Consider the following 288358-nt stretch of genomic DNA (forward strand, 5'->3'; position numbering starts at 1 on the left):
GCAGCACGAGCGCGTCCACACGTCATGCTCAAATACAGACAGAACTTACCAGAGAGAAAATGAACGGACATGGATGACTGTGTGTTAATTGTATATTTTTTTGGTAACGCCACTAAGAAACTTAGAAAGTGTTACTGTGGCCATGTGCAGAACGCAGCGGTCTGTCTGCCGCTCTGCATCTCTGCCCAAAAGAATCCCTGCTACTCTGAGTCCATTTAAATATTATATAATATAGGTAGAAACTGGATCTCTTTTGTGCTCCTTCTGGGTGTGTAAATTAAGGGCATCAGGGGAGCCTGACAACAACCTTTAAGGAGAACCAAGTTGCTCTCCTGTAATTTGAACCCAGTATCCAACTCCGGATCGGGGCTTGGATCGGGAAGTAAAGCCCGAGTCCCGATCAGTCTGAAACCATGTGATCGGAGCCGATTTCCAATCATGTGAGCCGATCGGGACATCCCTAATTGATATCATCAGAAGAACATCAGACACAATCTGTCATGTCTACTTCACCCGTTTTTAAGAGACCCTCTTGGTGGATCCAAAAGTCGCAGGGGTCGGCTGACCTCTGGCATCGGAGGGCTGTACAACACCGTGGTACCGACTCTTCAGTCCAGAGATGTCTCGGGTCACAACAGCTGGATGGAACCGTGCGTGTGACTGACTCTTAAGGAGTCTAACAATATCAGCTTTGTTTCTGCAGGAACTGTTTGCTCATCAGCTGTGCAGATGCAAAAAGGTTTTGACGACGTGTCAAAATCTTTGATGGTTAAAGAGGTTTACTACAGGTGGCCGGCCTGAAGCGATTCTCTAGAAGTGTCGAATCACTCAGGATGATCCAGTTTTAAGGTTTTGATGTCATGACTTGCACAGCCAATCAGAGGCTGACAAGTTTGAGAGATGTTACCAAGACAACTCAGAAACACGCCTTCTTGATACAAGATGTTCTGACTGGTTTAAAAGTCTCTGTGTTGGAGTTTAACTTAACCGTACTTGTTATTGTGTGAGTGCAGATGTGAGGACCTCGTCGTCTAAACATGAACACATGGCAGTCTCTGTAGACATAACATAACAATTATTGAACACAGATTAATGAAGCATTTCATTACAATATAATGATTGTAAGTAGCAATAAACAAATGTTTATTTAATGATTATCTAGATTATAAGTCATGGAAGAAGTTCGTATTGATTTAGGAAATCATTCTTGAATTTAGCAACTGATTCGAGCTGGAGTTCTTCCTTCTGTGGAGGCAGTCAGATGGGACCTAAACCGACCATTGCTGGACATTACATAAGGCAGATTTAACAGAGTCAAAATGTGTGCTATAATATAAATGTACAATATTAATCAATTATTATTAAAAACATTTGTTTTCATGTGCCTAATTTTTACATTTTTATTCATTGCGTTTGTTACGTTAGGCCAAGTCTCACCAGAAAAAGTGATAAGGTAATATAACATTTAGGTTTAAAAATGTTGGTATTGGCAAAGCATTAGCAAATGAATATAACTTTTATGAAAATGCGGCTACTCTTGCTAGAGTTTAATCCTTGACTCCTCTGGCGCTGGTGCTCACATCTCCTTTTAGACATCCCAGATTACCTGTAATAAATGTTTTTGTGTCATCGATCTTACCAACAGCCAAGCACACAAAACAAAATAATGCACGAGTCTATCCCTGAAAGTGAGCCTCTATGCTACAAGTATAAAAAAATAACCTCATGGTCCATATAAAGAATAGTCCTCTATTGCCATTAAACCTGAAGATACACATGGAAGAGTGAAACTACCGTAAATAGAAAAGAAAATCCCTTTATTGTCTCTCAGTGGGGAAATAAAAAGAATAAACTACAAAACAAAAATTACTTAATTAATTGCTTATTTATTCTTCCAGCACAAGAAGAGTTTGCTTCATTATTGAAGCTTTCTAGTTAAGTTTAAAATTACGGAGATTTTTGTTGTGATTTTTAAGTTCTTGTTTCTGGAATAATACAACAACTCTGATTTGTAAAAATGCACATGTTGTGACATGTAGGAAAAAGTGAGATTTTGCACAAATAAATCTTAAAATATTTAGAATTAGCATAAATAAAAAAGAGGTACCATTTAATAATTTTAATCAGAGAAAAAATTTTTTCAGAGGTGAATTTGATCAGGTTTGCTTGTGGTTTTCATTTGAAACATGAAACACCCAATTTACCACCAGGGGGAAATCTCTTCCAGCTCACCACTTGGAAGACAGAAGCACTATTTCCTGCTTATCTGATGTGGTAATTATTTTACTATTAATAATACTATCGAACAAATTGATTGATTGGAGTGAATCTTTTTTTTCCCTTGTTTTCATCTATAGATATCTCTTCTGACACAAAATGAGGTTTGACAGTTTGTCCTTAAAGCCTTTGGTATGGTACAATCATGCACACACTCTCACACACCAGGGTACCTAATCACGGCCACACCCACCTAAAATCTCACCACTCCAGTGGTGTCTACCCACCTCCCATCCCTTTTGACACCCCATTCTGTCTTGCAGTCTGGGCAGGCTGCCAGCCCCCTCCCCTGCTCTGGATCTGTGTTCTCTGCACATACCAAGCCAAGCCACACAATGCTGCGCTCCCTACACCAAGAAGCACAGATATTTGCAGTGATGCTTCTGTTCCCAGACCTCCCTGTCAGCAGCGGAGCCTTCACGCAGCTCTGATGGCAGAGCAGGACAGGTGGACTGAGCTGGAGGAGGAAAACCACATCATCACCTGTTTGGGACATTTTGAGCAATAGAAGATTAACACAAAAAAAGGAGTCCACCCACCTCCACCCTCCTTTACTTTATCACATGCACACTCGCTCACATACATCCCCCTCGCCGTTCATTCCCTCTCTGTGTCCGATGCTGGTGTGCTGAACAGCAGAGCACTCTCGGCTGAGCTGCATGGAGGCACAGGGAGGGGCAGGGAGCCCAGGTAAGAGCCATTTTGTCCCCTTTTTTCCTCTTTAAACAAAGCTGTTGCAGAATATATTCTATTCTATAACACATGTGCTGCAAAACGTCTGTTTGCTCTTTTTCCTTATAATGCGACTTTCTGAATTGTTGGTGTTTTATCCTCAGTAACTCTTGTCCTGCGAAGAGTTAATCAGTGATATATGTTAGGTTTAAAAATAGCTCTATTGGCCAATTTATTTCAGGCTGCTGTAGGTCAGCCAGTGAAGGCAGGGCTGCCCAACTACTAACTGCAGAACAATAGTTTGATCAAAAGCCACCCAGAAAAGCCTGGGCTGTGTCGTGACACTGAACAATGCTTTAATAATTCAAAAACATAATTTAACACTTGTTTTTATGTCATCTTCAATTCCTGTGAATTTTCCTTCTTGGTGCATTGGGGTCAAACAGCCTGTAACGCTACAAAAAGTTGCAGCTTCATCAGATGCTACATTTTTTCTGCCACATTGTTTTTCCACGTCTTTGTTTCACTTTGGGATCTCAGCAGATTTTCTACGTGCTGATGGCCGGTTCAACCCACCTGTGACAAATTGGTCCAATAATTTGTCATGAAGACAAGGCTAAATTAGGTCAAACATCATGATTTATCTCAGAACCGAGTCACAGAGTCTGACATCTGGATGTCAGTGTTGGTGTAAATAAAAATAAAACAGCAGCAGTCAGAAACACGAGGATTAGTGTTTTCCACTGATTATTACACCTGCAATTGTGTGTTTGTGTTATTGTCACCACCCTGCAAATAGTGTTTCACTGGGAAATGTGTGAAGTAAGCAATATTAACTGAATAATAATTTAGGTGATTAAAACGATGCTGAGTTGCACACAGATGCTGTTTGCATCACTGCCATTATCTGTGATGAGTGGAAGCTGAATGAGTCTGTAATTAATTAAAACAACCAGAGTATTTTTACCAAGTGATAAACAATCATAATTAAATATGAGCATGACAAGTGGCACTAACACAATTAAAGTATTTTAATGGGTCTCATTAATTAGAATTATTTGGGCCATAATAACTGTTGTAATAGTTTAATGTAGCAACAGTCCCAGGGTTTAAGCCCTTTATTAAAAGAATGACATCACAGCGAGGAACGCTGCACAGTGAAATAAATCAAGAAGCATTTACACGAATCAGGACAGACAGAAACACCACGAGCTGGAGAAATTGCGCTGAGGGCTATGACGATTTCTCCTGCCTCTGCCACGATGTTTAACAGCAATTGATTTGCTTGTCCGAGACAAAATTAAATTCAATCTTGGCAGTAATCACAGAGTAGATCGTTTTCATCCTCCCTCCCCCTTTTCTGTGCCTGGGCATTTCTCTCCATGTGTCCTGGGTTTGCTTTTTCAGAGACAGCAGACAACATTGGGATAAGGCTCATGTATTTTTAAAGTCATGATGCGTAACTCACTGGGGCTTCTTCAGACAGCTCAGCAGGAGGTGGCTTGATCAGGTCAGCTGGGTAAACTTGTCCTTCCATTCATAGGGATGACATTGTGGCTTTCTCTAAAGCTCTTTATGCAAGTGGCTGTATGAAGGTCAGACTCATCTGTACCACAGTTCATGTGTTACAGGAGAACTTGAACGTGTGTGCAATAAAAGTCATCACCTAGCAGAACTGGACAGGTTCATGATCAAAATATGGTCACCACTTCTTCTGTTCATGAACGAAGCTTTGGATGGAGAGATGAATAATGAATAAATACATAAACATATTAATGGATGGATGATGGATGGATGAATAAATGGATGGACGAACAAGTGGATGACGGATGGATGGATGGACAGACGGACGGACGGATGAATGAATGGAAAAGAAGATGGATGGATGGATGGATGGATGGACGGATGGACGGATGGATGGATGGATGAACAGACAGACAGGCAGATGGATGGATGGATAGACAGATGGATGGAGGAATGGACAGACAGATGGATGGATGGATGGATGGATGGACAGATGGCTGGATGGATGGATGGATGTATGGATAGACAGATGAATGGACGGATGGACAGATGGTTGGATGGACAGATGGATGGATGGATGGGTGGATGGATGGATGGATGGATGGATGGATGGATGGATGGATGGAAAGATGGATGGATGGACAGATGGACAGATGGTTGGATGGACAGACGGATGGATGGGTGGATGGATATTTGTTGAACACGTTAGTTGAAATGGAAACCAGCAGCTGTCCAAATATTGAACAAACACTTCATTAAACCTGCTGAGGTTACGCGTTTTTCAGCTGAGTGGAGAAATAGATCAATAGCATCTGTGACCCCTGGGCATGTTGAGAAGAAATCTTCCCTCTCTGCCTTTGTCTTGGCTGTGAAATGTTCATCATCTGCTATAGAAATCCAACAATCTTTGAACATAGTGCCAGTAGAAACAGTCCCAGCCATCTGGTGAGGCCCACCAGAAAGCTGCTCTCCTCCCACACCTTGTTGCATCAGTCCTGCATATCATTTGTGATGAACAACTGAAGATATCATTTATGCAGAATGTTGCTTCACACACATTCCTCCTCGTTTTTAAACCAGTCTAATGTAGCTGTGATGTTGGCTCTGACCCTCTGGTTCAACACCTCCTCACAGCTGTTCTTCAGTTCATCCAGTCTCCTCACATGTCACACTCGGCTCTCCGTCATGTCAAACAGTTGTTCACTTAACCTTGATCACCGTAACTTTGAGTTCTTACTCTCAAATGTGAAGGCACACTATTTTAAGCACCTTCTATTTTCAGATTTGTATCAATAGCCTGTGTGAAGTATTTTAGAATAGATGTTTGAAATGTTTGCCGCAAGCTTTAGTCCAAGAAACACAAAATACCACCAAAGCTTTAATAGTTGTTGCTGAACCCCCTGCATTTGAACAGCTCGTGAAGCTGTGAGAACTTGGTGTTTCATGACCCACTGAGCACTCCTGATCCATCGCTATTCTGACCAAAACATCAATGCCCTTCATCTTTATTGCTATGCTTATCCCAGCCTTAGTCATCTGATTGCTCTTCTATAATGGGTGCTTAATTTGGTAGCTACACTTATGTCACACACACATCCAAGGAGTTGCAACCACAAAAAGGAGGATAAATTATCTTCCTCATATTCAGTGTTACAATCAATCAGGAGTAAAATCTGAGAAATAAAACATCTCTTTTTCCAACTGTTAGAAATTTTCTGTTCTAAATAAAATAGACAGGTTTTTGGGATGGTGATACCGTTATTGTTGTCATGTTTGTGCGTTGCTGTTTTCTCTGACAATCCTCCAGCCCCAAAACAGAACAAAGACCAGAGGCATTATGTAGTAAATCTGCGGACTAATTTGTTTAATCTTTTGTGAACTTTAAACCGGAAAGGAAAATCCTTAGAAAGAACCTTAATCAAACATAATATGCAGGATTGGACTTCATCCCATTTAATAGAATAGTCTGCCAATTTGGAATGGATAACAATAGCTTTTTAGAATATCACCAAATGAAATCTGTATTCAAACAAAAATTTAAGCTCAATAAAAAAGAATTACAAACACCACCAAGGGGATTAGACTTCTATACTCTCAAACCCCCAAACTACTGTCTAAAGTATATAAGACACTGTCCAAAATAGACGATAGAATAGCAATCCGTATTGAAAAATGGGAGGTGGATCTATCAGTCAGCTTTGACCAGAACTTCTGGTCCCAAACTTGTTTAAAAACTTTTAAAATGATCAGACACTCCAATTTACAATTAATTCAGTACAAAATTCTACACAGAGTACACTATACAGGTCATCGTAGGTTCAAGATTGGGTTTGTGTCATCTGACACCTGTACACACTGCACAAACAACATTCCTGACAATTACATTCATGCACTGTGGTCCTGCCCACCTGTCCAGAAATTTTGGGGTAGAGTATGTGAAGACCTGTCAAAGTGTCTGAAATGTCATATCCCAACTTCCCCCTCTCTTTGTTTACTGGGAAACCTGGACGATGTCCCGATTGAAACATCTTTGGTTCACGTGGTTCTGACTGCCATATGCATCGCTAAGAAAACTATCCTCATAAATTGGAAAATAGAGATACTCTTTGCATTAACCAGTATAGAAATCTTTTGTTAGACCATATTACACTTGATACAGCCTCTGCTTCCACTTCAAATCAATCTCTCTGGGCTCCTTAGATCGGTTCCATCACATAGCGATGATGGGGGATCATTGATATTGTCCTGCGGGATGATGTGGGTGATGGGGTGGAGGGTCTGAGTTTGGAGTATCCAAACGTTCCCTGGAGGTGGGTTCACTGGGGGGTGTCTGGGACTGGGGGACTGCTGCCCCCCTTTGGAGGTGCCTGGGTTGCTGGTTGCCTCGAGGGGTGGACGACTGGCGGTTGTGAGTGGTGCCCCTTGGGGGTCTTGGCGGTGGCCATGGGTCACTGCCTGGCAGCTGCATTGCCCCTGAGCGCGTCTGGGTGGGGGCCTGGGGGCTCGGGATGTGGGGGTGGCTGGCCCTGTGTGGGAATCTGGGCGGGGCCTTGGGGATCGGGTCCTGACATGTATGCTGCCGGGAAGAAGGCAGGCACATGCGGCAGTGCCTGGCCCGGGTTCAGGGGCCTCGGGTAGACCTTGGCTCCTCTGCTGTTCCATCACAGGGGAGGAGGATGTCCAGGAGGGGGAGGACCCAACCTTACCTTGATGTCCTATGTCTTCTATATTCTGGAAGTTGTGCAAATGCAGGGATGGGAGTAGATATTCTGCTGGGGTGGGGCTGGGTTGGTGCCCTCGGACTCTGTGAGGCTCTGTGATGCTGCTAATTTGGGCCCTGGCAAGACGGGCTGGGGTCTCCATGCTCTCGGTGGCATTTTGACAACAGAGGTGCCTATTGGGGCCAGTGGGGGAGCTGGCTCCCTGGAGGGCTATGCCCAACCAGCCATTCCTCCCCATCCCCACACATCGTCACAAAATCATGCACATAGGACCTTGGGGGGTGGACAGGTCAGGGGGTGTGGGTATGGACCCCATTTCCACATTCCTGTGGCAACCTGCCCCCCAATTTAATTTGCACCTTAAAGACCTCCACCAACGACATTCCACGCAAACACACACTTAGGGCCTTGGGAGTGCGCACATTCAACAGTATTTGGCAAGGTGATTTTTCAGCCTCACCCTGATTGCTGGTGCCCACTTCCAATTTTAAACTGCACTTAGACACTGAGGGCTGTGGGTGCAAGTGGGGTTATGTGGTGGCATCAGCTGGCGAAGGCCAGACAATGCCCACACTGCCCGCGCACCACAGCCATGGAATACACCTCATCAACATGCACTAACACTAAATTGGAACAGGCAGAGGGAGACTAGGGGTCTTAGCACACCTCTGTTGTCACTTGGCTTCCTGGGGCTGGAGGCTAGGAGGGAGATCTGGCCAGCTGGTTGGGGTCTGGGGTGGTGGGTTGCTTTGCTCAGCGTTGGGCGAGGGAGTCTGCTCATCAGCACCCCAGCAGAAAGGGTCGAACTCTGGGAACCTGTAATGGTTGTACCCCATGTGCAGCAGTACTGGGACCAGAGTGAATAGGGTGTGTATGGGGAGCATGAGTGAGTGTCCGGTGTGCATTTTTGTAAGTCTTTGGTTGTGTGTATGTGTGAGCATGAGGGAGGGAGTGTGTGACTGTGTCTGTGTATGGCTGGATATGTCAGGTGGGGCCGTTGACTCCTCCCTTCTCCTGGGACTTCTTGCGCTACTATACATCTTCACCTACCCTCCCCCTGCCACATTTGTGTCATGTTGTGGGTAATGGATTTCACCCAGGACATGAAGAATCACAGGAGAGGAGAGGTAAGTAAAATATAAAGTGATTTATTTACAATGTGAAACAGAAGAGATAAAACTAGAACTAAAGATCAGGAACAGGGGAGTACCAGAATCTACGGAGATAAGAAAAACAGGAGGTGAGCGAGGCCAGAACCAGAGAACAAGGGCTATGAGAGTCTGTAGCTGAGGGTTCTTACGGTCAGACACCAGGACTAGAGCGGAGGCGAACAGGGGGAGGTTGGTCCGGGTGTGATGGTTCAGAGCGTGGGCAGGCGGGCAGACGTGGAGATAGAAGATCAGAGGATCCTTGAGCGGCGAGGTGTGAGAACAACTCCAGGCAAGGTAGGTGAGGCAGGAACAGGATACTAAAACAGGATACAAATTCATTAATTCAGGATCACAAGGAAACAGGCTGATTCAGAGTCTAGAGGCTACCCATGTGAGAGTATCAACCGGCGCTGGAGTTGAGTCACACCGCTCCTTAAATCCTCTGCACCTCAATTAGTGGAACTCCAAACAGCTGTGCAGTCTGCCGCGCCCACCTGTAACACAAAACTGAACAACACTTCACCAGAAGGTGGAGGAAAACCATGACAGTGCCCCCCCCCCCCCCCCCCCCCCCCCTTCAAGGGACGCCACTCGGCGGCCCAGCAGAGGAGGAGGAGGCGGAGGAGGAGGAGGCAGGGGAGGCTTCGAAGTCGTCAATGAGGAAGACATCTTCGATCCAGGAACCAGGGACCCACTGCTGGTGCTCGGGACCGTAACCCTCCCAGTCCACCAGGAACTGCCGGCCGCGGCCCTGTGGCCGAACATCCAGGATGCGACGCACACGTTAACCGACACCCCCATCGGCGAGGCGGACAGGCGGAGGCGGAGCATCAGGAGGGCACAGAGGGCTGGATCCACCGGCTTGAGGAGGGAGACGAGGAAGACCGGATGTATCCGCATGGAAGGAGGCAACTCCAAGCGGACTGAGACCGGACCCAGAACTTCAGCCACAGGAAAAGGTCCAAGGAAGCGAGGAGAGAACTTCCGGCGGGATCCTCGAACCTTGATGTCCCGGGAGGAGAGCCAGACCAACTGACCCGGAGTGTAGGTGGGTGCAGGCCGTCTGTGGTGGTCAGCAATCTGGCGGTTGCGCTCCGCAGTACGTTGGAGCGCTGCACGGGTCTAAGTTCAAGTGCGGCGGGCCCGGCGCAGAAACTGAGGGACTGAGGTGGAGGAAGCAGAGTCACCCATGGCAACGGCGCACTCCATCCAGCAGGGTTGGAGGAACAGATGCAACACAGCATAGCCTCCAGTTCCTGATTCATGCGCTCCACCTGCCCGTTAGTCTGAGGGTGAAAACCGGAGGTGAGACTAACCTTGGCTCCTAGGTGATTAGCGAAGTCAGACCACACTCGAGAGATGAACTGGGGCCCACGATCTGAGAGGATCTCGCTGGGTAATCCATGCAGACGGAAGAGATGCTTAACGAGTAGGTTGGCTGTCTCGGTGGAAGATGGAAGTGATTTCAGAGGAACCAGATATCATGCCTTTGGGAAATGGTCGACAATGGTGAGAATGACAGTGAATCCTTTAGACAAGGGGAGACCAGTTACGAAGTCCAGAGCTATATGGGACCATGGATGGTGGGGAACAGGCAGAGGCTGGAGGAGACCCTGAGGAGGTTGGTTACTGGATTTGTGTCTGGCACATACCTGACAAGCACTGATATATTCCTTAACATCACGGTACATGGAGGGCCACCAAAATGTCCTTCGGATGAGAGAAATGGTTCTGCCCAGGCCTGGATGAATAGAAAACTTGACAGTGTGGGCCCAGTGTATGAGGGCACCACGGGTGCTGGTAGGAACAAAAACCTTATTCGGGGGACCGGTACCTGGATCGGGATCCTGCTGCTGGGCCTCCAGGACCTTGTTGGTTATGTCCCAAGCAATAGAGCTGACTATGCAGGAGGCAGGCAGGATGGTGGAAGGCTCTACTTCTCTGTCGGAGGCATATTGTCGAGAAAGGGCGTCTGGTCTGACGTTATTTGAACCGGGTCTGTAAGAAATGGTAAAGTTGAATCTAGAGAAGAATAATTACCAACGAGATTGGTGGGGATTAAGTCTCTTAGCCTCTTTTAAGTAGGATAGGTTTTTATGATCAGTCCAGATGGTTATTGGATGCTCTGCTCCTTCCAACCAGTGACTCCATTCCTCCAAAGCCAGCTTCACTGCCAACAGTTCCAGATCTCCTACGTCATAGTTCTGCTCGGCTGGGGAAAGACGACGAGAGTAGAAAGCGCAGGGATGGAGACACTGATCGGAGGAGGAGACTTGGGACAAAACTGCTCCAACCCCGGTGTCAGAGGCGTCAACTTCCAAGGTAAATGGAACAGACGGATCCGGGCGAGTGAGAATGGGTGCATGAGCAAATCTCTCTTTAAGAGTGAGAAACGCTTGGTCAGCCTCCTTGGTCCATAGAAACGGTTTCTTGATGGAGGTGAGCCGGGTTAATGGGACTGCAATCCGGCTGTAGTCTCTAATAAATCTGCGATAGAAATTTCCAAATCCTAAGAACCTCTGGAGCTGTTTACGTGTGGTTGGAGTGGGCCAGGACAGAACGGCAGCAATCTTGTCAGGATCAGTTCTCAGTTTTCCATTCTCCAACACAAAGCCCAGAAATTTCACAGAGGGAATGTGAAACTCACATTTTTCTGCCTTAACGTAAAGCCGGTTCTCAAGGAGACGCTGGAGCACAGCACGGACATGTTGACGATGATCGGTTAGGTTTTTGGAAAATATGAGGATGTCATCCAGGTAGACTGTTACAAACTTGTTGATGTAATCACCCAGCACGGAGTTGATCAGGGATTGAAACACAACGGGAGCTTTGGTGAGTCCGAACGGCATTACAAGATATTCGAAGTGCCCCAAAGGTGTCTTGAATGCCGTCTTCCTTTCGTCTCCTTCACGAATTCTGACCAGATGATAGGCGTTGCACATATCTAATTTTGTAAAAATGGAAGCGTCATTAACGGGTTCGAATGTGGAAGATAGCAGAGGCAGAGGATACTTATTCTTAATGGTGATCAGGTTTAAACCACGGTAGTCAATGTAGGGGCAGAGCGAACCATCTTTCTTTGAAACGAAGAAAAATCCAACACCCAGGGGAGAAGTAGATGGTTGTATGATGCCAGACGTTAGGGATTCTGAAATGTAATCAGACATGCAGGCTTGTTCGGGTTTAGACAGACTGTATAGCTTACTGGTAGGTAAGTTGGCATCCGGGACGAGGTCAATTCCACAATCATACGGGCGATGAGGAGGCAGAGAAGAAGCTCGATCTTTACTGAACACTTGTTACAGGTTGTGATATTCAGCAGGGACTCCAGTAAGATCAGGTGGTTCCTGGGGAGAGTTACTGGTAATCTGGAATGGAAAAGGAGCTGAAAGGAGACACTGAGACAGGCAGTAGGGGCTCCAGACAGAAACCAACCCGGTTTTCCAGTCTATTTGTGGGTTGTGTAACACTAACCACTCATGACCCAAAACAACTGGCGACTGGGGAGAAGGAAAAATATAGCAACTCAAGGTCTCATGATGGTTACCAGAGATATGCATATTAATTGGAACTGTGCGATGTGTTATGGTTGTCAAAGAGCAGCCATCCAACGAGGAAGCGCGTATGGGGGTAGACAGAGGAATGGTGGGAATGTTGAGCTGTTGAACAACAGTTTGGTCCAGAACACTCCTCTCACACCCAGAGTCCACTAGCGCCTGAGTTGAAACTGTCTGTTGGTTGTAGGAGACAGAACAGGTTAAGCTGCACCGGGAATTCAGGTTTCCAGGAACTCCACCCATCAGTAATCCCGGTCCTACTGATGGGCCCTGGCTTTTGGTCGAACCGGACAATCCTGCAGCATGTGACTCGGCTGACCACAGTAAAGGCAGAGGCCTAAGGAACGACGTCTAGCCTTCTCCTCAGGGGTTAAACGTGCTCAACCTATCTGCATAGGTTCCTCGAGATGAACCAGAGAGGGATGAGGTTGACGTTGTGGAGCAGAATCAGGAAATGGTCTGAGAGTATGTGTCCTGTGTCTTTCCTTTAGGCGCTTTTCAATATTGGCGGCTAACTGGACCAGAGACTCAAGGTTCTCTGGTTCTTGGCAAAACGCCAGTTGATCCTTAATCCTATCGTTAAGGGCATGAGAAAAAGCGGCTCTAAGGGAAGGTTCATCTAGTGTGGAAAGGGAGGCAAGGGTACGGAAATCGATGGCAAATTCTACCACTGACTGTTGACCCTGCTGGAGACTCCAGATTTGTTTGGTGATTTCGGCTGGGGATTCAGACTGATCAAAAATTTGTTTAAATTCAGCTAGGAATGCTGCAAACGGTCCCTCAAGAAAAGTTGGTTGCCGGCTCCTAGCTTCGGCCCACTGTAGGGCTCGACCACGTAACAGACTGACGATATAGGAAATCTTAATTGCATCATTTACAAACGTATCAGGTGATCTATTGAAAGCCAATTCACAAAGTAACAAAAAACAGCGGCATTTTCCAGGTTCACCGGCGAATGTTTCTGGTTGAGGTGATTGTGTAACCCGGAAACCGATCCCGTGATGCTGAACAGGAAGTGGAGCTGGCGATGAAGCTACAGAGACAACGGCAGGAGACGGTGTAAGTTTCTCGTTTACCTGGCGGATGGCGGAATCGAGCTGGGATAAAAGCTGGTTAACGAGTGACAATTGATCGAGGGCGGAACGAATGGATCCTTCATGCTGTGATAATGTGTTTGCTAGGACTGCGGGGAGTGATTCTTCAATGGGGGTGTTCGTTTGGCCGGTTGATTCTGTCATGTTGTGGGTAATGGATTTCACCCAGGACATGAAGAATCACAGGAGAGGAGAGGTAAGTAAAAATATAAAGTGATTTATTTACAATGTGAAACAGAAGAGATAAAACTAGAACTAAAGACGCTGCTTCTATGATCAGGAACAGGGGAGTACCGGAATCTAATTAGATAAGAAAAACAGGAGGTGAGCGAGGCCAGAACCAGAGAACCAGGGCTATGAGAGTCTGTAACTGAGAGTTCTTATGGTCCAACACCAGGAATAGAGCGGAGGCGAACAGGGAGAGGTTGGTCCGGGTGTGATGGTTCAGAGCGTGGGCAGGCGGGCAGACGTGGAGATAGAAGATCAGAGGATCCTTGAGCGGCGAGAAGTGAGAACAACTCCAGGCAAGGTAGGTGGTGCAGGAACAGGATACTAAAACAGGAAACAAATTCATTAATTCAGGATCACAAGGAAACAGGCTGATTCAGAGGCTAGAGGCTACCCATGTGAGAGTATCAACCGGCGCTGGAGTTGAGTCACACTGCTCCTTAAATTCTCTGCACCTCAATTAGTGGAACTTGAAACAGCTGTGCAGTCTGCCGCGCCCACCTGTAACACAAAGCTGAACAACACTTCACCAGAAGGTGGAGGCAAACTGTGACAATTTGGTGTGGAGTGTGGTGCCTTGGTCTGCCTGAGTGTTCGTGGCTCCCGGGTCAGGGGGTTTAAGATTTTGAGCGTCTGCCTGATCAATCCCGGTGGCTGCCTGGTGGGATCTGGGTCCCTGGGCACTGCTGGGTCCCCGGCGGGGGTGGTGGCCCCTGGGTCCCAGGTTGCTGGGTCCCGGGCTCGGCCGGCTGGGGGGTGGGGGGTGGGGTTGGGGCTGCGGGCGGGCCTGTGAGGTTGCCGCTGATATCTCCCGGGACTCTGCCGGCTGCTGGTTGTGGCCCCCCCGAGGCGATCCTCTGCACCTCTCGAGGGGGGCAGGGGCTTTTCTGGTCGCGGTCTCCTTGGGGTCCCTGTGCTCTTGGGCAGCTCCTGGATCTCTGGGACTTGGAGCTCCCTCTATCTCCTATGCATCTTTGGGGGGCAGATCTGTGGCCCCTCACACTCTCTGTTGGACGCTCCTATAGAGATACCTTACATAAACAAGCGCGTGTACACACACAGGTGCTCACACGGTGCTCTCATAAGTATGGACTTGAACACGTTCAACACATTTTAAGGCTGTGGTTGGCACTAAATGCACTGTGATTTATTATCGTGTGATTGTTCAGTAAAACAATGCTGATTTTACATTTCTTCATCAAGTTGACGCAGTGATAGCTTGCTCCTGCTGTTTTGTTGTGTTTCTCTTTTCTGCAGGTCTGGAAGAAGACTCTTGTTCATCATTGATTGTTTATTTTCATGGAAGCCCCCCCCCCCCCCATTACATTAAACGGACATTAAACAGACGTTAAAAGCAGATACTTTGATGCTCCACTTGAGAGTAAAATCTGTGAGGCTTGTCACCAGCATTCAGACATTAATTATGTTTGCTTCACAGCAAAGAAATGACACGGGAAAAAAAAAATTAAAATAAAAAAAAACAGAATGAACCTTAATCTGCACAACTCCATTCAATTAACTGTTTTTTAAAAAGTCCCTGGGACCAAAAATGTGACAAATTTCTAGTAAGAATCAAACTTCTGCAGCTTTTGATGTATTTTTCCTAACAAATAAAGTTCCTTTATTTCTTTGATCTATTTCCAGTTTGTTCAATTTGAGCTGAGGATGTGGATCATTCATTAAATACATTTCTAATGCCTGACAAGAAGATTATGGCACATTCCATGAACTCTGAATTAAAAATTACAAATTTCTCTAATTCCCTCAAGAGCCTTATTTCCCATCATTAACTGAAAACACGTGATGCTTTTGTTGATGCTTAATTGGAGCAAGAGCTTGCAATGCAGTTTAATATCTAATGTAATCTTTTATGGTGTCTCTAATCCTAAAATCAATCATTAAGATTTTTATAGATTCTAATTACTCTCCATGTCTGGGTTTGTTGTGATGGCAGAGCCCAACAAAGACATCCAGAAGCTGCTGAGGCCATCCAGCTCAGGTGATCTGTCCAAGGAGCTGTTCCAGCATCCATCAGGAGAAGCAGAGGGCAGTCTGTCCGGCCACACTGCTAGTCTTCTGCACATCAGTGAGAAGAGACGTAAGTGCCTGAGGCATATTTGTTACTTGGAGAAATAAAAAAACATCCAAATGTCTTTTTTAGAGGGAAAATTCTTGAACAAGTGACTGATTTATTGCAAGAATCATGAAGAAAGAACCAAGGTCATCCTGTTTGGTTAAAAGTCGCAGAAACAAAGGTTGAAACTTTATTTTTTGATCAGAACTTAAGTTTATCTTTGGGTTTTTATTCCCACCAAACAAAGTCTGATTGATTTAAGTGTTCTGTCTGCTGCAGCACACTTTCATCTGAAAGGACTGATTGTGCATCCGTTCCTTACAGAGGCTTGTTTTGTACCAGGCCTTCAGGCCACCGAGGCACACAGAAAATACAAGGCTGACAAGACCACCTTTATCTGCTTCACTAGCTAAACATTTTACTTCTAATGAGACAGCTCACCCGTTAACCAGCCCTGCTACCGGGCAGTTCAGCTGATGGATGGGGTTTGACAAGAGGTAAAAGAGAGAGACAGGAAGAATGAGCCGAAACCAGAAAACAAAAAAACTTTATTTCAAATGTTAATTAAATAGCCATAAAATTTGAGAGACAATGTGTCATTTTTACGTTAATCTCTGGAAATATCTGCCAAAGTGTTGTTGAAAATGAGTTAAACGATGCTCAGCTGTTGAAAAATATTGGTGGCTTCATAACATATAACCATAAAAATTGGGTCTAAAATACATCGGAGCTGGTTTAAGTCTCTAGGTAATGCCATGTTTCATTCTACAGGAGCCCGTGAGGACAAAACACGTTTACTTATTTGTAACAAGCGTTTACAAAACTCTCGCCATTCATAAACATTGTTTTACCACTTCACTCGTTGCCAGCAAGCCCCCACAATGCCGCTCAGAAAATGGTCCCATCCCGGAAGTAAGAAAAATTGCAGTTCCACCCTCATCCGCTGGGGGCTGGTGCCAGAAGCGAGCAAATCCTCATTGACTCCCATGTTAAAAATGCCGATTTCACAGCAGAAATAAACATGTTTACAGCCTGGTGCCAAAACATGTTTTTTGTCTAAATTATCTAGTTTATACTCATGACAACTCTGAGGGGGGTGAATTTTTTTCTCACTCTTCTGTTTAAGTGTATTGAAAGCCTAAAATTCTGTATAATTAATGAGCATCCGACACACGTGACCGCCGCCTCAGACCCACGTGACCACAGAGCTAGCTCCGTGGAAAGGCCTCAGTACAGCCTCGGTCTGGCTTGGAAACTGCTCCGGCATTTTGAGTCTCTGTGTTTGTGTATTCTTCTTTGGATATTATTGGTGCAATTGTTGGACAAAATGACTTGCAGTGGTATTAATTGCACTAATAGAGCGTCCAAGGAGTCTCCACTTCATTTTTTTCGGTAAGTTAAAATCTATATTCGTATTTTATGTCACTGCTACCTTTAAACTAGCTGAGTTTACCGAAGTAGCTAGCTAACTATCAGTTTAACATGTAGCATGTACTGTTTAACCATGAAATTTAAATGTAAAATACGGTAAAATAATTAATAGGGCATATTTAGATGGGTAATAGGGTAAAACCCAGTGCATTTAAGATAAAAATGGGTTGAAATATGACGGAGCGCTAAGAGGGAGACTTCTGTGTCCATTCTTCCATCCGGTAATCCCCAGCGGTCAGGCCGGGCAGCCTGGACGATCCGGCGCCTATTTGCTGCGCCTAGCTGCTGCGCGGTCTGACCGCTCGTGGAGTTTTTCATGTCTGACTTTAACCGCATCTAATACTGTATTACGGCGTGAGCGCAACAGCGACAACTTAATATCGATGTGTAAGCAGCCTGAGTGGTAGGGTGTTTTCATCTGAACCCTCCAGCAGGCTATGCTGCACTATTGACGTGTTAGCGCGCGGCGCTAACAACTTAGCAACGTGACATGTCTCTGAGAAAGCGTAAAACACGGACGCTTCTTCTGAAGCGGAAAATAACACCTCTTCTTAAGCAGAGCAGGATGTCGCCTCGGCTCGTTCACGGCCGAGCCGGACTGAGCTCGATAACATTGACCAAGCACAGCCACTGGGCCGTTGTAGCTGCCACCAGGCCTGCTGAAGGAACTCCAGCGGGTTTCATCAGACTCGTAAAGTTTCTTGTTTTTGCTGGGGATTTCTGTATTTTACCGCTCCCTCCTGCAGTCTTCCCCTATTAAAATTTAAAATGTGTAACTTTATGTATTGTGATGAATGACTAATATTCATGTTAAACTGAAACGTTAGGCATTTAGGGGGAAAAAACAAAATAATAAACATTATACAGATGTCAAATAAATCAAACTGTAATTAAACTATATATTTTCAAAGTCATATAGACAGCATGATGGTTTGTGTGATCCGCGCGGTTTCACTTACACCCCTTTAATGATCAGGCTGTTTTTTATTATTTTTATCAGCTGATAGCAGTTAAAATTATGGTAAAAAATAATTTTATCTGTTTTTGATAACTTAATGCCCAGGAAGAGCATCTTCCTGGGCATTAAATATAACCCAAATGTTTTATTATGAGCAGATCTGATGAAGGTTTAGACAAGCAGTCTGCAAAGTAAAACTTGTTTAGAGTCCAAACTCTTACTAAAGCTTTTGAAAAGAAAAAATGGTTGAATTTTGAGAAATATCCACAACAGGGGAGCGAGACCTCTGAAAAATGTATATTTTCTCTGAATTCATAGAATAATGTGAAGATTCTGGGAAAAGTTGGGATTCTGAGATTAAAACGTAAATCTTTCTAATCATAATTCTGGCAGTTTTTGTGTCCTTCTGCTGTGGAAAGTCGTGCAACATGAAGATACTGAGAAGATGCTTACAACCTGTATTTTTATTCCATCCATAAATAAAATCATGAGCTATTTTTTTAATCCAAATTTGATCCAAAGGGCCATCGTTGGTTCCAGACCCGTTCTAGAACATTCCTCTAATCTTAAAGTCATCATCAGTTTCTTCCTTTTAACAAATATTTATTTGTTCAAATATTTAATATTTATAACTGGAATATTTGTTCCTCCCTCTCCCACTGCAGTTAGTCCTGTCCTGCAACCCTGTTTTTGCAGCTTAGTGAAGCCAACCATCACTAACCTGGGGGTGGTTTTGGACCCAGAGATGCGGATGGACTCCCACATTAGCCAGGTGGTTAGATCCTGCTTTTCCCGGCTTCGCCAGCTACCAAAGATGAAGTCCATCCTGAAAGACGTGTCATATTTTCTCCCCAAGCTGGACCTGACCGTCATGTATCGGTCCAAAATAGTGTGATGATATTGTGTTTTTGTACATAACAGACTTTTTAACAGACAAATTTGTCGCATTCTCCTACACCTCTTCACGGGCTCGCCACAGTAAATATTCTATTTGGCAAGAGATAAACTTTATTGTATTTATCCTAGTGAATCTATAATTAAACGGGTAAACTAGTAGTAGCACATCCAACATCAAAGAAAGTAAAATGTTATTATCAGGAGAGGGAGAATGTTTAAGTGGTTAGCAGCAGTGTGCTAGCCGATGGCCCCCTCCATGAGGCCACCACAGCTCAGCAAAACGTCATTGTAGCTTCTTCTGGGGAGAAAAACACTTAGAGAAAAAATAAAGTTAACAGCTGAAATAGCAGGAAATAATACAGTTAAAGAGCAGATTGTAGAAGAAAGAAACCCCTGGGTTAAACTGGTCTGTCTACTGCATAATGCTGAACTCTAACATGTGTCCTCAGGGAAGGACCTGATTGGTGTCCAGAACCTGCTGAAGAAGCACCAGGCTCTGCAGGCTGAGATCACAGGTCATGAACCTCGCATCAAGGCTGTCACCCAGAAAGGAGAGACCATGGTGGAAGAAGGTAGAGCAGGTCTGGTCCTGACATGTTTCTGAGGTGTCTGCAGGTTCTGGCTCACTTTTTTTGGGTCCAGGTCACTTCGCTGGTGAGGAAGTGAAGACTAAACTGTGGGAGCTTCATGGACGTTGGGACACGCTGAAGGCCAAGGCGTCCCAGAGGAGGCAGGACCTGGAGGACTCTCTGCAGGCCAAGCAGTACTTTGCGGATGCTAATGAGGCCGAGTCCTGGATGAGGGAGAAGGAGCCCATCGTTGGAAGTCCAGACTAAGGGAAAGACGAGGACTTGGCCGAGGTATGGAAGTCCCTTCCTGAGAAACTCCAATCGCTTTTCTTTGCTCTCTTTCCAGTCCTTCATAATTAGTGTTTCTGTATTTGGCATTTCCTTCGGTTGTCTACCAGACATCGTTGCTCGTTTGAGCGTCTCATGGGTTAGGAGTAGAAGTGCTGGCCTCGCACAGGAAGTGATGACAAACGTGTTCCCGTCGCTCTTATTTCAAACGGTTTACAAGCTGTGATGTGTGTTCCCGCTGCAGAGCAGCCATGACACGTGGCAGCCGGCAGAAGGCTCACGCTTTTCCACTAAACACCCGCAGAGCTACGTCTGCGGTGAACTGAGCAGGGTTTGTTTTACGGTGGCGGATCCGATTGGACCATCGCTGCGAGAAAGCTCCACTTGTGTCAGACGAGCTGAAGGTTCTGATGTTCTGCTCCACAGGCTCTCCTGAAGAAGCACGAGGCCCTGATGTCGGACCTGTCGGCTTACGGCAGCAGCATCCAGGCCCTGAAGGAGCAGGCCCAGTCCTGCAGGGTGAGTTCAGAATCCTCGGCCCGTCAGAACATTCTTATCCACCACGTTCTAACACCAGACCTGTTAACCCGACAGCAACAAGATAATCAGCAGGTGCTTTTGTCCTGCAGGACCTGAAGGCCAATGAGTCCCGCCTGAGGGACATCAACAAGGTGGCATCTGAACTGGAGTCAGAAGGTCTGATGGCTGAGGAGGCTCCTATGGTTCAGGCTCAGGTGAGCGTCACCTGTCTGCAGCAGCTGGTCCCTCTCACTTCCTGGTTTAACTCTGCTCGTCTCTGTTTGTAGCAACAAGAACATCTGGGTTCTGCTCCTGGAAAGGTGCGTGTTGTCCTCCGCCTCCACCAGAACCAGACGGGGTGTTTATGTTACCACTCATTTGTTTGTTTACAGGATGAAGCCGACTCTAACACGGCGTCACCCTGGAAGGTGAGTTCATTCAGCTGATCAGAGGTCACCTCTGATGGCAGCAGTCACGGCCGACCGTGCTGACATCACACAGGAATTCAGGTGACCCGGCAGGCACCAGGTTTTGGTGAAAGTGGGGACATGTCAGCTGGTTGCCATGGCTAGTTATCTTTATGCATCTGTATGACTGCTGACTGGTGTGTGTTTCCTGTGACCTTTGACCTCAGACCGTACGGTTGGGCGTTCAGACGACGGCTAACTTTAATTCCATCAAGGTAAGAGGAAGCTCTTCCCTTCCTGTCTGAGCGATCCGTCTCCAGGTTTCTTCGTCCGGCGTCCAGCCGGCGTCCACCTTCATCTCACCTTCATCTCATCTCACTTCATTTATAGTGCAATACTTTCACATTATCATTTTCCCACACTTCTGTATACCTGTATTTTGTTGTTTTTCAATAAAGAATGACAAATTATTTAAGTTTGGTTTTTGTTGCACACAAATATATATCTGTAAAAAATATCTACAAAGCTAATGTTTACATAACAAGTATGATTGGGTTTTGCAATACGGCACTCAAGTTTATTTTAGTAAGATTTTCAAACCAAGTAAAGTTAGTAAAGAACACATTTCTATTGTCTGCTAAGAAACTGTTGGGATTTAAAATGGGCCTGTTGTACAAATAACTTGTAAATGATTATTCCTCACTTTTGTCTTAACCAAAGAAATTCCAGTAATTGAGCAAAAACATTTATTTTTAACACTACATTTTATAAAACAGGGCGCAAAGTGTCGGCACATGTAGGTATTTATGTCGATGGTCCGCCCCAACCAAACCAAGAGACACAGACGTCAGGGAGGCCAAGGTTGTCTCTGCAGCTCTCTGGGCACCACGCCTCACTCAGCTGTCTCCAATGATCCAAATGGCTATGGAGGAAAAAATAACAGGTTTGGCCTAGCTGTTTAAAGTACAAAACCATTCATGAAGTGGTCAAGACAAGTACTTGGAACTTACACGCTGCGTTGTGTAGCTGACGTTGGAGACACACAGGCTGCCATGGTGACCTTTTAATAGATCTAAGAAAAAAATGTAATAAAAGAATGAAACTTAAAAACTCCCAGACCTCATGTCATATTTACTCATCAGCTATGGCTGATTTGTTTGGATCACAGTGAGTTACACTAATTCTAATATATTTTTATTTCTATTATACATACATACTTTTTAACTGTTATTTTCACATGACTGTTATCAGGCTCTCTTGTTCTGGTTCTGATGATAACTCTGTGTCTTCCAGTAAGTTATCTTGTGCTTACTTCATCTGTATAATGTCTCTTTACTTTTGGTAAATTGTACTGAGTCCAGAATAAAGGCTAGTTGGCTGTACAAGATACAAACAAGTATTACGTTTTGGAAATATATGAAACACCGCCAGCATCTGTTAGAGCCTGTGGCGGGGTGCTGAGGGCCGGCTCCAGCCCAGGAATGAGCTCTACACGCCGGCCGGGAGGGTTTGAAACACCGCCATCCTCTCCTCTGCTGGCTGTAAATTCTGTTATGGTTACCGGTGCTTGTGTTGCAATGTGAAACGCTTGGTCTCAGATTTTGTAAGAAAGATAATAAAATGTCCCCCCAAAATACGACTTAAATATATTTTCTCTTCTTCATGATACATTTAATGGCTGGTGCGACTCAGGAGTGATAGCGCCAAAAAAAACTACTGAAAACTTGCTCAAAGCAAAATGTTTTCATTACGGAAATAAATTATAAACTTACCGATTTAAAACTTTTTTAATACAGGTACTTCTCACGAACAGGCGCAGAAAACCTCCACCTAAACTCCGTGTAAGGTTCAGGTCGATGGGTGTTCCAGTTAGCTCCGGTTGGGTTGAAGCTAGGTGGCTACATCCGTTAGCTCGGCTCCCACCTCCGCTTTAGCTTTGGGTTAGCCAGGGTTAGCTTCAGGTTAGCTCGTAGCTAGTTCGCCTGGGTGTCGTCACTCGAGCCCAGCCTTACAGCCACACCCTCAGCGCCTCCTCTCTTCCCTTTTATGGAATTGTCTGGGCTGGACGGAACCTGTGACACGGTCAAAATGGCGGTGGTGGACACCTCCCATTATGGACAGATAACGTGAAATTGAAGCCTATGGAATCGAATTGTCCAGTATATGTACAGTCTATGGTTGCCAGTGAGGAAAGGAGTCTGATGTGCTCCATTGGACTTTTGACCCTAATGGCCATCCGTTGGTAAACTCTTACTTGAACACAAAAATACAGCTTGCTTGCAATGATTTAGGTATCTACTGCCCCCTATTGCCAGAGAAAATACACCCTTTACACTTTTAAGATTTTGATTTAATTTTACTTCAGGATTTTTTGCACGGAAAAAGAAAATCACCAATTGCTTCATGTTCTGAATATGCTGCTTGACTTAAAAGGTCCTCGTAGATGGTGTCTTCAATTCACTTTTTCTCCATGGGGGACGCATTGTTCCAGTTGCTTGACTGGAAACATACTGATCAATAATTCAAAAAGTGGGGGTGGAAAATTCAAAAAAGAGGGGAATGTGGTTAAAAGGAATCTCTGCAGATCAGGAATCATATTAGTAATAATAGTTGAAAACATGCCGCTTATTTATATTTTAGGCCTCATTTGGCATTATATGACCTGGCTTTCAAGCAATTCATTTTCACGTTGTATTTCCTCTTTATTTTGTTTTTTATTAAGCTAAAACCTCAGCTCCCCCTTCTTATCATCTTTGCCTCTCCTGCCTTTTTTCATCTCCTCCCCCAGATTTTCCTTCATGTTTCATTCCCTCTAGTTTGCTCTCACCTCCAAAAGAACTGGCTCAGACTGACTGTTTACTGTTAAAAAGCACCTCTCTGTGAAAGACCCGTTCTTGACAAGATACCAGAAGTCATCTGAAATGAAGCTTTAATAAAATGTCCTACTGAACATGATTTTACTACATTCGTTTGTTGCTGCTTTCTGGTTTTTTTCACAAATGTCCCATGCTGAATGTTCTTATTATATCCGACACGCAGCACATTGAGTCTCCATCGTCTCGGCATGATGAATAGTCTCCTATAAATCAATACTGGGACTTTAGTGGAGGGCGCAGAGAGTAAAGAGCAGCAGACAAAAGAGCAGTGGTAGACTCTTCAGAATAATACAGAAGGAACTGTTTTAACAGTTTTCAACAGGTTTTCTCACAAATTCTGCTTTTAATGACACCTCCAGATGCTTCTATCACTGAAACGGTGGATTGGTCCAGCTCTATTATGCAGAATGAGTTTACCCTTTGATGCTGCAGATGAATTCAAACGCATGCATGAGTTCTTGATTGAATTTACCTTAAACTCAATGCATGAAAATTTAATTTGTCAGGCACCTTGAGTGCTGAGTCATGCACATTCATACGTGACCCAAGTTTGCATGATGAAGCGTGACCTTGTGTGTAAACGAACAGGTGCAATATACACAGGAGAAAAATTTGATCACAGCGTGTAAAAAAAGTGACTTTTTCATCTCCACAACACCATCGTCTCTATTCTCCGGTTTCTGAGTGTGCAATATTGCACCATGTCTGGGTGAGACAGGCGTCAGACTGAAGCAGACTCAGCTGCAAGTGCACAGATGGATGGATTGAGAGGTCTACAGAATAAATGTGAAATGTTTAGGGCAATGCACAAAAATGTAACAAAGGAGTGTGATTAGATTGATTCCACTATAAAGCTGCAACGGCATATTTATACAGTGACTGAAGAGCAAATTTCATTAGCTGTTAATTATCTAAGCAGCTTGTTTTTATAGAGATGGTTCACTTCAGCGCTATCAGCATTAATTAGTCCACCTCTAATCTCTCAGGTTTTTATCCACGTTTAAAGCTCGCTCTTTTCTTTGTGTGTCTGACAGAGCCGCTGAGTAGTGTGTCGTCTTTAGAGGTGCACTTTGACCTCTTAGACCTGACTGAGCTGACTGACATGTCTGACCAGGAGCTGGCTGAAGTCTTTCCAGACTCTGATGAGGAAAATCACAATCAGTCCCCAGCAGGTAAGACCCAGAGTCTGTAGAAAGAGACTGGAAAGCCCTGATCAGATGAAATATCTTTACTGCAATAAGCAACAAAAATTATATTTGAACATAAAAATTGCATATAGATATAGAGATTGGCCTCTCATATTTCATCAGCTGTGCACAGTTTTTAATTTGTGCAACAACAAATAGTTGAAAAAGCATTTGTTATTGGTGGGATCATTGCTACTGTTGTTTTCCCCGCAGCTTCCACACTTTTTATGACTGCTGAAGGGAGCATTTTCCAAATTAATGTGGGGAAAACAGACAGAAACAGCATATTTGTGCAAATCTTAATGAGATAATGTTTGGAAAAGAGAGAGAGAGAGAGAGAGAGAGAGAGAGAGAGAGAGTGTGTGAGAATGTGTGTGTGTGTGTTCGTGAGTGTGCTTGCGTGCGTGCATGCGTGCGTGTGTGCGTGTGTGTTTTTATATCATTATGTCTCAGCAGGGTTCCAGAGAGTAAAAACCAGCTGAGCTGTAATGATCAGAAAGGTCACATGACTCACAGACAAGCTGACAGACATGTTTTAATGTGGTACATTTATGAACATTTGGCCAAACAAATTATGTTTCAGATTTTCACTGAGTTGGTTTGAGATAATAAAGTTTGGTGCCAACTCAAGACTCAAAGTCCAGCTGACATCTGGCCTTCAGCCTTTAACCAAATAAACCACTAGAGCATATTTCATCATACAGAAATATGAACTAAACGTATAAGTAAACAATAGAAAGTATGTAACAGTTCTGAGGACTGAGCTGAGCGGGTTATGACTGGAGTTTAGTTGTGGCGTGGTGTGTGACCCAAACGTGGAGTGACTGGCGCTGAGTTGGACAAACACGCAATGTAGGAACCAAGGCACACGACTCAAAGAGGAGCGAGTGCGTACCGCGGCTCCAAAGTAAAGAAACAGTACTTACAGGTAGTTTGCGGCTTGGCTGGGTAGACTGGCCGGTCTCGACAGGAGACTGGCTAGTCAGATATACTCCGAGCAAAATTCGGGGAAAACCTGGAACGATGACTGAGAGTCAGGTACTTCCGTATATAGGCTGGATTAGGTGACGGGAGCAGGAAGTGCGGTGTGATGCATGCTGGGCAGTGGAGTTCTGGAGAAGATCAGGTGTGAAATGGTGCTGGTGGAGTTGGGGTCGGGACAGTATGAGGCTGTGTGAACAAAATGTTTAACATACATCATAATATTATTATATAGTAAAAATTTTCATAATTACTACCTTGCGTTAGTCAAAATTATGCAAAAAGTTAAATCCTTCATTGCTTTCTTCCAGGTGTGGACGTTAAAGGGCTACATGGTTTTCTGTGCATGGGCAGAGAAACTGCTGGTGTTTGCTATGCTCTTGTCCTTGATGGTAGCTTTTACCTACGATTCACATGTACCTACACACGCATCCTTCTGGTTCCTGTGATGTTCAGAAAACAGCTTACTGCTCAATCGGTTTTGGCGAGATAATAAAAATAACATTTTTTGCCAAGCAGGTGAAAATTAAGACATGATATAGTTGTGATCAACAGGAAACATAACAATGTTATTGAAATTTTAACCCCAGACTGTTTGCCTCATAAAGTTTGATGTGTTTTATTCAGGATGAACACAAAGTTGAACTAAACACAAAATTCTCAAGACTCAGTTTTAAAATCTAAAGTACTTCTCTCATACCCATCTCCCTTGTAGCAGAATTCTTCTCTTCCATTTTCTGTTTTTGGTTTATTGATGGTGGTTCATAAATGCAGCACAGCTTGTTAAATCTGAGTTATGGCTCTTGAATGCTTTATGCTGCTGCCTGCAGCTCCACCGCAACATTTTAATGACAGATAATGAAGCACCAAGTGCTTTTTGACTCTAAAAAGGTCAAATAAGACACTGTTTATGTTGGCAAAAAGTCACTACATTAAATTACTGAAGCTAATGATGTCAATAGATTCACTTGAAAGTGCAGGTTTTAACACATCTTCCTTATTTATATCTCATTTACACCCAAACGTTACATTGCAGCAGAGGTGTGTTCCACTGTGAATGTAAGCAGCTTCACTTAAAATGGAAAAACCTCCGTTGCAGGTTAGAAAAGGAGGAAAATAAGATTAAATTCAGAAAACATAAACATGTTCAATCTGTAGTGGATCTCCACTTTTCATTTCATTACTATTCATTTCAATTTTAGGAGTAAATGATGTGTTTTTGTAGCTTTACAATAGCATATATTGAATTTTGGTATCATTGATGTGTGTTAAACTGTCAGATAGTAATTAGTTAAACAGTCAACATCTCTATATGAATTTGTCATTTTGCAGCTTTTAAAGGAACACTGAGGAGTTTTCTGAACCTCCACCCTACTGGTTGAAAGTAGAATTACAACTGTTGTAAACAACCCTGCAGTAGCTAACACTAACAACAAGCTAACACTAACATGACAGGGCTGCCATCTCTTACACATTGAGCGTGAGAAAGACGCATTTGACCGTCTTCACACACTCTCACACCACACCTCCAAAAGCTCATGCTGTAGAATCACCTCCAACACTAACAGGGCTGCAAACTTTTGATACTTTCCAATGTGTGAGAGCAGGGGGTGGGGTACACGTGGATCGTTACTCCCCATTCGCCAACCGTGAGAGTGGGGGTGGTGGTGGTATTGATTGTTCAGCGTGAGATACTGGAGGTGTAGCGTGAGAGTGTGTGAAGAGGGTCAGATGCGCATGTCTCATGCTTAATGTGCGAGAGTTTGCAGCCCTGCTGTAAGCTTACGGAGGCAAGACGGTCTGTGCCCCCCACCCCCGCTCTCATGGTAAGTTTACGGAGGTGAAACACTCTCCACCTAGCCTAGTGAACTACCAAATTCTTGCTTTGCAAAGTTTGGTCTAGGAACGCTCCACTGGAACCTCTGCAGCCCCTAACAGCATTCTGGCTAGCCAATCACAACTCTCTAGAGGGGTTTCAAACACATAAAGAGCTGTGATTGGTCCATAATGGTGGGCCAATCATAGTGCTCTATCTGCTTAGTGAACAAATCACAGAGCTTTATCCGCTTTGTGGGCCAATCAGGGCACTCTATATGCCTGGTGGGTGGGATGATGCAACAGAGTGAAACAAGAATATGTCACATTCTTTGTCCAGTGGAATGTGGAGATCATTTGAAAGACAACGGTAGAACCCGCCCCACAACCGAGAGCCGTCAATGGAGCGTTGCCAGACTAAGTAATACATTTATTTAGTCTGGCTTGCCAGGCTACTCTCCACCCTCATGCATTAAAAAGCTCAACCATTGCCAGCCCTGCATGAGCCACCTAAGACTAAAATAAACCACGAAGTAAAAAAATTGACACTGCTGGAAAAAAATATTATTACAAATCCTACAAGAAAATGTCTTCTTTTTCTTCCTGTGGTTTTTATTGAGTATGTGTGATCTGAAAATGCTAACTGCTAGCTCTCTCAAACTAGTGCAGGCCACGCCAATGTTCGATCTAGCTTTAGCGATTCACTTCTACTACTCTTACTTTTACTTCTGCCCTCCGCCATAATGCCAACAGAAAAAGAAAACTTCTTGATTATCTTCGTCTTTTACTTTTTAAAAATATTGGCAAACTGAAAATGCTAACCTCTAGCATTAGAGCTAACAGCCATAAAGCAGGTAAAGAGCAGAGGTGTGGACTCGAGTCACATGACTTGGCCTCTAGTCAGACTTGAGTCATTATTTTAATGACTTGTGACTTGACTTGAGAAAATCTATAAAGACTTACAACTTGACTCGGACTTGAACGCCAACGACTTGCGACTTGAATTGACTTGCTTCTGTTGACTTGATGATAACTTGAGCATATTTGATATTTTAGCACAAAAGTGGCACGACATGGACAAAAATCATAAATCATTCTTTGTTCTGGGTTTGATCTTGTTCTGCTAACTGCAGCAGCACTTTGTTTATAATCAATTTCTGCTTGTTTGAGCAAATAAATTAAGTTTTCAGAAGCTTTATTTCTGGAAGTTATTTATTGTCATTGTCATTAAATTGAAGTTGGACAGATGACTTGATTATGACTTGAAAATTCAAAGTTAAGGACTTGGACTTGACTTGGACTTCCAGATCATTGACTTTGGACTCGACTTGGACTTAGTTGTCTTTGACTTGGACTTGACTCGAGACTTGACTGGAAAGACTTGTGACTTACTTGTGACTTGCAAACTTGATCACACCTCTGGTAAAAAGTGCCCTTACAGGACACCAACCAGCTCCACAAAAGTATGTTTTGTCCCTCCATGATTTTTGGTCAGCAGAAGACTGCAGAGTGTTGTCACATATAAAACTGGTCAAGATCCTAACCCAACGATCACTGAGATAAACGTTAAAGCTCCAGCTTAAAGTTTAATAAATGATCTATTGTTACTGTAACGGAATAGAGTGATGAAACTATCTAGAGTTGTATTTTAATATACTGTAAGTAGATCACTTTTTATAAACAGAAGAATAGGCTGTTTTTATCATCAGGGAGTTTAATTAAACACTCTGTATTGACTTTGAGACAAGGAAAGAGAGAGAGATGGGATCGTTTGAGAATCTTTAATTTCTTGATTATAAATTCTAAACAATCTACCAGGACCAACTCTGTGATGGATGAAAATGGATTTGGATGTTGTGTTGGTGCGTGTGTGTGTGTGTGGTTGGTTCAGACTCCTTAGGCTGACGTAATTGAATCTGGTAGTCTTTGTTATGACTAGATATCACGAGGCTTATAAAGTGATGACATGAGCCGCTATTTTGCCGTGTACATACCCAGTGGGGGCCTCCCAGATAGATCAGGAAATGCCAGGTCCAAGAACCTCGGAGGTACGCTGGAGCTGTCGGTGCAGCGGTCGCAACGTTTCAAAGCCCGTCTGGAGGGTCGACCCCGGTACCAAACGACGGCGTCAGCAGGTGCTCTTATTTTGAAAGGATATCGTCTGGTTGTTAAACGACGAAAATCTCCAGCTTCACAGTTCTTAGTTTAAAGAAGAAAACACATCTGGCCAGTCTGCGCTTTTCTTTAGGATGACGGTGAATAGAACTGAAGTCAAAATGGAACTGACTTAAAATGGCGTTGCCTTGTTTTATATCTCTGAATTGTTGAAAGTTTTAGTAAAGCGGATTGGATACTTTAAGTCAACAAGCCAGATTCTCCTGCGGCAGCCGAAAGCTCTGATTGGTTGGAACAATGTGTCATGCGTTTCTATGGAGATGAGGATCAGTCTGTCTGTGCAATAGTCCTGTTTTCATTAAACATAAACCATGACATATTTATTTCACAGATCATTCACTTGATTATTATTGATCAATATCTGTTTCGAGTAGCTTTAATCACAAATTAAGTACTTTGATTATTGAAAAGCGTTCTTCTTCTCCTTCGGACTCTTCTCCTGGAATGTAAACAGTCTGAGGAACACCCGACCTTGGCGTTTTCATACACGGGTGTAACTGTGCACAGGGGACAGCTGTGTGGAGCTGAAAATAATGAACTTCATAACCTTACATTACTTTAGTAGTAAGTAAGTATTTTTATATAGCACTCATCACAGAAAGAGAATCACAAAGTGCTTCACAGCGATCAACAAAACAAAACAAGTCATAAAATAATAAAATCACAAACACCTAAAAAGCTAAACAGCAAATATAAAATGAATTAAAATCAGAAAAAGCAAAGTCATGAAATGAAATATTTAAATTAATGGAGATAGCCCATATATAATTAAAGCCTTACAAAACTGGGCAGCTTGTGATTCAGTTGTATTCCGACCTTGAACAAAAATAGTCAAGCTGTACCATCTGACAGCACACATTTCTCTTTTTGTTGAAGGAATTTAACCTTTTGGCGTGACATTTGTCCTTTTTTTGTGACACCTTTCTTCTTCTTCTTCCTGTTTTAATGTCACCAGCTCCACAGACATAATTTAGCTTTTTTTTTCTTTTAAGAGAGAAAAATGTGAAGCTCAGCTGTTTTTGTGTCAGGTCACAACTTGTGTAAAGGGTAGACGAAAAACAACCGCTGCATCGTAAAGTCATGGCTGAATGAAAAAAGTAAAGGTTAAAGAAGTACCCAATGCTGCAAACAAGCATTTAAAAGTTCTACATGTTCTCTTAAAGCACAAATATTTTCTGCCATCTATTTGTTTTTTGCAGGGAAAAAAAATTCACAATATGTAGCCTAAAGCCGAACAAAATTAAAGGCTGTACAGTGAAATGAAGACTAAAGGTTTAGCGGGAGGTTTCAGCTGAATTATTTTGAAAATGTGGGTCAAGCTGCACGGAGCTTTGCTGTGAGCTCTGAGGGATGCTGGGAGATACATATCAGGGTTGAGACGACGGTTAAAGGGATGCGTGGAGCTGAAGATGGGTCGCTGAGTTCAAGCTAAATGCAGACTCTTAAATAATTGATTTTTCCCCTCTGGAAACAAAGCCTGTTCCTTCAAAAGCCTTTCAAACACAATCATAATGCAAGAATATAATCCTTTAGGCAGATTTTTACACCATTTTTACTGCATATCTCTCTTTGTTATCAACAATCTAGACTTTTTTTCCCCATTAAATGTGTTCTGACTGGGTTTGGATTTTAGCAGCAGGAAGTGAGAGAACACATTGAATTTTAACAAGCATTTCTTTTCAGAGCAGCTCAACAAAAGAATGCTGCTTCACTCTTTGTTTTATCCCTAAATGAGTTTGATGAGCCATAAAGTTTCTGCAGAGTCCTGAAAAAACCATCACAGGCACATGATTGTCTCCATGGTAACACACCCAGAACTGAGAACACAGCAAACTGTAGGCAACTGTTTTGTCTGCTCTGTTTTTTATTGTATCTTTATTATTATAATAGAAGCAGCTTTTTAGCAAACCATTGCTTCATTAAGAAATAAAAACTTTGGAATGAAAAGATGCAAAAACCAGTTTATCCATACGCACAGACAAATAAAGCATAATTTCTACACATTACATTTGATCATTTGGACCCATTGAGACATTTTCCCTTGAGAACGTCTCATCATGAAAAAAAAAGTTTTGTAAGTAGGTTAGGCAATTATATAAGCTATTGCTTCTGCCTAAACCTATTCAGTCATGATATACCAAATAGACACCATATAAAAAAACAAAGCATATGTTAGTGAGAAATGGTATTTGTATCTAATTGTATGGCATGTTAATGTACATTATCTTAAGATAACTGACTGAATAAATTGATCATTCATTCATTCATTCATTCATGACTGGCAGTGTGTGTTTGATGTTCACACAAAAAGATGGTGAGATCTCACAATGACACCCTTATCAGTGATGTGAAAATGTGTTATCTGTTGGGAGCGACACAACACCTGCTGGGCTGATGCAATCAGAAATCTACTCTACAAAGAGTTCAGCTGCTGGATTCTGTCTCGTGCCAGTCCCTTGCATTCCTCTGTGTGGGAGCACAGGTGTGTGTCTACTGAAACGCTTTATTGAAAGGAAAAGTTCAGATCCCTGCTAAAATGTTAAACAAAATTCAGGTTTTGTTTTGACTTTTCCTATTTTTGTAAAATAACTGCACACACACCACAAACTTATTTGTATTTAACAGATTGTTTTATCTATAGTGATTTGAAAGAATATATGAGAGATCAGAATTCATTAGATCCATCATCACAGTTGGTAATTTATTCATCTTGTGTCTATTTAGAGGAAATCTGCAGGACTATATAGTTTCTATAATGTTATTTTATGCAGAAACGTACTGACTAAAGCATAAAATGATTGCTAGTCAGCAGCATTGAATCTCCAGGGCTCATAAAGTTCAATGTTTGCAACAGCAGGAGACACAAAGACAACTCAGTTTGATCCAAATATCCCCACTCGTGTGTGTTTCTTTAGTGTCCCTTCATCTTTAAAACTGGTGTCAGCAGATACGAGCAGAGCAAATGCGAAACCTTAAATGTGAATCACACAGTTATTTAAACATAGATCACGCACGTTGCATATTTTAACATATCGTCATAAACACATCAGCAGGTGTTCGAGGCTCATGTTGTCCCGGAGCCCTTCCTGCTTCGGAGTTTGACATCCATCTCATTCAAACCCCGTAGAGAAACAATCAATCACCACAGATCCATGTTTTTCCTTTTCCTACACCTCTCTGTCTTTTATTCCCTCTCGTGTTTCTGATGGATATGATTTGGATTTTCCTTTTCCATAAACCAGCCTCTCTGAGTGATGTCTGCAGCAGACACCAAACATTAGGTGGGTCTGTACATAGATATGTTTATATACATATCTATGGGTCTGTATAATGAAAGGCTGAAATTTGCTTTGTCTCACTGTGAAAGGCTCAACATCGCCCCCAAGTGGACAAAAACATCAGAATTCCCATGTTTGTGTTTAGTATAACATCCGTCCATCCATTTTGAAAACTCACAGGGACGCCGGGGGCTGGTGCCTATCTCCAGCAGTCTCCAGGCAGATTGCCAGTCCATCACAGGGCAACACAGAGACTCACAGGACAAACAACCATGCACACATACACCTAGGGATGATTTAGACAGACCAATCAACCTGACAGTCATATTTTTGGACTGTGAAAGGAAGCCGGAATACCTGGAGAGAGCCCCATGCGTGCAGAACATGCAAACTCCATGCAGGAAGACCCATCTATTATCTTCTGCTTAAGGTCACGGGGGCAGCAGCCCAAGCAGAGAGGCCCAGCTTCCCTCTCCCCAGCCACCAGAGCCAGCTCCTCAAGGGGAATCCCAAGGCGTTCCCTGGCCAGCCGAGTCCCTCCAGCGTGTCCTGGGTCTTCCTTTAGGTCTCTTCCCAGTTGGATGTGCCAGAAAACCTTACCAGGGATGGCTCCAGGAGGTGTTCTAAACAGATGCCCGAGCCACCTCAACTGGCTCTTCTTTTATGAAATTATTTTATAAATCAGCAAAAATACCCATCTTTCACTTTCACCTTTTAATTTAGAATACGTGGAAATTTCCTGTACATAGTTTATTTAAACACATATGATATAAAATAAAAATATACTATAAATATGTAAAACTTCCAATAACAGGGGTTTAGCGGGTTTGCAGGATGAAATGTGATCAAATGTGAAAACGACCAGAGTCTTTTGAACTGTCTACAAAATGAAGATGGCAGATAAAATATTTAGATACTATCTTCACCATAAAATATAATTTTTTTTTAAAAATCATTTGAAATTAGTCACATCAGTATATCTTCCAAGGTTGTAACATGTAAAATGTCCCGAATGAAATATGTCTCTAGGACAGGTTTGACTGTAGGATTGATGCCAGGACAGCATTGTTTTCATTTTTATCCCGTCTGACTTTTGTTCTGCAACCCCTTCCTTGTGTCTGTTCCTCAGGCTCCCACCAGCCTTTGCTGCCCAGGGGTGGCTACATGCGCTCTCCTTCATGGACGCGCTGCAGTAAAGTTGAGCCTCCTCGAGAGCGGAAGCATCACAGTGACTCAGACACTGCCGAGCCCTTAATGAAGCTAGAAAGGCCAAAGCATCCCTAACTGTTCAAGTCACAAGTCGCTATCGAACCCTGAGTTGGAGACGCCGTCAGAGTGGAGATCATCCACACGATGTCCCATGGTGCTGTGGAGTTCAGGCTGAACTCTGGATACTGTGCTCTCTACAAATGTGCATCACACACACACACACACACACACACACACACACACACACACACACACACACACACACACACACACACACACACACACACACACACACACTTCTAATTTCCTCCTCTTTTTTAATTATTTCACTAATACAAGCCAATTTCATACAATCATCATCTTTAACTTCTCTAAAGGGTTTTCTGATTCACTCTGGGAGGCCAGGTGATTTTAACAGCAGGCCAGGAGGTCAATAAAGCACCTTCAGCTCCTTGGGGAGGGGCAGAGTGATGTCAGCATTAAATGTGAGATGCTAAATCTTCTGAATTACCAAAACATTAAAGTTTAATGGAAGCATAAATAGTTAATATCTGCAGATTCAATTAGACTAACATGACAGAGGTTTTACCCCCATATCACACCTCCCACCTGTCTAAATAAGAATGTGTGTTTTCATCTAAATGCCTCAGTGATACGTTCCTTCCTTTTTTTTTAATTCCAGCGTCCTGGAATTTCTCCTGTGATCCATTTTCTTTATCATTATAAGAGATCAAGGCTTGCTAAGAGTAAAAGTTAAATGTCCCCGAGACCTGGAATTAACAAAAAAGCGTGGAATGTTCAGAAAAAGGAAATGAAGGCAGAACCACAAGAACCAGATTGCCAAAAACGCAACGAAGTGCCAACGATTTTATTTAAGTCGAGTTAAATTCACAAGTAATCCTTATTTTATTTTAGAAGCTGATGAGTTTATTTGCAGCCTGTTAGGTCTGTCTGCATTATGAATACGGTACTTCTGAGTTCTGTTGCAAAACCAATGATGATGTAGAAGATTCAATAAAAAAAAACTGTTGGCTCATTGTTTGCTTTATATTTTCTTTCAGTTTCAGGTTTGATTTAAATTCACACCAAATGAATTCTGCAACAAGCAAAAATCCCACGGAATAACAAAGCTGATGAATGTGTATAAAGGGTTTGATAGTGAGGTAGTATAAGGAGGTGAATGGTTAAATAAGAGTTCAGAATGACAGCCACTTCAGAGTGCGATGGGCTGTTTTAAATTGCCTGAAGTGCATGTGATGCCATAAGTTTGTATTTTTCTAATGTGCAAAAGCAAAATTAGGAACATGTTCTAACACTTCCTAAACCAGATCCACGCCTGTAGAATGTACAGATTGAAAATGAGGCAGGTTATGCAAACAATGTAAAATGAAAATTATTAAATTTTCTAAAATGTAAAACAGAAAGCAGCTGGGATGAGAATCAGCTCCTCTAAATCCACGACCATGGTCTTAAGTCGGAAAAGGGTAGAATTCCTTCTCCAGGTCAGGGATGAGGTCCTGCCTCAAGTGGAGGAGTTTAAGTATCTCAGGGTCTTGTTCACTAAGGAGGGAACGCTGGAGCGCGTAATGGATAGGCGGATTGGTGCTGTGTCTGCAGTGAAGCGGGCGTTGTAACGACCTGTCATGTTGAAGAGAGAGCTGAGCCGGAAGGCAAAGTTCTCGATTTATCGGTCGATCTCGTTCCTACCCTTACCTATGGTCACGAGCTTAGGGTAGTGACCGAAAGTATGAGATCGCAGATACAAGCGGCCGAAATTCGTTTTCTCCACAGGGTGTCTGGGCTCTCCCTTAGCGATAGGGTGAGAAGCTCGGTCATCCGGGAGGGGCTCGGAGTAGACCCACTGCTCCTCCATGTCAAGAGAAGCCAGTTGAGGTGGCTTGGGCATCTGGCCAGGATCCCTGGTGAGATTTTCCGGGCATGTCCAACTGGGACAGACCAAGGGAAGACCCACGCTGGAGGGACTATGTCTCTCAGCTGGCCAGGGAACGTCTTGGGATTCCCCCGGAAGAGCTGGCTCAAGTAGCTGGGGAGAGGGAAGTCTGGGCATCCCGGCTCAGGCTGCTGCCCCCGCGACCTGACTCCGAATAAGCAGCTGAAAATGGATGGATGGATGGATGGATGGATGGATGGATGGATGGATGGATGGATGGATGGATGGATGGTAAAACAGAAAAAATGTTTTCTGCATGTCCATCTGCAGTAGTGGAATCTATGATTCCACAAGATTTTTTGTGTTGGGAGAATATTAAGATCCCATTTGTACAAATTACATGTATAAAATGTCTAAAACACGCCCAATAGTATAATCAAAACTCTAAATAAGAGTTATAACTCTGTGTCTGTATAAAGTTTTAATACTTGGAGTTGGGCTCAGGGGTCCTTGGCTTGTCCAGACCTATGGAAACGGAGATGATTGTGTTTATTCTTCATCCCCTTTGTTTTTGTCCAAACTCTTTTCCACATCCGGTAGAGAGATTCCCTCTTCATAATCCTCTGGCTGTTCCACAAATTCCTCATAGGAGTATTTTTGCTGAAAGGGTGGAGGTCCTAGAAGCTCCACCAGGTCGGCTCTGCTGAGCATCTCTTTTTCTAGGAGACGTTTTGCCACCTACAATTAAAAACAACAGTAACTATTAGTTTTAAAATGGATCTTTACCTTTTCTATAAATAATAATAATAATAATAATAATAATAATAATAATAACCAGGAGTGCAGGGATACAATATCCACGCTTGCAGTCATTATGACATAATCATTGATTATGTATTTACAGTTTAATCTATTCATAATTTCATGAAATCAGACAGAAACCTGCTGGTATTTAATCTGTTTCACTTTTTTTCCTCTGAAATACTTCAGGTTTAAAAATAAAAACACATCTCCCACCTTTTCTACCATTTTTTTCTTGTCTGTGATGAGCTGAAATGTTCGTTGGAAGGCAGCTTCCACGAGCGAGCGAACTTCCTGGTCTATAAGCTGTGCTTTGTATTCACTGTAAGGCTTCTCGGTCACTGCGTTCTCCTGCTGATGGAGGTCAAAAGAGACCAGACCTATCGCCTTATTCATCCCAAACTGCACAACCTAAAGCACGGAAATAAAATAGAGAAAATTTGACCTCAAATGTTATTTCATACATTACAGATTCATTTCAATCCCAACAGTTCTGATGATGATATGCTTTAAAATCACACTTCGCTTTTATATGCATGCAATAAAATCTGTTACCTGTTCATAAGCTGACCGTGTGATCTCCCTGAGATCATCTTGTGCTCCGGTGGTGATTTGGCTAAAGAAAACCTGCTCAGCCGCTCGACCGCCCAACATCATGCACATTCTGTCAAACAGCTGCTCCTGGGTCAGCAGGTACTGCTCCTTAGGCAGATACTGCACGTAGCTCAGATCTTTCCCTCGAGGAACAATGGACACCTGATGGAGAAAGTCATGATGATCAAATGCTAGAAAAATGAAATCATAAGGGAAGTAGACAGGGTGAAGTGTACTGAATACCTTCAGTAATGGGTCAGCATGCTCGAGGAACCAGCTAGCAACAGCATAGCCAGCTTCATGATATGCAACCATGGTCTTTTCTGAAAGCTGCAGACCCTGAGTCTTCTCCAGACCTGAAAGAAAGGTGGACATCTCACAGAAATAACACTGAACTGAAATGCTACGTCTAATTTAAATACAATTAAATTAAATGGAAATACTCACAAATGGATTTTAAGAAGACCATTAAATCTTATATAAAATAGTGGAATAGTTTTAATTTGGGGTTAAACAAGGGTAAAAAAATCAAATGGGTTAAAATCAAGAACAAATAAGCAAACAATTCATCAGAAACTGCAAAAAAGGGACGTCCACTTAGAAAAAATTTGAATTATCCCAGCTTTGTTTAAAGAACATTACCACTAATTATATTAAACTTTATTGATATTGTTTTGGTAGAAACTGACTTATAAGGTGATTAACAGAGATAAAACTGTTGACTGATGGTTAAAACAATAACAACATAAGAAAACAATCAGGTTAAATAAATGGCATTAGCATTAAAGAACATCCAGTATAATAAAGAATAACTCTATCTCTTTAACTGTAGTACAGATGTGGTTTAAAGTTTCACCTCCAGCTTACCTCCAATGACCCTCTGAAATGCCTGCTCAAAGTCATCTGTGCTGATCCACTGGTTGAGATGACGTGCAGCTCTTAGAGCAGCTTCATTACAAATATTAGAGATTTCAGCTCCTGAAACACTCAATAAATAATCAGAAACTAATAAGACTGGAAGTTCATTCCTTAAAGTGCAAGTCACCTCCAAATAAACTTTTTTGGGCAATAAACTGTATAACTGAGTGTCTAACAGTGCTGTTGACACATGTAGTCAGTATTTTTACATTTTAGTTCATCTTATTTTAAACTGACAGATTCAGCCTAAAACTGTGAGCGTTGTGCCCGTTTCAGGTTAACCGTCTGTGTCACTCACTGCTGCAGCACCACCCTTTTGGTTTGCCAGGTGGCGCCTCCTTGTGGCGCAATTTTCAAACAGGAAATGTGGGTGGAGTAAGACTCTTGTGTGTGTGTGTGGGGGGGGGGGGTGACTTGCTCTTTAATAAAAAGTCAGAAAGCTGTGTACTGTAAATATTAAGATACATAAGGAGTGCAAATGATTTAGAACCCGCCAATAAAGGACTGCAGAATACTGGGTTTGGGAAAAATACAGAGGACCAAAGATAAACAGCAGGTACCGCATAATCTATCCTTACCAGTGAAACCTGGGGTCAGAGCTGCTAATTTCCTGGACAAAGACTGTAAATTTAAAAGGGGGTCCAACTTCAAGGGATTCAAATGCACTTTAAAGATGGAGGCTCGGCTTTCTACATCTGGAAAACCTGCGGAAGAGAGAACAAGAATTTCCTGAATTTTAAATTAGGCCAGAGCGTGTACCTTTTTGAATAAACGTAAAGGAAAACTGCCCCTATAATGCTGGTGTGGGTTGCAGGGGCGTGTCTAGCGGGGGGTGGGGGGTTGCGCTGTTTTCTGTAAAAAGACTGGCCACTCCATAAACTGAGGCAGTAAAACACCTAGAACTTATAACAAATAAAAACATAAAATCTGGAAAATATAAAAATTGAAATATCAAATGTAACACAACATTTGGAGCTTGGTTCATGCTCCAAAACATTTCTGAAATTCAGTTAATTAGACTAATGGGTTCAAACAAAACAACAAACCAGGGCAGACATTTAATTTCTTAATGATATTGAGGTTATTTCACTGATATTTTTCATTGGCATAATGTTTTAAAGGGACTTTACGGACTTTTGAATTTTTATACTCGCGATTGCCCCCTCAGGCCAAAAGCGTAACGGCAGCTTCAATAGTAGGCTCGTGCACGAGGCGCGCATACTGTACGTGCACACTCCTTAACAAAAATAACAGCTGAGACAGTCCCGTGTGTGTGTGTGACCCAGAGGACAGAGGACAGGAGAACGCGCAGCTAATTAATGAAATAATTTGCTTCTGTACCTTTCTCTTCAGCACAGCCGACAAAGGTTTAAGATGGGTCAGTCCTCCTGCATGCTCAGATCATTCCCTTCCCTTGCTTGAAAATTTTTTCCAAAATGAAAGTTGAACCCACATCTTTTTTATCTGTGAATTCAATGCCGTTCGGTGAGTCTCAAATAAAAAATGTGGGCATCTTACTGTAAAAAAATATACCATTAATGTAAAAAAGAAACTCTAAATGAACCATGTTGACACCCAGAATCAAACCCAGGTCTTCTGCATGGAAGTCAGACATCTTACAAGTTGAGCTACACTCTAGTAACATTCACAGTATCTGTAACATTTATATCCTTGATGACAGCTGAAACAACGTCAAACCAAAGAACGGTTCGGAGCGAAAATGGCTATTTTGTTGCTAATTTGCAGGAAATATCTAGAAGAAAGTAGCTAAGGGTCCTCAGAAATGTAGCTAGGTTCATCACTAGGCGTTAGGAACAGTGACAAAGTCGCTGAGTTGGCACTACCTCACTCTCTGCTGCTAAAGCTACTGATAGCAAATGCTACGGGCTATGCCTGAGCGTGAACGTGCACGAAGCAGCCTGCTCGACCCGAGCAACTCTCTTTTTCTGTGATTTTACAGAAAAACAGGCAATCACAGTAAAAATGCCAGGGCTCATTCTACAGGACCAGGGCATTGCAGGAGAATGTATGAAAAAGAAATGTATTATTTCTATACATGTTTTTGCTGTCAAACTTCCATAATGTCCCTTTAAAGCTCACCTATTTCTGTTGATAGCTGAAAAATATTTAAATAATTACAAATCACAAAATGTTTAAATGCACTAAAATGCTAGACTGGAAATAGCATCTACTTCATCCAAAGCGCGTCCTACTCTCTTTTCTCAACAAATCCTGACTTTACAACGCCAGAGAAAGTCCCAATTTTATAATAAATGTATGCATTTATTCAAGGAAAATTTTCTTAGATGATTATTGATAAAAATGCATCATTGGTATTGTGCTTGGATGTTTTTTGTTTTTGTTTAAAGAGGCCAATTAAATTAATGCTTGTAATTTTGTTTAAAAAATCATAATTAAAAAAAAAATCTAAGTTATAAACCGTTTACATGAGCCAACTTTGTCCACATTTATGCCCCAAGCTGCCCAATCCAAAAAAAATCTAGACACGCCACTGGTCGGTTGTTTCTGCACCTTAAACAAACTCTGAAAATCTAGACACATACAAACCGCACAACTGATAGAACAGGACAATAGTGAGAAAGCATGTGAGTTGCCAGTTGTTGTGTTTAAAGAGCAAGTCACCCCCTATCAGAGACTAACTCCACTCCCACTTCATGTTTGAAAAATGCAACAAATGCTGTTGCCAGGCAGACCGAGAATGCGGAGCCGCTAACAAATACACACACACACACAGGCTCACGACAGCATTGTGACATCATAATGTACCAGTTTACATCATAGCATACCTCTTAGCCAATAGCGGTGGCAGATTTAAATTCAATTACAGTGCAGAGTTTTTACCTGACAACGGCACAACACTGACAGTTTTAGGCAGAATATTTAAATTTTAACTAAAATGCACTGAAGTGCCACATTATTGACTACACGTGTCTGCAGCACAATTAGACACTCGTTTATTTAGTTTATAAGCAAAAAAAAGTTGATTTGGGGGTGACTTGCTCTTTAAATGAAAAGCAGCTCAGTCGTTGTGGCCATGTTTTCTTTGTCAGAGAGACAGCTGGCCCTCCCACCGTCGCTGCATCAACCAAATTACATCTCAGCCTGCATGAAAAGATCAGTCCTTTCCATCAAACATGAAAGCATGTCAAATGCTATGCCTGGCTTTAATAACGTAACTGAGGAGCAGACACGGGAGATGAGATTTTAATTTAATAAACTTAAAGATAGTTTTCACAGGAATCAAGGTCAAGTTTAGCACCTAATCTCAAACAGGAATAAACAGCATAAGTTACATCCTGATCTAAACATTAGCATTTGAGCCAGAGAACGGTTTGCTGCCTGATGTGTGCTGATAGCATTCATTCACTGAAAAATATACAAAAAAAGAAAAAAAAAAAAAAAACAGCATCAAATAAACAGGAAAAGTCATTAAGTGATTATGTTTAAGTATAAATAAACTACTTGGAACATTTATGCAAGAGCAGAAAATTATACAGCTCATCGGGAGATGACTGGAATGCAAACTACAGAGACTTCGGTGTCGTATTTTACCCAAGCGTATATGCCGATCAAATCGTCCAGGTCTCATCAGAGCCGGGTCCAGGATATCAGCTCGATTGGTGCCAGCTAACACAACAATGTTAGTGCTGCTGTTAAATCCTGCAGTAACAGAAACACAAAACACACAGGGGGCTTTTAGAAAATATCAGTAATATAAAAGTAAAATGTCTAAGAGACTGCTAACCATCCATTTCCACAAGTAACTGGTTCAGAGTGTTTTCTTGTTCTCCCTGGCTGCCAAAGTTCCCCTGGCCTCTCTTCCTGCCGACTGCATCGATCTCATCGATGAAAACAATACAAGGGGCGATCTTTCGAGCTGTGGCAAACACATCTCTGATCTATCAAATTTATTAGAAAGAAAAGAAACAACAGATTATGTTAACAGCATCATAAACTGTCTCTGGATTGGTCAAATTAGGACTGACCCTGGCAGGACCCACACCAACAAAGACCTCCTGGAACTCAGAGCCGTTGACTGTGATGAAGGGGACACTGGCCTCTCCTGCTGTGGCTTTAGCCAGCAAAGTCTTCCCAGTTCCAGGTGGACCTGATAACAACGCACCCTGAAAACCAAGGAGCAACATTTTAAGGCTCTACCGTGGCATGTGAACCTTAATCTGTAGTAGCACATGACAAAAAGGCTTGTCTGATTGACCTTTGGTATCCTGGCTCCCAAGTCTTGGTACTGACTTGGGTTCTTCAGGAAGTTGACAAACTCCAAAACCTCTAGTTTGGCCTCTTCACATCCTGCCACATCCTTAAAGCGAACGCTGTTTCTATCCTCAATAATCCTGGCTTTGGATTTACTCATCCTGAAGGGGATTCCTTTCAAGCCACCTCCAAATGCTCCTGCCATCGGACCCCGACGCACGACAAAAAGTAAAATGCAACCCAAAAGTAAAGTTGGGAGGACACCTAAAAATACAGTCCTGGGGGGAGAAAAGCCTCTATTAGAGTTGAATGACAAGAGAAAAATGTGCAGCTGCTTTAATATTTCAATTCCATCTCCCACCAGTCACTTTCACTGGTGTAGAGGACTGGGATGGAGTCCAAGCCCATTTCCTGCTGAACCACCTCCAACTTATGTTCAAATGAGTCCACGCTGCCAATGTTGAACCACAAATAACTCTGCAAGACAAACAAAAAGGTTTATCGAACACCTGGTTTTGCTCTGTGTATCATCAGACAGACAGCAACTCCTCAGGACATGACAGTTGTCTTACTAACCACCTCAGATGAGTCCACTCCCTCAGCAGGAAACACTTTGACATACTGCTTATTGATAACCTCGATGTGACCGACCTGCACCGAGAGCACAAGGACTAGTGTGCTTGCATGTCACAAATATGGACACACGAGGTAGAACTGTCTGTGAATCTCACCACGCCTCTGCTCAAGTAGCGATGCACAAAATCCTTCCAGGAGATCTGGACTCCAGTCCCTCTGAAGCGGAAGAAAAGAAAAGCTGTGGCCATGCCGGCTGCACCAAAGGCCAGGTTCAGCACCATTCCTCCATGCAGAGGAAAAGCTTTCTGGTGGATGAATTAATGTAATGAGATCAATATTGTATTCATAACTAATAAAGAAACTTCTTAGATCAGATATAAATAATTTAAATTTGAAGTACAAAAAAGTCTAAAGAAAACATTGTAAAACTGAACTTCATAATGTTGCCGCATTTTTTTTAACCAAAATGGTTTGGGACAGTCATTTAATCTGTGGTCTCTAATAGGAATAGAGGCCTTGCAAGTTGTACTCTGTGGAAGAAGAGCTCAGATGGGCCTGTTTCAGGAACTAGCAGAATGCCACAGCTGAGCTTCAGACGGCAGGATTTCGAGTTTTATTTCCTGATATTTGGACATCTTGCTTCAGATTTTATCACAGCAACTCCACTGTGCCACTAACTCTGTTTGTCTGCAATGTTGACGTTTTCAATCCACAAATAACACTGGCCTGGAGGAGTTCTGCTGTGTGGAGGAGTTGCTAATGCTAACTGCCTTCTTGCTGTTTCCTGAACGTGTCATTTGGAATTGTAGGATGTCCAAGGAAGATCCCGCCTTTTTCGCCTCTGATTGGCTATAAAGGCTCTACTACGATTGGCTATTTCATTTAGCAGAAAACCGACTGTCCTCGCTAAGTGCAGACTGTCCTTCAGCCACCAGCAGAAAGCTGTTTTGGGCAGTTTTGTAAAATAATAACCATTCTGTCCTGTTTTGCAAAACATTTTATGTTTCATAAAAAACTGAAAAATGTAAAATGTGAATTTATAATCTTGTTGCATTTATCAAACTGTTGGACTTACTTCATATCTCTTGGCTCTCAAGTATTATAGTACATAGGATAAATATATGTGCCTTACCTGGCATTGAAATGTAATAAAACTGCCCTATTCTGCCCAGCTGTGTGCATCAAGTCTGTTTCTTTTGTTGAATAATGAAAACTGGTGAAAAATAGGTCTAAATCATAATCAGATTTAACTTCATTTTGGAACTGGTTTGTTCCAAAATAAGAAAGGATGTGTATTAAAGCGATGAGTTTAAATTTTCCTCAAAAAACTCTAGGAAAAACTGTTTCCTCTTACATAAAATGGCCAATCACAGGAAAGCCTTTCCAGCCAATCAGAGGCAAGAAAGGTGGGACCTTCCTTGGACATCCTAGGATTCCAAATGACGCTTCCTGGACGCTAAACTGACAACAGCATTCCTCGCCGTGAGTCAAGATGGGAGAGTCCATGAATGTCAAAGCAGCTTTCCGGAGTTTTCTCCTTTCAGAAATTATGTATGATTTGTCAGAAATCCATAAAAGTGATTATCTTGTCATGTACTGGGATATAATGTAAGAAATACGTCCTTTTTTTTACTATAAGCACGCCCCCTGCCCCGCAGAACTCTGTGCAATAGGAAACTGAGTGCCAACCAGAACTAACCAATAGCATTAGACTATTGCTTACTTGCTTCAAATTTAAGGAATACCTCGGCTGATGCAGAGTTGATGAACTTTTCACGGACAAGTAAGTCTCTAAAATATAAACATATGAGAACACAAGATTACATGAGAATAATACTCGTAAAACAGCGTGTTCTGGCTCTGTTTGTTGGCAACAGAAGCGTATTTATAAACAGAAATGTGAAGTTTCTTAAAAAAAAAACAGAGCAACAGACGTTTTGTGTGATATACTTGTTAGCCACTAGATGGTGCCATCGGAAAAGAGAAATACTCCGGAAAGAAGCTTTAAGTGGTGACAGTGTGACGTAGATCTGTCATGCTTTTCAAATCCTAACATTTCACCGTTTCAAAAATTGATGTGGGAGATAGGTGTAGACTCTTGTCATGTTCAGCCTGCATGAAAAACTCAAGTGTGTGATTATAAATAGAAATAATCATTACAAAATTATTTTCCAGTGGTCCACACCTTTAAATATGTCCGTCTCTGTCAGGGAGTAAAAAAATAATTAAATATCCCCAAACTACTGTAATAACGTTGATTAAATATCCCAAATCATTAAGACGGAAACTTTTTCTTCAAGGTATTTCAAAAAAGAACAGAAGTGTTGAAATCTGGTTTGATACCAAACACCTTAACACCATTCCACCACTGTGATCCTTTCTTTTTCTCTCCTCTTTTTTCTCCGTCATCATTCGTTTCCTGCTTTTTCCTTCCAACAGACTCGTTCTCTTTGGTGTTTTGATCTAAATAATCAAAAATGAAAATAAGCACGAATAAAGGCAAAAAGGGGCATGTATAGGATTCTGAACACGCTTTTCTAAAGATGAAGAAATTCCCACCTTTTACAGAATCTTTGTTGCCATTGGTTGGTTTGCCCTTTGAGAAAATCCTTCCCAAATCTAAACAAACACAAAGAAGAAATGCCTCACACTGCAGCCAAAAAGATTTGGGTCACTGCTTGTGCTAATTTAGATTCATTATTCCCTCTAACAGCAGAAGAAGGTGCACTTCTTGTACCTTTTGGTGGTTTGTTGGAGCAGAATAGCAGTTTGACTGGAGAACTGTGCTGATGAAAGCCTTCGAGCAGCTTCTAACAAGAATGAAAGTAAAACTCAAATACAAAAAAGCAATGAAACAAGAACTTATAGTATTACGCTATCATTTACAGTCGTGGTTTAGATAAAAATCCACCTTGCACATTTTTGTCCAAACATCAGTTACAAGATTACTGAATTTTCATTACTACTCTGAACCTACGTTTCCTCTCATTGAACTGATTATAATGCCTTTAATGAGAGTTTCTATTTAACAGCATGCCAGTTTATTAAAGGAAACTTTGAACTAAATTTTGATTGCATGAGAAAATCCTTTTTAATTAACACAAAATTAAACTGTATGCAATATATTATTTATTAACGATATTAGCATGCATGGACCTTTTAAGGGGAAATGTGTTTTGAACTTTAAATCTAACAGACCTTTTTGAATTGCAATGGGAATAAACTGAGGAAATTGTTTCATAAACGACAAAATTGCACGCAGAAGCTCTGCTTGCCCCTCATGGGAGTCCAGCTGAGGAATGATACATAAACACAGCTTGTTTGTTTGTCAGAGGGCTGGATGAGCTGCTGTCTGCACAGATGACAAGTTTTTTTTTCCCACGACACATCTCCAGAAAAGTCACACAAATCATTTTGCTGAAACTTAACACCAAATAACCAACGCGTTTAATGACAAATAAATGTTGCATGGATAATGAGAAAAACAAAAAGTAGAACTAAGGAGCTTAAAAACTAATCATACCAAAGTACCGACGGTACAAATTGTGGCTGAAAATGTGGAAAAGTCCCGTCTCCATGAGCGGACACTGCGGTTCCCAAGAGTCCAAACACTCAGAGACAGAAGGCCCATGGCTCACGGCAAGATTCACCGGATCGGCCCGTCCCGATCATGGATGTGGTCCGCTCTGGTCCTCCGCAGCAGACAGGTTGGATCAGCCGGGGAGAGGCTCTGCTCTGCACTGATTGGCTCAGCAATACAGCACACGCCTTGGAGGATCTCAACTCTCGCGAGATTTTAAAATAATAATGCATTGAACTTATATAGCGCTTTTCTAGGCACACAAAGACGCTTTCACACACTCTCACATTCACACACTGCTAGTGATGGTAAGCTACTTGTAGCCACAGCCGCCCTGGGGAGGTCTGACAGAGGCGAGGCTGGCCCCTCTGACCACCACTAATACAGGCAAGTTGGGTGAAGTGTCTTGCCCAAGGACACAACAGCAGAATATCCCTGGCGGGAGCTGGAATGGAACCCATGACCCTCATGATAATGAGGCAACCCGGTCTACCACCTGAGCTCCCGCTGCCCCAACAAAATCAAACGCCAATTTTACTCAGATTGGCTACAACTCCAATTAATTTATTTTTTTGCCTTAATTATTAAATTTAACCGAATTTATTTATTTTTTGTAATGTAATCTATTTAAATAGATGTTTGCTTAATTAAACTTATTCAGGCTTGTGCTACTTTAAAGAATGGCTCCACACTAGGCCTATATTTTTGGTAATCTAGTAGTGAGACAGTAATTTGAATCTGGATCTATGAAGAATTTGATGTTGGGAACTTGCATCTTATAAACTGAACATAAATTGAATCAACCGAACGATGCATTTCACTGGAATCACAGACATGTGAAAATAAGGCTTGAGGAGCTTGGTAAGAAATTTAATAGAAAATTCACAATGGGGCAACTGTATAAGATATCCTAGCTGTCTTTCGTCCATGGCTACATATAAAAAATAACACCTGCAATCATGAGGTCAAAACTCCATCATTCTTCAGGCTCCTTTGCGTTACAATAGCATTATTAATGTTGATATAACAATTCAGATAAAATTAATTCAGTAACTTTATTCACGCACTGGTAAACACGACTTTGCTTTTTACCAAACATCATGTAGGTCCGTCACAACATACAGTTCATCATGCCGCTGAAAAACAACACAGCCACATATTATTTTAAAACAAATAATGTCCACTTAATACACTTATTATCATTAGACACAATGTGTTCTCAGTACTGTGGGATTATTTGGACTTTTTAACTTGAACTCAGGCACAGAAAGTTCATGAGAACCCAGATTGATCTGCTACACTGCACTGAACAGAAAAAGGACTAAATGCAGGCAAAGGTACAGGTGAGTTCACAGTTTTAAATAGCTGGAAAGTACAAATAACACCATTTTTTATTGAAACTGAAGATACATGCTGATTAAATATGGTTCCAGTATGTGATGTTTATACATTGATTTGAAGCCATTATTTATTTTTCTAGTTATCTGAGATAATGGAAAAATAGAAAAAGTCGTAACATGCCAACATGATGTTGCAAATGGAAAGCTGACAGTAATTATTACAGAAAGGCCTGTAATTACATAAGACTTCAGAAAATCTTAAAACAGGTTAATGAACCATTATTCAAATCAGCAAGTAAATTCAAGAGGGAAATAAATATATATAAATATGCTGAAATGTTCACAGATTAGCATATTTAAGAATTACATCACGTTTGTTACATCAACTTTATACAAAAAAAAACTGAAAATTTAGGGGAAAATACTTCAGTTTTATATGAAAATCATAATTTGATTGGTTTTTAATTGAGAGCAGGAAACATTATAACAACACGCCTTTCAAGTTTATCAGCCTGCTAATTTGGCCAAATATCAGTAGAGATTTGTCTCAAAGTTAGCGCACAAAGTTAGCGCTTGTGTCATCTCCGATACAGAAATCTTCTTTAGAGGTTAAACTGAAATTTTATTCAAGCAAACATAAAAATAGTCTAGCGCACTCTCTCACCTCCCACACATGCACGCAGTGTTCAGAATATCCTAAACTTAAAAGATTGCTATAGAAATTTATTTAATTCCAGAGGATTCTGTAAGTTCCCTGCTTTGTAACATAGTGCACTGGCAAAGAGATAAAATACTGAAACATCAATGCAGAACATTTAAGACGATTATGAGAAGCTCGTTTAAAGTTGGATCAAACTTCCTGGACCAGAGGTGAGCAACATCTGGTTAAAAATCAGGTCTTCATTTCTGGTGTTCTGCTCCCTTCTCATACGGCTCATCATCCTGTTTTCGCTCAGTCATTCTGGCACATCGTGGACACGTTGTGGAGTTGTCATAGTAACAATCTCTAAAAATACGCAACAAATACGTGTTAACAAAGTCTTTTTCTGTGATGAGTTATGTTAAACTTAAAAGCCTGTGCAAGAGTAATGAGAAGGAAACTTTAAAGATGTTTCCTTTTGTCAGATATATTTTTCATCCGTTTAGTGCTTACATTCAACACGAATGAGGTGCTAACAGCTAGTCAGAATGCAGCCATGAACAAAGTCTTTTGACGCCATCTGAAAACAGCGTCAGTCTCCCATATTTCATAGAAATGATAGCAATTCATTATGAAACCTAATATTACCACAATTTAATCATTATAGGGGTCTTTAAATGGAAATATTTACAAAATAACCAGGTACAGCAGTCCCTCGCTATAACGCGGCTCACCTATTGCAGCTTTGCAGAATTTTTTACGTCAATAAATAAAAGGCGACGAGGATAGCTGACGCTAATGAAAATCCAATCAGCAAATGGAAAAGATAGGTGAACAGAAAAATAACCAATCAGTAATTGGAAGAGGCGGGACTAGATGAGGAAAGTACCAATCAAAGTCCAGATCCAGCCGCTGTTTGAACAAGTATGCAGTAACGGTATACGCTGGCAATAATTGAACAATTTATGTCTAAAACGGGAAAATGTCAGCAGCTGGGTTGAAAAGCATTAAATGTGACCACTGAAAAGTCTTTGCTTGGTGAGTACACATCCAGGATCTCTCCTAGTTTTAAAAGTTCCGGTGGTAGCAGCGAGCAGGGGCAGGAGTGGAGTGTAATGCTGGAACCGAACCGAACACAACGCTCGGAATGGTGCATCTAGTTGTTTTATTGTTTTCATGGTGCTGCTATGACCATAGCGTTCAGTGTTCTAGCGGTGTATTTTTGAAGAAAAACATTCAGGAAGCTCCCTTTGGTAAAGGAAAACTAATAAATACACCAGAAAATAATTCTGACCTTTAGTGGAATAACGCAAGCTTTTTATTTTTATTTTTTACAGCGTATTGACAGTGTTTAACCCTCCCGCATTGTTAATGGGGTCAGATGGACCTCTGGTGTATTATTTTTATTTTAATATTTTTTAAGGGGTGCATCACTTCACCCCTGCCGAGACATAAACTTTAAACCCTGTTTAACCACTCCCTGTTCTGACGGGGTCACCTGATAGGAAAGTGGAAGGGTTAAACAAGAGAGAAAAGTGTGAAAACGTTAATGCTTGTCTAAGAAAGGGTATAAAGTGTGTAGTGAGGGGTTTCACAGCTTTATAAGATCTATAATAGTTGGAAAAAATAAAACTGGCTACTTTGTGGATTTTGAAGGTTATTTCTGGAACACAGCTCCCGTAACGAGGGACCCCTGTAAAGCAAAATTGAGTCGCTTTTTTTTGGCAGCAAAACCCTTCGATATCTGCTGCATTTAAACTAGCCGTTAGCTGATCAGTCATGTTGAACATAAACTCTGTTTTTTTTAAACTTATGTCAGGAGGCCACTTTAGTATTTTAACCATTTACCTGTGAAATACAGCAGAGCAGTCCTGGCACACAGAGGTGTGACTGTCAAAAGGAAACAAGATGTCGCCCTCCTTACAAAGCTCGCAGACAAACCCTTTGGCCTGACAACGCTTCATTTTCACACGAACGGAAAAAAGAGCAGAGAGGAAAAAATACAAGTCAGGGGTTATGGTTTCTTTACTTAGAAAATCAAAGTGAGGTGTAATATAAGGAAATAACCTGTAGATGCAAACACTTTGGCTGGGATTAACAATTATATCAAAATTATAAAACCTTTTTTGTAGTCTTTCCCATTTCTATTGTAATCCATGTCTAAAACTTACAGTATTACTTACATGCATTTGTGCCAACATAAACATTTGAGGGCATTTATATTTTTGTTGCATAAAATGTTAACCAGAAATTATGAGTTAAGGTCACCTCACAGTCGAGTTTGATGTGTTTAGCAAATATCGTGTGGATCTCAGTGAGAGAGCAGCTGAGTCGGCCGCTGGAGATGTCAATCAGGTCCTGCAGTGAGTACATGTCGTCGTTTTCAACAAAGTGCTGTCGATCTTGTAGCTGGGGAGTAGAAACATTGTGCTTCAGGAAAAAGAAACCTGATGGTAATTATCTATGAAACTTCAACAAAAACTGTTTTAATTTTGCAAATAAATCTAAAAAGAAGCACATTATTAGTTTCTTATGTTGTTTGTAACACACTGATTATCCGTTCTTCTAGTGTTTCTATGCTTGCTTTAACACCTTTAGAGTTCTGTCCTTAATAACGTATCCAACAAAAGTTAAAAAAAGATTGTGATGAAATGTTGCAATGCATTGTGTGATGTAGCCCTAGACAAGCAAGTGTGTATTTTGCATGAGTACCCATGAACCTGAGTCATTTAGCTCATCTCAAAGTTGTACTTTCGTGTCCTAGAGATGTTCGAACAGGAAGGAACTAAGCACCACCGTTGGGGGGGGGGGGGGGGGGGGGGGGGGGTTAATAGGACTCTAGGATTTTTTATCCTTTTTTCAAAGCCAGGTAGGTCAGTGACAACACGAAACAGCTGAAAAGGAAATGGGTCAAGCCAAAGACAGACAAAGCAAAGTGGTGGCAGTATTTATGTGGAAGATCAGATTTTCAGTGTGGAGCAGATCAAGGGGTGCACGTATATTTGTTCCATACATTTTGTCAGTGGTAAAGGTCCTACGTATGGGAATAATGAGCTGATAATTGCAACACTCTTAGATGTGGAGATATCCAGGAGGCAGCGGTGTAAATAAAGGGGTTCAGATTAACATATCAACGCCAAACTGCATCCAACCGTGGACAAAAAGGGCTTTAGACCAGAGGTGGTTGTTATATAAAAAGTAGTGACACAAATAATAACCTAAGAGTAAAAAAAGAACTTGGAGAAAATGTTGCTTGCGCACCGTGAATAATGAGTAACTGTCTGAGCCTAAACTAAAATTAAAATTTTGTTTCTGTTGATTTGTTTTCAATTGCTGTCCAAGTCCCGCCATCTGCGTTTTTTCTATTGGCAAATGTGGTTTGTTTGTCTAGCACTAGCAACTAGCAGCACTAGCGCCTGGCAGCATCGCTCCTGAATTGTTACTTCACATCCGCAGCACTAGCAACTAGCAGCACTAGCACCTAGCAGCACTAGCACTCAGCAGCACTAGCAACTAGCAGCACTAGCACCTAGCAGCACTAGCACCCAGCAGCACTAGCAACTAGCAGCACTAGCGCAGCAACATCAGTAACGGTGGACTACATCTATTGCTTAAGGGAATGTTGTAATTCGCTGTTTTCCTTTTTTTGTTTTGTTTTTTCTGTAAGTTTGAACTACATGTTTTTTTTTTACTTTTTATTTTGAGTTTGACATTGTACAATGTGGTTCAACAACCCTGACATTGAGCAGGAAAATCACAAAAGCAAAAAGAAACAAATAAATATATAATAAAAAAATTATATTAAAAATAACAAAAATTCTATAAAGAATAAAAGTACAATCATTTAATTTCATCGCTAAGATTATGTTTTTTCCCCGTTGTCTTCGCCTTTCTTCCCTTTTCCTTCCCTTCTCTTTCCCTCCCCTCCCCTTCCCTTTCTTTTTTCTTTTCCCTTCTCTTCCCCCTTCTTGCTCCTTCCATGCTATATTCTTTAATTTTCCTTTTTTCCATCCTTTTCCCCCTTCCACCTCCCTCTCTCTTCTCATTTCTTCCCTTCGCTTTTACAACCCCCATTTTCATAATAGCAAAAATTCATATTGACATCAGAGTAGACAACAGGCAAACAACAAACAAATACATCACTTTACTAAGTATTGCTTGACACACTCCCATCTATCCCGGAACAGATCCACCTTCATTTGCAGTATAGACGTCATCTGTTCCATTACATATATTTGTTTAATTCTCTCTTTCCATTCTTTTATAGTTGGGGAGTTCACCTCCTTCCATTTTACTGTTATAATTTTCTTTGCAGCCAATAATAAAATACGGGCAATATATATTTGGTCTAAGTTTAACATTTCGCTTGACGTAGCCCCCAACAGATAGAACAAAGGGTGTGAAGGTAACTCCTTTCCCAGAATTTTTCCAACTCTTCCTTTATGTCTCTCCAATATTTAAGAATAACTGGGCAATTCCAGAATATATGGGAGTGGTCCCCCACCTCCCCACAGTTCCTCCAGCAAAGTGAAGACAGGGCATCTTTTGCAAACCCCGCTACAACTAGGGGGGTAAAAAAAGTACCTTGTTTTTATCTGCCATTCAAATTCCTTCCACATTTGGCTGTTGATCCCCCAATGAATTTGTCTACATATATCTTCCCACGGTTCATCTTCAATTAGTATATTTAATTCTAATTCCAATTTCTCCTTTATATATTTCGTATTATGTGTAAAGCCAAGAAAGAAGCTTCTATATGGATTAGTAACATAGCCTTTTGCTTGGGATTTTTTTTCCTATGCGTGAAATAAAATATTGTTCTATTGCATTTGGCTGTTTATAAAGTCTTTCTTTCTCTCTATGATTCATGATATAATGCCTTATCTGAAAATATTTATACGTCAATCATGGGGAGATCGAATTGTTCCCTATTCTGTGAGAATGTTTTAAGGTCTGTTTCTCCAAACAATTGGTCAAGAATAATAAGACCATTATTTGCCCTTTTTTAAAACCCCGAGTCTAATTTGGATGGGGGGAACCCGATGCTATCTAGTATTGGCATGGCCCGAGAAATAGAACCTTTGTCGTTCAGCATTTTCTTTATTTCCCTCCAGGCCCACAGAGTATGTTTTATAATTATATTGTCTATGTTTAATTTCTGGATATCCTTTGGCTTAAGAAATTGTAAGACTGACAGTTCTGTACCTTTAATTTCACCTTGTTCTATCTGGTTCCATATTAGGTCCCTATCTCCCTCCAGCCAGTGAACTATCGCTGTTAATTAGGCTGCCCAATAATAATATATCAGATTAGGCACTGCTAGTCCCCCCTTTCGCTTTCGGCAGCTGAAGTGTCTTAAGCCTTACCCTTGGTTTTTTATGTTGCCATATAAATTGAGAGAACAATTTGTTCAATGTCTTAAATATGGGAGCGGGGATTCTTATGGGTAGGGATTGGAGCAAAAAGAGAAAGCGTGGTAGAACATTCATTTTAAATGTATCAATTCTGCCAAATAAAGATAGAGGGAGAATCATCCATTGGGTCAGGTCAGCCTTGACCTGTTTAATTAGTCTGGTGTAGTTTGCTTCGAACAGAGCTGTAGGTCGGGGAGTCAGCACTATCCCTAGGTATCTAAGCCCTTTATTAGTCCTGTGAAAGGATACCGTTTCATTTAGTTCTTTTGGCCAGTCCCCCATAACCATCATTACTTCTGATTTATTTTGATTTATTTTATATTCTGAGATTTCTGCGCAAGTATCTAGATTGTTAAGCAGTGCTGTACTGATATTTTTGGATTTTTTATAAAAAAGTAGAATATCATCTGCAAATAAAGCAATTTTATGAACCGTCCCTTCTCCGTCTCTTATTCCCTGAATCAACTTGTTCTGGCGAATTATTTCTGCCAGTGGCTCAATACTCAAGGCAAAAAGTACAGATGATAATGAATCTCCCTGCCTCACCCCTCTTTCTACCTTAAATAATTTTGAACAATAACCATTTATTCCTCCTCCTTGAACCGTCACCTTATCGTGGTGGAGGAGTTTGAGTGCCCTAATGATCCTAGGAGCTATGTTGTCTGGGGCACTTAGTGCCCCTGGTAGGGTCTCCCATGACAAATTGGTCTTAGGTGAAGAGTGAGACAAAGAACGGTTCGAAGGATCTTTCATGGCGGTTAAAACGAAGAGTCGGAGTACCCGGCCCGGAGGGTTACCGGGGTCCCACCCTGGAGCCAGGCCTGGGGTTGGGGCCCGTGAGCGAGCGCCTGGTGGCCGGGCTTTCGCCCATGGGGCCCGGCCGGGCCCAGCCCGAACTGGATACATGGGCTCGTCCAACTGTGGACCCACCACCCGCAGGAGAAACATGAAGGGTCCGGTGCAATGTGAATCGGGTGGCAGACCAAGGCGGGAGCCTTGGCGGTCCAATCCCCGGACAAGAAAACTAGTTTTTGGGACATGGAACGTCACCTCGCTGGCGGGGAAGGAGCCGGAGCTTGTGGCAGAGGTTGAGCGGTACCGGCTAGATATAGTCGGACTCACCTCGACACATTGCATTGGCTCTGGAACCCGAGACCTGGAGAGGGGCTGGTCACTCTACTTTGCTGGAGTTGCTCCGGGTGAGAGGCGGAGGGCTGGGGTTGGCTTTTTGTTAGCCCCGAGACTCTCTGCCTGTGTGTTGGGGTTTACCCCGGGGGACAAGAGGGTAGCTTCCTTGCGCCTTCGGGTCAGGGAACGGGTCCTGACTGTTGTTTGTGCTTATGGGCCAAATATCAGTTCAGAGTACCCACCCTTTTTGGAGTCCCTGGGACGAGTGCTAGATAGTGCTCCATCAGGGGACTCCATTGTCCTGCTGGGGGACTTCAATGCTCACGTGGGCAATGACAGCTTGACCTGGAGGGGTGTGATTGGGAGGAACGGCCCACCTGATCAGAACTCGAGCGGTGTTTTGTTATTGGACTTCTGTGCAAGCCGCAGTTTGGCCATAACGAACACCATGTTCGAACATAAGGATGCCCACCGGTACACTTGGTACCAGGGCAGCCTAGGTCACAGGTCGATGATAGATTTTGTAGTCGTATCATCTGACCTGCGGCCGTATGTTTTGGACACCCGAGTGAAGAGAGGGGCGGAGCTGTCAACTGATCACCACCTGGTGGTGAGTTGGATCAGATGGCAAGGGAACATGCCGCGTAGACCTGGCAGACCCAAACGCATAGTGAGGGTCTGCTGGGAACGCCTGGCAGAAGAACCTGTCAAGACGGTCTTCAACTCCCACCTCCGGCAGAGCTTTGACCACGTCCCGAGAGCAGTGGGGGACATTGAGTCCGAGTGGGCCTTGTTCCACTCTGCGATTGTCGAGGCGGCTGTTGCTAGCTGTGGTCGTAAGGTGGCCGGTGCCAGTCGTGGTGGCAACCCCCGTACCCGCTGGTGGACACCAGAGGTTCGGGGAGCCGTCAGGCTGAAGAAGGAGGCCTACAGGGCGTGGCTGGTCTGTGGGTCTCCGGAGGCAGCAGATAGGTACCGGATAGCCAAGCGGGGTGCAGCAGTGGCAGTTGCCGAGGCAAAATCTCGGGCGTGGGAGGAGTTTGGTGAGGCCATGGAGAAAGACTATCGATCGGCTCCAAAGAGGTTCTGGCAAACTGTCCGGCGCCTCAGGAGAGGAAGGCAGCAACTCGCTCACACTGTTTACAGTGGGGATGGGGAGCTGCTGACGTCAACTGAGGCTATAGTCGGACGGTGGAAGGAATACTTTGAGGAGCTCCTCAATCCCACCAATGCGCATTCCGAGGAGGAACCAGAGCTGGGAGGCCTGGGGATGGACTGTCCGATCTCGGGGGCAGAAGTTGCTGAGGTAGTCAAACAACTACACAGCGGCGGAGCCCCGGGGGCGGATGAGGTTCGTCCTGGGTATCTCAAGGCTATGGATGTTGTAGGGCTGTCATGGTTGACACGTCTCTACAACATTGCGTGGTCATCGGGGGCAGTTCCTAGGGAGTGGCAGACCGGGGTGGTGGTCCCCATCTTTAAGAAGGGTGACCTGAGGGTGTGTTCCAACTATAGGGGGATCACACTCCTCAGCCTCCCTGGAAAGGTCTACTCCAAGGTACTGGAGAGGAGGGTCCGATCGATAGTTGAATCTCAGATAGAGGAGGAGCAATGTGGTTTTCGTCCTGGCCGTGGAACTGTGGACCAGCTCTATACCCTTGCAAGGGTGATGGAGGGGGCATGGGAGTTTGCCCAACCAATCCACATGTGCTTTGTGGATTTGGAGAAGGCTTATGACCGTGTCCCCAGGGGCACCCTGTGGGGGACGCTCCAGGAGTATGGGGTGGGTGGCTTTCTGTTAAGGGCCATTCAGTCCCTTTACCAGAGGAGCGTGAGTTTGGTCCGCATAGCCGGTAGTAAGTCGGACCTGTTCCCAGTGAGGGTTGGACTCCGCCAGGGCTGCCCTTTGTCACCGGTTCTGTTCATCACTTTTATGGACAGAATTTCTAGACGCAGCCGTGGTGTGGAGTGTGTCGAGTTTGGTGGCAGGAGAATCTCGTCTCTGCTTTTTGCGGATGATGTGGTCCTCCTAGCTTCATCCAGCTCTGACCTTCAGCTCTTGCTGGGTAGGTTCGCGGCCGAATGTGAAGTGGCTGGGATGAGGATCAGCACCTCCAAATCTGAGACCATGGTTCTCGACCGGAAAAGGGTGGCTTGCCACCTCAGGGTCGGGGGAGAGGTCCTACCTCAAGTGGAGGAGTTTAAGTATCTCGGGGTCTTGTTCACGAGTGAGGGTAGGAGGGATCGGGAGATCGACAGGCGGATTGGTTCGGCGTCTGCAGTGATGCGGACGCTGAGCCGATCTGTCGTGGGGAAGAGGGAGCTGAGCCAGAAAGCCAGGCTCTCGATTTACCGGTCGATCTACGTCCCAATCCTCACCTATGGTCATGAGCTTTGGGTAATGATCGAAAGAACGAGATCGCGGATACAAGCGGCCGAAATGAGTTTCCTCCGTAGGGTGGCCGGGCTCAGCCTTAGAGATAGGGTGAGGAGCTCGGACATTCGGGAGGGACTCGGAGTAGAACCGCTGCTCCTCCGGATCGAAAGGAGCCAGTTGAGGTGGTTTGGGCATCTGGTCAGGATGCCTCCTGGACGCCTCCCCGGGGAGGTGTTTCGGGCATGTCCTGCCGGCAGAAGGCCCCCGGGTCGACCCAGGACACGTTGGAGAGGTTACATCTCCAATCTGGTCCGGGAACGCCTTGGGGTCCTGCCGGAGGAGCTGGTGGAGGTGGCCGGGGAGAGGACGGCCTGGAGCTCCCTAGTTGGGATGCTGCCCCCGCGACCCGGACCCGGATAAGCGGAGGAAGACGAGACGAGACGAGAGACGAGACCATTTATTCTTACTGTTGATTTTGGGTTTTTCTATAAAACATTGAACCAATCTACAAACTTTTCCCCAAAGCCCATTTCCAAAAGAGTATATTTAAAAAAGGTCTAGTCTACTCGGTCGAAGGCTTTCTCTGCATCTAAGAGCATGGATGTGTTTATCTTTCATGATTATTGACTGTAGGTTCAAAGCTCTCCTCACATTATTTGTGCCTTGACGACCTAAAATAAAACCAGTCTGGTCTGGTTTAATGACTTTCTTGATATGTATCTGTATTCTAGATGCTAGTATTGATGTCAGTATTTTTTTAGACCACACAAAGCAGGCTTATAGGGCGATAGCTGGGGCATTGGAGAGGATCTTTCCCTTCCTTGTGCAGAACTGTAATAATCGCTTCTTTCCATGATTCAGGAGGATTCCCTGAGTCTAATACGTAATTATAAGGTTTACATAATATAGGGGTAAGCTCAGTAATAAAGGTTTTATAGTATTCCCCTGCAAAACCATCCGTGTCTGGTGAGCTATTATTTTTAAGTTTATTAATACTATTTCTAACTTCAGTCTCTTTTATTGGTTCTGTTAAACTAGCCCCTTCTTCTTCTGACAATCTATCCAACTTAGGAGTTTTATAGAAATCTTTTATGCTGTCTAATTTTAAGGCCGAAGCTTGGCCTGTATATAATTTATGATAATATTCTGCAAAAGCATCTGAAATCCCTTTTTGGATTCATTTCTACCTTATTCATATTTAGTGAGTTAATTTTGGGTATTATACGACCGGCTTGGGCCTTTCTCAGCTGAAAAGCTTAAAGTTTACTTGCTTTATCCCCATTTCATAATAATTTCTTTTTATAAATCTTAGGGCTCCTTCTGCCTTATACGTTAGTAGACTGTCCAGCTGAGCTCTTATATCTTTCAAATTATCCAGTGTTTCCTGTCATCCATTTTGTTTATGTTCCTTTTCCAACTTTTTTATTTTGGTCTCTAATTCTATCTGTTTTCTCTCCCTTTCTCTCTTTATTCCAGAACCTATTGAAATGAGTTTACCTCTTATTGTAGCCTTTCCTGCATCCCACAGCACTGTTGGTGAAACCTCCCCATTATCATGCATGTCAAAATATTCTATTAGGGCTGATGTCACTTCCTCTCTTACATGCTTATCTGTTAGTAGGGATACATTGATTCTCCAGTATCTACTCTGAGTTTCTGATCCTATGTCCATCCTCATAGTAACTGGGCTACGGTCTGAGATTGTAATTGGTTCAATTGTGCATTCTTTAATTCTAAATGTATCTTTCTTAACCGTAAAGAAGTAATCTAGTCTTGTGTAGCTTCCATGTACCTGTGAGTTGAAAGTAAAATCTTTTTCGTTTGGGTGGAGATGGCGCCAGCCATCTATTAGCACCAGCTCTTCAATCATGTTTGTTAGACTTTTAGATTTTCTGTTTTGTGGTTTCGAGGAGGTAGGTAGTTTATCTAACTTATAGTTGATTACACAGTTGAGGTCAACCCCAATAAGAATCAGACCATTCCCTCTCTCCGCAATTAGTTGAGCCATTCTTTAGAAAATTTTGGGACAATCTTCATTTGGTGCATAAATATTTAGTACCATTAACTTAACCCCTGCAACTGAGCCAACCACCATAACAAATCTACCTTTTTTGACCTCGATTATCTCTTCATTAGTATAATAAACATTTTTATTAAATAATATAGCTACTCCTCTTTTTTCCCGTTGCCATATGAGGCACTATATACTTGATCTACCCACTCTCTTTTTAGTTGTTGATGGTCTGTCTCTGATAAATGCATTTCCTGGAGCAGAGCTATAGAGCAGGGATTCCCAAAGTATGGTGCGCGCACCCCTGGGGGTGCGCAAGCTGCCGCTAGGGGTGCGCAAGGTGAAAAGTGTAATGGCTGCGGAGCTCAGAGAAGTCTGTCATATGTCACCATTAGCGTAGCCAGAAACTCATTTGTGGGTGGGCCAAAGAAAAAGTAAGTGGACCCAATAACTGCAATTGAAAACAAGTATATTTTTGCATGCGCACGTATGTCCTCCACATGTGCCCTAGCTTCATAATAACAATGTGCCGAGCTTCAGCACTCTGGCCTGCGCACGCCGATATGTTCCGTATTTGATAATTTTTAACGATGTTGGAGAAATCTGAAGGTGGTGAGTCATTCTGGCAGATTGTAATTAACACCCTATCTCATGCAGGTGTTCTGACATTGTAAACCTCACACACAGAACATTGTGGATGTAACTAAATAAATCAAGAAATGATTCCCATTCAGGCTATTAACAGCGCGCTGAAGATCTGAAGTTCAGAGTGCGTCTGTCAGAGGTCAGACGCGTTCCAGCGGAACCACGGCTCACGGGTGCACATGTGAGCACATCTGGGCTGGGCAGAAGTAATTTTACAACATTGGTTTAAATAGCGCCAATATAGCGCCAACATAGAAGGGGGTGCGCGGCTAAATAAGTTTGGGAACCACTGCTATAGAGCATTGCATTTTTTTTAATTGGCCCAGGATCTTCTTCCTTTTAATGGGATTATAGATTTCCTTTATATTATATGTAGCTACTTTTAAATAGTTCATTGCTATTTTGTTTCGAAAATGTATTACCTTTTGATTGCATGTAAACACAAAAAACAATAGATAAACAAAAATCTAACTGCACATACACATACATAATAAAGTAAAATTTAAACCTACTTGTCAGTACAACATCTTTATTTATATAAATCTGAGCTTCCAAACTACTAGCCTGTCGCAGTGTTGTATCTAGAACTGCGTCTGGCTCCCGTTGGTAAGGAACCAGGGGGTGGTGACTTAATCTCCCTGTAGAAAACTGCACATAGTGTGCAATGACGCCCAATAATACATATTTATGAAGAAAAGGACGTAGTTGCGCATTCTTCATGAGAAAAAAAAAAAAACAAAACAAAAGAAAAACCCAATGGGGAATCACGATTCTTCCCGTCAGACTTTTAACCTAAGAATATATAACAGTGTCCTTGACAAATTTCCTATTAAATCCTTACTTAAATAATCCACATTTATCTTTATTTATTTTATATATATATATTTTTTTTTACCACTTATCTCGACTAAAACTTCATCTAATCATGCTATTTTAATACCTCTTTCTGTTTTTTAGTCCTCCTGTGTGGTGACCTCTTTTTTTTTTTTTATACTTCTAATATTCCAGTCCGTTGTCTGTTCCTTCTCTGTGTGCTCTTCCTCCCCTCCATATACCTGGACACCCAGGCTGCTCAGCACTTCGGCCGCACTCTTCAATGTAATGTAGGTCTTCTCTCCCGAGTCCAGCTTCAGTTTAAGCCGTGCCGGGCACAAGGTACCCCGATACCTTTCTGGCGTAGTTGTTTGATAACTGTGCGCACCCTCGCTCGCTTTTTCTGCAGCTCTGGCAAGTAGTCTTGATTGAAAAAGATCCTCTTGCCCTGGAAAAGCACTTGTCTTTGGCTCCATGCTTGCTTTAAAATGAGATCCTTCACAGCTGCATCCAGGATTCTCACCACAATAGACCGAGGTGTTGCCAGGTGGTCTCTTGGTCATACTTGGAGCGAGCGATGCGCTCTTTCTATCCTAATGTCCAAGTCTGGGGGGAGCGTCAGAACTTTATTTAATAAATCTTTAGTAAAGCCTATCAAGTTTCCACCTTCGCTCTCCTCTGGCACTTGGAAAATCCTCATATTGTTCCTCCTTAGTCTATTTTGGAGATCTTCAAAGGTGTTTGTCAGCTTTCACTGTTTTCCTGTTGTTGAAGTTAATTGTTTTTGGTTGATATGAAATTAAATGTCCTGCAGCACTTTGTAGCTTAATAAAAAGTATAGATGGATATAATAAAGCACATTTAACTCACAGCAAGAACTAAATATTTAGAAGCTGATTTTAAAACAAGCAAAACCGTTTTCTGTTTCCTCCACATGGTGGCAGTGTTGTTTGAACAGTTGTCGGACTAGTTCAGTGGTTCCCAACCTTTTTCCAGGTAGACCCCCTTATCTGTGTCAAAAGCAAGCCACTCCAACCCCAACGTCTACCAGAATACACACATCAAAGGTGATTAAATGCAAACTTTACTCAGAGTTGTGACTCTTATACAGAGTTTTGATTATATTGTTTGGGGATTTATTGGAATTGTATGCATGTAATCTTTACAAATATAATCCTGGTAATCTTACAACCTCAGCACAGACTAAAGACTGAATTGTGGGGACCCTCTTGGGGGGTCACGGACCCCAGGCTGGGAACCACTGGACTAGTTGCTGTTTAACTTTAGGTAAGTAGAAAATATAGTTACTGACTTGAAGTAGTAGCCGAGCTTCCATCGCTTCCTTGCAAGTTAAAAAGTAGGGTTTCATCAACAGAATATCTTGACGAAGTTTCTGTGTAAAACAAACAGCAGACACACACACACCTCAAGTCGTGACATACACTGCAAACGCAGCATATTTTTAAAGAACATGTACTCAACTTCTACATAAAATGACATAACCCACCTTGATCTCAACCAGTTCCTCCACAAAGTTGAACAGCAGCGGGTTGATTTCCTTCAGCTTCAGCACCGGACGTGACATCATGAGCGCCAAATATCGCAACGAGGAACGACAAACCTGGAAAAGAGCCACTGTGAACACAGACACCAGCTGACGGAGAACACAGAAGTCCATTTATGTAAATTGGCTTGCTTTACATTAGAGATGGAGGGCAACATATTGACTGATTGGCTCCATGGGGGAGTGACACACAAATAAACACATAAAAACTTGACAGAAGATAAAAAATGTGATTGTAACATCTGAATAATCATGAAAGGAAACTTTTGCTGAAACATGAATTTTTTTCTTGCAAGGACATTTTTTTAAAAGATCTATTGGTCACTGCAGCAATGAAGTGGTGTTATCCTGGGCCTTTATTTATCATAAGGTAAATCATGCTTTGTGTGCAACTCCTTTTGACCTGGATTTTCTGACCTGTTAAAAAAAACAGGTCATATGCAGCCTGGCTTTCATAAGTGATACTTCTAATCTAGTTTCAATTACATAAATGGATGGCTTTTGGGTGAATGTTTTCAGATTTGAGCAGCATTCCTTCCAGTTAGTGAACTGACATGATTAGAGAAGGATGGCATTTATTCAGGCCCTTGGTGAGGAAAAAAACATGTTTGCCTAGTTGTTCAACAGTGATTTGTTATATGTTCAACATCAGTATTGTAACAGCTGACAATCCGAGTCTGATTTGATGCTTTAGATTTTAGATTTGAGATCGAAATCCACAAATCAATTCATTTGCAGGTTTTACTGATGAAAAAAGAGAATCACTACAATCTCTAATTGAATTTTCTCTATCTCCTAACAGGACTGCAAAAATAAAAATGCAACTAATCATACCGTGATTTTAGAAGATTAATGACTGTATATTAGTTTCAAAATAACTGATTTAGAGGATATTTGATTATTTTATCATTTAAATTCCCTTTAAAATAACAGTCAATATGGCTCTCTGGCTCTCAAATGTCTTTCTTCATCTTTACTGTGAATACTTAACAGCAGATCATGCAAACTCTTTGGTGAAATACATTTTAGCGAATGTCTTTATTTGATGACGTTCACAGATTTTGGGTCCATTAAAAAACAAAACCTGCAAGAACACGTCAACAGATTATTGCATTTCTACATGTAGGCTGTATTTTTGTTAGGCTGTCAGGGATACCTTGCGTGGTTCAAACTCCCAGTTGTGGATGACCCGGGCTGGGACAATGGCGGTGTCGTTCCAGTGGCACGTGCTGCAGTAGTACTGGCCTGTGTAGTCGCACTGTCTGGCTTCAGTTGGTACACCTCCTTAAAAATTAATATATTAGAGTAAAATTATAAGAGAAAAAGAAGACTCACTATCCCAACATGACCCCTTCTGAGGGGTCAGAAGTTGTACTCTATAAAACATATCATGCTGACCATCTGTGAAAGTACTTTAAAAACATCTGGAGAGTTATTCCCAAACTTGGACTCACTCAGTGAAATGGGCGTCCGACACTCAGCACAGCGGTAATCTTGACGATCGAGTCCGATTTCTGGGCAGATGCTAAGTTCGTACTCTGACTGGTGGCTCACCTTTGACCTGACGCACGGTTTTGTGATCAGGTTCATACACTTACTATGGCAACGATAATAGCATCCTGGAAAACAAGGACAAAATCATTGGAACAGGATTTTTTTTTTTTAAGTTTTAGGCTTCAGCACAAAGATAAAATGCTAATCCTAGTCTTGTATTGACTCTGAGACACACACATTTAAAAATAAAAGCTGGTTCACTGAAAGCCATTACCCAGAGCCAGTGCTGGACTGACCATAGGGCATAGCGGGCAACTGCCCGCTGGGCCGACCCTTTCATCTTTTATGGGCCGGTGTCTGGTTTTTTTTTGTTTTTTTTTTTTTTCCTGGCCTCTAGTTGTTGCGGACAACTTGTCCGCGCCGCCCCACGCGACGCCTCGTAAAAGTTGGTGGATTGGCCAATTGGTAATAATACACTCTGGGCTGGACCAATAGCCAGAGGTCTGATGCACCCGCCAGTTGTTTGTGAATCTCAGTAAACAGACAGACGAGCTTAACAAAATGGAGAACAAAAAACGGAAAGGAGAAGCGGAGAAAATTCGACTAAAAAAGAAACTGGCCCTTCAGGCTGATGCTGGCACATGTGTTAAAATCTCACAGTTGTTTGGTAGTGAAGGTTCAAGTAAAATCAATTTAGGAAGTGATGGAGCCTCAGCCCAGCGACAGGTTGGAGAAGAAAAGAGGGAGGAGGAGGAGAAACCCGAGCCGGTGTTGTGCCATAAATTGACTCGCTGCCAAAAAATGATTAGCCACCGCGGGATCGCGCACGGTTAGGCAATTGCATTTCTAGACAAAATTCCCCAGGATTTCGCCCTAAAACTCAGCATATCTAGCAATATGGACATTCAGAAAGCAAAGATAACCTCTTCCGGTACTTAAACAGATGTTTATCGCGGATATTAGTGTGGCAGTGTTTGTGGCAGCCTGCGCCGGAGCACGAGGACGTGCTTGTGGGAAGAGGGAGGAAGATGTGGCAGTGTGAGCATCCACAATGTCCCGATTGATCATGCGCCCTGGCTACTTGGCCAAGGAGATGTCCCTTTGGCTGACTGGTTAGAGCGTATGACTCTAACCCGGGAGTCTGGGGATCGAATCCCGCCCGGGCACTCCTTTCTGCACCTTGCCACATTAGTTTTTCCAGTTCTGAAGTTGTTTTAAGTGTTGCTATTTATCTTAAACGTTCACAATGAGGATATATTAATCCTTTTTGCAATATTTGCGATTGAAAGATGGTTTGTGCCTCAAACTTTGTGGTAAGAACTGGCTTTCTTTATGTTACAGCCTTGATACTAAAAAAAAAAATAAACAATGTAAAATGGCACCCTGTATTGAATGTAAACGTTGTATAAATGGAAATAAACAATTCTCCAGCGATTGCATTTTTCCCCCTTCCTTTCTTTAGTCCACTTGACATGGAGCCACAGTTAACTAGTTTGGGGCACATTTTTACTTGAAAAAAAGTATTTAAAATGATCAAGCTTTGGCTTTACAATGACACTGTGTAGGTTGCTATTCATTACGTTGCTCTATTTAAAAGTAACAAGATAAAAGCACTTCAGCACATAAAATTAAGATTGTCACTTGCCAAATAGACTACACCCTCCCGTTTACCTATAAGAAATGCCTCAAAATATCTTTAAATTCTTTATTGATGATTTAATTGTAGACAACTAAAATGGCATTTTACTTGCCAAAAAGTGATTGAATCGCTAAGATTTTCATGGAGGCTAAAATTGACCAAATAAGGGTTTTATGTATTATCTGTTGACGTTACTGTACTCATACTGCCTACTGTGTCATCAAAAACACCCCAAAAATGGCAAAAAAAAAAAACAAAAAAAAGAAGATAATTTCCCTTGCCAAAAATTGATTACAGTGTCCTGGTCACCTGTAAAGGGTTACATTTACCTAAATATTACTTTATTTATTATCTCTTGATGTTATTAGTGCCACCACAGGATGCCGGTGTCTTTCACATTCATAAACACCTCAAAAATGGCAACAAATGATCATTTCCCTTGCCAAAAATTGATTACAGTGTCCTGGTCACGTGTAAAGGGTTAAATTGACCTAAATATTACCTTATTTATTATCTCTTGATGTTATTAGTGCCATCTCAGGATGCTGGGTGTCTTCCACATTCATAAACACAGAGTCCTGGTCACCCATAAAGGCTTAAATTGGCATAAATATTACTTCATTTATTATGATGCTGGGTGTGTTCCACAATCATATTCGAATAAACGTGAAAATATTCCGTCCGAATATCTGTTTCTTGTTATAAATATAACAGCTAGAAGGATTTACAGTTAAAATAGGAGAAACACGTGACTCCCCAGGAAGGGTCGTAACACCACTTGCCTCATGCACATAAGTGACCAAAACAAAGCAGCATGGAGACACTCCGTCTCCAACCACCTCTCAGGCAGCAGCCTGCACTCCCAAGTTCTACACGTCACCAGAACATAAACAACCGCAACACAATAAAAGCAGTGTTATACAAAATGGAAGGCCTGTAGTGTTTATTCTCTTACAGTAACAACTTATCAATTTTTTGGAGGAATTTATTTGAGAATGTTTTGGTTTTTATTAATTGTGCAATAGAAAAGTAATCGCTAGATTAATCATCTAAATAGTCATTAGAATAGTCGACTATTCGATAAAATAATCGTCAGAATAATCATTTTAAAAATAATCAGTTACCCCCAACCCTACTTTTTAGAATACCAGGATAGGAAGGATGGTGTAGGTTTACGTTTATTAGATTGATACATAAATACTACCAATAAGAAAGTGTACGTTGGTGTGTGTCAGAAACAGCATAAGGCTTAATGTCTTTTCCAAAAAAAACAGGTGATGGGCCGGTCTCCAGTCAAAATGCCCGGGCTGAATTTTTGTCCCAGTCCAGCCCTGCCCAGAGCTGTATCTTTGTGATTTAAAGTCAAGTTAAAGTGAAATTACATCTCCACATTTGGCCCATCCCGGCAGGGAGCAGTGAGCTGCAGCGGTGGCTGATCTCAGGAGCTATTTGGTGATTTAACACCCCCCACCCCACCCCACCCCCCCAATCCAACCCATTAAAGCTGAGTATCAAGCAGGGAGATGCACCTGTTTCAGGAAGTACAAGTCAGCTGGAGGAGAAAGAAGCTTCACACGGCAGGTTTTGCAATCGTATGTCATGATATTTGGACAGCTCGCCTCGAACTGGATAACACTGACTCGGTTTGCTCTGCAAGGTTGATGTTTCATCTACAGAAATCGCAAGCCTGGAAGTGTGCTAAAGCAGGAGATAGGTGTAGGAGACTATTTTCATGTTCGGAGGGAAAAACTCAGAGTAACTGATTATAATCAGAAATAATCATTAAAAATGTTTTTTTTTTTAGTGTTCCACACCTTTAATGTAAAAAGCATCTCTTGGCCTGGTGCTGCTTTCTGACTTTTATTTTCATTTCCTCATTCATGCGGTTGACAATTCATCATTATGAAACAAATCACTAGTTTATAGGCTAAGCGCTCAAACACCATATTTAAAATGACCAGTCAATTATGTTCCATCAGCAGAAGAACAAAGAGAAAGTTTCATTTCTCTGAATAAAATAAAATGTTATTATTGTGCTTCCTTATTACAGTGTGGATATAGAAAACAAGTCAGTTGTCTGGTTGTAAATCAGTTTCACTGCTTTCAAAACTTTATTGGACTTTACTGAAGCAAACATGTAAACAAGTCACATAACTTCTCATGCTAGTTCTTTTTCTGATTTGAGATCATCAAAGAGAAGTTCAAATCACTTTATAGTAAACCAACCTAAAATTAGTTTTAAAAACATTTAAACATCAGATTTGGTTAAATCTACTTCCGTCAAGCAGAGCCCTACGTGTGTCTCACCTGTGCAGGTATACCAGGTCTGAATTAGACCCCATATGATGGCACTACACTTGTCACAAGTCTGTTTCACACTCTTGCTCTTCTCTTTTGAGAAACGATGCTCCAGTATGACTCTTAGATTAGGCTCATCCTCCTCTGGGTCCTGTTGAAGAAAAATAACAAAATAAAAAATTTTAAAGGTGCGGTTCATTTGTTTAATTAAAACATTTGCAGTGGTCTCTAGTAAGAATGAATGCCTTATAAGCTGTACTATGGGTAAAAAAAACCTGGGGTGCCTGTTTCAGAAGATTGTACGATACGAGGAGAGCCTTAGACAGCAGGTTTTGGAATCTTACTTCCTGATATTTGGACATCTCACCTCTGATTGGTTAACAGCAACGTGACTACTACTGACTCTGCTCTGCAACATTGATGTTTTATCTCCACACATAACAGAAGCCTAGAGGAGTTTCTGCCACATCGTGGTGTTGCTAATGCTAACGGCTAGCTTCTGCTAGTTGAGACGTGCTCTGCTGTTTTCTAAACGCTAAACCAACAACAGCCTTCCCCATCACAAGTCAAGATGGGCGAGTCCATGAATGTTAAGTGTCAGTATAATGTAGATCTGTCAGGCTTTTCTAATCCTAGAGTTTCACATCAGAAGCTAATGCAGGAGATAGGTGTAGGAGACTATTTTCATGTTCATGAAAAACTCAAGAGGGACCCATTAAAATGAAAAAATAATCATTAAAATATGGGTTTTCAATGAAGCACATCTTTAAATATTTAAACTCCAATTTAACAATTAAAAGCTTCACTTGGAATGATTATGAAAGACACAGTGAATGTTAAAAACTCTAAATCATGGATATTAGAACTTCTTAGCTTTTCTTAGAATAAAGTTTTTGTTGAGTGTTTTCTTTTAGTTTATAAGAATCAGTGTGAAATATCAGCAAAGTGTTTATCACTTAAAACCATTTTAAGGTGGAGAAACAATTCTTCTGTAAGGAACTGGGCTGAACTTCTTTGTCCATTTTCTGTTTTATTCAAATTTTCATTGATCAGTTTTTTGTTCTATTTTCTTTAGCAAAGTCATCAGTCATGTGTTCTGCTTGTCCACCTGAGGCAGCACTCCGAGCTGAAGCCTCACCTTAAGTTCCTGTAATTTGAGCCGAAGGTGGATCAGCTTCACCACAGTGTCCTTTTGTCTCTCCGAGTGTTCTGGCAGCTCCAGGATCAGCTTTTTACACTCCCCTATTGCCTGTTTCAGCTGTTCGATGTCTGATGCCACAAAGGATCCCTGCAACCGCAAAATTCAACATTTGGTTTAAAAATAAAAGCAAGCTGATGTGTTCAATGTGGTTAAATAACAGCCAACATGAGTCGCTTACCACAGGTCTTGAGAAATGGTCCTCAGCTAGACCGAGATCCATGGTGCGATCTGAATTGTGGGTTTTGGGCCCAGAAAATAATTCAGGTTTTGCTTCTAAAAAGAGAGAAATGGGACTTAAAGTTCTTCCTCACAGCAAAGATAAAGAGTGAACTGGTGAGCGCTCTCAGACATCCACGATGTTTATTCATATGACAGCAGCTCAGAACAGCAGCCAAGTCTGAAAAGAGCCCAATAAAACACAGAAAAAACTGATAACTGAACTATGAGCTCTGGTAATGTGCAACCAAACTTGTTAATGAGACATACAGCCACGTGGTCATAATGAAACCATGTAGAAAAGACTCTTATAACCTGAATTAATATGAGTCCTGCATCTCTTTTTCCGTCTGATGAAAAGAAAAATAAACAATGTTACAAAAATACAATAAAAAAAACGGAAGAAATGTGCTTTTTTATGTGAAATCAATACAAAAGACTCTTGGTCCAGAGAATACGTGATTTGTAGGAAAACACTGAGCAGCTAATTGAAATTTAAAACAACAACAACCTGGGTTAAACTTTCATCCCTGTAAAACTAAAACCATCACTGATAAAACAAACTGGTTTGGCTTAAAGCTGCAGACATATGCTGCCTTTACCTGCGTACACATCAGAGCAAAGCATGTTACTGGTGGCAGACCGGCCAGATGACAACAGGAGAATCAGAGCCACTTGTGTGTGTCGTCTTGCTAGTTAAAATGATTGTAATCAAGCACAAAAATCCTAAAATAAAGGAAGTGTTACCAACGCTTTTTCCTTCTCATTTGCTCTGCTTTAGCTACAGTATTTTGCCACTTCTTGTTTCATAAACTTGGGAGTTGGTCGTTTACGATTCGTTCTACTAAATGTTTCATCTGAGAAAAAACTTTCAGGTAAAACGCCCTGTGAGGTGAGAAGAGAACAACTTTACGTCGTCTACTAAAAGAAAACATTAGCAAAAACAGAAACCCTGATGTAAAAAAAAAACTATTAACCCCACAAAATGCTTTTCATACCAATAAATATCCAATTGAATTTATTCCTAACTTAGAAAACCATCATCCACATTTGAGCTTCTATGGTTCTTGTGACTGAACACTCAGTTAACAGTTTAACTGACTTCATATCATTATTCACAGTTTATCACATTTGAATGAATCAATGGTGAATTAAGTGAGAGGAAATCCAAATCATCCAGATTAGAGATGAAAGGTTATCGTTTCTAATCTAATTATGCAGAACAACAGGTATCAGAACGATGACGAATGAGGTCCCATAAAAGTAGAATTAATGTTCATTTTTATAAAAACAAGAAACAAACAACTGAGGGATTGTTATGGAGGTTTTTATTACCAGAGTGGAGTGTTTCTGAACTGTGTGGCTGCAGAACAACTTAAAATAAAACAACTTTTAAAAGTCACTAAAGCTTCTCATCACAACAAATGAAGTGAAGTTTATATCCAACGTTGGAAGAAAAAAGTTTAGGTTATTAATAAAATGTCACATACCAAATTTGCAGAAAAGTTGGAAGCTTTTTAAAACTTGGTGAAAACCTAAATATATAATTTGTTTTATATAAAGAAACAAATGCAAACATTTTTTTCTTCACATTATAAGAAATAATAAGCTCTGTTACAAATGCAAACAAATCTAGGATCTTGTGAGTTTTATCATCAACATCATTATTTTTACTATTATTATTATTATTATTTAATCATTTCATGAGAACTCATTGTGATTATTCTTCCTGATCTTTTCACAACTCAACTACACAAATTGTTGCAAACACACTAGTTACTTTATTGATCACAGAGTTGGTTTGCTATGGCGTCACCAGGAAGTCTGAAAGTCAAATATTTTATGATATTTAAACTTTGTGGACATATTCTTTGCCATTTTTCTTTAAGAAATTACTTGTTTTAGCCTGTCAATAAATTTAGAATTTAGTTGCATTTAAAGAGCAAATTGCAGGTAATTTTTTTTCTAATTCATATAAAATGCTGTACAAAATACTATCTGAGATGCTTATTGTGGATATTTTGTTTTAAAATACATAACAGCAGAGTTTTCTAGTAAAAAGTGACCTTTCTCAGCAGAGTTTCTAAAAAGGCTCTTTGTTCTAAGTCTGAACCTCTGACGTAACCAAAGGGAGTTTGAAACTAGGTGCTGCCTCAGCTCAGTGTGAAGAGTGGGTAGTTTTAGGGTAGAGAGGTCATGTTATGGAGTCATTGTGTGTTTTAACTAGTTTTGGATTGTGTTAATTTTGATAAACTATCGTTTGTGAAGGCTTTATCAACTCCAGCCTGTCCGGACATCGAGTCCACGGGTTTCCAAGTAAGAGAAACAACGCCTCTGTCTCCGTGCCTGAGGGCGTTTTGTGCAGCTGAAAAGACGGACTTCTGTAGCCCTCATCGGCTGGTACTGGGACAGGGAGGTCCGCACGGGGCTCCAGAGACCCGTGGCGGGGTTTAAAAAATTAAATGCAGATTTCTGGAACTTAGATCACCATCAGAACCGACCACAATAAGAGACGCACGGCTCAGCAGACCAACTGGTTTCCGGGTCGGAACTGGATCAGAACCGCCGTCGACTGGCTCACTGGTGTCTGGGTCAGATCCAGCTCACAGAAGCCCGCATGAGCTCCAGAACTGGATGACATGCATGCATCTATCTCCCTCTCTCTAAGCGCTAAACTACGTTACATGAACAGATATTAACGAGTATGAGACAGATGCTCATTTGTATTAATATTATATTAACTGACTAATACCATTTTAATTGTCTGGTACATGATAGTAATCTGTGCAATATTGTGATGTTAGCACACAAGTTTAAGCTAGCATTGTTTACTCACAAGACACCTGCTGCTCCCCCGCTGCTTCTCCTCAATCTCTCTGCTTTGGCGGATGGTTTCTCTCTCTGGTTTGTCTCTGCTCTCTGGGGCGTGCAGCAAACTCATAACTTTATGGTTTTGGTCCATCGTAAGTAGAATTATAAACATTTAAAGTTTCCTCTGTGTCAGCACCGCATTAGAATCCATATTTTTGTCTGGATTAAGCGAACAGGACTCCCTCAGCTGATGTCACTTGGTTTGGCCCAAAAAATTAAAAAAAAAAAACTTTCTCACAAAAATGACTCTAAAAGCCCAAAAAATGTATGTATGTGTAAAAAAAATGTTTTAAACAAGTTTCTATTATGTTTCTCCAAACAATGGTTCATGGGAGTCTCTAACCTGCAATTTGCTCTTTAAGGAAACTTGGGAAACTAACCCTAACCTAAAGGTTACACATAAATACATTGTATGTTTAATTTTTTATAGCTACATCCTTTGCCTCATACTGTTGCTCTTAGCACAGAAAAAAGCAGCAATGACAATAAAGATCTTGTTTTGTATCGTCCTTGTAAGACTGTAATTATTTTACCATATTGTGGGGGCGTTTTGCCTCCTTCAAGATGATCTTCCTCCTCTCCACGATCAAAGGGGTTGAGGTGTGTTTGACGAAAAAGTGCAAGTCTCTCATCATACTCCATCTTACTGGCTACATCTAAGAGGGACAAAACACATCCGAGTGATGCAGACAAGTTGAAAAACACGTTCCTGCCCTTGTAATGGAAGCTAGCAAGCTAATGTTTCTGCGTGACAACTATAATGGATTCAGATCCCATTTAAACGTTGCTACTCTTTAAGCTCTAAGCATTGTTTAACAACAATAAAATCCCACAGACAGGGCTCAAATAAAAAAACATGTTGCAATATTTATTAGATTCAAAAAACAATGTCAGCAATTTGAAACTTTCTGCTTTGCTCTCTAAGAAAATCACAAATCAGTCACATATTTGGGTACTGGGGATGTTTTTAAAAATACACAGAAAATGTTATGACGTAGTGGTAGGATAAAGACTGGCCAATTCACTGATGATTCGTTTATTTGAATTTCCAGCAAAACATCATTGTAAAAAGTAAAGTGTACACTTATGTTCAAATGAGTACTGTTTAGCTCTGATGATCGCTGCAATCTGGATCAATATGAAAGATTAGCAAGCAGCTCAGAATAAAGTGCATCGATCAATTTGTCATCAGACAAAATGAGCTGAAAGACAAATTATAATTTAGATGAAACATTCAAACATCTCAGACTTAGTCACATACGTTTAAAGTGTTTTTATTAGTTACAAAAAATGATTTAAACATGAAGTTTTTTCTGAACCATGGATTTGATTAAAATTACTGAATAAAGTTATTAAAGACAGACTGCATAAAAGCATAAATGAAATAAAACTTTTAAGGAAACATTTCAATGAAAAAGTACATGTAAAAGTTGCTTTGATGACCTCACTGTTTGTAATTCAATTTCTTTATCTTTGCTTTCTTAAAAGAAGACAAGTGAGTTAAAGAGGAAACTGCTTTGTGAAGCCAAACGCAGGTTTCAGAGGAAACAACAAATAAATCATATCACGATTCTTGTTGAATGTACTTCTCTACAAAGCGGTAGTCACAATTAGAATGCACAAACACACACACACGGGAAAAAACTATGAGACAACGAGCTGTGAGCTAAATGATACACTGCAAACATGTCACTAGCTAACGCTAACGGGCTAAACAGCTGTAACAATGCAGCTTTGATGCTAATATCAGCTAAATTACCGGGAAAATGGTCGGAAGCTTACCCCGTTTTCACTGTATAGTCACCAAAAAGCGAGGTCTTTTTGAATATATTTAGTAGTAGACAAAAGTGGTTTTACATGGACAGCTGCTTGTTGTTTTCCTCCTGTTATCAGCAACATCAGAAAACTTATGTCAAGTCATTCTTTGTTTGAAAAGTCGCTTCCGGTTACTTTCTTCAAAATAAAGCTTATGCTCCGGATAATTAAGAAAAATGCCAGATTTAAAGTAAATACCAAAAAGTAAATCATTTTTTTAAAACATGTCTTTGAATCCATTTTTTTATTTGGACACTTGTTTTTCATAATGCAATGTCACCATTTTCATGAAAGAGGCTTTACAAGCTTTTACTTTGAAAGTTTTATTTAGCTGTTTTTCCTTTAGAACTGAAAGATGTCTTCTAACTTCCTTGTTGTCATTTTTGAGATAGCCAGTGTGGGCCAATGGACAGCATTATTCACAGCATTTGTTGTCAGGAACTGGAACCATTCAGGGAGCTCTTGTTGATTCTGGACCCACCAGTACCACATCTCCTCTGTGTAACGGGCCATCCTGGATTTGAGGGCTGCTGCATGAATCCTTTTGTGTTGATGCTAGCTTATCAAACATTTAAAGAGCAAGTCACCCCCTACAAGAAGAGTACTTCACTCCCACTTCATGTTTGAAAAATGCTACAAATGCTGTTGACTAGCAGACCGAGAGGGTGGAGCCACTAACAAATACACACACTCACGAACGACATTGTGACATCATAATGTACCAATTTACATCATAGCATACCTCTTAGCCAATAGCGGTGGCAGATTTAAATTCAAATGCAGTGAAGAGTTTTTACCTGACAACGGCACAACACTGACAGTTTCAGGCAGAAATTTTAAATTTGAACTAAGATGCACTAAAGTGCAAAACTATTGACTACACGTGTCTGCAGCACGATTAGACACATATTTATGTAATTTATCAGAAAAAAAATGTTTATTTGGGGGTGACTTGCTCTTTAAGGAGCAACATGAACCCCCCTACATCTGCAATTCAATGAGTAAGAACATATTGATCCACTAGTGTCATAAGTATTAAGTTTAGCAACAGTGCATCACTGTTATCATCAATATTTGACAAAATGCTACTGAAAATAGTCATAAAAAATTTCCTGCTAACAATAAAAGACAAATCTGTAACATTGCTGACAATTCCACTTCTTCATTTTGCAGACAGAATCTTTGTTGCTTATAGACAATGACCCGATGGACACATGGCATCATTGGGCGACACATCCGCAAACCTCTGCCATCTTGTGTGGTGAATGCCATCAGAGCAGCCTTCCCAGATGATGCTGGACACTACAAAGGCGCGTGACCTTCTTTCCACCGGCGCCGTCAGCAGCACGTTACTGCAGCACGTCATAGCTGCTGATAGGAACCGCTGTGGTCAACAAAACCTTTTCCACCGGAGCCGTCAGCAGCGCGAGTCGGCCGCGTCTCAGGAGCAGCATGTTGCGGCCCTTACGCGCCGGTTCTATTTTCTACACGCTACGCCTCTGAAACGGGTCAAGTTTGACATTTTTGGGGAAGACAGGAAATCGGACGCAGAAACGGAGCGAAGCTCCCGAGATTTTCAGAATAAAGAAACGTACTGCCTTCTGGTTGCTTTACTTTAAAAAAAAAAGTTACTAACTGTGCGAAGTTATCACCTAGCTAGCGGTCTCCTTTGTTTTTCAGGTTCGTATTGACGATTATAAAACGGACAGAACATAAAACACAAACCTTTTGGAGCCATGTTGTAGTTTTCTCCTGCTTGTTGTTGTGTTTACTCGTGTGACTTCGTGCTCTGTCGATGACAGCTGCTCCCCTGCTGCTACGCGTCTCTGGTGGGAAGGGCCAAGCAGCAGCTTACGCAAGCAAGACGTGCTGCTGCAGTAACGTGCTGCTGACGGCTCCGGTGGAAAGAAGGGGTAAGGGCCGCGACATGCTGCTCCTGAGACGCGGCCGACTCGCGCTGCTGACGGCTCTGGTGGAAAAGGTTCTGTTGACCACAGCGGTTCCTATCAGCAGCTATGACTTGCTGCTGCAGTAACGTGCTGCTGACGGCTCCTGTGGAAAGCCGGGGTAATGCCGCGCTTGCCTTTTCATCTGCTTCTCGATTCCTAGTTTGTGTAAACTTTCCTTGAATGCACGCTTCACATTGTAAATCTTTGTTCATTTTACCCATAATTTTCATCTCATCGACAACATTTTGCAGATTTTGAACATCATCATAATTACAGTGGCCTAGAATTTCATGCCACGTTTGCATATAAAAACACCCATTACATTTGTCTTCAAACTCTTTCAGTGTTTATAAAGAACAGTCTCTCTTGTTCATAAATGGGGAACTTTGTTCCATCAACATGTTTAAGAAAACTGTCCCCATGTTTAAAAACCACCGTGGCTCCATTACTAGCCACTGCTTTAACTGACAGAATGTCCTGAGGAAATGATGGGATGTATAGTGCTTGTTTCAGTGTTACCTTGTGGCTGCGTCCTCTGCTGTCCAACATACTTATCTCGGCATCTCCTCACCGTTGTGCAGCTCATCTGCTCCTCCTCCCATCAGCCAACTCCATGTAGTGAGCCTCTGGTCAAAATGTCTCATCAAGACTTAAAGTCCTCGATCTTGATATGTGACGTTGCTCCTGTGTCCACCAGTAGCTGTTGATTCGGCATCTCTGGTTCGTTGTCCCGGATCTTCTGGAGTCTGGAACCGGTCTTGAACGTGTAGTCCTTCTCCTTGTCATCCTCCGCGATTCCTCTTGCTTCATCTCGTTTCGGCCTTCTGCAGGTTGCGTCTTTGTGTGTATGGGTGTATTACTGCGGAAATAACTGTACCGCACTTTGGATTGGCACATTCTCACAGTATGCCCCTTCAGTCCAGATTTAAAACACACAATCTCTTTGTTCTTTGATCTTCCATCACCTGCACTCTATGAAGCGGATTCCTGGTCAGGATGCACTTTTGTCCCCATTACGTTGTCATCAGTTACAGCTGCATGCATTCTCTCGGTTTCTTCATAACTTCTAAGTTTTACTTTAAATTCTGGAAATGTGATTTTTGCGTCACTCTGGGTAACGTGCACAATAAGGGGTTTAAATGTCTCTGGCAGGCCTTTCATTATCATTGCGATCAGAAGTCCCTCAGTCAGTGACTCACCAGCATTTTTTAACGCAGTGATGATTGCTTCTGCTCGGATAATATAATCTGTCACACTCTCGTTCCTTTCATTTGTGAGAAGTCAATTCAGTGTACAAACTTATGATCTGTGACTTGCCCACTCCAGCATAATGATCTCTTAAAATCTTCAGTGCTTTCCGACCATCATCAACTGCATCTCTCAGGATTAATGATAAATTCTTGTCATCCAAAAATTGGATCAACTCTGCATATGCTTCTATGTTCCTGTCAGTCATCGGCTTCTTCGCCTTCAGTTTCTTCTGATTTTAAGATGACATCTTTCAAGCTTTGTAATCGGAGATGACCCAGGAATTTCGTTTCCCATATTTCATATTTTCTTTCATCTCCATCAAAAAGCAAACGGGAACATTGACTCCCCGAATCTGCTGCGTGCCCGCTCATGATGCGCAACGACGCTCACTCACTCAATTGTGCCAAACTTCTCACACCTGCTGGTGATTCGCTGATTCAGGTACGCTGCCCTTCCTCCGGTGATTGCAAACTCTCTTTGCTGCTCATCTGGGCCCATAACCTGTTAGCAGAGTTGATTTGTGCTGCATCATGGCACTAGAACTTGAGTAGATAAGTAAGATAATAAGAAATCAGACATTGTCTTCATTCTAATGGATGACTCCACCACTGCTCCTCCATCAAGCAGTAAGCTCATTCATTTGACAGATAGGGGAGGGCGCGGAGCCCCACACCGCCACTTCACCGTGATGTCAATTGTCTGTGACGTGACAGACAAACAGGAGTTTGTACAACCCCCACTTACACAAACATTAACCATATTTGAACTAGTTTACTTGGTTTTACCTCAGCAACTAAAAATGACCGATTTGTCGTTGTCCTCTTGTTTGCCTCTGCGTTTACCTCTGGGCATGTCACGTGTCACGTGACTCTAAAACCGCGCGTTTTTGGGGGGTGCTTGCTTTCATCCCTTTATTTAGTATTTTTAAACACCTGCTAATTGTATGGAAACCTGGGAGTATAACTAAAGTAGCTTATTTACATTAGATTATGCTTTTTTGCCATTTTAAAGAACATGAAAGATGGCCTTTAAGCTTTTCAATGGCGCCCCGAAAGGGGTGGCCAAGGGTGGCCATGGCCACCCCTAGAAAATGACTGCCCTCCCCCCAGGAAAAGCCAGTGCTAATAAATCATATTCACTCAAACCATAAATTGATCTTATTCATTCATGACATAATTGTAAAACAAAATAAAATAATATAATTAATGAGTACAGAAATAATCCGATTTTTTACACATATGTTTCTGCTGCTCATTGTAACGTGAGGAAGGAGCTATTCCTCCAAGTTTATTTAACCTCTCTCCACAGATGCCTCTGACACAGTGCTAGAGTGCATGAGACTGCCTCAAGGTCATGCATTTGCTTCTAAAACTGTTTTCTTTCCAGCAAGAGAAGAATGAAGATAAAGGACTCTTTTCTTTTAATAAATCAAAGAACTCTATTTTTAATAAAGCTAATAAAAACAAAGTGTTAGTCAATGATATAATGTTGACGGATCTGTGAAATAACAATGTTATGATTAATATGCTTTAATAAGTAAATGACTTTAATCTAGTGCACTAGACATGCTGATACACGTAATGTAAACACAGGACACATTGCTGTTACTGATCCAATCAGAGCCTTCCTTTCTGAAGCATGGCTCTGTGGTGTTTATAAATCTGCCAGCTTTGATTCGACCAGAAATCAAAACATCCAGATTAATAAAACTAGTTCCCACGCCATCTTAAAGGGACTTTATGGAGTTTTGAATTTTTATGCTCGTGATTGCCCCCTCAGGCAAAAAGCGTAACGGCAGCTTCAATAGTAGGCTCGTGCACGAGGCGCGCATGCTGTTTGTGCACACTCCTTAACGAAAATAACAGCTGAGACAGAGCACAGTGCTCTGAGAGTGTCCCGTGTGTGTGTGTGGCCTGGAGGACAGTGGACAGGAGAACGCACAGCTAATTAATTAAATAATTTGGTTCTGTTCCTTTCTCTTCAGCACAGCGGACAAAGGTTTAAGATGGGTCAGTCTGTCAGCTTCACAGATCATTCCCTTCCCTTGCTTGAAAAATTGTTCCAAAATGAAAGTTGAACCCACATCTTTTTTATCTGTGAATTCAATGCCGTTCGGCAAGTCTCAAATAAAACTTTGGGCATCTTACTGTAAAAAAATATACCATTAATGTAAAAAATAAACTCTAAATAAATTTTGTTCACATCTAGATTCGAACCCGGATCTTCGTCTTCTAAATAGGTGAGCTAAAGCGCCAGTAACGTCTTTCGTATCTGTAGCTTTTATATCCTTGATGACAGCTGAAACAACGTTCAAAGAACAGTTCGGAGCGAAAATGGCTATTTTGTTGCTAATTTGCAGAAAATATCTAGAAGAAAGTAGCTAAGGGTCCTCAGAAATGTAGCTAGGTTCATCACTAGGCGTTAGGAACAGCAACAAAGTCGCTGAGTTGGCACTAAATCAAATCAAATCAAATCACTTTTATTGTCACGTCACATGTGCAGGTACACTGGTACAGTACATGCGAGTGAAATTCTTGTGTGCGAGCTTCACAGCAGCAGCGTTGTAAAAATACAGTAATGTAAAAACATGTAAAATATAAAAATGGCTAATCTAAATATACAAATGAATAAAGTAAACAATAAGATAACAGATATAATATATACAGAGGCTGGTATGTGCAAAACAGTGGCATTAATGTACGGTATGGAGCGTGTAATGATGGAGTTTCAGTAGTGAGGGTGAGGTGTCTGCGATGTGTTCAGCAGTCTGATGGCCTGATGGAAAAAGCTGTCTGTCAGTCTGCTGGTTCTGGACCGGATGCTGCAGAACCTCCTTTCTGATGGAAATAGTCTGAACAGTTTATGGCTGGGGTGACTTCAGTCCTTGATGATCCTCCCCGCTTTCCTCAGGCACCGCTTCCTGTAGATGTCCTGGAGGGAGGGAAGCTCACCTCCAATAATCCTTTCTGCACACCGCACTACTCTCTGGAGAGCTTTGCGGTTGCAAGCGGTGCTGTTGCCATACCAGGCGGAGATGCATCCAGTGAGGATGCTCTCAATGGCACACCGATAGAAGGTCCTGAGGATGCGGTGGCTCATGCCAAATCTTTTCAGTCTCCTGAGAAAGAAGAGGCGCTGCTGTGCCTTCTTCACTGTATTTTCCGTGTGCACTGACCACGTAAGATCCTCTGCCAGGTGAACTCCAAGGAAACGGAAGCTGCTCACCCTCTCCACAGCGTCGCCGTTGATGGTGATGGGGGGGGGGGGGGGGTTGTGTATTCCTCTGCACCTCCGGAAGTCCACTATCATTTCCTTTGTCTTTGTGATGTTGAGGGTGAGACTGTTGTCCTGACACCAGTGGGTCAGGGCGCTGATCTCCTCCTTGTAGGCCGTCTCATCGTTGTTGGTGATGAGACCTACCACTGTGGTGTCGTCCGCATACTTCACAATGATGTTGGAGTTTCTCGTGGCCGTGCAGTCGTAGGTGTAGAGTGAGTACAGGAGAGGGCTCAGCACACACCCCTGCGGTGCACCAGTGTTCAGTGTTACGGGAGATGAGGTGGTGCCGCCCAGTCTGACCACCTGGCGTCTGTCAGACAGAAAGTTCAGGATCCAGCTGCAGAGGGAGCTGCTCAGTCCTAGATCCTGCAGTTTCCTGTCCAGCTTTGAGGGAACAATGGTGTTGAATGCTGAGCTGTAATCGACAAACAGCATTCTCACATACGTGTCTCTCTTCTCCAGGTGTGACAGGGCAACATGGAGTGTCAGGGCTATGGCATCATCAGTGGACCTGTTGTGGCGGTATGCAAACTGTAGAGGGTCCAGTGAATCGGGCAGTGCAGAGCAGAAGAAGTCCCTGACCAACTTCTCGAAGCATTTGCTCACGATGGGGGTCAGGGCTACAGGTCGCCAGTCATTCAATGTGGAGATGGTGGATGATTTGGGTACAGGGACAATGGTGGCCATTTTGAAGCAGGCTGGGACTACAGACAGAGAGAGGGAAAGGTTGAAGATGTGTGTAAACACTCCAGCCAGCTGACCCGCGCATGACCTGAGGACGCGGCGGGAATCCCGTCCGGACCAGTAGCTTTGCGTGCGTTCACCCTCCTGAAGCACCTCCGCACATCCTCTTCAGACACAGTGTGCGCACTGACGTCATCCGCGGTGCGCTCACTGTCCGGTCTCATGGAGTTCGCTGTTTCGAATCTGGCATAGAATGCGTTTAGATCCTCACACAGAGAGGTCGTGGTCTGCGGTGTGCTGGTTCTCCCTCTAAAGTCTGTGATTGTGTTTAGTCCCTGCCACATACTCCGGGGGTTGTCAAACTGTTGCTCCACCCTGTCTCTGTACTCACGTTTGGCTGCTTTGATCGTCTTCCGGAGGTGGGTTAGGGTTAGGGTTAGGGTTAGGGTACTACCTCACTCTCTGCTGCTAAAGCTACGGATAGCAAATGCTACGGGCTATGCCTGAGCGTGAACGTGCATGAAGCAGCCTGCTCGACCCGAGCAGCTCTCTTTTTCTGTGATTTTACAGAAAAACAGGCAATCACAGTAAAAATGCCAGGGCTCATTCTACAGGACCAGGGCATTGCAGGAGAATGCATGAAGAAGAAATTTATTATTTCTATACATGTTTTGGCTGTCAAACTTCCATAATGCCCCTTTTAGTTCAGTTCTCAAGAGCTCACTGGAGTTCCCCGCATGCTAAACGAAGTAACGGACCGGCCATCCGGACTTCCTTTTTAAGCTGAGAACCAACAAGCTGGATAAAATCTGTTGCATTTTACCAACCAAGCAACGGTTCCTTTCAGAATAAAAGCTGAACTCACTGACCCAAGGAGGGTCCCTTTTGACGCTGTGAACCACCTGTCATTTTTTACCTGAAGACAATCCAAAGACTAGTTTGTCATACTGCTGACGCTGTTCCACCGGCTCCAGAACCGAAAGGAGGGTCAGAGGACCTGGCATTCTGGATCTGTGCAGGGGTCTCATTCCAAGGGTATGTGTGGAGCGACAAAATGGCGTCTCATGTGTTTATGAAACTCTGATCATAGAACATTTCTTTGGCCCTGTTCGGCCACCCCTATCAAAACTTTCTGGAGGCGCCCCTGAAGCTTTTCCCAAATGATTTGACAACATTTGCTGACTAGAACTGAGATTGCATTTAGACAAAAAGGGGAACAATTTGTTTATACCCAAAAATAAAAACACTCCTGAATTCTCTGAAAGATGGCCTTCAATCTAGTACATTTTTGTTTGTCTGAAACTGGTCATGTTGAGACAGACCTTTAGCAGTTCATTCCAGAATATTTTGGCTTCTTAAAGCTGTGACCATCGTCTTTTATTGCTAAATGGGACAATCAGCTGAAACTGTAAATGAAGTTTGTAAGCCTGTATTCATCACACGCTCATAAATGAATGGCGTTTTGCGTTAACAAGTTATTACCGTGGATAGGACTTCACTGTCACCCAGTTACTGTATAGCTGACGTCACCTCGTCTTCTTAGCGCGTCTTCATCCACCTGCAGCCGCTGAAATAAGAAACGGGGATCCGTGCTGCAACCGGAGCAATTAATCTGCGAATTTCCAGTAGAACACTTTTGCCAAAAGATTACTGAGCAATAATCAGATTTTTATTTTACTTTCGCAAATTTGATTTTACATTAGATAATACAGAAAACAGGGACGGCTTGCCAACATTTTTAAAATCCATCCCTGTTAGTAACAAGTCAGGCAGGATGGCTCACTGCGCTGCTTCCAGGCCTCATCCTGCAGACACCTGAGTAAATAAAAAACTCTTAAGAGATTAACCACCGATTTGAGGCAATCATTGTGATTAAAATTAGGACATTATGATAAATTATGACATTGTCAATGAAGTATGGAATTTTATTAATGATTTTCGGAAGCCAATGGCATCAGTAGAAGTGCTTTTGAACAATGTGGTTTGGGAATAGGTGGGGTTTCCAGTGAGCAAGCATTTGGTTCATTATAACTTTAAAAAATCCCAGGAAATTGTGATCATGTGGAGGTCACGTTGCAGCTGGAGCATTGCCCAAAAATGCAATAGCATATCTAATAGAAGGAGACTGTTCCTATAAATTAATTTGTCCCACCAAAATCCCCCCCCCCCCCCCCCACACACACACACAAAAAAATCCAAAGAATAAAGGAGAACTCTAATTCTAAGAAAATAATTGTTGTTGCACATTTCAGAGACTGCTGTCTTCCAAAGGAATTGGCTGTGAATTATAGGAATTTTTCCTCTGTTGTTCAGAGTTGCTCAGTTATATAAGCCACTTTAAAAAAAATCTGAGATAATAAAATAACATACAGACAATAACATGTTCATAGAAATCTGGTGCAGCTTATCAGAGATTCTGCTGTTTTCAAAATGATCACTTTGTACCTTTTTACTTTGTTTAGAGCAAAAAGTGAGTTTATGAAGAAGGTCGATGGGTTCATGAATCATGTGGAAGAGTGTATTCAAAATGACCTTATCTTATTTTGAGAGGTGTTCCAGTAATTTTGGTGTGTGATAGTGATTTTGCTGGAATGTAATTTTTTTTAGTTGATCTAAGGTCATGTGTAAAGCTAAACATTCTGCTTCAGACTGGTTGTGACCTCATAGTCTTTTTTGTGTGAGTCTGTGTGGTAGCTGGTTGTTTTGCAATGACCAAATGTGAAATATCGGAAAGTTTTGCATCAAGAACAAGCACAAAGTCTTCATTCAGAGGGAATTCTTGTAAACTCTATTTCAGTAGAAAATAATAAACGGTCTTATCTGCTGGTATTTTAACTACATTTATTGGAAAACAAAATAAGATGGATTTGTTAGTACAATGAGACAAAAACAACACTCAGTAAATTGCTGAGCTCTGAAAACAAAACAAAAAATAAAAAACATACAAAATTTGGAATAGAATGAAAACATCCTTTATTGGCTCTCGTTGGGGAAAATTAGGTGTAACAGCAGGAAAGTCAATACACAAGAAGAATAAAGGGCTGCAGCTACAATAAAAAGCAGCCAATGTAAAAGACTGTCATAAAAATCTGATCTAATTAAATCATAAAATATAGCATACCATATTCATTTCTAAAGCACATTAAAAACACAGCATGAGAGCTGTTCGAAGTGCTGCACAAGACGACAATCATAAAAATGCAATTTCAAATTTAAGAGGGGTGATGCCTGTCTAACTGAGAGGAGAAGTGCATTCCAGAGTGCAGAGGCAGCACACACAAAAGCCTGCTCCCCCTGCAATTTATAGTTCATGTTAGGTGTGCAGAGTAGCAAGAGATCAGCAAACCTCAGTGCGTGTAATGGGGCATAAGGAGTGAGCAGGTCAGACAAGTAAGAAGGTGCAAGACTGTTTAAAGCTTTAAAACACAAAAGTCAATACCTTAAACTTCACCCGAAAAGTTACAGGAAGCCCCAAAACCAGAGTTATATGATTGCGCCTGTTAGTGTTTGTCAAGAACCTAGCCACAACATTCTGAACCATCTGCAGCCGATTCAGACCACAGACAGGGGTGCCAAGGAGAATTTAATTTGCATGTATAATGGATTCTGAGTGCAACTGCTTCAAAATTGTTTTAGGCATGCTAGTCAGTGCAAGTGATACAAACATGATTTGACAACTTCATCTGAGGGACCATCAAAAGGTCTACATCTAGTTTTACCCCAAAGATGGTCACACACAGTTTGAGACAAAGATTGGGAAAGTTGGGAACAAAAGAGGAGCGAGAGAGGTTCCTAAGATCAAAAAGGATTGACTAAAGCCTAATGTATACTTCTCTGTCAGCTCGAAAAGGGAGAGGAATGCACGCACGGACGGACAGAAACATTTTGCCCTCATACTTCGTCTCCTGTATAGTGTTGCAAAGCAATTCCCCACCAGGACAGCGGAGGGTGTAGCGCTCTTCTGTGGTATCCTGTCATGTATCCAGTTCAAGATGGTGTATTTATATTGTGTTTTTTTTGTGTGTGTGTGTATTTAAGAGACTCTGACACGGACAAATTTGTCCCTCATTCTCCTCCACCCCTTCATACACTCGCCACCTCTAAACTCAGGTTCCCCATCATTTCCGTTCACAAATAAAATTCTTGCTTGCTTTTCTCTCCTCCAGTCATGGGGGGATAAAACTTTCATATTTTAGAGTTTTGCCACGAGGTATTCTTCAAGTTGCTCCATGTCTGCCGCTAGATATCCTCGGCTCTCTTTGTTTTTGAAGGCGCAATGGCAGCTGTGTAGACAACAGCGTTGCCCTGACCAATCACAAGCTTACGTTCTCTGTCTCAACATACGGATGTTTAGAAAAGAAAGCTCGAATCTGTCTGTCCTTGCAAGGGCTCTCCAGCAGGCTCGCAAGGACGGATAATGGTGTTGTGTGCACCCGTCCCGACGCAGATGGAGAAGTATAATTTAGGCGTTACTCTTGGACTCATTTACCATGTGGAAGTTGGCAGCTAACCACCCCTTCACCTCTGATTTACAATCATACATTAGAGAGCCCATATTTGGTTTGTCCGTAGCCGAATAGATCTGGCAATCGTCAGTGTAGGTTTGCTAACTGAGACCATACCTCTCCAATTTTTTACCCAAAGCAAGCAGATAAATTGAAAAAGGGAGAGGCCCAAGGACAGAACCTTGTGGCACTCCCAAATTTAATGGAAAATCTGATTTTATTAAATGTAGGTAAGAGGTTTCAAAACTTGTGATGGAAACTGCTTCCCTAACCCCTACTTCACACCGGAAGCCTCAGCGGTGGGGAACATTAGCGAAAAGTCACAGCTTCAAATAAAATCCATTATAGTCTATGGTGGTGATTCAAACCAGCCACGACACAGACATTTTTAGGTGGGACCCAGAAGCAACGCACTACACCACTACATTTAGCATTGGGTTCTATTTTTGTCATGAGCCAATTGTGGTCCATTTCTGCAGTTAACATAGTGCTAGCCAGGAAATCACACATGGTTTTAGTGTAAAACCTCAGGAAATTTTCTAAATTAAAGACTATTGCAGCAATGTAATTTCATATCTATGTAGATTATGTCAATACATGTGACCCAAAGGCTTATTTACTCCCAGCATTGTTCGAGAAGTGCAAAAGTGTGTTTTTCATGGCTTTAATCCTGGCTGTGGAGAGGAACAACATCAAAAATGACATCAAACAGTGATATCAAATGGGATTTTCTTCTCTTTGGTTCAATGGTGGATGGCAAAAAAACATACTGTGACCTTTGAAGTCTCGAGAAATTTTGTGATCTTGTAAGTCAAGCGAGGATGATGGTGGAAGCCCTGAGGGATTTTATGAACTTGCGAGTCTAACGAGGAGCACGGCAGAGAAGCCGCTCCATGGCTGAGATTCTTTCAGTGTGTAAAGGCACACATCGAAGCTCACGAGTAAACTGTTCCGCTGCCATTCTGTGTGACTGATACCGCCAGTGTGAAGTAGGGGCCAGTCAGACTTCTTAGACAGAATGTTAAGTTCACTTTTTTGCCTGATCTCATGTAACATTAATTAACATATTTACTTCAGTTACTTAATTTAATTTAGCTTGTTTTCAGATTGTCTGTGAAATCCTATTCTATGCTGTCTATGGCAGGAAGCTTACAATAGAAAATTATATGAAGATGTCTTTTCTGTACGTCACAAATTGAAATTCTTAGACTCGGTGTTTTTTCTGTATAACAGTAGCTTCACCTTCTCAGTGGTAGTAATTCATCTCAAAATACATCATTAAAAACCTCAAAATACTTCTTCCTCCCTTTACCTCCTCAGTGGCCTAGACATATGAGGGTTCACCGTGAGACTAGAAGATTGTGGGTTCAAATCCACGGTCAGGTCATATCAAAGCTGTGGCTCACTGCTTCCCACAAGAATGGGTCAAATGTGGAGATGTGATTTCACCTGTGTGTGATGACTAATGGGACTTTAGCTGTATTGGTAACACTTTACAATAAGAGTCCTTTGATTAACGTTACTTACTAACTTGATAACCTGCTTAAAATGAACGTAATGTATTACTAAGCAGACACCCCCATCCCAAGCCCTTTGTCCTAACCTTAAGGACATTTAATAGTTGAAGGGATACGAGGCAGTTTTGGTTTGCTTTTAGCACCCCCTAGTGTTCGATTAGTGAAAGTGAAAGCCAGAGTAAAACTTATCTCCTCACTGTGCTAGGTTTTTGACACAACAGCTGAAATGTCTCCTGAGCCTTCATTAGTGTCTACAGGATCCGTTCATCACTAAATCAAACAAATCAGCTCTGTTCACGATCTAAAACATGCAGGAAACATGCTGGAAGCAAACTGCAGCTCCAGGTATGTCAGCTCCACTTTTACCAAGTCCAACAGGGACCAAACTGCCACTCTGAAGTTGCAAGTGCAATATTCCTTGCCACAGAGGGCAGTAGGCATCTTAGTTACATTTCATTACCCTGTAAAGAGTCATTTTAGCACATAACGGCTCAAAAAAAGTATTTAAAAAAAGGATAAAGTTGCATATGCCTTTAACATAACGGTGATGCTAATTTGGGATACTTAGTTTATTAATGCTTAATAATACATGAAGTAATGTTAATAAAGAGACCCTTATTGTAAAGTGTGTAACGTCCAGGAATGGTCAATTTTCGCCTACAGATTGACCTACATGCCACCAGTCATCTACAGACATAAATTCCATTCTCTAAGGTGAATTTTGCATTCTATCTTCCAACAAGCCCAGAAGGTTCTGCAGCTCTGAACACATGAGAACATATTGTCAACAAACTGTTCCCGTTTCAAGGCCTAAGCTTCCCTTATCGCTTCTACAGGATTCATCATGCCTCTGAATAAAGTGAACACATTTTCAGCTCATATAAGTTAAATAATCATTAAATAATAATATGGTTGAATGTATGAATGTTATATGAATACTATTGAAATGTTTTGATTAATCTGTGCTTAAATTACTGTGGTTGAAATGAATATTATGATGTTATGATCAGTAATGTTTGGTTTAACAAGTGAATCATTATCTACACTCAGACACAATGTTCATTAGAGATAAATTAAAGTTAAAGTAATTTTGGCACATAGATATTTTCTTACCCACAAATCAGAGCATCCCGTATCTGAAAGAATGCGTGATGTTCTGAGGTTTGTTTGTTAACACCCCTCAACATGGCACGTCCCGAAAGGCCAAGTAAATCATAATATGAGAATATTAAAACAGAATAGCTTCTAAGTGATTCAGCATTCTTTGAGATTCAGCATCTTGTTAGTTGAGCTAACTCTGACTGGTCATCGGAGGGAAACTCTGCTCCCACCGCATTTTTAACAAACTGTCAAAAATCTGTTACAAGCTACAGCTGACACAGCTAAACGGTTACTTCAGCTACTCAAACAGCTGTTCTAGATGCAAACGATTTCATCTATCTGTTGTGATCCGGGAGATGACTCTGGACCGACTTGGTTGTACTGCGGTCTTTTCTACGAACTTTGGTACCTTGGGGTCACCCGACCCCCGACATCTCAGATCCGAAAGGGAGTCTCCTCAGAGGTACGTAGAACACAGCAAGATTGTGTCTGATGCCATTTTGATAAGAACCAACTTCATAGTTTAATGCAGACCAAATTATTTTCACACCCAGAACTCAGTTCTTCTAGGTTCTGTGTCCTTCTGTCCCCAGCCTCCTCCTGTTCTCACTCTAGGTTCTCCTCTTGTGTCCCATTGTGTTCCCCAGCCCACTCCAGGTTTCCCCGTAGTCTTTTCAGATTTAGAATGCCCATCCATGTTTGTCTTATGGTTGTCTTGTTTTCAGGTTTTAGGAGTTCACTTATCTGTAGTTTCTCTGTAGATTTATTTTACCTAGTCAGTTTTCCCCACTCAGCTAATTAGTCTCACCTGATCCCTTCACCTCTCACTCCCCATGCACCTGCTGCCTGTTTCCCTGATTGCTCCCCTCTGTGTATATAACCCTGTCTGCGTCACAGTGTTGTGTTGGTTCATTGTAATTGTCAGCGTGTTCTGTCCTCCTCTAGTTAGTGCGCATGAGTGAGCTTCAGTTTGTTCGTTCTACGATTTTGATATTAAGTTGGGTTTGTTTTGTGCCTCTGGACTTTGGTGCATCCGCCTTTAAAATAAAGGAAGTGTTCTCTCAAACCTCTCCTGCCTTGAGTCGTTCTGGGGATTCTGCATCTTGGGTTATAACCTCCTGCTCTCACTGTGATAGATACACGGTTCTGATAAACACACACCATTCAATCACCATACATCACATCCCATCCACTTAAGATTCATCCATCACAGTAGTCTTAGTTAACTTGTCATGTTTTTAATTGTTTGGAAAATTAATGTCTTGCCTTTTATAAACCTGACTCTGTCTGAATTGATACGAAGTGTGATTGATCCCTGAAAAAGCAAAGAATCCTATAGAATCTTCTAATTAAACATTCAAAGACCAATCAGAGTGATACCCTATATTTATACAGAATATCCCCGCTTATTAGTCATAAGTAAAGATAATATATTAAGCTTAAAAGCAAAAATATTTACCCCTCTACAAGTGTTACAGCTGTATTTCACTGAGCTGTACACAAAAACTGCTGTGGAGCCGAAGAAAGTAATTTTCTGCTTAATTATAAACCAGCAGATCATAGTCAAGCTTTTCCTGTTAGTGTAATTAGCATTAATTAAAATCAAGTTGCTGATCCTCATCCAAGATCCCAGCTAATGAAATAAAAATATATAATTGCATCCGCATGCACTCATAGCGGATACTAGATACCATGCACTAAAGATGATTTTAAGTTTTCATTAAAGCTTTGGATGCTTTACGTGATTTGGATTTGCAACAACAGTCTACAAGAGGTTAAACCACAACAAATAAATATCCATATGGCAGTTTATTTAATTTAGCTGTAGGTCCCATAAAATATAAAACTCAGTTGGAATACAAGCTAATTGAATTGATCACAAAAATGTTGCTGGGCATAAATTATAATTTTCTATGTAAGTCATATAAGAAATTATTAGAAATTTTAATTTCCTCCTTGAGGAAAGATTTGGACAAGCTGGATACCCCTCCTCCCAACACACACACACAGACACACAGACACACACACACACCACCCCATTCAAAGATGTAATTACATGAAAAAACCAAATCATGTGTTTGCAGATGGAGCATGTCTGCATTTTACTGTCTGGTTGTTTCATATATTTAGACAAAACAAGAAAAATGTTAAGCGTCCACTAATTATGACCAACTAGGTTATATGTTGTGTTTTTGTATTCATGTATTTATTGTTAAGCATTAAAAGAAAACATGCTAATCATTTAAAGAGCAAGTCACCCTCAAATCAACTTTTTTTGTTGATAATTCAATTCAATTCAATTCAAATTCAATTCAAAAATACTTTATTAATCCCAGAGGGAAATTGATTGCTGTAGTAGCTCAGAATAATAATAATAATAATCAAGTTGTCAAAGAGTTGTTGTATATTAAACTATATAAATGAGTGTCTAATTGCTCTGTAGACAAATGTAGTCAATAATTTGGCACTTTATTTAATCTTAGTTAAAATTTAAATAATCTGCCTAAAACTGTCAGTGATGCACCGTCGTCAGGCAAAAACTCAGCACTGCATTTGAATTTAAATCTGCCATTGCTATTGGCTAAGAGGTACACTATGATGTTAGATTGTACATTATGATGTCACAATGTTGTGTGTGTATTTGTTAGTGGCTCCGCCCTCTCGGTCTGCTAGGCAACAGCATTTGTTGCATTTTTCAAACAGGAAGTGGGAGTTGAGTAAGAATCTGGCAGGGGGTGACTTGCTCTTTAACCAGGCCCTCCAACAGGGTTTTCACACTCTCCACTCAGGTGCAAAACATTAACTTTGGTTTAGAAATATGCACTTAAGAATCAAATAAATCATATTTTTTGTTGCTATTTTGTTGTGCTGTTTTATTAAATATGATTATTCCATCAACACATCATATGGATCTCACAATGGATTCAAATTAGTCTCCAAAACCAGCCGGTGGATAATTTTACCACCAAAGTCTTGCCGGTTCAGATGATGCACATGGTGCACAATGCTACAAGTGAAAACCATGCAAATCAAATAAGGCCGTGGTTGTAACATCAAAACATCGATGCTAGAGATTTAGGAACAGCAACAAAATGATCATATCTGGTTTGTAGAATCATAAGACAACAGTATAGCTGTCAAGATGAAAACCTGCCAAGTTTGTGAAATATCACCAAACTTCCGTTTCATTTAAAATGATAAATTTCCTAACGTGCTTTTCTGAGTCAGAGGACTCCAACGCACTTTACACTACAGTTATGTCTGACAGTGATGAGCTACACTGTAGCCACAGCTGTCCTGGGGCACACTGACAGAAGCAAGGCTGCCATACACAGGTGCCTCTCTGACCACCAACAGCAGACCAAAAGGGTGAAGTGTCTTGCCCAAGGATAAAATGACTGACTAGGTTCAAACTAGGTCAAACTCCTAACCCTTAGCCACTGTCACTCCAATCATTAATACATTTTATATAGAACAAAACAAACAAATAGTGTTTATTAGACACTGATGAAACAAGCTTAGATGTTTGTAACCAGCAGATATTTTACATTCTCATCTACCATGTGTCACATCATAAAAAATAAAAAGGTTTGGGTGGAAAAGAATGTTTCCAGTATGTTTGTATGAACACCTGTTTGGTTGCAATAAACTGTGATTCAAACAATAACAATATCTTTATGAATAATAATGCATTATTCAATAGAAAAATTTAAAACAAAAGGAGCGAGTAACACTTTCACAAACTGTTTTCTCCAAGTTGAAACCTTTAAGGACTTGTTTTACACCTGCCTCCTGCTTGTAACACACAGAGAGAAGTCAACACTTTAATCAGATCAAATTTAACAACATGAGTTTTCAGCAAAACACTTTAAAAAAACTTGTTGGCAGATCTTACAAACCAACTTGTTCTTCTCTGGTCATAAATCCAGACTTCAAACCCGGATTTCTGAGAACCACCAGAAACAGAGATAACTTTGGTGGGTTTCCTTTCATAAACGTGTCATGCCATGAGCCTCAGGGCTGTTCATGTGATTTTCTTCTTTTAACATTTTTCTCACCCTCAGTCAGTTCTTATTATTGGGTGGGTGGGGGGTGGGGGGCGGGTGCAACCCGCCTAAAAGACATTGAATGCTTTTTGAAAATGGTTTTAACATCACATCCCAAATCAAACATGTGTTTCAGTATCAATAATTCCTGTTTTTGTCACTGAATTCATTATTTCCGTATTTGGATTATGCTATTTGCTCCAGAATCAATAAAAATGTGATAAAGTAATAGAAATGTAAAACCAATTTCTTTGGAGGCTAGGGAGAAGAGTCAGGACCCCTCTGCTTCTGGAGGACGATGGATGGATGGATGGAACTAATTCTTGAAGTGAAAAGTTCTAGCGAACATGCTATTTTTTCTACTTTTTTATAATTTACGCATGCTTTACGCACTTTACGCATGTTTAGGCTGTACAGAAAAAAAACGAGAAGGAAACAGAGCTAAAATGCGAACATAACACTTAAAGTCTCTGTTTGATCCTTTAAACCTGAGAATTTTTTACAGTGCAGCGCTATTTATTATCTTATCCAAATAAAAATTGCACCAGCTCTGTGATGGCGAAAAGCCTTCATAAACTTTTGAGCGCACCATGGAGCTGCAGGTTATTTAAACACCTGTAGAGAATTTACTCCAAATGTCTACTGAAAACCTCAAGGTGTCACACTCCGAGGCACCAAGAACAGAGAAGCAGCTCCTGGAGGGTTTTACGCAGCTCCTGGCTCCGGTACGCGTAAATGAGAGGATCGATGAGGGAGTTACAGATGATGAGGATGAGAAAAAGGTTGAAGTTCCGGAAGAAACAGTTGCATAAAGGGTTGGTGGGACACGCCAGGATGAGGATGAGGTGGAGGAAGAAGGGGCCCCAACATATAATGAAGACCCCTAGCAGGATGGTGAGGGTGATCGCTCCCTTCATGCTAGTTGAGTGACGCCTGCCTTTATTGAATGCAGTGATGCGCCGCGAGTGCACGTGCGCCAAAAGAAACATGTGCAGGTACAGCACGGCGTTGAACACCAGGGTGATGCAGAAAAAGGTGACGAGGCACACGATGACCGCGTTGTCTGTGTAATAAACGATGAAGAGGATGCTGGAGGTGACACTGGCCAGCCACACCACCGCGATGATGATTATGGCGCGCCGTGTGGTCATGATGCTGTGGTAGCGCAGCGCGTAAAAGATGGTGACGTAGCGATCCGCGGCAATGGTGCACAGAAAGGAGAGTGAAGACACTACCGAGCTGCAGATCATCACGTCGATTACGTTGTCCAGGTGGCGCAACATGCCGGGGTGCACGTCCAGCAAGCCGTGATCGTTGAGAAGCATGAATAGGGTCTCCACCACGTTGCTGACGCTGACGAGCATGTCGGACACGGCCAGGCAGCAGATGAAGTAGTACATGGGCGAGTGCAGGTTGCGATTCTTGATGATGGCCCAGATCACCATGATGTTTTCCACCAGGCTGATGAGTCCAAGCGCCAGGAAAAGTTCCTGGGGGATGCGGATCTGAACGCAGCCGAACGAGTCTCTCTCCCCTACGGTGGAGTTTGTCTCGTTGTCGTCCAGGTAGTGCCCCAGCGGACTGTAGTCCATGTGGCGGATGGAGGGAAAGTGCTGGGAACTGTTGGCCATGTCCATATTTGAAAAACTGAACAGAGTTCAGATTTCAGTGAGGTATAGAAATTTCATTAAAGCAGGGGTCCACATCTGGCTCAGCTGTCTCCCAGTCAACGTCCAAACAAGTGTGAAACTCCTCAGTGAGCCAATTGTCCAGAATCCTTTAAACTTTATTTACATGATGTTCATTTGATGTCCCTTTGCTGTGGAAACGTCTAATCAAGATGGACGGGTCCACGTTAAAAACGCGTCTCCTCGTTTGCTGATACGAAGTCCATCAATAATCCATCCTGTTTGTATGGACTTCCCGTTCCGAACCACCAAAACCCTCAAACCGTCCAGAGCAACGCGGTGGCCGAAAACAAACGGAATGCTTGTTGGGTTTGGGGAATTGAGTTTTTTTTTTTTGAGCAACTGAAGAAGATGCTGAGTGACTTCATCAAACTCCTCCTCCTCCTCCTCCAGCGCAGATCCATTGGACTTTGGTCCTGTCTCAGCGTGTTTTTTTAATGTATTTATTTATTTATTTTGTTGAAGCTTGAATCACTAAGACTTCACTAATTTCTTTAAAATGTTAATATTGTATGAAAACCCCTAACAAAGTGTCTTATGTAAAATTAGTGGTGGGCGTAATGCAATTTGTGTGTTTGCATGTAAAAGCTGTTATTCTCTGTGTCATGCTAGATTAAAAATTAAAGCAGCACACATTAAAACCTCCCGAGACATAATCCTAATCGGGAGAAAAATGTTTAAAATAATTTCATTCTTGAATTTATATTCTTGGATTTTTGTAAACCTGCACTTTCTGCTGCTTGCCTTTATTTCCAGTCATCTCAGAGGTCAAATTGTTCTAAATGCTATAAAAATAGACAATCTGGTGATTCAAAAAGCAGCCAGTCGGACAAAATTTATTTTAATCTGGACTGAAGGGAACTGCTGGAACCTGATAGTCACGCACAACGCTTTTGGGATAAAAAGTCCCATTCTTTAATCTAATTTAAACAATAAGACAAAAACAGCTCGTGTAAATTCAGATTTGATGCCAACATTTAAATGTTATTTGAACAGAAACAAACATGTGTAGATTAGCAGAAAAAAAACAACTAAAAAGTATCACAAATGCATCTGATATTCAGAAAAGAAACAAGACACCGCCAGTATAAGGTGCATAATTTATGAAAATAAACAAGTTAGACATATGTTACACAAAAATAAATTATATTTAGTTGGCATTAATACAATTTTCATTTTAATGCATTAAAAGTGCAATTCAATGAATCTAATTTGATAATTTCTATTAAATTATGCATAATACAGATAGTAATAAAAATAACTGTTTGTGAATGTTTAAACGCGAAATCACAACAATTATGTGATTCAAAGCTCTGCGTTATTTTGAATTTCCTTTAGTTTTTGACAGAAACCCTGCATTGATATTCAAACCTCATCCAAATCATTTTTCATCATCAATGATCAAATACAGTATATCCTGAATCCTCAGCAGCAGTTATGATCACATCCTAAAGTCACCAAAAACAGTAATCTTAGTAAATCTGTGGAAAACTGCTATAGCTCACCAGGCATCCTCTAAGGCCCACACACACACCTCTGTTGAGTGTGAAAGTGTTTTTCTAGAACTGCAGAAGAATCACATGAAAACTTCCTCCATTCTCTGCTGTAGCTCCGGGTGAACAACAACAACGACTTCATTTGGCCACCAAGGACAGTCACAAGCATCATGTGGCTGCAGATAGCAAATGGCTGCTGCTATAAGTGCTGAGGGGATCCGGTTCCCGTGGAGCGTATGCCCTCTGTTTGACTGGGAAGCTTTTATCATTGACCGTCATTCTCTAAAATTCAACATTTATTGCTGCAAACCTTGCATAACAAAAGCAAACAGGAAGTCTACAGAAAGCTCACTGTTGTCGCACTGAGGGTTTTCTCCCCTCTAGTCTGAGAAGTTTGCCGGGAGGAAAAAATAAGCTCACCATGAGACAGAGCCACCCTTTTGTCAAATTAAATTATGTTTGGGATCTCTGCACACTGTCAGAAGTCTTGGCATTCTACCCCAGAGAAAATCATCTGAAAGAGTGGAGACAAAAATAAAACTGTTGGGTAAACAGAGGAAAAAAATTAGAGAGGGTTGGAAATAATAAAGGTGTTTTTAGTGTGATGCTGGAAGTACAGTTCAACCCTCAGGTTCTCACATGTTGCAAGTATAGATGCCATCAAGGTCAACAGCATCCGAGTGGATAAAAAGCAAGGAAAGTGTCCAATTTATCAATCAGTTTAGCAAAAATTAGAAATATCTTCAATTCTAATGCACAGAGAGTAACTTCATATGGATTATTGCAGAATTTAGGCCAGCTTGATGGAACCAGAAATAATCAAATATTGGCAATTTGACTCCAATTGAAGTTCGAGTTTGAGCCAAACTGACCGAGGAAGTGAGGAATTATAGAGCAATAAAAACAGCCAGCATCACATTTAGATAAGAAAGGTTAAATAATTATGAATAATCCCAATCTGCAGACTGAAGGAGCAGAAGGTCACAGAAGCTTCAGCCTCAATCTGAGATGTACCTGCTGGATTTTTTTTTGTTTTTGTTTATAATTTATATGTTTGAGTGATCTGAACAGAAGCAACAACTTCAAAAATCTTGTATTATTTGATTTTCAATATTTATTCAGATTTATTTAAAAGTGTATAGTTTATAATGTCAAAAATAATCTGAATATTTTAGAAATGTAGGATTTTATAGTAATTAATCAAAGGAAAGATATACAAGTGACTATAATCAATAATAAACATCTTTAGAGTATTAGTGTTACAATAACAACCTGTTATAGAGATTTTGGTTTTAATATTTTACCTTCATTTCTGCTGAATAAAGCTGTTTCAATACTAAAAATAAAAGAAAATGCTAAACAAAAAAATGTTGGATTAACTGAAAATTAATCTACTGGTTTAACATTCAACAGAAACATGTTTTCATTAGAGAAATAGGTTTAGTTTAGTTTATCTAAGGTCATTTATGTAGGTTTTTAGAGGTCCTGGTATGGTTTAAAGTTTAAAACTGCAGCAAGGTCAAGTGTTTTCTGAATTTGTGATGATTTTGGTTAGGGTTCGGGACGACGGAACGGTTTCAGTTTTGTGCCGGTGAACATGAAAACAACAGAAGCGAAGAACACATTTAAGCTTTACTGAATGAAGAACTAAAGAGGCTGGGATTAAATAAAGTGACTTTGGTTGCTTTGAATAATCTGACAGTTTAAGAATAACATGTGAATGAATTTAATTAAGCTGATGTTGTGACGATTAAAACAAAAACTACTAGAGTCGCATTCGATCTCTATGAACTCAAAACACGTGTTGAAGTTTATTTTTTATTTTTAAACTTTTCGACCACTCATCAGTCAGTCCCACTCCTCATCATCTCTGTAAGGGTCGTCGTCTCTGGGCGGCTCCTGGAACCGGATGTTTGCCAGCATGTCCCTCATCGCCACCATCAAACGATTTACTTCTTGGTTCAGCTCCTGGCCGGCTCGGGCCACCCCCATCTCATCCTCCTGCCTCAGCCCACCCTTTAGATGAAAGCAAATAACATTTAACGATCTATGCTCCTATTTAAATGCCTTTGTCACGCACTTACAGCTTTTTGTAGAACTCACCTGTTTTTCTTTCATAATGTACGTAAAGTAATTCAAATGAAGGATGAGTTTCTAGCATCCACACTGCATCTCATCCTCCCCATAATTAGATAACGTAATCAGGAAGGATGGAACTATCCAGATGGAAACTTGCCGCTGGCATTCCCTTCTAACATTACGCACGCTTACCCATAAAATGGGCATACATGCATCTTACTTACAAAAACAATGATGAGAAAGATAAAATACATCATATTTATGATCCCACCCAGAGCACACACTGCACCAGTATCCTGGTTTAACCTTGTTTGGACATAAACCAGGATCGTTCCGTTCGTCACACAGAACACAAAGCATCATTTGAGAGCCCTTAGTAGCTGTATTGTCCCTTTGGAACTACGTGTTACAGCAATATCACACTTTATACTTAAGTATATTCATGACTGAAGAAAAACAGCTACCAGTTTTAGTGCATTCTTATTAGTGTAGTGTGTGGGAACACATGGGAGAGTAACACTGCATAATGAGAGCTGCAACTTACTCATTTCATATTTGATGATTCCCAAAAGTTGAGATTATTTCCATTAATTACTGTGGCTGATACTTCTCTGTGAGTTACTGCACCTCCACTCCCTTTCTCAGTCACTTTGATCAGCTCACCAGCTGTTGCTGAAAGTGCCTAGGACTCACGGGAAACTCTGCAGGTGTTCTGCAGTGTGTTGGCATTTCCAGGGGTGTTTCAAGTGCCTGGAAACATTGGGGGCTGAGCCCACACCCTCATAGAGGAAACCGGGGGAACTTAAATAGTAAAAAAAATGTATTAAACTTTGTTGTGCATTGTTGTACCTTGTTTAAAGCCAAATACCGCCATTTGTACTTCAAAGTATGTTTTTTTAATGTGAGAATGTAATCAACATCTCTAAAATCAGTAATAATCGTGTTTAACTGTTTAAACAGTTAAAAACTGTTGTGTCTAGTTGATCTAGTTTACAGGGTATCTGCAGGTTTAAGGGAGCCAAAATTAAGACTTTTTAAGACCTTTTTTAAGGCCACTTTGACCAAATTTAAGCTCGTTGTCGTCTTCCTCCGCTTATCTGGGTCCGGGTCACGGGGGCAGCATACCAACTAGGGAGCATCAGACCGTGCTCTCCCCGGCCACCTCCACCAGTTCCCCCGGCAGGACCCCAAGGCGTTCCCGGACCAGATTGGAGATGTAACCTCTCCAACGTGTCCTGGGTCGACCCGGGGGCCTCCTGCCGGCAGGACATGCCCGAAACACCTCCCTAGGGAGGCGTCCAGGAGGCATCCTGACCAGATGCCCAAATCACCTCAACTGACTCCTTTCGATCGAGATCCAAATATAAGCTAAATTTTATTAAATTTAAGCTATAATTTCCAGCTATTGCCTGGAACCGGTGCTAACCACGTCGCGAACGTGGGATTAACCATCCATTTACCATTAAACTTGCACTTCTCCATGGCGCAAGCTCCCACTAGCTTAACCAGCTAATGTGCTCATCTAAAAATAGTCCCCTTTCACAACCAACTGAATGTGTACGGTTCCGCTTATGCCAATATCGTACACAAAAAATGCTGAAGACTAACTAGAAATTCACGAAAATGTCATAGAAATAAAATAATCTAGTTTATTGGGTCTTTGGTAATTTAAGACCTTTGGAAACAGTATTTAAGGATTATTTGTCATTTTTAAAGATTTTCAAGGCCTTACATTTGGAAAAGTAAATTTAAGACTTTTTAAGACTTTTTAAGGACCCGAGGATACCCTGAGTTTAGTAACACCATTGGGAATTTTGACTCATTTGACTCACTTCTTAGTGGCCTAGTGGTAGAGTGTCTGCCCTGGGACTGGGAGAGCAGAATTCAATTCCCGGTCGGGTCATACCAAAGACTTCTAGCCTAGTGAACTAGACCAAATTCTTGCTTTGCAAAGTTTGGTCTAGGCATGCTCCATTGGAACCTCAGCAGCTCCTACCAGGACTCTGGCTAGCCAATCACAGCTCTCTAGAGGGGTTTCAAACACATAAAGAGCTGTGATTGGTCCATAATGGTGGGCCAATCATAGTGCTCTATCTGCTTAGTGAACAAATCACAGAGCTTTATCCGCTTTGTGGGCCAATCAGGGCACTCTATATGCCTGGTGGGTGGGATGATGCAACAGAGTGAAACAAAAGTATGTCACATTCATTGTCCAGTGGAATGTGGAGATCATTTGAAAGACAACGGTAGAACCCGCCCCACAACCGAGAGCCGTCAATGAAGCGTGGCCAGACTAAATAATACATTTATTTAGTCTGGCTTGCCAGGCTAAAAGACTTCACCAATGGGACCCAATGCCTCCCTGCTTGACACTCAGCTTTAAGGGGTTGGATTGGGAGGTTAAACCACCAAATAGTTCCCGAGCGGGACCACAGCTGCAGCTCACTGCTCTCCATGGGGAAGGGTCAAATGCGGAAATGAATTTCACCAGTGTGTGATGACTAATGGGACTTTATCTTTAGCTTTGTATTACAAATAATTATCTTTTTTCTTATTTAACACAGTGAAGTAATTATATGTTTCTTTACCTTTGTCTGACATGTTGGATGAAGGTAAAGAAACATAATTACTTCACTGTGTTAAATAAGAAAAAAGAAGATAATTATGATTCAACACACAGAACAAATATACAGAAGAGTTTTTATTACAAAACCTGAAAGCTATTGAAGAAAATCACTTATTTTTTATGAAAATCTTTATATATATATATATATATATATATATATATATCAGATTGTATGAAATATGATAAAAACAGTTATGTCTCACTGGTCTAGTTTCTAACACCATTGGTATTTGGTTTTGAGTATTTAAATTTACTTAGAAGATGTTGATAAAAATTAGCATCAATATCAGCCAAAGATATTCCATTTTAACATATCGGTATCAATCCGATAAAGACAACTGGGCCGATATTAACATTGTATCCTCCCCCCCTCCCTTTCTGTGTCATAGGGTAAGGGTGGTGATGTGTACTAGTTTGGTCATGTGACAGTGATTGTCATAATAATGTAAATTCAGCATTAATAGTATTCATTCTATACAAAATCTTCAGATTTTAGAAGCATCAATGTCAATATATCAGCATTGGCAAATATCGGTTATCAGCCATAACAGTGATATTAATATCAGGTATCAGCCCAAAAATGTCATTATCGGTGCATCACTAATAAGATCATTTAATTGTTTATCAAAATCTTAATAAAACAGATTAGATTGTATGAAATATGTTAAAAACTGTTGTGTCTCGTTGGTCTAGCCTAGTAACACTATTGGCAATTGATTTAGTCATTCAATCTATGAAGCTGAAAGTTTTCATTTTTTTTAAATCCATTTTCAAATGACTAGAAATTTGTTGATGGTCTTTAAGTAAACCACCGCTTTCATGAACGAGTCCTCGGAACACAGCTGACTGTCGTCTCTGGCACAGCATCAAAACCCATCACTGACCGTGGTGAACCTCTGACGAATATCCAACGTACATCTAACTTCACTGTGACAAAATAGTTCCTCTTATTTCTGTGCAAATGATGTCCATTTTTGGTTGGAATTCGAACCGCTTGAAACAAGAGATCAGTCACCGGGCTGATGCTTAACCAACAGTCTTCCCCGTCCCAAGTCAAGATGGGTGAGTCCATGAATGTTAAGCGACGATGTGACGTAGATCTGTCAGGCTTTTCAAATCCTAGAGCTTCACCGTCCATTTTCTATCAGAAGCTAATGCAAGAGATAGTCTTATTCATTAATACTCGCTTGCTTCTGATTGGCGAGCAGTAACGTGACTTTTCTTCTGCTCTTGTTCGCCTTTTTTTTTGTTTATTAAATTCAATGCTGAAATGTTATCTCCACGAATTACATCAGCCAGAACATCTTCTGCCATGAAGTTGCCAACGGTTAGCTTCTACTAGCTCAGACGCAGTTGCAAACCAAGGTGGGTGAGGCCATGAATGCCAATTATCCCTGTGACTTTCTGAATCGATTGTTTTTCATCTATTTTCTTTCTGCAGTTAAAGCGGGCCACGGGGGTTGAAAATAAATGTTCACATTCAGCATACAGTAGGACGCAAAAGTTAGGGCAGCCTTTATGTTCTATTGTGTAAATCGTTGGTTGTTACAAAGAAAATGTATAGCACAATCGGCCAATTGTAAGTTTCCCTCCTCTCTGAATATTCTCTAGAGTAGCATGGGGGTCTCAAAACAACTCTCACATGAGCTGAAAACAAAGATTGTTCACAAACATGGTTTAAGGCAAGGTTACAGAAAGCTGTCTCAGAGATTTCAGCTGTCTGTTCCAGTTTGGAACATACTGAGGAAATGGAAGACCACAGGCTCAGTTCAAGTTAAGGCTCCAAGTGGCAGACCAAGAAAAATCTCAGATAAACAGAAGTGAAGAATGGTGAGAACAGCCAGAGTCAACCCACAGACCAGCACCAATCACCTACAACATCATCTTGCTGCAGATGGAGCCACTGTGCATTGTTCAACTACTCAGTGCACTTTACACAAGAAGATGCTGTATGCGAGAGTGATACAGCGGAAGCCTTTTCTCCACCCACAGCGCCAACAAAGCTGCTTGAGGTATGCTGAAGCACATTTGTGCAAGCCAGCTTTACGTTGGAATAAGGTGCTGCGGACTGATGAAACTAAAACTGAGTTATTTGGGCAGAACAAGGAGTGTTATGCATGGAGGAACAAGAACACAGCATTCCAGGAAAAAAAACACCTGCTACCTACAGTAAAACATGGCGGTGGTTTCATCATGCTGTGGGGCTATGCGGCCAGTGCAGGGCCTGGGAATCTTGTTAAAGTTGAGAGACGCATGGATTCCACTCAATATCAGCAGATTCTGGAGACCAATGTCCAGGAATCAGAGCCAAAGCTGAAGCTGCACCGGGGCGGGATCTTTCAACAAGACAACAACCCTAAACACTGCTCAGAATCTGATGAGGCATTCATGAAGGGGAACAAGTACAACGCTCTGGAATGGCCATCTCAGTCCCCAGAACTGAATATTATTGAAAATCTGTGAAGCCATCAAACCTGAATGAACTAAGGATGTTTTGTAGAGAAGTATGGTCCAAAATACTTTCAACCAGAGTCCAGACTCTCATTGGAAGCTACAGGAAGTGCTTAGAGGCTGTTATTCCTGCAACAGATGGATCAACTAAATGCTGAGTTAATTTCTTTTTTATGCACCTGTCTAATTTTGTTTCAACAATTATTGCACAATTTCTGTTAATCCTATAAACTTTGTTTCACTTCTCAAATATCACTGTGTGTGTTTCTCCTATATGACATATTTAACAGCAACAATATTTAACAACCAACAATTTATAAAAGAAAATCATGAAGATTAACAAGGCTGCCCAAACCTTCGCATCCCACTGTACTTGTGTAACTCTGAGGGACAGATCGTATTTCTCAGTAAACAAGAAATTTAAACTAAGAATTTCAGACAGTTAAACAATTTAGGTTTCAGACTTAACAGCAGCATTTATGATCAAATTATGGTCGGATAATAAAAATGAAAAAACTGTCTCTGTGGTTGAAATAAAATTACAGTTAACTGTAGATAAAAAACAGAAAAGTCCACGGTGTAAATCAACTGTTTGTGCACCACAGTTAACAACTGTCTTCATTGGAAGCCTGTTTAAAAGCCTCCAACACACACTAACCACAACATTTTCATCCAGATAGTTTTGATATAGTACAGCCAATAAATGTTTTCAATATCCGTCTATTTCTAAAAGTACAAACGTTTAACCCTCCCACTGTCCTAATGGGTGTGACCCCATGAGGAAAGTTGACCATTGAGCAGGGTTGATGGTTTATCCCTTGAGGTCCACGTGGCAGGGGTGACATGTGGCAGGGGTGACATGTGGCAGGGGTGAGGAGCACCACCTCAATGGTAAACTTTCCTCGCGGGGTCACACCCATTAGGACAGTGGGAGGGTTAAACAACACACAGCTCTACCAGTTGATGGTTTCTGTTGTCAGATTGAAGCTGTACTGTTTTGTCCAGTATTCTGAACTAAATGTGTCTAAACATGACTAAAAACAGCTTATGACTTAGCTGAGAGGAGAAATGACGTTTTTGCTTCAGTCAAACTGATTGAACCCATCCGGGTTCAAACTATATATCTGAATCCATTTTTTCCTCCATCGAATCAAAATTACTTGTTTTCAAATGATATTAGACTAAATTAATCTTTAAATACAGGTTGATCCACAGAAAGATGTGTACAGTTATCATTATCACCTGTTAGATTTTCTCTTGATGTCACTGTTTTAGTCGACGAGGATTAAGAGCAAAACCATCGGGTTTTAAAGGGGAAAAACTGAGAAAACGGTTATTTTCTTTATTATTTCTACATTAAAAAATCTGCTAAAACTCCACATTCAATAATTTTCCTTCCAATTTTTATGTGTAAAATAAACCCACCGACTTGATTCCTACAAGATGACCCATTAAAAACAAGGCTAAAAACTTTATATGCCTCCTTGGATACTTTTAAGTTGTTGTCCCTCGAGGGAAAGCATGAGCCCTTCGGAGGAAATGTTCCATCAGTCAAGGACATGTTTGTTAAGGGATTTTCTCAGATGCTGCCAAAAGGCCCCGCAGGGTGCAGTGACTGAACACTTTTTTGGAGGTAAACTTTAAATAAGAAATTAAGAGACCACTGAGCTGCACACATGATGAAGAGGATGGTCTGCTCTGCTGCACATATGCATAAACAAAACTCAATGATGCACATAAACCAATTAATCAGAAAACTAAGAAGCACGTGTTCTGATTAGTCTTGTATAGGTGTAGGTCCTGCTCGGCAATCTGAGGTCAGATCAGGAAGCTAAGCCTCTCCTTTGAGTCAAACGCTTCAGGAAATGTACAGTAAAACCCTCAAGTTGCAGGAAATCTCAGCACCAAATGGAGGTTTTAGGACTGAATCGCTTAAAATCCCTTAGAGCAGTAAGTTCATTCTGAATGCAGTGATCAAACTCGGCACGATGTAACAAAATTTGTTACTAAACAAACGGCTTGTGTCTGTAGGGCTTACAGCTGCTGATCACATGGAGTCTTCACATGCACGGCATGGGTTCTTAATTAGTGCTTTCAGTTATTCAATGTCTATGCGGCCATCTTCAAATACAACAGCATGGAAGAGTCCAAACGTAACCCGTTTACTGGTTTTAACCAATGGTTTGAACTCACTTTTAGGTTGTTTTTATTTAAATGTGTATTTTTTTCTTTGATTCACTTAAACCACAATCAGCAAACCTGTTACATTGCGAACCCACACTAATCTAATTTTCTCAACTCACCTGAAGGTTGAAGTTCGGAAGTAAAGAACGGAAAAACAGTGACAGTGTGCTTTCATTGGATGCTCCAACATGCTGCCTGGATAAGACATAAAAACACAGAGAAACTGTTTTCAAAGTACTTTAAAAGCAGACAATTAAAAGGCATGTTAGTGCTGTAAAAAGTGGATTTTATTGGTATTCCCATTACCTCTCTGGTCTGGTGTATGAGATCACCGAGTCCAGAGGAGGAAGGAGATCAAACCCCATCACAGGCTGAGCGGTCACGTCCTGAAAGAGATACAACCAAACATTTGACATCACTTGCAAACGAGGCATCTTGACTAGTAAATATGAGTTAATTTGACAAAAATAATAAAATGAATAAATAATTAATAAAGAAAACATCTTTGAAAAGTGCAAAAAGAGAAGATCTGCATAACTCGGCTTAACACATTCCCTAAAGATCTCATTTGGAATCTGCTATGATTGTGTTCTTTGATAAAACCATTACATTCAGACTTGACTAAGTAATCTCACTTCTGAGGTGTAAACATGTTTCTGCTAGACCATCTTCAAAGAGCTCACAACGGGGCAGCACATTTTCTGACAAACACAGACACCCATATCGCTCCTGTGCTTTTTACTGGGTTTGGTTTAAGATTTTGCCTTTTGTTGTCACACCCCTTTACAAGCTGACTGCCTATCTTTCAGAATTGCTCACATTTAACACCCCCCCCCGGTACCTTGTTATCTTTGTTGTTGTTTACTAGTATTCTGCACGTCACAAATTATAAGTGTAACAGAATGAAATGACTGTTTTCCCCCTCCTCTGACACAGGACTAGTCTGCATGAGATATGGTCTCAAGGTCTCATGCATTGGCTTCTAATCCGCTTCTTTTGAGCTCAACAGAAGAATGAAGAATAGACTCTTTTCTTTTAATTAATCAAAGAACTCTATTTTAATAAGCTAATCAAGCAAAGTGTTACCCCAAAATTCCACTATCTCCGCTCCGCCCCCGCTTTCCGCTGCCGCTCGCTTCCGAACTCAAATTATACTGTACCCGCTCTACAACGGCTCCGCTCCGGTGCGGAGACCTGAGGTGCGCAAACAGGCATGCGCGGGATTTTCGAGATCTTGTGATACAGTCCGAGCAATAAATGCGGAAGTCAGATCCAAACACCCGTTGTGTGGGAGAAGCATCGAAATGAACTGTTTAATCTGCCCATCATTTGTGTTGAGAGATCAGCAGTGTTTGGATCAACAAAGTGTGACTATTTTGATAGTGGAAACTGTATTTATGGCTTATTTTTGTGCATTTAAAGTTCAACCGCCATTGATAGTTGTTAAAAGTTGTTAAACCTGTGCATATGAAACAAAAAAACGCTTTTTGTTATCGATTTATTGTGAAATAGCGGAAGCTGTACTTGCTTGCTCCCTTTCCTGTTGGGCGGTTGTGATCAGATAGAATCGATCCTATTTTTGCCGGATGGAGGAACGGCAGGCGGCGCATTGCGCCACACGGCCGCAGTAGTGGAACAGCACTGATTGACTACAACGGGACCGTTTTTGCTGCGGAGTTCGTGCCGGAGCGAGCGGAGATAGTGGAATTTTGGGGTAAGTCAATAAATAAGATGTGACCGATCTGTGAAATCAAAATATTAATTTCCACCTATTTTCAAAAATACCATAACAGCACAAAAACAGAGCATGTGCTGGTGATGTCTTACAAGGGGCAGGGTGGAGGTGGCCTCTTTGATCTCAGAGAGGAGGACGTGGCGATGGATGTTTCTCGGTGCGCTCTGGTACCTCTGTTTTCTCCTGCAACAAAGGAATGGACCTTGAGAGTCGTCGCTCTATGTGGAGAAGTTCTAGTTACAGCAAAGGTGTATAAAGTGGAGATTATACTTGTTTTCGCATTCTTCCACAAAGGAGTCTTTGGAGTCAACTCTACGCAGCACCTCCTTGACAGACTCCTCTAACCAGAGCATTATGGCTGCCTCCTTCCACAGAGCGTACGTTCTCCCTACGTACAGCGCTGTCAGTTCAGCCAGAGCCGGCGGCTGCCTGGAGACAAACGGGGGGAGGGGGTGAACTTTACACCGGTGCAGACAGAGAAAACATTACGAAACAACAAAAAAAGTGAAACAAATCTAAAACTACTAAAATAAGTCATGAAATTATTATCTGTTGTTTTATATTAGATTTGTTATGGTTATGCAGTGTAAAAAGCAAAATTACAGTGTGCTGAACATATTAACAGTTGAGGAAAAGGAGGCTCACCCTATCTGACTCTTTGGGCCAAAGAAGCAGTGGGAGGTGACGGTGGCATCTGGCTGCACCGTGCACAGATCCAGTAAAGGCATCAAGACTGAAGGAAGCACATTAAAAGATGAATAAGGTCCAGAATTAAAATACCTGTAAAGAAACAACTAACCACTGAGGGTCAGGTCTAACCTCCAGGGAACATAATAAGAGCACTCTGGAGCATCTGGTCAGCTAGTTTTTTCTGATTTTCAGCTTCTTTAGGATCCAAATCCTCCTGCTGGCTGAGGTGGAAACGACAAAGTGCACAGGAGAACGCAAAGTTCGGCAGCTGAGAGAGATTTCTGTGCTCCTGAAAAGTGACAAGAAATCATTTCTGCGTCAGATTAGAGGGGTAACAGTGAAACGGGACATTAACTGCTGCATGGCTTACCTCCCAGTCCTGATATAACTGAAGGAGAGACTTGTACTCTCTGGAGCGCAGCATTAGGAAATCAACCAGGAGGAGCATGCAAAGGGGGTCCAAGTCTGGATCCAAACTGTCTCACACACACACACACACACACACACACACACACACACACACACACACACACACACACGCACACACGCACACACACACACACACACAAAGAAAGTAAGAGTATATATATATATAAATATACGTCCAACGAGACGGATAACGCAAGCTTGTGATTGGTCAGGACACCACTGCCACCTCAAAGACAAAGAAAGCTGAAGATATCTAGCAGCAGACGCAGAGAAGCTTGAAGAATACCTCGTGAAAAAACTCTAAATATATTAACGTTTTATTCACCCGTGACTTGAGGAGTGAAAAGATACACAGCAAGCGTTTTATTCGTGGACGGAAACGATGGGAAAGGTGGGTTTAGAGGTGGCGAGTGCATGAAGAGGTGGTGGAGGAGGAGGGACAACATTGTATGTGTTAAAAAGGCTCTTAAAACACAAAAAACACAATATAAACACAATAATAAACACACTATCTTGGACCGGACACATGACAGGGTACCACAGAACAGTGCTATGCCCTGTTGTCCTGGCGGGGAATTGCTTTGCAACACTCCTCAGGAGATGGAGAAGTCCGAAGGTAAAATGTCTATCAGTGCAGGAGTGTCTCTCCCTTGTGGAGCTGATGGAAGATGTATAAATTAGGCTTTACAAGGCATTCATTCCTATAAGAAATCACTGCAAGTGTATTATCAAATGAGTGAACCACTCCTTTAAACCTTAAAATGCTCAGAAGCTGAAGTAATTGATGGCAGAAACGTGCTTCAAATCCTACATTTAACTTTCATAAGTCATCAAATTTTCTTAAATAAATAAAGAAGTCAATAAATCAGCAGATGTTCTTTCCTACATTTTTTCCTGCTAGCTAAACGACCTTTTCTGAAAGAATGTTGCACGATTCTTAAATTTTGATTTTATTCAGGTAAATGAAAGTAACTTTCTCTCTTCTAGGTCCTGTCCACACGTAGCCGGGGATCTGCCAAAACGTAGATATTTTTCTACGTTTTGGCCTGTCATCCACACGGAAACGGAGTTTTTTCACACAAAAACGGATCTTTTTTAAAACTCCGGCCAAAGTGAAGATCTGCGTTTTCTCCGTTTTGGGTGTCTGCGTGTGGACAGACAAAACCGGAGTTTTAAGGTCCGCAACGTCACTTTCTGCGACAAAAAAAATGCTGACATCACGTGTGTGACCTGTGTTTACACTAGCCGACAGCATGGATGCCTCAGAGCTGCGTTCGCTTTATCAATTGTCCAAGCGCTTTTTGCTTGTTTGTTTTTGCAAGCGGAATTACTGCTCCTTGCGGAAGACCACAGACGAAGGACGAGGTTAAGAACGGGGGAAGTACTGCCGCCTACAGGTCTGGCATGTCCTTAACAACGTATTTATCCGGGTGCGTGTGGATATATAAATGTCGATGGTGTGGACAGAGTTTTTTTTTAAACGAGGTGGTGTGGATGCAAGTTTTTGGAGGGGCGGATATTCGTTTAAAAAAACCGGCTACGTGTGGACTAGGCCCTAGTCCGTATGATCTTTTGCAACGCTCAAATCACAAAAACCTCATCAAGTTTCCAAAAGAATGACCAGAAGCCCGTGTCTGAACCTGAGACAGTAAAACAGGAATACGGTGGAGTTTAGAATGTATATTTCTGAGTTTTAACTTTTTGTGCTAAACGTTATACCTAAGGATCAGTTTGCAGTACTCCAGAGCGGTACGGGGGCATCCTCTCTTCTCCAGGAACACCATGTGCTTATAAAGAGCCAGATAAAATGCTCTGCAAAACAAGGATTATTAGACAGAGTGTAAGTTCAAAGCAATAATCCAGGAGTCAAACAGATGCTTAAAACAACAAAGTGAGACAACAAACCTGTTTTCAGGTCTCAGATAATCCAACCTGCTGGTACCTGACGTCAGGCTGAATAGAGGATGAAAAGCACACTCAAAGCTGTACAAAGCCCTTTCTGTAAAAACATAAATAACAACAATTTTACATTATTTATTAGTGCATAAAACTGAGGCTAATAAAATGTCAGAAACAATGGTTTTAACAGCCGATCAAGTCTTTGCATCCTAAAAATAGAAGAAGTGAAAAACGCTGCCTTATAGGAAAGTCTGGCTGACGGCACATAATTTAATCATCCAGGAGAAGACAGATGCTCTTTGTGAAATGCTCCCTCTGGTCCTCCACATGGACTATTTTAAACAGCCAGTTAAGGACAGCGCCTGTGATAATGAGTGTAGCATTGTGCTTTGTATGAACTCGGTCTTTTAACAGTGACTGGTTTGTTGGCTCAACCTCTGCAAAAAGCACACAGCTCAAATTAAAAAAATGTTTCCGTTATATGAACAAAAATAGCAATTATCAGTGGACTGGTCGAAAGTCATTCTGTAAAAATAATTTTAACTCTAGGGCAACATATCTGAACTTGATTTGATCTTAGCTCTCAGACGACCCTTGAGTGGAAAATGAAATTATGCAAGGATTAATTTGGTCTAGCAGGTATGTACAAAATAAAAACACATCTGTAATTAAAACCGGGTGGTTTGATATTTAAAATAAAATGAATGATGCAAACACCTTTTCCAAACTCTATGATAATAATAGAGTGTTTCATCATTGGTTTGTGACAAAAATATTTAGTCTTTAAACAGAAAAAATGGAATAAAAGACGTTTCTGTTCAGCAAGCTGAAACAGAAAAACACCAATTAGTAACTTTACCATACCATACCACTTTATTTATATAGCGCTTTCAACACGGCATTACAACCATACAAAGCGCTGCACAAAAAACAAGCAAGAAAACACAAGTTAAAATAGTCAGGTAAATGGAAAATGTAAAAAGGAGCAAAGAAATAAAACAACAGACTATTAACAGTAAAAAAAAATAAAACCAGAATATAAAAACACAAAATTAAAATTGAATTGTGTAGGAGGGACAATGGATGAGCTAAGGAGTTATGGAAATAGGGATCGAATGCGTAAGTGAAGTAGAGGGTCTTCAGACGAGATTTAAAGACGCCGATAGAGGAAGCTTGCCTAACCTGCAGTGGTAATGAGTTCCATAACATTGGGGCACAGACTGAAAAAGCCCTTTCCCCACGAGTCTTCAAACGTGCCTTAGGGACAGTTAAGAGGAGTTGATCTTCAGACCTAAGAGCTCGAGGAGGGTGGTAGTAATGAAGGAGATCACACAGATAGGGAGGAGCTTGACCGTTCAAGGATTTGAACGTGAGAAGTAAAATTTTATAATTGATCCTGAATTCAACAGGCAACCAGTGAAGCGTTTTAAGAATAGGTGAGATGTGGTGTCTTCTTTCAGCTCCAGTCAAGAACCTTGCTGCAGAATTCTGAACAAGCTGAAGCCTAGACAAAGCCGCCTCACTGATACCGTACAAACAGGAGTTTGAATAATCCAACCGAGAAGTGATGAATGCGTGAATCACAGATTGTAGAAGACGAACACTCAGGATGGACTTTAATTTGGAAATACGTCTAAGATGGTAAAAGCAGGACCTGACCGTACTATTGACCTGAGCATCCATCTTCAGAGCAGAATCTACTCTTATTCCAAGGTTGGAAACAACAGAAGTGACATTAGGCGACGGATAGTTGAGGTCTGGTTGCTGGGCTGCTCTAACACTAGTTGGACTAAAAACGATTACCTCTGTTTTGGAGTCGTTAGGATGTAGGAAGTTGTCAGCCAACCATTGCTTGACTTCGTGAAGACAATCGAACAGAGGTTTAGTGGAGTCTTGGGGTTTCAGTGAAAAATAAATTTGACAATCATCTGCATATAGATGGTAAGACACTGCATGCTGTTTGAGAACAGGATGTATGAACTTTCTTTTCATACATCCTGTTTTTAAACTAAGAACCTTTTGAACATAGATTAATTTATTGAAAATTATTATAAAAAAAGTTTAGTTCACTAGGATAAGTAGTGGGGCAGGACAGGAGACTCTGATCCTCACCGATGAGGTCCCTGGCCATCTCCTGATCCTCCTGGATTCGGCAGACGTCAGAAAGCTGAAGCAGGGAGTCGATATGGTAGGGGTTGAGCTGAAGCAGCGCCTGACATGGAGAAGATAGAAAAGATTATAAAACTGGATGAAGAAGATCTTTTTTTTACTCACCTATGGGTTTTAGTCCTAACAGTAAAGGCATTTTATTTTACATCACAGCTTTCGCTGTAGGTTCAGTGAAATCCTTATTTCACTTTGAATACAAGTGGGAAAAATGTTTGTTAAGCACATGTTCATTTTTTTCATTTAAGATAAAGTCACAAGTGCAATTAAATTACAACTATTTCCGACCGCTTATCCAAGATCGTGGGGGCAGAAGCCTAAACAGAGAAGCCCGGACTTCCTTCTCCCCAGACCACTTGGGCCAGCTCCTCCAAGGGAATTCCAAGGCATTCCCTGGCCAGCAGAGAGACATAGTCCCTCCTGCGCTTCCTGGGTTTTCCCTTAAGCCGGGCATACACTGTGCGACTTTTTCACTTTTTTGAGCCGATTTTCCAGTCGTGCGAGAATCCACGACATCGGGGTGAGTTTTGCGCCTAGCGGTCGTGTAGTGTACAGGGGGTTACGAGAGGCGATTAACACCACGTGACCAGCTGCCGATCAGCAGTCGTGAGGTCGCACGGACTTCTGGCGTGTTTAATATTTTGCTCGTCCCTCGTGAGGGTATCGCACTGTTGAAGCGGCGCTGCGAGCAGCTGCGACCCAAAATGTATCAGAACCGCTCACAGCGCATGCGCAATCCTGCAACAACGCCGCTCGCCCGCTATTTCCCCAATAACACACGCTGTTCGTTTTTGTTTCTACACGTTTTTTTTACTCACAAAGATTGTCAAGAAAGCGTGTTCGTCGTGTTCATGTCAAATTAAACTGATCACAAAACACAGATTTACTTTCTTTATTTCGTTTTCCTCATCCAACCCCCATATATCCCTGCGTGTTCTCCTGCAGCACTCCCGAAGGACAACAGGCAAGACAAGACAAAAAAGTCTGACGTGTTGAGTAAAAACTGCTATTTTTAGCATATTTTTTAGGGCCGACATGTTGCTACCAGACGTACAGTGTGAGCAGTCAGGTCGCATCCGAGAATTGGGTCGTACAGTGTGAGCGCCTGGCTCGTGAGATCTGCTCTGCGAGGAAGTCGTACAGTTTGAGCTGAAGCTGAGTGCTACGAGTGAAAAAGTCGCACAGTGTACGCCCGGCTTTAGGTCTCCCGGGAAACCTCACTAAGGAGGCGTCCAGGAGGCATCCTAACTAAATGCCCGAGCCACATCAACTGGCTCCTCTTGACGTGGAGGAGTAGCGGGTCTACTCTGAGCCCCTCCCAGATGACTGAGCTTCTCACCCTATCTCTAAGGGTTAGAATCCTCTAAGGGTCCTTATCCCAGACACCCTGTGGAGTGTCATTTTGGCTGCTTGTACTTTAGTAAATAGTTAGCACTTAGTCAAAATAAACAACCGACTCTTCAGACTTGATCAAAACACAATCCTGGCAAAAAATAAAAATAAAAAATTTAATTATATTTGAATTTATAAACTGAGAAAAAACAAACTTTAAAATGCACAGAAGTTAATCAGCGGTTTTTCTGCAGCATGCCTACTGCACCCAGACTGATGTAATAAATCTACCAACTAGATAATAACACACTTTTACGGTCTTATTTTAATAAAAACATTGTATATTTCCTCAATGCAACACAGATGGGCCGAGGTTTTGTAGGCTGTGTTAAGAGAAGTCTCACACTCACTCCCACACGTGACTGGATCTAGACACAAACATTTACCACGATGTTGTTGGGATCCATGGACTCAACAGCATCCAGGAACTTGAACTGCACTTGTTGGTAGTCCCGACTGTGCTCAAAGGTGAAACACTGAATCCCATTTTTGGACTCCAGTAAGGTCATTGAAACTCCTGAGAAGACATTAATCAGTGTTAAAAAAATTTTAAACACATTTCATCCACTCATAATAACTGATCGTCGGTTAAAATGTCAAATGAACCTGGCAGGTAATACACATGATCCATTATGTGACACCAGCTGTCCTCAAACATGCGATGTAACCTGGGACAAAGTTTTGGTTACAGTTAACTCTTCCAGTAAACAACGAAACATCTGTGGAGATGAGATCAGTCCGGCATACACCACACAATAAAGGATTCACCCAAAATTTCAACGTTTTATTCGTTTTGCACAAATAAGAAAAAATAAATTAAACAGTTGTGTGGAAAAAGTTACCAAGTGTCCAAAACACAGGCGTCTGTGAAAAGTTGGGCTCGATAACAACTCGAGTCGATGTTTGTGAGAAGAATGTTATGTCGCCATGGCGTGAAGAACCATCAGAGAGATAAAATAATGAATCAATGGAGACCTTCAATCTGTTTACAATGAGGCAGTCTTTGTGAGCACGCCATCGTGCAAAAAAAGAAGCTTTTGGGGCCTATTTAAAACATCTGAGGAAAAGGTTTAGCTGCAAAGTTATTTTAAAAAGTTTCACCAGCTCTCATCTTCTCTTTTTTGCTCATTTCTAAAGATGGACAGCAGCCATCTGAAGGGTAAAAGTAAGTCAGCTGACGGTCTTGCCTGGACTTAGGACGACAGAATATTAGACTCAAACCCGCCTCTTTCTGTCAAAGATAACCTGCTGTGTCCGGCTGATGCATGTTACCATACCAGTTAGCACAGCGGTTCCTTCCCTTGTTCTAAGCATTGACTGTGGTTCTCGGTTGACTTTACCAGAAAGGTGGTGGCGGGGTGCGGTTACTGTTCTCCATTTCAAGTGTAATTAGGAAAATAAACCATTTTTAATGCAAAGGTAAGAACATTACTCTTTTTCCCTTAACAAACGACTGAATGATGAAACCCACCAGGACGGCTGAACCGAGGCCAGCTGTCCTTCGGACTGGTCATCCAAGTACTCCTGTGGAAATGTCTGTTTCTTTGTCGAGGTCTAAAAGCAGAAAAATGAACATGAGGCTTAAATTAATATATTTAAATATGTGTTTTTAAAAAAAAGATTTCCTCTTTTTTTGTTTTTTTTTTACCTCTGATCCCCTAAAACAGCACGAGCTCCAAAGTATCTCTTCAGCTCAGTCTCTGGGTTGAGATTTCTAATAAAATAACATAAATTCACAATAACATTCCAATATGTCAAAAACACAACGTGTTATCTGTAGAGTAAATCGAATCAACTGATATGATTTAGACTGGGAAATTTTTATTGACTTAGAAAAGATTATCAACGCTGCACTGACAACAGAGTGCAGAACAAACCCTGAGCAAAGACTCATTTTGTTTGCTGCTCCTCTTTACTTCACATGTTGTAAAGCCCTGCAGTGATTTGCCTTTACATGTGAACCGAGTGCCACCGTGTGGTCGCCTTCAGAAGTTACAGACATTCAAAGGGGGATTTTCATGACTGATGTCATTTGACCAGGAAAATTCATGGAGAGATAAATAGCAGCAACACGACATTTTAAAAAGTCTCAGAAACTATGTTTTCTACTTTTAAACTCGGATGGGTTATAACAGCATTTTCTGAAATCCTAGAGTTTCACACTCAACGTTTCAATTGGAAGCTAATTCAGTAGGCAGGTGCAGGGGACCACTTTCATGTTTAGCCTGCATGAAAAACTCAGAATGACGATTATAATCAGAAAAAACTTAAAAATAAGGGATATTCCGATCACGTTTCTATGCTCCCAATCTGATTCAAGTCATTTGATTTTAGGAATCTGCCGACACAGAGTTCTCATTTGATACTTTAAAGATGCATTAAGAAAAAAGGAGAACACACTAGAGTTGTCCTTTTTAGTTTTGTTTAATCATTAATGTGTTTCTTTCTTTCTGTAGTTGTTATTTCTTTAGTTTATTTGCCATAAAACATCACTTGTTTAGGACGTACATTAATAAGAAAAAGTTTATATTACGAAGAAATGTAAAAGTAGCCTTGTCGCTCATATTTTAAATTGTTTACTCAGTGTGTGGCTGTTTTCAGCGACAGGGGTGCAACAGCAACGGCACGACGGTCAGCAGCAGTGTAACCTTTTTCTACAAAACACCCGTAGAGTTGCTGCCACTCAAGGAGACAGCAGAACCCGACGTTTGCAACCAGACACTCATCCAGTGTGGTAAATTTACTGCTATCTTGGCATTTTTGCTGTCCGGAGACTATTTCTTGGTTTCTTAATGTATCCTTTATTGTCGGCTGGTTTAGCCGAATTACTACAGCAAACTGAGCAGGGTCGGGTTTTTTTTTTTTTTTAGTTTTCCATCTCGCTAAATGCCCAGCTTGCACACATTACATGTATTTATTACACTCCCTTTGCTAATCGTTTAAAAAATGCATCCAAATTACAGGCATTTTCTCTCCCTTGAGGTGACAACTATGTTCTGTGTTAGCCAACTGCTACACGTCATGGTGAGTGAATTCCCGGACTACCTTAAATTGTGGGACTTTACATGTTGTTATCTGTGAAATAAAGAATACCGATGTAGAGGAACGTGTTGAATGTAAAACTAAGCCATTGTTTTTTCGTTTGCAAATCTCTATCTCAGAATAAATTAATAAAGTAATGTCCATCCATCCATTTTCATCCGCTTATCCGGAGTCGGGTCGCGGGGGCAGTAGCCTAAGGTGAGAGGCCCAGACTTCCCTCTCCCCAGCCACTTGGGCCAGCTCCTCCGGAGGAATCCCAAGGCGTTCCCTGGCCAGGTGAGAGACATAGTCCCTCCACCGTGTCCTGTGTTTACCTTTAGGTCTCCTCCCGGTTGGACGTGCCTGGAAAACCTCACCAGGGAGGCGTCCAGGAGGCATCCTGACCAGATGCCCGAGCCACCTCAACTGGCTCCTCTCGATGTGGAAGAGCAGCGGGTCTACTCCGAGCCCCTCCCGAATGACCGAGCTCTCGGAGCGGAGACCACTCTTTGGAGAAAACTCATTTTGGCCGCTTGTATCTGTGATCTCGTTTCGGTCACTACCCAAAACTCATGACCATAGGTGAGGGTAGGAATGTAGATCGACCGGTAAATCGAGAGCTTTGCCTTCTGACTCACCTCTCTTTTCACCACGACAGACCGGTACAACGCCCGCATCACTGCAGATGCAGCACCAATCTGCTTATCGATCTCACGCTCCAGTGACTCCAGAGAGTCACTAGTCAGCTAGTGGCTTGCCTAGGCATGCTAATGGCTAGCCTCTCCGATGCTAACACAAGCCTATCCATGCTAATGGTCCATCAAGGGGGTAGGAAATCCAGCTAGTGGCCAGCCTAGACACGCTAATAGCTAGCTTCTCCAATGATAACAGCAGCCCGTCCAAGCTAACGCTAGCCTATCCATGCTAATAGACAGCAGAGGGAGTGTCTGAACCAGTCAATGACCAGCCGAGGGCTGCTAGTCCCTAGCGTATCTAGTAAAAACGCCGGTAAAGGTGCTATTTCTCAGTAAGCAGTGCCAGCCTCTCAGTCACCGGTGCCAGCTTATCATTTATCAGATCAGTAGTTTGCTTCGGAATTTATATAGCCTCCTGCTGCTGGGCAGTAGTCTTAATTTTGGCCCCCATACCGCGCCATATTTATAAGCAAGTTTACATAAAGACTGAAGCTTCAAAGACACCATTACCTGTGTTCCACGAGTATGACAGATTTTTTGTTGCAGCCTCCATTTTCATCACTTTGTAGACTCAGACCATTGGACTGCTCCAGGTTCTCCAGCAATAAATCAATATTATCAGGTTCAATTCTCTAAAAAAAACAAACAAAAAAAACAATTCTACTGCTGTTTTTCTCCAATAGAAACATGAGGTTTAGTAAAATACTGATTAATTTATGTAAGATGGTGTTATAGATTACAGCAATAATAATTGGTAACAAATATTAACAACACAGAGTAGGTCTAAGTAAAAATAATGCAGCTGTCTTGTCGAGTGAGATAAAAAACTGTACTTTTCCATCTTCTGATGTCACTTTTTTCTTCTTTTTCTTCTTCTTTTTACCTCTGTCACCAGACTGTTAAAGAGAACCGAGACAGAACTGTTTTAGTCAGTCTGGAAGGTGATAAGGTATGCAGACATTCGGAGGTGGACCAGAGGTGCTCGCAGCCTCGCCTCTGTCAGTGAGCTCCAGGGCAGCTGTGGATACATTGTAGCTCATCACCACCAGGGTGTGAATGTGTGCATGCATGGGTGAATGACTGATTGTGTTGTAAAGTGCCTGGGGGGGGGGGGGTCCTAGGACACTAGAAGGAGCTATTGCAAAACGGGCCATTTATCATTCCTTTTGTTACGTCTTTACCTTAGCGGATACTCCCTCTTGGCTTTGAGCTAGCCTCTCAATTCCTCTGTTGTTGTCACTCTTTGCTTTCTCGCTTTTTTCTGCTCTTCCTGGTTTTTCTGCCTCGTCATCAGGTGGGATTTTCTCCACCTCATCAGCGTCACATATCTAGTTAATTAAAAAAAAAAGTTTACAGGGTAAAGAGGTGACTGAAGTAATAAACAAGTGTAACATCACAATAGAAATTATCTCATTCTGATTTGTATCTTAAAATAATATTTTCCCTTTTTAAATAAAACGTTTTGCATATGTTACCAGCATGTAAAAAAGAAGACTGACATGCAATAAAAACAGTAAATAAAATGGAAATATAACTTCATATAAGCCTTAGAACATTAGATATAAAATTTATCTTTACTAAATTATTCTACAAAATTTAAAAAAGCATAACATTCAGTAATGAAAACACAGATCAGGAAATATTCAGAAAAAGCTCCACTTGTGTAGAATTTTGTCATTGAAAATAAGCATTCTGTTATTAACCCTATACTCTGTTATTAACCCTATACCTCTGCAGAACTTTCTAATGATGTCTGTCAGAGGAAAAAACATGAAGGAACTATTATGAAAATTCAGGCTCAATAAAGTGATAATATGGGAATAAGAGTAATTTTTTCTAACTGAGAACTGGAAAATAAGGTTGAATTAACAGCTGTGCAAACTGTGTAAATATGTGAATAAAGAGTTGTTCCTGTTTCTAATTCACTGGGTATAATTAAATGTGTCTGTAAACTGTTTTTTGTGTTGTGTTACAACTGTAATCATCCATTTAACTTAATAGCTCCTAAGAAAAGTGGGTAAATTATTTTAGAAAAATGTGGTTTTAAAGGTTCCATATGAGGCTATTTTAAACATCTGAGAGCAAAAGTAGGCACAGCGTATGATTAAAAATTACCATTGGATGTCATTTATTTTAAATACGAGGTTTTTTTCCACCCATCAGACTGAATTTATACCCAGAAATAAAACTCCTCTTTCAGTGAAACTTTGCCAACACCCACTCTGACAGAATGTGCCTACAACTGCAGAGGTTAACGCGTCCAGCCCAGCACTCTAACCACTGGACTGCCAAATCTGTTAGATGACACCAGCAGCTAGACACATATCCTGTGCTGGCCAGGGGGAGACAGGTTTCAGACCAGAGACTAAACTTCCTGGAGAGGAGCAGGGCCTTATGACGAGGTTATCTAACAAGATTTTCAAGGTAAAACTCAAAATTTGCAGCTGAATCAGGAAAATGCATGAATGCCGCCAAAAATGTGTGTGTATTTTATTTCTTGTTATATTTTTTATGAGAAAATAATACCACATGGTAAAAAGCTCCAAAAGTGGATTTTCCATGATATGGCCCCTTTAATTCTGAGACAACTTTATAACTTAAAAAGCTAGAATGTCTCTGATTCTGGAGTTTCTTGTAGGACAACGCTGTCAGTGGTTTTCACTTGGTTAGCTAACCAGCCAACAACTTACAGCTAGCATCTGAGTAAACAAGCTACACAGAGCTGATGTAAACAGGAGAAAAGCACCCGTCACTGTTATGGACAGTTTCTGAAATATCACTATCTTACCAGCTCAAAGATGTTACTTGTGTTTTTCTGAACCTTGTTTTTCTTCGCTTTTCGACTGTTGTTATTAATGTTAGAAGTGGAAACATTAGCCGACTCGTGTGGCACTTCCTCGGTTTCGACTTCAGCCTGCTCCTCCGGGCTCTCTCCCAGATCCCCCAGGTCCAAGGCCTCCTGACCCCGCTGCTTCCCTCTGAGCCTCCGCAGAGCCCGGGTTGACATTCTGAACTGTTTAAAACTCACCCTAAATTCAGTAGTTTGATTAAAATCGTACCTTTGGTGACTGAAAGCCAACACTGAATGAGATTATAGAAAAAATGTCTGAATTTTCTTCTTCGTGTACTGTTGTTTCTTCTTCTTTTGAAAAATTACCTCCTAGACCTTCTACACTGCCCCCTGAAGGCTAAAATAAATAGTACCAAAATAAATGGTATGCTGCAGCTGTTGACTCCGATTTTGTAATTAGTGGGTATTCTTCTTTGTTTTTTATATTACCAATAAAATGGGAAAACTCTCGTGCACAAATGTGAAATATTCCACATTTTTCTATTCTATACTTTATTTTGCTATTTTAGACAGACAGAGAAACACAAATACCTTTTAATAAACAGATTATATATATATATATATATATATATATATATATATATATATATATATATATATATAGTGTGCATGTTCATATATGAATATGAATATGCACACCACCATGATGAAAACTATAATGCTTGTTCAGTACATGCATTTTAAGGTAACTATGGTCAAATATTGAAGACAATCAAATTATAAACTAAAAATGTAAACATAACACATAAACAAAGACCATGTAAATAAAAGAAGTGATGCCAAATCATCAAAACAACATATGCCAATTACAAAACAGGCAAAACCATAAGGACATGCTTTCAGTTAAAGACCAAAACTGTGTTTGGAACATGTAGTATAGATATGTTTGCCTACAAACATTCTGATAAAATAGCTTTTAAAACATGCATACGTTTGAATGACTGATATAAGAAATAAGTCATATTGTCTTGTGTTTGTGGACAGATTTATTCTGAATGAAATCTACTTTATAAACTACTTTGTTCCACCAAACTTTTACTTTAACAGTCTTACACAACACTTCCTGCTCACCAACTGTCATCAAAATATTGTATGTGACTAGTTCCTTGTGCTTAGAATAACAGTTGGGGAAAACACAGGAAAATGAACTCAGACTGTATAAAATGTTATACGTGTTGCAAACTACTTACAATTCTTGTATTTTAGTGCTAGGTCTCATACCACCCCAGGTTGATTAAGGAAGCACCTGTTATTTCCCAACAGGCTGTAATTGCTTGACTAATCAGCTGTGACTACAAAACCCAGAAACAAATAACTTTAAGACTCAAGAAATGGAGATTGAGCTGCTGAACCTGTTTGACTTGAAGACATATAAATACATACATTTTTTCCCTCAAAGGAAACTTATGAAAACAAAGCCAAGGAGAAGAAAACAGGCCCGAGAGGAGAAAGGGAAATTCTGAGTTACTGAAATACTGTTTTTGCCAAAGGGGGAAGTTGCAAATGTCGCTTCTTTAACAATTTCAAAAAGGGGAAAATAATATCACTAACCTCCAGAAGATGATTCAAAGAAAGCAGATGATTTATTTACAATGCAACTATGATTACTACAACCCTAGCTAGCAACACGTATTTTTAAATGTTAGTAGCAGCTGGATGCAGCCAAAAATAAATGTATGCATTTATTCTGATACAACTGAACAGTGATTCAGTGTTTTCAAGGGAAGCGCAAACATACAGATCAAGTACATGTTAAGTTGTAAGATGCATGAATGATCTTAAAAACTTACTTGACTGGGAAAAATACAGAAACAGAGTTTAACATTCACATTTACCATAATGTCAAAATACAAAGAAAACTCAGAATTTGTTCATTTTACCTTTTGACATTTTGCGTAATGGAATTTTTTCTTCCACAAAAGAGAGAAAAAATAACTTTTTTTTCTGAAAAAAATGTAACATTTTGCTCATTAACTGGCTCCGTTCAAAAGACTTCAGAAAAACTGTTCATGTATGGCCACTGAATCTGGTGGGACCGGTTTGTTGGACATAAATGATGGAGCTGCTGAGCGGCTCGCTAATCGTCAGTAACAGAGGAAGGGTTGTCGTATGCTGCTCCCTCCAGGTCCTTGGCTTGTTTCCTGCGAGTTTCTGGTGGAGGTCTTGGCGGTGGATTCTGGGGAGGATTCTTGATACTTTCAGCAACTGGCTTTCGCACATCCTTACGAGGAAGAATGGGCTCCCAGTGCTCACCTCGGATCGCTGCCTGGAAGACAAGAAAGTGTCTGTAATGGGTGGATGTTATCCATCCTGTTTAATGAGCCCCTTGTATGCAAAGTTGTTTAATGCTCACATTTGTGTGCCAATGTGAGATAAACAAAGCCAGATATGTTATTTTTCTTTAAAGTAGATGATGAGGAATTCAGGCACACCCCTGACTGGTAGCGTTTCAAAACTACAGGGACATGTCTCAACTGAGGAACAAGTGCGACACATTCTCTTCCTCGTTCACCACTTCCTTTCTCGATGCTTATCAAAGTTCACGGTAATTAAAAAGCTTAACGGGAAAAATAAATCCTCGTCAAGCCTCCAACTTACTGCAAGGTAGATGAGGCTGGCGATGCCGAGGCAGACACACCCGAGCACAGTTGCTAGCATAAACCCTCCAGGTACACAGATTCTTAAAAATACAATGGAGATGATGGAGTGTAAGTCAAACAGCCATGATGTTCTAAGGGTTTTGTTCAAGAGACTGGCGAGGAATGTTGTCTAGCCAAAGGAAGATGGTTAAGATAACAAAGTCAATCAAGCAAATTGTTTAGGCTGAGTTCACACTTACGCAGCGTGCAGGAACGCTCTAACATAGTAGTTCCTCGTTAGTGGTCCGAAGGCTTTGACACACACTGTGAAGCAGTATTGGCCCCTGATAGAACACAATAATCGTAATAATGTGCAGTAAAGACAGAACTTCACAAACACATATTTGCAGAAAAAAAACAACAACATTGCTTACGATCTTTCCACACTTGTCCCTTTGGCCCGCTTGCTTCTGGGATACTCAAGAAGACACACAAACACTCCGGCGGCACTTGTTACTGGTTAAGGATGCTACTTCCACCATTTTACAGATTTTAGCAAAAAATGCCAAATGGGCCATCAGTGTGATTAAAAAACCATTCAAATGATCACGATCAGCCTTTCTTATAAATGAACCTTTAATCACTCTGTTTTTTTATTCAGTAAGAAGTTAAAATCACATGAAAGAAGTTTATGCAGAATTTTGGTAGAAATGAGTTTCATGAGTGAATAATAAGTTTTAACAGGACGTCTAAAAATGAGATTAAGTGAATGTTTCCATCAACGAAAAAAACTTAGTTTTGGACAGTCTAAATTGAACAATAGCCCTTAACTGGTGTGGTGTAATCTGAAAAAGTTTCTATGAAAGGTTCTAAGAAAAGAAAAAAAGTACAGTGTTCTTATATGCCGTAAACGTTCTTGTAAGTTTGATGTTTCAGCGAAAGGAGGATGTGGTGTAATCTGTTTGAGTGTAACTGGGTTTTATGGTGAAGGGGGAGAGAGGGGAAGTGATTCAATAAAAGTCGGAGTTTGGGTGCTCGACAAGGTGTCACTGGAATCCTTGATAAAAACACGACAACTGGGATAAAGAAGTACTCTTGCATTTATCATAAGGAAACACCAGCTGTAGAAACAAGAGTTGTACAAAAATCTAATTTTTTAAATATTTGTAACCACGACAGCAACAATATACAGGAAAGTGTTTAATAAATTAAAAATAAATGAATATTTTATACATATTTGCCCATCGTGTTAAGTGTTAGCTGCTGTTTCGTGTCATTTTAGACCTAATTGTGCACTCAGCTATTGGTTAAACTATTATAACTATGATACTACACTAATAAATATAATTTGATTTACCCCACCAAAGCAGCTTTTGCTAATCAAATCTATTAAGCCTGATAGGTAATTACACAGCTTTAACTTCCCAATAGCAGCAGAATAAATGAAATAAAAACAGTGCTATTTAAAGACTCGCCTGAACAGGTTTGGTTTATTTCATTATAAAGGATACACCGCATAAGCAGCAAACTCCCAGCCTCTGAACTGCCCTGCAACCCCCACTATTCCTCCAGCAAGAAGAACTGAAAGAAGGAAACAGGAAGGTGAAAATCTAACAATATACCTTTTGTCACTCCATGCAATGAGACAAGCCCATGTGCAACTGGACAACGATTTACAACAAATCGTTTTACAGGAAAGCAAAGATTTATTTTGTAAATTAAAAAACTGCTGTTTTAAATAAATTATTAAAATAAAAGAAAACGTGAAAATAAACTTTTTTCTTCTTCTTCACTTCAGACGAAGTTATTAAAATACTCACTGAGTCCCGAAGCCAGAGCCTGCTCATTGGCCCACATGGCCCACTCTATCTTCCCCATCGTGTCCACCTGCGAGCAGAGCTGTTATCTCTACAAGGACGAAATGTGTTTACGTGAGGAGCTGAACAGATGCTGGGAGGAGGCTGGCCTCTCGTTTCAGTCGTCATTTCCGATAAATAGTACAGGAGTGTCGAGAGGAGGGGTTAATTTTATCCAACTTCCCGGACAGGTGCGACGAAAGGCCGAAAAAAAAATACGGACGTACTTGAACGCAGCACATTGCACTCTGTCAGTGTGGGTTTTGTTCTTTTAAACAAATACATTGTATCGTTTTTGTTTTCAATGATTTTACTTTTAGCGTAGTATTTTTACCTGTTGTTAAATTTGTCATTCCCATCGTTTTCTACACCTGTTTTTTTCCACAGTAGGATCTCCAGGGGGAAGGAGGTGGGGGAGACACCCTGGACAGGTCACCAGCGATGGTTTTTCAGCCATCACTGGGACACACAGAACCAGCCACACAATGATCCACATCTAGGAACAATTAATGGCTGTCAATTAAACTGACATGCACTCCACACAGAAAGGCTTCAACTGGGATTCGAACCTGTGACCTACTTGCAGAAATGTACCAGTGTTGTCACCCTCATACCGCCCCACCTCCTTGAACAATACTCAAATAAAAAAAAGCAGTGTTGCAAACACATTACAGTAGCAACAGCAATAAAAAATAAGACAACCTGATAACATTCAGACTAAAATACATTTTACTGACGTTTCATTAACAAACCTGATGCAACAAAGATTGCACTTTGGACAGGCTCGGTCCAAGGCATATGCAAACTATGATACAAACTAAGCGACTTCTTTGGTCCCCCACATCACCAGGGGGCCCCCAAGAGCATCAAGATGACACAAGTAAAAATGTTTTAATAAATTTAAATACCAACTAAATAATATTCCACATGAAAAAATAATACACAATGTATCTGTATTATTTTCTGTTGTGTCATTTGGTTTTATTTTGTAGTGCAGCACTCTTTACAAATTTTAAGAACAAAAGATAGTAAACCTAAAATTTTTACTGTGAATTCAGTGTTTGTCTGCCGATGTTTCTATAGCTGAATTAATATACCACACTTAAATAACAATCTTCATTTAAAAAGGCTAATTAGAGCATTTTTGGTGGTTTTCTGCTCTGATAAACTTAAAATCAATATACACAATAACACAGGTTTGATGTAAGCCAGTTACAAAATATGCTAATAATAGTGGGCATGTTATAATGGTGCAGCTTGGGAATGATGAATCATCTAGTGTAGACTTGTTGGTGTGGAGGGTCCCCAAGAGAAACCAGTTTAGGGCCCCACAAAGGCTTGGGCCGGCCTGACTTTGATCTAAAAGACTGATTTGTTACATTTTTAGATTCAATAATAAGGTTCCATCACTGCTCGTGAACTTGTTTCCTCAGGAGTCTCACAAAGCTTTCTTAGGGAATCCATCAGGTGAGAGCAGGTGCTGAGAGGAATCCTCGATGATACAAGGACCTGGTCCAGCCTGAAAAGAATCACAAGATAAGATAAAGTCATTAGATCAGTCATTCTCTGTTGGTTACATATTGATTTCTGAGTATCTGTGAACCTTTGTACTGATGATGTAGTTTATCCCATTTGGTGTGGGCTCCAGACCAATGGCCTCTTTCAGCTCCTCAGAGATAGCAGCACCTTTGACTGGAAGACCTTTAATAAAGCTGAAGATAAACAGACGTGTGAAAGCTCTCTTCTACCACTTAACATTCAGCAGTTCCTTGGAAAGTTTGCCTTTTAGACTTTTATTGTGAATTTTCCCACATGGATCCAGCTATTTATCAAATTCCCTGATCAGATGACAAGAACTACCTGTTGTTCACCAGAAACGGTGCAAATAATCTTTGGTTTCACCCGACCAATAATAAATATATTATTCTCAGCAAAGCCCTGCAAAGTGAAAAATGTGCAGCTCCTTTCTGGCTCTTTAATAAAATGTTGAGTTAGGTCCTACCAGCTTGCGTGGGGTGAAGATATCTGATTGTTTAAGTTGTTAATTTTAACTAGAGGCCGGCCGATGTGTTCTTTTTAAGGCAGATACCGACACCGAGTTTTAAAGAATTTTGTTGCCAATGGCCAATATCTAAAGCCGATTATTAAGGCTGTTATTTACACGTTTTAGCAGCACATTGGTTGTGAAAGACAACTGAACTCTCACTGTGTGCAATATAAATGAAATAAGTCAATAAATTTAATATTTATTGAACTTCAAATATAAAACAAACTCAAAACATTAAAAAAACGGTGTTGGAGGTCTTTTAGGCCTTTTCTTCAGTCTTGTAATGGTAGCAGTTGGCCACATAGGTGTCTGATTTTTTTTAATCTGCTTTTTAAAATAACTTTGGCCGATGGCTGATACAGAAAAATTTGAATATATCAGCCGGCCTCTAATTTTAATCAAATGGGTCTAGTTTAATTCTAATTTGCACAGATATGTGTTTGAGCCACAGAAAAAAATCTGAGCATGATAAACATGGATCCTGGCCGCTTTCCTGGACAAAACTGGTCTTTCGGTATCGCTCAGTCTTACCTAAACAATCTCATCTTATTGGACTGAGGTCATGACTTTTTTCCTGGCATGAACAGTCTATAAAAACAGGCTCACATTCTTCGAATCATTGACCATATAATTCAATTTAGTAATATTCTTTAGTTCAAATGAGAAAAAACTTGAGCTGAATGCATTCTGAATCCACTCTTAACGATAGGTATGGCAAACTAATTAGTTTCATGGGGAAAAAATCTGAAAAAGAAGACTAACAAACAAGTTTCTGGATTTAGCGTACTCTTCTCCGTTCGTGTCTGGGGGGAAGAAATGTTGAACCACCCGGACAAACTCTGGAACGTGCTGCTGTAAGGTGAAGATCACCGCGTTGGGCCCGGCATCAAAACTGTAGGCCACCTATCAGAAAGAAAACAGAGTGTGGCAGTCATCTCAAGAGATGAACTTTCTTGTTCCTCATTCTAAAAAAAACTACCTCAGAAGGTTTCACATCTTTGTTATAAAATCTGAGAAATTCAGCTGCAGGGATGTGTATTTTTGAAATTCTGGCGATACGATACATATCACAATACAGGGGAGACGATACGATATATCACAATACAGGGGAGACGATACGATATATCACGATATATTGCAATACATTCAGTCAGATGTTACAAGCAATTTTTTAAACCAAATTTATTGTAAGAATGTTCAATAAACAGTCCAAACTGATACGTAACATGTTTAACATGAGGTATCTGAACCATGATGGAGGCATTTACATTTCATTGGTGGAAACAAAACCCGTTGCCAACTAGCAGGTGACGATTAAATTGCACAAAACGAAAAGAAAATACACAAAAGTTTGCATGTAAATTCTTTCAAAAATTAGATACACGGCTTTTGAATATCGATGTAATAATCACAGGAAAAAATATCACGATATATTGCCATATCGATATTTCTGATACACGGCTTTTGAATATCGATATAATATTGCTGGAAAAAATATCACGATATATTGCCATATCGACATTTTCTTACATCCCTACTCAGCTGCAAGAAATTAGGCAAATTAGTGTTGAGAAAAAAAAACTATTAATGATGATGAGAAAGTTTAGAAAGTCAAAGAATTTATGAGTTTATTGAGATAATTTAAAAATTCTAATGTTTCACTGACCTGAGTAAGATTCTAATTTTTAAGACTTTTTCAAAAACATTTTTGATTTATTTTCTTGCTTTCATTGATCCATATTGGGATTTTCCCCCTCATTTGCATGCATATCAAAGTCTTAATCCATCAATAAACATTTTTGCTGTCGCTGCAGAATAGTGTAGAACTGCTCACCCTGCTCTCCCTGTAATGTCCGTTATAACGATGCACCAAGTGGATGATCTGTTGTGAAACACTGTTGAGGTAGAAGATAGGAGGGTATGTGTCCAGGCATGTGGCGTGAAACTGGTTGCTGTCCTTCATGGTGATCTCAGCAAATGCAGCGAAGTCCCTTTTTTGCACTGCTTTGATCATCTTGTCCATTCGATGAGGGACGACAGACTCTGCTCGGTGCTGCACACAAACACAAGAAGGGTGTGCAAACTGCCGTCTAGATTTCTTGAAATCCAGCTAAGAGATTAATTACATTACCTTTAATAGAACACTTGTTTGCACACTGGTTTGCATCCCAGAGGTGCTGCCTATCGGCTTCCTCTTGGCACTGGCCTTTGGAAAAGTGCATCAAATAAATGATAAAATTCAACATTTGTCTTTTAAGCACAGGTAAAAACAGTTTCTCTGTATGCACAAACACACCAAAACAACATTCTCTCACTGCTGGTTTTATCCACATTTAGTTTGACCCACCACTAGTACCAGGATCCTGAGCTCAGGCCAGTGACTCTCTGGCTCCACCTGCTGGGCAATGCTGTCCTTCCCATCGTCTCTGTTTCCCATGATCCACTGAACAAATCCACCATACATGCTTCTGCAAGCACTGCCTGAGCCTTGCCGAGCAATCCCTGACAAATCTCCTTCTACACCAAACGCCTGAGCCAAACTATAAACTACAACCAAAGAGAAAATGATTAAAACAGCAAAAGTAACACGTATCTGATCTAAAATAAATAGCACATTAGATGGATAAATGAACATTTTTTTCACCTAAATAAAATAACACTAAAAACCATCTCCCCATTTAAGCACGGGCTGGAAAAGATAACATATTATTATTTTCTTCCTCACCGAGACAAGCAAATCCAGCAGCTGAAGAGGCGAGTCCTGCAGCAGTTGGGAAGTTATTAACGGAGCAAATATGGACTTTGTGAGACAACCCCGTTGATTCAGTGGAATCAGGTTCTCCATCGTTGCGTCTCTTCCGTGCTAATCGTCTAACTGAATAGAAAATAAATAAAAACAGAAAAATGTGATTGTGGAGTCTTTTTTATTTTACTTGCAATTTCTGTCCTGGTAATCTTTTTTTTTTAAGATGGAGGAAAAACAAAATTGATACAACTCACTCTCTCTCAGACAGGATTGTAGTCTTGGATGTGTTATGTCCTCTTCTTTCCCATTAAGCCACATTCTATCCACCTTAAACGACGTGCTGATTGCAACGGTTGTGGTTGTTTTCAGCTGCACGGATAAAGTCATAAACGCAGGTCTATAACAAACTAGGAAGTAAAATGTCACATTTGATTGTAAATCGTGCGAATGCACATCCAAATCATAATCCCAAACATTAAGGTCATTGTTTATCACGTTATCTCATATTTTTAAAAGCATGTCTGTTGTTTGTATGCAGCTTTTGTATAAACATGACACATACATCGACAGTAGGTTATAGCTTTAAGATGTTAGTAATACTACAGAGGCTATTAATAATTTCTAAGCAATTATGCTGTAAAGAAAGACTCTTATATGAAAAGATCAAGCAGCAGGAATGTACAACAACAGCATAAAGAATCAGAAGCAGAACATGCTGAAGAAAGATGCTTCATTTACAGACCTGATCTTGATGTAGCGTGACGCTCAGTGATGAGCTGATGGGTAGAATTAAATCTTCATCCCGCTTCCCCCCTGAAAAACCAACATGACCTAGTGTTAAGCAGCGTTATTAGACTGTTACACAAAAATAATGAAAACACACTTGAAAATATGTCATTTATCTAATGGACAACACAGAAGTCGGCTTTAAACACAACCTAAAATAAATAGCACTACGTTTTTAGACCAAACAGAACACCTAAGCTAACGTAAACACAAATCGTGACGATACTTACAGTATTTAACGACAGCAATATTCACAGGAGCGGTGCATGTGACTATATGCGGTCTGCTCGTGGTTTCTTCGGGCATTATTCTGTTTTTAAACTAAGACCGTGGCGCTAAACCCAAAACTTTAAACTCTTCTTACCAATGTCCTTCATGTGTCTAGCAGTTTGTCTGAGAAGCTAAGTCAGCCTCAGTCTGATTGGCTCGAGATGAACATGTGGTTATTACACGACCAATCAGAAGCGAGCTTGTTCGACGCAAAAAGATGACGAGCCAATAAAAACTATCTGACCATGCTCGTGCCTTAGTGGGGCAATGACAAGCACCAACCCACCTGACTTATTACAATAAATATAATGAAAATATTTATTTAAAAAAATCCTATTATTGAAAGTGTAAAGAAAATAATTCTGAAAGGCAAAAAATAAAAAATTATATATATATATATATATATATATATATATATACATGCACACACACTCAACAAGCAAACATTGTTTTTGTTGCACTTACAATAATTTGATTTTGTTCATTATTAAATTAAAATATGATGCATGATAAAACAAAAATAAGCACACAAAACAGTAATTTGAGGAAATTATGATATAGGAATTGGTGGCGTGGTGACGATTCAGGTATATATTGCAGACTTTTAAGCTTTTTATTGGAAGGACTTTAACATATCCTTGTTCAAAATGTTTGCTAAATTACTCAACATGTGGTTCAGTCCCCCTATACCAACAGACTTTTTACTGGATTCCATTATAAATAATACAATAAATTAGAATTATTGTCATAAAAAAAAGTAAATCCCTATAATGTCCTTTTTTAGGAAAATGACACATTTGGCTCTTTGTGTACTCTTGAGTAAAAAAGAAAAACTAACTAAGTTTTCAGGATGCAAGTACTCTAACTACACTGAACACATGCTACGTTGCATAAAATCTCACACGAACCACGATCACAAATAATTAACAAATGATGTGCCAATAAAGCAAAATTTTGAGTTTAAGGCTTTTTATTTAAATTTTTATGTAAACTTTGCAAATATATGTCAGCAACAAGAACATTACTAAGAACTTAATGAGTGCTACTGTTGCAATGGCTCTGTAAAAAAACACGGGTTGAATTTGCAGAATATTCTAGATAAAATTAATCTGCAGCAGTATGTTTTGCATTTTGTGTTACATTTTTCATGTTTGAAAAACTAACTACAACCGTATTGACAAAAGGAAAGTAACATGAAAGGACTGGAGGAGTCACACAGTGCCAGCAGTTATCATTGGTACAACACAAGTCGCAAAGATCTGCAGTAGCTTGAAGAAAAAAAAATCCAAATTGCAAACCTTCTTGTACACTGTGTGCTTTCTAAAAACCACCAGACACCAACATATTAAGCAAATGTCCTTGTTCTTCTGTCTTGGTGTGTTCATTCCAAACATGATGTAGAAGTTAATGTGGCATCCCAGGAATTTCATAAGAAAACGCAAGTCAGAGTCCAGCACGCAAAACCAGAACTTTTGGCTCATTCCAGGGCTTCTGTTTGAAGTTAGAAATCATCTTCATCATCTGAATCCATCACCCTCCGTCTGTTGAACTGTCAGCCAGACACAAAGGAGATGCGATAAACAAAATGGACAACAGACTGCAAATAAATCACCGGGACACTTTGTGGAACTTACTGTAACAGTGGTCTTCTTCTCCGTTTGATGACTGACTTTTTCTAGGATCTCGATTAAGCCCGACTCTGAAATCTGACAGAGAAATCTGAGTTAACTGTTTGCAAGTGAAAAGAAAAAAAAATCTCAATAACACACAAGCCTCTTTATTTCACCTTTCCTCCCAACTGTCCAAAACGAGCCATCTGAATAAGATAGTTTTCAACTGCTTTGGCCTTGTCTGGTTTCACTAATGCAAGATTGCTCACTGAAACAAAACAAAGTAGAAGAGCATCCTTCACATCTCAGGGGAAAACTTGGTAAAATAATACAGAAGCAAATCATAAAAACTGAGCGTACTTACACCTTGCACGTGCTGACTGGTCTAGGACTTGTGCCAATATTGAGTTCCTCATTTCTGTTTCTCTGTTAAATAAATAAAAAAGAGAAAATAAAGATTATTCCACAGAATAAATAAAAAAACACACTTTCACCTAAATATCAAGCTAGCACAGCACCTGTTTGGTGCAGAACAGCTTTTAATTTAATGCATTGATGTTCTGTTTAGGAGTGAATTTTTAGTACTGAAATGTATTCAAGTAATGAAATGTACAATTCAGTCTTTTTCTAATTATAAAACTAACCTTTGTTTGGCTTCCTCTCCTTGTTGGTTATTTGAAGCATCCTGTAAGAAGTTTAGACATCAGAATCACATATAGAATATGTTTTACTGAACAAAGAGTATGGTGTTTGACCATATTTTGCTTGTTTATAGTTGTTTTTGTTTATAGTGCAGCCAGCTGTCTTGCTAAAGACAATAATTAAATAAATTAATTAATTAATGCACAATCAATAAAAACAACTCTTAGAGCTATTTTTAATAACAATGACAACTGGATAAGTTTGATTCGATTGAATGAAATCATTGGTCATACTTTTTTTGAGAACCCGATTTGCTGAAGTTGCTTTTTCTAAAATGTCTTCATCCCCCAAAATCAAATACCTCTATGAACTTCTATTTTACCATAAACTATTCTCTTTTCTACTGTGAGCTGCACTGTTGTGCTTTTATAAGAATAACAATACCTTTATTAGTCCCTCAGTGGGGAAATTGCAATATTGCAATGGCTCAGGTACAGCAGGATAGCAGCAGTAGCACACAACATATCGCACAAGAGTACATAATAAGTTAAGATAATTATTGCACATGGTAATGAGAATAGTAGTTATAATGCACGTTTTGAAAAGATTATATTTGCAGTGGAAGGTGTATGGCTTCTATTAGCAGTGACTATTATAGAGTCTAACAGCAGCAGGGAGGAAAGATCTGCGGTATCTCTCCTTCGTTCAGCGAGGGTGGATCAGTCTGTTGCTGAAGCTGCTCTCCAGAGCAGACGAGGCATCCTGCAGGGGGTGTGACTCATGGTCCAGGATGGATCAGAGTTTTGCCAGCACCCTCTTGTCCCCCACCTCTCGTATTGAGTCTAGAGGACAGCCCAGGACAGAGCTGGACTTCTTTATCAGCCTGGTCAGCTTCTTTCTCTCCCTCTCTGTAATGCTGCTGCTCCAACACACCATACCATACAGGATTGCTGATGCCACCACAGAGTCGTAGAAGGTCTTCAGGAGTGTCCCCGTCACCCCGAAAGACCGTAATCTCTTCAGGAGGTGGAGCCTGTTCTGGCCCTTCCTGTACAGTGCGTCTGTGTTTTGAGACCAGACCAGTTTGTTGTTCAGGTGAACACCCTGGTATTTGTAGAAGTCCACTCTCTCGATGTCCGTTCACCGGATGTTCACCAGTGAGGGGACAGCAGGTCGGCGTCTGCGAGGATCCACCACCATCTCCTTTGTTTTCCCTGCATTGATCAGGAGGTGGTTTTGCTGGCACCGGTCGACGAAGTCCTGCGTCAGTCCTCTGTACTCCACATCGTCGTCCTCGATGATCAGTCCGACAATCGCAGAGTCGTCTAAGAACTTCTGCAGGACACAGCTGTCTGTGTTGTGTCTGAAGTCAGAGGTGTAGAGGGTGAAGAGAAATGGAGCCAGGATAGTCCCCTGGGGCACACCCACACTGCAGGTCAGCAGGTCAGACACACAGTCCCAGGCTCTCATTTATAATTTCAATAGTATGCATAACTACTTCTGAAAAAGACCAATGTTTGTTTGTGCCATTTTTGAAGAAAAATAGCATAAAGTTTCTGCATTTGGGACAGGTAAATCCACTCTGTTTATGATAGAACATGTACATTTATTTAAGGTAATCTACAAATGACAAGCACACAAGTTAAACCACTGAGTTTAAAAATAAACTAGTTAGAGAAAACACTAGTCGGGCTCCTACAGAAGTTATGATGTGGAAACAGAGTTCAAGCATTGAAAGTGAACAAAGAGTGCAGCTGAGGGTGAAAAGGAAGTACAGTGTAGGTGCTGGTCTAGAAGATGATGCTCGCTGTAAAGGTCTTCACTTACTGTTAGGTCATAAATGTTGACATGGGGAAAAATCTTGTATGATTAAATTGTATGTATTTTCTAGCACCAAAATAGATCTTAAAACAATCTCCACGAATATAATTAATATATAAATAATATATATAATTAATAATAATAACAACAATTAGAATAAAGTGATTAGTCTCCTACTTGATGTTAGGGAATCATGAATGAAAATCCGAATAAACTAGACTGTTTGAAGGGTTATCCCAGCAGCTCACTGTGGACTTCTCATCATATTGAAAGAAGTGCTATTTTTAAATCCTGAAAACCGTTTCCAGAACCTGAGGGGTGTGCCATTAGCACTAAGCTAGCAAGTTTGTCATTCTCTCATTTTTACCTAGCTAAAAAAGACTTCGGTGTTTTATTTAGACGCTTAATTCTAATGTGTTATTAAGCCTTTTATAGCCAAAGTACAGATTTACAAACTGGGTTTATGTATTTTGGGTCATCTACAGAAACCAGCGTGTTGAATCCACCATCTCCTTAAAAGGCGGCCGCAAACACTTTAAAGAAGCTCTTGATGAGTCCTTACCCCCTGCTTTGCCTGTAGTTCCGCCATTCTTTGCCGCCTTATCGCTTCCAGTTCTTCGTCTGCCATTGTTTTTTACAGTAACGTGGATGTAAATCTCGCTAGAAAACCGTTCTGGAACACACTGGAGTTCAAGCAGAGACAAGGCCTCTAATAGCACAGGCAAAAGTAATCAACAACGAAAGAAACGATCAAACAAACTTCCAGGGGAGAGTAACAGAGCACAAAACCTGGATCAGCGAACGAACGTTTTTGTTGTTGTTGTTTGCCAGTGCACGATAAAAAATTCATCCAATTGAGCATGGTATTTTACAGAGCCTAATCTTTTGAGATTTTTTTTTAGAAAATGAGACATAACACATTCAAAGAACTTTAAAATACAAATATGTATTTTTATTTCTCTTTTCATATACACAGCCTGTTTGAACCATAGCAACAGAGTTAGTTTCAATACAGTTTAAATCGCAGTGTTTGTGTATGATGTGTTTCACACTGTAGGTACATTAAATCCATCCCAAATACACATAGCCATTAAGAGATGAGCTTTTAATTTCATGATCATGATATTTTGAAGTACTTTCTCCAGTTATTGTACTACATGATACATTTTTTAGTCTATATTTTACTTAGAGATATGAGAACTCATCACAGCAGTTCTGAGAAGTGAAGAATGTTTTTGAATGAGAGTTGGAATGTCCAGTCTTTTTAAAATGATTACTCACTGAATTTCTGCGTCTTGGATAAAGAAGAATCTACATCAACGTCAGTTTGATGAGCATTTTAAGTCCAATATTTATCATATTATAGTTAAATTTATGAAATATGACATTTACGAGTAGAAAACACTGAAGACAGCTGCCAGTTATTCTTGCAACACAGCCACATGGTATTTATGGCCATCTATGTTGAAGCTTGCTCCAAACAAGGTCATGTGACAGGAGGGTCTCCTCACACACTTGATCTTTAGCTTCCTCTGTATGTGCTGTAGGAGAAGCGACTCACAAGCAAGGGGACATGGTATTTTTGGTCTGCGTCAGTTATAGTGAAAGCAATCTGAAGAAAACAGAGAAAAACATAACACAAATCTGTTATCATCAGGCTTCACTGAGAGTTTCTAGCTAAAAAAAATTACAAGGCAGATTAAATTAACAGTGGAGGTTAGAATTAGAACATTTCCTCACCTCTACATAAGGGTAAAATGAACTCTCTCCCATACCTGCCCAATACCGAGCAGTTTCAAAATGCATTTTGTACTCGCCAGGTATAAATTGCTGTTTTGTGATGAGTCCTGGGCATCGTCCATCATCATTAGTGGTACTGGTGAGACAATATATTCGATGAAGATTCTGGTAGTGAAATCATTTCTCATGGTGATGCACTTTGGTGGTTGTTACCCTGTGTTTATCAGTTGCCAGACTTTAGTTACAGAGTCTTGTTGATAAAGTTTTATGGTCATGTTTGACCCTGGAACTCCTGCTGCAGTGTTCAGCACGTGTGTGGTCAGAGGACTGGGCGAGCCTGCCATAGTTGTGATCTACACAGCAAGAAATACAGTTTCCATTCATCAGCTGCACTTAATTGTCTTGTATATCAAAATGTGAAAGCAAGCCATTTGGTTAGTTCACACAGTGCTAATCTGTATCACTTATTGTTTTATTGCTGACTTCATCACACGATTATGTGTGCATTTGGGATTTAAAGGTTTAAATGTTACATGAAGTTTTATTTGAAGGGTTTATGAGTTTTCTTAAGGGTTTTCCCACTGAATAAGCAGTGAAACTCAGCCATTTAAAAAGCTTTCACTTTGATTAAGCCAGATGAAATGATGTTTAAATGAAAACACTGAATTCCTTTTTTAATTCTTACTTTCCTTTATAATTCTTTAAATAGTGTTAAACTGAACGTATTTATTTTGATTTAGGAAAAAAGTCTTGAAAGAAAACGGCCAATATAGCTAAAAATTTGACATAATTTAAACAAAGTCTTTGTTTGTATTATTTTAGCTAATAAAAACTCTCTGCTTACCTTGTTTTTAGACAAAATATGTCCCTCCAGCTGCTGCAGCCTGAATGCGCTCATGTTCACTTATAAACGAAATCTAAACTAGGTCAGCAGCTTTTACTGTGAAATGTAATTTTATGGGTTATCAAACAGAATCAGATTTGTACTCACATTACGCCTGTGAAGTTCTGCATGTACGTCTTTTGGTGCCTTCCAGTGCACACACACACATATCTCTTTTGTCAACAGCAAAGCCAGTTGTGTAAGAAGTGATTTTGCCTGTTTTTTTAATGAGCACTTTGGACTTTAGGGACGAGTGATCCGGGTTTTGTAAATTCTTGCCTGAGAGTGTTTGACTGTGCAGCATGACTGTGTTTTTTTTTATCTCTGCTGGATTTTTCTTGGTATTTGTAGGTATTCTAGCTTTATTCAAATGTCAAAGATGTCAGATCTTGTAACCTGTGTATGCTCCATCTTTATCTGACCCAGCTGTTCAGGTCATCTTTAAATATGGGATCTGTAGATATAAAAATAAAATGTGAACATCGTGTCTTTTTATAGTCTGACAGAAAGCATCCGGGCTTCCCTCTGTGAACATGGTTTGCTGACCAACCTAAACCACAATGAAGCTCCCTTCTTTAGGCAGCTTTTCTGTTTGTTTACACTCCAACTGATTAAAATGGGGGATTTTCCACCTAAAGCATGTGGAGGTCCTTTTGTTCTCCTGGTGGACTTATTATCGCCGCCGTAAGGATGTGTATTTTTTTTACTCTCATTTATTTCTTGGGAGAAACGACTCTCCAGAGAAGCAGCTGCTGCAGGAGAGGCTGCAGCTGCAAATGCTACTTTTATTCAGACTTTTACAAATTTATTCTAATTTGGTGTCGGTGTAAAGAACTGTCAATTTGGTGAATTATTTGTTGAATATTAACCATTTGTGCTGCTAAGCTTTAACCACAGAGGCAAAGGTATGTTTTTGAAAAATGCAGCAGTCTGGGATCACGTCCATCAAATACACCAACACAGCATGGATTTTACTGGGGAACATCTCTTTGGGATCACGGAAGACTTTTACTAAAACCATCTGAGAAAGACGTTTGGGTTTACAGACACGAGGCCACAGCAGGAGGCTGAATTTGTGTAATCATGAAGATAATCACCAACATTCTTCCTTTTATGTGGCATGAACCCAATAGTACGCCGCCTAAACCATATCTGTGTTCAACATAATCCACTTTAATAAATTATTCTAAGCTGTCACCTTTCATTTCCTTTCTCTGTTCAGCCTTTCACAATAAAAACACCACAAGGCTTTATTTTATTCTGGATATGAAAAATACTTTTACTACCGTGACAATGAGCATTTTCACTTGGCTTGTCGTAACAGTGCAAACCAAAACATGTAACATCAGAATTATACAATTATTTATAACAGGGTTATTTTCTTTTAAAAAAAATCAACACATGAGAAGTCCTAAAGGAAAATTATATTCAGAGAGATAACAATTACAGTAAAATTATACAATAATAAACAATATTACACACTGACCTGGGCTCTTTGCACATTTGAAGGTGCCAAATATGTAGAGGAAGAGAGCTGTAATGTTTTTTCTAGCATATGGGACTCTTCAGAAATGGAGTAATTTATCTGGTTTTATTTACTGAGAGTGGAAAAGTGAACATGTTCCTTCTTGAATGACAAACAAGATAAAGTTTGAACTCTTAGAAGCAAACAAACCATAAATGTTTTTAATTGATTAAAAAAAACTCACTTGGGGTTTGTTAAATTACTTTGACATAGACAAAGTAGATTCTAAATTCATGTACGTACACAACTCTAGTTAGTTATTAATAAACAGCTCTGAACAGCAAATGCACTTTAGATTCTGCCATCCATCCATAAGCTGAGAGGCCCAGACTTCCCTCCATCCAGCCACTTGAGCCAGCTCTTCCGGGGGAGTCCCAAGGTGTTTCCTGGCAAGCTGAGAGACATAGTCCCTCCAGCGTGTCCTGGGTCTTCCCTAGGTCTCCTCTCGGTTGGACGTGCCCAGAAAACCTCACCAGGGAGGCATCTTAACCAGATGCTTGAGCCACCTCAACTGGCTTCTCTTGATGTGGAGGAGCAGCAAGTCTACTCCTAGCCCCTCCCGGATGACCGAGCTTCTCATCCTATCTCCGAGGGAGAGCCCACACATCCTGCAGACCAAACTAATTTCTGCCGCTTGTATCCATGATCTCATTCTTTTGGTCACTACATAAAGCTCGTGAGTATAGGTGAGGGAACGTAGATCGACCAGTAAATTGAGAGCTTTGCCTTCCGGCTCAGCTCTCTCTACACAGACTGGTACAACGCCCACATCACTGCAGACACAGCACCAATCCGCCTATCGAGCTTGTGCTCCATCGTTCCGTCACTTGTGAACAAGAACCCAAGATACTTAAACTTCTCCACTTTAAGCGGGACCTCCTCCCTGACCTAGAGAAGGCATTCTACCCTTTTCTGATTCAAGATTAGAATCTGCCCATTCAGGAAAAAAATAAGTCTTCATGATGGTGCTTTAGAGTTTTCCATCAAGTTACTTTTATCAGGATTCATAAAAGGCCAATTTTTTATGCATTGTTCAGTATATAAAGCAGAATTCATAATGGTAATAATTACTATCTCAGTGTAGGATCGATTAAAAGACGGCATGTGAAAAATGTAATATTAGTGGGAAGAATTTAAAGATGTTTACAAAAGACCTTTTATTATTTATCTAATTTCCTCTGATATCCTGATTATATAAGCAGGCAAGATGGTAACACACACACACACACACACACACACACACACACACACACACACACACACACACACACACACACACACACACACACACGAGTGTTGAGAGCATGTGATAACAGAAAATAAACCGAGGAATGTGAGTTCATCACAGCTGACCTTGTCGGTGCAACGCCCAGCATTAATATTCCAAATCAAATGCTTTTCTAAACTCCGTTTGTTGATTCTTTGGAAGAAACATTTGAAGCGGCGTGTTTACGGTTCAGTGCTTGAATATGTTTGTTTGTTATCTGACAGAAACTTGATAAACAGGTAAGATGACTGTGTTTCTGATTAAATCAGACCTGATTTCCATAATCCTGCAACATTTTGGGCCATTGCTGCTCAAGCGGATCCATTCTTAGAGTAAAATTCATAACATACCTCCTGCTTTAATCTATCGTACAGATATGAACTCCTAAGTTTTCTCTTCAGAAACCTAAAAGAGGATGTATCCGATCTAAATTCTCACAATAAAGCTGCTAGGATACAATAAAACTCATTGTTTCGTTTGATATGCGGCACGTGTTGAGCCTCTGCGGGTTTGTGTTCTCTTCCTCCATGTTTGGCACTTGATCCACGTCTCCCACATCGTCTCATGTTCCTCCTTCATATTTCCTCCTCGGGGTCAGAGCTGTGACTGCTCATCTGTGACAGACAAACAGGCAGGCAGTCAGAGACACGAAGCGCTGAGAGGAAAACAAAGACGAGTTTTATTAACTGCCAGCTCAGGATGACTAAGTGAATTTTTCATTCTGTGAGTGTATAACTTGATTTCACAGCTGCACTGACTTTTTTCAAGTGCTTCAGCTTACAAGATTGAAGTCATCTTTATGCAGGTTTTTATTTTAAGCCAAGAAAATTAGAGAATTTTAAATGCTGCACTTTATATTCTGAAGCAAAATGTAGTATGACTATTTTAAGCACAAATGACCAGAAGACCATCTGATGTTCTTGTAATTTTGAACATTCCAGGAGGAGATCATAACGCACCTTCAGGTCAGGACTCTCCCGGTGGATCCGATGGCGAGAAGTGGGCGGAGAGAGGGATGGGAGGGAATGCTCAGGACTGCTGGCCAACAAAGCATACGATGAGCCGAGTGGACTGTCCTCTCTCAGGGGAGAGTCTGGAACAGAGACACAAACAGGTGTGGCGTTAGCATCTGTGCAGCGATGTGAAGACCATAAACATCGTGCTTACTACACACTGGATGATGGGCAGACCACATGAGTGGATGTGACAGGATGAAGGGCAGATATGGAGGGCAAGAACATTAGGATCAGAGGGAATTAAGGGGATACATTAATGCAATGATGAGAGCTATCAATGGCTCCAGAAGCAGGGAGTGGACCACACGCACTGGTGAGTCTCAAACTGCACACCTCTGTGTGTCCAGTCAGATGTTCTGGTCAGTTCAATCTGGTTAAGTGGGGGAGTAGAGGGAGGTGGAGTGTACAGTCGGTAAAGACGGCTCTCCCTTGCCCTGCCTCCAACATGCCTCCATCTAAATAGGATAGATTATCCAGAGTTATCTCTGTAGTTATGCTGCTATAGGCTTAGACTGCTGGAGGATACACTGACCACTTTCCACACTCTACTACTATCTTCTACAATCTGCTCTTTAACTGTATTATTTCCTGCTATTACAGCTGTTAACTTTATTTTCTCTCTAAGTGTTTTTCTCCCCAGAAGAAGCTACAACGATGTTCTGCTGAGCTGTGGTGGCCTCATGGAGGGGGCCATCGTGTAGCGCACCGCTGCTAACCATTCTCCCTCTCCTGATAATAACTTTTTGCTTTCCTTGATGTTGGATGTGCTACTGCTAGTTTACCCGTTTAATTATAGATCCACTAGGATAAATACAATAAAGTTTATCTCACCAAATAGAATATTTACTAAGGCATCACAATATAACTATAGACACATTACTTTGTCTGTGTGTGTGTGTGTGTGTGTGTGTGTGTGTGTGTGTGTGTGTGTGTGCGCGTGCGCCTGCTCTGTCTTCTCGATCCCCAGTGAGTCGTGGAAGATGGCTGCTTATACTGAGCCAGGATTCTCTGGAGGTTTCTTCCTGTTAAAAGGGAGTTTTCCTCTCCACTGTTGCTTTATGCTTGCTTAGTATGAGGATTGCTGTATAGTCACTGACTAAGGCTTGATGCAATTTGCTGGGTTCCTTATATAGGAAACATTATTTCTGATTGGCTTAATGAACTGACCTGTATTGGAATGTTTATTATGTGAAGTGCCTTGAGACGACTCTTGACGTGATTTGGCGCTATATAAATAAACTTGAATTGAATTCAATGTTATGATGGGAACTTCAAGGTGAAAGCGCTCTCTTTAATCAAGAAAATGTTAATGAATCCATAGGTGATTGGCTCTTAGGTTGGATTTCACCAGTTGTGTGGTGTTTATTGTATTTTAGTTTATAATTGGCTTAATTAAAGCTGCAGTTATATCCAACAGGGTAACAAGGTTTTGGTAACAAGGTTTTATCACCAGAGCTCTAATGATGCAACTACAGAAAAAATGTCCACAAGAGGGCAGCAAAATCTCTCCCCCTGTAGAGTTTATTGCAATCATCTGAATTCTTCTTGGAATGTAATATGTTACATATTTGGTGCAAAACTCTTTCTGCAGGAACATGCTTCTTCAGTGAAGCACAAGTGACTCCATCCTTTGTATCACATTTCGTCTTTGGACTCGGTTTTCTGCAGCAAACTAAATAAATTTGATTGTGAGTGGAGCAGCAAACCAAGCAGAAACCTGGAGGTATCGCGGTGCTTTGGATTGAAAACGATTGTGATGCGCTGATAGATTATCTATCATTTGATCACCAAGCAGTGTGCCTCCACTGTCTCCCTGAATGAACGTCTCACCTTTGTCGTCATTCCTCTGTGTGTCCATCCTGTCAAGAGTGTCAAGCAGCCCATCGATCTGTGTCTTTATCAGAGTCAGCTCCTTTTTAATCACCTGCAACTCCTCCAAACCCACTGTAAAGAGAGAGGGGATGGAAATGACCGAGGAAGCTACTGAACCTGAAATACCTGCTGGCAGGGCTTCGAGTGTAGCCGATATGTGGGGTGGAAAAACGACTCCCAGTGAGAACTTTATTTAGAGGAAGAGCTAAACGCTTTGCAGGCACACACACACGCACGCACGCACGCACGCACGCACACACACCGTTTTTAGTGGTTTCTGCTTCACCCCACCTGCTTTAAATCAATAGGTGACTATCGGGCACAACACGAGGACATGCTGAAGAAATCATCCAACCGTGGAATCAAAGAAAGCATACCTCCATTTGATATCGTTGGTATAGTTTTTACTTCCACCAGAGCTTCAAATTTGTAAAACAAGGGACTTTTCTTTTTTTTAACAGATAACGGATTTCCACAAAATAAAACCCATCTTCTTGGAAGCTGGGGCTGTTTTTCATTTGATTTCTGTTTTTGTCTAATCAAAGATTTAGTTAGCTTTATACCTTACATAAACTACAAGTGTGTCAGGAAAAGTGTGTCATTGCTTTCACAGGGTATCTGTAGGATTAAAGGAGCCCAATTTAAGACTTTTTAAGACATTTTTTAAGGCCACTTTGACCAAATTTAAGCTATTTTTTAAATTAAATTTAAGCTATAATTTCCAGCTATTTTCTGGAACCGGTGCTAACCACGTCGTGAACGTGGGATTAACCATCCAGTTACCATTAATGTTGCACTTCCCCATGGCGCAAACTCCCACTAGCATGCTCATCTAACAATAGCCCCCTTTCACAACCAACCAAATGTGTACGGTTCCGCTTACGCCAATATCGTACACAGAACATGCTGAACTAACTAGAAATTCATGAAAATTTTATAGAAATAAAATAATCTTGTTTATTGGGCCTTTGGTAATTTAAGACCTTTGGAAACTATTTAAGGATTATTTGTCATTTTTAAGGATTTTTAAGGCCTTAAATTTGGAAAAGCAAATTTAAGACTTTTTAAGACTTTTTAAGGACCTGCAGATACCCTGTTTCAGAAAACATTGAAAACACTCATTTATGCAACTTCAATCAACAGAGAAAACACACTGCAGCTCCAAAATGAATGAAGAGAATCAGCTCTAACATGAAGAATTTAACAGCAACTAAACTAGAATATCTTCTCTAGTTAAAAATACATTTTAACTACAGCAGCTCACGCAAAATTTATCAAATTAAACATTAAGACCAGGAGGGCAATCATGTATTATACCAAGATTTTGGATGAAAACAGTAGAAACCTGCAGCATAGAGTAATAAACACAACAGATGATATTTTACATAATGTTCTGAGCCTTAAGTGCAATCTAAGTAGCAGCCCTTTATCGTTACTCACACTTGGCTGTGCTTGAAGTGGACTGGGCTCTGGATCTTTTAGAGTAGGTTCTGTCTCGACTGCGTCGGTGCCCACTAGAGTAGGCGGACAAACGGGATCTCTTGGCTGGACTTTGTCCCAGAGGTGGAGGAGAGATGGATGCTGGCACTCGCTGGTAGTCATATGCCCTGCAAATTAGGCAGACACTCGTTTAGAAACAACAGTATAGCGGCCCTGACTGTGTCTTAGTTGTACTTTTAAGGGAAGTTTTCTGTGTTTTTATTAATTAATTAATTTTATTTTTGGCCCAGCGGAGATGGCAGAATAGGGTGAAAATAAGATGATTATTCTGGGAAAAAAAAACTGAGCTATCCAAAGTCTTCATATAAAGTTTAAGGCTTTAAAAGTTTCAGCTTAAGATAACAAATTGTAAAGTTTAGAATCCCAATCAGTCAATAAACTTGTGTTCAAATGAAAAAAACTGATACACAAAAACATCTAATCATTAAAAACTGATCAGTAATAATCTTTATTTAGAGTCTATTTTAGGACATCCTCAGGAAAACATCAAAACAGAAGTTAAACCAACAGATTTGGATATCAGGGAAAACATCAGGTATCAGGTAAACATACATTTTTTCTGACCAATTGTCTCTTGATACCTGGTATTTTCTCCCAGGTAACTTCCCACATGATATTGATGCTTTTTCTTCTGACTGATTTCTTTTTTTACTGATAACAAACAATTTTTGGTTTTGACAGTTTTCTTTCCGATACCTGAGTTTGTTTTTTTATTTTTACTCATTCCATCCATCGTCGTCCGCTTATCAGAGCTCATTTTAGATTATTTTTTGTAAAATTTTTAAAACTACTTTGCTCGACAACTCTTTTCCCCTCTACTGATACTGATACGAGGAGTGGTTCACGTGTATAATAAATATATTTGCAGAGGTGTCTAGTAGTCATTCTCGGGTGGAAAAAACATACCGGTGCACTAAAAGTTGTCCACATCCCACCTGAGCCTCAGATGGCAGGATTTGGAGTCTTATTTCCTGATATTTGGACATCTCGCCCCGGACTGGATAACAGCAACACGATTCTACCACCACGGACTTGCAACGTTGATATTTTGATATCATCTCCACAAATAACACAAGCCTGGAGGAGCTTCTGCTGTGTGGTGAAGTCGCTAATGCTAACGGTTTACTTCTACTAGCCGAGATGTCCCCTGCTATTTCCTGGACTGTAAAACAACAGCCTTCAGAAATAGTCATTAAAAAAAAGGTTTTCAGTGCTCCACACCTTTAATGATTTTTTGGTTTGTCGACTTTTCACCTGATACCTGATGTTGTTTTTTTATGCTGCCTTATAATGTTTTAAACCTGATGCCTTTTCATCTGACAGCTTTATCATTAAAAGTCTGACTTCTGAGGCCATTTGGTCAAAAGTCTGAGGATGTACTCATGAAACCTAAGAACATCCTAAAATTGACATCTCACATTTAGTTGGAGTTTGTTTCATTTTCTAACCTTTTCAAAGAATATTTTTGTAAAAATATTTTTTTTATGAGCATGTTAAAGTGAAATACTGAAATGTTGTTTTTCCTTATTTCATTCAGTAATAAATAAATAAATAAATAAAATACCTACTCTTTACACCTCAAATAAAACATGCCGGCACTTTCGTTTGAAATTTTGAATTACTTTTGTACAAGTCAAAGAAGCAGAGAAATTCAAAATGAAATAGAAAAAGGCAATAAACTCTTTATGTAAAAACGCACATCTTTATTCATTACTTCTTTGTTTTTTATTTTCTAGACGAGTGAAACTGTTTCGCTAGTCTCGCCCCTGCCTCTTCCCTATGGACTGCTCCACGTCTCTATCTGTCACTGAACGTAATTGGTTCTGTCAGGGCCAATCAATAGCTCCCCGCCAGGCTGGTAGTGCTGGAGATGAGGGAGGGGGTGTATCACAGTCAAGCTCTGTAGTGGTTACAGAAATGACGCTTTGTGGCTGGCTGTTTCTGCAGAAATAGAAATATAGTTGGGATAAAAAATAAAAAAAAGAATAAAAAGAGAGTCCTTGACACTCACTGACCCACTGACCAGGACAAACACAAGATCAAAACCAATAATCACTAAAAACAACCGTAGATTAGATTCATGCACACACTGCCTTCATCGAACACACAGATGACAATGCCAGATGTTGATGAGGTGTATTTGTTTTATTAGGACACCACAAGCGTGTGAGCTTAGAGGATTTGGGTGTTGCCCGTGCAGCGAAACAGCGACCAAAGACTTATAGGAGTTTAAAGTCGTTTAGAGCAGTTTGCAGAGGCAGATACACAATGTGATGTTACACCGACTTTGAAGTGTCATCTGAGAGAATGGAAGCTCAGACAATGAGAGATGGCGGACGAGTGAGGATTACAGAAAAAAAGTGTGTGAATGTGGGAGTGTTTGTCTCTGAGGATTAGACCCCACAAGAAAAGCAGCTTAGTCAGCTAGAGCTGTTATCTGTGGGCTGAAAGACACTTTATGGTTGTGTTCTAACAAGAGGACGGTGGACAAAATACACTCATTTCTCTCTTCTCCATGTACTGACATCAAAACGCACCAATGCAGGCACGCATACGCGCACACACACACACACGCACACGCACACGCACACGCACACACACACACACACGCACACACACACGCACACGCACACACACACACACACACACACACACACACACACACACACACACACACACACACACACACACACACACACACACACACACAACACACACACACACACACACACACACACACACACACACACACACACACACACACACACACACACACACACACACACACAGCTGTCAGTAGCATTAGCCAGCAGTATGGAGAACAATCATGGAACTGTGTTACAAACAAATTGAAAATCAGTGGTGAGTGTTACCCACCAAATAAAAACTGAAAAATGCACAGCAAGGAAAACCAAATCAAAGCTACTAAAATAAAACACAAAATATGACAGAAAATTATCAGAGCATCTGGGCATCGATGTTTGCAAGAAAGTTGATGAAAAATGATGAACAAAAAATGATGTGTGTGTGTGTGTGTGTGAGCATTATGAATGTGTTGTTTTGTGCCGTGTGGTCGTCTTCTGTTATTCAGATGTGCTGAGAGCAGCGGTTAGGAGTGTGGTGGTGAGGGGTGTGTGTGTGAGGGGGTCCCTCAGCAATTTCAAATGATAATACAGAAGCCACAAAGCTCAGCTTGCTACCTTGTACACCTGACTGCTGAGCTCACAGCGCACGCAGGCACACACACACACACAGACGCGTGTGGCCACACACACACACACACACACACACACGCACGCATGCACGCACGCACACTCACACACATAACTAACTGCTGAGCTAAGAGTTTTGTCCCAAAACAATAAACCTGATTTCAGTGTGTTTTTGTCTGTCTGTTATCAACCTGTTCAGGCAGCAAGAATGTGTGTGTAGCGGTGAGCTGTCAGGAGACACAAAAAACGTGTTTTGTGACTTGTTGATTCTTTGAACCCACTGTTTTGTTCTTTTTAAAACCTTATGACCAGTAATCTTGCTCTAATTCAATTATTTTATTTCATTCTGTTCTGTTATTCAAAGAAAATTGCTTTCTATAATCATGCATGCAAGAAGAAATTAGATACTAGTGTTGTGTCTATGCCTAGTTTTAAATGATAAATGACCTACACTTGTATCGCGCCTTCAGAGTCAGAGGCCTCCAAAATGCTTTACTCGATTATAAATAATCAGATAGTGCTTTTGTGGGTTTTGAAGCCATGTTCATGAACACAGCTGACAGCAGGATTACGTCTGATTATATGAAAATGTACATTTTTTGAGTGAAAGCAGCAATTTCTTGTATAAACACTATAGAATCCACTTAATCTTATTCCTTCAGCTTCCTGTGACAAACTGTGGTAAGGTGCGTGAGTTTCCCAACAGTACCTGTCATAGTAGTCCTCCTGATAGCTGTCGTAGTCCAGGTCAAGCTCGGATCTGTAAGGGAAATGGAAGGAAGGAAGAAAGAAAACAATATTTTATATAACGCCTCTCAAGATAAAAATCACGAGATGCTTCACAAAAACAAACAAAAAATATTTTAAATATAAAAATTTTTAAAAAACGATTAACAATGTTTTAAAAATGTGAGGAAAGGCAGAGAGAAAATGAATAGGAACAAGGGAAATCAGAGGGAGGCTGAGAAATAACAGCTAAATGTTACTAAAGTGCTTAAAATGTACAAGTTATTGGTGTGGGTTAGAAGAAACAACAGGGACGAATTCTGTGTTCATGATCTGCAAGGGCACAGAAAAAAACACTAGATTTGTCTGCCGTAGCATCCGGTTTGAAAATCAATTTAAAACTGCATGAAGCATCATCGTTGGTTCAATCTCAGGTGTCGGCACCAGTTTGCTGGTCTTTAACCCGTGATCTGGTCTGCAGCTGGCTGCAGCTTGGTTGGAACCAGTCTGGTCCAAACCTTCCTGGTTCTTTCCTAGCGGGGGACAGATGCTCTGAGCTTTTGAACTATTTCAACTATGGCAACTCATTTTAACTTTAACATAGCAATGCTTCAATAAAAAATGAGGCAGCGATTCAATTTGACCTTGGTTTATTTATAAAAAGCAGAGGAAAAAGTACAAGCACAAAAACAGGACCCAGACCTCTTCAGATGATCTCTAAAAAGGTGCCGAGGCATCTTTGTCCTCTTATCTGTGTGGATAACAATTCTTATGCTACATAAACAAAATAGGAAAATCATGGCTGTAACTGTGGCTAGTCTGATTGTGGAATGAGATCAAAGCAATTCCAGCCAGTTTTAACCAGCTTCCTAAAGTCAGATAGAAACCTGGAGCAAAGTGAGCCGGGTCAGATATCACACAAACATTCCAACATGATTGAAACCCAAAGAATAAGAAGTAGGTGAATGATGCTATAGTTGTGGCACACTGATTCACCAGGAGAGAATGGTGGAGAGATGAGTGAAAGTAAGCCACAGAGAGATCCTATTCTGGTGTGTCAGACCTCACCACCCCTCCAAATCCCTCAAACAAGCCTCTAATAATCCCTCCATGTGGCGCGCAGCCCCTCTTTTCCATTTCTGAATCGCTCCCTTTATCAGTTTTTCATTTCTTCCCACGACTGAACTTTGAATAGAAAATTTACTTTACTTAAATTTAATCTATTCATCATACTACTCTGAAATCTCTCTCTCTCTCTCTTTATTTATTTTTTTTTACTATTTCTAAAGTCACCTCTCCAGTTATTCACTAAGGAGAGGCTCTCCTTAGTGAATAACTAGCTGAAATGACACAATATAAGAAGAATGTGGTCACTATTTTAGGGGTGAAAATTGATGAAGCCGTTAGATTTGACGCACAAATAAACACGGTTGTTCGAGCATCTTTTTCAATCTGAAACGGTTGTCCAAGATAAAGCCTCTCCTGTCCAGAGTACATCTGAAAACAGTATCGACTACTGCAAAGCCTTGTATGCTGGACTGAGTCAAGCTACTACTGCACGACTCCAGCTACTCCAAAACTCTGCTGTGAGATTTGTGACTGGGACCAGAAGGAGAGACCACATCACGCCGTCTCTGCACAGGCTCCTGGTGTTTTACTGGGCAAGATCCTCCTCCATGTGTTCACGGTGCTGCAGGGCAGTGCTCCCCCATATCTTGCTGAACTGTTGCAGCGGCGTGTCCCTGCTCGGGTCCTTTGCTCTGCTGAGCTGGAGTGGCTGGAAGTCCCTCGCTCTAAACTCAGATCAAGGGGGGACCGGGCCTTCTCAGCGATGACCCCTACACTCTGGAATGAGCTTCCTCCGGCAGTGAAACAAGCTCCTTCTCTAAGGGAGTTCGTCTCGCCTGAAAACTCACCGTTATCTACTAGCTTTCCCCCATCATCGTTGACCCTGGCTTTTGTATTTTTACCTTTTGCACTTTATAGCTTTTAATTACTTTTACTTGTACTTTTCTATTTATTTATTTATTTATTTATTTAGTCAGTTTTACTCTTTCATGTACTATGTTGTTTTAATCCTTGTTTTTATGTGCTGTTCAGCACCTTGGGCCTCCGATAAGGTGGTGGCAGGTGCTGACATACATTTCCACATTTGACCCATCCCGTGGGGAGCGATGAGCTGCAGCTGTGGCTGTGCTTGGGAACAATTTGATGGATTAAGCCCCCAATCCAACACCTTAGTGTCAAGCAGGGAGTCATCGGGTCCCATTTTCAAGGTCGTTGGTATGACCCGACCGGGATTTGAACACTAATCTCCCAGTCCCAGGGCGGACAGTCATACCACCAGGCCACTGTTTAAAGAACAATTATTGATATTTGGGACATGAATTTTGGGCAGGACATTTGTGAAGCGACTCTGGCTCTCAGAATGTTTCTCTATCAGTCTCAGGAGTTGGACGAGTCTCCTGGACGTCGTCAGCTTCTCTCTAATAATCAAATAATTTAGAACCAATCCCATTAACACACATGAATGTGTGCACATGATCACAGCAAAATAAAGAGCCTAACAGCCTGAGTCTTAGCTGAAGAGTTATTTAGGATCAAACCGTAATCACATTTCCTCCAGCGCTGCTCTCATGGACCCTTCTGTCTCATGCCAGCTGGTTTTCTAAGCTCAGGGGACAGGAAACCTCCAAATAATTTATGACAAGTGCTAGTTTCTGAGCAACACACTTATCAGGAGTGCAAACCATAATTTCAATCTAATCTCAAAACTGCTTCCAAATATTCTACTTAAAAGTAAGAGGCTGTTTTAGCACATTTTATCAAATCACTTGAATAAAATCAAGAAGGCATTTGTGGTGAATCTGTCTTTATGCTGCACCAATAAAACTCGTTCAGCAGCAACTCCTTAACTTCTCAGCCAAATAGACCTTTTATTATTTTATTAAATCACATTTAAGATTTTATTAGTTTGTATTTAACCTAAAGGAGAAGCATGTTGGATTTACTACCACCTACTGACAAAGTTAGACGTTACAACCAGCTGTGATTTCAGCTGCTAATGAAATTACAAATTATTAGATTGTGTAGGAATTATTAGGTTACTAAATGCAAACCTCAGTTTGGAGTTTAATTGGTGTCAAACAACTCCTATGTTTTTCTTCTCTTGTCTTCTCTCCCAACAACTGGGTCAGGAACAATCACAATCTTTTTAGTTTAAATTTTATTTTTTATTTGCAGTTTGCAGTTAAATAAGTTCCTGCTCACTCTCAAAAATACCAAAAATTCTGAGTAAATCATGACAAAAACTATTTAAATGAACTTTCTAACGTTATTCTTATATTAAACTGGGGTTACTAAATAAATCATCACATTGTAAATTATATATGAGTCATAAATTTGCACAAAAACAATAATCAACGTCTCTCAATGCCTGTTAGAAAGAATGCTGTCGCAAAAGCAAAACTTTGCAAGAAATTTAAGCACAGAGGAGATTATTACTGTTATTTAAAATTCGGAATAAATATAATTAATATCAAAATTTGATCACTAAAACATTTAAACGTTACTTTTTCCAAGATCACTAAATACATTTTTTAAATGTGCAAAGGAAAGTTTTTAAGAATCTTTAGAAAAATATGCAAATATCAAAACTTTAGTAAGAATTCAAAATAGATCTTTTTTTTCTAAGACACAATTTAAACAAATTATGCGAAATTCATGCGGATACTTTAAAAATTCAAGTAACCCATAACGCATTGGTGTTTTTCCAGGAATTATGTGGAAACCAGACAGAGTAAAACCTGATTATTAATTTGTGAGATTAACAGATTGTTGTTAAATAACAGTGACTGATCACTAAACGGCGCAACAGAGGGATCATGCAGTTACATCCTTCACCGTGTAAACAGAGGATTAATACAGGAAATCAACCCTGATACAGATGTATGTTGAATAACAAACATTTCATTGTTCGTGATATAATGACTGCTGGGTCATTAAAATGTCGCTGTGGTGCTGTAATGACTTGCCGTCAGTGCTTTTGCGTGATTTAGTGAAGATAAATCTGCGACAGGTAAGTATGGCCCATTTAAACTGCAATTACATGCAAAGAGAGGCGCCGGAGAGACCAGAAGAGAGCACAGCAGATGGACAGCGGGGTTACTAAAGGCTAATTAATTTCTTTTCATAATTTCTCAAGTGCCAGAGCAATCCATTAGACGTGCCTGGCCATAAATCATCTCGGGCTCAGCGTGTCTTTGTGTGTGTTTTGTGCTCACTGACAAAAGGAGAGTTGCTTTTGTAAAAAATAATTTAAAAAAAAGGCATCCCAGAGATTTCCTCCAAACCATCCACCAAAAGGCTGGAAAACATCAGCATTTCACAGATTCCGTGCATAAAAAACCTAAACAGCAACAAACTTGGGATAAAGTATTGGTATGTTGTTTGACTCTTTTAGAAACCTGACAGACGCCGCTATTTAAATTTCAGACAGGAAATCAACAAACCAATTTTCCGTTTTTGTTTTCTTGTTGTTGGCCATGACTCCTTCGGTGAACAATCAGTCCTCCTTTGGTATTAGACTTCTATGCAATCAGAACCCCGAAAATACTTATTTATTTTGAAAGTTTGACAGCTAAAATGAAAGATTGAGAACTTATTGTACAAATGAGTGAAGATTTCAGTTGCCTGAGCTAAATATAGACCGCTCACAGTAACAAAACAGATCATTGGCTGAAAATGAGAACAGATAGAGAAAAGGAGAAGACATGTTTGGGTTCCACGTATGACAAAACCTTTAAAAGCTCTCTTAAAAACTCTTCATTTTGTGCATTTCTACTACAAATGCATCATGATCTTGGATTTATATTTGCATTAATAATTAGGTTTAATGATTACCTTTCAGTGATTGAACTGAGTAGAATTAGATGAATGTTTAGAGGGAGAAGTCTTTAAAGTTCTTGAACTGAGTAATTTTTAACACTTGACAGATTACTCTAGTATTCAGTCAGGAGGAATTTGTGCCCCTGGGTGGGGGTGGGGGGTTTGGTGCCTATCTCCAGCTGTCTCCGGTCCTGCAGGCGGGGTACACCCTGGACAGGGGCATCGCAGGGCAACACAGAGAGACACAGGACAAACAACCAAGCACACACACACACACACACACACACACACACACACACACACACACACACACACACACACACACACACACACACACACACACACACACACACACACACACACACACACACATTCCAGATCTGAACAACATTTTCTCCTTTAAATTATTATCTCTACAACATGAACACTCAACATATCTCTGTTTTGTGTGTATTAATATTTTGTTGGTGAATCATTCAAACATCCTCCATATGTGTTGAACTTTTGACCCTCCTGGATTTCCTCTTTCTTGGAAGTTGTTTTTATTAGATTTTAGCTTTGCTTCCTACTCCATAAGCAAACATACTTAATTAGGATGAAAATCTAGATTAATGTCACACCCACAGTGCCTTGGAATTAATTGCAAAGTTTAGTGGAAAGTTTGCAGAACAGCTTCTTCATCATAATCTGATCTCACATTAAGATATCTGTCCAAAAGATTAAACACTAAAGCACGTCCTTCTATGATTACAAAAGCAATATTTGCACACTTCTTAGCCGCAATAAAGTGTTCTGCAGCTTTGGGAATATTTAATATTCTGCAAGCATATAATGAGCCAACAGGATGATACAGTGAGGGAGATTATGAAGGATTGGAAGAGAAATAATGCAGTGCAGTTGGTTTCAAGTGAGGATTTGACTGAGTACCAGCAGAGATTGTAAGCCCCTTTTTATTCCCTCTGCGCTCCTTTTCCTGTTTTCGTCCAAACACGACTCCCGCAGCTCCTAACCATTTATGGCTTTATGGAAACTGGTCCGAAAAGGGTGTTATGTTGTGTGAGTAATAGCAAAGAAAATGCACCATGATTAAACAACATGCAAGCTAAAGTAAAATGGGCCCAACTTTGGCCAAACTTTCTCATTACTCAAAAGCTGCAGCAAACTGCTGATGAAGTTGACGAGTCATTATCATGCAGCGTGTGACATGCTACTTGACCAAGGGTGTGTCCGAATCCACGGGAAGGATGCTTGTAAGAGTGCGGTGACGTCACAGCGCAGCGACGAGTACTGTCCGAATTCCAAGAATACTCATACTCACGTCCTCAAACGCGTCCTCGCTCTGCCCACATTTCGAGGGCGGGTCTGTTGTATCCTCACAGAACAAGGCTATCCCAGCATGCTGTGGGCGCCGGCTGTGGATTTTCAACAGGCAGAGAAAATGGGGAGAGCTACGAAGTTTTAAACGTAAGAAACCTTAAAAGCTTAACGCGGTTCAGTTTATAGACATTTTTCGTTTGTATATTTGTTTTTTAAACTACATTTTAGGCAGAAATCAGTATCGCGGGTCCCAGTTATTCCTGTGTGTGTGTGTAGCGAATTAAACTTGTCATTTATTTTAAGGACAACGGAGAAAAGAAGCATTTTTATTAAGCTTAGAGGTGAAGAGTGAAGCTGTTTACACACACAACCACAGAAGTTTTTCTGTGAAAAGTAGTTTTACATTCGGGGATTTACACAGTTTTAATGAAGTAAAACGTTTGTGTGAAGAATATAATTTTTATCTTCTCATGTGGATGAATGTAAAAATGTGTTTATTGCCTTTTTGTCACCTGTGTCTCTGATTTTCTCTGTAGGACTGCAGGTGTCCAGGATCAGGAGAGGCTTTACCTGTTGGTCATCCTGGGAGAGGCCTTCTACTGTCATCATGTTAATGTTATAACTTTCTGGTCATTGATTTTATCACCAGTTTTATTATTACAGATGTTTTTTGAACATGTTACATGAACAGAAAATGAAAAGATGGTAAGGAGACAAGATTATTTATAATAGGTTAAACTTATTTACAGATCAAAACCAGTATGGACCAGTTTTGTACGGTTAAAGCAGGATTAACCTGAGTGACTCTTCCTGGATCATTTATTTAAACTGAGTGAGCAGGAAGTCTTTAACAGTGCAGCTGGATCTGCTGCAGGAGGATCCAGACGTGGATGGAGGGCTGGAGCAGACCCTTGGCTGGACGTTTCTGGTCAGAGGAACATCATACAGGACGGTCTGCAGAGAGCTTTGGGATGCTTCCTCTCACTGTCCACTCCATCGTCCATCTACAGGGACTGCTGGGCTGGCTCAGACGACGGCTGTTACATCTCTGTGAATGACTTGCCGTTTAACAATAGTGATGGTCTGCAGGTACCTCCTCTAGGACAGAGCACCACTGACCTCCTCCACACACATCTTCCTCAGGCTCATCCTCCAGACCCACAACTTCACCAGCACCGATGCAGATGTGCAGCATAGTGCATGCTGACCTGTAATAGATTAAATAAGAGTTTGTTTTTTTTATAGAAAAATGTAAAACAAAACATAACCTGCAGTACACTGGTTCTGTTCAGTTTAAACAAAAGCAGCAGGGAATAAATAAAAACTACAGAGAATTTACATTTTTAAGACAGATCTAATCATTATTAGGCTTAAGTTGAATAAATAAATGCACACTGAAAACACTTCAATACTCTTTATTAAAAAGCCTGTTTTTTAAAGCATTTTACCCCCATTTGATGCAAAATTAGTTCTAAGGTCCAATTTACATTAGAAAACATCCTACTGCATTCAACATTTATAATGCATTTGGTTTATATTAATTACCTACATGATAATACTCTGTAGTAATGTGTTGTGTACGTTTAACAAGTTCATTCTGTAGCTTAAAACATACATGAAACCATCTAAAGTTAACATGTAAGTCCTGAAAGCTTCTAGAATAAACAAAGTTACTTTACCTGAAAACGGTTGTGAACAAACGCTGCTGATGGACGTGAAGCTGCTGTAGCTCCTTAATATTCCTGCTCGATTTTTGTTAGCTTTAGCATTTTTCCTTTGCGTGCAGCTGCCGCCACAGCTGTGACGGGACCTACGGGCCACCGTAGAGGTGAAGGCTAGACTGTCCGAATTCAGCAAGAGCACCCGCTGACTTCCGGTTTTAGCGGTCTTCAAGGACCCGGTCTTGCTAGACCGGCGAGGACCCGTACTCATAAGCATCCTTCCTGTGGATTCGGACACACCCCAAGTTTGTCAAAATGCAGAAAACTGAAGCATCGTCTGTGTGTAGCCTGCTTACAGAGGAAGGTTCTCATACTGCAAACCTCAAAAAATATCAGAGAAGTTCAATGGACTTTAAGGAATATGGAAGGATTCATCAAGGGTGCCATTTAGAGAGTCCCTCTGGGAAGCTACAGCTTTGCAATTGCAATTATAAACTTCAACCAATGAATGCGAGTTTTCCTTGGAAATGTGATTCTGCCCACAACATTTTAAGCTAATTTGAATTTAGCCTCCTGTTGCTTTCATTTACTTACAAGATGGAGTCCAACATCGGGGCGACGGTGGCACAGGAGTTAAGTGCTCACCCAGTAATCGGAAGGTTGCAGGTTCGAGCCCCGCTCAGTCTGTCGTTGTGTCCTTGGGCAAGACACTTAACCCACGTTGCCTGCTGGCGGTGGTCGGAGGGACCGGTGGCGCCAGTGCTCGGCAGCCTCGCCTCTGTCAGTGCGCCCCAGGGCAGCTGTAGCTACATCGTAGCTCATCCCCACCAGTGTGTGAATGTGTGTGTGAATGGGTGAATGACTGTTTGTGTTGTAATGCGCCTTGAGGGGTTCCAGGACTCTAGAAGGCGCTATATCAAATACAGGCCATTTACCATTTATCAGATGACCATATTGGCCATCACATATTACCACTAACTGTACATTATGGTGCATTCGCATTAATGGCATGGGCTAGGTGGGGTTATTGCATTTACATTGACAGATCATTTGCTGCTGTGGCCCCCAGACTCTGGAACTCTCTCCCCCTGTGTCACGGCTGCCAGCCTGAAGAGGGGAAAAAGCAGCCAGGATCACCCAGCTCTGGTGATTGACTGGACACCGCCCCTCCTCCTCCTCTCTTCCAGGCTGCTGAGGAGCACAGCTGAACTGAATCCTCCTGATGAGCCACACCTGGGATAAAAAGGCTGTGCCTTCAGCAGTCTGGGAGGCAGCAGTGCAGGGGTTCTGCTGTCCTCCAGGTCTTGTTTCGTTTAACCCCGTCGTTGTGATGAGTTTTAACTTATAGTTTTAACTCTGAGTGATCCACATGGATCTTTTGTGCATGTCACCTAGTGTTGACTGTGTTTTAAGGTTAACTCTGATTTAGTTTTTAGACTTTTATCAACGTCATTGTGTTTTAAAACACCTTCAGTTTAGGTAAAACTTTTAATAAAGTTTTAACCAGGTGTTTTATATAGTTGATAATTTGTCTTTTAACTGTTAACCTTATAGTGAATTTCTCGTTTTGCATTATTTTAATAATGCTCGCCGTCTGTTTGCTCTTGTTTTTAGAACCTTTTATCACAATTAAACCCATTTTAAACGCCACTGTCGTATTTCTTATGTTACCCCCTCCTTCACATTTTAACATCTCCTGTCGGGGACGTAACATAAATGGGGGCTCGTCCGGGATGTTTATTTTAAACAGCAGACCATGAAGGAATGTACAATCCCTGGTGGTGGTATTTTAATGGTGTTTTATTTGTTTCAAGGTTTTAAACAGATGGCTTTGTGGATGACTGGCGGGTGCTTCTGGAGGCCTAGCTCCCGCTGGAGGATCCACTGCTGGATGGGCTCTCAGAGTCCACGAGCCTGATCCAGCCAAGCAGGATGAGAGGAGGATAAAAGACGTGGATCCAGAGATGACCCCCACAGGCAGGCTCAGGTGTTGCACCTAGCGGGTTAGCGTTGGTGGTTTACTCCACCATCTCGGGAGCACCCCAGGAAGGGCAGGGGCTAAACCCCCTCCCTTTGCTGGTCAGAATGTGCAACAGCACATGTGCTTAATCTGCCCGCCTGCGAAGTGCATGAAGAGTAGGGATTTTAGATAGCCTGTTTTATTTTATCGGGGGTCTCTCTTGTTTTGATGTGATCCTAGCTGTTAAAGAAAAAGTTTTAAAAGTTACTATTGTGTCCTTTACTAACTTATATCCTTTTTCTTTTGTTTATGTGTGGGGGTGTCACGGCTGCCAGCCTGAAGAGGGGAAAAAGCAGCCAGGATCACCCAGCTCTGGTGATTGACTGGACACCGCCCCTCCTCCTCCTCTCTTCCAGGCTGCTGAGGAGCACAGCTGAACTGAATCCTCCTGATGAGCCACACCTGGGATAAAAAGGCTGTGCCTTCAGCAGTCTGGGAGGCAGCAGTGCAGGGGTTCTGCTGTCATCCAGGTCTTGTTTCGTTTAACCCCGTCGTTGTGATGAGTTTTAACTTGTAGTTTTAACTCTGAGTGATCCACATGGATCTTTTGTGCATGTCACCTAGTGTTGACTGTGTTTTAAGGTTAACTCTGATTTAGTTTTTAGACTTTTATCAACGTCATTGTGTTTTAAAACACCTTCAATTTAGGTAAAACTTTTAATAAAGTTTTAACCAGGTGTTATATACAGGTGCTGGCCAGTAAATTAGAATATCATCAAAAGGTTGAAAATATTTCAGTAATTCCATTCAAAACGTGAAACTTGTACATTATATTCATGCAATGCACACAGACCAATGTATTTCCAATGTTCATTACATTTAAATTTGATATTCATAAGTGACAACTAATGAAAACTCCAAATTTGGTATCTCAGAAAATTAGAATATTCTAAAGGCCAATGAAAAAATGTTTTTTTCTCTAATGTTGGCCAACTGAAAAGAATGAACATGAAAAGAATGTGCATGTATAGCACTCAATACTTAGTCGGGGCTCCTTTTGCCTCAATAACTGCAGTAATGCGGCGTGGCATGGACTCGATCAGTCTGTGGCACTGCTCAGGTGTTATGAGAGCCCAGGTTGCTCTGATAGTCGTCTTCAGCTCCTCTGCATTGTTGGGTCTAGCGTATTGCATCCTCCGCTTCACAATACCCCATAGATTTTCTATGGGGTTAAGGTCAGGCGAGTTTGCTGGCCAATCAAGGACAGGGATACCATGGTCCTTGAACCAGGTGCTGGTGGTTTTGGCACTGTGTGCAGGTGCCAAGTCCTGTTGAAAGGTGAAGTCTGCATCCCCATAAAGTTGGTCAGCAGCAGGAAGCATGAAGTGCTCTAAAACTTCCTGGTAGACGGCTGCATTGACCCTGGACCTCAGGAAACAGAGTGGGCCAACACCGGCAGATGACATGGCACCCCACACCATCACTGACGGTGGAAACTTTACACTGGACCTCATGCAACGTGGATTATGTGCTTCTCCGCTCTTCCTCCAGACTCTGGGTCCTTGATTTCCAAAGGAAATGCAGAACTTGCTTTCATCAGAAAACATAACTTTGGACCACTCAGCATCAGTCCAGTCCTTTTTGTCCTTGGCCCAGGCGAGACGCTTCTTGCGCTGTTTCTTGTTCAAGAGTGGCTTGACACACGGAATGCGACACCTGAATCCCATGTCTTTCATGAGTCTCCTCGTGGTGGTTCTTGAAGCGCTGACTCCAGCTGCAGTCCACTCTTTGTGGATCTCCCCCACATTTTTGAATGGGTTTGTCGTCACAATTCTCTGCAGGGTGCGGTTATCCCTAGAGCTTGTACACTTTTTTCTACCACATTTTTTCCGTCCCTTCGCCTGTCTGTTAATGTGCTTGGACACAGAGCTCTGCGAACAGCCAGCTTCTTTAGCAATCACCTTTTGTGTCTTGCCCTCCTTGTGCAAGGTGTCAATGATTGTCTTTTGGACAGCTGTTAAGTCAGAAGTCTTCCCCATGATTGTGGTGCCTTCAAAACAAGACTGAGGGACCTTTTAAAGGCCTTTGCAGGTGTTTTGAGTAAATCAGCTGATTAGAGTGGCAGCAGGTGTCTTCTATATTCAGCCTTTTCAGAATATTCTAATTTTTTGAGATACCAAATTTGGAGTTTTCATTAGTTGTCACTTATGAATATCAAATTTAAATGTAATGAACATTGGAAATACATTGGTCTGTGTGCATTGCATGAATATAATGTACAAGTTTCACGTTTTGAATGGAATTACTGAAATATTTTCAACCTTTTGATGATATTCTAATTTACTGGCCAGCACCTGTAGTTGATAATTTGTCTTTTAACTGTTAACCTTATAGTGAATTTCTCGTTTTGCATTATTTTAATAATGCTCGCCGTCTGTTTGCTCTTGTTTTTAGAACCTTTTATCACAATTAAACCCATTTTAAACGCCACTGTTGTATTTCTTATGTTACCCCCTCCTTCACATTTTAACATCTCCTGTCGGGGACGTAACACCCTGAGCCTGAGATCAGTGGACTCCTTTAAAAAGCAGCTCAAAACTCACCTGTTCAAGCTGGTTTTGGTGTGACCTTCATCACTCTCTCCTCGTTCTGCTCTCCCCACCTATTCCACCTTCCTCAGGATCCACTGATTTCCCTCTTTCCTATTCACTCTCTCTTGCTTTACATTTTTTAATCACAATTATCTATTTTTTGTTCATTAAAACTACTTTTAATAATTTTCAAAATTCTTTTTTATATTTTTAAATTTTTTGTTTTTGTGAAGCACCTCGTGATTTTTATCTCGAGAGGCGCTATAGAAATGATATCTTCTTCTTCTTCTTCTACATTTGCATTGTTCATGCATAATTCTTCTATCCTGTTTCCACTGAACTGACCATATATGGACTGATTGGCCAGCTGATGATATGCCACTCTCACACCAGCTACTGGTGGGAGCCTCTGGTTAGTGCCAATATAATCAGCCAGCTGTGGGTTCCCACATGTGTGATTCATTAGTAATCTGGATTCAGTGGGGTAAACATCTTCTCTAAGTGTAGCTCAGACCGGTCCAAGCTGCAGCGGCAGCTCAAAGACCCACCGTCTGCTGTGGGTGCTTTTGGATGGGAGCGGAGACCATGGTTGCACTGCAGCTCAGGGAGAAGAGTAGGAAGCAAAAGCAGCACTGCTCACGTCCGCTTTTGTTTACTAAGTTTTGGCGCTTATTAATCTCCGTATACGGCTGTGTAAACACAACCTGGTCCCCACCTAGCCCAGGCCGAGCTGACCAAAGTGTCCTCTTGGGAGAAAAATGGAACTGAAGCTGAAATGATGAAGAAAAGTTCAAATGCATATGTTCTGTTCTTTATTATTATTGCAACTGATAGTTATGGGTGGATTTTTAATGAAACATAACAGATCTTAATGTGAGGTGTAGTTTTTACTCCGTCTACATCTCAAAGACCTTCCTTCTTTCATTCACAATAAGTCTTAAACACACGAGTATTTTACAACATTCAAAGCTCATGAAAAATACCTTTTGTCTCCAGTAAAGCACATGCTGGGAAATTAGAGATCCACATTAATTCTACAGTGTAAGAGCTAAAATAATTGATTTATATGGAAATCTACCAGTTGAGGTGGCTCGGGCATCTGGTTAGGATGCCTCCCTGGTGAGGTCCAACAGGGAGGAGATCCAAAGGAAGATGTAGGACACACTGGAGGGACTATGTTGTAGCTGGCCAGGGAACGCCTTTGGATTCAAGAGAATGGATGAATGGATGAAATCTACTAAAGTCACCACAGTTCATTCACACCAGTGTTGTTTTATTTTTCCAATCCCTTTTCAATCCCTGAAAACTAATACTTTTTTTAATCCTTTTTCTTGAATACAGTCCTGTCCCAAAGTGACCGTCCCATTATAAGAAGATTGTTTAGGGTGAATTAATGGTCCCACTGGCTCTAAACAAAAATATCTATATAAAATACATTTAAGGTTGTTCTTGCTAAGTTTAGTTTTAGTTTAGAGAAATCACAGCTATAAAATGCTGCAACCTTGACTACAGCATTCTGAAAAATCCGACCTTTATGCTGCAACAATCACGATTAGCAAACAATGTTAAGATCTGCCACCAGCACCTCCACCCTGCCTTCTAAAAATTCAGTCTGCTGTTCAGAATAATTTAAAAAAGGGCAGAAAGGCAGCTGCTGCATACAGTTCAAGTAATGTAAGATAAACACACAGCAAATATTGACTTCACTTTGAATTTTCTCCTGTTTGATCACTTTGCATTTTGTAAACTGACAAAATAAACATTTGAAAATAAATGTTAAACTGCACCAGACTTAAAGGTTATGTATACTGCTGTGTGTGCAATGCACAATGCAGCAAACTAATAAAAAAACACAATAAAATCCAGATTTACTCAGAGAGAGATAGTTAAAAATGAGATAAAGCACATAAACACTGTGCAGGGGGATTTTTTTAATGGAATGCAAAGAAATGATTATATAAAACGAGTTTATAGACTTACAATTAGAGGAGAGACAGAAAGAGTGAGAGAAGGATTTTGAGCACGATCAAGACGAGAGCAGAGAGGCTTTGATGGGGGAGGAGAGGAAGATGAAGGGAGTGCTGGTAGCTGTTCGCCCTCTCAGACTCTCTAAGGACGAACTCAGAGCTAATCTACTCCCTCTTTCCCTTTCATTTAATCACTGTCGCTGCTTGTCTCTGTTCCACACACATTCACTGTTTATTCCTCTAGTTTTTTTTTTTTTTTTGTAAAATGCCTCAAAGGTTTTTTAGACACAAATTCAGACACACAATCTTGTAAAGAACCAAATGTGCACACGGACATCGCTGTTCAGCTGGGAATTTCTATTTGATGTTAGTGTTGAGAAGCCATAATGCAAGGAGCCATAAGAGAAAAGAAGCTTCTGAAAAGTATTTGAAGAAACTGAGGAGTAAATGAAGAGGGACAAGAGATGAATGAAATGAAAAGGTGAGCTGATGAGCAAACAGGAAACCAAAAGAACAACAAGGGGAGATCAAAGACAAACAAAGACACAGGAAAGGAATAAATTCAGAATAAATCAAAACTCCAAACCAAATAAAAAACCTCAAAATAATTAATTCATTACATAAAAGGTTTTTATACAAGTAATAATAGAAAACCACCGAAACTAGCAATGAACACATCTAAATCCCCTCAAGGACAAAATGACATTAAACTCTGAAACCATGACAGAAAAAGCTATCATGATGTGGTTTTTCATTGTTGCTGAGATTATAAGAATACTTCTCCTAAAACCAAATGAAACCAGTTCTAATTAAAATGAATTTTCTTTGAATTTATGACAAAAGCTGACAATGTATGCTTCTTTTATCTAAGTTCATGCAAAGTTTTTGAATATGTGTTATTTTTTGTTATAATTTGTTCTTTAAGCCATCTACCTCAACATGTGACTGTTAACATTTAAATGATGTTGACTTTATTTTTCACTTTATAGCTTAGACTTGTCTTGTTACCATGTTAGATTTATACTTTTAAATTTGCACCTTAAACTGGCTGTGTGTGTGACAAGTGTGCATGGGTGTATGTGTGTGTGTGAGTGAGTGAGTGAGTGAGTGAGAGAGAGAGAGAGAGAGAGAGAGAGAGAGAGAGAGAGAGAGAGAGAGAGAGAGAGAGAGAGAGAGAGAGAGCGTGTGGGTAACTGATGATGGATGGATGGATGGATGGAGTGCAAAGTCCATTTCCTTGTACAACTGCAATGACAATAAGAAACCGACAAAAACAAATTCTGCAAGTAAAAACTGTATTACAGTTGAACTAGAACCTGTTAGTTTCCCTTTGCATTTTCCACAATCTGCCTTTTAATTGTCATTGCAGTTAAAATGTGGCCAAATCTTAGTGCCTCTCTTGCAATGACTCATTTCCCCGCTGTTTGTTTTTCCTTTCTCCACGCACACACCTTTAGCTGGTTTGTAGCAGCTTGGGGGCAGCTAGTCTGTTCACTCACTCTGACTCCTCCAAGAGGGAGCCGACACCTACTGGTCAAATCAATGTTTCGTTCTCCACCGACAAATCACTACATGAAACTGTCAGGGACTGCAGATGCAGACTAATCTGAATTAGAGATTTACCAAAAAATTGGCTGGAAATGAATCAGACAATATTTAGCAGCTTAATCAATAATCAGCGCCATTTGAAATTCTTGCTTTTTTCTTTAGTCTTCCTGGTCGCTCACTCTAACTAAAGGCTAACGTATGCTAATAAAGACAAATCTTCTATGTAGACAATTTTCAAGTTTATCAGACTTTTGAAAAAAAAAGTTTTGGTTTTTGAGATAAATCTGTATAAACAGATCAGCGCTGCACAAAAATCGGTATCAGCCCTTAAAACCAAAATCTGTGCATCAGTGGCACACTGTGTATGATTAAACCTACCTTATTTTTTCAGATGTTTATTTACATACCTAAACATGAGTTGAATTCAGACATGAGCACCAGAGCTCCAGAGCAAAATGTTTCTGTCTTTGTACCAAAGAAATGATGCATTTAATCCACCGCGTGCGTGGAATTATGGTTCAACATTATTCATTCGGTCTGGCAGATTGCACCAATAGGGTTAAATTACACTCATCCTCTATCTAGTGAACAGCTAACACTCCTTTAGGTCTTATTGCACCATCACTATCAAAATGAGGAGCAGAGGAGCAGTTACATTGATGGAGAGGAGCTGGGGAGCAATGCATCAATAAGGCATCAAGCACGCACACACACACACACACACACACACACACACACACACACACACACACACACACACACACACACACACACACACACACACACACAAGGGAAGATGGAGCAAAATAGACAGCACATCTTAGACAGCAGATTAGCAGATCAGGCGCTACAGGAATAAAAAGTTATTGCTACTTTTTCAGAAATCCAAACCAAAAGTGAACAGAATGGATGGGATAAGAATAACAGATGCACGAGGGATTTATTTAGGTGACAACTGAGAGGAACGAGTCTGTTTCTCCTCCAGCTGTTTGGGTGGAGACTCTTCTGATGGATGTGATGAGTCTGAAGTATCAGTTGCAACATGAAGGACGAGTGGAATGAATAATGATTCAGATCAGTCAGTCTGGAGTGTCGAGTAAAATTAGATCTCTTGGAACTTTTGTGGGTGTGTTCAGCATCATTAGCAATGAGTGGAGATGAAAAAGGGAAATAATTTCATGACTTTGGAAGCAGAAACAAATCCTAAAGACAGGTGAAGAAAATAAAAATGCTAGCGAACTGGAAACAACTGTTTATAGGAGATAGGAAAGCTGGAATTTGCTCATAATTATGCCGTGCGCCTCTTGTGACGTAGCCACAATTGAAGCTTCTTGAAAAAGTATCAACTGTGCCATTTCAGTGTGATTTTGTAATTTCATGTCCTGTTGTGATGTCGGACAACTGATTCCTTTAAATGTCCTCTTCATGAAACACAATTTGTGAAATGTTCCCATCTAATTTTTTATTTCTTTGCAAAAAGGGAGTTCAGATCTGCTTGCATGTGACTCTGCATTTGCCACTTCTCCTCTCAGAAGGCTCTGTCTGAGTTGGTTTTGGTGTCTTGTGTTAGAAGTTGAAGATCTGGCTGGAAGAGGTCTCAGATCTCTGAGCCAGTGAGCAGCATTACACCAAGAGGCGGAAGGTGGATTTGAAAGTGCTAAGGGAAATCTGTCTGCACCCTTGGAGAGCGTGAGGGGCATGAGATGTTAACAGTGTCTCTAACAGGGTCCCTGTCAGAATCAAGTTAAAGCTGTGAGTTAAAAAGGTTACGGGGGCTGCTGAGAGTCATTAATTCTCCCAGCCTTTCCAATCCTTACAAGTCCCCACATCATTTTCATGTCCTGAAATGTGCTCTTGTCCTGAAATTACTGAAGTATTAAAAGCTAAAAGTCATTTTGGCTCAGCGTGAAGGGCAACGCAGCGCAGTCACACAGAGCTAAAATTAACTCAGATGCTCTCAGCTAAAAGCAAAGTAACAAAGACAAAAGGACTGGAGCAAAACTCAAAGATGAGACAAGGTAGCTGTGCCTTGTTAGACTTTGCTGTGAAGCCACGGAGGAAATAAAGGTATTAGGAATTGGGGGGGGGGGGGGGTGGGGGCAGAGAGTACAAACAGAAAGCTGCCATTCAGACATCCTCTCACAGGAGCCATTTTTGGTTTTTAACTTTGATCGACAGTACTGACATTTGCTGAGTCAACTTCAGACTGCAGTCCGTAATCCTCCCAGGGCAAAACTTTGACTTCAGCTAACATCTGCCACACTCTGCAAACATCTGTCTGTGTATCCCCCTCGTTCTTGTTAAGACCGAGACAGACGGAGACATTAGGAGAGACAGAAAGACAGTGGACAACTGTATAGCGTTAAAACTGCTTGGAGAAAAACGTGGAGGTGGATAAAAGGAGATGTGAGAAAAGTTTTTAGGAGATTCAAGAATGATCCATACAAATGTGAGAGAGACACCAAAATCTGTGTTTGTGTTTGAGGATGTACTTTCTGTGGCAGTTGAAAAAGGCCAAGCTGCCGGCCCAGATGATGGTGCAGTTTTACACGGCCATCATTGAGTCCATCCTCACCTCCTCCATCGCTGTGTGGTACGCTGGAGCCACAGTGAGGGACAAACATAGACTGCAGCACATTGTGCGCTCTGCTGAGAAGGTGATTGGCTGCAGCCTTCCATCTCTCCAGGACCTGTACGTCTCCAGAACTCGGGGGCATGCAGGTCGGATAGCAGCTGACCCTTCTCAACCGGGTCACAGACTTTTTGAGCCACTCCCCTCAGGCAGGTGGTTACGGTCCATCCGGACCAGAACCTCCCGCCATAAGAACAGCTTCTTTCCATCTGTCGACTTGTGAATAGATTATAAACACACAACCAAGCTCGTCTTCTGTACTCGACACAATGTCACGTTATCGGCCATGTTACCATTACCTGCCATTTTTTATAGCTGAACGTTTTATGCTAGTTTTATTATATTTTATTCTATTTTTAATCTTATTATTCATGTTATATGTAGCACATTAGTACCGAAGCAAGTTCCTAGTTTGTGAATTGTTTGTTCACTGACAATGGCAATAAACCTATTCTGATTCTGATTCTTATTCTGATTAAAGACGTGTTTATGTGTGAAAGATACAAATATGTACTAATCTCGTTCAGCTCATTTGTTTTCTCTTTTCTTGGTCTTTAACCCTCCCACTGTCCTAATGGGTGACCCCGCGAGGAAAGTTGACCATTGAGCGGAACTGATGGTTTATCCCTTGAGATCCATGTGGCAGGGGTGAGGTGGTGCTCACTCCTCACCCCTGCCACATGGACCCATGAGATAAACCATCAACCCTGCTCAACGGTCAACTTTCCTCACGGGGTCACACCCATTAGGACAGTGAGAGGGTTAAAGATTTATTTTAGTCTATTCTCAGCCACAAAATTGGGATATGGGTTTCTTCTGTATCTACCCAGATCTAATGGATGATTATGCACAAGTATGAGTTTTAGTAAAAGCCAGTGAATGGTAAATGGCCTGTTTTTAGGGTTCTGTAACCCCAAGGCCCTTCACAACACAAGCAGTCATTTACCCATTCACACACACATGCTGGTTGGTGATGGGCTACGATGTAGCCACAGCTGCTCTGGGGAGCCAAACAGTTGCCACCAGTCCCTCCGACCACCCCCAGCAGGCAAGGAGGGTCTTGTTCAAGGACACAACAGCAGCCTTCTCTGGTCGGAACCGGAATCAAACCTGCAGCCTTCGGATTACTGGACAACTGCTCTACCTCCTACTGTCCCAGTGGAGTTTTGTAGTCATTTTCATCTAAAAAAAATTAAAAAGCAGACTCACTGAGAAACCATTTTTACTTGTTATTTCAGAAAATGATCAGTCACTCTGAATTTAAAGGTATGCTATACAACTTTTTCATACTTTTAAGTATTTTTTTCTTGAGCCAGTGTGAGATAAAACGAACCTTTAGAATAGAAAAGAATAGAATTCAACTTTATTGTCATTGCACATGTCACAAGTACAAAGCAATGAGATGCAGTTTGCATCCATCTAGAAGTGCCTAAAGAATATAGATATATACAGTCCATGGTTTTACAGTTTAAATGAAGGAACAGTCAACTGCTTGTTATTTTTGGCTCCTTGAAGGGTTAATGAAATATCACTCAGACCCCCCGTGGCTAGAATACCACACTTGCAACTTCAGAGTGTCGGTCTGGTCCCTGTTGGACTTAGTAAAGTGAAGCTGACATGCCAGCATTGGAGTCTGCACATTTTCTGCATGTTTTAGATCGTGAACACCTCGGTTTTATTTGATTTAGTGATAAATTACACCTGTAGAAACTAATTAAGGCTGAGGAGACACTTCAGCTGTTAGATTAAGATGTTAAAAAGACAAACGTACAGTGAGGAGATAAAAGCAAAGTCAAAACTGCCTACAGTCTCTCTTTAACATGCATGCTGAAAGTGAAAATAACTTTCTACCCCTATTTCCTGCTTTAGAAATACACAATAGATGGTGAAACTCTAGGATTTGAAAATCCTGACAGATCTATGTCACACTCTCACTTAACATTCATGGACTCACCCATCTTGTCTCGTGACGGTGAAGGCTGTTTTTGGTTTGGCGTCCAGGAAAGAGCAGAACTTGTCCCGACTAGTAGAAGCTAAATGTTAGCATTAGCAGCTCTACCACACAGCAGAACTCCTTCAGGCTTGTGTTATTTGTGGAAATAAAACATCAACGTTGCAGTGCGAACAGTCAGTGGTGGAGTCGTGCTGTTAGCCAGTCAGAGACAAGATGTTCAAATATCAGGAAATAAGAATCCAAATTTTGATGTTTTCAGCTACTTTCTCCCCCAGTTGGCTTCTACATCCTCAAACAGGTGCACCAGAGCTTTCTCCCCCAGAGTACACCTTACAAGGCCCTACTAGAGACCACTGCAAATATATTAAAATGAGTAAAGTTGCCTTCTAAATAAAAGAAGAAATAAGATTATAAAAGACAAATAATTTGTATTTTACATAAAAGGTATCATTTTAACCCTTTGCCTGAAGAGTAAATTACACAGTAGAGAACAATATAATCCCCATAAATTATTTAGGCAGCAAAACACAAAACAAAGTAAAAAATAAATACATCTATAGGATATGGAGAAGTTGTTGTTGCAGTATAAAATTATTACCAAAATATTAATATTACCAAACATCATTTTTAAACTCTTTTTAAAAATTGTGGAAGACCATGGTCTTGAGTCAGAAAAGGGTAGAATGCCTTCTCTGAGTTAGCCATGAGGTCCTACTCCAAGGGGAGGAGTGTCTGGGTCTTGTTCATGTGTGAGGGTAAGATGGAGCGCGATTGGATTGGTGCTGCGTTTGCAGTGATGCGGGCGTTGTACTGATCTGTCATAGAGAAGAGAGGGCTGAGCCGGAAAGTGAAGCTCTTGATTTACTGGTTGATCTACGATCCTACCCTCACCTAAGGTCACGAGCTTTGGGTAGTGATAGAAAGAATGAGATCACGGGTACAAGTGGCTGAAAAGAGTTCTCGCCGCAGGGTGTGTGAGCTCTCCCTTACAGATAGGGTGAGAAGCTCAGTCATCCAGGAGGGGCTCAGAGTAGACCCGCTGCTCCTACACATCAAGATGAGCCAGTTGAGGTGGCTCAGACATCTAGTCAGGATGCTTCCTGGATGCCTGGTGAGGTTTTTCTGGCATGTTCAACCTGGAGAAGACCTAAAGGAAGACCCAGGACATGCCAGAGGGACTATGTCTTTCACCTCGCCACGGAACGCCTTGGGATTCCCCCGGAGGTAGGGTTGGGCATCGTTTGATTTTGAACGATTCCGATTCCAATTTCAATGCCTCGTTTCGATTCCGGTTCCTATCGATTCCCGATTCCGATTCTTTCAAGACATGACATGCTTTACATGAGCCAGCTAACCACAGGTGCTACTTGATGAAATAATCCTTACTTCAACATAAATTTTAATTCTATGAACAACAACATCACCTTCATTTAGACAAAAACATGTTTTGGAGAAAGAAAAAAAAAAGAAAAGGACTTGCAGCACAACCAGTGTGTTTGTTTCTGACCACAACCAAAGTCTGGAAGAAGCCTCTGGGATGAGAGGCTAAATGTCCCCAACGTATCCAGAAACGGCCAGCTGTTTTCAGCTAAAACTCTCAGGATGATCATGTCCAGGATGACTGAGAACTACACCTCCACGCTGCAGCAGCATTCAGTCAGAACAGAAACTTAAATGTAGCTGCTGTCAGTAACAATCTAACAGATTTTAAACATTAAAACTCTCAACAGAAATGGTTCAGAAAGGAAATTAAAATGTTCACAACTTTGTGTGTGATTTATTATTATTATTATTATTTATTGTGGCAGAAGCTGGTGTGGTCCACTACAGAGAAGCTGCTCTAGCATGATGACTTTAATTATTCTACAGGTTAGTGTTCAACCTTCTGACGCTCGCTCACACGCACACACACACACACACACACACACACACACACACACACACAAGTGTTGGTGAGCGGCTGCGTCTGACTGCTGACGATCCGTGTGTGTGTTTATTTCTGCAGTGAGAAAAACTCACCTCACACCGTCCAGAGTTTGTTCTTTAAAGCTTCACTTAAATCCAGCTTGTTGACGTATTTTAGCAAGTTTCCTTTACATTTAAAGTTTACATTACGGAGTAAAAGTTTGGCAGACGCGTTTGTTTATATTTGGCCGCTGCGTGCCGGGTGGGGGGAGGGGGGACTCGGTGCTGCACACACACAGCTGGTGTGGCCAGCTTTGAAAAGCGTTGATCACAATTTGCAGATCACGTTTATTTTTCACGGAGATCGACCGTGGATTTCTCTTCAGGTCGGCATTCTAGGAATCGAAACTAGGAATCAAAATAAAAATCTTAGAATGATTCCGGGAAAAGTTAACAGTTGGAACCGGCTCCAATCGATGCTCGATGCCCAACCCTACTCAGAGGAGCTAGCCCAAGTGGCTGGGGAGAGTCTGGGCCTCCCTGCTTAGGCTACTGCCCCCGCACCCCGACCCCGGATAAGGGGCTGAAAATGGATGAATATTTGTTTGCATTGTTTTGTTAGACCTCACATAAGCATTTTTCAAAAAGTGTTTATCTGCTTGAACCTTCTGAAACCTAAATCATAGCTTAAGGCCACACAAATTCACGTCAAGGGCCACAAATGGCCACAGGCCACACTTGTTTTGCGTCCCCGTTCTCTATGTGATGCTATGCTAGTTGCCTATAAATCAACGCGGTGAGTTTGTGAAAAATGCTGCAGGTCTGACAGTTGACAGTATTGATTGTGAACACTTTTTAAAACATTGATTAATTACTTTAATTTCTCCCAATATTTCATTTCTTTGTAATGGCTCATAAAACACCTCCACTGTTCTGTTATACATCAACAACTTTTTATTGACTTTTCAGAAAGCTAATTATTTTATGCCTTTTACAGCTATTGATATTGTGGTCAAAAGTGCAAGACTCGCGAGTGGGATATTTATCTTTTGTCTGTTTTATTATATTTCTAAAGTTATTTCTCTGCTGTAGTGATGGCCATCAGTACCCCTTGTCTTCACACTTCTACAATATAATCAAATTCTTTATTTTGCCATCCCCTTTCCCTCCTGCCAACCCCCCATTACCCCTCTGTGCTGACAGAGAAGTTTTCCTCTTCAAGCTGCTGAAAGGGCTCTCCTGCTGCCTCCCAAATGCTGACATAAACTCAAACACACCCCTCCTAACATCACCCCTTCCACAACGAGTCACTCGTTGCTGTTATTGCCCCCCCTCCTTGTCCGCTTTTGGTGACATTCAGCAGCTTTCTCTCACTAAAATAAACTGTTTTCAGTCCCCAGCTGGGTTCCATAAAGTCACTTTCAGCATCACTCTGGTGACCCAGGCAGCTATAAAAAGGTGAGACATGTTCTCCTCAGAAACATAAAAGCAAACACCAGACAGCGATAAAAGCTAGTTAGTTAGCGACAACTTTTCTATGTCAATGAGCCTAAGAAGTTGTGAAACACACTTTTGGTGGGAGAAAACTTAATTACATGAGTTTTTCCAAATCTCCAGAGATAGTACTGAAAGTCACTTTGGAGTGACTGTTTATAGTTGTTTTTTTCTTCTTTACTGAGCCTGGAGAGGCGAGTTGCTCCCTTAAGCTGACTGAGTGTCTAAATGCAAGCTGCTATTGATCGTCCTTCCTGGGGCCTTTCACGCAGCCTTGCTGAGGACACGTTAAATGTGTTATAAGTCTTTAAAAGCTCCAGGCCTCGATTTTCACCCGTCTAACTTAAAATATATTGACGTATAATGCTCTGACAAATTTAGGTACTTTCTCAGGGAGCCTGTAGGTGTGTGACGGTACCTGTGTTGTGTTTGTGTGTTTGAGTGTGTCTGCATCTGTGCACAGCACCCCAGCTCTGCACTGGAGAGCATGTGTCAGTGCAGGGCTGTGTTGGGTACACGCTGAGACATCGAATCTGTGTGTGAGAGAGAGCGTGTGTGTGTGTGTGTGTGTGTGTGTGTGTGTGTGTTCGTGAGTGCACAGGGAGCAAGCACAACCTCTCGTTGCCCCGGGGGCTCAGAGCCCATTTCCTGTTGTGCAGCGTGATAAGTTTCCCTGTCAGATCCTCCCAGCACCACTATATTTCTGATAAGCTCCACTGCTAGTTTTCCCGACCTCTGGCACAGAGATCAATTTGAGATTGATTCAGAATGCCCTGCTGGGCCGAGCTGGAAGATCAATTTAAGATGGATTGTTCACGCCAGGGGGCCAATGACACGCAGTGCAGTGCTCACTTTCTTTCTCTCCTTTGCTTTCTTCACCCTTTACACTGACTGCTGTTATTTCTACTCCATCTGCATTTTTCTCTCTTCGGCACTCGCTTTCTTCCTGTTGTTTCACACTTGTCCTCTGCCGCTATTATGTGTTACACAACCTATCTTTCACCTTTGTGTATCCTTTGCTCAATTTCCCACCTGGTTGCCTCACTTTTCTCCTCATAGCGTGAAGCAGGCACCAAGGATAGAGACGACTTCATTAGGAGAGGGACAAACCTACACAGAATGATAAGCCTGCAGGATGGGATTGCTACCTCATCTGAATTTGAAAGGCATGAATATCAAATCCACCAATGAAAACATTACATTTTTTTGTTTGTTAGATGTGTTCTGTGTGGTTTTGGCTTTCTTTTAGAATCCCCTAATGTCCGTTTAGTAGAACCAAAAGCAATTGTGCATTCATCTTTTTTACACCTTAATCTGAAAGTGGAAATGTCTCCCCAGCCTTCATTAGTGCCTACAGGAGCAGTTCGTCAGTAAATTAAATAAATCAGATGTGTTTACAATCTAAAACATGCAGGAAGCAGACTGCAGCGCCAGGTATGTAAACTCAGTTTTTTCTAAGTCCATTAGACTAGACCAGCACTCTGAAGTTGCAAGTGCCGTATTCTGGCCACAGAGGGTGGTGGGGGTCTGAGTGACTTTTCATTCACCCTGTAAAGGGTTATTTTATCACATACTGGCTCAAGAAAATGATTTTTAAAAAGTACCCTTTTAATGCTTGGAATTAGACTCAAACAGATAAATATTGCGTCACATGAGTAGTACTGAAAAAAATTGTAAAGATGTTTTATTTCGACACATCTAGTCATCTAATTGACAATACAACAAGACAAGACCTTAGTCATCGGATCGGGCAGAAGTGTGTCAGTCAGAATTTGATGATTTACACCTTACACAAGATCATGTTCATTTTACTGCCATCATGTCCACAGCTGCTAACAGCTCTAGCTCACCAACTTATCTCCGTGCAGCCAGCACGTCCTCCTATTCACCATCTGCTGTTTTCTGTTGTTTCCCATCGTCTCGGAGGCTTCGTCAGTGGCCCTGAAACCATCAGATGCACTTTCCCGCTGTCTCTGCTGGGAGTGACCTTTTCCTCAGCAGTACATCCACCTCAGACTGCATTGACCTTTACCTACAGTGCAGCCCCATCACCTCTCAGGAATGGAGTGCAAACAGCACATTGTCTGTGTATCCATGCAAAGAGAAAGCTGTCAAGGGACCGAGAGAGAGGCTGGACAGAGAAGTGAAAATGGCAGTTATGCTGTAAAATTGATGCTAAAGTGGAAGGGGGAGGAAACAGGGAGCCTTAGTGAACAGTTAGCTGGTCGTTTTTGTTTTGGGCCACAGCTTAAGTGAGAACTGCCACCATGTTGATACCTTTTTGTGTTTGTGGTCCCTCACTCAGTCTGCCAGTTATTTGTGCAGTTGTTCACACAAAATGAAAGAGAAATGGTTTTTGAGGAAAAAAAGCTTAAATATGCGTTTCTCTTTGTCTTGATGGGGCAGATTAAAGGACACAAAGGCAGACTGAAAAGAGACAAAAGCAAAATCTGAACCTAATAAAGGACGTGATATCATTTAATTACCTTTACCTCTTGTTTTAAAGGTATAGAAAAGGTACCACCAGTCAGAGCTGGTGGCTTTATCCTAAAGGTACTCCGTAAACATTTTCCATTCAAATATTTTCCACTGCTTATTCAAGGTCAAGTATTACAGAACAGAGAGGGTGAAGATTAAATATAATCCTTCTGGTGAGTTCTGGAGCTGCGCTTGATCGCTGTGGGATTCTGCATGAAAAGACTCAAAAGGAAGACAACCAAACCACTTCAGCTGACTCGTTTTGATGTGGAGGAGCAGCGGCTCTACTCCAAGCTCCAGATGATGAAGCTCTTCACCTTTTCTCTGAGGCTGATCCTGGACGAGACAAAACTCATGTCGGCTGCTTGTGCTGCTTAAAAAGCCCAAGCCGACTCGTTTACACCATGAGTCGGTGATGCAGACTCAGATGTGGAGCTGCAGATTCTCGTCTCGTCGTCTTCCTTCTATCAGGGTCCGGGTCACGGGGGCAACATCCCAACAAGGGAGTTCCAGACCATCCTCTCCCCGGCCACCTCCACCAGCTCCTCCAGTAGGACCCCAAGGCGTTCCTGGGCCAGATTGGAGATGTACTTTCTCCAACGTATCCTGAGTCGACCAAGGGCCTCCTGCCGGCAGGACACGCCTGAAACACCTCCCTGGGGAGGCGTCTAGGAAGCATCCTAACAAGATGCCCAAACCACCTCAACTGACTTCTCTCGACATGGAGGAGCAGTAGCTCTACTCCGATTCTCTCCCGAATGTCCAAGCTCTTCACCCAACCCCTGAGGCTGAGCCCAGCCACCCCGCGGAGAAAACTAATTTCGGCCGCTTGTATCCGCGATCTTGTTCTTTGGGTCATTCCCCAAAGCTCATGATGACCATAGGTGAGTACTGGGCGGTAGATCGACTGGTAAATCGAGGGCCTTGCTTTCCAGCTCAGATTCTTTCTGCATGATTTATATTTTTTCTAGACGCTGCATGCGGATCGTCAGGAAGTTGTAAACATGACATAAGCCCGACAGGGAGTGAGACGCGTGCCAACAAGTAAAATCCAGTTTATTAAATAAAACAAAAACTGTCTGCTTCTTTTGTTATTAGTAAAAGGGATATCAGTTCACTGTGTAGGATAAATTGAGAAGACAAGTGAGGCTTTTGTGTACCAGCGCCTCTTTATGCACGTACAGTAGGTGTTATCACGTGAACTTGCGTGAACTGTCCAGAGACAATTCACAGTTGGTGTAAATGGCAGTGTGTCCGGAATCCACACAGATTCCCATCCACATCAATCCCACACTCGGTGTAAATGAGGCTTAACACAACGACAGCAGGCAGGTGAGATCATAAGTCCTGTTAGTCATCAACACACTGGTGAAATCACAGCTGCAGCGATGGCTGTGCTCGGGAACTATTTGGTGGTTTAATCCCCCGATCCAACCCCTTAAAGATAAGCATCAACCAGGGAGGAACTTGGTCCCATTTTTAAAGTCTTTGGTATAACTCGACCGGATTTGAACCCTGATCTCCCAGTCCCAGGACGGACACTCACACAGTACCACTAAACCACTGAGAAGGAAGAAGTATTTTGAGATTTTTTATCATACATTTCAGGATTAATTAGAGTGTTCCTTGCAAGTTTGTGCAGTTTAACTCTGGACTGAGAGAAAAGCAATATGTTCCAACAAAGAGCCAAAGAAACACTTTGCCTGCACATACAGAGATTCATCATAGAAGCAGTGAACTTCAGCTTTGCCTCTGTTTGCCCTTTGCCTTTTCTACCGCGTGCAGTAGATTTACAGATGTCAGCCAGCTGAGCCTCAGGCAGGATACTCAGCTAAATTTTGCCAGACCAAGTGTCAAATGTTGTTCGGAAACAAACGGAGCAGAAAAAGATTAAGTAAACACGAATGCTGTAAATTCTGAAGGTCACTTCACAACCTGACTACGAGCACTGTCACACTGTTCACGAAGTTCAGAATGTTGGTTTTTAATTTTAGTCACTTTCTGTGGAAATGCATTATCACTGAAGAAAACCAAAACATTATTCAAGTAAGTTAAATTATCTAACCACCAAACACTAAAAACACTCAAAGTATTTAATTTACAGAACAGATGGGCCTGCTGCATAGCTACAATTCTAAATCAGACTCTATGGCTGGCCTCTCTGAATGTTAAAACAGATGATAGATAATTAATAGTGAAGTCCGGAGAGAAAGCAGACAAAAATACCAGAGACCAGATGCTCATTACACTCTGCTTAATGGCCAGACCCCTCTCCTCCCTCTATGACTCCTCCATCCCCTCCGTTAGAGGCTAAAACAACAAAGCAGAAGTCAAAATGACTTTCCACACTGACTGCTTATTCTGGGAGAGGCTGTGAGCAAAAAATCAAGCTCTAGAATGAAAATTAGCCATACATTTTTCATCTTTAACAGCAATTGATTAACGAGGCAAACAGCACAAAAGACTTTGAGGCTTTTGTCTTCAAATCACATGTTAATTACACACATCTCTGGGTCTCCTGCATTGGCACCTGAGCCTCCCTGTTTGGGCCACACAGTACAGTGAGCTTTTGAAGTTGTGCAGCAGAGCACATAGAGGTTGCAGCAGCTGCTGCTGCAGCAGCCGCATCTGTGTCTGGGTCGAGAAAGGCTTCTCCGCTCAAATTCACAGCTGTGTCTCACTGAGCTAAAGGGGAGCTGTGACAGTCAGGAAACCACGATAAATGATAACAACACCCTGAGTTGTCAGGGTCAATCTGCAGAAGCTAATAGCCTGGAGGGAGACGTGTCAGGGGAGGAAGAGATGGAAAGAAGGTACGGTATCATGAAACATGAAATGTTGTAAACTGCATTTGGACACAGCATGAAAACTATTTAATTTATTTCAGCAACTGGGGTTAAGAATTTAATTTTGAGCAGGACAAACAGAGTTTCCATCACTTAAAACTGCTCAGAAATGTAGTTAACCTGCATGGAGGTAGATGAGCAGATTACACCGCTGCAGCGTCTCAGGCAGTAGTTTGAAAGTTTGTTGGCGAACTAATCCGGGCCACAGGCAGGAGTGTTAGTTGGCCCGTTCTGTGAGAACGGAGGGAGGAGGAAGCAGACAGAGCAGTCTGCTGCCAGACACACAGAGCAGGATGATTGGAGTCAGGACAGAGAGACCTTCAGTGGCTGTTGCAACACCATTTCCATTTGCGACTGTATGGCTGCTTTGCAGTTTCTGGGTCTGGGAAAAGACTTTGTACAGTAAATTGTCACATTTTAATATTTTTGTTTTATTTTCGTAGCTTAGGGTCTCGTAGGCCCTGAAGTCTGATAACGTAATCATATTTATTTTCAGATCAGCTTTACATCTCTAGATTCAAATTTATTGAAGTTAAATATTTTGTAGATGTTTCTTACAATGTGTCTATTTTTTTTAAATTTGATATTTCCTCTCTGTTTTATACTTTTTCATTACAATTTCCCTTTTTTTTACATGAAATAAACACTGTAAATTGACTTACATGGATTTCACAAATCCTGTATCTAAATTGGGATTTTGCTTTTAAGGTGTGGGAAACTAATTCAACCAATACATTTGCAGTGGTCTCTGCTAGGAATGAATGCCTTGCAAGCCATACTTGGGGCAAGAAATGCCCAGAACTGCTTGCATCAGCATCGAGAAGTTTGTTTCAGCAGAGAGTGGAACAACAAAGCGGGATTTGGAGTCTTATTTCCAGATATTTTGACACCTTGCCTCTGATCGGATAAAAGCAAAATGATTCTACCACTAAGGGTCTTGATATACTTGATGTTTAACCTCGCGTTGGCGCAGGCAGCAGGCTGCGTCTTTGTTCACTGCTGCGCTGCACTACACAGAGTACTGGGGTGTTCTACTAGTGGGTACACTAGAAAACTCTGGAAAGAGAGCCAGGTTTGTGGGTAGAACCAAAACAAACATGGCATCAATGAAAGAGCTCACTAACTGGTTAATTTTGAGATCACCACAGAAAAAAAGAGAGCAGCGGTATCTTAGATGGTGTGAAAGAAATAGTTCCTGAGTGTGGCTGTGTCTGCAGCTCACCACTCCCCCAAGGGGTGGGTCAAATGCAGAGTACACATTTCACACACCAGTGTGACAACTAAAAGGGCCCCAACTGGTGCAACAAGTTGCTTCTCATTTCTTAAACAACCATGTGGAAAGACACATCTGGTGGTCGTGGAATAGATGTTAGTCTGTTTGAGAAGGGTCAGGTCGTTGGCATGGCAGATGAAAAACATCTAAGGAGATTGCAGAAACAACTAAAACTGGGTTAAGAACTGTCCAACGCATTATGAAAAACTCGAAGGACAGTGAGTACCCATCGTCTTTGAGGAAAAAATGTGGCCGGAAAAAAATCCTAAACGATCGTGATCAGCAATAACTTATCTTCTCAGTGGCCTAGTCATAGCGTGTCTGCCTTGGCCCTGGGAGATCGGGGTTCAAATCTGATTGGGTCATACCAAAGTTGTTAAAAATGGTACCCAATGCCTAACTGCTTGACACTCAGCTTTAAGGGGTTGGATTGGGGGATTAAACCACCAAACAGTTCCCGAGCACAGCCACAGCTACAGCTCAGCGCTCCCCACGGGGATGGGTCACATGCAGAGATGTAATTTCACCCATCTGAGATGATGATTAATGGGACATTAACTTCAGATTAAACTTTTGGTGAAATCAAATCGAAGATAAACAACAGTAGAACTCAGGGCTATGTCTAATAGAGCATTTCCACATGCACAATGCAAAGGGAACTCAAGGGATTGCGACTAAACAGCTGTGAAGCCATAAGAAAACCACTAATCAGTGAGGCAAACCAGAAAAAAATGCTTCAATTTGCTAGGAAGCAGAACAATTGGACTCTGCAGAAATGGAAGACGGTCATGTGGTCTGATAAATCCAGATTAATCCTGTTCCAGAGTGATGGCACATCAGGGAAAGAAGAGAAGCAGATGAAGTGATGCACCCATCATGCCTAGTGCCTACTGAATTACCAGGTTGTTCCATCAATGGATGTTTTCTTCCCTGATGACACGGGCATATTCCAAGATGACAATGCCAGGATTCATCAGGCTCAAATAGTGAAAGAGTGGATCAGGGAGCACGAGGCATCATTTTCACACATCATGGACTAGCCATCGTCATCGGTCAGACTCTGCCATCATCAATGCAAGATCTTGGCAACAAATTAATGCAACACCGGATGGAAATATCTCTTGTGACATTGCAGAAGTTTATCTAAACAATGCCACAGCGAATGTGTGCTGTAATCAAAGCTAAAGGCGGTCCAACTCAATATTACAGTGTGACCTTTTTTGTTGGTGAGAACTTTTATTTCGGCTAGACGATGTACTCTAGAATAAGCTTCAGGCACAGTTTGATTATTAGAAAACTTCAGCACAGAATGAATTGCAGCAGTGATTATATCTGTTCAGCATGTCAGATTTGTCACCGTGAAGCGAGTTAAGACTTAGCTGCAAGCTCAAAGCCTCTCAGTGAAGCTGCAGGTTTTTTCAGACCAGCTTTGTTATCATTTCATCATCTCTGTAAAGAAACCTCAGGTGTTTTCCAGCAGCACTTAGTCACTCTGTGTGTGTGTGTGTGTGTGTGTGTGTGTGTGTGTGTGTGTGTGTGTGTGTGTGCGTGTGTGTGCGCACGAGCGCATGCATGTGTGTGTGTTATTGTATGACTAACCTCATTACTGCACTGATGCACACTGTTGAATAACAACATGGGGGATTGGGTGAATAATCTGAGGTTAAGGTCAAACAGGGAAGAGGAGGGAAAACATGCAGAGAGATGGATTATGGATATGCTGAATGAGAACAAGGGTATGCTGGGTAAAGATGCATTACCAATGATGTATGCGTAGCTTTAGCATACATGTTACTTGCTGTAAGGACTGGATTGTGACTTAAAAGAAAGTATGACATTGTGACTTAGGGATACGGGTAATTAGTACCAGGTTTAATACTTGTACTATGTGATGGGGATGACTCTCAGCTGCTTACATGCCAAATTTTTGTTCAATATCTGTTAAAGTGACTGAGTTTCAGTTGTTTTTGTGTTTGCTAACGTTAAATAGCTATGACGGCCATCTTTAAATGAGTTGGCTCCAAAACTGAATCAGCTGTAAAGATAAATCCAGTGATTTATGTCTGGGTGTCATCAAAATGTAGACATGAGATAACATTCCAAACAAATGAAAACACACACACACACACCCACACCCACACACACACACACACACACACACACACACACACACACACACACACACACACACACACACACACACACACACACACACACACACTTGTGGTGGAAGTTCAATAAAGAAGAAGAAGAAGAAGCATATGTTTCCACTTAACATAAGGATATAATAAATTACAATCCACTCTATCTTGATGCTGTTGTTCACATTTGATGAAGAAGTTCAGAGCCACAGTGCAGTAGCTGGTAAAAATGCTCCAGGAGTGGGACGGAGACAGGACTAATAAAGGCATAAATTAATGCAAACAAGCCCACACACTGTCATCTCTCCCACCGCCCTCCGCTGCCATCTGAGCACACGGCCAGCAGAGCTCCTCAGAGCTGCCAGCAATAAACAGTAATCAGCTCCAACCGCAAGTGTGCACTACATCAACACATAGATTAAAACATTGACTGATGCAGACTGCACCTCTGGATGAAATCAATAGCAGCTTGAAGACACAGCAGGTATGATGCTAATAACAAATAATGTTTCATTTGTTGGAAAGCTGAGACACAACCGATGAGCTACAAATAAAAGGCTGCAGCAAAGAACCAAGCACGATTACCTGTGGATGTGTGTGGAGGGCAGATAGTGTCTGTGGGTGCTCTTAAGTATGTGGGTGGTAATGGGGGTTCATACTCACCCGTAAGTGGTGTTGCTGGCCCTCTTACTGGCTGCCCTGGAGCGGGTTGACTTCAGCTCTCTACTCATAGTCATGTCTGCATGAAAGAGCAACCAATTAACTTTGTGCTGATACAGTAAAGAGCAACAACACTCAACACAAGAGACGAGAAAACAAATAGCTATGAGAGATTTACACATTTTTAACTGTACACATTACCAATTATTAAAAATCACCTTGATTACAGTGTACACCATCACTTCGATAACTGTTGTGTGGTTTCAATTTAATCATAAAAGCAAGAAAAAGCTGAAAGTAGGAGGGAGGGAGGGAGGGAGGGAGAGAGAGAGAGAGAGAGAGTGTGTGTGTGTGTGTGTGTGTGTGTGTGTGTGTGTGTGTGTGTGTGTGTGTGTGTGTGTGTGTGTGTGTGTGTGTGTGTGTGTGTGTGTGTGTCCAGGCTGACATGGACAGATGGGTGGTGAATGGAGTGTGACTGGGCCAGCTGCACATACACTCACACAGCGTGACTGTCAAATGGCTGGGAGCTACAATTAATTAAGGATGGGTCTGAATGTGTGAAAGGAAATTCAGATGTGTGTATGCGCCTTTGCCTCCCACAGCAGAGATATTTTCCTGACAGTTTGTAGCCCTACAGTGCCCTGTTGGATAGCATCTCTGCAGCCAGCAGTGTCTCTGCTGGTGGGCAGCCTGCCCCCGCCGCAGACACCTTAACTGCTATTTGTCTGAACTGTGCACTCATGCAGACCCAGTGAACTATGAAAGCATGCAAAACAAAGAAGGCAGGATAGAAATAACAATATCACCAAATGCAAAAAAAACTTGAAAGGAGAGTGTCCTGACATTTTAGAGACACAGTTTGTGATTGCATTGATCAAAATCCACACTATAATTTCATAAAATAACAGCAAAACAAACAAGCACATTCATTTACTGACTTGTTATCCTGTAGAGAAGAATGAACGGTTTAGACTTTCAATTTTAATATAAAACAGACAAAATTCTTCACACAGGTTTGAAAAACAAAAGCAAAGTTCTATTTCTGATGCATTTGCTTTGCCGAGTGAAGGCAGCATGATTGACTGCATGATGAAGCCATTATACAGGACTAGAGACAAGGATGCTACTGAGCACAGTTGTCTCGCTCAACGGGAACAAAACCTCAGGAGGTAATCAGCGTGCCTTTTCGTAAACAGAATCCTACGTGCCATAATTAGCCATAGCAGATTTCACATACAAGCTACACACCCACACACACTGAAGTTGTGTTAGTAGCACTTTCCCTTCTGGATGCAGATTAAAAATAAATAAATAAATAAATAACACTAAATGGAGTTTCTCTTCTTTGTTGTACTCGTGAATTGTCAGCTACAGAGATGACACGAGGCACCGCACTGAGAAGAGCTGATATCTGTTTCATCTGATTGATAATTATCTGTAAAGCTCACACTGCTGTCAGTTACTGTGTTGGATCAGAGGATTAACACTGGTTTATGGTTGTTAGGAAACAAAACCGCCGAAAGACTGAGGCCATTCTAACAAAATGTGACATTCCTTGTCGCTGAGCCGCCGTGTCGACGAGGCGAATGAGAGATAATAATTAAAAAAGAAAGTCCTTGGCAATCATTTTTACATTATTCTACTTTTCAAATATTCATTTTTTCTCTGTTATTCAGGGCCGGATTATCATTGCAGGGGCCCCTGGGCACAATGTACCTAGGGCCCCACCCCCCACCCCATCTCCCCCAACATAACTGTCACCCAGTAGCACTTTTTAGACATTTCATAACATTGTCAATATTAAAAATCTCTTACTTATGTTGACACAAAAGCATTTACCTCTAGGTCAAAATAGTTTAATAACCTAATCACAAACAGTCATACCTGATGATTTTCCTGTTGTGCCTCACTCATAAGTCTTTCTTCCTCTGTCCTCTCTCTTTTCTCCTTTTTTCTGTCTCTCTCTTCCTCACAGTGCTCCTATCTTCTCTTCTGTCTGTACTAACAAAAATGTTGTCAATCTGTGGGACAGTGGGGGCAAGAGCCTGATGTAAAAGATATCCCACTGTCAAAGTACAACAGAAAGTACTGCAGGATTATTTAAAAGATTATACAGTTATTTAAAATTTTGCAAAGAAGAAATATCTGCATGGGGGGGGGGGGGGGGGGGGTTCGCTGGAGTTTTTGGCAAATAAAATTGCACCCACATTTTCTAAGTTAAACACATCTGATCTAACAAAGTAGTTTCTGCATCTTGCTTCAGCCCTCTCCCCCCTCCCCCTGCGCAGCGGCTGCAAACTCACTGATGCGCCTGCAGCCTCTCAGAGTTTCTGCTGCTCTAAACATTAAAATAATTATTTCATTTTCTGTTCCTCACTTCTGATCACCTTCAATGGTGTATGTTTGTTGCAACCACCAGGTACAAAAACGAACTTGTTTTTATTTGACTATTTTTCTGTCCTGTCTGTTTATTATCTTCCTGCATCTCCTCTCAATCCTAAAGAAAAAATGCTACCTGGGTTCATATATATTCACCTTATGAGTTACCTTTGAACTGCAGTTCTAAAAGATCGACCGACCGCAAAAACAGCGGAGTGCATGCTGCGCGCCGGCTGCACCAGCCACACCGGTGAGGTATGTCACCGGAGGACAAAACAGGTGATGCACTCCGCTCCACAGCAGTGAAACGCATCAGGCACAATTAAAAGACAGAAAACATAAAAGGAAATGAGCAGACATGAACGATCGCGTGTTAAATTTGTTTTTGAGGTGGCGACACCTAATTTGATAATGTTATTTTGGCCGTGCTCAGGACCAGGGGCGGCGTTAGGCCCGGCTACTTGGGCTCAAGCCCCGAATGTTTTATGAAAAGCCCCAGATCTAAAATGTGGAAGTAACATGCAGTACCAAAGTCCAACAGAGAGGGAGCAGCTGGCAGTAGTTTGTATACAGCCTGCCTGAGCCTCCACCACTGAAGAAGCCCTTCAGCAGCCGGCTTCTTCTACAGTCTCTGCCTGAAACGCAAATGTAAAGATGGACATAAGGGCGTTTTTTAGACCAAACGTACCGCGACAGAACCTCAGCTTTGATGAGACTGGTGTTGACTCAGGTTTGTGAATCTTATTTGAAAATATTTGTTGTGCTGCTGGTTTGCCTAAAGTTAGCTTACTATCAGGTAAAGTTGTTGGAGAAAGAAAGGGAATATTTACTATCATCTCACACTAAAAACTAACAGGAACAATACTCTGCCCTGAATATGCTTAATATGTAGCTTCAGATTAAAAATTATGTGGTACAAGAAAAATATATATGATGTTGACTAGTGCGTGTCACGTGTGTGTGTGTGTGTGCGCACGCACTTGCGCACGCACGCATGTGTTAAGCCCAGGATCTTCTTCAGTCCTAAATCCGCCCCTGCTCAGGACGCAGATGTCTGGAGCACGTCAAAGATCAGACCTTTGCATGATCAAGCTGGTTAAGGTTAGGATGGGGGTGAGGGGAAGGTTAAATTGCAAAAGGGTAAAGGTCACATTTCGGTCAAATATCAGTTTTACGGTGGGCGTCAGATACCCTCACGACGCGCAGGGGCTCGTCACCTGCTGTCTTTTCCGAGGACTGCATCTTGTTGGTCATTATCACGTGACAGCGATTAGTCTATGAAAGGCATAAAAAGTCACTACAGAGCAGGGAAGTCGACTAGTCGACTAGTTGATACAGCCCCTAGCGCAGAGCTCTGATCGTTGATGCGCTCCAGACATCTGCATCCTGAGCGCGGCCGCAGTAACATTCTCAAAGTGTCGCCACCTCAAAAACAAATTTAACACGCGATCGTTTATGTCGGCTCATATCCTTTCATGCTTTCTGTCTTTTATTTGTGCCTGATGCATTTCGCTGCTGTGGAGTGGAGGGCATCACCTGTTTTGTCCTCCGGTGATTTCACCTCACCGGTGCAGCCGGCGTGCGGTGCGCACTCCCGCTATTTTTGCGGTCAGTAGATCATATTTAAATGCAGTTCAAAGGTAGCTCATAAGGTGAAAAAATATGAAGCCAGGTGGCAGTTTTTCTTTAGGATTGAGAGGAGATGCAGGAAGATAATAAACAGAGACAGGACAGAAAAATAGTCAACTAAAAAACAAACTCCTTTTTGTACCTGGTGGTTGCAACAAACAGACACCATTGAAGGTAATCAGAAGTGAGGAACAGAAAATGAAATGATTATTTCAATGTTTAGATCAGCAGGAACTCTGAGAGGCTGCAGGCGCATCAGTGAGTTTGTGGCCGCTGCGCAGGGGGAGAGGGCTGAAGCAGCTGGGGAACAGTAAAGATGCAGAAACTACCGTTGTTAAAAGAAATGTGTGTTAAATTAGAAAATGTGGGCACAATTTTAATTACTTGTCAACTTGTTTCTCCAATGTTATACTGCACACAAAAAAAAGAGACAGCTGCTCGCTTGGGCTCCCTTGTGGCTGTGGGCCCCTGGGCCTGTGCCCAGTTTGCCCATATTATAATCTGGCCTTGCTGTTATTTCATGGTGGAATTTAAAAAATTCCTCACTAGCAATTGAATTTACTAATATTGAGTAACAAAGTGCAAGAAAAGTGAATAATTTCTGTTTCATTCATTGGATATTGAGAATTAGTGACTTAAAATTGAATCATTGAGTCAAAATTCACATTTTAGATCCACAAAGCAGCCAGTTTAGAACATATCTGAAGCCTGCATGTAAACCAGATATTAGTCTAATTTGTGTTTGTGAAATAAGAAAAAAGACACACAAAGGTCACTTATAATTAAATAGCTTTGCTGATTTATGGAGCCTCAACTTCTGCTGAAGTGCATAACCTATTTCATCAGGCTGAGATTGTTGATTCACAGACTGAATTAGAAAAAAATAGAATTCCGCTACCTAGAAATAAAATCACAAAGGCACTGCCGAGGAATTATTTTGCTTTCAAACCTTCGAGGGCTTTGCCGCCAGTCTCTCAGCTACATAACACCCCTTTGTGAAATGTCCTTGAATTCTCTACCAGACCTATATGATGCATAAACAATGAGTGAGATGTAAAACTGCAAACTGTTTCACTGCTGAAAACACGTTTTACAGCTTTTAAAAACAAAACAATTTTTCTGACACTTTAAAGTGATAGTGTATATTTTTCCTGGTGATAGGGGGCAGTAGATACCTAAATTGTTGCAAGCAAGCAGTACTTTTGTGTTGGAGTTAGACCTTACCAACAAATGACAAGCACATCAGGCTCCTTTTCATCAGTGGCAATGATTGAAAAGGTAAACGTGTAAAACAACGTTTATTAATTAATGGTGAAACTTTTATAACCATTTGTTACAAATCAGTAGTATATGTTTTGTCCTCAAGAGCTCATGTAGAAGGAAACATGGCATCTACTATGGTGTCGCCCAGAGACTTGGGGTGTTTCTCAATGTCAAGGCGAGGCCAGGCCAGGCACCTTGCTTATGAGGACTGTCCTTTCTTGGTCAAAGAAAACGGTTCAATGGAACAGACTTGCATCATGTGACCGCGGCTTCCACGGCGGTCATATAATGTCACGTGACACGGAAGATGACGTTATATTGAAACTTATACGTATAAAATATAAATGTATAACAAGCCTTTTAATTTTAAAACTGTGTATATATTTGTTAAATTAAATATATAAACGAGTTACTACCCGCTAGCCACCGAAGCTGCAACTACAAAGCAACTAACCAACCGTAGATTACTTCTTTGGATCTAAAATGAACATTTAAAATTTGCTGACTTACTTTTAAACTTGAAATTTACCCGCGAAGTAGCTGTCGGCTTCTGATTCGCCATCCTTTTGAAAATACCGTGGTGTATTTTATAAATTTTTAACCAAGGCTAGTGTAAGGTTATGAAGTTCATGGTTTTCAACTCCATACTGCTGCCCCCTGTGCACAATAACACCGTGTAGAAAAACCAAGGTCGGGTGTTCCTCAGACTGTTTACATTCCAGGAGAAGAGTCCGAAGGAGAAGAAGAAGCTTTACTTAATCAAAGTACTTTATTTGTGATTAAAATTATTAAGCAAAACAGATGTTGATCAATAATAATCAAGTGAATGATCTGTGAAATAAATATGTCATGAGTTATGTTTAATGAAAACAGGACTATTACACAGACAGACTGATTCTCATCTCCATAGAAACGCATGACACATTGTTCCAACCAATCAGAGCTTTCGGCTGCCGCAGGAGAATCTGGTGTTGACTTCAAGTGTCCAATCCACTTTACTCCAACTTATCAACAATTCAGAGATATAAAACAAGGCAACGCCATTTTGAGTCAGTTCCATTTTGACTTCAGTTCTATTCACCGTCATCCTAAAGAAAAGCGCAGCCTGGCCAGATGTGTTTTCTTCTTTAAACTAAGAACTGTGAAGCGGGAGATTTTCATCGTTTAACAACCAGACGACGTCCTTTCAAAATAAGAGCACCTGCTGACGCCGACGAACGGTACCGGGGTCGACCCTCCAGACGGGCTTTGAAACGTTGTGATCGCTGCACCGACAGCTCCAGCGTACATCCGAGGTCTCCAGACCTGGCATTTCCTGATCTACCTGGGAGAACCCCCACTGGGTACGTACACGGCAAAATAGCGGCTCATGTCATCACTTTATAAGCCTCGTGATATCTAGTCATAACAAAGACGACCAGATTCAGTGACGTCAGCCTAGAGAATCTGAACCACACACACACACACACACACACACACGCACCAACACAACATCCGAATCCATTCTCATCCATCACAGAGTTAGTCCTGGTAGATTGTTTAGAATTTATAATTCAGAAATTAAAGATTCTCAAACGATCCCATCTCTCTCTCTTTTATTGTCTCAAAGTCAATACAGAGTGTTTAATTAAACTCCCTGATGATAAAAACAGCCTATTCTTCTGTTTATAAAAAGTGATCTACTTACAGTGTATTAAAATACAACTTTAGATAGTTACATCACTTCAATTCCGTTACACTAGTATACAAGACACCTCCTGTGTATCCTCGCTCAGCTAGCTAAACAGCTAACAAACAGAGAACACACACCTCTGTAGAACATGAACATTGGAACACGCCTTGGCGGTTCCTGATGACGTTTCTCCTAGGCAGCCGGGGCAGGGCCAAGACATAAAAGTGAGCTTCCTTGGCATTGAGAAACACCCTTAGACCCGCTCCCATGTATTTTAGACCAGTTTTTTATGGTTATATGTTATGAAGCAGATGGATATTTCCAGGTAATAACAATAACATCTACACGTTGTCACTTTAACTCATTCATGTAAAGGGAAAAGGATCAAAATAGGACTTGTTGTCCTCTGGCAAGTTCTTTGTTTCACTCTTAAAGTGAATAAAATCACATATTTAGTCCATTTCTTTTTATTTTTGTATTAAATTCCATTTCTTGTTGATGTATTTTCACACACACACTTCATATGTTTGAGTTGATGACAGAAAAAATCGATGTATTTTTAATGTCTTTAGTTCTTCTCACTAAAGCTCTTAATAAACAAAGCAGTCATGACTGAGTCTCTGTCTCATGTAAATTAAACAGATTTACTGCCGAGTCTTTTAAGGCACATCTCTTAGTCTTATTGGAGTTTGCAACACAAAAGCGTTCAATTTTTAGATCTCTTGACGCCTGATTGAAAGAAAAACAGTTTTCAAACAAAGCATTCCATCGTGCGTTCTGTATTTCATGCAAAAATCAGCATGAACCAAATCATCAGTTTGTTTCATTTTTTTACATTCGTTTCATCTTGCAGAGGCTTTTCCTTAGTATTTGAAGATGAGAAGATGTTTCTGACTACAAATTTCATCTCATTTCCTGAATGATTTGTTAGCTTGCATCTTGCTGCGACCTCCTCTTTCCATCTCTGAACATTTCCTCTAACTTCAGCTCTTGCTTAGTGCCAAGCAGCAACTGTGATTCCTTAATTTTGACTGTCGTGGATGTGCAGTACAATGATAGCGCTGCTGTGACATTTATCTAAATGAAAATAAAAGCAGTGGGCTGGCAACACACGCTGTCAGTGAGCAGAAAGCAAATAAAAACTGGCTTTAATGTGTCCCTGAGTCGTCAGTGTCTCATGTTGGATTATGTCCTCACAAAATAACACGCAGGCAGCCAAACATCAGTTTCACAGTAAAGTCTGTCGTCCTGCACTGAAGTTGCCTAAAGCCTCACAAATAAGCATGCAGCTTTCTGAGATGACTGTGGCTTGTTGTGGGTAGATGTATCCTCTACGTCTGCACCACTGATAAAATACCCCCGTTGGAAACTGGTTTTAAAAGGAGACATTCATTTTCTAGCTAAAGAGCAAAGAAAATAAAATGCATGATTAATCTAATCACAGAGACAAAATATAACCTGTAGGTTTTTCAGTCTCCCAAACCTTTGTGTGGCAACCAGGTGCTGACCTTGGCAATATTAGAACAAGTTCAGTTTGTCTCAAACATCTTAATGCACCTCTGTGAAAATGATTTCAACTAGAGCTTTATGTTTCAGGGGGGTGCTTTTTAATGGGGATAAAAAAGGAGAATGCTAGAGATGAAAGAAGGATGAGGAGTTACAGGAGAAAGATGAGAAGAAGGCAGAAGCATATAGAGAAGATTGTCAGGGGAAACTAATAATAGGCACAGTGAAAAAAGCTCTGCCTTTAAGAAGCCGGGTGCAGCATGCAAATAACACACACATGCACACACACAAAAACATATTTTCTCATGCATACTCACATCTTGGACTGAAGAGGGTCATATCAGGGATGCACAACAGCCAAGAAACTGAGAGTGGGGGAGCAAACCAAAGGATTTCTCTTCTGCTTCTTCTCCTGTGACTCTGTGTTATGTCCTCTATCTCTTGCTGTGCGTGTGTGTTTTGTTTTGATTGTGTGAGTGTGTGTGTATCTGTCATCAAGCAACCGTTTGGACGACTGCTGTGATACTACTGAGTCAGTGACAAACCGGATAGAGGAGCTCCAGTGGGCTGTACCAAACGTTGTCATGAAGCAGGGGGGGAGAGTGGTACATGGGATGTTCCATTTGCAGCAACACTGGCAGGAGGTTCGTAGGAGTGTGCAGCTGGTTTTCCCCTCAGCAACAGGAGCTGGGCTGGAGCTGACTTCTTATGAACTCCAGCCATCGCAAAGAGAAAGCTGCTTTAGCATCATGAGTGCAGTGTGTGTGTGTGTGTGTGTGTGTGTGTGTGTGTGTGTGTGCGCGCGCGCGTGTGTGTGTGTGTGTGTGTGTGTGTGTGTGTGTGTGTGTGTGTGTGTGTGTGTGTGTGTGTGTGTGTGTGTGTGTGTGTGAAAACCTGGAAAAAAATGGCAATGCACTGGTTTTACTACATAATTAACACCGTGCACATCAAAAAGGACCTCGGTAAAGATCCATTTTCTTGACTCAAAACAAAAGAACCACCTTGTGTTTACCTCGACTACAGGGACTCACGAATGTGCGCAAAAACAGAATAATCAAAAACAAATGGTATTTGATATAATTCACACAGTCAAATTGTGCAGTCTGTTGAAACGTTTCCTGTTTCCTTTCCGTTTAAGTTGGAGAGCATTTGTTGAAGTGTTTAACCTTTCTTTCTCCGCAGGCGGAGCTTTAATGTAGGTTTAATTAGCTTTTTTAACAGGCTACGATGGCTGCAAGCCAAACTTTTAATCTTAGTCAACTCTAAAGTTATTATTGCCTCTTTTCACGCCACACTTAACCCAAACACAATTGCGTTAACCCTTAAGTGACTGAAGCAGCTGAATTAGCTAATGGATCGGATGCTGACTTTTATATGAAGTCATCAAGTGAGCCCTTCTCCGTAATGGTTCAGGTACCTAGAAAATGATTTCATCTTTATTTTTATTAAGATTCTGCTAACTCTGATCTTTTATTTTTCACTATAAGACCTTTATTATAAGCCAGAATTAGGTGAATAAATGATTAATATTATTTCAATATTCACATATTCTACAAACACATGAAACAAAAAGGAATTGATTGACAATGAAGCCAGACATTTATAAAGCTGATGAGTCTTAGAGAAATCATATAACGATCGAAAATAACCAACAATATTATCTAAGTATCCTGTAATTTGGAGTAGAATCCTGATTTATTTAATTTGGAATTATTTGCTTTTTTATTCACAGTCCTCTGAGTTGATGGTGATGAAGTTTTAACTGTTCAAGCGTCTATGCAACGGGAATGAGGGTCTACCAAAAATGTGCTATTGTTAAAATAAATGAATAAATAAATAAAAACTTTCTTCTGCGTATAGTGTGTGTTCACTGTGGGTTATGAGAGGAAGTGGAAAGTTAACAGCAGATAAGTAGGGTGAGTGAAGGAGGGAAACAGCAGTGGAGCAGAACAAGGCTTGATGCAGTCCAGCAGTCTGACTCGACCAAATGGAAGGCTGGAGAAGGTGCGGCTTGAGCAAAAAGAAACAGAGATGGGGGGGGGGGGGGGGTCCTACATTGATCAGAATGTCTGGTTTTTCATCTGAGCAGGGATCGAATTGTGGGGGGCTAGATATCTCTCAGGGAAAGATCTAGTTTCTACCTATATTACAATATTTATGGACTCTCAGCGTAGTGGGATTCTGTTGAGTGGAGAGGACGCAGAGCGCTGATCGTTGGTGCGCCCACTGCGTCCGGCGCATGGTACATTCTCAAGGTGGGGCAACAAAATATTATTATTAACACATGATCGTTCATATTTGTTTATATCCTCATTACTGACGCGCTCCGCTATTCGTGTGCGGCGGTGTTTCACCTCACCGACGCAGCATTGAAACGCGCACTATGCTTTGCGGTCAGGAGATCTCTTTGATCTGCTCAAAAGTAACCGATGAGGTGAAAAAATAAGAAGCCAAGAAACAGTTTTTCTGGAGAGTTTAGAGGAGATGCAGGAAGATGAGTGGCAGACAGACAGTACAGGAAAATAGTTAAATAAAAACAAGAAAACAAAGCAAAGTGCTTGAAAATAAAATTTATGTAGATTTATCTCCACTACATGTTTTATAAAACAATAAGCTAATATGTAATATTTATACATTTGATACAATTCAGATGATCTGAATCAGATCATCTTCAAAACTCAGTCACACTCCCAGGGCCGTTTCAATACATTTTGGGGGCCAAGGCAAAACGGCATAAAACTAATCGTTATCGAGGTTAAATCCTCAATATATCATGATATTGATTTTAGGCAATATCGCTCAGCCCTAGTGTGACGCCATTGGTAGGCACAGATCTCCTGTCCTCTTTTTTGGAAATGGAAATATAGTCACCCTACACTAACAGATCTTCTAACAAGTCTCTGATTAATTTTTTTATCGATAAGTAAAATTATATACCGTATCTGTACTTTATTTTGCTGGTTTAATGGGGAAAGCGCTGTACATTTAACATAAAGCTGCATGGTCAAAGATGGGTCAAAATATGACGTGTTGGTGAGGCTGGCTGGGTACCAAAATTCAAGCTAGGTAAGCTGTTTGAGACCAGCGAAGGTTTCCGGGCTCCGCTAGTCCACCGCGATCAAAGAGCCGCATGGTTGTCTCTGCAGAAAGGAGGATTACCAAGTTTAGCGTGTCTCTCCCTTCAGTAGCAGCAGCCCTGCAATCAGAGATCTGAAAATCTTCAACTCCAGCCTTCCGGAGACGGCTGAGCGAGGTGGGTGCCCAGCTTCTCCTGTCTCCCAGCTGTTAACAGCTGCTAGACGCCTTCGGCTGGCTGCTCTGTCTCCCGGGGCAGCAGAGCCACATGGCCGCCCAGCTTTGAACGTCTCCCGAGTGAGGCTGCAGCCCTCCTGGCTGCCTGTGGAGCTCTCTTAGGGAGACAACAGAAGCACCGCAGCTCTTTGTGTTGATGTATCCCATTTGAGTCGGTCAACTGTGCTTTTCTGGATAAAAGCACCAGAAAACCTCAGTTAGTTTTGGGTTAATTCTAGGTTTGCTCAGGCAGTTCGTAGCTATCCCTGTTGGCTCGAAGCCCAGTGTAACTTTGGGTTAGCTCTATGGCAGACCCTTTTACTGTTTGTAAACAATATGACGTCAGCGAGAATGCGCGCGCAGCTTGGCAACAGAGAATGGCGTTGTTTCAGGCTTTATCAAGCTACGCTGCGGGGTTATCACCGGCAAATCTTGAATGTTATTTTATTAAAGTCAATTTAACGGACGGCAACAGACTCCCGGATCCCTGTGGCATTACGGAATGGGTGTAGGTGCGTGGCCAGATAGCCAGTGGCCCGATATATATACCTTTTTAGTGGAGAGGCCCAGTAAGTACACATGTGAGAAGCTACGGGCATACAAATCGTTAGATGCATACAACTATGCTGTCTGTGGTCACGTACAGAAAGTAAAATATCACGACATAGACTCTGAGTTTTGCGTCTTGAAGGCAGAAGTCCTTCCTAGCCAAAGACAAGGACACAAGACTGCTATGTACGAGGCTTGGGTCATAGTAAACAAACCAGAGAACTACGTCTTCACAGCCAACTGTACCTGCATGGCAGGGTGAGTAAAGCATGGATTTCTTTTTTTAGCGTGCTCAGAGTACAATCGTGTTAATTTTAGAGAAATACAGTTTATACTAATATGCAGTGTAAATAAATGTAAATAAATAGACTGCTTAAAAGCAAACCAGCAAACGCAACTTACTTTATTTAATAGAACACACGTTAACCAGCTTTCTGGTGTAATCTTAGTACATAATTACCTTACCTGATATAAAATGGGCGCTACAAACTCGAGCATTTCGGATCGTGTTTTCAGTCCAGTTTTCATCAATCCTTTTGATGGCCTGCAGCCACAGACGCATCCGATTTTGTTGAAATGGATGTGCTCCCTTCGGAATTCTGTAAAGTTTCAGTCCACTGCTTGAAGAGAAGCGATTCTGGCATCCATACACGCAACAACCCGACATTTTTATGTGCTCAGAACTTCAAAACAAAGGGTTTAAAACGCTGTTTTAGTATCGAGTGTGAATGAGGACGCCTTCACTCTCGTTGCCAGGCTGCGTGCGCAACTATTGATGACGTAGGTAGTAAAAGGGTCTATCGCTACATTGGTTAGATTTATGGGTGTAAATCATTTGCTCCCACCATCACACAGCCCCACTCTCAGCTCCACCTCTTTTCCCATTTTTGGATTGTCTGGGCGTGATGAGACATGTAACACGGCAAAGATGGCAGCAATCAGAACCACCCACTTGGCTTAAAAAATGACAAACAGAAAGCTGTGGGTGTGTAGCCTGGCTTGCCAGACTCCTCCTCTGTTTAATTCTGCACAGAGAAAGGGTCTGGGAACTATCCTATTCAAATAACCCCACCCCCTGAGAATTCTAACCGAGCCAATCAGCGCTGAGTAGCGTACGTCACACACCATAATGCCAAGTTTGTCATAAACATGGCGACTGAAGCAGAGTTTGCTGCGGCTCTTTCCTTTGTTCCAAATGACTTGGACCCATCTTTAAAACAACAACAAGTAGAAGCGCAAAAAGCCTTTCCGCTAAAGAAAATGTTTGCGCTGTTGCTAGACGCCAATTTTGACTACAGCTAAAAAACTACAGTGTTGCGGACATCACACACAGCGATGCTCAGTTTTTCATATGCAACAAAGACAGCGGCGAAGTTTGCTGCGGCTCTTTCCTCTATCCTAAAAGACTTGAATGTCTTTAAAACCACAACAAGTAGAACTGCTTCAAGCATTTCTTTCAAACAAATAAAAGATGTTTGCGCCGCTGCTAGACGTCTTTTTTACTACAGCTAAAAAACGACAGCGTCGCACGGTACAATCAGCATTTCCGTCTTTTTTCTGTTAGGTTATTTTTGAGCTGCCTAGTCCACCCCCCCCAAGTGCCTCTCTGGCTGTGAGTTACCAGACTCTTTCTCTGTGCAGAATTAAACCGAGGATGAGTCTGGCAGGTCAGGCTAACGGGTGGGGTTGTCAGTGGTTTTTAACAGTCAACGGTTTAAACATGAGCAATACAGAAGCTGAACAAATGTTAGGAGGCTTAAAAATAGCTAAATACATGTGTACATTTATTGTGAGGCAGTGAGTTTTGTTAATATCCGCCATTATTTTTGAATTGAAACAATATTCACACTGTCATGAGCCGGGGTGAGTACTCCTCTCAACTTTCCACCTTGAGTTGCGTTTTGCAGGAGAGGGAGTGTTCCAGCTGCACCTGGTCTGCAATCAGCGGGTCTCCTACATAAGGTAGATGGAGAACACAGCTCGACGCCGGATGATTGCTACAGCTTGGTAGTTTCCAGCCTTTGTCGTGGTTATCTAGGAGTTTTTGAGACTCTAGTGTTTTTGTGAACTCTCGTGACTTTTGGTATTTTTGGCTACTCACCTCCAGGTTTTCTCGACACCTCAGGATAAAACACTTGTGCTCCATAGGATTTCCGAACCTCACTCTGACACGTTCTCCATTCAACCTGACCAACCCTCTCTCTTACTCACCTCATTCTCCCTCTCCTGGACTCCTCCACTTGCATTGTGAAATAGCCAAGGTCTAATCATGTAGGAATCTGTTTTTTTTATATTCACCTTCTTCCATGTCAAGCTGCGCCATTTTGTTTTTGTTTCTTTAACCTTGTATTTCTGAATTTTGCTCAGTTCTCTCTAACTTCTGACAGAAAAAAATTCTCATTTACAACTGCCAAGTGGGTGCTAAGTTTCTGACTTTTTTGCTGATAAAGTAGGATATTTTGGTTTCTATCTTTTGTACATAACAGCCTGCCTGCTGAGGTGTAAAATGATGCCATTAGAGCAGTGATAGTGAATCAAAACAGCAATTAGACAGCTAAATAAAGACCTGAGAATTTATTTTTGTGCCCCATGAAACCAAAGGGAACTGCAGCTTTGGGTGCATTCATCCAGATGGTCATCAAAAGGAGCGGTTATTCACTTTGTTTTTACAATGTAGTGTCATGACTGGGGGAAGGCGTTTAGCCCAAGACATGCAGAATCAGCACGGGAGTCAGAAGGTCAGAAATTAAAGTATTTTATTCACAAACGAGAACTAAAGGAGCACTGGAAAACCAGTGAGTAATGCCGTGGGCGATAAGTCCAAAGTTCTAGCTCAGCGATCCGTGGGGTGGTGGGGAGCAGAGGTGGATGAGAGTGGAGACCCAGCCGGGCGTGAGGTGAGGCAGCAGAGATGGGAAATCCAGGAGCTGAGGAGGAGGATGGGACGTAGAATGAAGATCCGTAGTTCTTTAGCTGAATAGTGAAGGTGTGGTGAAGATCCTAGGAGGGCAAACAGAACCGGGTTTCAGGAGCAAGTTCAAAATCGTAATCCAAATAACTGTCCAAGGTCCAAACTCCAAATAATCCAAAACACGCGAGAGCAAACTACTAGGAGCAAAGGAATACAAGTGGCAGGCGTTACCATAACTCAAGTAATCATCCGGCTTCGAGTGGTGTCTCCATCCTCCTTTTAAACCCGAGCTCCCAATGATTATCTCGGCACAGCTGGTGCCCCTCCGCTCCTCACCTGTGGAACACAGAACCCCAAAGGCAGTTAATTGAGGAGGAGGACTCACCTCGACCCGAGAACGATGACATGTAGAGATGAACTTCCAGTGTTAGTTGGCTGACCTCTAATCACAAATTTGTAGTTTTGGTCTCCCCATAGACGTAACTTTGACTGGGGACGCCAAGGACATGTTCCCACTAACGTTTGCAGTTGAAAGACTTGTCCCCGTCTTTTTAGCTGACAAGTTTGGTCCAACCATGCTAAACTTCTGCTGTGGTAATCTCTCCCAGGAACGATCTATTACGTAGTTCTTCTCTCTGCAGAAGTACCAGATTTGAATAAAGAGTGTCAATAATCAATATTTAAGCCCCTCTGTACTTGTTTCTGTCATGGTGTTTCCTGTTCTCTGCAACCTAAAACTATAGCCAATTCTTTGTTGTATATTGCATTTACTTAAGCCTGGTTTATGCTTCTCCGTCAGCTCCGCAAGGGACAGACACGCACGGAAGCGTTTTGCTTTCATACTTCTCCGTCTCCTGGAGAGTGTTGCAAAGCAATTGCCTGGCAGGACAACAGAGGGCATAGCGCTGTTCTGTGGTATCCTGTCATGTATCGGTCCAAGATCGTGTGTTTATATTGTGTTTTTTGTGTATATAAGAGACTTTTAACACGGACATATTTGTCTCTCATTCTCCTCCACCTCTTCATGTGCTCCCCACCTCTAAACCCACGTTTCCTGTCATTTCCGTCCACAAATAAAACGCTTGCTGCGCATCTTTTCACTCCTCCAGTCACGGGAGAATTAAATGTTAATATTTTTTAGTTTTTTCACGAGGTATTCTTCAAGCTTCTCCGTGTCTGCCGCTAGTTATCCTCGGCTCTCTTTTCAATGGCGGCGCTGTAAACAACAGCGGCGTCCTGACCAATCACAAGCTTGCGTAATCCATCTCGTTCGACGGATGTTTAAAAAAGTGGGCTCGACTCCGTACGTACTTGCGTGCCTGCCGGAGCCCTACGCAAGGACGGATAATGGCGTTGCGTGTCTCCGCACTGACGCAGACGGAGAAGCATAAATCAGGTTTTAGTAATACTCATATTTTTTTATTTCATTGATCAGTGTGAGTAAAAATAAAAACTGTAATTAATTTATTCAGTTTAGAAACTAATCACAACTTGCTAGCCCTTTAGCTAACCTAAGCTTTAGGTTAATATCAAACATGATAAAATGGGTCATTTGTTGTAAATTTTACTGTTTAGCAGGATATCAGTAGATTATTTATTTATTTTTCACTCTGACTTTTTTCTTTTATTAATCTGGATCACAGACAGCTCGGCTCTGGTGAATGAAGACGGAGGAAACCGAAACCTGACATGGGAAAGCTACGTATTTATAGCCCAGCTGTTAGGTGCTCATCTTTCAACCAGTGGTTTGGGATCAGTCCTGACTTTTTAACTTTTATTTATTGAGTAAAGCTCCAATTTAAAAAGTTGTAATAAAACATCTAACAAATTCATTTTTAGGCTATAAATAATTAATATTTGTCCCCAGCAATCTTCAAGTCATACTCATGTTCCTGTTTGTCGTCCTCCGAGCAATATTAAAAACAATTTGGCACCCTTGGGTCTCACTCATTTTCAAGTGTTCTTGGGCAAGACATTGAATCCTAAGAAGCTCCATCACAACTAGTGCGTGTGTGTAGATAAATGAAGCAATAACCCAATGTAATGACCAAGGAATAGCTTGATATTTTGTGTAAGTAACACAATTATACAATGCCAGGCTAGTTACACATTTTAAAGATGTTTAAATAGCTCTTGCAAGTTGTTATCAGCAGAAGTAGCTCAGGATGTAGAGCGGGGAGTCCAGTGATAGAAGGGTTGTAGGTTTGATCCCGGCTCCTGGCAGTGAATGCTGCTGTTGTTTCTTTGGGCAAGACACATAATTCACCTTGTCTGCTAATGGTGGTCGGAGGGACTGGTGGCGCCTGTGCTCGGCATCCTCACCTCTGTCAGTGTACCCCGGGGCAGCTGTGGCTACACTGTAGCTCATCAACATCAGCGAGTGAATGTGTGTGTGAAAGGATGATTGACACACAGTGTAAGCATTTTGGAGTCCTCTGAAAGGTGCTATACATGTGTGAGCCATTTATCATTTATCATCTTTTACAAACAAATAAAACAGAGTTCTTTACTTGATTTCTCTTTTCTATTTCCCTGATCTTGATGCCTCCCTCTCCTGATTAGCTCCTTTGAGCGTTGACATCCATGCAGATGGAGAAGAGGACCCCTGTTTAATGAAAACCAGTGTTCAGCGAGGTATGGTTGGTTCTTGACATGATAATCTTCGTTTTAAATGCACCACAGCACTTGTTCGCCCCTACCACGGCACACAGCAGACAGCTCATACATTATTATTGAGTGCCTTTTCTCTTTCCTTCATCTTCTTTTTTCCTGCGTTACACCCACTGACTAGTTCTCACTGTTCCCTACTGCCCTGTCTAGCTCAAGTGTCTCAGTGTGAAAACCTCATTATGTTCTGCTGCTGGACCTGCAAACTCAATCAGACTGCAAACTGTGGCTTCACCCCTCCTTTCTACCAGAGCCGTCAGCAGCACGTTACTTACGGGATTAGATTTGAGCCAACAGGATCAAGAAAAACAATTTGGAGATCAAACAAATTTTAAGACATTGAGAGAAAAAAAATAGTTTCAAAAGAAAAACTTACGATCTGAATCAGATTCTTAAAATGATCATGAAAAACACTTTGGTGGTCAAACAAAAATTAAGAAATTGACAGAACAAAAACATTGACTAAAGGAAAAAATATGTTTCAAAAGTAAAACTTACGATCTGAATCAACTTCTTAAATTGAGTAACAAAGTATGTTTTCTTTACCTGTTTGCCTCTATGTGTTTTTGTTATCAGTTTCCTTAGTTTCATTCTCGCTGCTCAGAGCTTTGCTCTCACTACCAGATTTGCACTTACACTTTCTGGCTTTCTCCTTTACAATCCCTGAGTTTTTGGTTGCAATTCTGACACAACCCTTTTGGGTGGGTGGGACTTCTGAGAAGTCCTCTCCCATAGGACAGTGGTTTCTCTTGAGTGACAGTTCAGTGACCCAGAAGTGATGTAGCCTCCAAGACCTTTTTTCCCCACCCCGGTCAACAACATGAATTTTGAGCCCCAAACACGTTATTTCTGCTGTCTGTGGTGTCTGCTGAGGATCTAAAGTGAGTATTGATAATATATTTTATCTTTTCTTAGTTAATTTGTAAGTTAAGCCACTTTTTAAGTTGGTTTTAACCAGTGTTGGGAGTAACGCAGTTTAAATATAACGGCGTTACTAACGGCGTTCTTTTTTAGGCAACGGAATAATCTAATTAATTACTTTTCCCACTGTTGCAACACCATTACTGGGGAGGGAAGGTTGTGCGTTACCATGTGCTTGTCGAACGTTGAGCAACAGTGCGAGGCTTTCTGACCACCACACTTCAGCTGCAGCCAGGGAGAGAGAGGTGTCGGTAACGCACTTACAAACACGATGATGATTGGCCGGGTGGGCAGAGACCCTCAGTGTTCTCACTGTCTCTGCATGCTATAGACACAACAGAGCAGTGATGGGAATAACGCTGTTTAAAATAACCACGTTAATAAAAAAATACTTCCTTCTGTAACGAGCAAACTAATTAATTACCATCTTCTTTTAACAAAACGATTGTTTCTGTTACCGATAAGGAAATGCGTGCGTTAAGCAGCGTGGTGTGTTGAAGCTGTCATCAGCTGATCAGGAGCTAAAGAGGTAGATATTTTCATCCAAGCGCATCACGGCCCGTGAAAAACGAGGAAGACGTGATGAATATCTACGGCTGCAGACCCCCCTCAGATTCGCTGCTGCAGCAACAAATCTGCGGGGGTCTGCAGCTGTGCCCTTCTTAGCATGACAGCGGGACGTCCCAAAGGTCCGCTCACCTGTTCACCGCTCAGACGTCCTGGTCTTCTTCCTTCCTAGATCATCCAGCTGTAACCTGTTTCTGATCATGTCTTTAGTCCCGCTGTAACACTGATGCATCAGTCTCAAACGTCATGGAGCTCAGGTGTTATTAGAACTACCTGTGTGTGTTTACCACCCAGCTTCAGCTCTTCTGTGTTTGGGTCTGACCCAAGTTAGTAAATGTAAGTCCTCCATCAGGCTTGTGCCTGTTCTAGTGTCATTTTAAAGGATTTTATTTGTTTATTTAACCGTTACTAGATTTCCAGCAACAGAAATGCTACTAAAAACACACAATTATGTGAAGCTGGAAAAATTAGAATACTGTGCAAAATTACATTCATTTCTGTAATTTAACTAGACTGAGAGACCATTTAAAGGCTCGGGAACCTTTACAGGTGTTTCTATTTGCAATTTTAAATTTTAGCTAATTGGGGTCTTGTTAAATATCACACAGTGACATTTTAATAGTCTAGATAAGTGTAATGCTCCTGTTAGTAGTTCCTCCTGTTAAGTGCTTATTTATTTAAATTATTCAGGTTTATAAAAAACATTTGGACATACATTTTATTATGTTCCAGTCATTAGTCATTTATATTTCACTATTGTAGTAATTATTGCATGCTTTAATGAAAAAAGTAACTAAATAGTTATTTTTCTTGGTAATTAGTTACTTTTATAATCTTGTAACTCAGTTAGTAACTGAGTTACTTTTTTGACAAAGTAATCAGTAACTATAACTAATTACTTTTTTAAAGTTACGTTCCCAACACTAGCTAGCTGCTAAGCAAACCATTGTGCTAGCCTCAGGACAATGGTCTATTGCTCCAGAGAGACGTATTAAAAACTCTTCTTAACATATTCATTACTGGTTTCATGGAATTAATTATTGCAGTTTATGTTAATAAGTTAGCTAATTTTTCAGGAATCTGTGGAACATCAGAGACTTTGTGTCACGAACTCCTCCTCCTCCTAACCACCCCTTACAGACCTGACTGGCGGAGCACTACATTACCCAGCATTCCCATCACCGGCGTGGGTGGAGGACGTCATCATGCCGACTCTACTTACGGAAGTGCCGCCGCTGAGTTATCACTCAGTCATCGTCCATGCCAGACATTGACCCGAGTTCTCAAGCTCACCAGCCCTCAAACCAAGAAAGAGACATTTCCTCGCTGCCTGCTACCAGTAAGTCAGCTTCCTTGTTCAGTCGGAACCGCCGCTCAGCCTCAGCTCCTGCCGAGCGCTGCATTGCCGTTCCCAGATTAAAGCCGCGTGTTCTGTTTAACCCACCGCCAGCCACTCCGCGTCTGGGTCACACAGCCACGCTACAATTAACCTCCGTCAAACATCAGCTCAGCCAATTAGACCTGACAGGATAACTGAGTCTAAGGTTGACCCAGCGGAGTTCGCTCATCTACGTGCAGAAGTAGCTCAACTGCGCACCCTCGCCGATCGACAGACGGCAGAAATAACCCAGCTTCGTGCCGTAGTAGATCGCCAGGCATCCAAGCTCGAGTCTCTCACCGATCTAACCGTCCAGCTCTCTGCAGCCCTCCAACGACAAGCTTCGGCCGCCAGTGACAACATGGAGCCTCGCCTCAGTCTCCCAGACAGTGGGATATGATAATGACCCGCACTTGTATAGCGCCTCTCAGAGTAAGGACTCCAAAGCGCTTTACACTACAGTGTATCATTCATCCATTCACACACACATTCATAGACTGGTGGGGATGAGCTACGATGTAGCCACAGCTGCCCTGGGGCGCACTGACAGAGGCGATGGGACCAGGGGATCTCCAGAAGTCATGTTGGCCACCCTGGCCATGACATTCGAATGCCAGCCGGCACGCTACCCCACGTCCTGCTCTCGCATCGCCCTGCTGACCTCCCTACTGATGGGTCGGGCCGGTGAATGGGCCTTCTACAACCAGAAGTCTCCTGTCTGCAACAGTTATGAGACTTTCGTGAAGGAGATGACGAAGGCATTTGTTCATACCAGCAGCGAGGTCGCGGATGAGACCCAACTGCTCCAGCTCCGCCAGTGCCCACAGACGGTGGCCAACTACACCTCCCGCTTCCGGACCACGGCGGCTCGATTGACTTGGGATGACGCCGCCCTTAAGGCCGTTTACCTTGAGGGTTTGTCCCCCCGTACCTGTGAGGGCATGATCGGGCATGAGGCCCCAACCTCCCTGGAACTGGCAGTGGACCTGGCTCTCCAACTTGACCACTGTATCCTTAACTGACCTAGCTCCATGTAGGCTTCCGGCCACACCTACACCCCGAGGAATAGGCGCACCGTTACCAGGAAGGAAAATGCGCCTATTGTGGGGATTTGGGTCACCATCGTGCCACGTGCCCGAGACGACCGGGAAACGATCCTTCCGGGTCGGAGTAGGGGCTGTCCCGCTCGGAGTCTCCACACTTCCAGTCTCACATCGCACCACCCTCCTGGTTTCCCTCCACCTGGACCAAGGTCAGGTCCCGCTGGAAGCCCTTTTGGACACAGGCGCCGCAAAATGTTTCATTGACCAGGAACTGGCCACCCGGCTCAGGATACCCCTTACAACCCTAGACCGACCCATTCCTGTCACCTCAGTGGACGGCCGTCCGCTCCTGCCATATCCTCTCACCCACCGAACCCTGGACCTACGCATGACCATTGATCAGCACAGGGAGTCTCTGCACTTCCTGGTCATTTAGGCCCCGGCTACACCCCTCATCCTGGGTCACTCCTGGTTCTGCCGCCATGAGCCCCACATATCCTGGTCTACCAGTAAGGTTCTGGCTTGGGGCGCAGCCTGCCTTACCCACTGTAATTCCCCTGAACCCCAGACAAGATCAACTCCTCCCAAGGATGTGGATTTGACGCTCGTTCCTCCCCAATATCATGACCTCGCTCAAGTCTTTGCCAAAGAACCCACAACCAGATTACCCCCTCATCGGCCTTATGACCTGGAGATCAGGCTCCAGCCTGGAACCAGCCGGGGTCGTCTATTCTTACTCTCCCCGGCGGAGACCCGGGCGATGGACTCCTACATTAACGAGGCCCTCCAGAAGGGATTCATCCGCCACTCCACATCCCCCGACGCCGCAGGGTTTTTCTTTGTTAAGAAGAAAGAAGGGGATCTCCGATCATGCCCTCACAGATACGGGGGGACAAACCCTGTATTGACTACTTGGGGCTGAACAAAATAACCATCCGAGACTGTCACCCCCTTCCTCTCATGGGTACCGCCCTGGACGCCATCTCCCAAGCTGCTCTATTCACCAAACTAGACCTGTGCAGTGCCTATAACCTGATCTGCATCAAAGAAGGAGAAGAGTGGAAGACAGCTTTTATCACACCGACCGGCCACTGCGAGTATCTCGTGATGCCGTTTGGCCTCTGCAATAGCCCCGCGGTGTTCCAACGTTTCATCACCGATGTACTGAGAGACATGCTAGGCCACTGGGTCTTTGTATATCTGAACGACATACTCATCTACTCCCGCACTGCTGAGGAACACACCCAGCACGTTTGGGCCGTCTTGTCCCGCCTCCTGGACTACCACCTATACTGTAAACTGGAGAAGTGTGCTTTCCACCAGGAGTCCACCTCCTTCCTGGGGTTCACCATCTCCTCCCAGGGTCTAGTATGGATCCAAAGAAGGTCCAGGCAGTAGCACAGTGGCCGCTACCCACGACCCTGAAACAGGTGCAGAGCTTCCTGAGCTTTTCTAACTTCTACCGCAGGTTCATACTAGGGGTTGTATAAACTAGTCGACTAGTCGACTTCACGGCTCTGTGGTGACTTTTATGCCTGTCATCGACTAGTCGCTGTCACATGATAATGACTGACAAGATGCAGTCCTCGGAAAAGACAGCAGGTGATGAGCCCCTGCGCGTCGGGAGGCGGAGGCGACGCACTGTGCCAGAGCGTTGGTAATGACACCGGCCGTAAAACGGACATTTAACCAAACCGTGACCTTTTCCCTCTTGTAATTTTGCCTTCCCCTCACCCCATCCTAATCTTAACCAGTTTGTGCATGCAAAGCTCTGATCGTTGACGTGCTCCAGACATCTGCGTCCTGAGCACCGCCAAATCAGGTGTCACCACCTCAAAAACAAATTAAACACGCAATTGTTCATGTCGGCTCATTTCCTTTAATGTTTTCTGTCGGTTATTTGTGCCTGATGCATTTCGCTGCTGCAGATTGAGGCGCATCCTCCGGTGACGCACCCCCAAAATTCCACTATCTCCGCTCCGCTCCGGCACGAACTCCGCAGCAAAAACGGTCCCGTTGTAGTCGGCCGGCGAGCAGCGGCACTCCGCTGTTTTTGCGGTTGGTAGATCTTTTAGAACTGCAGTTCAAAGGTAACTCATAAGGTGAATATATATGAACCCAGGTAGCAGTTTTCTTTAGGACTGAGAGGAGATGCAGGAAGATAATAAACGGACAGGACAAAAAAATAGTCAAATAAAAACAAGTTTGTTTTTGTACCTCATGGTTGCAACAAACAGACACCATTGAAGGTAATCAGAAGTGAGGAACAGAAAATGAAATAATTATTTTAATGTTTAGAGCAGCAGGAAAGGCTGCAGGCGCATCAGTGAGTTTGCGGCTGCTGCGCAGGGGGAGGGGGGGAGAGGGCTGAAGTAGGATGCAGAAACTACCGTTGTTAAAAGAGATGTGTTAACTTAGAAAATGTGGGCGCAATTTTAATTGTCAAAAACTCCAGCGAACCTACCGAACCCCCCCCCCCCCCCCCCCCCCCATCACCACCACCACCACCACCCCGCCGCTTCAGTTGTATGATGCCATCAATGACTAGTCGAATTCGACTCGATTTTCATTACTTGACTGTCGACTTTAAAAAAATTAAGTCATGCAACCCCTAGTTCATACGCAACTTCAGTTCCCTCGCAGCACCTCTAACCTCCCTCACCAAAACGATCAACCAACCTTGACCATTTCTTCTCACCCAGGAGGCCACCCGAGCCTTTCACGATCTGGTTCGTCGCTTTGTGAGTGAGCCCATCCTCCTCCACCCGGATCTGACCCGGCCTTTCGTCGTGGAGGTGGACATGTCCGAGGTGGGAGCGGGAGCCGTTTTATCGCAACAGGGCCCGGACTCCAAACTCCTCCCCTGCGCGTACTTTTCCGGAAGTTCTCCCCTACACAGCAGAACTATGGAGTCGGTGACCGAGAGCTTCTGGCCATAAAATGGGCTCTGGAGGAGTGGAGGCAATGGCTCTTAGGAACAACTGACCCTTTATTCATTTGGACCGACCATCAAAACCTGATTCATCTTCAGACTGCCCACCAACTCAACCCTCGCCGGGCTCGGTGGGCCCTCTTTTTCGAGCCCTACAACTTCCACATTGCCTACCGACCCGGCTCCAAGAACCTCAAGACGGACGCCCTCTCTCGGCATTACACGCAAGATCCAAGCCCTCAAGATCCTTCGACCATCCTAACGGCCCAGCGGTTCTTGACCTCCCTCCAATGGCCTCTGAAGAACTCCATCCGGGCTGCCCTCCCTGCCGATCCGGCACCCCCAGAGACTCCTCCGAACCGCCTCTATGTTCCGGCCGTCTGCCGACGGGAGGCCCTGATGTGGGGGCATTGTTCACAGCTCGCTGGACATCAGGGTCAAGCTCGCACCCTCCAGTTTCTCCGTCGGGCTCTATGGTGGCCTTCTATGAGGAGGGATGTTCAAAAGTTCTCTGCCGCATGTGACGTATGCGCCCGGTCCAAGTCATCCTCCCAACTGGGTGCCGGGGACTTGCACCCGCTCCCCGTGCCCAAGCTGCCGTGGTCCCACATCGGCCTGGATTTTATCACGGGACTGCCCGCCGTTGATCACCTGGACACTATCCTCACCATCACCGACCGGTTCTCAAAGGCCGTGCATCTAGTGGCCTTGGCCGGACTCCCCACTGCCAAAAGAACAGCCGAACTGCTGCTCGAACAGGTGATGCGGCTCCATGGTTTCCCCCAGGATGTGGTGTCCGACCAAGGACCCCAGTTTGTCTCGCGCTTCTGGAAGGCCTTCTGTCGTCTGGTCTGCGCTTCAACCAGTCTATCCTCCGGGTACCATCCACAGACTAATGGTCAGATGGAACGGGCGAACCAGCAGCTCTGACGTTACTTGCGCTGCTTCGTTTCGTCCCAACCTTCCACCTGGCCCCGCTACCTCCTGTGGGCGGAACTGTCCCATAACCTCTAGACCTCCTCTGCCACGGGTCTGTCTCCCTTCGAGACGTGTTATGGTTACCAGCCCCCTCTGTTCGGTCACCAGGTGCCCGAGGTGGAGGTTCCTGCTGCTCAGACTGTGGTCTGCCGCTGTCGTCTCGCCTGGATCCGGGCCCGTGCAGCCATCAACCGGGCCAATACGGAATACGCCCGTCAACATCGCCGCCGCCACCGGCCAGGTCCCGTCTTCCAGCCTGGTGACCAGGTGTGGCTCTCCTCCGCTAATCTGAGGATGCCGGCGGGCTCCCGGAAGCTTGTTCCCTGCTTCCTGGGCCCCTTCCCAGTCCAGAGGGTCATCAACCCGGTCACTTACCGGCTGCACCTTCCGGCCACTCTTAGGATTCACCCGGTCTTCCATGTTTCCCAGCTCAAGCCGGTGGTCTCCTCTCCACCCCCCACCCCCCCGGTCCGGGTGCCTCCGCCCCACTACGTTGGCGGGGATCGTGTTTTCACTGTCCGCCGGATTCTGGATGCCCGCCGCCAGGGTCGTGGTTGGCAGTACCTGGTGGACTGGGCGGGTTACGGCCCTGAGGATCTCTCTTGGGAACCCGCCCGCTCGTTCCTGGACCCGGCCCTGTTGGATGAGTTCTGGGCCCGCCGTCCTGGGACTTCGGGGGCCGTCCCTCAGGCTGGGGGGGTCCTGTCACGAACTCCTCCTCCTCCTAACCACCCCTTACGGACCTGACTGGCGGAGCACTACATTACCCAGCATTTCCATCACCGACGTGGGTGGAGGACGTCATCACGCCGACTCTACTTACGGAAGTGCCGCCGCTGAGTTATCACTCAGTCATCGTCCATGCCAGACGTTGACCCGAGTTCTCAAGCTCACCAGCCCTCAAACCAAGAAAGAGACATTTCCTTGCTGCCTGCTACCAGTAAGTCAGCTTCCTTGTTCAGTCGGAACCGCCGCTCAGCCTCAGCTCCTGCCGAGTGCTGCGTCGCCATTCCCAGATTAAAGCCGCGTTTTCTGTTTAACAATAATGAGATAAATACATGCTTTTAATTATTTAATTTTTACATAAAATCTATATATTAGTCTAAAAGCTATTTATTTAGTTAGTTTGTTTTTCTTTCTTTTTAGATTGAAAACTACTGCTTTGCATTATAATGGAAGTGCTACACGGCCACATGCATCAACTGCAGCTGGTGAGCTAAGACACACCATAGTGTACACAAAGTACACTGCAGACATGGGAAGTAAGAAAATATCAATATGGCAATATATCGCTATATATTTTTCCAGGGATATTGTATCGATATTCTGAAACTGTGTCTGTAAAATATCGATATGGCAATATATCGTGATATTTTTCCTGAGATATTACATCCATTTTCAAAAGCAGTGTATCTAATTTTTGGAAGAATTTACATGCAAACACTTGTGTATTTTCTTTGTTTTTACTACAATTTTAATGTCATCCGCTAGTTGGCAACAGTGTGCATTGTGTTTTGTTTCCACCATTGAAATATAAATCTCGCTATTATGGTTCAGATAACTCATGTTGTACATGTTAAGTATCAGTTTGGACTGTTTATTGAATATTCCTACAATAAATTCAGTCAAAAATACACATCCCTACTGCAGACCAATCCCACCTCATGTATTTCATAGGCTGTATAATAAAACCACAGTGATGGTTATAAATATTTGTACTAACTGTAATCTTTTTCCATTGTTTCCAGTTGACAAGCATATGGACCTATTGTTTGAGTCTGTGGTGGTGGATGCTCTACCATATCAGGAGTCTGACTAAGTACCTGTGCCTGAACCTCTCTGTGTCTAGTTCAAAAGACCTGAAAGACCTGCTGTAAGCAGGCACAGGTTAAGATTTTAAAAGAACCCGTAAGGTGAGTAACACAACAGAATATAAATCTTTATTATTATTGTATGCTGTACAGCTAGAGTAAACTTGCATGCTCAGAAGCCACGTATGATCACATCGCCTACAAGTTGCCTGAAGTTGAACTTCAGGCAGCTGCGTGTGACTGTACTCCCGTGGAACAACTGCCTGTTGGAGGAGTCGTTGTGTTGCTGTCAGGAGTTTGGGTCGGAGTCCTGGATTTGTGTTCCCTTTAATCTCTTCTTTGGCCTTGCTAGTCACCATTGCAGAGCACCATGGAGAGGCTTACCTGAAAACTCTTCTCATGGAGCAGGCACATCCTCATACACCTGTGACCCCATCCTTGAATAAAAGCTGGTAGCTGGTCACTCATCAGTGTTTAACCCATATTTAGCCCATGACTCTGCTGTTTTTCAAACCTATGTTCTCATTTTCTATGCAGATCTATGGAAATTCTTTCCTTGAAGCTCCTGATCACACAACCATACTGGCAGTCGGCTTACCCACTACCTTCTGCTCACCCGCTTGCAACTCATGCTGTCATTCTCCCAGACTTCTGGTTGTTTCTCCATCTTTCTGCTGTCTCCCGTCTGCGCTACAACTTCAGACCGTAAGTACCTAAACTTTTCCTTTTGTAAGTCATTCTTTAGTCATTACTAACACTTAATTTTACCTCAGGGCCTCCTGATCTTTAAACACTAAAACCTGTGGCTCTATCTCTGTGGCTTTTCTCAGTCTCTGTAAGCTACCTGCACAGTCTAAGAAAAACCTGACCGTTGCCTCTTACTAACCTCTGCTCTTCCTCGCAGAAGCTTCTGGTTCCTGATCTCCAGCAGTTACCTCTTCAGTCATCCGTCAAACATTTTAATAAACTGTTTTTAGCTCATTTGTCTCCTGAGTTTCTCTGCATGAAGGTCAGGTTATTGCAAAAATCATGACATTAGCAATTATTTTGCACCACTCTGTTAAACAGCTGATATTAATTTCAAGTGTAATGACACTCGCTCCACCTTTGGGCAACATCTGATTCAGTTTTGTGTAAATAATAACTTGGTTTTAACTAGCAAAGAGAGACTGCCAGCAGACAGCCACACGTATGTCAGTGAGGCATGGCACTCAACTTCCTGGCTTGATCACTGTATATGCACTGAGGATGCACATGAATGCATATCCAGGGTGGAAATCTTATACTCCCTGGCAACAACTGATCACATCCCTGTTTCCTTAGTGGTAAACTGTGAATCTTTGCCTGTGCTGCTCCAACACCAGAGCCCCTCACACACAGAGAAGCTTACTTGGGCTAAAGTGTCAGTCGAGGATATTAGGAAATATTCATTACTGTCAGATTGTAGTCTGAGATCTGTTAGTGTCCACAAAGAAACGTTACAGTGTAGAGATGTTAACTGTGAACATATGGAGCACAGGCTGCACTTATGCACTTTGTATCAAAATATTGTGGACAGCTTGATTATTGCCAGCGAGTTCCTCTGCCAAAAAGGAGCAACAAAATTTAAACCGCTTCCAGGATGGAGTGAGCATGCTTATGCGTTACATGCTGAGTCCAGAGCAGCCTATAAAGTCTGGGCAGCTGCTGGTAAACCAAAATCCGGTTCAATATTGGAGTCTAAGAAAGCCGCGAACGTTAAGTTCAAGAATGCTGTTCGCTATATTAAAAGAAATGAGCAAACAATGCGGGCAAACTCCTTAGCGAACAAACTAAAGAATAATGATGTTTCAGAGTTCTGGAAGGAGTTAAAACGCTCCTGTATCAGTAAGCAGCTGCTACCCGCATCTATAAATGGGGTATCAGGAGACAAGAACATTGTTGAAGCCTGGAGGAATCACTTTAGCAGGATTTTTAACTGTGTAAATAGTGAAAGGTTCAATCTTGGCAACATTAACTACAATCATGGTATGATTGTCAGAGCTGATGAAGTCCGTCTCGCTATAGAGAAAATGTCTTTAAACAAAGCTTGCGGCCCGGATCAACTATCAGCAGAGCACATGAAGTATGCTAGCTGTAGAGCTCAGGTGTTACTTTCATTGTGCTTTACCGGCTTTTTGAAGCATGGAATCTTGCCTGACCATATGTTATCTGTTCTCTTAGTCCCTATAGTCAAAGAGAAAACTGGAAAAATCTCCTGTATTGATAACTACAGGCCAATTTCTATGGCTAGTGTGTTGTCCAAGGTGTTTGAGCATATTTTGCTGGAAAGACTGCAAAATTTTATAACTACGACAGAGAATCAGTTTGGTTTTAAAGGTAAACTTAGTACTGACTTGTGTATCTATGCTTTAAAAGAAACTGTAAGCAAATACATGAGGCATAATACTTCTGTTTTTATGTGTTTTTTAGACGCCTCTAAGGCCTTTGACAGAGTCAATCATCAGAAATTATTCATCAAGCTACAAAACAGAGGGGTCCCTTCTTACCTAGTTAGGATTTTGCACTTCTGGTACTCTCATCAACTAATGCAGGTAAAGTGGGGGACAGAAGTGTCTGAACCTTTCTCCGTATCAAATGGAGTCAGACAAGGTGGGATTCTGTCACCTGTCCTTTTTAACCTGTACCTTGACGAGTTGTCTGTTACTCTGAATGCTAGTAAGACTGGATGCTTGGTGGGTGACCGACTGGTAAATCATTTAATATATGCAGATGACCTAGTCCTCATGTCTCCCTATAGCGCAGGCCTGCAGCAGCTGCTCAGGGCATGTGCTAAGTATGGTGAGCAATATGACATCCTGTTTAACCCTAAAAAGAGTGTGGTTATGATTGCTGCTACTAAAGGGGACCTGAAGCTTAATTTTCCATCTTTTAACTTAACAAATCAGGTCCTGGAAGTGGTAAGCAAAGTAAAATATTTGGGGCACATTTTAAGAAGTGACCTCTGTGATGACGGGGACATTAAGAGGCAATGCGGTAAGCTGTACATGCAGGCTAACACTCTGGCACGTAACTTTGGCATGTGCTCAGATCCTGTTAAAGTGTCCCTCTTTCGTTCCTTTTGTACTCCTCTCTATACAGCCCACTTGTGGTGCAACTATAGTAAGGTAGTAATGAAGAAGCTTCAAGTGGCTTATCAGGATGCTTTTAGAATCCTCATGAAGCTCCCTAGATGGACTTCGGCAAGTCACATGTTTGTTACGAGTAACATCCCAACTTTTCATGCGCTTCTGAGGCTCTTCATGTACAAATTCATCTGCCGACTGAGTTTGTCAGCTAACGCGGTTGTTAGAGCTCTGTCATCTTTATCTTACAGTGACACGAGGTACTCCTCAGTCCTTTTTAAACATTGGAGCAACTGCCTATACGGTTTGTAATTAGAATGTGTTTGTATTTTATTTTTTTATTTATTTTTTATTTTTTTATTCTTGTTATGGACATATCCCTTGTCTGAAATAAAGTTTGATTGATTTAAGAATACATTGAATGTCAACGTGAATGAAAGGCATCCATTCAGCTTTTAGTGTCTAATGCAGGATTTTATGGACAGGCACCAAAACAGGAAATTTATAAATTGAGATTGATTTACTAAATCAGGTAAACCAAAATAAAATACTAATGTTTAAAGTCCAGAGGAGGGAGGAAGGCTTTATAACAGGGGTATTCAATTCCAGTCCTGGATGGCTGGTATCCAGCACGTTTTAGTTGTTTCCCTGCTCCAACCCACTTGAATCAGTGGTTGAATTACCTGTGCAGCAGCTCTGCAGAAGCCTGTTAAATATCTGCTGACTGAAATCAGGTGTGTTGAAACGGAGTTAAAACTAAAACGTGCTGGATACCGGCCCTCCAGGCCCAGAAGTAAATACCCCTGCTTTATAGGCACAGAGAACTCCCATCATGATCCTGGAGACGGCACAAGGAGATGACGACATGAGTGTGCCCTCCCAGATCACACCAACACCACCTGACCACACGGAGGCATGTGTCTGTAAGAAAGAAAAACAGGTGATGTATGAGTTCTAAACAAAAAGTACGAACAAAATCAATTTTACAGTTGTTTAACCTGCTGAGCATCGTCTCCCCAAAGAGCTGCACAAAGGTGCAACTGGCTCAGAACCAGGGTGCTCCGTTATGCAGGTGGTCACCTCCTGCTGACACCCGAGGATTACCTACAACAAAGGGAAAACTGATATCAATAAGGAAATAATTAAATCAGAGCTAAAAGTATAATTTTAGTGTGACGTTTGAGGTTGTGTGAAATAAATGCGGACATTATGATTTTCTCATTGTGGGGTCAGTACCTTGGGCGTTTCTCTGTAGCAACATTTTGTCTGGCTGACAATGAATTAGAAAATTCACCAGTTGAGGCGGAGTTAAACTATATTACTCCAGCTAAGCTAAATGTTGCTAAACCAGACACTAGTCACCAGACTACAGTTACTATAGATTTTATTAGATTTAATGAAGGCATCAGCTATGACATAGAAATTGGTGTGTGTTTATGTATGTCTTAGGTGTGACAGAAAAAGAAGAGGGTTCTAATTATTTCGATGCCAAACAAGCTTGTAAAATAAAAATGCTTGTGGTACATTACCTAGATCAGTGCTTCCCAACTATCTCTAACCAGTACCTCACAAAATATATCATTTTGTTTCATCTATTGTTTACATTTTGTGTCCCACTTCCTCAAGTGCGTATGTGACATCTGTTTCACTTTAGAGATGTAAAAGTGGTATCAAATGTACTGTTCATATTAGGTCTGAAACGATTCATCGAGTACCTCGAATAATTCGAGTACAAAAAAGCCTCGAGTCAAATTCTCTGCCTCGAGGCTTCGTTTATTTCGTGTTTAATTAATTCATGGCTTTGCAATCACCCGGGGTCATGTTTCTCCCAGACCGAAATAAGTGATGCACATACATACTGGATGGAGGGGGCATGGGAGTTTGCCCAACCAATCCACATGTGTTTTGTGGATTTGGAGAAGGCTTATGACCGTGTCCCCAGGGGCACCCTGTGGGGGACGCTCCAGGAGTATGGGGTGGGTGGCTTTCTGTTAAGGGCCATTCAGTCCCTTTACCAGAGGAGCGTGAGTTTGGTCCGCATAGCCGGTAGTAAGTCGGACCTGTTCCCAGTGAGGGTTGGACTCCGCCAGGGCTGCCCTTTGTCACCGGTTCTGTTCATCACTTTTATGGACAGAATTTCTAGACGCAGCCGTGGTGTGGAGTGTGTCGAGTTTGGTGGCAGGAGAATCTCGTCTCTGCTTTTTGCGGATGATGTGGTCCTCCTAGCTTCATCCAGCTCTGACCTTCAGCTCTTGCTGGGTAGGTTCGCGGCCGAATGTGAAGCGGCTGGGATGAGGATCAGCACCTCCAAATCTGAGACCATGGTTCTCGACCGGAAAAGGGTGGCTTGCCACCTCCGGGTCGGGGGAGAGGTCCTACCTCAAGTGGAGGAGTTTAAGTATCTCGGGGTCTTGTTCACGAGTGAGGGTAGGAGGGATCGGGAGATCGACAGGCGGATTGGTTCGGCGTCTGCAGTGATGCGGACGCTGAGCCGATCTGTCGTGGGGAAGAGGGAGCTGAGCCAGAAAGCCAGGCTCTCGATTTACCGGTCGATCTACGTCCCAATCCTCACCTATGGTCATGAGCTTTGGGTAATGACCGAAAGAACGAGATTGCGGATACAAGCGGCCGAAATTAGTTTCCTCCGTAGGGTGGCCGGGCTCAGCCTTAGAGATAGGGTGAGGAGCTCGGACATTCGGGAGGGACTCGGAGTAGAACCGCTGCTCCTCCGGATCGAAAGGAGCCAGTTGAGGTGGTTTGGGCATCTGGTCAGGATGCCTCCTGGACGCCTCCCCGGGGAGGTGTTTCGGGCATGTCCTGCCGGCAGAAGGCCCCCGGGTCGACCCAGGACACGTTGGAGAGGTTACATCTCCAATCTGGTCCGGGAACGCCTTGGGGTCCTGCCGGAGGAGCTGGTGGACAAGGCCGGGGAGAGGACGGCCTGGAGCTCCCTAGTTGGGATGCTGCCCCCGCGACCCGGACCCGGATAAGCGGAGGAAGACGAGACGAGAGACGAGACATACATACTGCACTGAATGCACACGCAAGTAGCGAATGTAACTTAACTTTCTCTTAAGCCATGGTGGACAACATGGACCCCGATGGAGTGCGAAAAAAACTGAAAATGTCAAAGGTGTGGGACCATTTTTCACGTTGTAAGGCGGAAAACGTAGCCCAGTGTAAGTACTGTAAAATGGATTTAGCCTACCACAACACCACATTCTCTGCTGCAGCACCTGACCAGGAAACATCCACATGTAAATGTCACTTCTGAAAGCGGACTCGGAGGTCCGCTATATATTCTGCGGACACTGTGCGACTTTTTCGTTTGTAGCACTCAGTTTCAGCTCACACTGTGCGTCTGGTAGCAACACGTCAGACCTAAAAATGTGCTAAAAATAGCAGTTTTTACACAACACGTCAGACTTTTTATTGTGTTGTTATTGACGTCTGTTGTCCCTCGGGATTGCTCCAGGAGGACACAGGTATTTATGAGAGTGGCGGAAGAAAACGAAAGAAAGTAAATAAATGTTTTGTGATCAGTATAATTTGACATAACTATGGCAAACATGCTTTCTCGACAATCCTTGTTATTGTGTGAGAAAAAACAAGTGTAGAAATTAAAACGGATGTGTTAATAGGGAAATAGCTGGCGAGCTATGTTAGAGCATGCACCTTGAGCGGTTCTGGTGCTGTTTGGGCCGCAGCCGCTCGCTGTGCTACTTCAACAGTTATCCTCCTAGTTTTTGTCTGGCTTGCAGGCTAGTAGATTCTCACACGAGGGGAAAATCGGCTCAGGTTGTATACTTATTTTTTGCACAGGCATTTGTTTACTGTGAAGTAAAGTTGAAGTGTTGATGTTTTGAAAACTAATTTTGAATAAAACTTGAAGAATAACTGGCAATTGCGTGCTCATTTTAAGAGGTCTTTCATATTTTATAACATGCTATTTGATATAATGGTTTACAAACACAAAAGGGTCATTTATTAGAGTACTCGATTAATCAATGAAAGATTCGACAGTACTCGATTATAAAAATATTCGATAGCTGCAGCCCTAGTCTAGTTATAGAAATGTAAGTTTATAACTCATATTTCAGATTCAAATGAGATTTTTCTTGACTGTTTATCTGTAATCTGACCTGCTTAAGGGGTTGTTGTTTATTTTGTTTTTTTCCCAGCAGGTGTATTTTATATAAATGATAAAACCAGTTTACCTTGAGGGATGTTAAAGTCTCCCAGTAAAGCACATGAAACACCAGATAAATCTGAAAGTCTAAACATGTCAGATGTTGGGCTGGGTTGCTTGTGGGTAGTTTTATTACCTGCTAGATCTGCTCTCTGGAAGACTAAAGTCAGCAAACACAGAGACTGCAGTGAAATGGTCCTACTCACTCGAGATGGAACTTATACTGAAGTCTGAAAGGTTCTAGCCTTAATAATAAAGCATTTTAAATGATGCACCTGAGCTGTAACTATGGTAACGAAAGATTCCATAGCTTTACCATAGTGACCGTCTATCATAGGTGACAGACAGCGTTCCATAGGGAGCCTAAGTCACACCCATCTACTTCCGGACCATGGGTCCCCAGAAAAACAAAAACAAAAAAAAAATGAATGCAAGTCAACGGGGCTAAAGACACTATTTTCTAATTCTGCTTGTTATGTGCCATGGATGTCCGTGAAGATGCATTTTATTACCACGAATGCGCTTATTTTCGAAAGGGGGGAGACGTTATTTTAAGTTTTGTGTAATAAGTCCAGGACTACAAATGCGCTTAATGAAAGTGACATCATCGAAGCAGACACGGAGAAAAACAGAAGGGAAAATGGCAGAGATTATGTGTGCAACGTGCCGATGTCGGATTTGTAGTCATGCTAACATCGAACTTTTACAAGCTGATAAATTTCAAAGTACGTGAGTGGCGTGATTGAAACACCCATCGTTGGATTATATTTAAGTTGAAGTACAGCATATGTGTGATCCATGGCGTAAGGCAAAGCGGATTAGAAAATGACTTGCATTCATGTTTTCGTTTTTCCGGAGACCCATGAGCCGACCGGGAAGAGAGGAGACCTAGGCTCCCTATTGTAGTGAGGTAGGAAGTACAGATAGTGGCTTTAAAAATTAGTGAACTAAAATTAAAAAGTAGACCTGAAGAAAATAAGTAAAGTACAAATAAAGAAAGCTTGAAATAGTATATTATATTCAATACTTCATTACTTTTAAAAAGATTAATTTTTTGTTTGCATTTTAAATTCTGTCATCCTGTCCCTCTAAACGTGATTTAAAGAGCAAGTCACCCCTAACAAGAAGCGTACTTCACTCCCACTTCATGTTTGAAAAATGCAACAAATGCTGTTGCCTAGCAGACTGAGAGGGTGGAGCCACTAACAAATATACACACTCATGAAATTGTGACATCATAATGTACCAGTTTACATCATAAAATACCTCTTAGCCAATAGCGGTGGCAGATTTAAATTCAAATGCAGTGCAGAGTTTTTACCTGACAACGGCACAACACTGACAGTTTCAGGCAGAAAATTTAAATTTTAACTAAAATGCACTAAAGTGCAAAACTATTGACTACTTGTGTCTGCAGCACGATTAGACACACATTTATATAGTTTATCAGAAAAAAATAGTTGATTTGGGGGTGACTTGCTCTTTAACATAAAAGGAGTCATCATCAGGTGTACCTCTTATGCATAATAATGATCGGATCACAGACCAGATGTTTGATGACGTAGAAATATATCAATAAAAAGATATCAGAACTTAAAGAAGATGATACAATCCTCTTCAGACAAATAGCAAACCGTTTGACATCAAAGAAATTTCTCTTTGGTCTTGATGCTCATATAGCAGTAAAGATTTTAAATATAAACCGAGAATTCAGTTTTCCTGGTAGTGTTTAATCAAAGAGTGTGACGACCCTCGTCCCCTCGGTCCTCCTCGTCATCCTTATCTGAGCTTGCTGTCCCCACCGCCGAGTTTTCAGCACCTGGGACAGTTCCTAGAGCAGCTCACTCTCCCTCCGTGGCAGTCCAGGACCTTGGAGAGAGGCAAGCCAGCAGCGAGAGCAGCTGAACTGAATCAGCCATCACGCGGACCTGGGAAGACTACAAAAGGAGATGCCAGCTTCCATGCAAGGAGGTCCAGAACTAGTCTGCGATCCTCCTGCGCCGGTGTACTAGTTTATTCTAGTTTGAGCTACTGCTAAGCCGTAGTCTATGCCCATTTTGGACTTGTTAGAAGTTTTCTTTTAGACGTTAACCGTTAATCCTGCTTGACTTTGTCTTTTTACAGAGCTAGACTCTGTTTTGAGTGCATTTCTCCCCGAGGACTTTAAAGCTGGGATCATTCTGATTTAGGTGTTTTCGTTAGAATAGCTGTGGACCTTTAGTTAGATTATCTTTGATTTAGAGAAGGATTCTTTAGTTATCTTTAGCCTTCAAGAGGACTCCCTTTGTTAATAAACCCTTTTAACTTGTACTCTCTTCACCTCGTTATAAGCACCGTCACACCTATCTGCCTATTTTCACTGTTTGTCCCCTCATCTCCTGGACGGCCAGGAGGGGACGTAACAAAGAGCAATGTGACAAAAACTATAAGTTACTTAGAAGTTAAATACGTACATAAAGATAACCTGCAGTTGAGCCTCTTGACTATTCTGTTTGATAAATCAAGCCAAATGACTCTTCTATTAGCTGATGGATCCATTTTTAAATGTAAACAAGTCAAAATAGTGTGTTCACTTAATGTTATTAAAGTTATAACTATTCGCTGATGAAAAAGTGGCATTTATTTATATTTCTGTCAAACTGGTGCAGAAATAAAGATAAGTCCCTTCTCCAGACACCACTACTGTACACGGCAGATAGCATGTAGCTAAATTTATAGAAATGTACGTTCATATTTCAGATTCAAATTAGTTTCATCTTGACTGTTTATCTGTAATCTGACCTGCTTAGGGGTTGTTGTTTATTTAGTTTTTTTTCCAGCAGGTGTATTTTATATAAATGATAAAGCCAGTTTACCTTGAGGGATGTTAAAGTCTCCCAGTAAAGCACAGGAAACACTTCAGATAAAACTGAAAGTCTAAACATGTCAGATGTTGGGCTGGGTTGTTTGTGGGTAGTTTTATTACCTGCTAGATCTGCTCTCTGGAAGACTAAAGTCAGCAAACACAGACCGCAGAGAAAAGGTCCTACTCACTCGAGATGGAACTTATACTGAAGTCTGAAAGGTTCTAGCCTTAATAATAAAGCATTTTAAATGATGCACCTGAGCTGTAACTATGGTAACGAAAGATTCCATAGCTTTACCATAGTGACCGTCTATCATAGGTGACAGACAGCGTTCCATAGGGAGCCTAAATCACACCCATCTACTTCCGGACCATGGGTCCCCAGAAAAAAAAATGAATGCAAGTCAACGGGGCTAAAGACACTATTTTCTAATTCTGCTTGTTATGTGCCATGAAGTTCACATATGATGTCCGTGAAGATGCATTTTAATACCACGAATGTGCTTATTTTCGAAAGGGGGGGGAGACGTTATTTTAAGTTTTGTGTAATAAGTCCAGGACTACAAATGCGCTTTATGAAAGTGACATCATCGAAGCAGACACGGAGAAAAACAGAAGGGAAAATGGCAGATATTATGTGGTGACGTCATATGTGCAACGTGCCGATGTCGGATTTGTAGTCATGCTAACATCAAACTTTTACAAGCTGATACATTTCAAAGTACGTGAGTGGCGTGATTGAAACACCCATCGTTGGATTACATTTAAATTGAAGTACAGCATATGTGTGATCCAGGACGTAAGACAAAGCGGATTAGAAAATAACGTTTTTAGCCCCGTTGACTTGCATTCATGTTTTCGTTTTTCCGGAGACCCATGAGCCGACCGGGAAGAGAGGAGACCTAGGCTCCCTATTGTAGTGAAGTAGGAAGTACAGATAGTGGCTTTAAAAATTAGTGAACTAAAATTAAAAAGTAGACCTGAAGAAAATAAGTAAAGTACAAATAAAGAAAGCTTGAAATAGTATATTATATTCAATACTCCATTACTTTTTAAAAGATTTATTTTTTGTTTGCATTTTAAATTCTGTCATCCTGTCCCTCTAAACGTGATTTAACATAAAAGGAGTCATCATCAGGTGTACCTCTAATGCATAATAATGATCGGATCACAGACCAGATGTTTGATGACGTAGAAATATATTAATAAAAAGATATCAGAACTTAAAGAAGATGATACAATCCTCTTCAGACAAATAGCAAACCGTTTGACATCAAAGAAATTTCTCTTTGGTCTTGATGCTCATATAGCAGTAGATTTTAAATAGAAACCGAGAATTCAGTTTTCCTGGTAGAGTTTAATCAAAGAGTGTGACGACCCTCGTCCCCTCGGTCCTCCTCGTCATCCTTTTCTGAGCTTGCTGTCCCCACCGCCGAGTTTTCAGCACCTGGGACAGTTCCTAGAGCAGCTCACTCTCCCTCCGTGGCAGTCCAGGACCTTGGAGAGAGGCAAGCCAGCAGCGAGAGCAGCTGAACTGAATCAGCCATCACGCGGACCTGGGAAGACTACAAAAGGAGATGCCAGCTTCCATGCGAGGAGGTCCAGAACTAGTCTGCGATCCTCCTGCGCCGGTGTACTAGTTTATTCTAGTTTGAGCTACTGCTAAGCCGTAGTCTATGCCCATTTTGGACTTGTTAGAAGTTTTCTTTTAGACGTTAACCGTTAATCCTGCTTGACTTTGTCTTTTTTACAGAGCTAGACTCTGTTTTGAGTGCATTTCTCCCCGAGGACTTTAAAGCTGGGATCATTCTGATTTAGGTGTTTTCGTTAGAATAGCTGTGGACCTTTAGTTAGATTATCTTTGATTTAGAGAAGGATTCTTTAGTTATCTTTAGCCTTTAAGAGGACTCCCTTTGTTAATAAACCCTTTTAACTTGTACTCTCTTCACCTCGTTATCTGCACCGTCACACCTATCTGCCTATTTTCACTGTTTGTCCCCTCATCTCCTGGACGGCCAGGAGGGGACGTAACAAAGAGCAATGTGACAAAAACTATAAGTTACTTAGAAGTTAAATACGTACATAAAGATAACCTGCAGTTGAGCCTCTTGACTTTTCTGTTTGATAAATCAAGCCAAATGACTCTTCTATTAGCTGATGGATCCATTTTTAAATGTAAACAAGTCAAAATAGTTTGTTCACTTAATGTTATTAAAGTTATAACATATTCACTGATGAAAAAGTGGCATTTATTTATATTTCTGTCAAACTGGTGCAGAAATAAAGATCAGTCCCTTCTTACTGTACATGGCAGATAGCATGTAGGTCTAGTTATAGAAATGTACGTTTATAACTCATATTTCAGATTCAAATTAGTTTTATCTTGACTATCAATAATCTGACCTGCTTAAGGGGTTGTTGTTTATTTAGTTTTTTTTCCAGCAGGTGTATTTTATATAAATGATAAAACCAGTTTACCTTGAGGGATGTTAAAGTCTCCCAGTAAAGCACAGGAAACACTTCAGATAAAAATGACATTCTAAACATGTCAGATGTTGGGCTGGGTTGTTTGTGGGTAGTTTTATTACCTGCTAGTGCTGCTCTCTGGAAGACTAAAGTCAGCAAACACAGACCGCAGAGAAAAAGTCCTACTCATTTGAGATGCAACTTATACTGAAGTCTGAAACGTTCTAGCCTTAATAATAAAGCATTTTAAATGATGCACCTGAGCTGTAACTATGGTAACGCAAGATTCCATAGCTTCTTTTTTTAACACCATGTCCTGTCTGGCTGTGAAGCAAACAGAATTGATGTGTGAATGCTGGTAACAAGCCTTAAAGATTTACTCTCAGGTGGAGCATCAAAGCATCTGCTTTTAATGTCACGCCTGATACTTAAAACTTTATTGTTGTTGTTTTTGAATGCTTTGTAATTCCGACCAGACACGGAGTCAGAGGTGAAAGAGAAAGGAAAAGACAAAAGGTGGGGAGATGGGGGGAAGGGGGGGATTCCACAAAAATAAACAACAATTAACAAGAGTCTGCTTCTAGACCTGCAGAAAGAGAAAGAATAGAAAAAAGGGACACAACAATAAATCAGGAGCAAGCTATCATTGCGTCAACCCGATGATGAAATATAAAATCAACATTGTTTAACTGAACAATCACACGATAATAAATCATAATGCATTTAGTGGCAACGACAGCCTTAAGACATGTGTTGAACGTGCTCAAGCCCATACTTTTGAGAGCACCATGTGAGCACCTGTGTGTGTGCACGTGCTTGTTTATGTAAGGTTTATCTATAGGAGCGTCCAATAGAGAGTGTGAGGGACCACAGATCCGCCCCCCCAAAGATGCATAGGAGACGGGGGGAGCTCCAAGTCCCAGAGATCCGGGCGCTGCCCCAGAACACAGGAACCCCAAGGAGACTGCAACCAGAAAGGCCCCCGCCCCCCTCAAGAGGCACAGAGGATTGCCCCGGGGGGGCACAACCAGCAGCCGGCAGAGTCCCGGGAGATATCAGCGGCAAGCCCACAGGCCCGCCCGCAGCCTCCCACCCCCTAGCCGGCCGAGCCCGGGACCCAGCAACCCGGGACCCAGGGGCGACCACCCCCGCCGGGGACCCAGCAGAGCCCAGGGACCCAGACCCCACCAGGCAGCCACCGGGACTGATCAGGCAGGCGCCAAAGATCTTAAACCCCCTCACCCAGGAGCCACTAACACTCAGACAGACCAAGACACCACACCCCACACCAGGTGTGGCAGGGGGAGGGGAGACGAAGATCTATATCATAAAAAGAAGTCCCAGGAGAAGAGAGGAGTCAAAGTCCCCACCTGACATATACACTCATACACAAACACAGTCACACACTCCCTCCCTCATGCTCACACATGCACACACAACCAAAGACTTACAAAAATGCACGCCGGACACCCACTCATGCTCCCCATACACACCCTATTCACTCTGGTCCTGGTACTGCTACACATTGGGTACAACCATCACCGGTTACCAGAGTTTGGCCCTTTCTGCTGGGGTGCTGATGAGCAGACTCCCCCACCCATCGCTGAGCACAGCAACCCACCACCCCAGACCCCAACCAGATGGCCAGATCTCCCTCCTAGCCTCCAGCCCCAGGAAGCCAAGCAACGACAGAGGTGTGCTAAGACCCCTAGTCTCCCTCCGCCTGCTCCAATATGGTGTTGTGTGTTGATGAGGTGTATTCCATGGCTGTGGTGAGCGGGCAGTGCGGGCATTGTCTGGCCTATGCCAGCTGATGCCACCACACCACCCCACTTGCACCCACAGCCCTCGGTGTCTAAGTGCAGTTTAAAACTGGATGTGGGCACCTGCACTCGGGAGGAGGCTGAGAAATCCCCCTGCCAAGTGCCGTTGAATGTGCTCACTCCCAAGGCCCTAAGTGTGTGTTTGCGTGGAATGTCTTCGGTGGAAGTGTATAAGGTGCAAATAAAATTGGGGGGCAGGTTGCCACAGGAATGCAGAAATGGGGTCCATACCCGCACTCCCTGACTTGTCCACCCTCCAAGGTCCTATGTGCATGTTTGTGTGATGATGTGAGGGAGCTGGAGGAGAAAAATATGCGGGGATGGGGAGGAATGGCTGGTTGGGCTTAGCCCTCCAGGGAGCCAGCTCCCCTACTGGACCCAATAGGCACCTCTGTTGTCAAATTGCCACCCAGGGCATGGAGACCCCAGCCCATCCTGCTAGGGCCCAAAGCAGCAACATTGCAGAGCCTCACAGAGTCCGAGGGCACCAACCCAGCCCCACCCCAGCAGAATATCTATGCCCAACCCTGCATTTGCACAACTTCCAGAATATATAAGACATAGGGCATCCAGGTAAGGTTGGATCCTCCCCCTCCTGGACCTCCCCCTCCCCTGTGATGAAGAGCAGAGGAGCCAAGGTCTACCCGAGGCCCCTAAACCCGGGCCAGGCACTGCTGCATGTGCCTTCCTTCCTCCCGGCAGCACACATGTCAGGACTCGACCCCTAAGGCCCCGCCCAGATCCCCACGCGGGGCCGGCCACCCCCACACCCCGAGCCCCCAGGCCCCCACCCAGACCCGCCCAGGGGCAATGCAGCTGCCAGGCAGTGACCCACGCCCGCCGCCAAGACCTCCAAGGGGCCCCACTCACAACCACCAGTAGTCCACCCCCTGAGACAACCCAAGCACCTCCAGAGGGGGGCACCAGCCCCCCAGTTCCAGACCGCCCCGTGAACCCACCTCCAGGGAACATCTGGATACGCCAAACTCAGACCCTCCACCCCCCCACCCACATCATCCCGCAATATTGACAATATCAATGGTCCCCCATCATTGCTAAGTGATGGAACCAATCAAATGAGTCCAGAGAGATTGATTTTAAGTGGAAGCAGAGGCTAAATCAATTGTAATATGATCTAACAAAAGATTTCTATACTGGTCAATGCAGAGAATATCTATTTTTCCAATTCAAGAGGATAGTTTTCTTAGCGATGCATATGGCAGTCAGAACTACGTGAACCAAAGATGTTTCAATCAGGACATCGTCCAGGTTTCTCTGTAAACAAAGAGAGGGGGAAGTTGGGATATGACATTTCAGACATTTTGACAGATCCTCACATACTCTACCCCAAAATTCCTGGACAGGTGGACAGGACCACAGCACGTGAATGTAATTGTTAGGAATGTTGTTTGTGCAGTATGTACATGTGTCAGATGATACAAACCCCATCTTGAACATCCGATGACCTGTATAGTGTACTCTGTGTAGAATTTTGTACTGAATTAATTGTAAATTGGGGTGTCTGATCATTTTAAAAGTTTTTTAACAAGTTTGGGACCAGAAGTTCTGGTCAAAGATAACTTATAGATCCACCTCCCATTTTTCAATAGGGATTGCAATTTTATCGTCTATTTTGGACAGTGTCTTATATACTTTAGACAGTAGTTTGGGGGGTTTGAGATTATAGAAGTCTAATACCCTTGGTGGTGTTTGTAATTCTATTTTATTGAGCTTAAATTTTTGTTTGACTACAGATTTAATTTGGTGATATTCTAAAATGCTATTCTTATCCATTCCAAATTGGGAGACTATTCGATTAAATGGGATGAAGTCCAATCCTTCATATATGTGTTCCAGGTATAGGATTCCTTTATTTTTCCAGTCCGGAAGGTTCATCATTTGGTTATTTTGCAAAATGTCAGGATTATTCCAGATAGGTGTGCATCTGCATGGTACTATTGAAGACTCTGTCATTTTTAGATACTCCCACCATGCTGTCAGAGAGGTGCTGATATTAATACTTTTGACGCTTTCATGTTTTCTTATGCTTGAGCTAATAAATGGTAAGTCTGAAAGCTCTATCGTATTGCAAAGTGTCTGTTCTATATCTAACCAGGACTCAACTAGTGGGTTATCTTGCAATCATCTTGGTATATTTTCCAGCCTGTTGGCTACGAAATAATAATAAAAGTTGGGTAAATCCAGTCCTCCTCTGTCTTTGGTCTTCTGAAGCATTTTTAAGCTAATTCGTGGAGGTTTATCCTGCCAAAGGAATTTAGTAATTGAATACAGTGGGTGGGGTTGGGTGGGGTTGAGCTGAGCATGCCCTGACGGCCGATCACCGGATACACGGCAGCGTTTGAAGCTGATGGCAGCTCGTTAGCAAACATCCACAAACAATTAAGACACATTTTTGCCTAAATTATCTTATGACAATGCAAAAAATAATCTGGTAAATATAACTCACTCAATCTGGAGGTAAGTGAAGAAAATTTAGAAAGTTTACAAAACTATATTGACGGAGTCTTTGAGTTTTTCGTCATGGGTCCGAAGAAATCAGCAGCTGAGCCTGAAACACCTGGGACCAAGAGGAGCCGTCCTCAGGACTCGCCTGAGGCCTCATCTCCCCGTAAGGACATATTAGAATTATTAGATTCTATAGATAAACGACTGCTGGGATTTGAGGGACGACTTCATCTGCTTGAGGTTCTACACCAGGAGTTTCAGAACCTCCGAACATCTCTGGAGTTTAGTCAGGAGCAGGTTGAGCGGCTCGCTGCTGAGAACGCGTCTCTGCAGGAGTCCGTTTCTTCCCTGGAAGAGGGAATGACGTGGATCACCCAGGACAACAAGACTCTGAAGGAGACTGTTTTGGCCCTTCAGGCCCGTAGCATGAGGGACAATTTGGTGTTCGCAGGCCTGCCGGAGCAGACGGGAGGGGCAGAGAACTGCGGGCATACAATCAAGAACTTTCTCCAGACCCAAATGAAGATACCCGAAGAAACAGTAAAAAACATCCCCTTTCACCGGGTACATTGCCTTGGAGCTAAAAGAGTGGACAGCAGAAGACTTTGTCCCATCGTGGCTAAATTTGAACATTTTAAGCAGAAGGATCTTGTTAAAAGTCACGGAAGAGAGCTCAAAGGAAAAGACTTCAGCGTAAATGACCAGTTCCCTAAGGAAATCCTGGATCGGTGTTGAGTCCTCTTTCCGCTGCTCAAAAAGTTTATCCAGGATGGGAAAAGAGCTGTCATCTCGGTGGATACGCTTTACGCGGACAATAAACTTTACAAGGAGCGAGGAGTGACTGACTGGCTGTATTAGCCCAACATCAGGTCAGACAATTATTGTTCTTATTAGGATTCACTGGGTTTGATCACGTCAGGATTAAACAGCTGCTAAATCCGTACTCTAGATGATGAGATCACCTGTTCATCACCATCTCACACCCCTATCACCTTTTCTTTTTAGTTCTTTCTTCTTTTTTAACCTGTATCTGTATTTTCCTTTCCTCTTTACCTGCTTCTGTACCTTTACACCTGTATGGCACAACCACACAACTTTCCAACACTGCGTCAGACTAAGCACACACGTACACACACGTACACGCACACACACACACACAGACACACACACAGACACACACACACACACACACACACACACACACACACACACACACACACACACACACACACACACACACACACACACAAATATACATATTAAATCCACAGCACAATATCATAATTTATGCGTCAAATAATACAACCACAAACACTGTTGGATCTTTATTATTATTATTATTATTATTATTATTATTATATTTACTTTTTTGTTATTTATTAACATACTATTTTATACATTTAGTTACTTATTCCATCTTATTCACATGAAGGTGTCATATTTTAGCTACTCACACACACACACATCTATGGGTGCACTAAAGTTTGTCTCATGGAACGTTCATGGAGCTGGCTCCATAGAGAAAAGAATAAAGATTTTTGATCAGCTAAAGAGAGTGCAAGTAGACTTAATATTATTACAAGAGACTCATAGATCTGCCACATCTGCAGATGAATTTAAAACACCTGAGTTTCCCAGCATGTTCTCTGCCTGCTATAACTCTAGGCAAAGAGGTGTAGCAATTTTAATACACAAAAACATCAATTTCACAGTATTGGACACAGTCTCTAATCCAGAGGGTAGATTTATAATGTTAAAAATATCTGTACAGAACCAAAGCTTATGTATTGTCAGCATATACTGTCCAAATATTGATGACCCTTCATTCTTTCCTAATTTTTTCTCTGTACTCTCCAAACACCTGGACTGTCCACTTATACTTGGAGGCGATTTTAACTTTTTGGATGAACTCTTTAACAGTGTTGGGAGTAACGCAGTACAAAAGTAATTAATTACTGTAATGCATTGCTTTTTGCTGTAATGCGGTAATGTAAGGCATTACAGGGAAAGAAAATGGTAATATTTACTCGGTACAATTGTCAGTAACGCGGTAATTATAATGCATTTTTAAACCCAGAATCAAGATGTGGGCTTCCTAAAAATTACAATTGTGGAAAGCCCAAAATAAAGATCCAGTATCCACATATACGACGTCATTTATGAACTCAGCTTTGCGGGCATTCTATGAGCAGGGAGAGAGGACGCAGCGGTAACGGCTCAAACACTCCAGCTGTGTCCTGCGCGCGGCCGCTGTTATATTCACAAAATCGCTCCACCAAAACAAAGTCATTCACTTGCGATCGTTCATATCAGCCCATATTCTCTGTACTTTCTGTACTTGTCTGACGTGCTTTGCCTCAGCTGAGTTCATAATCTGTGCGCCGGTGATTTCAACTCATTGCTGCTGGAGCGCAGCGCATATTAAGCTTTTTTGCGTTCGGTAGATCCCTTTGGCTGATTAGTTAGAAAGTATGAAATCTAGGAAACAGTTTTTCTGGAAGACGGAGAAAACATGCAGCATGCAGGAAGGTTAGAGCGAGAAAGGGCAGGAAATTATTGAAATAAAATAAAAAATAAAAAAACAAAGTGCTTGAAAAGAAAAAAGTAGGTAGATTTATCCCCAATACACATTTTTACCAGTGAAAAGCAATAATATATAAGCATTTAATATTTATACATGTGATAGAATCAGATCACCCCAGAAGTCAGTCCCACATCCAGGGCCGTATCAAGGAATTTGTGGACCAAGGCAATATAGGCTTGGAGCCCCACCACCTCACTTTCTGCTCAGTTAATATAAGATGGCAGCATGCTGAGAGTACAGATTGTTGTTGCTTTTATTTAATAAACAATCATTTTAAAGCACTGTTATTATCTGACTGTTTTTAACAGCAATCCTAGCTCAGACACTGCATCACCTTCCTCTGGATCTGTCATGAGTTCACTGAGCATCGCATGACCTAATTCATATTGAAATTGTTTTGGTGAAAGTAACTTAAAGTAATGCAAAAGTAGTGTAATGCCTTACATTTTAAAATCAGTAATATTGTAATGTAATCAATTACATTAAAATGAGGGTAACAAGTAATAAATAATGCATTACAGTTTTGAAGTAACTTGCCCAACACTGTTCAGGAGTTAGAAGAAATCATTAAGTCTTTAGAGGCGTCCACAGAAGAAGAGTTACTGAGCAAATTAAGTAAAGCTAAATTAGAACTTCATGGAATTATTGACAAAAAGTCACAATTTTTAGCACAAAGACTATGAATAGAAAACTTTGAACATAGTAATAAATCATGTAAATTGTTAGCTAGCCAGTTAAAAAATTAATAAAGAGAATACTACCATATCTGCTGTTAAAGACTCAACCGGGAATATAGTTTATGACCCTGAAAGAATAAACAACACTTTCAGAGACTTTTACCAAACTTTGTACTCACCACAGATAAACCCATCAGATAATGAGATCAATGAGTTCCTTGACAGGATAACACTTCCTAAATTATCAGACAGCCAAGTTACAGTCCTGGACTCGCCACTAACATCAGCGGAGCTCCAGGAAGCCCTTAAATCCATGACTAATAGGAAAGCTCCAGGTCCAGACAAAAACGCCTCGAGTCAAATTCTCTGCCTCGAGGCTTCGTTTAATTCGTGTTTAATTAATTCATGGCTTTGCAATCGCCTGGGGTCATGTTTCTCCTGGACCGAAATAAGTGATGCACATACATACTGCACTGAATGCACACGCGAGTAGCAAATGTAACTTCACTTTCTCTTAAGCCATGGCGGACGACGTGGACCCCGGTGGAGTGCGAAAAAGAACAGAAAATGTCAAAGGTGTGGGACCATTTTTCACTTCGTAAGGCGGAAAACGTAGTCCAGTGTAAATACTGTAAAATGGATTTAGCCTACCACAACACCACATCCTCCGTGCTGCAGCACCTGACCAGGAAACATCCACATGTAAATGTCACTTCTGCAAGCAGACTGGGAGGTCCGCTATATATTCTGCGGACACTGTGCGACTTTTTCGTTTGTAGCACTCATTTTCAGCTCACACTGTGCGTCTGGTAGCAACACATCGGACCTAAAAATGTGCTAAAATAGCAGTTTTTACACAACACGTCAGACTTTTTATTGTGTTGTTATTGACGTCTGTTGTCCCTCGGGATTGCTCCAGGAGGACACAGGTATTTATGAGAGTGGCGGAAGAAAACGAAAGAAAGTAAATAAATGTTTTGTGATCAGTATAATTTGACATAACTACGGCAAACATGCTTTCTCTACAATTATTGTTATTGTGTGAGAAAAAACAAGTGTAGAAATTAAAACGGACGTTTTAATAGGGAAATAGCTGGCGAGCTATGTTAGAGCATGCACCTTGAGCGGTTCTGGTGCTGTTTGGGCCGCAGCCACTCACTGTGCTACTTCAACAGTTATCCTCCTAGTTTCTGTCTGGCTTGCAGGCTAGTAGATTCTCACACGAGGGGAAAATCGGCTCAGGTTGTATACTTATTTTTTGCACAGGCATTTGTTTACTGTGAAGTAAAGTTGAAGTGCTGAAGTTTTGAAAAATAATTTTGAATAAAACTTGAAGAATAACTGGCAATTGCGTGGTCATTTTAAGAGGTCTTTCATATTTAATAACATGCTATTTGATATAATGGTTTACAAACACAAAATGGTCATTTATTAGAGTACTCGATTAATTGATAAAATATTTGATAGAGTACTCGATTACAAAAATATTCGATAGCTGCAGCCCTAGTTCATACAAACTTAAGTAATAAAAACATCAGATATGGATCTGATTTAGGGTGACAGAAAGCACTCTGAATCTGATTTGTCCTGTTCTGACAAACAAATATCAGATCTGTATACTGGGAAGAAATTTATTTTCAAACATACTCACTTAGATAATTATTCAGCCAGAGTTACATCATATAATCCATTCGTTTGACTGAAAAAGGAGCAGGCAGAACTATGAACTTGTTTAGCCCGTCCAAGTAACATGGAATAAAAAATACATGTATCTGTATGTAAATGTAGTTTAAATGTCTTCCCACAATAGCTCATGTAGATTCTGTCTGAGTTATACCACAAAAATCCTGCAGTTCCACTAAAAGAGTATTTAGCTGCAAAACAGCCTGTTAGCTCAGCTGTCTGCTGCTTCCTCTGTATCAAGTTAGCTGTACACACGTTAGCTCCAGAATAGAGGTGCGAATCTTCACTTGTCTCCCCATTCGCTTCGATTATGATTATTGGGTCAACGATTCAATTTGATTCGATTCGATATCCCGATGCATCACGATTATTTCATATTGATTTGTTTTCATCGATAAATAGAAGATGTAATTGCTTTTTATTTTATTTTTTTTATCAAAAACATAATTGACACTACCTGCCATCCCTCAAAAGCTCTCCATTCACAACAGGTTAGGACAAAACATTTTAAACATTGAAGAAGATTTAACAAAGTAAAACAATTTGTTTCCTCGTTCAACACCACGCCTCAGGCTGAGAAAACATGCTTTGCAAAAACTCACAAAATCTAAAAAAGTACTGAAAACCTATAGGACACTTAATATGCGGTAATAATAAAATACATAATTGGTTCATATATGAATGTTTAATGTCTCTGAGCAGCTTTAGTCAAATATTTATGCCACAGTTCAAGGCTGTAAGAAATAACACCAAATGAAATGTTTGACTTAGTTTGTTATTTTATTTGAACCGAGTGGTTCATTTCTGAAATGTTGGAGAATGAATCAAGTTCTTTTTGATGCAGAACATAATAAAACATAACACTAAACTTCCAATAATATTTAAAATGTGTGTTTTATTTTTTCTGATAAAAACACCATCAGAAGGCTGTGGCCTGGATTAGGATTAAATTACCCAGCTGATGGATCTCTTTCACTAACCAGCTAACTACAAAACTTTCCACTAACCTGTCCTGTGGGACCCTCACCATGTAACCTTCATGTCCATGCTGTCTCTGGAGGAGCAGATAGGAAATTAGACCTCCTGTAACCTAAAATGAACCAAAGCTTCCTCCCAGTTTCTCTTTAAGCTGAATTCAACATCAGTTTATCATCATGAAACAAAAGAATAAAGTGGAACAAAAACTTTATCTTCTATTTCTCTCTCCTTTTAACTTTTCCGTGTCCCTTAATAAAAGAGACAGACGATCACGCTGCAGCCACCATCATTGACCACGCCCCCTCCCCAAGACCGGATCTCCCAGCATCACAACATTCGGTCTGACTGAGCGCTTCAAGGAGAAATAACAATTAAATTATGAAAATAATAATGCGTGTTTGGAGGAGCGTCCTCCGATCTTCTCCCTTGTGTGAGCAGACAGTCTCTCTCTCTCTCTCAGTTGCTGTGCGAGCGAGCGGAGCACACATGACAACCCGCTCAATTAACATAATTCACGGCCCAAATCCAACAGAACCGGTCGGGCTGATTCGGTTCCGGTTCAGTCTCAGGTTACAACTCTAGCGCTCAGCCCTGCAGTACCACATTAAGGCAGAGCCACTTTGTAATTGTGGAGGACACTCACTCTGACAGATTTGGATGCTGCGCTGGTGCCGCCGTTAAAAAACAAAAACTACATTCCACTATAATCGATTATGGCGTACGCTTCTACGATGCAGAATCGTTATGTCCGCATCCTGATGTATCGATTATTTGATTATTTTCCTCAGCTCTGCTCCAGTAGCTGCAAAGTCTCTGATGTTCCACAGATTCCTAAAAAATTAGCAAACTTATTAACATAAACTGCAATAATTAATTCCATGAAACCAGCAATGAATATGTTAAGATGAGTTTTTAATACGTCTCTCTGGGGCAATAGATCATTGTCCTAAGGCTAGCACAATGTCTTGCTTGGCAGCTAGCTAGTAAGCTAACGTTTGGTTAAAACCAACTTAAAAAGTGACTTAACTTACAGATTAACTAAGAAAATATAAAATATATTATCAATACTCACTTTAGATCCTCAGTAGACACCACAGACAGCAGAAATAACGTGTCTGGGGCTCAAAATTCATGTTGTTGACCGAGGTAGGGAAAAAAAGTCTTGGAGGCTACATCACTTCCGGGTCACTGAACTGTCACTCAAGAGAAACCACTGTCCTATGGGAGAGGACTTCTCAGAAGTCCCACCCACCCAAAAGGGTTGTGTCAGAATTGCAACCAAAAACTCAGGGATTGCAAAGGAGAAAGCCAGACAGTGTAAGTGCACATCTGGTAGTGAGAACAAAGCTCTGAGCAGCGAGAATGAAACAAAGGAAACTGATAACGTAGAGCCAAACAGAAAAAGGAAACATACTTTGTTACTCAATTTAAGAAGTTGATTCAGATAGTAAGTTTTACTTTTGAAACATATTTTTTCCTTAAGTCATTATTTTTGTTCCGTCAATTTCTTAATTTTTGTTTGACCATCAAAGTGTTTTTCTTGATCATTTTAAGAATCTGATTTAGATAGTGTTTTTCTTTTGAAACTATTTTTTTCTCTCAATGTCTTATAATTTGTTTGATCTCCAAAGTGTTTTTCTTGATCGTATTGGCACAAATCTAATTCCTTAGTTACTGCAGCAGCACGTCTTGCTCGTGTAAGCTTCTGCTTGGCCCTTCCCACCAGAGACGCGTAGCAGCAGGGGAGCAGCTGTCACCAACAGAGCACGAAGTCACACGAGTGACTTCGTCAGTAAAGACAACAACAAGCAGGAGAAAACTACAACATGGCTCCAAAAGGCTTGTGTTTTATGTTCTGTCCATTTTGTAATTGCCAATACGGACCTGGAAAACAAAAGAGACCGCTAGCTAGGTGATGACTTCTCACGGGGCCGCACAGTTAGTAACTTTTTTTTAAAGTAAAGCAACCGGAAGGCAGTACGTTTCTTTATTCTGAAAATCTCAGGAAGCTTTGCTCCGTTTCCGTGTCCGATTTCCTGTCTTTCCATCCCCAAAAATATCGAACTTGACCCGTTTCAGAGGCGTAGCACATAGAAAATAGAACCGGCGCGTAAGGGCCGTGACATGCTATGGAAAGCCAGAACCGCCAAAATACGCCACTTTCGCGGCCGACTCGCCTGCTGACGGCTCCGGTGGAAAAGGGTCTGTTGACCACAGCGGTTCCTATCAGCAGTTATGACATGCTGCTGCAGTAACGTGCTGCTGACGGCTCCTGTGGAAAGGAGGGGTGAGTCTGAACCAATGTTTGATGTGTTATTTTGGGGGGAGAAAAATTATATGTGGTTGTGTTCGTGTAGGATTGATTGATTGATTGATTGATTGATTGATTGTCGATTGGTTAATTGGTTGGTTGGTTGGTTGGTTGGTTGGTTGGTTGGTTGGTTGGTTAGTTGGTTGGTTGGTTGGTTGGTTGGTTGGTTGGTTGGTTAGTTTGTTGGTTGGTTGGTTGGTTGGTTGGTTGGTTGGTTGGTTCTTGAAGTGGATCTTGAGAGAAAATGTATATTTTTTCATGTGATAAATTGGACCAATTTTTAAATCTTAACTTAAATAGGAACAAATTTGTTTGCATCCAGATTCAGACCCAATCTTTGCCCATGCAGATTTGATTGAGGACCCTGATCTGAATATGACCAGCAACTGTTTGCCTCATAGGATTTAATTGGAGGTGTTGCTGGAGAAAGAGGTGACAGGGTTCCTGTTACATGCTTTCTGGTCCCAGAACAACCAGAGCAAGATATTTGTCTGCATTCTGAACACAAAGTCAAGCTTGTTTTTGTCCTGCTGGGAAAGAGCCCCGAAGCAGACTCAGAATTCACTGGAGAGGTTACACACCACTTCTACCTGAGAAAAAACATCAGATCCCACAGGAGGAGCTGGAGTGTCTCCAGGCAGAGGAATTGATGAACAACTGTGGCAAGAGAGTAATTTACATGTAACTCATGATTACAGGCCTCTGGCATTTCCTCAAGGCTTGAAAATCTGACTTTCTAAGCTTTGAAACTCTCTCTTTGCTGTAAAATTTAGCACATTCTTAAAAAAATAATAATACATGGACTCCGACATATTTAATCTTAAAAGAGTGGAACAGTTTACATTGATCTCAGTTTTGAATGAGCCTGTCTTTGCTTGGATCACACACACACACACACACACACACACACACACACACACACACACACACACACACACAGACACACACACAATGTGTCAAAGAAAACGATTTCCACTCGATGGATTTCTTACAGAGTGATCCAATTTTATGATGGCCAGTCTCTGATGAGTAATTAAAAGCAGAATTCAGTGATTCTTTGAGATGCTGAAAGTCTTACCATTGTATTAACAGCTCTTTTATAACATTTTCCAAGGAATCCAACTTAGAGAAGAGTGTGAAAGCTGCATTCTCAGACAGCCTCATTCATCACCCTCTGCAGTTCTATCTCTTTGTGTCAAGGATAGTCATTTGACTGCCCATCAGTGACAAAAAAGATTTATTTTAACTATTTGACATACAGAACATATTTGTGTGTGAAATCCTCAGAAATAAGAAAAGGAACATAGTCAACTGTCACAGTGGAAATACAAAATATGTTTGGCTAAAAACATTGACATGTATAGGTTCATGTCTGCCTTAGCAAAAGAATTTATGGCTATTTTCACAAAACATACGTCATTTATTGAAGAATTTTTTATTTCTTTCTGTCATGACAGCATGCTCAGGGAGTGCACACTTCACCCTATTTAATTTGAAAGAGTGCTCTTCATTAGCATCAAACCAAATTTGTCTTTTATTTGTGTTTTACTTCTCCCTGGGTTGCCACCTTACCGTGGTGGAGGGGTTTGAGTGTCCCAATGATCCTAGGAGCTAAGTTGTCTGAGAATTTATGCCTCTGGTAGGGTCACCCATGGCAAACAGGTCCTAGGTGAGGGATCAGACAAAGAACAGCCCAAAGACCTCTTATGATGAATAAAATAAATGGAAACCATGCTCCCTCGCCTGGACGTAGTTTCACAGGGGCCCCTCTCTAAGCCAGGCCTGGAGGTGGGGCATGTTGGCGAGCGTCTGGTGGCTGGGCTTTCACTCATGGAGCCCGGCCGGGCACAGCCCAAAGAAGAAACGTGGGTCCCCTTTCCCATGGGCTCACCACTCCTGGGAGGGGCCAAAGGGGTCAAGTGCAGTGTGTGACAGGTGGTAGACCTTGGCGGTCTGATTCTCGGCTACAGAAGCTGGCTCTTGGCACATGGAATGTCACCTCGCTGGTGGGGAAGGAGCCTGAGTTTGTGTGTGAGGTTGAGAGGTTCCAACTAGATATAGTCGGACTCACCTTGACACACGGCTCTGGCTCGAGAACCAGTTTCCTTGAGAGGGGTTGGACACTCTACCACTCTGGAGTTGCTCCCACTGAGAGGCGCCAAGCAGGGGTGGGCGAGAGGGGCGGAGCTGTCAACTGACCACTACCTGGTGGTGAGTTAGCTTAGATGGTGGGGGAGGATGCTGGTCAGACCAGACAGGCCCAAATGTATCGCGAGGGTCTGCTGGGAACGTCTGGCAGAGTCTCCTGTCAAAAGGAGCTTCAATTCCCACCTCCGACAGAAATTCCAAAATGTTCCTGGGGAGGTGGGGGACATTGAGTCTTGAATGGACCCTGTTCCGTGCCTCCATTGTTGAGGTGGCTGACCGAAGCTGTGGTCGCTGGATCGTCGGTGCCTGTCGTGGTGGCAACCCCCGAACCCGCTGGTGGACACCGGCGGTTAGGAATGTGGTCAAGCTGAAGAAAGAGTCCTATCAGGTCTTTTTGGCCTGCACCCGGGTACCGGCAGTCCAAGCAGAATGCGGCTCGGGTGGTTGCCAAGGCAAAAACCCAGGCATGGGAGGAGTTCGGTGAGACCATGGAGCAAGACTTCCGTACGGCTTCGAGGAGATTCTGGTCCACCATCTGGCACCTCAGGGGGGGAAAGCAGTGTGCTACCAACACGGTTTATAGTGGGGACGTTGTGCTGCTGACCTCTAATCAGGACGTTGTGGATCGATGGGCAGAATACTTCGAAGACCTCCTCAATCCCACCGACACGTCTTCCAGTGAGGAAGCAGAGTCTGGGGACTTTGAGTTGGGCTCTCAAATCTTTGGTGCTGAGGTGAATGAGGTGTTTAAAAGGCTCCTCTGTGGCAAGGCTCCAGGGGTGGATGAGATCCGCCCAGATTTCCTTAAGGCTCTGGATGTTGTGGGGCTGTGTTGGCTGACGCGCCTCTGCAATATCGCGTGGACATCGAGGGCAGTCCCACTGGACTGGCAGACCGGACTGGTAGTCCCCTTATTTAAAAAGGGGGACCGCAGGGTGTGTTCCACCTACAGGGGGATCACACTCCTGAGCCTTCCTGGTAAGGTCTATTCAGGGGTTCTGGAGAGGAGGGTCTGTCGTATTGCTGAACCTCAGATTCAGGAGGATCAATGTGGTTTTCGTCCTGGCCGTGGAACACTGGACCAGCTCTATACCCTTAGGGGGATCCTGGAGGGTGCGTGGGAATTTACCCAGCCAATCTACATGTGTTTTGTGGATTTGGAGAAGGTGTTTGACCGCGTCCCTCGGGGGGCCCTGTGGGGGGTACTCCGGGAGTATGGGGTACCAGGCCCTCTGATACGGGCTGTTAGGTCCCTGTATGACCGGTGTCAGAGCTCGGTCCGCATTGCAGGCAGTAAGTCGGGCTCGTTCCCAGTGAGAGTTGGACTCCGCCAAGGCTGCCCTTTGTCACAGATTCTGTTCATAACCTTTATGGACAGGATTTGTAGGTGCAGCCAAGGTGTGGAGGGCATCTGTTTTGGTGGCCTGAGGATCAGGTCTCTGCTTTTTGCGGATGATGTGGTCCTGTTGGCTTCATCAGAACGTGGTCTTCAGCTTTCACTGGAGCGGTTTGCAGCAGAGTATGAAGCAGCTGGGATGAGAATCAGCTCCTCTAAGTCTGAAACCATGGACTTGATTCGGAACAGGGTAGAATGCCTTCTCCGGGTCAGAGATGAGGTCCTGCCCCAAGTGGAGGAGTTTAAGTATCTCAGGGTCTTGTTCACGAGTGAGGGAAAAATGGAGCGTGAGATCAATAGGAGAATTTGGTGCTGCATCTGCAGTGATGCGGGCGTTGTACCTGTCTGTCATGGTGAAGAGAGAGCTGAGTCAGAAGGCGAAGCTCTTGATTTACCAGTCGATCTACGTTCCTACCCTCACCTATGGTCATGAGCTTTGGGTAGTGACTGCAAGAACGAGATTGCGGATACAAGCGGCCGAAATGAGTTTTCTCCGAAAAGTGGCTGGGCTCTCCCTTAGAGATAGGGTGAGAAGCTCGGTCATCCGGGAGGGGCTCGGAGTAGATTTGCTGCTCCTCCACATCGAGAGGAGCCAGTTGAGGTGGTTCGGGCATCTAGTTAGGATGCCTCCTGGACGCCTCCCTGGTGAGGTTTTCTGGGCACGTCCGACTGGGAGGAGGACTAAAGGTAGACCCAGGACACGGTGGAGGGACTATGTCTCTCACCTGGCCAAGGAACGCCTTGGGATTCCCCCAGCCACTTGGAGCTGGCCCAAGTGGCTGGGGAGAGTGAAGTCTGGGCCTCTCGACTTAGGCTACTGCCACTGCGACCCGACTCCGGATAAGCGGATGAAAATGGATGAAAGGATGGAAGGATGGATGGATTTGTGTTTTAAAAGGTTTCATTGAACATCTGAACATTTTTTGTTGTTTTAAGTGCCAAATGTTTTTAAAAAGATCTCCAGTTATTTCTAGATGTTGTTTAATTTGTCTGTAAGTGAAAAATGTATTACCCTGATGTTTAATGAAGCAAGAGTTAAAAGTAATTGCAAAGACTTTTTATAATACAAAATAACTGAAAATAAGTGCATTCTATGAAAGGAAACCGAAACTGAAAATCTCTGCAGTGTTTGAGCCAAGATGACACAACATTCACAGTGATGGAGAATAAATGTACAACAGGTAAAGTAACACACAGAGAAAACAAGCAGTTCGAGCGAGGAAGTCGGACCATCCACTCTCCAGAAAACTTGATCAGTTTGGTCGGATCCTGTTTTTCTGTTATGATTGTAAAACCGGTCCAGACAACCTACCAGGACCGCACCAATCACAAGACATTTTTAGCCCCCTTCTGTTACAGGTCCAGAAGGTTCTGGAGCGGTATGGCTAGGGCGGAGCAGCAGTCCATGATTGGGGGACAGAAATACGTCACTATTTGCATTAAACAAAGCATTAGGTGTGTTTCCACTACAAGAACTTTAGGGTAGATATACAGAAACTTCCCAAAATGCGCGTGTCCCAACCTGACCGGGCCGTCCGAGCGGCCGTTTTTCGGGCCGTTTTCAGGAACCTTCTGAGAACCTGCGCTAGGTTCTCCGAATGCCCGGTGGTCTAGCTGAGAGGAACCTCCGGTTAACTCACGCTGATTGGTTGTAACTCAGTAGGAAAGGACATCGGCAGACGTCCAAAACATCCGGCAGCAGTAAAATGAGAAGAGTAGCTGGTGAAGCAGAATGGAAACAAAAAAATAAAATAAAAGCACCTATCGCATTTTAAAATCTATGTATCACCGGAAAATTCGGTGGAATTCCCCCACAGCTGATGGAAAAAATGGCGTTGGCCAAGCTGAAGAAATGAAAGCCCAACATTGAAAAGTTAAGGACAGAAAAAGTCGGAGAGGGCTTTTTTTTTCGATTAAAAATGGGAGAAATACATGGAGGTACTAAGGCATGCTGGATGCTACTTATAGCCACAGACCGCCAAATTGAAGCAGCGAGGCAGGCCTTGCGACTTAGCAACCGCACGCTGGACTCACTTGAGGAGACTGGTAAGCATTTTCTTTTTGTCTTTAGCTCTGCAGAACTTTTATCACAGCACAAAAATGCCAAATAGTTGCACAACTTATTTATACAATCATGCATGATGGTTAGTTTAACCCTGCTTGCCGACATGAGAGCCCAAACTGCGATAGAAACACCCGCCTGGTGGTGGAAATTTGGCTTAAGGCGTTCCCAGACCTGCCTTTAAGCCCTCCTGGGTGAACCTGAGGGCCTCCTGCTCACAGGTAACGTTTGAAATAACTCACCCAGTAGTTGTAAGGCATCTTGCCCAAATGTCCAGATCACCCCAGGTGGCTCTTCTCAACCTAGAAACAATGGTCCTCCTCCCATGTCTGACTCACCTCGTATTTGAGTCAGAGCCCTGCTACGCTGCTCGTTTTCGAAGTTTCAATATTTCTGTCATTCCCAAAACTCATGAAAGTAAATGAGAGTTCAGGGTTGGGATGTATATAGACCAGCAAACTGACTTCACTTCCCTTGCACTCTAGCAGACTGATTTAGTACAATTAATCACAATGCGTGACAGTGCATTGAACATTTCTGTAAAAAATGTTTTGTTCCTGATATTTTTATTTGTATTTCTGGGAATAATATTAGATTGAATTGTGTCACAACCATTAAATATTCCTAATGATTGTCTCAATATAAATTCATTGTTGAATCATCCATTCAATCAATCCCAGTGGGAAATCCCACTAGAAAAATAACCTACACGTGACAAGAAAGAGCTCAGATGGGTTATCCAGCCTGCATACTTGGTAATCGACTTGGTAATTTTACCTCATTTTGGATTTCATCTTTTGAGATTCTCTACAAAGCATATCCAGCTGTTTTGAGCTGCAGTGATGCTCCACTTGTTCTGTAGATAAAAGAAACAAAAGATGACGTAACAATGCTTCACTATTGAGATCCTGTTGATTGTTTTTTCTTCCTGGCAGACAAGGAACACCAGATAATGTTCTTTCTCTCTAAAATTACATGTTTCAAGACAGAGGAAGGCCAGCCAGGCTTTAATTCTTTCTATTTACCCCATACAGCTACATTTTCCAAGCAGTGATTCACGTCTTTGTTTGCTGTGATTTCCTCTGGGGGTCCATTTCAGGTGAGAAAGATATTTCAGAATCATTTCAGGGTTTACTCTGACATGCATCTCTTTTTGTGTTTAACTGCAATGCAACATTTGTGTGAGTGGATCTTGGTCTCATACAATAAATATTTCTACTTGTGAGGATCAGATTTACAAGTACTGATGAGCATCCTTCTCTTGAGTCTGGAGATGGGCAGTATTTAATTTAAATGAGGTAATAAGTTACCTTATTAAATAGTCATTAACCAGACAGGACAAATGAGTTTTATGCTATGGATAGCCATACAAGCATATTTTTTTCAGTTTAGTGTGTGAGTATAACAAATAAAATATATGAAACACAGTTTTCCTCTACAAGCCTACATCTGCAACTAATAAAGTGAGCAAAAATTAAAGGCATACTATGCAACTTTTTCATATTTTTAACTCATTCTCTAGAGTCGTCATGTGCTAAAATGACCCTTGACATGGTTAATGAAATATCAGTCAGACCCCACTGCCCTCTGTGGCCAGAATATTGCATTTGCAACTTCAGTGTGGCAGCCCGCCACCTGTTTGATTTAGAATAAAATAGAGCTGGCTGGCACTGATGTCTGCTTCCAGCCCTTTTCCTGCATGTTTTAGATCATGAACACAATTGATTTTGTTTAATTTAGGAATGAATTGCTCCTGTAGACACTAATGAGGGCTGGAGTGACGTTTCAGCTGTTCGATTAAGGTGTTAAAAAGACAAACACACAGAGAAGAGATAAGTTTCGCTTTTGGTTCTACTAAAGGGACACTATGGGGTGCTAATAGCAAGCATCAGGTGTGTCTTTAAGCTTTCAGGGTTCATAATAAAGGCAACAAAAAATTTAAGTGGCACGTTTGATGTTTGAATGAAAAATGATGATTTTTACTTTCAGACAGATAAAAATAACAAACTCACACGATAAGGCAGGCAAACAAAACAGAGCAAGCAAATATTGGGGGAAACCCATAGTTAAACACACGGTTATTACTGTGTAATAAAGTGCAGAATAATAATAAAAGAAAAAGTACACATTAATAATGATTTTTTAGCACATAAAGAAGCACACACAGGATACGTTCAGTCCAATTTTAAACAAAAAGTTTCAAGGCTGTATGATGAAATTGTTACTGGTTTTGAACACGTACTTGCCATCTTCTGTTGTTGAAAAGTGAAGCCACTATTGGTGCTTTGACATGTGGGTTGAACCGGTCTAGCCCTGGTAGGTTAATTGTGTTCACATCTGGGTAATCAATGGATTTTTCGTGCTCAGCCTACCAGTTCTTTCAGATCGGTTCTCAAGAGATCAGCTTGGTGCGGAGCCGGCCCAGCACACCCACTACCGGCTGAACTTAGAGGGCGTTTCTGATTGGTGGGAAGAATCAGCCAGCGAATGCTTCCTGCATGAGTGATTCATTATCAGTCTGGATGTAGTGAGGTAAACATCTCATCTGACAGCAGCTTGGACCTGCTGCTCCAGCCGTGGGAGCACAAGGACAGACTCCTGTGTGAGGAGAACACTGCATGTTGCATGATACTGCAGTTGTGGCAGCAATATGCCTCTTGAGCGAAGAAGAAGAAGAAGAAGAAGAAGAAGAAGAAGAAGAAGAAGAAGAAGAAGAAGAAGAAGAAGAAGAAGAAGAAGCAACAGCTCCTCTCTGGCATGCCCACCTGCAAACAGATCTCAGGGAGAAACAACAGGGAAGCTCACCACAGATCGTGACAGAACCATGAATTCTGTCTTTACCAAAAGAAACCCAGAAGGACAATGTCCAGCTGTAAGTTTGCTATATTAAGCTCAAGCTTACTTTAGTTAGGCAGCAAGCTAATGATCAAAAACAAGTTCATCTCTGAATGACTCAAATAAAATAAAGACTTTCGAATGGCTTAGTGAAGGTCTGAACTTAAAACCAATTGAGATGCTTTAACATCACCTCAAACGGGTTGTTCGGAAAACCTCTCAGACACGGCTGAATTTTTACAATTCTGATAAGAAGAGTGATCCAGAAATTCCTCCAGAGCAATTTGTGAAACTCAGTTATCACAAGCATTGTCTGAGCAAAACCTCCTTGAACCATTTACTGGTGGTTCAGGATGTCTGTGCTCAGCTTCTGACCAAGTCGTCCAAGCACACCCATATCAAACTTCACACAGCAGTAAAAACTCTCAATTCATCAAATGCCTGCAGGAATGATGGACTCCCTCACAAAGAAGAGAGTACAAGCATCAGAGAACAGTTCTCAGCTGATTTAGAAGAAAAGATCAGGTTCAGCTGCTTTTTGACAGCCCTAACAACCTTTATGCATGGATATTTACTCTTTTCCAATTGGTTATTATCATCAAACCACTTATCCACTGACCAAGAGCTGTTTCTGAAGCAGATCATTCTCTCTAACAGTTCCTTTCATCCTCCACACTTCTCTTCTGCTCAACCCTTCTCCATTCAGCAACGATCCCACTCAGTCAGGCTGCAGCACACTTTGAAGTTAATGAGTCAATCCAATCAGTCTTTTTGCTTTTAATTAGAAAACGGTCCGAATGATTACATTTTAATTGAAGCTGTCACTTTCAATTAAGATATGACATCCTTGAGAAGCCCCCCCTCCCCCATCATGTATATATTTGTTTATCTCCAGCATTCTGAAAACGGTTCCTTCCTAATCGTGTTACTCCTCTTATCCTCATACCGTAGCCGTCTGAGATCCATCACAGCGATGGCCTTCCCGTTGTCAGAAACTGCTTTTCTTTCTTGGCGTTGGATTAATTCCTTTTAACTATGACTTTTCTAAACACTTACATTAGAAATTATATTCTGAAGAGATCCAACAGGAAGGGTTTAGCAGCTTTTCTTGTGGTCAGTGAGCTTTGCCATGCTATAAAACCTCAATACACCATTAAAGTCCTATTAGTCGTCACACTCTGTGAAATTTGTTCTTCACATTTGACCCATCCTCTGGGGGAGCGGTGAGCTGCAGACACGGCCGTGCTCAGAAACTATTTGGTGGTTTCACCTCCCAATCAAACCCCTTAATGCTGAGTGTCAAGCAGGGAGGCATGGGTCCAGTTTTTAAGAGTCTTTGGTATGAACCGATTGTGGATTTGAACCCACGATCTCCCAGTCTCAGGGTGAACACTCAAAGTACTAATCCACTGAGTTAGTGAGAAAGAATAAATTATATTCTTTCACTACCTTTTGGATGTTCCTCCTTCAGATCCAGCCTTTTAAGCACTGAACCATCAAACTTTCATCTGGCAGCAGTAAAATGTGACCATTAAAGTTACACATTAGAAAGGAGTGTAACTGCATGGTCAGTGAGCAAAGAACATTGATCCAAAATGCAAAAATGAATATAGCAATTTATCAAATGCACTTTTATTTTAAGAACATTTGTTATTTTTAAGTTAGTCTAAGTAATAAGAGAAGGTTTTAGTTTTTAGTAATGAAATGGGTAATTTAAATGCCTGAGCCCAGGAATAAAAGTGTTTAACAATGATCTAAAAATCATTGTGTTTAATCACTTTGCAAATGGTAAAAGGCCTATATTTGATATAGCGCCTTCTGTCCTAGAACCCCCTAAGTCGCTTTACAAGACAACCAGTCATTCATCCATTCACACATTCACACCCTGGTGGTGATGAGCTAGGGTTAGCCACAGCTGCCCTGGAGCACACAGAGGCGAGTCTGCTGTACACAGGTGCCACCGATCCCTCTGGGCACCACCAGCAGGCAGGGTGGGTTACGCTGCTTTCACACTGAAAGCATCAGCAATGCTTTGCAACTGTTTACTCATTAACTTAAACATAAAATTGTAATTCACATACCAATATAATATTGTTTTGTGACCAAACAAGTGATTTAGACCCTTAGGAACAACACAGGTGGAGACATGCAAACATCAAGGATGTATTTCCTCTTTCAGAAGTTGGCTATTTTATCTAAATTAAAAGGTTTTACAGTTTTAACATATTTAAACGCTTCTTACCAATAGTTAGGCTTCTTTATGTTTAACATGTGGTTTTGAAACATGAATTATAATACGTCCTGCTGATTACATACCTGTTAGCCAGACTCCAGTCATTCTGATTCAGATTCAGAAAACTTTATTTGTCCCAGAGGAGAAATTTCAGGCACAAGTTATAGAAACCAGCATGACATCAATGGTCAAAAGAGGGTAGAGTTAGCTGGAAGCACGAGACAACTAAACAGCTAGTTGCAGTCTCCAAACCAGAGTTTCTTTGTCAAACAAAAAATATTCAAGCGTGAACAAATTGAACGAGACATTATTGTGTGACGGCTGTTGGTGGAGAATGATGGACTGAGAAAGGAGGGTTCACATCAAACAAGCAAGGAAACAGCAACACACACAAAAACAAAAAGTCACTGAGAGTTTTGTGAAAAATAAAAAGTCATACAAAAATAAAATGGTCTTTTGCATTAATAAACGTGTTTTTGTTACATTTTATTAGCTTTTTTGAGTCTGTCAGTACAGTACAGCATAAGTAGAAATGTGGCAAAGCTCTGTTTCATCATGCTGTGTTAAAGCTGGGTTGTGTGAAGATAATTATCTGTCATCATGTTTGTTCCCTGGTCTCTATTCTGCATTTTATGCTTTAATCATATACTTGTTTTCGTTCCTCTCTTAGTTTCTCTGTCCTCCTTCCCCCTTCCTTCCCCTGATTGCCCTCTTCTTGTCCTCTTCCAAACCTGGAGGAGTGGGTGGCGGTGGCTCTTTACAGTCCATTTCCTGGTGAGGAGGCTCTCCAGTGCAGCTCGAGCCATTCTTTGCCTGCACAATGCTCGTATTCTCATTAACTCTTATCAAAGTTCATCATGCATCCAAATGCTGTGGGGCCGCTCAATACTGACTGCACTGAAAAGAAAAAATGAGACAGAGAGAATGGAGTAGATAACAGAAAGAGGAATAATAGCTTAATGGTGATTGAGGATGAGCAGAATAATCGCTGCGGTCGTCTGACCAGACTGAAAAATGAATTTTGTGTTAAATTAAAGTGTGTTCATAACTGGAACTTTGTGGTGCTTTTGCTTTCTCCACAACCCAATGTTTTGAATACCTTGAATTTTTAATTGTCAATGTATTCAGATAGAAATAAACTGGATGCACAAAACATTTAATAGACTTCCATATTTGGTTATTTTTAAAACACAGGAAAGGTTTTTCTTTACCTTGCTGACAGTTTCGTTTGCCAACTGCAAAACATCCTCAGAGCTGACGCTGATGGTAGCGATATAGCATTTATGGATATGAAAATAACCAGGCAGACCGACGGGACCCTAAATATAAACACATATAGGAAACCAACACACGCAGACCAATATCTATTATGGACATCAGAACACCCCACCATACACAAAATGTCAGTAATCAGAACATTATATCACCGAGCAAACATGAAAACAGAAGAAAGAGACCGTAAACAAGAGGACAAACACATTCAACACGCTTTAAAGACCTGCGGATACCCGACATGGGCGATAAACAAAGGAAAACAACAAACAACAACAGAAAGAAAAGAACAACCAAAGCAAAGAACCAAAAATCCAGAAAGACAAGAACCAAAACCAGTGATAACCCTACCATACATCAGAGGCATAACAGAAAAAATAAGAGCAACAATGAAAAAACACAACATAAACACACCAACAAAGCCATACACAACAGTTAGAAACAGACTAGTACACCCAAAAGATAAGATACCAGCTGGACTTAAATGTGGAGTCGTTTACGAAATCCCATGCAAACTCTGCAATAAAACATACATAGGAGAAACCGGACGCCAACTCAACATACGAACAATAGAACATAGAAAGGAGTGTGAGAAAGAAACAAGTCGAAAACACACAAGAGCAGCAAAACAAGAAGCAGAAAGTACAATAAAGAAGTCACCTGTAATAGATCACCGCACAAGAGAAAACCATGTAATGGACTGGGACAACACAAGGATCATAAACACCGAACAACAGAAATACAAAAGATGGATAAAAGAAGCTACAGTATAGAGATAAGGAGACGTGGATGTGGGACTATGAACAGAGACGATGGAGTTTACTCATTGGATCGTGCATGGGACTGCATCATCGGAGAGGGGAGAGCGGGCAGCAGAGGGCGACAACGTCCTCCGCTGCTGCGGATAAACGGAGTAGGAAGTGACGCCACCATCAGCATCAGCTCTGAGGATGTTTTGCAGTTGGCAAACGAAACTGTCAGCAAGGTAAAGAAAAACCTTTCCTGTGTTTTAAAAAGAACCAAAAATGGAATTAGAAACTAGACACAGTAAGAACATACCAAAGATATTTAATAGACTTTATAATCATTTATCAATATTCAGAGTGCCTCTGAAGTGCTTCTAATGTTTCCTGTCAGTTTAACGTTATGAGAACTGAGCATATGGGACGGTGAAATAAACGAATCTCTGTTCCACTCCTATAAATGGAGTCTGAGTAAAGACATGAGGTGGGTGCAGTTTTACTCAGTTTGTTCAGATGATTAGAAACCCACACGGTAATTCAGTCTGTATTATTTACCTCTCCTCTCAGAAATAAACAGTTGCTCCTCCGCCTGTATCATCACATCCTACATTGCAGCTGGATTTCCTCATTTAGATGTAAAGAGCGATAATTGCAGGCTGATTGCTGAGATGTGAGCGCTTTCATCTAAATCCCTGTTTTATAGTATTAAATCAGGAGTGGATTTTTCCCTCGTTCATTGCTTTTTTAAGTAGCTGGAAAATGCTTAGAATACAGAAAATAACACAAGTCAACTTATTTTTAACCAACTCACAAGATATTAAAGTTGTTCCTCAATGCAATAGAAAAAGTCTCAGTATATCTTTCATTCTGTTTTTTATCCAATTTAAGTTTTTGGCAGTTGCTCTGACGAAGGTGACACTACACATTAAAACATGTCAGCAAAAGTTAAAAACAAGCTTTATTTGTGCTTTGTATGATAAACAACCACAAAAAACAAATTAAGTCTCAGTATATTAAAAAATTACATCCGCTTTTACGCTCATACAGGCCTAAAAAGACATTACTGAGGTTATATAAAGGGATTTAAATTTTTATAACACTTTTAGAATTAGAATTTTTGCATAGATCTGATAAAAAATAATACAGTTCTTTTATCCTTACTGTGGTTGTTTCAATTTTAAATAACTTTTATCCATTATTCACCCTATTCAATGTGAAAATAATCTCATCACAGTCTAGAACCTTCCCTACAGCCGCCATCATGAAACTCGGCCAGCAGGGGAACTACTCCAGCAAATTGGACTTTCTAACCTGGCTTTATTTGCTCAGTTTTTCCTGCAAACATTTCCCTGGCCTTTCCCATGTTTAGAAAACATAATGTAGCGGGCCAGGGCTGTTCGGGGTTTGTTCTGTTATTACAGTTATGTGTTTGTTGTCATGTTGCTATGGTGACGGGTGACGCGCTCGCTCGGCGACTGTTTTTCTGAGGAGAGCGTGCCTTTTTGTTGTTGTTGCTGTGGCCGCGCTGAGGAGTGTAAGATTAAACGGGTGCTCCCAAAGAAACCTCTGTCTCCTCCGTGACTGAGCTCACCTCATTGGTGTCAGAAGTGTGATACTCACCCTCACCATAATGGAGAGAGACATTCGGAGGCTGGAGCAAGCTATTGAGCAGAACATTACCCGCCTGGAAAGCTAGCGATTGAAGAGAGAGGATGTGAGCGGCCATGTAAGCTCCCCGATGGGTCCCGATGGCGCGAGCGCACCGAGGCGGCGGCCCGCCGCAACCAACGCTAGGGCAATGCTTGATGGGCTGCCCCCGTCGGCCGACACACCGGGCCCCCGGCAGCAAGCAGTGATAACTGCAATGCCAGCTAAAGTACCGAAGTATAACGGGCTAACCCCGCTAGAGCCCTACCTCTCACAAGTACGGCTAGCCGTGAGACATAATGGCTGGAGCGACGGCGAAGCTGCTACACACCTAGTGCTAGCATTGGAAGGAGATGCACTGCAGGTACTCCTCGACCTAGCCGCGTCAGAGCAGCATGAGCTCCAGGCCCTCACCACAGCACTCGAGAGGCGATTTGGGCAGCGGCACTCCACTGTTCAGAGCAGGGAGCAGCTGACCAACCGGAGCCGTAGGCCAGGGGACAGCCTGGGCACCTTTGCAGCGGATGTGTTGCTGTATGCTAGTCGTGGCTACCCAGAGTTCCTAGCAGCAGCTGGGGAGGAGCTTAGCCTGCATGCTTTCCTGCGAGGACTTTTCCCAGAGCGACTGCGCCAACACGTCCACCTGGCCATGCCTCAGACTCTCAGTGAGGCGCTCCTTCAGGCTGAAAGGGCCGAGCTGGTGCTCACCTCGCCACCCCACCAGCAGGTGCCCCCCGCCCCCCCCCCACCCCCAAGCTACCCTCAAATCAGAGCCGCAGACTGCGACGGGGAGGGGGTGGTCGTGGAGATATGTCAGCTGTGGCCCTCGGTGCCTCGGAGGCGTCCTAGTCGTCCCACTGACCGCTGTTACCGGTGCGATGAGCCTGGCCACGTGGCGCGTGACTGCCCGGCACCAGCCCCGACGGTCAGAACTACGGAGACTCCGGGAAACGGGGTGGGAGTGGTGTAGTGAGGGGACCACCGCCCCAGCTTTGGAGGCTGTTGGTGACCTGTGGCAGCGCAGCAGCGTAGGTCTCAACGGTGATCAGCGCCAGCGGTTGAGCTGCCTCCTGGATGAGTATGTGGACATCTTTGCCACCAGTGACAAAGACTGCAGGCAGACAGGGCTGGTCCAGCACACTATCGACACGGCTCTGCTCAACCCATCCGTCTACGCCCACACCGGCGGCCCCTCTCAAAATGGCTGGAGGTGGAGGAAAAGATCCGTGAGATGGCTGTGGCTGGGGTGATCGAGCCGTCCAACAGCCCATGGGCGGCACCCGTGGTCCTGGTGGGGAAGAAGGATGGCAGCCCGAGGTTTTGCGTGGACTTTCGCCGTCTCAATGCATTCACCAAGAAGAACTCGTACCCGCTTCCACGGATCGATGAGGCCCTGGATTACGTCTGCGGCTCCAGCTGGTTCACCTCCCTCGAACTGCGCAGTGGTTACTGGCAGGTGGAGCTAGCCCCCGAAGCACGACCTAAGACTGCATTCGCCATTGGACAGGGGCTGTGGCAGTTCAGGGTCATGCCCTTTGGGCTTTGCAATGCGCCAGCGACGTTTGAGAGGCTGATGGAGAGGGTGCACGTGAACGTCCCTCGTAGCCGCTGTGTTGTGTACCTGTTGGTACACGGTGGTGACTTCGACAGTGCACTCTCCCACCTGAGCGAGGTCTTCGGTGCCATCCGTCGAGCCGGGATGCGGCTCAACCCTGCAAAGTGCTGGCTGTTGACGAGAGAGACTACTTTCTTAGGCCATGTGATCAGCGCGCAGGGTATCGCCACCGATCCCGCTAAGGTGGCGGTGGTCCGGGATTGGTCGACCCCCTCGAACGTCAAAGAACTGTGGAGCTTCCTGGACCTAGCCTCCTACTACCGTCGGTTCATTAAGGGGTTCGCGACGACAGCCAGCCTCCTCCACCGCTTTACCGACAAGGGCCAGCCGTTTGGCTGGAGTGATGCCTGCGCTGCGGCTTTCGCACAGCTGAAGGAGGCCCTCACCAGAACCCCAGTCCTGGCCTACCCCGACGTCCGGCAACCCTTCATTGTGGACACTGATGCAGGCAATGTAGGAGTCGGGTGGTCCTTTCTCAGCAGGACGATGCTGGAGAACGAGTGGTGGCATACTTCAGCCGAGCGCTGGGGCGAGCCGAGAGGAACTACTGTGTGACCCGGCGGGAGCTGCTGGCCGTGGTGCTAGCAGTGCTGCACTTCCGGCCATATCTGCATGGCTGCCGGTTCCTCCGGCGCACTGACCATGCATCTCTGACTTGGCTCCTGAACTTCAAACACCCTTCAAACACCCAGAGGGTCAGATGGCCTGCTGGCTGGAGATCCTTCAGGGTTACGACTTTGAGATCCAGCATCGGGCAGGTCGACAGCATGGCAACGCTGATGCCCTCTCCAGAAGGCCCTGCATGGCCGTCGAGTGCCGCTACTGCGTGCGACAGGAGGAGCGGGTCCAGGAGGCGCTGGTGGTGGCTGCCGCTCAGGCCACAGCCAGCGGAGGGGGGTGGCTCCCATTGGTCCCGCAGCAGCTGAAGAGGGAGCAGGATGCTGATGCGATGTTGGTGCAGGTGGGGGCCTGGCTGGAGGCGGTGCAACGCCCCGACTGGACGGGGGTGTCGGGACAGGAGCCCAAAATGAAGGCCTACTACTCCCAGTACAACAACCTGGAGACCCACGACGGCCTCCTGTACCGGAGATGGCGGGCCCCCGGGCAGGGCAGAGATCTCCTGCAGCTGTTGGTGCCTCGGTCGCAGGTGCTCGAGCTTGTTCACGGCTCGGTGGGGGCCGGCCACTATGGGAATGCCAAAACTCTCCGCCGTCTCAGATGACGGTTCTACTGGCCTGGCTGTCGATGGGATATCGAGCTTCATGTGCACTGTTGTGACACCTGCACGGCACAGAAAGGCCCAACTCAATGCTCCACTGCCCCTCTTCAACAGTACCTGGTGGGGGTCCCGATGGAGCGAGTGGGAGTGGACGTCCTAGGGCCTTTCCCTGTTACGGAGTCAGGGAACCGGTACGTGTTGGTGGCCATGGATTATTTCACAAAGTGGCCTTTGGCCTACGCTGTGCCGGACCAGAGTGCGTCGACGACGGCGGAGAAGCTGGTGGAGATGTTCACCTGGTTTGGGGTTCCGGCTGAGCTCCACAGCGACCAGGGGCGTGACTTCAAATTGAAGGTCTTCAAGGAGATCTGTCAGCGGCTGGGGGTGGAGAAGATGAGAACCACACCACTCCACCTGCAAAGCGACGGCTTGGTCGAGCGCTTTAACCGCACGCTGGCCACCCAGCTCGCCATTCTCACCGGCTGCCACCAGCGAGATTGGGACCGACATCTGCCCCTGGTACTTTGGTCGTATCGGACTGCGGTTCAGGAGTCCAGCCAGTGCACACCTGCCGCTTTGATGTTTGGACGGGAGCTCCGGACACCCGTGGATCTGGTGTTTGGGCTGTGTAGCGGGCCAGGGCTGTTCGGGGTTTGTTCTGTTATTACAGTTATGTGTTTGTCGTAATGTTGCTATGGTGATGGGTGACTCGCTTGCTCTGCGACTTTTTCCGGGGAGAGCGCACCTTTTTGTTGTTGCTGTGGCCGCGCTGAGGAGTGTAAGATTAAACGGGTGCTCCAAAGAAACCTCTGTCTCCTCCGTGACTGAGCTCACCACAAGAAATATAAATTTCAATGGATTACAGTCTGAGTTTTTACCTGTAAAACGGGAACAGAGAAAGAACCACGCAGACACGGTGTGAGTTCAGCCGTTTCCACTGTATTAATGAATGAGCTCTGCGTTTCCCCTCGCGCCAACTCAGACCTGACTGGTCATGGCCAAACCAGCTAAAAACGTTTAATAACAAACTCCAGAATAGCAATTGGTCTCCAAAAAATAGATAAAACTGTAAACATAAAAGGTAATACTTAGGCAAATACATAAGAAGCACTTTTTAGAAGCAAATTTGTGGATAAACATGATCTGTTGGCAAATTGCCAGTATCAGTTTAGAAATAACAGATCAACAGTTTTGGCATTGATGGATTTAATGTAAGAAATAACTGAATGTATGGATAACAAGAAGTATGCACTTGGAGTTTTTCTAGATCTAAAAAAAGCATTTGATACTGTTGACCACAAAATTCTAATAATCAAACTGGAGAATTATGGGTTTAGGGGTTTGGTATTGGATTGGATAAAACGCTATGTGATGAATCGACAGCAATATGTACAAATAAATGAGTTTAAATCTAAATTGATGGAAATTGAATGTGGAGTACCTCAAGGATCAGTATTGGGACCAAAAATGTTTATAATGTATATAAATGATATTTGTAAAGTATCGAAGATACTAAAGTTTGTAATTTTTGCAGATGATAAAAAATATACTTTGTTCAAGTGGGGAATTTCAACAGGTTGTGGAGGTGATCACACAGAAGTTAAAGATATTATAGAAGTGGTTTGATAGAAACAAATTGTCCTTAAATTTAAATAAAGTAAAATTTAAGTTATTCGGAGACTATAAGAAAAACATTAACATTGAAATTTGTGTTGATAATGTGTATCTAGAAAGGGTTAATACCATAAAATTTCTTGGTGTGATCATTGATCATAAGGCCTGTTGGAAATCTATTGCCATACATGAGTTATTGTGTAGAAGTTTGGGGAAACAAATATAAAAGTAATATTCAGACTATAATCATAATGCAGAAAAGGGCTATTAGACTAATAAATCAGGAGGGGTATAGGGCTCACAAAAACACACTCTTTATTAAGATGCAAGCTTTAAAATTCCAGGACCTGGTCAAGTTTAAAACAGTGCAAATAATATATAAGGCAAGGAAAGGGATGCTCCCGATTGAAATAAGTAAATGGTTCTTAGAAAGAGAAGGGAGGTATAATTTTAGAGGGAAGTGGAATTTAAAAGTACAAAGAGTAAGAACAACGTTGAAAAGGATGTCTATTTCAATAGTGGGCTTAAATTCTGGAATGAGTTAACAGAAGAAATAAAGGTCAGTAGTGATATAAACCAGTTTAAAATAAAACTAAAAAAAAAAAGTTAAATAAGTATAAGAATGAAGAAAATGCAATTAACCCAGGACAGCATGCAAACTGATGTTTAATCCCTTCTACAAATTAGCAAATCTAAATATAGTTCTAGTTGAACATGAGAATAATTTTTTGTTTATTTTTTATTTTTTTGAAGGCATTGTAAATGTTTTGTTGTTTAAATTTTGATGATGAGGATGTAAACCTGAGGGGGTAGGGCTAAATAAGTATACACTTCTCCCTACTTCTTTTCAAACAACTGCATGAAATAATTTTATGAAATGTTGGTGAATGTATATGTTTGAAATAAAATGAACTGAACTGAAAATTTTGTCTCGTCTTGACAAGGCAGGAATAATCGATCACAGATCACTCGATCTTACACTGCAGTGCATTTTAACTCTCACTCATGAGCAAAATAGCATTTTAGATTAACTTGTCTTCTACATTACGAAATATTTCAACAAATCACTCATTTCAATACAGTATGTTTTTAACCAGCTTAACCATGAAATAAATCAAATATTTTTAACTTATTCAATCTACAACCTCCGTGTGTGTGTGTGTGTGTGTGTGTGTGTGTGTGTGTGTGTGTGTGTGTGTGTGTGTGTGTGTGTGTGTGTGTGTGTGTGTGTGTGTGTGTGTGTGTGTGTGTGTGTGTGTGTGTGTGAACTGAACTTGCTCGTATTTCATCTGATGAATGTTAGAGAGGAACTGCACACCATCAGAAAATGTAATTCCACCCCTAGTCAAGATTTGCAAAATGCGATGAAAGTGGGCGTTGCCAGGAAGCATGGAGTGGCATGGCCAATAGTGGGAAATGGGAGGAGACTGTACCGATGACATGAAATTGTACCAGCCCCGTATTTGTTTTTTGTTTTCTAATTCACTTGGGCCTGATTGTTGCTCTCTATGACCCAACTTTTTTAAGCAAAAAGTCAGAAAATGTATATGTAATTTTTGAAAAGTGACTTCATTTAAAGAGACTATAAGGAGTTTGATATTTTTATTACCACCTCAGACCAAACGCATAACTGTAGCTTCATTAGTAAGCTCGTGCATGAGGCGCGCATGCTGTACGTGCACACTCCTGAATGAAAACAGCTGAGTCAGTCCCATACCAGTGCAATTTACAGATTCAGACTGTTCTACACATTTCTGATAAATTAGACAAACAATGTACTCCGATATAGACATGCTAGACAAGCAACCTAAAAATTTTCTTACTATGATATACGGAAAGTCCCCCTGCTTGCTTTGAATGCATCAACCCTGCTCCCCGTATTACTTTTTTATTAGTTAAAATGATTCATTAGCATGATTAAAATGGCTCAAATTACTTTGATGTGTAAAATAAATTCTAAAAGTATAAATAAAGTGATATAAAGACAGATTTGGCGTGGTGATCCAAACTGCAGCGGTGTCTCATGATATAACCATCCTCATGGCACCTCACCTTGCATGGCTTTTGGTTTCAAAGAGAGACTGGGATCTCGGGAAGTGAACGTGGGCCTAGCCTCACTCAGAGTACAAATAAAAATATATTGTTTAGGAAACAATGGCTGAATTATTTATTGACATTATTTGCTCAGTCATTTGTGAAGAATTTGATCTGTGTAAACATTCCAAAGCCAGGCCTGATATGACGCCATGATAGAAATGTTCCACATTGGGGCTGAGTAAAAAAGTTATTGACATTTAGTCATTTCCTCTTATAACAACACAAAAAAAACAGAAAATGAATAGACATAAAAGCTCTGTATTTGTTATTATTCACATTGAACTTATTTTTCACATGACACATTATTTAGAACTTATTTACAATAAATTTATCTAACTAGAACTATTTACATACTTTTTAGCGGCCAGGGACAAAACCTTTATACTGTCCGTAGGGGTCTTGATATCTGTCCCTGACCGCCCACACACAGCAGCTGGGGATGACCAACCGGTTTCCACGCCCGAAAGCACCATGCTGCCAAAAGATGAAATGTCTGTAGGCAGCATAGCGCTACTCCCGGTTGTCATCCCCTGGCTCTCTCGCTGGCCTCACCGCCATCAGGTCCTCCCAGTATTGCCTGTGAATTCGCAGGTTGCCTTCATCTAAACAAAATAAGGAAAATTGTGGCAGTAGGCAGACACAGTGATTTGGTTCCTGGCCACAACATTTCCTCTCCAGCAGAGTGGGCATGTCTCTGCAGTTTCCACATGTGCACCATGGTGGTATCCCAAGCAGGTCAGCAGGTGGAGGGGCACCACTCTGGGCTTGGTTGATTCTGGGGGCATCAAATACCAGCTCAGGCTTCCTGGCGAAAAGCTCCCTTCCTAGATCCCTGTATTCCTCAAGGGTAAGTGTCTGAAGAAAAGCTCTGACTTGAGAAGAGGAAGTGGGAACAGGCCATTCACATATGCGCTTGCTGTTTTCAGGATCTAGTTTCAATCCATCACATGAGACGATGTGACCCATATATTTCACAGCCGTTTTGCAAAAGTCACATTTCTTGGGATTAAGCTTCAATCCTGCTTTCCTAAATCGTGTGAGAATGGCAGTCAAGTTTTTCAGGTGATCATCAAAACTGCGGCCCCTACAAATGATGTCATCCAAATAAATCACACACGTTGTCCAATGGAGACCCCTCAGAACAAGCTCCATTAACAGTTGGAATGTTGGTGAATTTTTCAGACCCATGGGCATTACTTTGAACTGATAGAGACCATCCCCTGTTGTGGATGCAGTTTTTGGTCTATCGGCAGGTTCCATTTCTACTTGCCAATATCCACTCGACATGTCCATGGTGGAGAAAAACTGAGACCCAGAGAGTGCATCCAAACTGTCATCAACTCTAGGAAGAGGATGAGCATCAGTGATAGTCACTGAATTCAGCTTCCTGAAATCAACACAAAATCTGTACGTACCATCCTTCTTTTTAACCATCACTACTGGGCTGGCCCAGGGGCTCGTGCTGTCTTCAATCAGGTCTCCACCTGACGGTGGATTTCAGTTTTCATGGAAGGAGAGGTACGATACGCCCTTTGTGAGTTAGGCCTGTCACAACTAGTGTGAATTTTGTGAGTAACCAGGTTTGTGCATCCAAAATCATGGGAGTGCTGGCTAAAAACATCAGAAAACGAGTTCAGTACATTTATCAGACGATTTTGTTGTGTAGCCGTGAGATCGGGATTTGAGACGTCTTCCTGCTGGAATGAAAAAGGGGTTACTGGCACATCAATGTTAATATTACACACCTCCACTACTGAATACCTGTCCCTTTCACCTTCTGAAACAGCATGGAAACTACCAATATGAGTCCCAGCATGTAACATAACCTCATCTGTGGAAGGATTAGCCACCTTAACACTAATGTAACCCTGTTCAGCCTTCGTAACTGTCCATGCACAACCAGTCTCTGATTTTGAAGTGTAATGTGGCTCAAACACACCGACATACCCCGTGGGCACTAAACCCATAAGTGGTGCATCCAGCTTTGTGTTAATGACTAGTTCAGACATAGATGGAACTGATAAGGCCGAAGACACTGAAACCTCACTAAGTTTGGGAGCATACAAACGTGGGCTGACTAATGGAAGTACTGTGTCTTCTATTTCAAGACATTTAGATTTTAGATTTACAATAATACCATTAGCAGCTAGAAAATCCCAGCCCAAAATCAGAGGTTTTGCACAGTTTCTCACAACCTGGAGGGTATGTGACATACCCAGTGGGCTGAAAACAGCATGATTACTAATTGCTATTAATGATATGCATACACCTTTCTTGTGATTGGCTAACATAATCTGTTCAGCCATGTTGCAAAGTCTCACCAAGACACTCTCTCTCTCCTTGCTGCAAAAATTTAAAAATAAATAAAAGCATTCTTTGGGCGGGCGCGAGCCAAGCTGGGCGAGCCCATGAATGCAAATTCACAGTGTGACACAGATGTGCGAGGATTTCCTAATCCTATGTTTCACTGTCTATTTTCTATCAGAAGCTAATGCGGGAGAGACTGCTTTCATGTTCAGTCTGCATGAAAAACTCAAGAGTGACCAATTATAATCAGAAATCATAATTAAAAGATGTTTTTTCAGTGAACCACACCTTTAATGACATCAATCTTAAACTCTTTGATCAGTAAGAACATACTTGAGCTCAGTTTACAGCTCACATCCTCACTGAGTGCATTCAAGATCTACATATGCTGCCATTTGAAATCACTTGCAGTGATTTACTAAACTCTTTTGGTGTGGTAGCCTGCATAAATCTGTAATCAGTCTTACCCCCAAATTCCACTACCTCCGCTCCGCTGCGCTCTGCTCCGACACGAACGCCGGAGCAAAATCGGTCCCGTTGTAGTCAATCAGAGCAATTCCACTACTGCGGTCGTGCTCCGGCAGTGCGGCGCCGTGCGCTGCCCTCTGTTCCGATTTTCGCCGGACGCCGGAGAACCTCCGCAGTAAATGGACAGAAATCACAACCGCCCAACAGGAAAAGGAGCAAGCACAACTTCCGTTTTTCACAATAAATCGATAAACAAAAGGCGTTTGTTTCATATGCACAGGTTTAACAACTTTTAACAACTATCAATGGCGGCTGAAGTTTAAATGCACAAAAGTAAGCCATAAATACAGTTTCTACTATCAAAGTAGTCACACTTTGTTGATCCAAACACTGCTGATCTCTCAACACAAATGATGGGCAGATTAAACAGTTCATGCCGATGCTTCTCCCACACAACGGGTGTTTGGATCTAACTTCCGCGTTTATTGCTCGGACTGTATCCCAAGATCTCGAAAATCCCGCGCATGCTTGTTTGCCCACCTCAGGTCTCCGCACCGGAGCGGAGCCGTTGTAGAGCGGGTACCAGTAAAAATTGAGTTCGGAAGCGAGCGGCTGTGGAAGGCGGGGGCGGACCGGAGCGGAGCGGAGGTAGTGGAATTTGGGGGTTAGTCATTTTGCAACATTTCTACATGCCTGATCTATTTATGTTGTTTTCTTTTACTTCAGCCATGTGCACAAACAAGTCTGGATACTGGATAAGAATCAAGACCTGCACATGTGAAAAAATTAAAGTTACATTAACTTGTTTCTGCATGAAATTACATCCACAATTTGATGACTGAGGTAGCTACATTGGATTTGTTGCCTGCCCAAGGACACTTTGACATGTGGTGGGGAAGCTAGAGATCAAAACACCAATCTTCTTACTGGCAGACGACTGCTTCTCTCACTCGACCCTGGTGTCCACCAGCTTCTGTGATTTGAGGACTTTTCAGGAGTTCTGCACCCTCAGGAACCCACAGTTGCAGTTTGATTGAGGGATTATAATCCGTTCATTAAGAACAGGGCATTCCCAATGTTTGGATGAACTGTTTGTACATTTCAGAGGCAATTAAAATAATTTTTAATAAAACATTACATTTTTGAATGCTGTTTGTATGTGTAGAACATTTCAAGCGATGCATTAAAACTGTTTTAGATAAGCATCATCCACTCCACCCTTAAGCATCACAACAGGATGGCTCTGTGATTTGAATAGTGGCAGTGCAGGACTTCCTGTTAGGAGTTTGCAATCGCTCAGCATGCATGCACATTTTCTCTGAGCCCTCCTGTTTCCTCCCACAGTTCAGGCTGGAGTAATTTCTGATTCTAAACGGACTTTATATGTGAGTGTATGTGTGCAGAGTTGTTTGTTTTGTGTGATTCTTTGTTGGTATACTGTGGTGACTGTGTCCTACCTCTCACCCATAACAGTTAGCTTATTCCAAAAGGTTTTAGAAAGCATCATAAGGCAGCAGTGAAAACATTTTGGGAGAATAACTGTTTCTGTAGAGCTAGTAAGTCTTTTTTGGGTCATAGAGACTTTTTATTACTACTAGAAATGGTCATTATTTGCTGTTTTTATAAAATGCATGAGGTCCAATAGATTTTGTCTGAGTTTAAAGCTCACATAGCCCCACAGCGCACATTTACTTTACTCACAGCTCAATTGAGCGAACACTTTAGAAACCTTTCACCTTCTACCGTGACTCTGCCTCAGCTGCCAGATAAATGCCCAGAGGAAACTGTCCGATACCATAAACACCCCCAAAGAATTTAACCATGATGCATGGAGTTGGAAAAAGCTTTTATTTTCCCCAGGAACTCTGTCCTACAATACCCACACTCAAGCATTAAGACATTTTTTAAAATCGGTAAAGTTGTGTTGACGAGACTGTGTGCACACTGTGCTGAATAAACCTTTTGAGTTATTTACTCCACGCTGCCTGTGTCCCTGTGAGAATCAGGTCTGTATAAAGAAATAATAGTTTACAGGATTAGATGTTCTTTGACGAAAGGAAAATGCTGCAACCCGAGTGTGTGAGTGTGTGTTTAGAGGCAGATTCAGGTCTAGGGATGGCACTGTTATGCTGTTCCCACTTTAATTGGCTGCTGGCCTCTCAGCCTTGCATGAATGGAGAGTCATTTAGGGACCTCTCACGCAGGATTGTCAGTTGCAGCTGAAGGAGAAATTGCATTCCTGTTTCCATACAATGGCTGGTCTGAGTTGGAAGGGCCAAGAGTATCACTGTCATTATCATGACAATGGAAGCTAATTCCACTGCCACCAGCGCCATTCTGAAACCCGACACAGCAGCAGCAGCAGCTTATCAGGGGGCACCATGAGACCGGAGCAAAGCCTATGAAGCAAAGACTCGCCTATGCAGACGCAGAAGCATTCACGACTCACCAGTTAGTTCAGACAGGCTGTCATATGCATGAACCAGCAGATCAGCAAATTAAAAAAAGAAAAAGTTTATTACACAGCTCATCTCATTTAATGACACACTGTACAGCCAACCGTATTCAACCCCACCAAATGTCCTTGATGGAGCATCATCTTTGTGTTGGAAAACTGAGATGTTCAGTAGAGTTTTCATGTTTTGCACCATCTAGAGGTACTGCACACTTTCAACGGGGAGAAAGAGAAGAGAACATTTGCAAAGCAGAAATTTAGTGGAGCTCAAAGACAATTAAAAAGGTTTAACCCTGTGACCTCATGCCTCTTGTTCATTTGCATCATTTCAGCACTCTGCTGTTTTGTTCTGACCCAATTATCTGCAGCATTTTACCCTCTCCTGAGTGTGCATGCATGCATCATCATCATCATCATCATCATCATCATCATCATTACCCATTCAGCAGTCTCCCACTCTATACATGAAGAAAACTGCATGCTGTCAGATCTACTCTTCCTCCCTGCAAACCACATTTTAAACTTGGGCTGTATTTTCTGCTGACCTTGGTGTATAATATTCAGACACAAAAGTCCTTAACCCCCTGGTTAGTATTAAATCACAAACTAAAATGCAGCTTTATAAACCTGCTTTTCTATCTGTAGTGATTGCATTTAACCCTTTCAGGCTCAAAATAAGTTTTGATAAAATGATGAACAACTAAGTCCTTCAGGGGTACTTCTGAGTTAAAAAATGCTCATGAAATACATATGTGGAGTAACCAGGTACGTAGGTTTTAATGTTGCAAATCTGCAACGCCTGCCTCCAGAGGGTTAAAAGTGAGAAATGTTAAGATTATTGTCACCATCTTGAACAATGAGACTGTCTTTGATATTTTTACCACTCTATTGAAATAATTATCATAGCAAGAAGTAACCTGGTGTCATGGTCTGAATCCTGCATCCCCCTCATGTGTTCTCCAGCCCCCTCTAGGTTCCCCTTATGTGCCTCCTTGTGTTCCCCAGCCCACTCCAGGTTCTCCCTTAGGTTTCTATGGCCCTTTAGGTCTCCAACCCCTCCAGATGTCCCTCTAGTCTTCTGTGCTCCTTGTGTTCCCCAACCCTTCCGGGTGTCCCTCTAGGATCCCCCTCATGTGTACCCAAGCTTCCTGTGCCCCTTCTTGTCTCCAGCTCCCACCAGGTTTCCCAGGTTCGCTTATTCTTTAGTTCGCTTTTTAATTATATTATCTAGCTAGTTTTTCTCTGTAGTTTTCATAGGTTCAGGTTTTCTTTTTGGTTCCTCCCTTGTTCCCCGTTGGTTTATTATATCTCCCTTTCTCGTCAGCTCATTAGTTATTTTTCTGGTTCTTCTAGTCTTTAGGTTTGGTTATTATTCATAGGTTATGTTTTATTTCCCCTCCTCAGCTTAGGCCCTGTCCACACATAGCCGGGGATCTGCCAAAATGTAGATATTTTTCTATGTTTTGGCCTGTCATCCACAGGAAAACGGAGTTTTTTCACACGAAAACGGATCTTATTAAAAACTCCGGCCAAGGTGAAGATCTGCGTTTTCTCCGTTTTGGGTGTTTGCGTGTGGACGGACAAAACCGGGGTTTTAAGGTCCGCAACGTCACTTTCCGCGACAAAAAAATGCTGACATCACATGTGCAACCTGTGTTTACACTAGCCGACAGCATGCATGCCCTCAGAGCTGCGCTCGCTTTATCAATTGTCCAAGCGCTTTTTGCTTGTTTGTTTTTGCAAGCGGAATTACTGCTCCTTGCGGAAGACCACAGACGAAGGACAAGGTTAAGAACAGGGGAAGTACTGCCGCCTACAGGTCTGGCATGTCCTTAACAACGTATTTATCCGGGTACGTGTGGACGGAGTTTTTTTTAACGAGGTGGTGTGGATGCAAGTTTTTGGAGGGGCAGATACTCGTTTTTTAAAAAACCCGGCTACGTGTGGACTAGGCCTTAGATTCCTCTCCCTAATTAGTAAATTGATTTCGCCAGGTTTCCTCGGTTTCTCTCTCCCCTATGCACCTGCAGCTCATCTCCCAATCATCCTGCCCCTGTGTATTGACCCTTTGCACCGACGTCACCTAATCACGTGGGTCCACTATGGTGGATGGCAAAAGCATGTAAACAGTTAGCGACACGATTTCTAAACAAAGGGAAAAGTAGAGCCTGAAATAGTTTTTGCGATAAAAACAAAAACAAAACTCCTCCAGCATTCCTTCAACTAGTTCATGCCCAGTTCAGTTATCAGAAGAAGCAGTGCTCATAGAGAGCAGTATGTTAACTAGCTTACCAACGTTAGCTTACGTTCTGCAGCTGTTCACCGATGTAAACATGTTGGTGCCTTTTCCTAAATTCACCCCTCTGGATTCATAACTTTATGTTGTAAACAGCATTTCACTTTGCACCAAAGCTGATTTTGAAAAAGTCCGGATCCCTACCAGCTTCTGTTGCTGGTGGTGTTACCGGGTTCAGCTGCTGCTCTCACACCGGAATGAGAAGATCTCTGAATGCCGAAGCTCATATAAATAAATAACATAATTTTAACACACGTAATCATACATCGGAGCTTTAATATTGTTAATAATTATCTCGCTTTACACTACAGTGGACGGCGCGCATCCTCCGTGGTGAAATACCCATCCATCAGGATTATCAATAACTTGTATAAACACATCACATTCATCCCTGACCCTGTCTTCCTCGTGAAATAAATTAACGTTAATCTTACCCGATAGAAACATGGTCGCTGCAAATGTGACGCCTGCTAGTCCGCTTGATTGATTGGTCGCTGCAGTTCATCGCCGTCCTCAGTCTCCATCAAAGTTATTAAAAAGAAAAAACGAGTTGAGTTTACGTCCTTGTCTCTTGGTGCAGCCAACCACGCAGCATTTACTGTCAAATCAACTAAATAAAAGCGATAAAAGGCTACAAACTGGCTTGTTTTGACTACCTTCACTGGAGTTTCTACGGGTGTAAACTGTCTTTTTGCCGTCCATCATATCAAAGGGGGCGGTCACATGAGTGGCGTGACGTCACGTGCAAAGGGTCAATAAAACCCTGTCTGAATCTCAATGTGTTGTTGGTCCATTGTACTTGTCAGCTTTAAGCTGGGCGTACACTGTGCGACTTTTTCACTCGCAGCGTTCAGCTTCAGCTCAAACTGTACGACTTCCTCGCAGAGCAGATCTCACGAGTCATGTGCTCACACTGCGCGACCCAGTTCTCGGATGCGACCTGACTGCTTACACTGTACGTCTGGTAGCAACACGTCGGCCCTAAAAATATGCTAAAAATAGCAGTTTTTACACAACACGTTAGACTTTTTTGTCTTGTCTTGCCTGTTGTCCTTCGGGAGTGCTGCAGGACACACAGCGATTTATGGGGGTTGGATGAGGAAAACGAAATAAAGAAAGTAAATCTGTGTTTTGTGATCAGTTTAATTTGACATGAACACGACAAACACGCTTTCTTGACAATCTTTGTGAGTAAAAAAACGTGTAGAAACAAAAACGAACAACGTGTGTTATTAGGGAAATAGCGGGCGAGCGGCGTTGATGCAGGATTGCGCATGCGCCGTGAGCGGTTCTGATACTTTTTGGGTCGCAGCTGCTCGCAGCGCCGCTTCAACAGTGCGATACCCTCACGAGGGGTGAGCGAAATTTTAAACACGCCAGAAGTCCGTGCGACCTCACAACTGCTGATCGGCAGCTGGTCACGTGGTGTTAATCGCCTCTCGTAACCCCCTGTACACTACACGACCGCTCGGCACAAAACTCGCCCCGATCTCATGGATTCTCGCACGAGTGGAAAATCGGCTCAAAAAAGTGAAAAAGTCGCACAGTGTACGCCCGGCTTTACTTGGTCCCCCCCTGCCACCATGCGGCCCTTATTAATTTACATTTTTTTAATGTAACTTCTACTAAAATAATTCAACAGTCAAACACCATTTCTGTCAGATTTTGTTAAGCAAAAGAAGAAATAGAAAAACAAAGTTTGATTGTAAAATACTATTATTACCAATGCTTTACAAAGACACACTCAAGTGGATAAAACTAAACGTCTGCCACCGTCTCGTTCCTCTCAATCAATGTAAGTGGTGTGTGTCTAAACACAGCAGGCCTTTGTGAAGCCGCAGTGTATCGATCTCCTGAAGGCTCCTGATGGAGAGCTTTGAGAGCGATTGATTTGAGCTGAAAGACGTGTTTAAACGTGTGGGCGCCGTCACACGAAGAATTTAGAGTTGTTTTGACATCATGGCTGGACTCAGTGGATTAACATGTTGAGCCTTTAGTGATTGTCACTGACACAGGAGATGAGACAGGTAGTAATAGAGTCTGACACAATACAATAAAGCAGGCAGAGGGGATGACTGTAGCCATTTAATAAAGGTGAAACTGAAAAAAGAAAAGAAATTAGGGACTAATTATCAAATCATTCCTTGCAACTCAAGAATATAACTTGTATTTAGCATATCAAGGTTCAAACTGCAGCATCAAAGAAATGCTTTAACATAATATCCTAAAACGATATGAAATTTCATTTCAGCATCAGTTACAGGGTGTGAGTACTGAAAAACAGACCAGTTACACCAATGAAACCCAAAAGCTGGTTTGTTTTTCAGCTCCAGAGCTGCTGGTCCAGAACCAGCAGAAGGGAGAAATATAAGAAGACAATCAATTATTGCTCACGCGACAATCATGCATGTGGTTACAATACAAGCAGCCAAGTGTGCATCTATTTCTCAAGTCATTTTTTAAATCTCAGATACAGCTGCATGGAGATGTTTGGGTACTTTTGAAACCGTTCTTGTAAACTCCTGAGCAACCATTCAGTAAATGTTGCAAGAATTTATCTTAGTCGGACTGTTAAAATCTTTTATTCTGCAAAATACATCAAAATAAGCCAGTAAATAAGTAAAGGTGTCAGAGGAAAAAAAATCATCAAAAAAGACACCTCTCTAGCTCCTCAGCTCGGAAATAAATTCATAATATTTTGGCTCTGAGTTTTAACCTTTGACAACAACAAAAACACTAGTAAAGTTAAAAAAATGCACTTAGTTACTAGCAAGTTAGGGGGACAAAACATGTGACCTTAAAAGGCAGTTTTGGCTTGCTGTTAGCACCCCCTAGTGTCTGTTTGTAGAACCCAAATAAAAAAATTATCTCCTTGCTGTGCGTTCGTTTTTTTAACACCTTAATCTAGCAGCTGAAACGTCTCCCAGCCAGGGGCGCCTCCAGAAACTTTGATAGGGGTGGCCAGACAGGGCCAAAGAAATTTATGGGGTGGCACACCAAATTGGACCTTGTGGTAACTCTGGGAGAGTAAGCCTGTGGTGGTGTATTGCAATGCTCCTTTATTCATTTTTCATTAAAAAAAAACTGCGTATCCAAAACATTTTACTTAAATTTTACAAACAAAAACATTTCTAAAAAATATATTTCAGTCATTTAAAATGTTATTTCAAGTTTTATTTTAAAATGTATGTGTATATGTATATATATATATATATATATATATATATATAAATATATATATATATATATGTTATTTTTTGTTGTTGTTGTTTAATTCACCTATTGCTGTGCTCACAAAAAATATGGAGATAAAACGTTTTGAAATTGGTGAGCAGCAGAAACACAGTGGCGGTTTTACCATTAGGCATTGGTCGGCGGCCGCCTGGGGCCCCCTTGTGTTGGGGACCCCCTAGCCCTGAATGCCGGCACCCCTCTGTTAATGCCACAATATTCTTATTACCAACCTGTCGCTGCAGACAGGATTGGACATGCGCACTTCTCATTACCATAATTCCTGAACCGTTCAAGATATCATTAAAATTGCAAAAGTGCTGAAAAGATATAAAATGGGGCTTTTCGTGCATATACAATACATTACGGTAGCCACCGGGATTCCATGTGTTGAGCTCAACAAATCACAGCACAGATTCAGAGACGTGCAGAGTTTGTCATCCAAAATGCTCCATTTTATAACTTATGAATGGCTGATCAGATTCAAAAACATTCCAACGGTTCGTAAAACTACATAAAATCAGCTTTCCAACGATCTATAGCAGGGGTCGGCAACCTGTTCCCATCAAAGAGCCATTATTACCCATTTCCCACAGTAAAGAAAACACTGGGAGCCACAGCAGCCGCGGCGTTGTGGACGGGGCCTACCCTCAGACAGCAGAGAGCTGCTTTAACCAATCACAACAGGTGACAGCAGCCGGTCGCTCGTGTACGTCAAAGTTATCTTTCATAAAAAAGATAATCAATAAAGTGATTTATATAAAGTGGATCCAGAAGTTGTAGCCCGTCTCTGCCTACAATATTTTGATATTTTTCACCCTGTTGATGGTTTTACTGAGCAGGTGCCACTTTTGTCATACGTTTCTTTTTCAAACATGTTTAGACTGTTCAGAATACAAATCCAGGCTCTGTCACGTTTGATTGTTGTAATTAAACTTTGTAGGTAGGGAAGGTCAGAAAAGGATCCGATCAATTTGTTTTTCCCTCATTTACAGTGACGGAGATAACGGCGCAGTGCGCCTGGCTCTGGTGTTAATCAAGTTTAATTTTATCTATTTTCACAAGAAAACAAAACAGTTAAAAGCAGGGCTTGTGTTGACCGAACAGTTCCCGTATTTGGCCGTTTATTTTGACGGAGAAAGAATAGAAAGAATTACCCCGAAGCATGCAGACGAACTGACATTTTATTCTATGCACATCGCAGATGTAGCTAAATCACTCAAGAAAAGATTCCCATCTGAACATCTGAGCTGGACACTGCTCAGCGCAGCTCACTGTCAGCGTGTACTACATAAGGTCCACAGCGAGCTGAAGATGTGGAGAGGGGCTTGGAGCGCGTCGCAGAACCAGAGCGCATGAGGGAAGATTCCTTCGATCAGGGCCAGATTAACACTTTGTTGTACCCTGGGCAACAATATTCAAGGGCCCCATCATCACGACCCAAGGATCACCACAATATGGTCACATACAGAATATTTTACTGTAATATGCAGTAAATATACTCAATACTTGAATGCCTGACATCACGTAACCTGCTCAGGGTAACCTTTGACCTACCTCATGTGGACTGACCAATGAGGAGAGAGTCTTAACTTGAGGCCCTCTCTTCATTGGTCAGTCTGCATGAGACTGACTCTCAACTGACGTTCAAAGTCATAGGCAGCGAAGCGTCTCTGTGCAGCGCAAAAGCCCAGGTGGACAGTTTGTTGAATATAGGGTGACCATATTTCCATTTCCAAACAAGAGGACAGGAAATCTGTGCCTATGACATCACACTATGGCAACGCCACACAAACCACGTTGGGATCCATTTTTTTGTAAGAACTAGCACTAAAGCCTGAGTGCAGTTTCGTTGGTGCCATGTGTCGGCCATACTTCTGCACACAGTTGCATTACTCATGCACACACACTGTCCCTCTGCAGCTGGTCTCTCAGCTCCTCCAGGTAAGCAGTGTTCACTGGTAAGTTCTCTATCACTATATCTATGTAAATGTTGGTGTCTTCAAACAGCTCTCTATCAGCCCGTGTTTCACTCCTCTCAAGTGGAGCTTGTGACAACGTATCAGCTGTCCACAGACACTTCCCTGCCACATGAGACATGGAATAGGAATAGCGCATCAGATGCATTTTAAAACATTGGATCCGAGGAGGTAGAGCGTCCAGTGCTTGAGACCCCAGGAGACTCAAGAGAGGCTTGTGATCAGTTTCCAGCAGAAAATATTTTCCCATCAGAAAGTTACAGAACCTCTCACAGGCCCAAGTCAGTCCCAATGCCTCCTTTTCCACTTGTGCATTTCTCTGCTCCGTTGGTGTAAGAGATCGTGACATGTAGGCTAATGGCCTCCACACCTCGTCCCATTTTTGGAGTAGCACTCCTCCTAGCCCATATGACGACGCATCTGCTGAGGCATGGCCAGCACAGGTGGTGAAGTCAGTGTATCCTTCAAATCCTGAAAGGCTCTAGCCTGCTCGATGCCCCACATCCATCAGTTCTTTTTGGACAGGAGATCTCGCAGAGGTTTGTTTCTCTCGGCCAGCTGCGGGATAAACTTGCCCAGCTGATTTACCATTCCGAGGAAAGTCCGTACTTCGCTCACTGTTGTTGGTTCCTGCATCCTCTTCACAGCCTCTGTTTTGTATGGATCTGGGCTGATGCCACTGGCAGAAACCACATGACCTCGAAAGCTCACCTCAGACCTTGACAGATCACATTTGTCAGTGTTTAACGTAATACCTGCCTTCTGGATTTTCTCCAGCACAGCATGCAGGCGAGCGTCATGCTCCTCTTGTGTGTGCCCCCATACCAGCACATCATCAACATGGCACACAACATCTTCAAGCCCCTCAGTGACCTCTGTCACCATCTGGTTTTGATAATGTTCGGGGGCTGACGCGATGCCAAATGGTAGTCGTCTGAAGAAAAAACGTCCGAAAGGCGTGATAAAGGTTGGTAGTTTTGCTGAATCTTCAGTCAGGGGAATCTGCCAAAACCCCATGTTTGCATCCAACTTACTAAAAATGCTAGCTGCAGCCAGCATTCCAAGTGTTTCCTCCACTGATAGCAGGATAAACTTCTCCTGACATACTGACTCATTCAGTTTGGTGAGGTCAACAAATATGCGTCCTGCACCTGTTTTCTTGGGCACCACCACCATGCCGGCACACCAGTCTGTTGGCTCCTCAACTGTGCATATCACCCCGAGGCTTTCCATGCGGGACAGTTCCTGCTTGACTTTGTCCATCAGTGGCAAAGGAATCCTCCTAGGTGTTTTTAAAGAGTATGGTTGCGTCCCTAGTTTCAGTTTTATGGCATATGGCTGTTGCACTTCTCCAAGACCTCTACTGTACATAGTTTTGGGTAAGACTCCTTTAATGTCTCTATAGTGACACTGTCTAGGCGTGCATCAAGCCCCAGCTTACAGCTCACAGGTCTTCCTAACAAAGCAGTGTGCAAATGTCACATATCCTTCATCACTTCTTTATCCCCTCTTCTCAAGAGCAGCCTGGCGACACCCACAACATCCAGTGGACTCCTCCCTGGTCCAAGCAGTGGCTTTGTCGCTTGTGTGAGCATGGGTGAGTTGTTCATAAATATATTCTTGAACACAGTGTATGGCAGGACCGTGACATCGGCACCTGTGTCAATTTTAAACATCACACTGTTGTCCTGTATGGTGATGTCAACCAGCCACGGATCACCCTCTGTTGTGATGCTGCCAAGGAAAATAGCATCCATCTTCTCTCCTTCAACCTCATGCACAGAGCTTGGAGCCCTGCACACATGGCTATGATGTCCTTTTCTGCTGCACGCGTGACATTTTGCTTCATGTGCAGGACAATAGTGTTTTGTGTGAGTTGGAGACTTGTCACATTTATGACACCGTGACTGAGAAGATTTTCCCTTGTTGTTCTGGGTATAGCTTGGCTAGCATGCTGAGGTTTGTTTCTAGCAGGTTTGTTGTTCTTGGACATCCTGACTCTATGCTGCTTAAATGCTAATAAATAAATCCTTCTTCAAAAACACACAGTATGGCTAAATTTAAAGTTGATTAAATGATTTGACACAAATTCATAAAAAAGAAGCACTAAACATACACAGTTGAAGACACAAATAAAACTGGTTTGTAATTGTTTAAAGGCCCTGTGTGTGATATTTTTTACCAGTTTACTATCAAATTATGTGTTTCCAGTTCACAAACTTGTCCTTTTTCACTAATATTTCTCACCAACATCAATTCTAAATATTCTTCTCAACTTGAAATTATACATTTTGTATACATAAACTGTGGTCGACGCTCCATGGTCATCCATCATCTTAAAATACAGTAGCTGTTTAGGGACATACCAGCAGAGGGCAGCAGTGTGCCCTGGAAGCATGGAGTCTGGTAATTCAACTAAGAAATTGCAAAGAACAGCTACACCGTTGCTCTACTTGTTAGTTTGAATAAAAACACAATTAAATCAAGACACATAAAATTTGTCAGTTCCTCATCATGTCCAACACAAGAAAGTCGCATATGTTCAGACCCTCGCCCGCTATTAGCTGGACGCCAGCCTCCGATTAGAGTCTCTGACTCCCAAACTCACCTCAAGTTGTTCATCCGTCTTTTCCTAGTACCAGAACTCCCGACCAGGTCCCAGCGTGTCTTTTCCAAAGTACTTCTACTCGTCTCCTCTCTCCCAGAGCCTGCCGTCTCTCCCAACACGCTCCAGAGCTCATGCGCTAGCCAGTGGCTAAATCAGCATTGTTTACTTTATCAAATGGCGATGTAGTTCTCCTCGCGTTACTGAGATGCTCCGATTTAGAGGGCTTCTTCTCAAATGGTACCTTTAGACTTGCTTCTCCTTTTGCTGGTAATGCGTGGGAGTTTACGCGCAGCATACACAGCATCTCCCCAGCTCTATGGCTAACTAGTAGCTCGGTAGCTCGTGATGCCCATCTCCATCACGCCAGCCGTGAGCCATGATTAGCTGGTGTCTAAGTCAGCATTGTTTACTTTATGTGTACAGCGTGTCCCCAGCTCACCAACACTCCTTCACCAGCTGTAGTTAACGATCAGCCAGTGATCGCTCCATAGCCATATAAGCTGGTGGCGGCAGACAGTTTGTTTATATCGAGGCGCCGTGATCCACATGAAACGGGTGTTGTGGGAAATTATGTTGCCCTGAAATATTCTGTTTCCCTTAGGCAGTCAAGAATGTAGGGTTTAGGAAATTGAGTGCTTTAAGAGCTTAATATATATATTACCTCTACTTATGACCAAAAAGCTGTGATACTCTATCTAAATATAGAATATCAACCCTGCTTGGTCTTTACTGTGTTTAATCAGAAGATTCTAGGATTCTTTGCTCCATTGAGGGATTGTACACACTTTATTTTGATTCAGAAAAGAGTCAGGTTTGTAAAAGTGAGAAGTTATTTTACCAACAATTAAAACTTGACAAGTTAACTAACATTTACTGTGAGTGGATGGAACTCGATGTGATGTATGAACCTATGTGTGAATGTGATGTTATCAGAACTTCCGTATCTAGGAGAGCTGAGTTCTGGATGTGAAAGAATTTGGTTTGTGTTAAGCTATGAAGTTGATTATTATCAAAAGCACATCAGACACAATCTGTCATCTCTACATACCCACTCGAAGACCCTCGTGATAGATCCGTAATGTTGAAGTCCTTTGACTTCCAGGCGCCGAGGTCTGTAGAAGAAATTGCGGCACTACTAGACCGGTCTTAGAGTTGTCTCCAGGTCACAACAGACGGATGGAACCGTGTGTCTGGGACTCTTAAGGAGTCTAAATAATATCAGCTTGTTCTGCAGGAACAGTTTGCTGGATCAGCTTCGCAGGTGCAAAAAGGGTTTGACGACGTGTCAAAAGCTTTGATGGGTTAAAGAGGTGTTTTGCTTCAGATGGCCGGTCTGAAGCTTTCTCTAGAACTACTGAACCGCTGAGCTGAACTGAACTGAACTGAACTGCTGAATCACCAGAGTGATCCGTTACATGTTATAATTTGTGTAGCCAACCAGAGGTTGACAAGTTGAGGAAGGTTACCAAGACAACCTCAGAAATGTGCCTTCTTTGATCTGGAGGCTCTGATCTGGGGTAAAGGACTATCTATGTGTCATGAGTTTAACTTAACCTTACTTTGTTCTTGTGTGAGTGCAAATGGTGATGACCTTGTCATATTAACATGCTGATGTCACAAACTCCTCCGGTTGACTACATTTCCCAGCATTCTCGCCACCACTTCCCAACATTCCCGCCACCAACGTGGCTTACCGACTTCGTCACGCCGACGCTATTTACGGAAGCACCGGCACTCATTCATTACTCAGTCATCGTTCCTACCAGACTTTGAATCGAGTTCTCAGGCTTACCAGCCCTCAAACCCAACACAAGAATCTATCCACGCTGTCTACTACCAGTAAGCCAGCTTCCTTATCCTTCCGGAACTGCTACTCAGTCTCGGCTCTCTCCGAGCGCTGTCTCGCCGTTCCCAGAGTAAAGCTGCGTGCTCTGTTTAACCCAACGCTAGCCACTCCGCGTCTGGGCCACACAGTTACGCCACAGACCATCTCCGCTACGCTTCAGCTCAGCCACAAAACCTGACAGCTGAAACATATTTCAATCACTGTAATCATAACATAACATTCATTTCAAACTTCAATCATTGAGCACAGATTAATGAAACATTTCATTATATTATAATTATTATAAGCAGCAATAAACAAATGTTTATTTAATGATTGTCTAGCTTATAAGTTTTAGAAGTTCACATTTAATTTAGGAAATCATTCTTTGATTTAGCAACTGATCTGAGCTGCGAGTGTTCCTTATTCAAAGGCATAAAGAACCCTGTAAGACGAAAAGCGAAGATTGGACCTTGAGGAGAGAACATTATTGTTGACAATTCGTTAACTGTGTTCAGAGCTGCAGAGAGGCTCTGAGCTCCAGCTGATGGGATGAAGGCAGGCTGATTTAAAGGGAACACATGCAGTCTCGTGTCTCCTTTTTGACCAGATGTTGAATGGTCAGACCGTACCTGAAAACTGACCATTGCTGAACATTACAAGAACAAATATTTCAAAATTGACAGAACTTATTGTCCATTATGAGGAGTAAACTTCCTCAAATAAAAAATGGTTCAACTGAGTGAGATTACATCCTTTTACATAACTTTCAAAAATGATTAATAAGCTTGCTGCTAAAGGGTGAACAAGAAGGTTTTTACTGTATCTTTTTATATTGTTTTTAGGAGGAAATATAGATAAAAAAATCACAAGCATAACATTACATTACATTACATAATTTTCCCATAAACGTTTATCACAAATGTTGTGAAAATAGCCAGAAGTGCGATCTCCCGACAAGGGGGGAGAGAATATTTCAGGAGAACACAATTTCTCACAACACCTGGCCTCCCAGCTGATGTCACCCATTCTCCGTGTGTGAATCGTGACGGCTTCAAGAACAGAACTAGCTTGCTTCCTTCAGAACTGGTAGGTTGATAAAACAGTCATAATTATAAATATTTTTAAAGAGGTCGAGTAGCTTGTTTTAAGCTTTGTGTGGGTTAGGCTAGACTGGTTGGAAATTGATTACACAGTCAAACTCATGAGTGAGCCACCGTAGCTGCAATACTTCCTCTGAACTGCATGGCGCTAAAGAGTCACATTTTTTCATCAAATTTTGAATGGATTTCACACATGGGGCCTTTAAATCCCTAAAATGTTTATAGTTCCAGTTATGTTTTATTTCCACACAGGACATTTAAATCCTCCATAAAAGGTTTTTGTTGCGTAATCCTCTTCCAATCTGCATAGAAATGTTTTCACCATGTATGAGCATGAATGATATCTGATGAGTGCTGCAAAGTTAAACCTGCTGATGCAAACTCACCTACACACTCAGCACCACAGTAGCTAGCATCACATACAGTAGCATGAGCATCTAACTGACTAACACACAAGGACATCTGTTTTTTGTTTGTTTGTTTGTTTGTTTGTTTTGTTTTGTGACAGAATTTACAAAGCAACCTAATTGTGAGAAGTTTCAACCTGACAGAAGCGTCCAGTGAAACTTGTGTCATTGTTGCATTTGCAGGATGTAAGATGTTCTGGTTTGCCTTAATTACAGTAACTTTCATTTTAATGCATTTACTTTGTATTGGTACATATTGGTGGCTCCAACACATACCTACTCCCATGTATTTGTTTCTTTAAATGTAATCGGTTTGCATGCTTTGTTCGTACAAGTTAACCAATCAGATTTTACAGTGGAGTCCACCTTCATGGTCCCAAAGCTTAAAGGAATAATCTGCAACTTTTTCATTTTTGTAAGTCATTTTCTTGAGCCAGTTCGTGCTAAAATGACCCTTTACATGGTTAATGAAATGTCCCTCAGACCACCTCACTCTCTGTGGCCAGAATACCACATTTGCAACTTCAGAGTACCAGTCTGGTCAGTTGGACTTAAAAAAAATATTGAGCTGACATACCTGCCCCTACAGTCTGCTTCCAGAATGTTTCCTGCATGTTTTAAATCATAAACACAGCTGATTTGTTTATTTTAGTGATGAGCTGCTCCTGTAGACACTAATGAAGGCTGGGGAGACATTTCAGCTTTCAGATTAAGGTGTTAAAAAGGCAAATGCACAGTGAAGAGTTAAATTTTGCTTTTGGTTCTACTATATCAACACAAGGGGGTGCTAAAATCCAGCAAAAACTGCCTAGTCTCCCTTTAAAACAGTCATGGAAGAAGTGCAGAGATATAGCAGGCCAGTCCTTTTTTTTATAAAGTCCCACCAGTCGACCATTCATGCCCCCAGTTTCCCCTGCTGCATCACCACTAAGACAGTTTCATAAAAATACACACAGTGGGACCAAATGTAGAGTCATGTTTAACGATTACCCTGTGAAGTAAGTGCAGATAAAAACCTTAGAGCTTTTCATCCCTCAAACATGTCATGTCAAGAGCCATGTGCACACATTCAGTTTAACTTTGATGTTTACAATAAATCAAAGAAACCAAACCAAACAGTAAAACTACAACCAGTAAAACTACAACAATAGCTGAAAATGGTAAAATAAGTAAATAAATAATAATGTAATAATTAATCGTCACAAAATCAAGTTAATTTGGAATATTTTAAACCTGTAATGTCCACAGAAAGAATAAAAGCAAGTAAAAACATCACGTTTGCAACTTTTTAAATTGAAGATAATTTGAAGATTTATTACAGAAAATTGGTAATCTAGAAGTATGAATGATGTAAACCAAAATTATTTTGTCATGTTTGTTTTGTCTGTTTAGGGTGGCATGGTGCAGCGCTGTTGCCTTGCAGCAATAAGGTCCAGGGTTCACATCCTGGCCTGGGGTGTCTCCCTGTTCATGTGTGGGTTCTCTCCGGGTACTCCAGGTTCCTCCCACAGCCCAGAAACATGACTGTCAGGTTGTTTGGTCTCTCTAAATTGTCCTTAGGTGTGAGTGTGTGTGCTTGGTTGTTTGTCTTGCGTGTCTCTGTGTTGCCCTGCAATGGACTGGCAACCTGACTGGTACCCCGCCTGTTTGCTCGTTGACTGCTGGAAATAGGCACCAGCCCTCCCGTGGCCCTGCATGGACGAGTGGGTTCAGATAGTGGATGGATGGAGGTAATTTTTCTGTTTAGCGTGCTCTACCAGGCCCTTGACAGGCTTTTTGTTGTCTAATCTCACAATAGCTCATAAAACATTTTGAAGAAAAAAACTCTCATTTCTATTTTTGACCTGTTTCTTTATTGTTGTTTTATAATTTGCATGAAATGCTTTTGATTGATACCAGCAAGCACAAAAAACATTGTTTAGAGATTTGAAGTAAAATCTGCTAATGGAAAGACTTCAGTTTATCTCTACTCTAAACAGGGTTTTTTTGTTGTTGTTGTTGGTTTTAACTCTAATTATTTAGCTTCAGGCCTGTAAGCATAATGAAGCATTTAAAGGGTGCTTAGTTGGGTTTTTGTATTAAGACAACATAATTACTTTCAGAAAATCACCATGGTTCTCTCTCAGGATTGGTCCATCTTGCTTGTATTTTCCAGCTCACTGAAACAAACAATTCCTGGCTCATCTGTAAAGAGACAGAGCACCTTTAGCAGGTATGAAGGAGGCTTTAATCCTTTCAAAAGTCTCTTTAGTCTGGAAAGTACACACCTAAATTTCCTTGTCAGCTAAAACAGTTTGAAAACTTATTTTCTGATCTTTAGTGAGACAGATCTAAAAAAACGGCCCATTTATCAGCTGAGCCGTGTGTTTTCATGCCTGTCTCAGTAAGCTGATGGGTGAGCGCTACAGCCAGGATCGGATTTGTCAAGTCTGAAGTTAGCTTTAAAGAGCAAGTCGGCCCCAAATCAACATTTTTTGCTAATAAACTATATAAATGAGTGTCTAATTGTGCTGTAGACACGTGTAGTCAATAATTTGGCATTTCAGTGCATCTTAGTTAAAATTGAAATATTCTGCCTAAACCTGTCAGTGCTGCGCCGTCAGCAGATAAAAACTCTGCACTGTATTTGAATTTGAATCTGCCACCGCTATTGGCTAAGAGGTATGCTATGATATTAACTGGTACATTATGTCACAGTGCCGTTGTGAACCTATGTGTGTGTATTTGTTCGCGGCTCCGCCCTCTTGGCCTGCCAGGCAACAGCATTTGTTGCATTTTGCAAACTTTAAGTGGGAGTGAAGTAAGTTTCTTGTAGGGGGTGACTTGCCCTTTAAATTGGACTGCTGTAATTATGGAACAAAAGAAGTCCAAAAGGTCCACGAGCATTTTCAGAACTAAAGCACTACCAGAACAGTGGCTTCCTTTTCAATTTTCAAGAAACTCCTGAAGACCCTGCTCTTCAGAGAGCATCTTCTAAACTAGCACCTTCCCTGCACCCGTCCCCCCCCCCCCCTCTCTACCGTCCACTCCTTGTTCCCTCCTCTCCATGATTGATGTCAAGTTGTTGTTATTGTTATTGTTAGCCTCAAGGGCAACATGCCGATTATCACTTGTAAGTCGCTTTGGACAAAAGCGTCTGCTAAATACATAAACATAAACATAAAGAAACAGATTTCAGCTTATTTTTTATTTATTTTTCTGTCACTGTGGGAACATGAAAACAGTCTAATTGTTGTAATTTTTGATGACAGGCATCACTTGTGGTGTAAAAAGGTTCATTGTCCTCTATGCACTCTGATGTCAGCCACAACAAGACTTTGATGCCAGTGACGGGTGATGAGGTCACCGGGCAATATTCCATCAGAGAAATTTCATTTTAAAGCACGTCTGGGTGTATCAGCTGTGAGATCTGAATGCTTCACTTATAGCACAAACAATCACGGTGGCTGGACTTTGTTCAGTCTGTTATGATGAATTTATTTTTTGGAAACAGAACGAGGCAGCAGTCTTTCTATTCTAAGTCCTTGCCTCTGAGGGAAACTGTATAATGAGAAGAAGAGCTGCAGGAAGTTATTAGAGATTCATGAGATAAAGACATCACAACAGAGGTTAAAATTAACATTTCCAAACCTACACTTTAATCTCTAACTCAATGGGTGACTCTATGACCTCATAATACTTCTAAGCTTGAGAAGTTAAAAGGAAACCTGTGAGGAGGGCAAACAGAAAGAGCCTCAGTCATTCCTGAAGAGTTGGTATTTTATCTCATCATACAAATAATAATTTTTAAAAAGCCTTAAGGTCTGTAAAATATTAGCTACAATGAAATATTTTTGCAGTGCTTACAGGTCCATTCATTCATGGAGTAAAAAAAGGAATAAAGCTATTCAGATACCCACAAACAGAGCCGAAGCCATGAACCTTTGAAGGTTTATCAGTGAAGCTCTTTAATATGCCTCTTCAGCTCGGCAAAGCTTCCTCTGAGGGGTTTTACTGGAGAAAATTACCTGTAATACCAGAGATGTAAATGCAGGATGATTATCCACATCCTCTCCTTTCTCATTACAGCCTTATCGGCCGAGAACAGTTCTCCGAGGCTGGAGAGCTGTCGAAGAAAAGGGGCTCTCTCTACATGGGTGGCTCTAAGCACGTAATCGGCAACAAAGTGACTGTTTGCTCTGGCACAAATCTCATATTAGGCCCAGAAGGTGCTGAGTGCTTTGTCCGATTCACATACCGTCATTATCTCTTGGTTATGATCATGTGCAGGACAGATAATTGTGCAGATAGGTACTGCAAGGCAAAGCAAATGACATTAGGGAGACAATTTAGCTCTGTGGGGAAGCAGTTAGAGGAATATCAAAATGCTATCTCACATTGTTGTTGTTGTTTTTGGTCATAATTCACATTTTAACCTTTTAAATAAGTGGTAACTTGTATTATTTAGGTGGTGAGCAAAATGGTAATCACTTTTACCTAAGTGTTTTGGAAGAAAAGGAGCAGAAACAAAAGATTTATTGTTGTCATTTCATTCTATTACCCTTACAAGACTCTTTGCACGGCTAATTGATTTTGGTTTCATTCTGACTGCCTACATTATCAATCAGCCTGCAGCGGAGCAGATAGAATGGTGCACTAACACGACTGTTTCACACTGCAGTAAGCCAGAGTGCACACTTATTCACATCTTTCTCTTTACAAACAAAATATGTTTTAGTGACACAACAAAATAAATTGTGTTTTAGTCCTTACCGTTGTGTCCTTAAGTTCGACACTGAGACTTTTTCTTTTACAAAGGATTGTGTCACATTTATTGTTAAAAGAAATCAAGTTCTGCAGTTTGTGTTTGTGCAGGTGTGCGTCATAATGTTACCACCTTGGGAAAGGGTGCTGCAGGTTCTCAGAATTCAATGATATATCAAACAAACTTTAGCTGCAGTGTAGAAACAGTTCCCATGCTTTTTTTGTAGATCAGGCATCAACAAAAGCACAGATAGATAAACAATAACTAGGCTGATAGCAATCATCAGAGGACATGGAAAATAAGCACAACAGCCGTGGGTCGAACCCGGCTGCAGAGTCAGTTGTGCAGGGCGATTATGAGAGTGCTCCTTTCACCTCGAGTCCTAGAAGAAGACACACACACACACACACACACACGCCACCTCTGCTGCAATTGTCATGACAACAAAATGTAAATTTAAATATGGGAAGTTTGAGAGCATGCCACTCAAAGTTCACTTGGTTAGGGCTAAAAGACAATGAAGTCATTTATTTAGCTGCCCCAGAAACCAAAAGGATCATAATAAAACACCAATGATTAATCTGAGTTCAATATAAAGCTCACGTGTTATAATTAGCTTTAAATTAGATGTTGCTTCATACGTCCAGACATCATTCTAAACTTTTTTTAACCATCCATCCATTCTCTTCTGCTTATCTGGGGTCAGGTCACAGGGGCAGCAGCCTAAGCAGAGAGGCCCAGTCTCCCCTCACTCCACCCACTTGGGTCAGCTTCTCCAGGGAAACATAGTCCCTCTAGCATGTTCTGGGTCTTCCTTTAGGTCTCCTCCTGGTTGGAAGTGTCTGGAAAACCTCACCAGGGAGGCATCCAGGATCCATCCTAACCAGAAGCCTGAGCCACCTCAACTGGCTCTTCTCGATGTGGAGCAGCAGCGGGTCTACTCCGAGCCCCTCCCTGATGACCGAGTTTCTCACCCTATCACTAAGGAAGAGCCCAGACACTCCATGGAGAAAACTCATATGCAAGATCTCATTCTTTCGGTCATTACCCAAAGCTCGTGACCATTGGTAAGGGTAGGAACGTACATCAACCGGTAAATCGAGAGCTTCACCTTCCAGCTCAGCTCTCTTCACCACAACAGACCGGTACAACGCCCGCAGAACTGTTGACGCAACACCAATCTGCCTATCGATCTCTCGATCCACCTTCCCTCACTCGTGAACTGAGATACTGTTTTTTTTAAACTTTAAAAAATCTAATATCTATAACTCTATAATCTAATTAATGTTACCTTCACACAAGTCACCCAGTTATTGTGGCTGATTCAGCTATCACATGAAGAGTGTTTTTTTAAACAAATCTTGAATATGATTGTTAGAAGCACTCTTGGTGTTCAAAAAATCCATGTTTCAAATTGCTATTAAAGATCCGAACAAAAACACATTCAAAATAATGCATTCAAGTACTGAAGGTGTGTGTGTATACATATATATGTATATACACACACACACACACACACACATTTCAGTGCCGTAGAAACATCTGCTCAAATCAAGGGGACATTTTTCCATGAAACTCCATCATGTTTATTTTGGGGACAATCCCAGAACTCATTCTGCGTGACTTCCCCCATTGTGGCTTTAAAATGGGGGAAGTGGATTTCACTCGGAAAACTGCAAACAAGAGTACCTCATGTCCATAGTTATTTAAAAAATCTTGTCCGACTCTGTTTGTGCTCTTGTGTTTGATTTGCATGTTGACTTCTTCATCACATGCTTTATTTTCTAATCTCAGTAAAATAAATAAATAAATAAAAACAATAATCAAAAGCCAAGATGGAAGAATCAGCGTGCTTGCCTGAGATGACCTCTGGCCGAGTGTAAGTCTTTTAACAGCATACAGGGTACTGATTCTGGCCATAAAAATGGTTAAATTAAATTAATATACCAAATGCAAGTACAATATGGTTATATTCCTGCAGAGGGCACAGGTTCACTACAGATTCTTCCATTTTAAAGCTGATTTGGGCAAAGGGGAAGTGCACTACATGTCGAGCAAAAGGATTCTAAAGTCTCATTTTCTGATTGGCTCCTGGAAAGTAACCCCCAGCATTCCACACCATTTAGCTGCAGCAGCTTTTTCTCTCTGGGCTTTTTCTCACCTGAGGTCCTTGAACACTCCCTCCGTCTGCAGCTTTTAACACATCTGAGGACTGAGGCTTGTTGCCAAAGAGCTGGTGTTGCTGGAAACATGTTTGCATCTGCTGTGAACGTCATCGCCTTTGTGTGCTTCTGTTCACTCCATCTTACTTTTGGAGAGGTAAGAGTCAGTGCTACACAGCATTGTTGGTTTAAATTTAAGATTGTGCTTTTGATTGCATCAGTTTGGGGTAATATTGTCTCTATACTGTAAAAGACTTAACTTACAGCTCTGATGCACTCGAAGTTCACATGAAAATGTTTTTTCTTCTTTGCTCACACATTTCAAAAGCAGCCTCTGACAGGGTGCAGTTGAAGAATAAAAGCTGCTAACCATTTTCTTGAGGCTGCAGGTGTCTGAATGCATATTTGTGTTTTGCTTGAGCGACATCTGATTGTGTTCTACTGAGATGTAGCTAACATATTTGTAAGAACTTGCAGCACTGTGAAAATGTATTTTCATTTTTACAGATTTTGTATGTTTTTGCTTCATTTGGTCTCACTTAAATGTTTCAAATATTGACCAAAGTTAGCCTGAAATCATGAATTTGTGATGGCTGAAAACAAGTTTCTCACTTCACTGTGGAAGGATTTTGTCCAACTCATCTTTGCATATTTGCTTTGATTCAGTCAAATTGGAAGGTTTTCCAGCACAAATGACCTATTTAGGGTCAAAGGTCAGACTATCTTCTTCAGGAAAGAGTTAAATTCATGGTTCCATCAGTGGCAGCAAATTGCTCCACTAAAGAAAAAGAATCCCATAACTCTTGGGTATCATCCAGATGTTATAGCAAATGTCACATAGGCCTTTAACTGTTTTTGGTTAAAAAGTGGGTTAAAGCCTGGGAACTCTCCCATGGATGCCATCTTTCTTTTTCTTACAGCTGCATCATGACATCTGACAGTAATTTTTGACCAATATGCTTAGGGTTTCTTTAGTTATTGGGTGTCATAGCTTCTGGAGATCTTTCAGCCCTCTTCATGTTGTCAGTTTCTATTTAAATAATTTCTTATTTTCACATGTCTCGCAGTAATGTTACATATTACAGTATATTCACAATTCAACAAAAGGGCAGTTATTTATTTCAGGACCAGACTGGTTTTAAAAGCTTTTTCTCCTTTAATAAATGAAATTATCAGACGAAAGCTTTTCATTTTGTACCTTTCTCTGATATTTTTTCAGTGTGATGGTTAGAACTTCACACAGATTTTTTTTAGCTAAATGTGTTCACATCACTGAGTTAACACAAGGCCATGTGAAATGTCTGCAGCACGAGCAGAAAGAGGTCTTTGACGGCCACACAGTAACACCCGCCATCATCTCCCTCCCAGATGACTGAAGTCGTTCCAAATTCAGTTCAGCCTAAATAAGAAAGGTGTTCTCAATAAATATTGGCTCTTCTTACATAACCCCTGCTGGATGAAAACACTAATTGGTTGTGTGAAAACATGCATGAGAGGGCAGGGCAGGTGGGGAATGACGAATGAGCCGCTCCCTCTACACACCGTTATATGAAAAACAGAAATTATGTTTAGGCTGAGGTTTAACTGAATATTTGATCATCAAATCTCAAAATCATCCCCAATAATACAAACTACACTCAAACACTTGTTCACTCATTTAAACTTAATATTTTCAAAGGTCAGCAAAATTCCAGGAACACAAAGTGTTACACAGAGGGCTTGTGTGTGACCTGGTCCACTGATCCAGCTAATGACCACACACACACACACACACACACACACACACACACACACACACACACACACACACACACACACACACACCTTCAGCACAGTGCTCCTTTTAGAGCATTTGTTTTGGGAGTTGGTTGTTTTACTGCAAATATTGTCTCAGTTAAAAGTATTCATACTATAGTATGATTTTGCAGAGTTAAGTTTTATGTTAGTATTAGATTAAACTGTTCAGGTGTAGTTTTGAGATGAGATTATTTTTCTTGCAAGAATTTAAGAAAATACAGACATGAAGGTAATCACTTGTTATATTCTGAGTATTTATTGTCATCTAGTCTCTTACTGCAGGATGGTTAATCTGGTGATTTTTTTATGACACAAGCAGGAACAAGTTGTTCGGCATAATTAATTCCAATCAAATCATTTATTTCTAAGTACATTTAAGGATACTAAGCAGATTTAGCTTGCATTTATCACCCCCTAGTGCCCATGAGTAAAAGGGAAAGTGACACTTCTCACTGTGGGTTCCTCTTTCAACACCTGTGGTGAAAGGGCCTTCGCCATCTGTGCTCTGAAACTCTCCAGGTTAGGCAATCTCCTTCGATCACTGTTTTCTAATCTTGTGTGAATCCTAATCCTGACCCTAATCCTATTTTTCCTTGGCTTTTAACTCTTAAACCTCAGAATCAGAAGGGTTGTATTGCCATATGTGCGAGAATCACAACATTAAGAAATTGCGGCAATGCTTGGTGCAAAAAAGGAAGATAAAAATAAGAGAAGAAAAAATCATCAAATCAAAGCAGATCAGTTCAGGTACAAACACAACACCGGGTCAGGTGACTGGAACCAAGCAACCGGAGGTTCTGAACCAAATGGATCTGAGCCTCCTGCCAGATGCGAGCGAGTCAAAAAGACTGTGTCCAGGGTGACACGGGTTAGCTGTGATCCAACCTGCATGCCTCAATGTCCTGGAGTACAGGTCATGTATGGAGGGGAGTTTGCAGCAAATGACCTTCTCAGCATCCGCTGCAGCCTCTTCTTGTTCCTGGTGGTAGCCCCGGCGTACCACGTGGTGACTGAGAAGCTGAAGATGAACATGATGATAGTGGTGTAGAACTGCCTCATCGGCTGTGCTGGCAGGTTGAATTTCTTCAGCTGCCTCTACATCCTCTGCTGAGCCTTTTCATGATGGCGGTGGTGGTGGGCTCCCGCTTGAGGTCTTGGGTGATGGTGCTGCCCAGAAAGCGACTCTGTAGGCAGACTCATCCCCGTCAGAGATGTGTCCGATGACAGTGGTGTCATCTGCAAACTTGATAAGCTTGACAGACTCGTGGTTGGAGGTGCAGCTGTTGGAGTACAGAGAGAAAAGCAGAAGGGAGAGAACACAAACCTGAGGGGAGCCGGTGCTGATGTCTGCAGTGAGCAGAGAGTCAGAGTGAACCTGGTTCAATCTGGCTCTAGTTTTAAGTCTACAGGTTCTCCTCCCTTCCATCGTGGTTGCTCAGTTTTTGCATTTGTTGTATTTCATGGTTCTAATAGCCTGTTTGGTTTTTGTTCCATTGTTTTTAACTTCTATGTGATTATTTAAGCTTTCTTGTTTTTAATGTGCAGCACTTTGGTCAGTTGTTATGCTGTGTTAAAAGCTCAACAAAGAAAATGGTATAGTATGTTAGCTTAATCTAACAGCTGAAATGTCTCCTCGACCTTCATTTGTTTCTACAGGAGCAGTGCATCACTAAATCAAACAACTCAGCTGTGGTCACGATCTAAAACATGCTGGAAGCAGACTCTAGCAACAGGCATGTCAGCTCAAATTTACTAAGTCCAACTGGCAACTCTGAAGTTGCAAGTGCAGTATTCTGGCAACAGGAGGTGGTGGGGTCTGAGGGACTTTTCATTAACTCTGTAAATGACATTTTAGCACATAATGGCTCAAGAAAGTTATTTAAGAATATGAAAAAGTTGCATAGTATGCCCTTTCTTTTAATATCAATTCTAATGTTTTGTGACATTTGGTCTTAAAACTAGCAGTAAAATGTTGGTAAATCTCACGCAATAGTTAAAAAAACAGATATGAAACTATTTGTAACTGTGGAAAGAAAGGCAAGACTTTAGTTTGCATTGGTTTTCACATTTCGACTGTAAAACACATAATCATTGAAGCTGTTGGGTTTTTCTACAGGACTGTCCCGTTAGGCAGGAAATACAAGGTTCTCTGAAACAGGTCCAGAAGCTTTTGTCTGCCCATGAAGCCACCTACACACAGAGTCTTCGCAACCTGAGAAAGAAAATTAATTTACTCCAGAGCAGCGCAGGAAGGCACACAGCAAAACACACAAACAGTAAGTTATACCACTAGAAAGAATGATTGATTTCGTTATTTTATTTTAACGTCTATATTTTCTACCAGCCACCTGCCCAAAACTGGATGCTCCTATGAATGGGAGAAAGCTTGGTAAATCCCACAGCGTGGGCCATGAGGTCCACTTCCTGTGTGACCTGGGTTATGAACTTGTGGGAGCTGAAAGCAGAGTCTGTCAGGAAAGCCTGAGCTGGAGTGGCCAGCAGCCCACCTGCCGAGGTGAGAAACCAGTTATTGCTGGAGGTCATTTTTCTTCATCGTTTGCTCCTTTTTTCCACCAGCGTCTCTCTTCACTTCTTCTCCCTGACTTTCAGTCATCCTGCTCTCTAACCCACTGATCACTTTTCCAATCCTGTCAGCACTCTCTTTGTAAGTGCTCCATCTCCTTTATTCTCTTGCCATTTCTTTTTGTGAGCATCAGAAATGTCACAGTTTCCTCTGTAGAGATACGTTTCTCATGTCACCTGTGATTATTTTTCTTTTTTATGGGTTTTAGCTGTTGATTCAAGATCTTTTTGACTACTTGACATGTAATATTCCCTTCCAGGCTTCATGTCCCTGGACAAATTCCTGACTTTGAGATAACAGCTCAAAAGGGTGTTTGATCAAGAAGTGGATTCCTCCGCACCCTGACTGCACCAAAGATTAACCTTGTTTTCTCCATTCCTGAATTCATGCATTTGCTGTGATGTGCTTTAAACCGGGCTGCACAGTGACGCAGTGGTTAGAGCTGTTGCCTTGCAGCGAGAAGGTCCTGGGTTTGCCCCCCAGCCTGGGGTCTTTCTGCATGGAGTTTGCATGTTCTCCTTGTGCATGCGTAGGTTCTCTCCGGGTACTCCGGCTTCCTCCCACAGTCCAAAAACATGGCTTTTGTGAGCCCTGACGAAGGCCCTGTGGGCTGAAACGCGTCGGCATTTATGTTTTTAACTATTTGAGCCATGTACTAATAAAGGCTTTTTATTTTTGTATCTCCTGAGTGCCTCAGATCTCCTTTTGCCAACATTTATGTGGATCCCTTGGCTGAAGAGCACCATTGAGAGCACCAGATAAAATTTCTTACACCCCTGCAGCACTTCCAGCATTTTTTCTATTTTCAAAAACATGGCTGTTAGGTTAACTGGTCTGTCTAAATTGTCCTTAGGTGTGTGTGTGTGTGTGTGTGCGTGCGTGCTTGCGTGCGTGCGTGTGTGTGTGTGTGTGTGTGTGCGTGCGTGCTTGCGTGCGTGCGTGTGTGTGTATGTGTGTGTGTGCATAATTGTTTGTCAAGTGTGTCTCTGTGTTGCCCTGCAATGGACTGCTCTCTGTCCAGGGTGTACCCCGCCTGATTGCCCATTGACCGCTGGAGATAGGCACCAGCCCCCCCCCCCACCCCCACCCCCCACCCCCCACCCCCGTGACCCTGCGTGGACAAGCGGGTTCAGAAAATGGATGGATGGATGGTGATTTAAGCCTCAAATATGTGGATCGCTGAAAAACATTTTTTAATTATTATTTTTTATTAGAATTGGTTGCGCTGAGGTTTTCATGCAGGCTGAACGTGAAAATAGTCTCCTACACCTAAGCATTAGGATTTGAAAATCCTCCTGACAGATCTACATCACGCTGTCACAGAACATTCATTGACTGCCCCATCTTGACTCACCATGGGGAAGTCTTTTGGTTTAGCATCCAGGAAAAGAAAGTAGAAGCTAACCGTTAGTATTAACAACTCCACCACATGGCAGAACTCCTCCAGGCTTGTGTTATTTGTTCAGATGAAACATCAGCGTTGCAAAGTAAACCGAGTCGGTGATACATTTGTGTTGCTGTTATCCAATGTGGGGCAAGATGTCTAAATATCAGGAAAAAAGACTCCAAATCCTGTCGTCTGAGGCTCTCCTCTGATTTGGCTCAATTCTCCTGAAACTGATGCACCAGAGCTTTGTTTCCCCAGACTACCACTCAGAAGGCATTCATTCATTCTAGAGGCCACTGAAAATGTATTGATTAAATGAATGAACCTTATCTTTGAGTGTGTTATAGGGTTCAAAGGTAGCAGCTGTGCTCAACCCTCTTCTGTCTGTCTCCTTCAGACATCAATGAGTGTTTGTCCTCTCCTTGTATGAATGGAGGGACGTGTGTGGACGAGGTGAACCAGTTTTCTTGTGTCTGTGCCAAAGGTTGGGCTGGAGTTACCTGCCAAAGCCCCGTACCCACTTGTGAGTATATTGTGTTTTATTGTATTGCTTCATCCTAAAGCTGTTATAGCAAATTTGGAAAACAAATGTGTTAAAAATATTTTAATGCCTCTTAACATTGTATAGCTCTAAATATATTGTGTAGATAAAAAAAGTAATAAGTGGTGGTTTGTCTAAAAACTGAAAGCAACCATTGCACCATCCGGTTGTCTGTCTCACTGAACCGCTGCTCTTCCCTGGGTCCTCCATAACACACTCGCGTATTTTGCAACAGAACACCACTGGTGTGAGAGGTTCTCTGCTCAGGAGACACAGCTGGCTGCTACCACTTCAACTTCAGGGGCAAACTGCCAGAGTCCCAAAAAGAAAAACACCATTTGAATTCACGGACAACAAAAGACCTTTGGACCTGAAAAACGGCGACTGGTGTTTAACACTTTCTCATTTCGTCTGGCATCATGGGTTTCTGGTTCCGGCACAATCGTCTCAGGGAAGATACCCAAGGGGAGGGGTGTGGAATCCCAGCTCAAGTTCTCCCCAGCCAGACCTGTGTGAAGCTCTTCGTCTCTCGAGTCCGAATCACTTAGATTCTGTCTACATACTTCAGAACGTTTTACATTTACGTTTTACTCCCCGAGTAGCACTCAACAGTAGGTACAATGGTATGGTCCCGTCCATTAACTGTAGATCTCCTCTTATGATGCTGGCTCTTGTTACCGATCTAGGTACATTTCTGTAACTTGGAAAAACAGTACAAGGGTATTATTTTAATGAATGGGTTAAAACAACCAATAAAAACATCCAATTAAGTTTTTTGACACCAAAATCCTAATGCTTTACCACCATGGATTGTCCACACAAAACAGGGAATGTCCACTACTTATGGGCTCGACACACGGGAGGCGACATCGCCTCTCCTCTATTCATTTTCAATGAGACATGCGCGACAAAGCGATAATCGCGGGTCTCTCTCCTACTAAGCGAAACGCGAAAAACGTGCGTGTGAAAGTTTGCACTCGTGCACGTGTCGTGCACGGACGACCCAGCGACGCGATCCCAGAAAGTTGAAACATTTTCAACTTTTCATCGCTGTCGCTCGGACGAGGACCAATCAACGGAGGTTTCATTTACTGACCAATGAGCGGGCAGGATGCTCCGTACATCTCCGAGCAAACATGGAGGAGAAGTTGATTATTATTATGTTTTATATAGTAAAATCAGAAGTAAGATTTCACATAACTCTAGCAGCACCTTGTGAAACATCATATCTACCGCTTTATTAACTCTGAACCGCTTAAATAACCTTAATTCCCTCCAACCTGACACAGCCAAACAAAACAATGGAAGTTTCGATTTCGCCATGGAACAGAACGCGTAGACGGCTTTGCCGCTGGCCGCTGCCGCAG

General features: G+C 42.0%; 12 protein-coding genes and 3 long non-coding RNA genes across 20 annotated transcripts in view; 3 read left to right on the forward strand and 12 right to left on the reverse strand.

The window, feature by feature from the left end:
• Positions 1–2269: 2269 nt before the first annotated feature.
• LOC139071810 (mucin-6-like) lies at positions 2270–9402 on the reverse strand. 2 transcript variants are annotated; one of them, XM_070554965.1, is made up of 2 exons: positions 9233–9402; positions 2270–9162 (listed from the first exon to the last, which is right to left on the reverse strand). In XM_070554965.1, exon 2 carries the CDS (start codon positions 7930–7932, stop codon positions 7147–7149), a length of 786 nt encoding a protein of 261 aa, XP_070411066.1. In that variant the 5' UTR covers positions 7933–9162; positions 9233–9402; the 3' UTR covers positions 2270–7146. The 2 variants fall into 2 exon arrangements, with proteins under 2 accessions (XP_070411066.1, XP_070411067.1); XM_070554966.1 differs by having other exon boundaries at positions 2270–8910; positions 8995–9402.
• dbndd1 (dysbindin domain containing 1) lies at positions 2630–35424 on the forward strand. Of its 3 annotated transcripts, XR_011521633.1 has the most exons (7): positions 2630–2967; positions 10988–11167; positions 15679–15822; positions 19534–19656; positions 19727–19944; positions 20368–20460; positions 20571–20616. XR_011521633.1 is itself a non-coding variant. In XM_015952919.3 (5 exons), exons 1-5 carry the CDS (start codon positions 2937–2939, stop codon positions 34461–34463), a joined length of 648 nt encoding a protein of 215 aa, XP_015808405.1. In that variant the 5' UTR covers positions 2630–2936; the 3' UTR covers positions 34464–35424. The 3 variants fall into 3 exon arrangements, 2 of the variants coding, with proteins under 2 accessions (XP_015808405.1, XP_070411068.1); XM_015952919.3 differs by lacking the exons at positions 19534–19656; positions 19727–19944; positions 20368–20460; positions 20571–20616 and adding exons at positions 24778–24915; positions 34309–35424; XM_070554967.1 differs by lacking the exons at positions 10988–11167; positions 19534–19656; positions 19727–19944; positions 20368–20460; positions 20571–20616 and adding exons at positions 24778–24915; positions 34309–35424.
• On the forward strand, positions 16680–19159 carry LOC139071813 (uncharacterized). Its single transcript, XR_011521635.1, has 2 exons — positions 16680–17190; positions 18853–19159. It is a non-coding gene; the product is annotated as an uncharacterized lncRNA (long non-coding RNA).
• On the reverse strand, positions 21600–23038 carry LOC139071812 (uncharacterized). Its single transcript, XR_011521634.1, has 3 exons — positions 22640–23038; positions 21878–21939; positions 21600–21789 (listed from the first exon to the last, which is right to left on the reverse strand). It is a non-coding gene; the product is annotated as an uncharacterized lncRNA (long non-coding RNA).
• LOC107381316 (mitochondrial inner membrane m-AAA protease component AFG3L1) lies at positions 35244–47691 on the reverse strand. Its single transcript, XM_015952920.3, has 17 exons — positions 46925–47691; positions 46139–46211; positions 45961–46020; positions 45752–45864; positions 43557–43706; positions 43402–43476; positions 43187–43302; positions 42830–43103; positions 42600–42737; positions 42359–42512; positions 42166–42273; positions 39171–39296; positions 38542–38652; positions 37918–38030; positions 37636–37836; positions 37297–37491; positions 35244–37017 (listed from the first exon to the last, which is right to left on the reverse strand). The coding sequence occupies exons 1-17, from the start codon at positions 47030–47032 to the stop codon at positions 36829–36831; spliced, it is 2304 nt and encodes a 767-aa protein (XP_015808406.3). The 5' UTR covers positions 47033–47691; the 3' UTR covers positions 35244–36828.
• Positions 47692–47835: 144 nt separating this feature from the next.
• Positions 47836–74857, reverse strand: def8 (differentially expressed in FDCP 8 homolog). Of its 2 annotated transcripts, none has more exons than XM_015952921.3 (12): positions 74415–74857; positions 73166–73288; positions 69724–69818; positions 69483–69632; positions 68354–68495; positions 64368–64532; positions 64070–64197; positions 62857–62970; positions 62662–62742; positions 51230–51370; positions 50810–50919; positions 47836–49327 (listed from the first exon to the last, which is right to left on the reverse strand). In XM_015952921.3, exons 2-12 carry the CDS (start codon positions 73272–73274, stop codon positions 49222–49224), a joined length of 1341 nt encoding a protein of 446 aa, XP_015808407.1. In that variant the 5' UTR covers positions 73275–73288; positions 74415–74857; the 3' UTR covers positions 47836–49221. The 2 variants fall into 2 exon arrangements, with proteins under 2 accessions (XP_015808407.1, XP_070411065.1); XM_070554964.1 differs by having other exon boundaries at positions 74392–74857.
• An 18456-nt stretch (positions 74858–93313) lies between these two features.
• mc1r (melanocortin 1 receptor) lies at positions 93314–94714 on the reverse strand. Its single transcript, NM_001323794.1, is given in 1 exon segment — positions 93314–94714. A coding segment is annotated over 1 exon segment (978 nt). The 5' UTR covers positions 94417–94714; the 3' UTR covers positions 93314–93438.
• A 3053-nt stretch (positions 94715–97767) lies between these two features.
• On the reverse strand, positions 97768–120469 carry tcf25 (transcription factor 25 (basic helix-loop-helix)). Its single transcript, XM_015952922.3, has 18 exons — positions 120119–120469; positions 118512–118658; positions 118164–118226; positions 117841–117962; positions 115263–115328; positions 115086–115168; positions 114001–114131; positions 112169–112268; positions 110063–110156; positions 109877–109969; positions 108099–108204; positions 107858–108017; positions 107684–107771; positions 107309–107467; positions 107131–107221; positions 105610–105689; positions 105423–105498; positions 97768–97979 (listed from the first exon to the last, which is right to left on the reverse strand). Exons 1-18 carry the CDS (start codon positions 120335–120337, stop codon positions 97812–97814), a joined length of 2046 nt encoding a protein of 681 aa, XP_015808408.3. The 5' UTR covers positions 120338–120469; the 3' UTR covers positions 97768–97811.
• Positions 120470–121740: 1271 nt separating this feature from the next.
• On the reverse strand, positions 121741–124735 carry cyba (cytochrome b-245, alpha polypeptide). Its single transcript, XM_015952926.3, has 6 exons — positions 124581–124735; positions 124272–124341; positions 123195–123269; positions 123021–123104; positions 122780–122861; positions 121741–122447 (listed from the first exon to the last, which is right to left on the reverse strand). The coding sequence occupies exons 1-6, from the start codon at positions 124636–124638 to the stop codon at positions 122259–122261; spliced, it is 558 nt and encodes a 185-aa protein (XP_015808412.1). The 5' UTR covers positions 124639–124735; the 3' UTR covers positions 121741–122258.
• An 833-nt stretch (positions 124736–125568) lies between these two features.
• Positions 125569–130612, reverse strand: mvda (mevalonate (diphospho) decarboxylase a). Its single transcript, XM_015952925.3, has 10 exons — positions 130426–130612; positions 130152–130222; positions 129664–129778; positions 129389–129538; positions 129011–129210; positions 128795–128869; positions 128498–128716; positions 127451–127566; positions 126220–126328; positions 125569–126135 (listed from the first exon to the last, which is right to left on the reverse strand). Exons 1-10 carry the CDS (start codon positions 130499–130501, stop codon positions 126055–126057), a joined length of 1212 nt encoding a protein of 403 aa, XP_015808411.1. The 5' UTR covers positions 130502–130612; the 3' UTR covers positions 125569–126054.
• An 805-nt stretch (positions 130613–131417) lies between these two features.
• Positions 131418–135280, reverse strand: pdcd5 (programmed cell death 5). The gene is made up of 6 exons (XM_015952931.3): positions 135101–135280; positions 132720–132760; positions 132440–132501; positions 132252–132343; positions 132100–132171; positions 131418–132014 (listed from the first exon to the last, which is right to left on the reverse strand). Exons 1-6 carry the CDS (start codon positions 135164–135166, stop codon positions 131967–131969), a joined length of 381 nt encoding a protein of 126 aa, XP_015808417.1. The 5' UTR covers positions 135167–135280; the 3' UTR covers positions 131418–131966.
• Positions 135281–135464: 184 nt separating this feature from the next.
• uraha (urate (5-hydroxyiso-) hydrolase a) lies at positions 135465–137363 on the reverse strand. Of its 2 annotated transcripts, XM_070554542.1 has the most exons (5): positions 137270–137317; positions 137123–137181; positions 136492–136631; positions 136279–136414; positions 135465–136150 (listed from the first exon to the last, which is right to left on the reverse strand). In XM_070554542.1, exons 2-5 carry the CDS (start codon positions 137174–137176, stop codon positions 136061–136063), a joined length of 420 nt encoding a protein of 139 aa, XP_070410643.1. In that variant the 5' UTR covers positions 137177–137181; positions 137270–137317; the 3' UTR covers positions 135465–136060. The 2 variants fall into 2 exon arrangements, with proteins under 2 accessions (XP_070410643.1, XP_015808416.1); XM_015952930.3 differs by lacking the exon at positions 137123–137181 and having other exon boundaries at positions 137270–137363.
• Positions 137364–140390: 3027 nt separating this feature from the next.
• Positions 140391–190591, reverse strand: LOC107381323 (heterogeneous nuclear ribonucleoprotein C). The gene is made up of 7 exons (XM_054732146.2): positions 190360–190591; positions 181597–181672; positions 148263–148313; positions 144282–144448; positions 142800–142913; positions 140913–141046; positions 140391–140567 (listed from the first exon to the last, which is right to left on the reverse strand). Exons 1-7 carry the CDS (start codon positions 190535–190537, stop codon positions 140529–140531), a joined length of 759 nt encoding a protein of 252 aa, XP_054588121.2. The 5' UTR covers positions 190538–190591; the 3' UTR covers positions 140391–140528.
• Positions 190592–212902: 22311 nt separating this feature from the next.
• On the reverse strand, positions 212903–233095 carry LOC139071686 (uncharacterized). Its single transcript, XR_011521525.1, has 3 exons — positions 232978–233095; positions 213193–213298; positions 212903–213115 (listed from the first exon to the last, which is right to left on the reverse strand). It is a non-coding gene; the product is annotated as an uncharacterized lncRNA (long non-coding RNA).
• Positions 233096–280397: 47302 nt separating this feature from the next.
• LOC107381326 (fibulin-7) overlaps positions 280398–288358 on the forward strand; it is a 13189-nt gene continuing 5228 nt past the window's right edge. Inside the window, exons 1-4 of the mRNA XM_015952932.3 lie at positions 280398–280839; positions 284596–284755; positions 284824–284994; positions 286848–286973. Coding sequence (XP_015808418.1) covers positions 280771–280839; positions 284596–284755; positions 284824–284994; positions 286848–286973 — 526 coding nt within the window. The 5' untranslated portion in view covers positions 280398–280770. The remainder of the gene's footprint in view (positions 280840–284595; positions 284756–284823; positions 284995–286847; positions 286974–288358) is intronic.

Source organism: Nothobranchius furzeri, chromosome 9, assembly GCF_043380555.1.
Source record: "Nothobranchius furzeri strain GRZ-AD chromosome 9, NfurGRZ-RIMD1, whole genome shotgun sequence".
Taxonomy (NCBI): Eukaryota; Metazoa; Chordata; class Actinopteri; order Cyprinodontiformes; family Nothobranchiidae; genus Nothobranchius; species Nothobranchius furzeri.

Bases quoted from the DNA above. Each gene is read 5' to 3' on its own strand.
- dbndd1 (XM_015952919.3), top strand. From the start codon at position 2,937: ATGGAGGCACAGGGAGGGGCAGGGAGCCCAG. The intron at 2,968-10,987 runs GTAAGAGCCATT...CCTTCCAACCAG, and splicing joins GGGAGGGGCAGGGAGCCCAG to TGACTCCATTCCTCCAAAGC. The intron at 24,916-34,308 runs GTAAGACCCAGA...TCTGTTCCTCAG, and splicing joins TCACAATCAGTCCCCAGCAG to GCTCCCACCAGCCTTTGCTG.
- LOC139071810 (XM_070554965.1), bottom strand. From the start codon at position 7,932: ATGGGGAGGAATGGCTGGTTGGGCATAGCCCTCCAGGGAGCCAGCTCC.
- LOC107381316 (XM_015952920.3), bottom strand. From the start codon at position 47,032: ATGGGCCTTCTGTCTCTGAGTGTTTGGACTCTTGGGAACCGCAGTGTC. The intron at 37,492-37,635 runs GTAACAGATTTT...TCCGTGCTTTAG, and splicing joins CACGGTCAGCTTATGAACAG to GTTGTGCAGTTTGGGATGAA. The intron at 37,018-37,296 runs GTGGGAGATGTG...TTTTAATTGTAG, and splicing joins AGAAAAAAATGGTAGAAAAG to GTGGCAAAACGTCTCCTAGA.
- def8 (XM_015952921.3), bottom strand. From the start codon at position 73,274: ATGGAGTATGATGAGAGACTTGCACTTTTTCGTCAAACACACCTCAAC. The intron at 68,496-69,482 runs GTGAGGCTTCAG...TTTCTTCAACAG, and splicing joins TCAAATTACAGGAACTTAAG to GACCCAGAGGAGGATGAGCC. The intron at 64,198-64,367 runs GTGAGTCCAAGT...TTAATTTTTAAG, and splicing joins TCGGACGCCCATTTCACTGA to GAGGTGTACCAACTGAAGCC.
- tcf25 (XM_015952922.3), bottom strand. From the start codon at position 120,337: ATGTCAACCCGGGCTCTGCGGAGGCTCAGAGGGAAGCAGCGGGGTCAG. The intron at 115,329-117,840 runs GTAATGGTGTCT...TTATTTTATTAG, and splicing joins GTCATACTCGTGGAACACAG to AAATCTCAACCCAGAGACTG. The intron at 107,222-107,308 runs GTATAATCTCCA...CCTTTGTTGCAG, and splicing joins GTGGAAGAATGCGAAAACAA to GAGAAAACAGAGGTACCAGA.
- cyba (XM_015952926.3), bottom strand. From the start codon at position 124,638: ATGGGGAAGATAGAGTGGGCCATGTGGGCCAATGAGCAGGCTCTGGCT. The intron at 124,342-124,580 runs GTGAGTATTTTA...TCCTTCTTTCAG, and splicing joins GGCTCTGGCTTCGGGACTCA to TTCTTCTTGCTGGAGGAATA. The intron at 123,105-123,194 runs GTAAGCAATGTT...GTGTTCTATCAG, and splicing joins GGGACAAGTGTGGAAAGATC to GGGCCAATACTGCTTCACAG.
- mvda (XM_015952925.3), bottom strand. From the start codon at position 130,501: ATGCCCGAAGAAACCACGAGCAGACCGCATATAGTCACATGCACCGCT. The intron at 128,870-129,010 runs GTGGGTCAAACT...ACTTTTCCAAAG, and splicing joins TCAGGATCCTGGTACTAGTG to GCCAGTGCCAAGAGGAAGCC. The intron at 127,567-128,497 runs GTGAGCAGTTCT...TCTTTCTGATAG, and splicing joins GACATTACAGGGAGAGCAGG to GTGGCCTACAGTTTTGATGC.
- pdcd5 (XM_015952931.3), bottom strand. From the start codon at position 135,166: ATGGCAGACGAAGAACTGGAAGCGATAAGGCGGCAAAGAATGGCGGAA. The intron at 132,761-135,100 runs GTAAGGACTCAT...AACTTCTTACAG, and splicing joins AACTACAGGCAAAGCAGGGG to GATGCTTCAAATAACCAACA. The intron at 132,344-132,439 runs GTAAGTACGCTC...GTTTTGTTTCAG, and splicing joins CCAGTCAGCACGTGCAAGGT to TGAGCAATCTTGCATTAGTG.
- uraha (XM_070554542.1), bottom strand. From the start codon at position 137,176: ATGAGCGCATTCAGGCTGCAGCAGCTGGAGGGACATATTTTGTCTAAA. The intron at 136,415-136,491 runs GTAACAACCACC...TTGTCTCACCAG, and splicing joins TGGCAACTGATAAACACAGG to TACCACTAATGATGATGGAC. The intron at 136,151-136,278 runs GTGAGGAAATGT...TGTTTTCTTCAG, and splicing joins CATTTTACCCTTATGTAGAG to ATTGCTTTCACTATAACTGA.
- LOC107381323 (XM_054732146.2), bottom strand. From the start codon at position 190,537: ATGACAGATACACACACACTCACACAATCAAAACAAAACACACACGCA. The intron at 141,047-142,799 runs GTGAGACGTTCA...TCTCTGTTCCAG, and splicing joins ACAGAGGAATGACGACAAAG to ACTCTCCCCTGAGAGAGGAC. The intron at 140,568-140,912 runs GTGCGTTATGAT...TGTCTGTCACAG, and splicing joins GGGAGAGTCCTGACCTGAAG to ATGAGCAGTCACAGCTCTGA.